The 269,458-nt window shown below is 42.9% G+C and overlaps 4 protein-coding genes across 16 annotated transcripts; 2 read left to right on the top strand and 2 right to left on the bottom strand.

The window, feature by feature from the left end:
- The first annotated feature begins 28,309 nt into the window (after positions 1-28,309).
- Positions 28,310-58,455, top strand: TSEN2 (tRNA splicing endonuclease subunit 2). Of its 5 annotated transcripts, none has more exons than XM_054036204.1 (12): positions 28,310-28,329; positions 44,538-44,761; positions 45,827-45,908; positions 46,048-46,084; positions 52,039-52,594; positions 52,850-52,927; positions 53,503-53,553; positions 54,327-54,465; positions 55,811-55,847; positions 56,846-56,957; positions 57,678-57,767; positions 58,138-58,455. In XM_054036204.1, exons 2-12 carry the CDS (start codon positions 44,573-44,575, stop codon positions 58,195-58,197), a joined length of 1,431 nt encoding a protein of 476 aa, XP_053892179.1. In that variant the 5' UTR covers positions 28,310-28,329; positions 44,538-44,572; the 3' UTR covers positions 58,198-58,455. The 5 variants fall into 5 exon arrangements, with proteins under 5 accessions (XP_053892179.1, XP_053892182.1, XP_053892178.1 ...); XM_054036207.1 differs by lacking the exon at positions 28,310-28,329 and adding an exon at positions 41,698-41,717; XM_054036203.1 differs by lacking the exon at positions 28,310-28,329 and adding an exon at positions 43,073-43,094.
- Positions 58,456-62,237: 3,782 nt separating this feature from the next.
- On the bottom strand, positions 62,238-81,248 carry MKRN2OS (MKRN2 opposite strand). Its single transcript, XM_054033425.1, has 4 exons — positions 80,221-81,248; positions 73,697-73,746; positions 70,065-70,227; positions 62,238-63,370 (listed from the first exon to the last, which is right to left on the bottom strand). The coding sequence occupies exons 1-4, from the start codon at positions 80,436-80,438 to the stop codon at positions 63,127-63,129; spliced, it is 675 nt and encodes a 224-aa protein (XP_053889400.1). The 5' UTR covers positions 80,439-81,248; the 3' UTR covers positions 62,238-63,126.
- Positions 81,249-82,624: 1,376 nt separating this feature from the next.
- Positions 82,625-111,563, top strand: MKRN2 (makorin ring finger protein 2). The gene is made up of 8 exons (XM_054035745.1): positions 82,625-82,750; positions 84,109-84,237; positions 90,281-90,459; positions 92,595-92,902; positions 95,745-95,959; positions 99,115-99,225; positions 106,103-106,247; positions 107,194-111,563. Exons 1-8 carry the CDS (start codon positions 82,725-82,727, stop codon positions 107,335-107,337), a joined length of 1,257 nt encoding a protein of 418 aa, XP_053891720.1. The 5' UTR covers positions 82,625-82,724; the 3' UTR covers positions 107,338-111,563.
- A 1,367-nt stretch (positions 111,564-112,930) lies between these two features.
- On the bottom strand, positions 112,931-210,050 carry RAF1 (Raf-1 proto-oncogene, serine/threonine kinase). 9 transcript variants are annotated; one of them, XM_054035738.1, is made up of 22 exons: positions 208,937-209,053; positions 192,461-192,528; positions 178,852-178,913; positions 172,417-172,469; positions 170,623-170,855; positions 166,767-166,879; positions 164,723-164,825; positions 162,537-162,694; positions 161,079-161,177; positions 159,543-159,696; positions 157,659-157,718; positions 155,424-155,451; positions 155,199-155,326; positions 151,312-151,429; positions 147,950-148,034; positions 146,651-146,827; positions 144,406-144,452; positions 135,386-135,504; positions 120,861-120,992; positions 120,554-120,682; positions 118,432-118,566; positions 112,931-114,076 (listed from the first exon to the last, which is right to left on the bottom strand). In XM_054035738.1, exons 5-22 carry the CDS (start codon positions 170,827-170,829, stop codon positions 113,936-113,938), a joined length of 2,133 nt encoding a protein of 710 aa, XP_053891713.1. In that variant the 5' UTR covers positions 170,830-170,855; positions 172,417-172,469; positions 178,852-178,913; positions 192,461-192,528; positions 208,937-209,053; the 3' UTR covers positions 112,931-113,935. The 9 variants fall into 9 exon arrangements, with proteins under 9 accessions (XP_053891713.1, XP_053891712.1, XP_053891715.1 ...); XM_054035737.1 differs by lacking the exon at positions 178,852-178,913; XM_054035740.1 differs by lacking the exons at positions 178,852-178,913; positions 192,461-192,528; positions 208,937-209,053 and adding an exon at positions 210,028-210,050.
- Positions 210,051-269,458: the final 59,408 nt, after the last annotated feature.

The following is a 269,458-nucleotide window of genomic DNA, read 5'->3' as shown; positions in this document are numbered from 1 at the left end:
TCTGAAAAAAAAACAGTGGAAGAGATGCATTGAAAACAAAATTAAGGTTATGGCTTTGTTACAGGAAAAACACTTGTGTAACCAAAAGCACATTAACTCACATAGCTTCATTTTACTTTATTGTAAATTGGAACGTTTAAGGAAAGTAGTAGTTTACCAGTGGCACTGTTTGAGTAGTTCAGTGTAATATGGATATACAGTACATACATTTTATAGTTGTCCAAAAAGTTTTTTTCAAGCAGTGGGACATATTAATGTTTATGTTAATTATTAGCCATGAAAATGTTCTGATTCTAAACAGTTACATCGTGATTAGGAAACTTTGCCTAAAATACTTTTCTACAGGGATAGGTCTTATGGGAAAAGTGTTCATTTAATGGACAACTGCTATGTACTAATTTAGAATAAATTACTGTAGTGAGGATATGAAAATGTTTTCTCAAAAAATAATGTTTTCTCTTGTGAATTATACTTATAATTTTGGTCTAATTTTAAATATTTTCTGTTTCTGTGGGGTTTTATACATTAAAGATAAGAAACTTACTAACAGCAGTTTGTAAGTAGGTTGTGATAGATTCAGAATTTCCAAAGCTTTGGTGAGTGAGAATCTCCCAAACCATAAATTAACAGTTTGCTTTTTGATCTTGGAGCTATGAAAAACATTTGCAACTCACAATTAGAAATAATCAGCTGACATATATTTTGCTTCTTAAGGAACTTTACCATGTTTTTGAATTTTTATCTCCTCCTTAATGATCTGTCCAACATATCGTGGCATCTTCAGATTTGATGTGGGAGGATGAGTTTCCATTACTTTCCCATGGATTCTAAAACTATTGAACTGATATTTTGTCTCCTACGTTACCCTCACCTACTTTTTCAGAGAAGAAAATATAGGATCTGATCATGCTGTGGGAAGGCAATGGGACTATTCACATAAATAAGGCTACTTGTGTGAATAAGGCTTGCAGGAACTGGTTCTGAATTTATGCACATTCAGTAACTATCTGTCTAATGTGTTCCTCACCTTTATATCAAGCAAAAATATCAATTTTTTAAAAACTTTAAAGATCCATATATTCTGGGAAAATAAACTCTGCAGGTAATGTTCATCACCAGCGATTTCTCTAGTAACCACTGCTGAAAATTACCTAAATTGATGATGTAGATGGGACAAAAATACTTTCATCATCATTACAGAAAGTGTGACTGAGATTGTGCTAATCATGATTTCTATAAAAGTGCTTATTTCACCTGTATGAGCAGCTAAATAGGTTTCAGCACCATGTGTGAGGCTTGTTACTTGACAATAGTTATTAATGGATCTTTTTCCTAGTATAGACAGCTCTTTGATAGTCTTCAATATTTGAAGTGTAGCAAAAGGACTTTCTGATAACTTACCTGCAGAAATAATTGTTGCTTATATATCACAGGCACAATCCTGCACGTCCCACTTGGGCAAAGCTGCCATTGACTTCTGTAAACCATTGGTATAGGCAAACACTAAACAATCAGGATTCAGTGTTTGGTTTGCAAAGCTAAACATTGCAATAACAATACGGAAATTTTATTAGGATTCTCTCTTTAAAATAAAAAAAACAAGGTGATGTCTACTCTATAAGTATTAAGGGTACAAAAATGCTGCAAGAGATCACAACGTCCTTAAGGAAGAAAACAAAACCAATCCCTCTGGCTCAAGTGCTCAATCATGTGCCTTTCAAGTGGTTGGGATTTACTCTCAAGCAGAGGAAAAATTCTGTGCATAGTAATAAACCCTATTCCTACTTTACAGCCCACAGTGGATAAAAACCTAGGTGCCTATCTGCATCTCTAGCTGTATATGGATTGGGAGAGGTAGGAGGGTAAGTGCACTCCTCTACCATATGCTACGTTCTGCACCACTAGATCTGGTGCTGGTGGTAAGGGGCTGGCTCATGAATGGTTAGGTGTGTCAATTTTTTTATTTTGTTGGCTTGGATGGTTTACAAAATGTGAAGGGGGAAGGGACAATAGCATGTGGTAAAGACTGATTACTAGATGCTAGAAGACAACTAGTGTGCAACATCTAAAACCAAAAATTAGCACATCAAAATCAGGGCCAGCTGGGATAGGCTGTCAAAGCTTCAGCTGTAATGTAATACATATACAAAAAATCAAGTGCATATATAATATATTTACAGTACATTCCCTCAGTAGGAGCCGTTGCTAGTAGTCTATGGGTGGAATAACTCCAGAGATAACAAATGGTCGCTATATAACTGTTTGGCATAAACAGCATGAGAAGTTGCTATAAAACCTGTCACACGCCTTCTCCACTACAAAGAGGCTGAGCTGGGGGAAAAGCATGAACAAATCCATCTGAATCCAATACAGCATGTGAAGAAGGTATTGTTCTACTCATTAGCCTGCTTGTTCACCAGAAATGGTAAGCAAGGAGCCTGCATCAAGGACTCTGCATAGCACTCGCTTATCTTACAGTAGGATCTGGCCCGTAAAGTGCTGCAGAACTGTGGAGCATTCACAAAGGTAGATGCCCTGACCAACATACACAGTACACAGCTTAGACACTTTGGATATGTCTACACAGCAATGTAAGCCCAGGGCTAGTACAACCTGAATTAGCAGACCCTGGGTTTGTAAATTTACACTCATTTGTAATCCCAGATTAGGAATTGTTGAAACCTGGGTCCCAGCCTGGGGCCCCAGTGTCTACATTATATTATGCAGGCCCAAGTCCAACCACCCATATCCCAGACTTCCTAGTGACCTCCCAAAGTGTGGCCGCTTTAGCCCTTTGTTTTTGGTGCAATGTGGAAAAACGTGACTGCCCACCAAACTTAGCTGTCCAGAGGACAAAGAAAATGTCTTCCTGTGGGATTGTTGGATACTTTTGGCGGACTCCAAGTGCTCAAGTCTGGTTGGGCTGCATCTACACTGAAATGCAATAGGGCTTGAACCCTGATTCCTGGCTTGACTAAGGCTTGGACCCTCCACCCCCGTGGGGATCCTGTGACTTTGGGTCCAAGCCCTGGGTTAGCATGATTTGTGTGTAGGTGGAAGGGAGGTTAGGCTTGAGCCTAAATTTGAATTCTGGGCTCACACTGCAGTGTAAATATACCCTTAGAAACAAACTTTAGAACATACATAGTTATTTGTATCACAAAGAACCTAGAGGCTCCAACCAAGATTGGGGCCCCATTGTATTAGGCACTGTGCTGATACATAGCAAAAGATGATCCCTGCCTTGAAGAATTTACAATGTAAGACAAGGTAGACAAAGGGTGGGAAGGGAAAACAGAATTGGCTAATGTCACACAGCAGGTCTGTGGTACAACCAGAAACTGAACAAAGGTCCCAGATCAGTGCACTAGCCACTTGACCATGCTGCTCCTTACGGACTTGTAGTTTAATATTTTATAGTAGCTGTCTTTCAGTACATGAATTTAATCACATTTGATTACACAAAAGCTTTCTGAAAGCATAAATCCTGACTCTAGCCAGAAAACAGAGCATTTGAATTGATCTGTTCCCAAAATATAAACAGTGCCTTCAGTTCACAACCTCCTTCCATGACACAATCTTTATATTGTGCCCTGTACAAAATCATTCACTAGAAATAAATTAGTGTATGAATTTAACCATTGCACTGAGGTTTTGTAGAAGAACTCTGTGGATCCTGTCCTTCAGCCTATACTCAATGTAATAGCGTATGTGCCTTCAGGAGCAGGTCCTTTGAGACATTTATTAATTAATTTGCTTTATTAGACTCAGAAACAACTAACATTAGTTCTTAATTCTGAATCAGGGCAAGTTTCTAAGTGTGATTTTGCTAGCTGAGCATAACGGTCAACTGTGCTTTTAATGAAGAGAGCAAGTGGTAGGACAGAAAGAGAGGCTGCCCCAGCTACGAATGAGAATAGCCATTTTATAGAGGCACGCACACAATATAACAACTTTCTTTTTAATTATTTAAGATCCCTTACTGTGCTGGAAATGGGCAGCATTTTCCCAGCAGTGTCTCTTGGCCAAGAGGAGTATTATTAAATTAAATCATTAATACATTGAATGCAGTTCGCCAACAAGGCTCTCAGCTCTGTGGAAACAAGAGAAAACTGTACTCTCCAGAGGCAGGGGAGGGAAGGAGAACTAAGCAGCATCATTGGTTCTCACACTGGGAAGAGCTGGCAGGGCAGTAGAAGATCTTGTCCCGCTTGCTGCAATGATGATTAAAGCATTCTGTTGTGTCAGCATATCTTTCGTTTGTTAGTGCTAAATCTCAACTGGCTATATCCTGCCAGATTTGCAAGTGAAGCCTGCCAAGCCATCTCAACAAAAATGCAGTTTTAAATATTATAAATGATGCTGCATTTTGCTGTGGAAATATTTCCTGAAAAGGCTGTTCCAAAACATCCTCTACTGGGAGGAGAAAAGGGAAGCCTGGGAGAGGGGGGAAGGGATGAAAGGTGGTGACTTTTCCCTAACTTTTTTTTTTTTTTGTAGAGAGATTCATTTAATGTTAGTTTATTAGACCGGGTCGAGGTGGAGAGAATTATTCTACTGTTGTTGTTGTTGGGTGTTTTTTTTCCAATGACTGTAAAACACTGCAGTGGTGATTTTATACAAAAGATTTGGCAATTGTAGTTTTTTGGGGGCTCTGCATTTATTTAATAAAAGATTGCTGTCAGGGACTTTGCAATTCATCACAGAGCAAAAACTCTCCCATACATGTCTGATAGCTGGCAGAGAGGCTCTCTGCTCAGTCTATTGTTATATAAAATGAGAAATCACAGTTGAGCCCAGGAGGTGGTGTTCAGAGCCATTATTCAGATTAGGATTAGGCTAACATTTGGGTTCAAGGCCAAAACAAGGAGAGGATTTGGATCCGTAGTTGATAGCACCAAAATGTTATATGTTGTTCATCCAAGACTTCAGTCAAATCTCTCAAGATCAACTATTCTTCTGAAATTTCTCTTGCTGGAGCTCTTGCCTTTTATGGGTCTGAACCAGATCCAAAACCATAGAGGTTAATTTGGATATAGGATTCCAAATATGCACGCACATGCGTATACACACACACACACACAAAAATGTTCACATTAGATGTTCCAATTCTGGCCCCATCTCTATGAGAAAGTCTTCTCTGTACGAACAGTCTCAATGTCTCACAAAATTCCTCACAGTTCATTCTTTAAAAAACAAAATTAATAAAATATAATCAGAAACTGATCCAAAGTTGGGCCCAATCCTGCAGTTCTCACTGGGGCAGAATTCACATTGAAGTCATTTGGAGTTGCATGGAAGGCAGGTGCAGTACCTCTGGACTGGCAAACCGGAGTGGTGGTCCCGATCTTTAAGAAAGGAGACCAGAGGGTGTGTTCCAACTATAGGGGGATCACACTCCTCAGTCTCCCCGGCAAAGCCTGTGCCAGGGTGCTGGAGAGGAGGTTACGCCCGTTAGTAGAACCTCAGATTCAGGAGGAACAATGTGGATTCCGTCCCGGCCGTGGAACAACGGACCAGCTCTTGGCTCTCTCGCAGATATTCGAGGGGCCGTGGAAGTTTGCTAATCCGATTTACCTTTGTTTTGTAGACCTGGAGAAAGCATATGACTGCGTTCCACAAGATGTCTTGTGGGAAGTGCTGTGGGAGTATGAGGTGCTGGTGCCACTTTTGTGTGCTATCTGGTCCTTTTATTCCTGGAGTAAGAGTTGCGTTCATATTCTTGGCATTAAATTGAGTTTGTGCAAGTTGGGCTTTGGATTCCATCAGGAATGTGTCTTGTCCCCACTGCTGTTCGTGATTTTCATGGATAGGATATCAAGGTGCAGCCAAGCTGTGGAGTGCATCCGGTAGAGGGACTCAGAGGTGGCATCTCTGCTGTTTGCAGCTGAAGTTGTCCTTGCTTCTTCAGACTGTGATCTCCGACACTCACTTGAATGTTTCACTACTGAATGTGAAGCATTTGGGATGAGAATCAGCATCTCCAAATCAGAGGTCATGGTCCTCTTCCGGAAGAAAGTGAACGGTTCTCTCCAGGTGAGGGGGGAGCAGCTGCCATTAGTGGAAGAGCTCAAGTATCTAGGCATCTTGTTCATGAGTGATGGTAAGAGGGAGAAGGAGATCGACTGGCAGACTGGTGCTGTGGCAGCAACAATGCGGGCACTGTACCAATCGGTGGTGGTGAAGCGGGAGCTGAGTTCTCGAACAAAGCTCTCAGTTTACAGGTCGAGCTATATCCCCATCCTCGCCTATGGTCATGAACTTTGGGTAATGACCGAAAGGATGAGATCGCAGGTACAAGCAGTAGAAATGAGGTTTCTGCACAGGGTGGCTGGTCTTACTCTCAGAGACAGGGGTGAAGGGCTCAGCTATTCGGGAAAGCCTCAGAATAGAGCCACTACTCCTCCAGATCAAGAGGAGCCAGCTGAGGTGGTTCGGGCCCCTGATAAGTAGGACCCTATCAAATTCACAGCCATGAAAAACACATCATGGACTGTAACATCTAGTCAGATTTCACAGGGGAGACCATCGTTTCTCAAATTGGGAGTCCTGACCCAAAAGGGAGTTGCAGGGGAGTCACGAGGTTATTTTAGAGGGGGTCGCGGTATTGCCACCCTTACTTCTGCACTGCCTTCAGAGCTGGGTGGCTGGAGAGTAGAGGCTGTTGGCCGGGTGCCCAGCTCTGAAGGTGGAGCCCCGCCAGCAGTAGCGCAAAAGTAAGGGCAGCAATACCATACCATGGCACCCTTACATCTGTGCTGCTGCCTTCAGAGCTGGGCGTCCGAAGAGTGGCGACTGAGGGCCCAGCTCTGCAGTCAGCAGTGCAGAAGTAAGGGTGGCAATACTGTACCATGCCATCCTTACTTCACGCTGCTGCTGGCAGTGGCTCTGCCTTCAGAGCTGGGCTCTCGGACAGCAACCGCTGCTCTCCAGCTGCCCAGCTCTGAGGGCACAGCCACTGCCAGCAGCAGCACAGAAGTAAGGGTTGCAGTACCGTAAACCCACCCTCCCCCCACATAACCTTGCCACCTCCCCACAATTCCTTTTTGGGTCAGAACCCCTACAATTAAATTTCAGATTTAAATAGCTGGAATCATGAAATTTACAATTTTTAAAATCCTATGACTGTGAAATTGACCAAAATGGATCGTGAATTTGGTAGGATTCTACTGATAAGCATGCCCCCTGGGAGGCTTCCTTTGGAACTCTATCGGGCAGGTCCCACTGCGAGGAGACCCCAAAGGCAACCCAGGACATGCTGGAAGGATTATACCCGGCTGGCCTGGCAACACTGGGGAATCCCCCAGGAGGAGCTGGAACCTGTTGTGGAGGAAAGGGAGGTCTCTCCACGCTGCTGCCACAATTCTCATCAGGAAAAGCGGCATAAAGGAAAACAAAGAAGAAGTCAACTGGAGTTTTGCTTGAGTTTAGATTTCCATTGGATAGAAGCAAAGCCCAATTCTAATCAAAAGAAGTTCAGGGCATTATTTAATTAGACACTGTTTCATAATCTAAATGTTACATGAATTGTAGTTTTTCCTCTTTCTCTAGATCTCTCATTTTCTGATTTACAACAGCAATTTTCTGCTAGTTTAGGTTGACAGCTGGGCAATCAAACAATAACTAAATGTATTCTTATAGGCAAGCTATTATCTTGTGGGCTTCTTTGCACCATATGTATAATTTAAAGTTTTTGATTCAGCCTGTTTGCATACACAGTTTTGACTAAAAGTATGAGGTATTTGTAGTCTCTGCATTTTAACTATAGAATGTAAACATGGCTAATAAAATTTGCTCTACAGAAAACCTTGGACTTTCAGTGCACTTTTCCTTTTTAAGATCATCTTAAAGAGTACAACTTTGTCACACAGAATCATAGAACTATTGGGTTAGAAGGGACCGCAAAGGTCATCTAGTCTAACCCCCTGCCAAGATGCAGATTTGTTGTATCTAAACCGTCCAAGACAGATGGCTATCCAGCCTCCTTTTGAAAACTTCCAGTGAAGGAGCTTCCACAACCTCCCTAGGCAGTCTGTTCTATTTTCCTACTGTTCTTACAGTTAGGAAGTTTTTTCCTGAGATTTAATCTAAATTTGCTATGCTGTAGTTTGAACCCACTGCCTCTTGTCCTGACCTCTGTGGCAAGAGAACAACTTTTCTCCATCTTTTTGTGACAATTTCAAGTATTTGAAGATTACCAAAGATGATCAGAGAGATGAAATGCAAGCCATATGAGCAAAAACTGAAGGAACCAGGTATGTTTAATTTGGACAAGAGGAGAGTAAGGGGGGACATGATAGCAATAACCTCTGTATCCTTTCCAGTTTCTCTAAATCCTTTCTATACATTGGTGACCAAAATTGGACACAGTACTCCAGCTGAGGCCTAACCAGCACTGAGTAGAGTGGTACTATCACTTCCCATGACTTGCATGTTATGCCTCTGTTAATGCAACCTAAAATTGCATTTGTGATTTTTGTGATTTTTTTTTTTTTTTTGGCAACAGCATAGCATTGCATTGCTGGCACATGCTGAGGTTGTGATCCACCACAACTTCCAGATCCTTCTCAGCAGTGTTGCTGCCAAGCCAGTTATCCCCCATTCTGTATTTGTGCATTTGGTTTTTCTTAAGTATAGCACCTTACATTTGTCTTTGTTGAATTTCATTTTGTTGTATGTAACCAAGTTCTCCAATTCATCAAGATCCCTCTAATGGTAGCTCTATCCTCTGTGGTGTTGCCAACACCCCCTAGCTTTGTGTCATCTGCAAATTTTATCAGTATGTTCTCTGTACCTATATCCAGCTCATTAATAAAGATGTTAAACAACACTGGACCCAGAACAGATCCCTGTGGAACCCCACTTGAAACCTCCCTCCAATCTGACATCATTCCATTAATAGTTACTCCCTGTTTGCAGTTGTTTAATCAGTTATGTATCCCTTAATGGTAGTTCCGCCAAGGCCGCATTTCTCCAGCTTACTTATCAGAATGTCATGTGGGACTGTGTCAAAAACCTTTTGTGACATCTTTTTAGAGACTATTTTTATAGTCTTATGTAGAAAGGATACTGTAAACTTCATATGATCAAAAATAATCTTTGGACAGAAATTGAGAATGAAACAAATAAAATGTTAAATGCACCTCTTTTATGATTTTTCACGTTTGATGAAGAAAGTACAGTTAGAAGATTGTGAGGGTTCAGTCAATGAAAGTTTTCTCTCATTTTCAAATGAACTCCATCAGAAGTAGCTCAAAAAAATGAAATTTGTGCATCCTCAGACCTATCTGGAAGAATAAAGGCTTGTGTAATCTCACTCTGGAAAAGTTATTCATCGCAAGGTTGTCTGGTCACTTTATAATCCTTCATAAGGTTCCTCCTGGGCCCCCAGAATTAGAAATATATTGCAATTACCACCTTCAAGGCAGAAGTCTGGTGTCTGCTATCACTTATCCCAAAGTAAGTCTGGAGTAACTCCACTTAGGGCAATTGTCTTACACTAATGTAAAACCAGTGTGGGTGAGACCAGAACAGACACAGAAAATCTAAACAAGATGGAAGGCCCTATGAGGGTGTCACAAGGTGGCTGGCCTTTTAAAAGCACACAACCAACTCTCTTCCCCCAGTGTGGAAAATGAAGGAGATCATGTGACTGGTTGGTCCTGTGACACAGTCAGGCCTCCTGGCTAGATAAGGATGAGGCCTGGGGACAGACTTCAGGCAGGGAGGCCTGGGAGTAGGAATGAGAGAGGCAGAGGCGGTCACTAACGGAGAAAAGACTCCAGCTAGGTTTGGGCTGGGAGTGGCCTGCCATTTCAGGAAGGACTCCAAACAGGAAGGCTGGACAGTGGCTTGACAATGAGTGTGGAAGGATGAATATAAAAACCTTAATATATGAATTTTTTATTTGGATTTTGAGGACTCTATTTTGGAACTGTGTATGATGATAAACCAGCCCAATAAGAGTGTTATTGGCTATGAGAAAGCCTTGGTAAAATTATTGAGAAGCCCTGTGAAAAGGGAAACTTAGGCAGGGATGTTGCAGGGCCATTCCACAAGGAGGTGCTGTGGAGGTGCCCACCCAGTTAAAGAGGCAACATCAGCATAGCTGGCACAGAAACACTTAGGAAGAGAGTATTGCTGGTGCCCAGTAGTAAGAACTTTTTATTCAGAATAAATAGTGCCCCGTTCTTCCCCGGCACAGGATGCTCTCTGCAGGAGTTGTGGAGCCAGCTCTATAAACATCATTCTGTATGTAGGAAGCCCCAGCATAGATGCATTCTGCAGCAGGCAGGGAACACATCAGGGTGAATGTTGGAGTGACCCAACCAATCCTGTGCCCCAACAATTCTGCACTGTTACAGTGACCTATTGGCTATTGTCAGTGGCGGATTAATGATTTTGCCACCCTTAGGCCCTGAAATAATTGCCGCCCCGGCCGCTCCGGGGCCCGCCCCAACTCCACCCTTTTCCCACCCCCATTCCAACTCCTTCCCCAAAGTCCCACCCCAACTCCACCCCCTCCCTGCCCCTATTGGATCCCTTCCCCAAATCCCGGCCCTGGCCCTGCCTCTTCCCCCAGTGCACCGCGTTCCCCCTCCTCCCCCCTCCCTCCCTGCCCACAAAACAGCTGTTTCACGGCGCAAGCGCTTAGAGGGAGGGGAGAGAAACAGGACGCAGCGGTGCGCTCACGGAGGAGGCAAGCTGGAGCAAGGGAGCTTCTCCTTGGGTGCTCAAATTTGCCGCCCCTGCAAATTTGCCGCCCTAGGCCTAGGCCCTGTCGGCCTACACGACTGGCTATTGTAAGAGTAATGAGTTAGGATAGGCTGTGCCGCAACTAATTTAGAAGCCAGCAGTTTCTGCCTATGGAAGTGCAGGCTCCTCCCCTTTGTCCCTGTGCTAGTGCAAGGATGACTTTGGCCCAGTATGAACGAATGGTTCACCTTCATATGAAGGTCTCTGCTTTAGATGGGATACCAGACTTGATAGACAACATGGTTCCAAATCAAGCCTGCAACTCTAGCTATCCCTGTGCACTGGATTTGGAGCCAAACTTCATGATCGATTCCCTGTTGCCATAATGGATTGAACCAAAACCTGGTAACATGACTTAAAAAGACACATATCCAGGGTAGCATGATTTAAAGAGACATACATCTAGCTTATATATTAAGCTATTACAAAACCTTTGAGCAGCTGTCACATACTGGAGCAGGTCTGCTTAGAAAAAGTAAAAACCCCTCTGAAAGAGATTCAGAAAAAGTTACAGAAGGTCCTGTGGCACCTTTAAGACTAACAGAAGTATTGGGAGCATAAGCTTTCGTGGGTAAGAACCTCACTTCTTCAGATGCAAGTTCTACAGACAAAGTTAGATTTGCTGTTCATTTTTCCTTGCACAGGAAATTGGAAAACATTCTCCCCCCTGCAGCCCATATACTTTCAGAGACACAGAAAAAAGAGCTTGAGAATAGATCAAATGCAGGAAGGCAGGAATTAACAGGACTTCAGAAGGGATAGGAAAGAAGAACAGTGTCCCGGAATCAGCGCTTGAGTCACCCTACCCAAAAGCAGCTCCCCTGGTTCAGAGGATGGGGAAGAGCTTTTAAATCTTTCCTTAAAAGTAAACAAAACACATAGATAAAGAGGTGAAGAACCTTTAAATAAGATTTCCAGGGCACCCACCTTCCACACATTTATTGCTGTTCTGAGCGGAAACAGCTGAATAATGGTAACAGCTCATGCCTAATTGTCTAAAGAGAGGAAAGGTTATCCAGTGGCTAGGGCATGGGTGGGGCATAGCATAGGCTGCGGAAGGCTATGCCTCCCCAAACAGCCCCACGTGGCTCTGCCCATGTTCCACCCCAAGACCCCATCCTGCTTGCCGCTAGTCACCCCAGCCTAGACAGGCTGCCTCCTCTTCTGGGAAACCTGCTGGGTGGGGCTGGGGCTAGGGCGGCCGGCCTGTGGCTGGGACTTGACGTGGCTTGCGCTGCTGCTGTGGGGCCCCTGATGCTGGGGCCATGCCGCCCAGTGCTCCGGGATTGGGGGCCACACAGGAGGCCTGGGGCAAGAGGGGGCTGGCAGTCACGGGGAGGTATGTGCTCTGGGCTTTGGCGGGGGAGGAGGAGGGAAAGGGGCTCAGGTGGAAGGGCCAGGCCAGGGACAAGCCTCCCCACGCCACTGGTTCACTCACCATCCATGGGCTAGGGGGTCAGGAGACCTGAGTTTAAGTCCCTGCTCTGCCACAGACTTCCTCTGTGACTTTGGGCAAGTCACTTTGTCTCTCTGCGGCTCAGTTCCCATCTGCTAAATGGGTATAAATGAACACCAAATTTTGTAAAACATTTACCTTGCATGAAAGGTGCTATATAAATGCAAAGCATTGCTATTTTATGCTACCTTAACAAACCTTCATCATTGACTAGTACTTATGACTTATCTCACAGGAAGTTTGTGTGGATAAATCCATTAAAGAAACTGAGTCACTCAGTTACAATGATAATGGGGCAATATAAGTACCTTAAATAGGCAGGTTTACCTGAATAAAAGATTTATACACTCTTCACACACACACACTCATTGTATACACAGATAGGTTGAATATTTCAGCATCAGTACTAAGAGTGAAGTTTAGTTACCTTAGTCATATAGGGCCTGATCCAAAAACTCCTGAAGTCCAGGGGAAAAATTCAACACTTTGGATCAAACCTGCAGTTTTAAGGTTGACATTTTTGTGTGTTGTATGTGAAATGAGTTAAGAGTTCCCCAGTTTTGGATCTAGCTTTGAAGTCCTTATTTAGAGAAAAAAGTCCCTGAAGTGGCATTAAATAAAAAATCAGAACTGGACCCTCAATCTTCTGTAGATGTTTCCTCATTGCAAAACCCACTATGCAGTTTAATACACGTTAACACTTCTGGCTGTCAGGAAAAGTCCAGTAATTGAACAGTAGGGTAGTGCAGGTCAGTGTTACTCGGAAGAGCTGTGTGTGTGAAAGCTTTCCCAGCACTACTCACTCTGTGCTCAGTTCTGCTGCCCCATGTTGAGAGAAGTGCTTTTCTCCATGAGTAAGCCCACTGAAATCAATGAGGACTCCATGTGGAATAAGGCACTGCTCAGAATGTGGGTGACTGAATCAGGAGTACTATGACCAATGGAGTGAGTCTCATTTTCTTGACCAATACCACTCACCCCTAAGTATTTTTCTTAAAGAAACAGTTCCCAGGTTAGTCTTCTTGTGCATAAGGTGGAATAAGTTTGAAGTGAAAATCTAGACTCCTGTTTTAGCAGAAGCATTATTTGATTTTCATGTTTGAGTCTCTTGCATTCATGTGTAACAATGCCAAAACTACGCTAGTGGCCAAAATCCTACTCCTTTTACTCATGTAAAAGGCCTCACAGCAGGCAGTGGGACTACTCGCAGACAGCCACATTCTGCCATCCTAAGTCACAGTGAGTAGTACCCAAAAGGAGCAGGATTTAGCCTTAAGAGTAAGTTATTTTGTGCAACTGGCTCCAAATAGCCCAGACCCTTTGCAATAATAATTATCATCACAACAAGTATGTGGCAATTTTCTTTATAAATCAGAAGATATTTTTTAAAACTAATATTTTATATTTGTGCAAAATTCAAACACAGCGCTATCAGAGCCACTGCAAAGTAGTCAGCCCCAACACACGAGTTCCATAATTAGACCAACGTGAAAACTCTTCCACCACTGGGTTGGGCTGAAACCTGCCCAGGTTTCACTGACTGACAGACTTCTTACCCCCTCAGGGAGCAGCCACTCAACCTCCACATACAGGAAGCTGAAGCTGTGTTACAGGGTATAGCTCAAAGTAAAGGAGATGAGAGGCAGCTCCCCTAGAGCAGTGGCTAGATTGTTTTTGTTGTAAGGGATGTGTTTGTCTGTCTGGTGTCCCCATATCAACTGTAATTATCTGCTGCCAGAAAGGAGTACCTAAATAAGGTGCCAGGTCCTGGTGCAAACTGGAGGACAGCTGGTTCCTGCTACTGCATCCCAGTTTCTTTTTCATTGTCCCCCAGTTCCTGCATCCTGCCTGCACCCTGGCTGGGTGTTTCTGTCTTGCTCATAGTAATGGTAATTTGGTGGGCAGCCAAAAAGCTGAGGATACAAGTTATAATAGCATTTCCTTCCCCCAGAAGCCTTTGTGGCAGGGGAAGGGAGCAGAGCAGACCTAGATGTTCCCGCCCTCTGGTGCTATCCTGAGGTCAGTGGGGATCACAGGACATTTGTGGGATAAGGGACAAAAGGCCATGCAAATTCTATGAGGGGGCAAACCTTCCCCCAAAAGCTCTGATTTGGAAGAAACTAAATGGGAACTTCATGGGACTTCCTAGCCCCTATAAAAGTTTCTCTCACAAGAGTGTGAGCAGATGGCCAAGCTTTTCAAAGGCGGGTAACTACATTTAGGCTCATAAGTCCATATTTAGAAAACTAAACGGGAGGGCTGATTTTCAGAAGGTCTGAGCATCCAGCAGCTCCCACTGACTTGATGTAGATAGGCTCCTAAATCTATATTTAGGTGCCTATCTTTAGTTTTTGAAAATCTTGTGCAATCCGTGTCTGAGATAGCATTGTGACAACAGTGTGTCTAGGAGACACTTTGAACAAATATTCTCCTCTATGTTCTAAACAAGCCTTAAATAAATAAGTAGAGAACAGAGTTATTACCCAATCTGTACAAAAAAGAAATTCCTAAGTACCCTACAGATTTTTGGAAAAGAATCTTGCACACACTTTTTTTTTTTTTTTTTTCAGAAAAATTACAACAACAACAAAATGAATAAGTCCCAAGTTACAGATCAGACAGAGTTTCTTAAGAGGGTTTTAGTGTTTGTTATTACACAAATGCAATTCCCACTGCCAAGAGTAATCTAATGTATTCTTGGCATGCTCGGTAATTCTTAAATCATGCTACGCTGGGTACATTCTGCTTGAAGTACAGAAGAAGCAAATTTCACTTTAAGATCTGAATTGTAAAGGTTTTCTTACACACCGTGAGTCTAATGCCAGTCATTTTATAAAGAAGGCCTCCCTTGAGCTGAACAGGAACTGCAAGATTGACCACAGTGTCTGTTGTATAATTGGTATCTTCTGATTTTCTTAGAAACTGCCCACCTGCATTTTGGTACCGCTGCTGTAATTTTACATGACTAATTGCCCAACAGATTAAGACTCCAACATGTTTTATGAGATATATTAATATCTCTTTCAAATGTGGTTTCAATGATAAAATCTCAAAATCTTTTAATTGCCCTTTTATAAAAGGAAACAGGCACTGGCCTCTCTCCAGTCTCTCCCTTCTCGGAACCATGGCTTTATAAATACATTGATGATCCAGTCAATAATGAAGGTTTGTTTTATGAGGTAGCAATGCTCTGCATGTATATAGCACCTTTCATGCAAGGACCTCAACACACTTTCAACAGTCGGTATCATTCATAACCATTTTACAGATAGGGAAACTGAGCCCGAGAGAGATTAAGAAACCTGCATAAAATCACGCAGTCAGTGGCATAGTAAAAATCCAGTTCTTCTGTCTTCCAGTCCCCTGTTCTAACCCTAAGACCATGCCACAGCATTAGCACCCTGCGAATCATTTATTTTGGCCATCAGATCAATGGAACTTCAATACAGCCTGTTATTTTAAAAAATAAAATTCTACTATATGGCAAAAATCTGTGGTTAACAACAACAACAAAAATCTACAGATGTGTCCTCTGACCACTTCAGTGCTGCCTAATGTACTAAGTACAGGGGGCAAAACACACCTTCGGTACTGTCTTATATAGCAGCTACTTTTCTACTGAATACTAGCACTTTGCTTTGCTGCAACAGTGCAGTCTAATGAAGTAAAGTGACTAAAGCAGAATGCAGCAATTAAATGGGTAATGTCTTTCAATAATCATATTTTTATAGTAGTGCTTACAGGGCATTGTACTGGTTACGTCCCACCTAAGCCCTATTTTGAGGGTTAATGGCAGGGCTTAAACTCTCATAGAGTATTTCCCAGCGGCCCTCGACACTCTTCCCCAACATGCTATGAAAACTCCAGGGAGGGGGGCTCCACTCTGGATAGCTCCGGCTGAATTTAAGCCCTGCTTGTCGGGGTGCATAGCCCTTGCACTGAACCTGCGCACCAAGGTGACTTTCACTGTTTTTGACTAAAAAAGCTGAACAAAGCTTTACAGTGGAATCTTGAGCAGTTATGTCAGAGTACGGCACACATTCAAAGGAGGCATTCTCCAAAAATTCAGGTGTATCTTTTCCTCCTTGACAGCCATTAATGGAAGTTGCTTATGTGTGCTGAGGAGAGATTATGGCCCTTACTGAATGGGTTTATACCTTTAGCGCAGCATACAGGTTACATGTATGCATATGATCCATATATACCTCTACCCCGCTATAACATGACCCGATATAACACGGGGTCTCATATAGCACGGCAGCAGCAGGGCTCCGGCGGTGCTTTAAAGGGCCTGGGGCCCGGCTGCTGTGGGGAGCCCCGGACCCTTTAAATCACCGCTGGAGCCCTGCCGCCGCTACCCTGGGACTGCAGCAGCGGGGCTCAGCTGGCAATTTAAAGATCCCAGGCTCCCCGCAGCGGCAGGAGCCCGGAGCTGTTTATATCACCGCCGGAACCCTGCCGCCACTAATCCGGGGCTGCAGCAGCGGGGCTCGGGCAGCGCTTTAAAGGTCTAGGGCTCCGGCTGCTGCGGGAAGCCCCAGGCCCTTTAAATCACCGCTGGAGCCCTGCCGCCGCTACCCTGGGGCTGCAGCAGCGGGGCTCGACCAGCATTTAAAGGGCCCCGGGCTCCCCGCAGCGGCTGGAGCCCAGAGCTCTTTCAGTCACCGCCGGAGCCCTGCCGCTGCTACCCCGAGGCTGCGGCAGCAGGACTCACCAGTGATTTAAAGAGCCTGGGGCTCCCTGCGGTCGGAGCCCCGGGCTCTTTAAATTACCGCTGGAGCCCTGCTGCCCCTACCCCGATATAACAGCATTTCATCTATAACGCGGTAGGGATTTTTGGCTCCCCACAACCGCGTTATATCGGGGTAGAGGTGTATATATATCAATGGAGTTTGCAGATATGTCTCCAGGATGTGTGTTTGAACTTGCTTCCCCAATTGTGTCTGCAAGGTGACTGAGTTTCCCTGATCAGAAAGTAGCAAAGTATGTTTTTTATTGGGTTAGTGATCCAACTGTTTCCCTAAAAGTCTTTCTTCAATAAAGATCAGAGAACCCCTCTGAGGGGTATTACCTGATCTTGGGCCAAATCCTGATCCTAGCAGCACCAACAGCACTGAGCTCTCAGTAACTATGTGGCCATGGATACAACTGTGGACTTTGAGAGAGACCCCTGAGGTGGCCGTAGGGCATCTGTGCAGCTGCCATATTTGTGATCCTGCCCCATATGACCATCACACATGGCGATCATACTCTTTGGGATGATGTCACTAATCTCTGAGATCTCAGTAAATTGAGGGTAGGGGGAAAGGGTTGCTTTATTCAGCTCCAGGATTCCTGTCTTCAGGAAAACCCTCTTTCCCCACCATTTGCATACCAGGCCGACAGTAAAGCAGGGCTAGGATCTGGACCCTTGTACTAATACTGTTGTACTCCTCTGCTGGTGACATCTCAGGCAAGCCTATTTCAACACTGGCTGGCAATGCATATTCCAAATCCAGGGAATACGTCAGAGGCTGCAGTGCTCCTTTGAAAGACATTTTGAAACCAGACAATTGTATAAGTCTGTCTCTCCCACTCCAATAGGCTCTGACACTAACCAGTCTCTAGTGCATACACAGTCTGCTGTTCCCAAGAATTACTGGGGAGTGAGGACGCAATGTTCTCCAGTTTCTGAAAAAGCTGGAGGAAATTATAAAAAGTCCTCAAAAGCCACAGATTGTTTTTATAACATTGTTTGCCTCCTACAAAAGTAATAGATATTAGAGAGAATGTTGTGTTTTAGATTTCAGGAATTAAGGGTTAAAATGAATACTGAACGTTTAACAATTGCAGAAAGAATAGCACTGAATGATTGTAAAGTAAAAAGACAGCTTGCTTATCCATGAATATTTAAGAGATCTTAGTACAGGTCTGTCTCATCTTATGCTGGGGTTACGTTCCGCGGTCAGCGCGTAAAGCGAAAACTGCGTATAGTCAAAATTACATTGAGTGTAATGACAGGCGGAATCGCCCACACTACAGGAACAGTATTTAAATTGTTATTTTTCTCTTTTGTTTTTTTGTTTTTGCCGACCGCGTAAAGCTGAATTTGCGCATGTTAAATGCACGTAAGATGCGACAGACCTGTAAGTCATGGCATTATTAGATAGTCTCCCTTGACTTGTGATGGACTGTTAGATTGGCCGCTTTGCCCTGTTCACACTAGGCCCTACCAGTTTTTTTTTTTAAATGGATTGAGTTGGCAAGAATATGCATGTACGTAACCTAAGCTAACATATTGTTGCTATTTGTCCACCACTATTGATTAGACCCCATATAGAGGCAGGCAGGGGTTACATGTACCTATGTTTCCCCAATAATGTATCTAAATCTAAGCAAGGGTGCCACTATAGGTAGAAAATAATATTAAATAGATACAAAAGCCCTGGCATATCTGGTGCCATTTCTTTCCCCTCCTCTCTACTTCTCCTAGCTTCTTCTGTTTTCCTTTTCACCTGTTGCATGTACAAGGTTTCTTAAAAAAACAAAAAACAGGCCCTAAGTGTTTTATGTTCTGCAGTGAAAAAACGAGGCACCCCAAACTAGATGCCTCTTTCGAAAACTGAAAATCTGGCCTTAAAAAAATCTGTCTCAAGTTTCCCAGAGATATTGCAGGATATTGCAGTAATGGTTGGGTATCCTCTGTATCCTACCCCTCACTGGCTTGGGAAACTTCCCCAACCTCAAGGCCCAGCCCAAAATCTGTGATAATTTCACAGGACTCAAAACATACGTCATTGACTGTTTCATAGTGACATTGACACAAAGTGTTTCTGAAAGATTTGGAGGTTTGTCTTAATGGGCAATAGGAATGTATGCTCAGTTCTGCAAAACACCTCCTGGCAAGTGTCAAGTGCCATCAAGTTGCATTGAAGTCACTTGGTGTTAGAAAGCATACAGCATGTTTCAGAAAATACTCGATCATAGGATCAGGCTCTGAGAGACAATCTTAGGTTGATAGTCCATAGGAGTCTATGGAAATCATCCGAGAAAAATTCAACTCATGTTTTTAATGCACATATGAGCTGATGAGATTTTTATGTTGTATTTGGATCATGAGTCAAGTGCTGCATTCAAAGTCTGGATGCCTATTGGAAGTGTATCTGAAATTCTTTGGTCTGGGACTCTGACAAGATCATGTTTTCTTCTGAGATTTCCAGTACTTCCTGGCTCCAGCAAAGTTAGAAATACATAAGAACAGGCTTTCCAATAGTATCTTGATACTACCGCAAAGGCAAGCAAAGAAAAGGAAAAAAGACAAATTATAATAAGCAAAACTCTTCTTAAGATTAAATTCAGATTTGAAAGTAGGTTCAGCATTTGCCATTCCAGAACACAGATCTGTGGTCCATCTAGTCTGGGAACCTGTCTCTCAAAGTACCAGATGCTTTATTGCCATTGTTCCCAAACTGGGAGCCACCAAGAGCTGGCTGGTCACATGGTGCTGGCTCTCCTCGTTTCCAGCTGATAGCTATATTTTAAAATTAAATATAACACTTCGTTAAATACTTTCCTAATATTTCTTTTCCATATAAGCAACTGTTGTGGTTGTCCTAGGGATAATATGCAATCAGGGCTGGAACGAGAAGAGGTGATTGCAAATCATGAGTCGGTAAGGAGGTGATTGGTGTGATTGAGAATGATAGGGTGTGTGTCCACAAAGCAAAATCTCTGTTAAGGTGTGGACCACATTATTAAAAAGTTTGGGAAATCCTGCTTTAGCAGAAGGCACAAAACACTCTCAGTACACTCACCCAATTGTGCAATCAATATGTATCTCAAAAAGCCTGACCCCATCATGTAATCAGCTGCAACCCTGAAGCATGACGACTGGTAGTCTTTGTAATTTTATCCTAGTTAAAAGTAACTAAAAGTGCTATTCTTATTCTTATAATTTAATTAGTTAATTACTGTAAAGTACCTTGGAAAGGCAAAGTGATATTTTATACATGGTAGGTGTTATTATCAAAAGACTTTTAAAAAAAACATACTAAGCGGTTTTCCTCACCAATGTACTGCAATAATGAGAGCCACAAGTGACTTATGTTTCATTAAAGTGTTTCCTTTTATCTAGTTTAAATGTGTTGGCGTTTTCCCCAATTAACTAGCGATAACATTTTCAGACCTGTGACTGCACCTGAAGCCTGCAAAACTCAACTTTTGAGCCAACACACTAACTGTATGTTTAACTGCCCATTTGGATGTGAAAGTCACTGATTTTCTCATAAAAATGAGAGGCTTTGCAGGTGCAAGGGTGCACCCACATTTTTGCAGCAGAATCTGTTGGCCTCAGGTTTGAACGTTTAGCCCCAAATATCCCCTTGTTCTTGTATTATGGGACAGGGGAAATAGAACCATCGAAATGCTCTCTTCTACAGGATTCATTGTTTTATGTACTACTTTCCATCTTTCTCCTTATTTCCCCTTCACTCTTTTATTTCCAAATTGAAAGAGTTAACATCCTTTTTATCTCTCGTTATATGGAAGCCTCTGACCGCTATACCTCTAATCACTTCCAGTGCCTTCTCTCAACCTTTTCTATTCCTACTCTGTCTTTCTATATTTTTAGAAGTTGAACTCAAGTATTAATTTTGGACATCAGATTATATACATCCGCACCTTGAATCCTGTCTTTTACCAGGTTTTCTGCCTCTCTTTCATATCTGTTACAGTTACAGAGTATGTGACTAAAACATAAAATGGATTCATTTAGCAGAGGCTGAAGACTTGAACCTGCTGCTCAACTATAGGTTTTCTTTGATTGCTAGACAAAGGGCCAGATGAAATTCAACCCTTCATAAGAAAAGAGAAAAAACAGTAGTAAAATAAAAAAAATCAGTGTTCTGAATATGTGCAATTTGAAATCTCATCATGAAGCAAATCAAGGATGTGTGTTTGTCTGTTTTTCAGTTGAGTCAAATTATTTCCCCACACACTATGCTAGTACAAACATATATGAATAGCCTATGGCTGATGTTAGACACCTATCTAATAGTCAGTCCCATGCGACCACTCTCAGAAAATAGTGATGTTTCATTAATGGTCCCACATTGCCCCAGGGTCCGTCATGGAATTTACTAAGACTACACACTATTCGCCAAACAGTAATAGAAAAAAGCAGAAAAAAATAAAATATGATGTTAATTTCCTGCCATAGACTAACCTTTTAATATACCCAAAGCAAAGAAGGCTTATAAACAACATTTTATTCTGTTCTGTCACTTGATTGATGAACTGTTTAAATAATTTTCACTAAATGTATTTAAAACATATTTTTCTCTGCTGCAATGTGTTCTTGAATGTCTTCTCTGGGATCTTATGTTCAAAGAGCTTTGCAAAGCATGAGTGCTGTAGCTGAGTTAGCAAAATTCCTTGGCTTGCTTGTGCAGGATTGGGCATATAGACAAAATACTGGAGTGACAAACAGTAAGCACAATAGCTCTGTTTGAGTTCCTGCCAAATTGATACCCGTATTTTGCCGCAAGATGATAATGAAATTATGAACTTATCAGCAAGAGAACTTTGCACCTCACATGCTGTACTAGTGCCTGATTATTACTCCAGCTGCTGCCGAGGAGTATAGAATTGGGTAAATGTGTAACTCTGGCTGCATCAAACCAGGCAATTTGGCACTACATTGAAGAAGCTGGACATAAGGATTCAGAAACTGATTAACTGAGTGAATGCAGCATTGAAATAAATAGTAAGGAATTAGCAGAATGGCCTCTTCTGTGCTTCTGACTGCATGACACGGGTATATATTTAACTAAGGTCAGCAATGGTCCAGTGTCTAGCCTAGGGTAGGCCATATAGCAGTGTGAGGAGTAGGCTTTACACAGCAATAATATACAAAAGGGATGGCAGTTTCCAAATGGTGGAATATAAACTCCCAGCCATTATGCGCAAGATTATGCCACCTGCACTCATGTTGCGTGGTATCTTGCTCCACAAATAGTTCTATTGAAAGCAATGAGACTACTTGCAGAGTAAGGTACTGCTCAGAAGTTATGTTTACATGTGGGTATTTTCCCACCAGTGAATTAACATGAGGTAGTTATTCCCTCTATAAAGGCTAGTCTGGACACACCCCAAGTATTTGTTCCAGACTACACATATTTGTAGTTTCTTCCCACTGTCTTGAAATCAGATTATCATCCACAGTATGTCTAATGCATTGAACCTCCACCCTTAACTTTTTAGCTTCATGCAGCAATTCCAAGTCTTACATGTGGCTCTTGCAGGCACCCTATTTGATCTGTCTGGTCTGAGACATGGCAACAGGGGTGCTGGAACTAGGGATGCTGGGAGTACTCCCTGGCTTGAAGTGGTTTCCATCATGTACAGGGTTTACAGTTTTGTTCAGTGGCCTCTAGCACCCCATCTATAAATGCCACTGCATAGCAAAGACAGAACTATTCACAGACCTGCTCCCCAGTCTGCCTGATACTAGAGCTAAGCAAAAGTCATAGTGGACATTTTTTTCATCAAAATGTGGCTGTTTTTAGAACCAGGAAAATGGAGGTGAAACAATTTTACTAAAATGCAATGTTACCTTTTTATTTGCCATTGGAACTTTTTTACTCTTAGCAGGATGGAACATCTTGTGACAAATTTTCACATTCCTCTCTTGAATTTTGAGCCAAGTTCTCTAGTTGTGATTGGTCACAAGTCACATAGTATTTGTTCTTTGTCTCATGGGGTATGTCTACATTGCAATTAAACACTCACGGCTGGCCTGTGTCAGCTGACTCAGGCTCACAGGGCTTGGGCTGTGGGGCTATAAAACTGCAGTGTAAATGTCCTGGATTGGGGTGGAGCCCGACCTCTGGGATCTTCCCCCCAGCAGTGTTTTTAGAGGGAGTGGCTGCATTGTGTGTTCTGTCTCTAAACCAGTCATGGGGGGGAAAGCAGTCAGAGGCAGTAGTAGGGAGTGGTTTTGTGCTGTTCCCTGCTGCAGTGGGTGCGGGGAATGGGTGGGTGGGAATATTTTTCACATCACCTTTCCCCACACATCGATCATCCAGGATGCTAGTGGGGGCAGTGGTCCTGCTTGTCTTCAGATAGCAACCAGTTGTATTGACACCAGAGGAGGGGATAACATGCTACTAGTGTGAACAGTGGAGGGTCAATGTGCCAGCTGCCAGTGAAGGTTAAGAGGAGCTGCACAGTTAGTCTAGGAGAGCCAGATCTATGAAAAGACAGGGTTGCAGTTGCCATCCTTTCATTTCTGAGCTCTTTATATGGTGGATTAAAAAAATATAGTATGAGTGGAGAGATGGGCACAAAATGTTGCTGAGTGAGTGCTCATTGGGTTGATCCAGCACTCTATATCACAGTGTTTTGTGGCTGCATCAGATCATGAAATGCCTTTCCAGCTATCAAAGGCTGAGTACCATTGGTCAAAGGCTCTTACCACCTGTCACAGGATATGCAGATCCCATGCTGTCCCATCTGCTAATGGGTTAACAGGGAGATGAGCGATCTCATTATCTGGGGCTGATTGGTGGCCCTGCAACAGCTGGGGAGATAAAATAAAAAGGGAGCGATGGCTTCCGGAGAGTCTGAGGAACCAATGTGGACAGGAACCTTCAGCAATGGACTGGTGGAAAGCTGCCCAGGTTCTGCCCTACCTCCAGAATAAGAGGGATGGGACCCTTTGGGATGGGACCTCCCTCCTCCCCCCCCCCCCCCCCCAGTTACAACACTATGAAATTTCAGATTTAAATATCTGAAACTGTGACATTTAAGATTTTTCAAATCCTCTGATCATGAAATTTACCAAAATTAACCATGAATTTGGTAGGGCCCGATCTATAGGATGTATGCAGCTTGGGCAGCAAGACTGCAAGTTTCCATCCAGAAAGTCACCAATGTCCCCTAATCCTAAAGTGGGGAGCCCACCTCTAGGGGTGTGCAATAATTTAGTGCCTGTATCTACTCAGGCCTTGGTCACTCTACTGGGCTCATAAATATGGGTGCTACTAATTCCACTTGGATCAGGAATCTTTCCATTGGGTGCAGGACTGAGACCAACTCATTCCACATAGGCCACTGAACAGTGTGAGAAACCTCCTGCCGCACTTCAGTGCCTTTGTGCTACTTTATAACCTTTGTCAATATATATTGAAGTTTACTGCAAAGTGGAATGCAAAATATTTTTCAGGGCCACGTAACAGTCATATACTATAAAAGTAGGAATAATGCCTGATTCATGATGCAGTGTTCCATAGTGTTAATGCTAGAGTGTTTTCCATTGTTAAGATTAAAATTATTCTTGGATTATTGTAATTTAATACTATCTTATTTATTGGGTCAAATTCAGCCTTGGTATAAATGGACATGACTCCAGTTGACTTCAGTAGGCCCATTCGACTTTGATGGGAATTGTACCCCTTTATACTAGGGCTGAACTGGGTCCCTTGTCATTATGTATACTAGAAGTTATGGGTGGAGGTAGTGATTAGCACATGAGCTGGAGCTAACTAAATGCTAATTTTATATTATGCAGATAATTTTTCTGGAAAATTTTAAACTTTCACAAGAGGAGAAATGGAATAATTTACTTGTTTGCACAATCAGCTGTTTGTACTCAATTGTCTATGCTGCCAAATAAAGTAACTTGAACCCAACCCAAGATATGTGGCAATGTGTGCAGATGGCAGAATATGAATTTCATTCAAAATAAGTGAGAGAACAAAATGGCATCTCTCTCTCCTTTACATTTCGCTGAGAGGTTAAAATCGATCACACTTTCATAGGGAGGCTGTAACTTCCACATTGATACACATACACAGGAGTCACTGACCCCAACCCCAGACAGGGCTATATCCTGTTGTAATATGACCCATGTCATGTAGATGGGACCCAGAAATAAAGCCAGTCTTTTACCAGTGTTCCTGTATGACAAGCCTATATTATATTGTTAACATTGTGATGACTCTTGGCGCCATTTGGTGTTGCAGTGTGACATCGTCTTGCGGAATCACTATGCAGTAAGAGAAAGAGGAAGAGGCCAAAAGAAGAGACGTACCCAAGAGAAGTTTGTCTCCATGCAACCCCATTACCAGACAAACAAAAGTTTGTGTGTGCGTGTGTCTTGTAGGGGAACATTCCTTGTGTTCCCCTCTCTCATTTCTGTCAGTGCCATCATTTAGTCTTAACTAAGATGGAGAATCTGTACTGATGCAAAAGCAAATAAAAATGGGAGGTACAGGGGTGAGGGGCACGTCCCTGGAAAACTCTGAAATAGCCAATGCCATTTTAGAAGACTAAGATGTTTCAAAAACAGATTTTGCATTAAAATATGCATTGTCCATTTATAGCTCTCTACAAAGAGAGGGAGAAGAAAATGGAGTGGGTGGGTCTCTTTTTTCCTATCTCCTTGGGAGGAGAGGGGAAGCTGTATTGAGGGACAGATCCATATGTAGAGAAAGGGAGGTGGACTTGCTACTCCTGGTTGGAATGCTTCTCCCATCAGCTTGTACAGCTCTGTCTACGGGCAGGATGGCTGGAAGCCCCAGATTTGCCTGAGAATCTCCACAACCGGGCTCAAGAAGCTTCATCTTCAGAGTCCTCTTCCATGTGACTCTTACCTAGGAGGGGATACTCTGGGGATGCAATGCTCCCCCAGGCCAAGTAGAAGGTTTGTGCCAGTGCTATTGCTTTACTTTAACCCTTGATTTCCAAGATATGTAGGTTGTTAATGACAGGAAAAGAAGCCCCCAAATACTTTAACATCTTTATATTACAGTTACATTATTCCCACAATAATTAGGCTGCCATTTAACTTACACACACACTCACTCAGATCATGTAGGATTAATTTAGCTGCAAAAATATGAAGCCTGTCCACATTCCCACCCACCCTCAGCCCACAAACCCCAGTGGCAATTAAAATATGCAGATTTTACAGATTATTTCCCTGAGGTCAGGGGAAAGCTGGAGACAGATGTTTCAGACCATCTTGCTGCTAAGAATGCTGCTGCCCTCTTAGACTCTGACAAAATAAAATATCATCCAAGGGCCAAGTCGGTTTTGCTATGTTTTGAAACTCAATGTTGAGGCAACATGACCCTGCAGTACTGCAATAGGGCTGAATTTGAAAATGTCAACAGAAGTTTATCCTCACCTCAGGGCCAGACAAACCAGACTATGCTCAGTGGTTAGCAGATGAGTGAGGGTAACTCCAAACATGGGGATACCTGTTTGGGATACATTTGCCCTGTGTGTTCCACTTATTGCATTCCAGATTATGGGGAGTGAAATATGATTATCAGATGGATCAGACAAAGATGTCACTTCCTGATGACTCAGCTGAATGAACCACACCATTTATAGGATGGCGATGTTACGTTTTGGAGATATAACTTGGAATAATGCATTCAAATTAAGAAAAGGAAAGTGTGGGTTAAATATTAAGGAAAACTAAGTGACCAAGGACCATGACTAAGAAACAGTATCCGAGGGGAAATTCCATTTCTTGGGACTTTTAAAGTGAGATGAAACAAAACACTAGAAAATTTATTGTAGGGAACAATCCTGCATAGACCAGATGCTCTAACAGGTCTTTTCCACGTCCCTCTTCTATGAGTAATGAATCAGTGTTAGGGGGAACTGTGCTGCTAACCCTGGCCACTGTTGTTCACTGGAAGAAGTCCTGGCATTTTGCATAAGAATAGGGGTATTAACCTAGTGCCTTGGCCAATTTCAACGTGTGTAATTATATTCTGCTTACTTCAGTGTTCTTTCCAATTAGTGAAGCTATGCTTCCTTCCCCTGGAAAACTTGTTATGTACTGTTGGCAGTATGGATTGACTACTGCAAAAAGTCGCCAATGCCCTGAGCTGATTGCAGTTAAATAATGGGTTACTGATCCCACTGACTTGCATGGGTGTAACCAGGAGCAGAATATGGACTGATTGTTGCATCACCAAAATACTGTATATCACAGTAAGGCATAAATGACATTGTATCCTTTTGTTCAATGGCATTAGGCAGATAGCAGTAATGTAGCTTTAAAGACAGCTAGCTAGTACTTAGTCACCTCCTTTTTGTTTTGGCTATAGAGTGATAAGATACAGAAGTCTGTTGTTTTACTTATGAAATATGTCTACATCTGTTACCTCCTCTCTTTCATGAGACAGCCAATGCTGAAAATGCTAAGCCTTGTACAAATGAAAGATAAATTATACCCGTCAAAAACTTCCTGCAAATCACATTCAGCATCTTTAGGTGTCCTGTTGTTCAAGTAGCTAGTTATTTTATATCTTAGCTGGCAGGGTATGTACATTTAAATTATTTAACATTATTGCAAGGTGACAAAGACTAAACAGTTGAGCTTTCCTTGAATTGCTGATATGCAGAATAAACACGGGGGAGATTATTTACATGGATATTTTGGCAGGAGTCTAAATTACAATGATTAACTCTGGATTCCTCCTGAACCTGAAATTAATCTTAAAAAACATGACATGCGTGTATGTAACAGTAATAATGTTGCACCTGGTTTGTGAGTGTCAGTCTAAGTCTGTTTTATACTTTATAGTAGCTTCCATTACATATGCTTAAGGGGTTATTCTGTCTATCAGTTTAAAGCCTGCATTCATTTAAGGGTGGGGTAGCAGAGGAGCAGGGCTGGGGTTGCTGGATCTGTGACTGCAATCCAATGGCTAGCCCACTTTGCATGCAGTAATGCAATAGTGGCTAAAGATCATGTCAACAGCCTGGGGGTGAAGGTTTCCTTCCCATGGACCTAGTATATATCTCAAACACACAGCCTGGCAGTGGCTACTCGAGCTGGTGCTAGAATAAGAATTAGCTCCTTAAGAGTGAGTTCAAACTCACTAAAATCCTGGTCCCACCTCAGCATACATAATATTTGATCATTTCAGTGCCTGTGTGTGTTGGGAGGGAAGAATAATGGGCTTTGTAATAACATAGTGTAATTCTTACACCTTCCTCTGAAGCATCTGGCACTGACCACTGTTGAAGACAGGATACTGGACTAGCTGGACCCCAGATCCAATCCACTTTGGCAATTCCTATGTTCCTTTTGCATATTAGTGGATATTTATACTTAAGTAAGTCATATATTAACTATAATTTACTAATTTTATGTGTGAAGATTTTGATTAACAGAAGATATACTTCTTTCATATTTTCGCTTGGTCTCATCTGGCTCAATATCAGTTCAGCTTTTAAGATCATAAATGCTGGCAAAGGCTCCTGTCTTAGCATCTGTCACAGAGTGAGCAATCTGTAAGGCCCATGTACTGGACATCAGTTACTAATGCTGTACTGGATTTGTGGAGGTGAGTGAACAGTTAAAGTCTGTTCTTACAAACAGTTCTCCCTAATTCAACATTTTCTGGCTCTTTTCAGTTTATTGTAACCTGAATATTGAAAAGTCTGGGGTTGGGGATTGTTTTATTTCCTTGCGACTATGTGTTAGGAAACAAAAGAAAAATAATCTTTCATGCACATTTCTAAAAGGCAGATCATTTACCAAAATGACCACACCAGTTCTTTCTCAAGTGAACACATAATTTGGAAATATTTTCAAAAGCCTGTTGTTTACCTGAGAGATCAGAATATCCCATATGAAGTAAAATAAGGCTTATGAATCTATTAAAATGTGCATACTATATATTTAATGGGCTGGAAAAGTAAATTTGCATTTCAACAGATGCTGTTCTTCTTATGAATCCATATTTTTCTTATTATTCCACAATTGTTCTCAAAACTCATATTAGGAAATAATGATCCTTCAGTAACAGTGCTTTTCCTCTATAGCTTCCAAAGCACGTTACAAAGGTGGAGAAATAACATTTTCCACATCTGTAAAATGGGGATACTGAGGCACAAAGTTGCAGTTATTTAGCCAAGGTCATACACTGAGAGAGTGGGAGAGCACAAACAGAATTCATGTGTTTTTATTCCTAGTCCAGCACCCTGTCTGTTAGATTATGGTGCCTATAAATAATAAACTGGAAAGGTGTCAAGCATGTGGCATCCTTGAGAAAGTCCATGGGGGAAAGCGTGTTGACCTTGCATAACAGCCAGTTGCTGTTTTACTTATTCCAAGCATCCAAATCCAACCACAAATCATTTTTTTAAAATATACAACTTTGGCTCAAGAGCATCATGCACCCACTGCAAGAATTGATGCAATCTGTCTGAAATCTTGCAAAGGGTTGTGTTAATAGTTTGTAATCCTAGGACTTCCCATTAATACACATGACTGACATCGGTTATCATGTGATAACCATGCCATTACTATGTGTTGTAACAGCTCATTTCTCAAACTCTAAGGTCTGCCAATCGGTACCAGGTTATTTAAGGTCATGCTACCAACCCATACATTAACACACAGAAATGCTCCCTTCTTTTGGACAATATTTTCTTTTAGTCCCACCTGATTTATATCTGACCATTTCAAATGAGCTGCTGATTGCTAAATAGCTGAATCATAGTTCTATGAATTCATTTTAATACTTCAGTCACAGAACAATACTACAGCTTTCAGAGTGCACTTTTATTAGCTGATCATACATAGAGGGCATAACCCTGTTTCTAGCAGCTCCTGAAAGCTGTTTCCCTTATTAAACCTTCCTTGGGTGTCACATACAGTCAGCAACACTAAACTTTATGTTCTTTAAGAGTCCATGCTTAACATGTGCACATTCAATGGATAAAGCAACATCAGTTAGAAATTTAGTGAAGAAATAGTCTGAAACTCCTAACAGACTGAATGATATATTGAACAGCAACGTTTCCAACTATTTGGAACGGCTCATTAGGTGATCTTTCTATGCTCTCATCTTTGTAAGAGGCAGCCACATTCCAGCTCTTCCTAAATAATAATTATAGCATTCATTGAAAAGCAAGAACTTGCTCTTGTCTTGATAATAGCATTTAATCAATTTTAATAGCATCTGAATGCCACTGTGCATTCTACTTCTATTATTCATCTTTTTAACTTTAAGCAAAAACCTGGGCAGTGCATGTTGTATAATTTCCTGTATTCAGCAGACATCCCAATTTCTGAAGGGCATGATTTAATACTGCATGGACATCTCTTCCTTTTGCCTGCATGGGACTTTATAGGAAATAAAGAATTAATTTATTTAACTGTCTGCATATTTTTTAATGTTTGTAATTACAATAGGTGCCTATTGTTTAAATATATTGAGCTAACTCTTCCTCTCAGTTACCTCAGTGCAACACCATTATACTCAGTGGGGCTGTATTATTATCAGAGGATTGAATTTGATCTAATGGTCACAGAGACTTGGCCAGACTCTCAGCTGATGTATATCAGCCATCACTAGAGCTATGGCAAAATATAGTAGCTGAGGATCTGGCCTTTTGAATTTAAATGGAATTTTTCTAAGAGTATTTATATTATCTAAACCAAGGTTCTTCAGCTCTTCCTGTACTTGTGTGCTCTAGTCTAAACCCAAGAACAAATTACTACTTAAAAATGCATTTCAGTAAGCTTTACAGTTTACCATCATGAAAATAGTGAGCATGTGGTATGAGGTTGTTCTTGGCAGCACAGACAGCATTTTAATGGACATTAACCATGTTGAGAGCCAGAGTGTAATAGTTTACTATTTAATAATAAAGGAACATACAGAAGGAATACTGTACTGAAACTCTTTGATGCAAGAATATTGATGTGCATAAGTTCAAGTGTATCTTAACATTTTTATTCTCGTTACATCAGGTTGTATGAGATACATTTGCACCAAACCTTTGTGCCTCACGGTTTGTTTTGTAGCCATCAAACTATTTTCACTTAAAAGCCTGCAGGAAGGATGCAAACAACGATCCTCCAAAATGTGCACAGATTTTTAATATACTTTCAATCAACTCTGAAAAGTGACAATGCAAAAAAAGAAAAAAAAACATTCTGAGGCTCCATGTTTATTGTCTCTGAGTGATTTTCATAATAAGGGCCCAACTCTGCAAACATTTATGCAGATGCATAACTTTAGTCACATATTTAGTAACAATGAGTTGGGTGGGACTTCTTGTAAGAAGTGTATTAGTATTTGCAGGATCAGTGCTTAAAAATGCTCCATTTACAATAATAATAATTAAAAAATTTCTAATTGGCATCCCAGCAGATTCAACCTGTGTTCTGAATACCAAGGTAGGATCTTTCCATCTTATACATTATCACAAGTACTAAAGATTCTGGAGGCCAAATTAATTCCTTAAGTACACCCACACAACACCATTATCTTTAGGATATGCCTTCAATGACCTCCGTGCAAACCTGTTGCTTTCAGTGGGTTTGTGCAGATGTAGCTGATTGGAACTTAGTAAACAACTCTGTTTGTTGCCCAGGATTGAATGGAATCTGTACGTGTGTTGGCTCTACAGGGAGAGCAGGAGTGAAAGGTAATAAACATTCTGACTACCATCAGTAGATATGACTCTGAATATACACAAGGGATCTGTTGCGTAAGAAGGTGCCACTTTTGCACACCATTTTCCAGAGTACAGCTGTGGCTTAAGATCCATAGATCTGGACTAAAAATAATACATCATGGGATCAGCCAGGGATCTCCAGGTACTTCTTAAAAAGTAATTTAGCCTCCCAATATTCCTGCGAGATGGCCACTGTGATAGACGCGTAGCTGCTCTGTAGTAATTTATGAATAGTGTGTGTTGTCCTGGTTATTGGGGAATGTTCACTGCATGTATATGTGGGTTTAGTACGAGAGGGTTTGTCAGGAAAAACGAGCAAGAAGGAAAATAATGACAAAATATGCCACCCCTCAGCAAAAACTATGGGGGTGATACAAGTCAGTGCTAGACAAGAAAAGACATGGAAATCCAAGAAGATCAAAAGGACTATTGCAGTTTACAAAATGACTCTCGAGAGAGAGCAGGAGATAATTGTTAAACATGTTCAGAGAAAACCTGACTGACACAGACCCCCACTGGGATGTCTAAAGAAGATAATCCTGCCTAGGATATTATCAGGGAAAGGTAGGCCTTAGGTAAGAGAGACATGCCCGTAGGTTATTTGTTGTTTTAAAAACCTTTTCCTCTTATGCTTTGCTCCTACTGTGAGAATAAACAATACTTTGATTTTAAGAAAGGTGTCTGCGCTCTATATACACCACTGATCACAGACTCCCACCGACACAGAACCGCAGGTGCCAAACCCAATTGTTCCTGCTGGATAAACACAGTTGACACAAGGGTCTAAGGGTGGGAGAGGGTCTAAGGGTGGGAGAGCTGCAGAATTCCATTCTGGGAGAGGTAAAGGCACAAAGCCTGTCAGCTGAGGGGGGTCCATTCAAGAGACCAGAAAGGCGAGAGAAGTGCAGCTAGGCCTGTGACTGCGACAGACAGTTATTATTAGACTAATTTACAAATGCGTAAACTAAAGCATAAAGAAATTAATCGATTTCTCCCCTCCGCCCTCTTCCAAAAGGTTCTGAGCAAGTAAGTGGCAGTCAGGATTAACATGCAGAAGTCCTGTCTTTCAGTCCCCTGTTCTAACCAATATTATTCCTTCAGTAACTGCAACTCAACCTCTAACCATTATAATTAAAATCATATGCTTACATTTGGGCTTTGAGTTACAAAATAAAATTTTTAGTTCTATTTGAAGCGCCTAATCAGTAAACAAGAGCTCCCTTAAATCCTCAATGTATTTAGCCCTCCCTCCTTCTATGGAGCCGCCTTTTCCTTTAAGCCTCAGTAAATTGTTTCCCAGCATATAAAACAGAAAGAGTTTTACAATACCATATACTAATGTTTACTGTTGCGTATCATGCATATAAAAATGGTTTTAATGTGTAACCATTTAATTCCTTTTGGCAAGATAAATTTGTGGTGATAGAGATATTTTGTAAATAATATACTTATTCAGCACTTGATTCAGAATAGATTATAAAAGAAAATGGCATGTGAAGTAAACTTGTTTGTGCTGTACGGTAAGGTGTGCTGAGTGTAATAGATTTTTTTAATTTTGAATTTAAAGGTGAATTCAAAGACTTTTTACTTGAGTTCAGTGTTCTGTGTTTCTTGCACAGTAGCAAATGACAACTGCATGTCCTGCATGTCATTAGGTGTTTGTGAGGTCTTTAGGTGTTACATGGGGGAAGTGATTTCAACTTTTTTTTTTTATTATTTTATAAATTGCATGGATTTGTCATATAAATTGCATGGATTTGTCATATAAATCTACAATTATATTCTGTTAGTTTGGGATCTCCTACAGTTTCTACAATATACCTTTACCTTTAAATAAATTGATTACTATCATGTTATTATGTATTTGCAGTACTTAATGCCCAAAGACTCAAGGAGGATTGAGGCTCCATTACACATTTGAAAACATGGTCCCTTCCCTGACAAGCATATAATCTAAACTAAAGCCATGTCTATGCTAGGCATGTTTTACATATATACTATTACTGGCAGAGCACTCCTAGTGTGGATGTAGTTACACTGACAAAGCTGTGCTTTGTAGCAAGATAGCAAAATGACTCCACCATGACTGAAACTAGCTATTCTGTTAAAAGCACAATTTTACTGATATAACTGTATCAGGGTTTCTCTCAGCTTGGTTATGTCAGTCAGGGATCGTCCCACAAAGCTATGCCAACAGGAGTCTGTAGTGTAAACTAGCCTGATGCAACAAACAGGTGGTACCCTCATTCACCCCCTCCAATTGTTTTGTAACAGTGGGAGGAATGCATATTAGCTATATAACAATTAGCATATTTCAAGTCAGAAGAAGTTTTTAAAAAATAAACCAGAAATTAGTTATATCAGTAATCCTTGCTGGTCATCGACCCAGCCATTCTCAATTGTCAATTTATCATAAGAATCCTGCTAGAAGTGAGTTTTGGGGAGGGATTTGAAGAAACACAGGGTAGTAGCCCTATTGATTCATTTGGGGAAGGTGTTCCATGCATAAAGGGTGGCATGGAAAAGAGAACAAAGATGCTTGTGGGAGACATGGGCAAGCGGATGACGGAGGCCAGCACTGCTGGTGGAATAGAAGGCAATGCAATAGGATCCAGATTTTTGGTAAATAGAGGGTGGGCTAAATTGTGAGGGCCTTAATTGTAAGGACAAGAAATTTGTATCTGATCAGTGGAGAAGGAGAAGCAGGATGATATGGTCATTACAATGGGTCAGGAACGCAATCTTACCGGCTGTGTTTTGATTGGACCTGAGGATGGCAAGATGGGTGTCAGGAAGGCCACAGGAGGACTTGTAGTGGTGAAGACTGGTGATGATAAAGGTGGATTGTGATCCACTAACTGTAATGGAAACCCTCATATATAAGAGTAGAGTTTCGTTCTAGGGTCCTGAAACCCACATGCACAAACAACTGAAAGTGGAATAAATGCGCCGTGGAGACTTTTGTCCTACCAGGATATTATCATCCCCCGCACAGTTAATCAGGGGGATGATAATATCCTGATTAACTGTGAGAGACAGACATTAGATTTCATGTAAATTTGTCCATGCTATCCAAAATAGGAAGTTTTATCCCACTGTTCCAGTTATTCTAATATACTTGTCTGAAACAAGTATATCTGGAGGAAATTTAGCAAGTGTAAGTGTTCCAGAATTTTCCGCTCTAAACAACATATACATGAGCCTCCTCAGAGGCATATTTATCAGAAAGCTACGTAATTCCATGTGATTTTTTACAAACCTTTCAGCTAAGCTCCAGATGCATAAACCAGCACCTCGAAACATTTTACAGATTTGGGAGCAGATTTGTGGGACTTGGTGGGTGTGAACCAATGAATGGAGTACATTGATTCACAGATGTAGTTTTTCCATCTGTGACATGGTGATCTTCATCTAATAAGGGTCCTGACAGATGTAAGTCTGAAGAAGTGAGGTTCTTACCCACGAAAGCTTATGCTCCCAATACTTCTGTTAGACTTAAAGGTGCCACAGGACCCTCTGTCGCTATTTAATGACCGTAGACACTGAGATCCAAAAAATTAAAACTTTATAACTTAAAACACAAATTGTCAACATCACTGTCAAAATATACAAAGTAAATATCCCTAAATCAAATTATAATAAGTTCTTAAGTAGCATTTTTCTTACTTTGCCTATCTGTAAATTTTGACTATTATTGTCAGTTTGTGTGTATATGGTGAAATTGACATTTACCAATAGAAATCTAGTTCTTCCAAGCCTATGTATAATCTTGCAGGGACATGCTAAATCTTGTAGGGACATTCTGTTTATATTCACTTTGTACATTTGTATTTACTCTAATACAGATCTGAAAGACAGTACAAATAGCCAGCAGTCACGTGGCTGTTAATCAGATTCTTCCTTTGTGACATGACATCTAATCAGATCATTAATCAGCACAGTAGATTTCATAACACAGTGTATTGCAGTGACTGGACTGTCAGCATCCAGATACAGCCACACACACTGTTTGACTGAATGCCTCTGTTTTAAATTTATGCAGGAAGGGTCTGAGCAAGAGAACTGTAGCTTGGTGTAATTTTATCCTGTGTGAGAATAAGCTTGCAAAAACACAATCTCAGAATAACACAGCCTTCAGGAATGCAGCAGCATTTATCAGTCAGGTGCACTGCAGTATGCCAGTCTTGGAAAGGGTTAACAGTTTGGAAAGCTATCATTTTCAAATTGAAATACATCTTCTGAGATCTGGAGCACCTCTGAATGAGCATGCTGCTTAAAAAAGGCCCTGGACTATAGAGTTACAAATTCCCCCCAAGTCCTATCTCTACTACTTTCTTTGGATTCCAGTGCAAGGGTCTCTTCCATGGCTTCAGAAAGGAGATGGGGCAGGATTTGCCCCATAGTTCAGATATAAACCTACTTTTATGAGTTTTTTTTTTTTTTTAAACAAAGAGCACAAAATCTAACCATTCTAAAGTCTCGTCGTTACAACTATGTTAGGAAACCCAGTTACCACCTGTTTGTGTCCTAATCATGTTAAAACAAGATCAAAGCATGTTATAACCATATTAAGAGAACCAGGCTACTTATCATGACTTGGTCTGGCCTTCAGTGGCAAAACCATCCCATTTTTTAAACATGGTTAGGACAAAACCATGCTGTAACTTGATCCTCTAACATGGCTGTCATTGTACGGCGACAAGGCCTAAATGGATATAAGTACTACTAAGACAAGATGGGTGAGGTCATATCATTTATTGAACCAACTTCTGGTGGTAAGAGAGACATGCTTTCAAGCTTACACAGAGCTCTTCTTCAGACCTGAAGTTGGTCCAATAAAAGATATTACCTCACCCACCCTGCCTTGCTAATATCCTGGGACCAAGATGGCTACCACAACACTGTATATAACAATGTAATGGATTGCTGTAAGAAGTGTAAAGCTCTTTGAAAGCCACTTGCCTTCCCTCCCTGCTCCCTAGAGGACTCTAGTACAGCTGGCCACAACAGCTAGAGGAAGCCCATGTGTACAGAGACATAGAATCAGAAAGCAGCCCACCAGCCCCAAGATTCACTTCTCTGCTTTTGGGACATTCAGCTCAGTTGTAAAAACACACCAAGCCTGTCCTGTGGATCCACCAATAGGCACTCCCCAGGCACGAGCAACATCTAACTCTCTGCTGAGTAGAGCTAAGCCACCAGGGGAGGGAGATGCCCAGCAGGTAAGGGAGGGGACAAAAAAGGATTTAAAAATGAAAAATCTTAGTTTAAAAAAAGACCAGAGAGGTAATGAAATCATGGGAGAGAAAGTAGTAATGATGAAGAAGCAGGAGTGGGTAGGAGGCCCGGCCACCAATCCATTATAAGGGTACTTCCACTGGTTTATGAGAGGAAGTTGTTTGCCTTTGTCTGCTCATAAATTTATTTAAAATAAAGAATATATCCTAGTATAGGCCATGGTGTATGGGTTTTTTTCTAATAAAATTAAATTTTGAAAAAAACAAAAGGAATCTTAAGCTGCTGACATGTAAAACTCAACAAAGGAGCTGCAAACCTTTTCCTGTTATTAAATAAACGGAAAGTAAATATTACAAATTGGACATATTTCATAAGAGGATGTTTTTTTAAGGCAATATACTTTTGGCAGCAAATTAATTTCTTTGCTTTATTTCAGTTTTAAAAATGTGATGATTTAGGGATTTATCCTGATCTGGTTATTATTCTGTCCTTTAGAAAGTTAAGACGCATGATCCCAGAGCAATATTTAGGATAAATCTTAAATCCACACATATTTCAGAATATATGGACCCTGATTCAGGAGTCCCATTGAAGTCACCAGAATTATTCATGTGCTTAAAGTTTAAGTGCCTTGATGAATCAAGCCATGATGAGATTATGTGGGGTAACATCCACTTGTCATCTTGTATGGTGAAAACACACAGACAAGCTTTATAATTAAAAAAAAAAGTCCTTATTCTGACCCTCTATAATAAACCAGGCAAAAGGCAAGGGGGCAAATTCAGCCCTGGAGTAAGTGAGTACAACTTCAGTGGGAGTTATGGCCACTATGCCAGGGCTGAATTTGGTCCCAGCAGCTCAGTCTTACAATGCTCAGGTGCATATCATCCTCTGATGTCTATTTTACCTTTACAGTTAAGAAAACGGCAAATGCCAAGCAAACCAGCTGGGGAACAGTAATTGAAAATGAAGTTTTCAGTTCTAGGTCAAGCTATGACTGCAGCCCAGGATGGACTGTAATCTGAAATCATTACTACACTTCAAATCTTTGGAATTGGCCAGTATCTGAAGTAAGTTGGTGGCCTCAGTCCAGTTCTGAAATGTCCCTATGATGGGGTATACCAGCCCCGCATTGGTGAGGCAAGGGTTAAAGAGCTGCTGTGGGCCCAAGAGGCCATACCCTCTCACCTCTGCTAGGCATGCTCACAGTGAAGGGAGCATTTAAAAGGGAAGGACTCCACTCAGTCTGGACTGACTGAGGAGAACAGTCATATGCAGCTGCCGCCTGCTGGGAAGTCGCCAAGACCGAGGCTCATACCCAAGCCGCCTCATTTTCAAGCCTCAGTAATTTTCAATTACTGCTGGAAGCCTGTCGAGCGGGAGCTAAGGGTGACAACTCACTGTGACCAGCAGAAGAAACTCTGGAGATGGATCAGAGGGGAACATGGGAGGGACCCCAAGTCTAACCAAGGATGACATTGGAGGGACTGGAACAAGGATAGGAAGTAACCCAGGGAGTGCGCTTGGGGGTATCGGGCCCTGAGACCTGTGCAAGGGTTACTGTTTCGAAGAGCCCTGGGTCAAAACCCAGTGGAGTAGGGTGCACCCAGGTTCCCTTATCCCCCCTTCACCAGTAAGCGACACTACCCCCAAACTATAGCCACTAGGCCAAATGTCCTTTAGACTCTTGAAGTGGGCAGCATTATCCAGAATCATAGCCGCTGAGCAAGGCATCCTCTGGACTCTCACAGGGGGGCCACACTACCCTGAACTGTAAATGCCAGGTAAATTGACCCTTGGACTCTTGCCATTAGGCGGTACTGCCTGCCTGGAGCACACAGCCAACCCCCAACAGGCCCAATCACAAAAACATCACCACAGAGGACATTAATTGTTACCCAGGTTACCAGTATCACCAGATAGGCCTAGGATTTAATGGGAGTATTACTAACTTGTCAAATCCTGATCTATGATGAGGCAAATCAGCAGTTTTGGAGAAACTTTGCTGCCAGAGAGGTCAGATTAGACTATCACAATGATCCCTTCTTGCCTTGGAATCTATTAATCTGTGCCTGTTCTGCAGATAAATAGAAGATCTGTCACCTTTCATGAGTTCTAAATACGTTATTTTGGCAGGAGACAGGAACATGCTTTAAAAGGGAGTGTAAATGTTGTAATTTTCACTCCCCTTAGGGCCCCCTTGCACTGCTAGAACAATGAAAAGGGGCCTCCGTGGAAATGAGAATCAGACCCAGAAACTTGTGCATGAAGGCCCAATTTTAGAATTGTGAGTGCAAAAGCATGTGTGCTCAATTACCATGATTGCTAGTATAATTGTTCTTCCCATTACCAATCAAACAGTCAAATGACCAGCCAAATGTTACACACCAATATTAGAAGCTAGCTGCGATGACTGAAGTATGTGCTTAACCATTGTGCATGAGAGTTCTAAAAATGTGTGCCAGAGTTGTGGAAATGTGCTCATTGAAATGAATGCAAACAGAACTATATTTGGAAAAATTAGAGGCCAAACTGAAGCCATTTTGTAAATTTAGCACCAAAACTATAATTTCCAATTTCCCACTATTTTTTTCTTGCTCTTTAATACTGTACGTGTGTCACCTGATGGAGAACCATAAGAAGTGTGTATATAATCAGTGAGTTAGTATTAGGCAGTGGCTCTCAACCTTTCCAGACTACTGTATCCCTTTCAGGAGTTTGATTTGTCTTGCGTACCCCTAAGTTTCATCTCACTTAAAGTACTTGCTTACAAAATCAAACATAAAAATACAGAAGTGTCACAGCACACACTTACTGAAAAATTGCTTACTTTCTTATTTTTACCATATAATTATAAAATAAATCCATTGGAATATAAATATTGCACTTACATTTCAGTGTATAATATATAGAGCAGTATAAACAAGTCATTGTCTATATGAAATTTTAGTTTGTATTGACTTTGCTAGTGCTTTTTATGTAGTCTGTTGTAAAACTAGGCAAATATCTAGATGAGTTGATGTACCCCCTTAAAGACCTCTGCGTACCTCCCAGGGGTATGCGTACCCCTGGTTGAGAACCACTGATATTAAGTACTTGAAGAGTCTGTCAGTCAAAAAGTTTCCTTTTATGATGCCAAATTTACAAATATAATAAAAATGGAGTTATTTTTTGGCTGTGTCGAATCATGTACAATTTTACACCAAAAGCCTGACCATCCCATTCGTGAAAAAGCAACCCAGTAAGCTGAAAAATTGTGTTTACTTTTTTCAATAGACTATTGTTCTACATGCTCTGCAGGAGACTGCTGTGTTCTTTTAAGGTGTTACAGCTGAAATTTGCTGAAATGTGGACATCTAGTGGATGCAACTAATTATCACAATCTCCCTTGTTGTAGGATAAAAAAATTACATGGAAATGTATGGGTTGCCCTGCTGGTGACCTGGGTTTGATTGTTAGTCCTGGTCTCCTACTCACTGGACCAGCAGCAAATTGGATGATTGAAGGCAACACAGGGGGACTAATGAAGGAGAAACACTAAATGATCTACAAAGGGATGAGTTTACTCCTCTGTCAAAAAGAGAGTGGTTCTGACACTGGGCCTCTAATGCAGGCAATCCTCTGCGGTGCCAAGTGCCCTCAACTCCTTTTGATGTAAAAGGACTTGAAGTCATTTAGAAACTTGTGGGATTGGGCCTTAAGTGTGTTTGAATGAAGAGAAGGGGAATAGGAACTCAGTGCTCTAACCGGGATACTGGAATGCATGAAAATTAAATCTTACACATTTGTATAATGTATAAGGCTATGTAATGTAGATGGATGGCTAGTGTATAGGGTGAAAACATAATTGTGTATGCATCATAGTGGTTATGTTAATATGGGATGCCAATGAGAGTTCTGCATGTAGATGATCCTTAAGAGTTCCTCACCTATGTGCTTGCAATATCTGGGAACACAAGGCTATTGCCAAGTCTGAAATAAATTCTGTAATTACACCTTCATTTTTGATACACCCTATTCTAATACTATTCACCTCACGTTCCTTCATTTTTGAGGACTCCAGGATTTCTCATATTGTGGGATTTCTCACAAGGTTGACACTTGGCCGATATATGACTGGCTTCTCTCCTTGTTGTTTTTTTTCTCTTGTGAAAACCAGTTGAAACTAAGCAGCAGCCAACTTTGATTTATGTCTTTAATAAACTAAATTCAGATACCACATATTAATAAAAGTTAAAAGTATTCCCTAGATGTTTTTTAAAAGTTTCCAAAAACAGTCCCATATCTCAGTCAAAGTTAATGTAACCAGAATTTCCATGGGAATTTCTGTCAGTTCAGGGTAGTTGGAACTGGCTAATGTAAATAACCACAACCCCGCCTCCACCCACTGACTATTATTGCCTGATAACAGAGGGCTGAGTTTTTATTTTGAAAAGGTGTGTTAAAGAAATATGACATTTTGGTGTGGACTAGAGCTAGTATTTGATAAGAGAACTTTGTGAGATGAGTTTGTGGAAGCTAGAGACGAAACTAACCTTCAATTTGTTATTAAACTAAATGTTGTGGAATCTTAGAAGTTTTTCTTTTGTATGCAATCCAAAATGAACTAAAAGCTCTACTGGAATACATTGTTAGCGTATAATGTTATGACTCACATCCTTGAGAAAAAGGAAATGCTACATGTGCAAATAGTTTTACAGAAGTTTATACCAGGCTGAGTTTCTATTCCTTCTAATAAGTCCTAAGAATGTGAAACAGATACCAAAGGGTATATGATTCTCCTGGCTTAAAGGTAACTTGTAGCAGAGTTGCAAGTGGGAATTCTGAAGCCAATGGATATCTTTGATATATGCTTATTTTTATATTACTACAGATATGCAAAACCCACAAAAAACAAAACAAAAATGCAGAAATTGGGCTTGCTTTTGGCTTAATTGGCTTGAGTTGCTTGTTGGCTAGTTTTGGGCTTGTAGCTTGTTGGGCTTGTAACTTGTTGCTTCTTTTTTTTTTTTTTCATTGGCTCCTAGCAAGGGAGGGCATGCGGTGCGGTTTGTGGGGGGGGGGGGGGGGGGAGAGTCAGGGATGCACAGTGGGCCCACCACAGTCCCAGGCTGCACACCAGGATGATCTAGTCACAGAGTGTTGGGGTTCTTAGGGATTGGCTTGTTTTGAAATGGGATTAGCTTGATTTTTGGCTTATTGCGAAAGTCTGGGTGATTATTTACCGTGTGAAAGTTGGCAACTGTATATGGCTACCCAGAATGCTTGTAGTTCACAGATGAGGCTGATGGTTGAGATTGGAGAATGAACTAAAAGGTTTGATATGTTTCTGGGAACAATTGCTTTCTGTGAACTGTGGAAGAAATGAACAAAGTATTTTTTGGTTTTAGCCTATCTGATAAGTGAATCAATGGTCATAGTAGCTTACCTGAACTCTGTGCAGAAGGATATGTAAAGTGGCTCTCCACAGAAAGCAGCAGTTGTATAGCAAATGTAACTGGAGGAGATTTTTGTTTGGTTTTATCCACAAGTTATTTCTCTGAAAAAGGCAACTGGTCAATAAATACTGTTCCAGCTCTTTAGACACAGGCCGGCTTGTGCCAGCCCTTTCGGTGTTATTGCAACAGTGCTGATCATCAGCCACGTCACATATGGGCATGAGGCTAGGAGCGGCATTACCCCACAATGCCACCTCGTCTTCCCTACGCGAGCGCGGGTCTGGCGGCCTCGGGCGGGGTTTCAGGCACAGACCCGCACGCGGTGGTGACCGCCAGGGGGCACCCCCCGCTCACAGCCAGGCTCTGTGGGAGCGGGGCAGAAGGGGGGCGAGGGATGTGGGGTCCCACCATAGCCCGCCCCGCCGTGAGATGGGGAGATAAGGGCCCTGCCCCTAAACTATGGGGCGGACCGACGAAGACCCCCCCTCACTTGGCAGCGCCCGGCCCGCTCGGCGCGGCCCTTTTGTAATTTGGGGGCGATCTATCGGCCTGCCCTTCATCTTCCTCCAGTCCCAAAGCCAGCCAAGTGCGCATGCGCGGAAGCTAAGTCTAACTACTTCTAGGCTCGGCTCCCCGCTCCCCAACGCATATGCGCGCGAGAAGAAGCCGGCGCCCGAGAGAGGCTGGTCTTAAGTCTAAGAGGTCGCGTGGCTCCCTCGCGCCGCTAGCCGGTTTGTTTTGCGACGCCGTCGCTGTTTTACGGCCCCGTGGTTGATATGGTAACGGAAGGGCGCCTAGTCTGGAAGAACCGGCTATTGTGGCGTCTGGGGCCCTCACTGGGCAGCCCGTGACACAGCTCAGCCTCAGGCACCGGCATAGGGGCGCCGGCGAGAGTCGCCCCGCGCCTCAGAGTAGGTGCGTGGCCTATACACGTGGCGTACACCGGGCTAGAACATCACGCCTCGGGCCTCCCTTGGTCGCGCCCCGCTCGGGGGGGAAGCCCCCGCCCCTCCGCTGTGCCCCGCTCCGTGGAGAGGAGACCCCTGCCAGGGCCTGCTGATGATGCCTGCATGCGCAGCATGGTGATGCTGCCGATGTCCCAGTGAAATCGTGACTGGACCTTGCACTGACATGGCCTGTCCCCTCTGCCTTCGTTATTTGCGTGCTGCCGTAAACAGACCCTGTGATAAGTGGGGGAAGGCAATGCCTGATTCCCACAGCCCGGCACAGGGTGTTGCTGCTTACAGCTGTGCAAGCAAAGATGTTAAAAGTCTGGTGGGAGTGGAGAAGTCTGACCTGGTTGTGATTTTACATCCACTTTGCACAGGCCTAAGTTATACAGGGTGCCCAACAGTAGGGAATAAGTCAGCGTGTGTTACAAATGTTAGCTAGCTGGTTATTTGGTGTACTGGTCTCCCACAGGAAGAATACAGCACTTTAAAAAATGTTTGGCTATGCCTTCCCATCTTTTCGTTCATGTGTGCTATATTGTTGATGGGTTTGTGGCAGTAGGCATATCTTTAATAATAGTCAACATAGAAATGCCCTCCCTATTACCTTGTCTACACTATTGAGATATAGACAACAGCCTCTGATTTGCCACCAATGACACTGTTGATTGCCCATTTGTCAAATTTTTGAAGAGTACTATACTGCAGTTTCCTACACCACTACTTATGCATGGAAGGAGCTTCCAGTAAAAAAAAAAAATCTGCAAAGCACCACATTGTTCTTTTTTAAAGCTCTTTAAAATCTTTCCATCCCATCATGATTCCTACAAAACACTTAACAATAGTTAGGCAGTATACTGGGACTGGTGCTCATTGTAACTGTCTTACTGTTACCTTGTGCTACCCTGTCTGTCATATCCATCTGTTGTTTCTCCTCTTAAACTTAGATTGTAAACTCTTTTAGACAGGGACTGTTTCTTTGCTATATGTTTGTACAATGGCTAACACAATGGGACCCTAGCCTTTAGGTCCAACTGCAATACGAAATATGAGAATAACTTGTTAAAGAAATATTTCTTGGTGTATAGTCTACTGATTAGAGAATGGGAGTTGGGAGACCTTGGTTTTATTGGTGATTTGCAATGCAGGGAATGATGTCCAGGTATGTAAAATAAACTAGCTTCTAAAATATTAAAAATGTCTTTTTCTGCTCTTTGTCTTTAGCTTATCATTGTTTAGGGAAAGGTTACTATTGGAAAATGGCAGAAGCAGTTTTCCATGCCCCAAGAAGGAAAAGACGAGTGTTTGAGTCATATGATTCTCCATTCCCTATTCCTGCCTCCCAGGAAGACATCTGTGGAAAGGATTTCAAGTTATACCAGGCTGAAATTATTAACAACAATGTAATTGTGAGGAACCCCAAAGATATAGAACAGCTGTATAGCAAGGTAACATTCCATGTTTGAATTCTCGATGTTCAATGCATGCTATTTGTGGTATCGCTAATGTTCTCCATAACCAACATTCTCTAGCATAATTTGATCTGTGTTACATATGAAATTTATAAGCATTTTAGTCCTAACACGAAAAAATATATTTTAGAGTAAAATGGTAATACAGCATCAGAAGTCATAAAACTAGCAATAAAGATAATTCTTTATTCCTAATGCCCAATGATAAGGTCAATAATAAGGTAATAGAATAATAAGGTCAATAGTAATTAGTACTGTATTTGACTGAATATCATGCAAGGACTTCCTGTTCTTGGAACCTCACTTAATCATCAGTATAAAAATAATATGTTCTAAAAATTATTAATAGTGCCTTGATTAAAAAAACTATTGAAGTTTATGCTTATGCAATTGTGTAGGATTAATAAAGAAAACATTTTTAAATCTCTAAACTGTACATGCCTAATGTTGGATTAATTGTTAGATGTTAAGTAACCTTAGATCAGTCAGGAAACTTAAGCTGGGGCAGAATGCAGTGGCCTGGCTATTAAGTGGCCGCACATGTCACTCCGTGATATGCTGTGAATACCTTTTGGTTTCTGAATTGAATTTAAGGTGCTGGGTTTGATTCATAAAGCCACAAATCATTTGGTACCTCACTACTTGAAAGATCGCCTCTATACTTGTGTCATACTGCCACAGATGAAATTGGCAGTGGCACTTAAGCTGACTACCTCTCAATTTAAAAGAGAGGGGGCTATTGGTAGTGCATTCTCTATGAAGGGACCCTAAGCTTTGCAACATACTTTCACTCCTGTTCTGAAATAGCCCATATCTATTGACCTTTGCAGCATTCTGCAAGAGATTTATTTACATGGGCTGCTGCAGAGGTGGTCCTTTGAGAAAATTCACATGTTTTGGGTGGGTGAGTTTGGTGTTCGGTGGTTGATCTAATTGTGTTTTTGTAATTTATGATAGGGGCATCTAGATCTTTGGATAGGTATTCTTTTTTATTTTTTGTATCAATAATTCTGATCAACTTTTTTCCCCCTGTACCTGCAGGGCTATTTTGGAAAAGGTATTCTTTCGAGAAGCAGACCAGAATACAATATTTCAGACCCTTTATTGGTTGCTAAGTGGCAAGGTAAATCATACTACTTTCCACTCTCTTGACAATTTAGTAATATCCACTTGGTTTGTCCTAATTATTAATTGCCGATACATGCATGTAGATCGTTGCATTGCCAAAACACTTGTAAATAACATTTTCTCTTTTAATGCAGATGCCAAGATAAACATGCCCATACTCTCCTCAAAAAAGTAAGTGCAACTTTCTTACTGTATCCTAAGTTTGTACAGGCGAGTCTCATCTTACAGTGCAGTTACGTTCCGCTGTCAGAGCGTAAAGCGAAAATCGCGTATAGTCAAAATTACATTGAGTGTAATGGCGGGCGGAATCGCCCGCAGTACAGGTACAGTATTTAAATTGTTATTTTTTTTTCTCTTTGCCGACCGCGCAAAGCTGAATTCGCGCATGTTAAATGCGTGTAAGATGAGACTCGCCTGTACAGTAACAGTTCATTTGGCTTCATGTTTTAGCCCAGTGGTTCCCAAACTGGCTTGTAAAAAGGCTGATTCACATAGTTTTGTTTCTCTTCCTTGTTTCCAGTTCCTAAATCCTAAAGACAGATAAAATATTAGATAACATTCCTAGCATTGTTTTTTCCATGTAAGCTATTGGGAGTTTTGCTTGAGTAAGCAGTGCAAATTAGAGCCAAGAGTGTATTCACTATAATATGAGCAACTGATTCATGATTATATGAACATAGAAGGAAACCTTTATACTTCTGCAACAAAAAAGGGGGGTTATTCTGGGGCAGGCTATTTTTAATAGTTTTTCTATTTGCTTACTAGGTTCATTCAGAATGGGCAGAAACCGTCTTTAACACTTAAATACAATTTTAATGTATTACATAAAATTTTAATCTGACATAGTGTGATCTTTTTCCTGAGTTTGCCTGCATGATGACTTCAGATTTAGCACTTTTGTTTATTATGCAGGAAATAAGTTAGGGAATTGGTGGGGGGTTTTGTTTTAAATTCAACCAACTAGTTTAAGAAACAACCAGTGAGGGGCGTAAATTAGTTGCTGTATTGTTTTTCATACCCATAGGATTACAAAATGTAGTCTTTTATAATAACCATTTCAACTTAAAGTAAACACATGCCAAATGGTTCTTTCACCCCCCTCCCAATAATCAGATGTATGGTACTGCAGAAATACATAATATTACCAATATTAATTTATTTTGTGGTAGTGCAATTAACCACTTCAGATCTCAGTAGGCATCGTGACAGCCCCATTATTGCAGGATATACAGCATGCTTCATAGCATTTTATTCAGATGAATAAAGTGCTATTGTATGGTAATCAAGTACAGTACAATAAAAGTTTTTCTATTTTATTTGGTGATGAAAGATATGGAACCAGAGCCATCTCTTGGGTAGAGCGAATTGGCGCGACTGCTCCGGGCCCCGCGTTTGGGCGGTGCAATTAGCTGGCGTGGTCGGTCCCAGAAGAGATGAATTTGTCACCTCCACCTGAGCCCCACACCCCTCTAGGGACAGCCCTGTATGGAACCACCTTATATAATATGACAGTAACATGATATATACTGATCAACATTTTTAACAGTTTAAAACCAGTCTGTAGTAAATAGCACTGGATGATTCAGGGCTTTCCTTCTGAAGAGATTTTGAAGGGAGGGATTTGAATTTCATGTTCATCTGCATCACTTGTTTTGGTTTTAACTGTTCTTACCGTGCTTTTTTTTTTCCTAGTTAATTGCCATCTCTAAATTTCAGTTGGGGAAGTAAAGTATTTTACTCCTCATCCTCCTCGCACTGTTAGTTTTAAAACTATGTAGCTGACTATAATTGTCTTTTAATTATAACAGTAGTTTGGGACTTTTGTCTTAAATTAGATATCAAAATAATCTCCTATCGAAATATTTGTCAATTTAAAAATTCCACTTCTCTCTGAAAATTCTATGCCTACTGTTACAAGAAAGAACTAAAATTATGATAATTGAAAAAGATTAGAATTGATTTTTAACAACACTTTATACTTATTTCCCCTATATAGTCAGTCAGTTTCTTCCTGCTTGAAAACATAATCCCAGCTATACATATAAAATGATGGGGTCTAAATTAGCTGTTACCACTCAAGAAAGAGCTCTTGGAGTCATTGTGGCTAGTTCTCTGTGTGCAGCAGCAATAAAAAAGCGAACAGAATGTTGGGAATCATTAAGAAAGGGATAGATAATAAGACAGAAAATATCATATTGCCTCTATATAAATCCATGGTACGCCCACATCTTGAATACTGCATGCAGATGTGGTCGCCCCATCTCAAAAAAGATATATTGGAAAAGGTTCAGAAAGGGCAACAAAAATGATTATTGGTATGGAATGGCTTCCGTATGAGGAGAGAATAATAAGATTGGGACTTTTCAGCTTGGAAAAGAAACAACGAAGGAGGGGCGAATATGATAGAGGTCTATAAAATCATGACTGGTGTGAAGAAAGTAAATAAGGAAGTGTTATTTACTCCTTCACATTACATAAGAACTAGGGGTCACCAAATGAAATCAAGAGGTAGCAGGTTTAATACAAACAAAAGGAAGTATTTCTTCACACAACGCACAGTCCATCTGTGGCTATAATGCGGTAAAGCAGCGCTCAGGGGGGTGGGGCTGCGCACTCCGGTGGATCAAAGCAAGTTCGATATAATGTGGTTTCACCTATAACCTGGCTCCCGAGGACAGCGTTATATCGGGGTAGAGGTGTACATCATAAAGGAGCAAAGAGAACATGTCCAGTTTTTTTGCCATTTGCACTTTAAGGCTTGCTATTTAGTAGACCTTCTTAAAGTACCTTAGAATTACCAAATACCTATAATTTTACAGTTTGAAATCTGAAGTATGTCACAGTCTTAGGAGATGTAAATGTATAGCATTAAAACATTTCCTAAATGAGTTAAATATCTTGCTGATCTTCCTTATGTTCCCATCTCCTGTTTTAGAACTGCAGAAAGAAGTAAAACAAACAGATGTATGTTTGTTTTTTAATTTGGAAAGACCATTTCAGATCTTTATCATATTACTGTTGATGGCCTGTTCAAATCACATTTACAAGACCGCTCTTCTTCAACCATAAACTATTTACAATAGTATCACTTAGTTTACTTTAGGATGACCTTTCCAAGGGCATTTCTGAATAAGTTGGGCCTAAACATATCCAAGGCACAGCATCCTGAGATACTGATGTATTGATTTGAAACTGAAATTCTGCAAGGTCTGTTTGTAGCTGAGAACCAGTTCGGGGCATATTTTGGCATTGGTCTTCAGTGTTCTATTGCGCGCTGTTTAAATCAGCATCCTTAAATTCTACTTTTAGCTACTAGTATAACATATGAAGAATGTAAACGCTGTTTATATAAAGTCTTCATTGCAGTAGTTGGTAATCATATAGGGCCTGATCCTGAAGTCCTTTCACAGGCAATACTTCCTTTAAGATTTGGTTAAGTGAGTACTGCAGAATTGGGCCTTTAAGCGTTATAGTTTGCTTAGCTTTCATATAGCAGCTATTAGGAAGTGTCTTCTCTTCAGACTTCATTTGTTCCAGATCCTCTGTTGATGTAAATCAGCTTGGCTCCATTAAAGTAAGTGGACCTCCACTGCTTTACATCAGCTGAGGATTTGTCCCTAAATCTCGTGCCAAAGTCAGCCTGTTTCATTAGCCTCCAGTGGATTTAAACCCACTTATACTTGGACTGAAACACTGTTTAGTCTTTTCCTTTAAATACATTCAGAATTTAACTAAGATTTAAAAGATTAATTAGTCCAGTCTAACTTTTTTTTTGTAGGCTTCATGTTTAGATAAGTTTGTGTTATTCAGCTGCTTGTTAAGAAGTGCCATCTGTTACTCCAGGGATAGGCAACCTATGGCGAGCTGATTTTCACTGGCACTCTCACTGCCTGGGTCCTGGCCACCGGTCCGGGGTGCTGTGCATTTTAATTTAATTTTAAATGAAGCTTCTTAAACGTTTTAAAAACCTTATTTACTTTACATACAACAATAGATTAGTTATATATTATAGACTTATAGAAAGAGACCTTCTAAAAACATTAAAATATATTACTGGCACACGAAACCTTAAATTAGGGTGAATAAATGAAGACTCGGCACACCACTTCTGAAAGGTTGCCGACCCCTGTGTTACTCACTCAATCCTCACTATAACATTCTCTTTGGGATCTCAGCATGTAGCTACAAGTAAATACGTAATTCTTTTTAAAATATATAGAAAGCTTAATGTTATGGTGATCTTGAGTTGTGTTTATTTTCTACATTATCACAGCATTATAGCATACCAAAGAATCTTATAAATTGGTTATTCTCCATTTTAACTAATGTGTTGGATCAGTTTAAAAAAACATACCTCAGTTGATATATAAAACATATTTTAAATTAAAAATGAATTATGGAAGCATTAACATTCATTTCTATATTGTATTGTTGATTTTAATTAGAGTTGTCGATTAATCGCAGTTAACTCATGCTATTAAAAAAAATCACCATTAATCGCACTGTTAAACAATAGAATACCAATTGAAATTTATTAAATATTTTGGATGTTTTTCTACATTTTCAAATATATTGATTTATGTTACAACACAGAATATCAAGTGTATAGTGCTCACTTTATATTATTTTTATTACAAGTATTTGCACTGTAAAATGATAAACAAAAGAGTATTTTTCAGTTCACCTTATACAAATACTGAAGTGCGATCTCTTTATCGTGAAAGTGTAACTTACAAATGTAGATTTTTTTTTTGTTTTGTTTTTTATTACATAACTGCACTCAAAAACAAAACAATGTAAAACTATAGAGCCTATAAGTCCACTCGGTCCTACTTCTTGTTCAGGTTTGTTTACGTATACGGGCCATACTGTTGCCTCCTTATTATTTACAGTGTCACCTGAAAGTGAGAACAGGCATTCGCATGGCACTTTTGTTGCCGGCGTTGCAAGGTATTTTCGTGCCAGATATGCTAAACATTCACATGTCCCTTCATGCTTCAACCACCATTCCAGAGGACATGCATCCATGCTGATGATGGGTTCTGTTCAATAATGATCCAAAGCAGAATGGACCGACACATGTTCATTTTCGTCATCTGAGTCAGATGCCACCAGCAGAAGGTTGATCTTCTTTTTTGGTGATTCGGGTTCTGTAGTTTGGAATGTTGCTCTTTTAAGACTTCTGAAAGGATGCTCCACACCTCGTCCCTCTCAGATTTTGGACAGCACTTCAGATTCTTAAACCTTGGGTCGAGTGCTGTAGCTATTTTTAGAAATCTCACATTGGTACCTTCTTCGCATTTTGTCAAATCTGCTGTGAAAGTGTTCTTAAAACAAACATGCTGGGTCATCATCCAAAACTGCTAGAACATGAAATATATGGCAGAATGCGGGTAAAACAGAACAGGAGACATACAATTCTCCCCCTAGGAGTTCAGTCACAAATTTAATTAACACATTATCTTTTTAATGAGCATCATCGGCATGGAAACGTGTCCTCTGGAATGGTGGCTGACGCATGAAGGGGCATACGAATGTTTAGCATATCTGGCACGAAAATACCTTGCAACACTGTCTACAGAAGTGCCACGCGAACGCCTGTACTCACTTTCAGGTGACATAAATAATAAAGAGGCAGCATTATCCTGCAAATTGTAACCAAACTTATTTGTCTGAGCGATTGACTGAACAAGAAGTAGGACTGAGGGGACTTGTAGGCTCTAAAGTTTTACATTGTTTTATTTTTGAATGTAGTTATTTTTTTACGTAATTCTACATTTGTAAGTTCAACTTTCATGATAAAGAGATTGCATTACAGTACTTGTATGAGGTGAATTGAAAAATACTATATTTTTTTTACAGTGCATATATTTATTTTATTAAGTGAGCATAGTACACTTGGTATTCTGTGTTGTAATTGAAATCAATATATTTGAAAATGTAGAAAACATCCACAAATATTAAATTGTATTCTATTATTGTTTAACAGCATGTGTGATTAATTTTTTAATCATGCGCTTAATTGTGATTAATTGTTTTAATCGCTTGACAGCCCTAGTTTTAACATATTAGTTGAACAATACTCTGCCCTAGAATCTTCCACTTCTTGTTTTTCCATTATCCAGGTACCAGCGTCATCTAGAATGGGCTAAAAGCCTTATGCAAGAACAAGGACTTGATGACTGCTCTGTTAACAAAATTCTTGAAAATTATACTAAGCCATTTGATCTGCCTTTTATGAAAGGGGAAGGAGAAGTTGCACAAAATGATGACTCTTACTGCAGAATGGCTGCAGAAATGGAAAACGTAGAAGATGGAATGAAACTTTCAAGAGATTCTGCCATAAATAATGGAGATTCAGCAGCACCAAATGTTAAATGTCATAACATGAGTGTAGACTGCAAGAAAGCTTGTTTGGAAGGTGATTCAGCTTACAATGATCCACTAGCCAACTATGGCTCTGAGGAACTGTATCCATTGGACACTAAAGCTATAGTTAAAGTACATTGCCAAAAACATGATGATTTTATTGTGCACTGTGGCTGCAAGGCCGAAGATTATACCAACCAAGTATTTCATAACTTGGCCAAAGGGAAAGAATATGTTTATGAGTATGTATTGGTGCAGGAAGAAGAAAGCAAATTGTGTCATGAAGATGAAGCAGCAAATGATAAATCAAATGTAAGCCAAGCGAGTTGTCTTTTTCATGGGTAACTTATTTTATTTTACTAAATATAGTCAGCGTGTTCTTTTCACAATTCAGTATTGTTGTCGATTTAAATGTTCATCTATATAGTAAATAAATCACTAATGTTTAATGAAAAGTTAAGGTGGAATCTAAGATGTTTGAAAAATGTCATTTTGAATGCAACACACCTATTTCCTTTTTCTTTGGTTGCTTCTTTATAATTTTATTTTTATACTTTTTTCTTTTAGTTAATCAAAAGGGAAAAATTAGTATGCAGAAGAAATCCATTTAGGATTTTTGAATATTTGCAACTCAGTCTGGAGGAGGTATGTTAAATATTGTGAAACTTCTTTTTCTTCTAACATCAGAACAAAGCACTAATCTATGCAATAAATACCTCTTTCTTAAAGAATGATCTGTTTTTTTAAAATCCAAAATGTTTGCACTGTTTTTGGTAAATTTAGTAATAATTTTAATGATCTGTAGATTACATGGACATAGTGAAAGACATTCAAGGGACCAGTCCTGCAGATTTTATGCATATGAATAATTTCATTTATCTCAGAGTGGCTCATTACATGAGTAAGCGCTACAGGAACAGACCTATAATTTTCACGTACAACCATGTACTTTCTTCCAAAAATATCTATACACATTGCTTTAATTAGAATACAGTGTCTGCATATGCTGCTCTCCTGTGAGTAAAATTCCGATAACGGTTTATCTTTAAAGTCACAATGACGTACTTCAAAGGTGATTCTCTGGGAATGCGTCTCTTTCGGTGGCTTTCAAACTTCTCTTATGCGATAATTCCAGAGTGTTGTAACATGTAAATCTTATAACTACAGGTCTCCATGTGATACAGACAGAATATTTTAACTTACTCTTTTTACGTTTTTAGGCATTTTTCTTGGTCTATGCTCTAGGATGTTTGAGTATTTATTATAACGAGGTAAGATGTTACATTTAATTATCTGCAACTTTTGCTCTGAAAGATGCAAAATACTATTGACTTGGATATAGATCACTGTCTCAAACTTCCAACTACTATGACAGAATCACATGCTGCTAATCTCAAAGGCAGCAACTACCAACTAGAGGGATTTGGAAATTTTCTCTTTAGTTTTGTGTTTCTATTATTTGTGTAGATATAAGAATATTGTCCATAAACTTTGTGCAATGCTTTTTATTTAGCAACAAAATACAGATAAACAGGTACCTTCTGTGGAAGAAAGTTCGTGTGTGGAGTTGGTGGGAGAAATACAAGAGAAAAGAGGTGTGTGGGAAGAAGTATGTATAGGAATGTCCCTCCCTTTTGTGAAAAAGTTTGCAGTTTGAATTGTAACCACCGTCTTTCACAACAAACAATAGCTTTTATTTTTCTTTACATATATCATCGGTGTAAGGTTCTTGCTCTTGAGTCCTGAGCTACCAACATGCGACCAAGCAGAATTCTGCTAGCTCAAAGGTTGTGTGTTGTGGGTGTTTTTTGGTATTGATTGGTAAACCCCTATTGAAGCAGACTTCTGTTGCAGACAATGGACTCCCATAGTGCTAATGTCTCAAGTGTAGTCTTTTTGCAATGGGAATATAATGTTTAATACTTGAATAAAATATTCTACTAAAGACGCTGTTTTATGTGTAACGTTTCCTGGGTATTTCCCTGTAAGTAAGAGCAGCAGGTTAGTGTAATAATACTAATGTCTTTTTGTTTATGATTTTTAGGAACCTTTAACTATTTTGAAGCTATGGGAAGTTTTTAGTGAAGTGCAACCTAATTTTAGAACTACATACATGGCGTATCACTTCTTCCGAAGTAAGGGATGGGTCCCCAAAGTAGGACTGAAGTATGGAACCGATCTCTGTGAGTAGTTTCCTTTCAAAAATGGAATAGCTTGCAACTAACTCTTTAATAGCCAATGCACCACTTAAACTTGACATTGAGGCTGTACAAGCAGAGCAGATCTCCCTAGCTCCTGTGTAGAAGATGACTCTGCACGCTGGTTAGGCTATAGGCTAGCAGATAAGGTATTAATGCAGGCAGAGGCTATGGTCTGCCGCTGTGCAGATTCATTGGTACCAAAACAGGCTGTAAGTGACTTGGAGGACCTGTAGCTTTGGCCTATAGGCTAGATATTAGCTGTGGAACTGCACTGGAATTCACCTCATGAGCCAATCCACCCACTCTGCCGAGAAGCCCAAGTGGAATTAATGAGTGTTTGGAGTAGTGAGCTTTCTCTGTTCTCACAGCCTGATCCAATTCCTGTTGAATTCTGTGGAAATCTTTCCACCAACAGTGGGAGTTGGATTGGAGCATATACTGAAGTTGTAATTCAAATCACTTATTTTTGTTTTGTTATGCTTTCTTCCCAAATGGACATATTCAGTAGTGTCTATACTTCTATAGTAAATAGCTTAAGAATTGTTAAGTAATAATGTCTTGATTACAGTTTTGTAGTTTGAAATGAGTGATAGTGTAATTTATCTTCTAATAGAAAATTGTTAAATGATGGCAAACCATGAAGAAAAGCATGTCTGTATAAAATATCAGAATGCTGCTTTTCATTCAGATGAAACTACACCTCTACCCCAATATAATGCTGTCCTTGGGAGCCAAAAAATCTTACCACGTTATAGGTGAAACTGCGGAATATCGAACTTGCTTTGATCCGCTGGAGCGCGCAGCCCCGCCCCCCCGGAGCACTGCTTTACCACGTTCTATCCAAATTCGTGTTATATCGGGTCACGTAATATCGGGGTAGAGGTGTACTATAAGACTCTTAAGGAATGTTTTCATGTGCGCACTGGGAGTTAACACACAATCCTTATGATATAGAAGTTGTACCTAAATGCAATTTCTTCACCGTCCACTAAAATAACCATTATAATAGGTGAAATGTTGGTATTGGTTGCCTGACATCTACATGAGTTTATTTGAGCTTGTTCTTCAGCAGTTTACTTTCTGGTCTGAATTTTGTTTCCTATCCACTTTATACAGCACTGGCTTTTGACATGTGCCATGCAATTAAATAGGATCAGCTGGAGCTGGTTGAAAGGGTTCAGCCTCTCTCCTCTGATTCTGCAATAGCTTGTTTATGTAATGGGTATGATTGTTAGTTATTTAAAAGGGTTCTGATCTCTGATACTGAGATCCAAAATTGGGAATTCATGATTCTCTGACTTAATACAGTATTTCTTTTTTGTTGCAGTGCTATATCGAAAAGGTCCCCCCTTTTACCATGCAAGGTTTGGCGTTCACTTTATATTCTGAATATAAAACACTTACTCTGCATTTGACTACTGTGATTTAACTTCTATTTTTGTTTCAAATGAATGAATACAATTTTCTCTCTTCCCCCACCCCCTTTTTTACTGGGATATAGTTCTCCTAATTAAAAGTATGATTTTCCTGCTTTGTGCTTTCTACACCCAAAACAAATTTTTCTAACCAGGAAGGTTAACCATGCATGATAAGCAAATATTTTGAATCAACATGTCATTTTACTAGAAGCACAAAACAAGAAGTTTGAGAGTGAGTCATATACAAATATTTAAGAATATAATTGAAGACTACAGAATGCCTCCCTGGGCATCTCTAGCTGTTGTATGTGCTGATTGGAATCAGAAAAATGATCTGATTTTTGTAATAGTGTATCTTTTTTATTATGAATGATTTAGGTAATTTTGGGGGTAACCTAGGGAAAAAAGCCCATAACTTATTATAAGTGATCTCCATTCCTCTACCAATCAATTTGCATGCCTAATTAGTTATGGGGTGTGAATGAAAGATGGACACTCTCAAGAGAACACTGTTGAAAGAAGAGAAGCAGGATGGTGGGGTGAGGAACCATCATTCACCATTTACCTCCTCCAGCCAGTGCTTAATTTGTAATGAAAGAAGTAACAGGACTCAAGCAATTAGGTGCCGAGGCTCAAGCAATTTTTTTACTTTCATAACTGATGTGGCAAGCCCAGAGGTGCCAGTGCTGTGAACTGCCAGGCCTAGAGGTACCAGGCTCAGCCCTGGCAAGGCCTGGCACAAATTAAGCATTGCATCCACCACTTCCTCTTTGTCTAGTAAAAACAGATGCAGGTCTTATGGCTTGTCTTCAGCCTACAGGTTTGTTGTTTGGCTATGACAGTCACAATAGCCAAATATTCTCAGGCAGAAGTTTTTAAATTACAGGATTTTTAAGTGACCATAATTTTCTCTTTGTAATCTATTCTTTGGGTTTATTTTCCAGTTACTCAGTCATTGCTGAACTGGTTAATGACAACTTTGTAGGGTCACTGTGCAGACCGCTCAACTGGATGTCTTTGTCTGGCTTGAACAGAACAACAGTGAATGTTTCTAAGGTAACATAAGATACTGATTCTGCATCTAGAAATACATTTACCAGTTAAAACTAATAGTTTAGCTTGGAGATTTTTTGTGGAAAAGCAACACTGGACTTGGATCAGAATTTGGGTTCTGAGCATGATTGCTTCATATTTAGGCTGGGGGGCAGCGCACGCTAGTGGTGTTTGAATACATCCTTTCCTGGCCAGTATTTGTAGCAATGTTGATAGGTTCCAGGTCTCCTTGGTTGGAGCGGAAGGGTCACATCTGTGCAGGCTCTTTGAAAGTTATTGGGAGAAATAAAGGTGTGCAGAATGGGGAAGTCCTGGAGTGACATTCCTTTCCAACTCAGCACTCCAAACTTCCTTCCACCTCCACTCACCTGCCCAAATAGGAAAGTATTTTGGATGTGCAAACTTCTAAAAGGTTACCAGTTCTGTATGACCTGTCTATATAGATAATTCTACTATGCCAGTTACCAGGGTATCCAGGTGTCACATGAGTAGTAATGTCTGCCTCAAAGCAGATACACAAATGGGTGTGTTCTCTCCTCAGTATGTCTATCTAGTTCCCATTAACAAGCATTATACAAGAGTATATACCTCTTAATTTTTCTCAGAGATGAGATCTGTTGTTCAAACTAAACACCTGGATTCTAATTTAAAACCTGTTTCAAAAAATCAATTGAAGCTTGTGCATTTGTCTCACATAAGGAATATTTGTGTATTTGTCAACAGGAACTTATGTTATGCTATTTGATTAGACCGTGTGATATGACTGAGAAAGAAATGTCATCACCAGACTGTCTAAAAAGAATTAAAGTTCAAGTAAGTTGTGGTCCGAATTATTTCTTCATCTTTGCTAGCTGAGCAATCCTTTGAGGCAGTTGAAGACTCTAGCTCCCTAGCATAGCAGCAGACTTTAATTTTTGCTTTCTCTCTCGTATGTTTCAAATTCTGGAAAGCACAAGACTGTGATGTTGAGCATCCTAGATTCTGTTGCACCACAGAGTTGGTAGAAATTAATTGGAGGGCAGGCCTGGCACAGAGGTAGCTGGTCCCAAAGTTAATCTTTAAATGTAGGTTGGGGGCATCAAGAATTGCTGCTACCAAGTTATGACTGGCATGACAGGAGGGAGGGGGGAAGCTTTTTATTTTTTATTTTTTGCTTTTGTAATAGTCCCTGTTTCTATTTCAGGAACTGATTGTAAATCGTTGGGTCTCTTCCCGAGAGCGCAGTGAACAAGATGAACTATAATAAGATGGACCAAGAAATCCAGTGTTAAAGAAGCAAATATTATCAACAAATTAGGTTGAGAAAAGACTAATCTTTACAAGGCAGAGCTGTGACATATTCCTGTTTACAATATTCTGAATGCATGTCTCAAGGCTGTTTAAAATTGTACAGAACATGGAGTATGCTGTGTACTATCAGAGAAGGTTGTACTGAAAAAACATAATGGATAACTGTATTTGTCCATGTGAAAAAAATTAAAGTAATCTCTTCCCAATCCAACATACACTGGTATTCCTAGAACTTCTAAACATGTTGCTATCAAAGCTAACTGCACTGCATTGACTGCTAACAGTATAATATGTAACAAATCCACACACACCTAGGACTTCACACTGGTCACTAGACTGCATGCTATGGCCATTTGGTGCCTCACAGCCACTACATAAACTCTTATCTCCCTGCTCCGAAAGCACAAGCCTTTGCTGATTAAACTAAATCTCTGTTAGCAGTGTTTCCAGGGAGAGGAAGGATTGCCCACTAGTAAGGGTACTAGTTTAGGATTTGGGAGACGAGGATTAAGATCCCAGACTTCCTGTGTGATCTTAGGCATGTCATGTAGTCTCACTGTGCCCAGGGCTGACTCCAGCTTTTTTGCCGCCCCAAGTGGCGGGGAAAAAAAAAAGAGAAAAAAGAAAAACCCGATTGAGCTGCCGCCGAAGAGGAAGAGAGGGAGTGAAGGACCCGCCGCTGAATTGCCGCCGAAGACTGAAGCGAAGTGATTGAGTTGCCGCCGAAGTGCTGCCGAAGACGAAGAGAGGGACTGAAGGACTCGCCGCCGAATTGCCACCGCAGACCTGGACATGCCGCCCCAATAACGGATGGAGTGCCACCCCTTTCTATTGGCTGCCCAGGCACCTGCTTCCTTTGCTGGTGCCTGGAGCCAGCCCTGACTGTGCCTCAGTAAAATGGGGATAATAACACTTCCCTACTCCAAAGGGGTGTTGTGGGGATAACTACAGTGAAGTCTGAGATACTCAGATACTATAGTAATAGGGCAGCCAAGTAAGTACCTTACATAAACAGCATAGGGCCTATATGACACAAAGCAAGCAGTTCTGATTACGTCCAATAGAGGGAAGGGGAGAGATACTATACCCAAGTTCATTGGTATGGTTGGTAATCTAAAAATATAGTTTAACCTTGACTTAGCTTGAAATTTCTCAAAGCACAGCTAAAATTCAAATTATTGCTATATTTAGCATAGCTAAAACTGAGTGCTGGGCAGCTTGCTACTTGTATGCTTGTCACTGTGATTTGGCATTAAAAATATTCCATAACATAAAATGTTATCAAGGTAAATTATCACAAGTGTCCCCCTTGGTAGCACTGCAGGTGTCATTAGTCATAGAAGATAACCTGCTTGGCCAATTAAACTGGTTTTAGTGGATATTGCTTTATACACTGGGACCTCTTGGAAGGAGGGATAGCTCAGTGGTTTGAGCATTGGCCTGCTAAACCCAGGGTTGTGAGTTCAATCCTTAAAGGGGCCACTTAGGGATCTGGGACAAAAATCTGTCTGTGGATTGGTCCTGCTTTGAGCAGGGGGTTGGACTAGATGACCTCCTGAGGTCCCTTCCAACCTTGATACTCTATGATTCTATTCTTTTCTACACTGTTTCCACTCAGCACACCAGAGGGGCTCCCTGATTTTTTTGGCCAGTTCTACCCTGACCTCAGCAGAAGCAAGAGTTGCTCTAAACTCTGCCAGCTGGTAATGGTCCTCCAGGAATCATCTGCCAGCAGGGGATAGTCAACACAGTACAATCTAGCCGTATCCTGTTTCAGCAATGCAGCAATATATAGCACTATTTCATTGTAGATTACACTATGTATAAAATTGAAAAAAGGGGAAAATATTCTAATGTTTGTGTTTTCCCTCGGTAGCATCTGTACTCTAATTGGAAATGTTGTGTCTGGATAATGGCCTCTCTCTTCAAGCTAACAGAGGGTCCTGTGGCACCTTTAAGACTAACAGAATTATTGGGAGCATAAGCTTTCGTGGGTAAGAACCTCAGTCTGAATCTTGCATCTGAAGAATAACACGGCTACCCCTCTGATACTTACCTCTTCAAGCTGAATTTCAAGGTATTTATAGAAAGTAGATTTCATGGTATTTATTTTCAAAGAGCAGATCATATTTAATATTTTCAATGCTATTGCACCAAATTATTTACTTTAGAAGTGCATAACCAGAGAGACTGAAACTTGCCATATATTTATTTTCATTCACAAAGTGTATTCCGACTGGTAAAAGCACAGAAGGTCCTGGTTCTGAGCCAATCAGAAATTCACCCTTGAGCAGAAACACCTCTCAAGGCCCCTGCACTATTTAAGTTCCATTTGAACTCTCATAATAGGGATTAAGTAGTACAGTGGGTTTGTGCTTACCAGGGCCAGCTTTAGGCAGATTCAGGCGATTCCCCTGAATCGGGCCTCGCACCTAAGAAAGCCCTGCGCCCTTGCCGCCGCCGGTACGCCGTACCGGGGCGGCCTGCTTCCCCAGGGGGGCAATTTAAAGAGCCTGGGGTTCCCAGCAGGGGCTGGAGCCCCAGGCCCTTTAAATTGCCACCAGAGCCCCACTTCTGGAGCCCTGGGGTAGGGCTGCGGGGCTCTGGGGGCTATTTAAAAAGTCCGGGGCTCCCCTTGCTTCTACTGCCCCGGCCCTTTAAATAGCCACTGGAGCCCTGCTGCTTCCCCAGGGCTCTGGCAGCTATTTAAAGGGCTGGGGTGGTAGAAGCAGGGGAGCCCCTGCCCTGCCCACAGCCAGCCCCTGCTGCATCCCCTGCCTGCACCAGCCCTGCACCCCCTGCCCTGCCTGCAGCCAGCTCCTGCATCATCCCCTGCCCGCACCAGTCCCGCACCCCCTGCCCTGCCCGCAGCCCCCCACCCCCAGCCAGCCCCTGCTGCACCCCCTGCCCTGACTGCAGCCAGCCCCTGCCCGGAGCGAGCCCCGTGCCCTGCCCGGAGCGAGCCCCACACCCCCTGCCCTGTCTCTAGCCAGACCCTACCTCCAGTCAGCCCCTGCCCTGCCCCTGCCCTGCCTCCAGCCAGCAATGTAGGTAATATATAATTTTGTTACTATTCATATAGTTATGGAAAGTAAATAATACATAGAAGAAATGAAAGGGTTTTTTTTGTTTTGTGGTTTTTTCTTTTAGTCATCCTTGCCGGGGCCCTGCCGAAAATGTTCGAATTGGGCCCCGCACTTCCTAAAGCCGGCCCTGGTGCTTACCCTCTGAACGGGGGTGAATTTCACCCTAATGAGAACTTCTCTTGCACTGTTATGATTTTTTTATTTTTGGAGTGCTTGATGTTGAATACAATTTTAAAATATAGTAAACAATGGCAGAAGGTGTTTATGGCATTAAGAAATAAATGGAAATGTGTGGTGTAAGAGGTTAAAGAATGCTGTTGGTTTTTATACTCACTATAACATTTATGCAAAGGTATAAATTAGAGGTGGGGCAAAATTAAGACCCATTTATTAGAACTCTGGAGAAAATAGAATTTGGATTCATACTAACTCTGGCTGAGCTTTTGCAAAAACTACTAGGAGAAATAGGGCCGCACTCTGCTCTGTTACATTGATGTCTATCGGGATTAACTCCAGTGAAGTTATTCAGGGTTTAGAACAGTGAAAACTAGCAGAAGTTGGCCCATAACAGGTCTGTTTCTGCAATCATGTCCTATCTGTAAAACTGCTGTTCAGTCTTTTCAGATCCTTTAATTTCTTGTTGGGGACATTTTGACGAGTCCACTGCTAGTTATGGACACACAACCTTGCAAAATCTGTTGGCTAGTATAAAATGTTTCCGGTAGAGTACTGAATACTTCCAGATACTTTACTGGAAAATAGCCCTTTTAGAGAGAGAGAGAGAGAGAGAGCGAGAGAGAGAGAGGAGTATAGTTTTACTCCAGCTATTTATTTTTGCAATAGTAGTAAAAATATGGAGGTACAATGTAGCATTTATTATGATAGTACTGTAGTTTTACAAGGAACTGAAGGAACACTGCCACTTACTGGTAAAGTTAAAACTTACTCAAATGCCTGAAGTAACGTACTTCAAAGGTCTGGTCTATACTACCCGCCTGAATCGGCGGGTAGAAATCGACCTCTCGGGGATCGATTTATCGCGTCCCGTTGGGACGCGACAATCGATCCCCGAATCGGCGCTCTAACTCCACCAGCAGAGGTGGTAGTAAGCGCCGCCGACAAAAAGCGGCAGAAGTCGATTTTGCCGCCGTCCTCACAACGGGGTAAGTCGGCTGCAATATGTCGAATTCAGCTACGCTATTCACGTAGCTGAATTTGCGTATCTTAAATCGACTCCCCGCTGTAGTGTAGATGTACCCAAAGTGAATATTGCAAATGAAAAAGATAGTGTATGTGACCAGTAATTGCAGTGCTTTCTTAATTCAAGCAGTGTTTTAGTGGAGAATAGTGAATAAGTGTCACCGTTGTTTTTTTGTCACAAACTTTGTTTTTCTGACCCTGGTCAAAAGGTAATCTACACTTGTTATTTTAATTTACAACACTTATATTGTCTACTACAAAACGTGACTGCAGTCATACAACTTTTAGTATGATATAGCAAACAGGAACGCATATAATTTCCCATGTGATAGTGCTCAAGAAAGTTAGCTAGTTGCAGAGTGCAAAATTTTAAAACTCCCAGAAAACTCTCATACAAGTCTTTTCCTTCTTGTGACATGTTAATGTCTCGTAAGAGATATATGAAAGGGATGATCCTTTTCTCAGACACATCAGAGTTCTACTGTTAGTTTTCAAATATTGCAGGAAGGCATGTCCGGTATATAGAGGGAGAACTGAAGCTTGGACCCAAAGATTTTCTATTTATGGATTTGTTTTCACTGCATTGCATGCTTGTTTTAATGTAACAGTTTGTCCTCTTCAGAATTGTTCTGTTCTTGATCAGGGCTGTCACCAATGTAGAAGTAATTTTCGGCTACCTCCCGGTAGACAGTGATATACTTGGAAGCTTTCCTTGTCTGTGGTATCACAAATCTTTCTGTGAATTCACTTTTACTCATTGGCTGCTTACCTTGTGCAGCCAAAACACAGTTAATAAATGCCAGTGCATAGGTATAACAATTGTGGTAGTGTTCATCATACCTGTGAAACAGATAACCAGGTTAATGAGACAAACTAGTTCTTTAAATCGTATGTGTAAATTGGAGATAATATTTTATTGGCTGAGATAAAGAACCATACACCTTCCAAAAATGCTAAAATTCTCTTAATGCTAGAACTTAAATGCACCTGTAATAATGACTATCCCTCTGATGCTCTCAGATGCTGGAAAATTGTGGGCATAAAAAAAAGTACAGATTCTAAGCTCTAGCACAGTGTTTCTCAGATGTGGCCACCAGGGGATTTTTGTGCAGCCAAATCCTCCTCGGTTTGGACTGCCAGTAGGGGTTAGGCCCTGTCCCGCTCTGGAGCCACAAACACTGGAGGATCAGGCAGGCAGTGGGGCTCAGGCTTCAGACTTGGGGTGGTGGGTGGCAGGCTCCAGATGTGTGGCGGCGGGCTCCATCCCCTGGCCCCGGGCTTTGAGCCCTGGCCCCAAGCTCACCCCCACTCCCCCCTCAGCCTGCTGCCTCCTCTGGCCCTGGGCTCCGGCCGTGCAGCAGTGGGCTTTGACCCCCAACCACAGGGTTTTGGACTCCACCCGTGGGGCCACGCGATCCAGCCGTGCAGCAATGACTGCTGGCCCCAAGCTCACCCCCCACCCCCCAACACACACACCTTGTCCCTGGCCCCTACTTTGTTCTTTGGTCCCAGTGCACGGCTGCTGGGCTCCAGTCCCCAGACTCATCCCCCCGCCCCAGTCACCCCTGACCCTGAGCTGCCTCCCTACTCACCTCTCCATCCAGGGCTTTGTCCCCCAGCTTGCCAGGGCTGAGTAAGTCTGTTGTGAAAAGTGATATTTGTATGTTTGTTACTATCACTTTTCACTTCCTCCCTGCTAGCTAGCAAGTCTGCTGCTGTGAAAAGTGATAAACAAAATACAAATAGCACTTTTCACAGAAACAGACTTACTAGCTAGCAAGTCTTAAAAAAACAAGTAACCAAAAAAGCAAAAGAAACAACAACAAAAAGGGACAAGAACGCTCAAAGCACATTATTTGTTTCTATTCTATTTAGGTCTAGTAAAGAACAAAAAAAACTGTACATTTTTATTGAGTCTGCAAAAAAACCCTACATAAATAAATTACAATGATTTTGGACATGTATATGTGCATATATTTGTTTTTCCTAAAGTTAATTAAGTATTTTTGGAAAAATTATCAGAGCTGCCACCAGCAATAGTTGGTGGCCGCACTCAGAGGCCATCAAAAATTTTCTTGTGAGAACCCCTGCTCTAGCGTATGCAATAACAAATTCCAATGTTTAAAATAAAAAGATGGATAGCTTTTACCAAGTTAGCTGTCCCCTTGTTAATTGCTGTACTATTATCCTGTTCAGAAAGCTGTCACCTGCAGCAGTGATGTGAATTATGCCACGACACACATCTTTCACTGTGGTATTTCTTTGGAAGCATAGTTTAAACCAATTAAATGCTATTATTACTATGTTGATCTAGGGCATATACTCTGCCTGGCAAACTCCTGTTGGCAATAATAAATTGCGCATGTATCTCAAGGGCAGAAATGCCTTTAAGTAACTAATTGAAATGGCGTTAAGAACATTTTAAAGACAGATTAACATTTTTTATATGTTGTTTTCCCCATTTTTAACCAGAATATTGTTCTTCAAGTTGGACTGTCCTATGGAACCACCTAAGCCAAAAGTAGGCTGCAATTATCTCTGTCTTTTCATCTTGGTAATGTTTCTCAACCTCTCCTATAAGTTAATAGTATGTATCCTAAGAATTTTTACAGCAATACTAGTCAACTTGAATATATCTTCTCTCTTCCTCCTCCTCCTCCTGCACAGCCCTAGTCTTCTTACTGCCCCTTCCTCCCTCTCTCCCACGCTTACTACTGCACTGCCCTTCTGTAAACCCCTGCACAGACCTACTGCTCTGTCCCCTACCTGATTCTATGCCCTTTCCATAACCACCTCCCATTCCTACAGAAATCTTGCTTCTCCTAGTCCTTTGACCCTCCCGCTCTTGCCTCCTGTATAGCTGTCACTTCTGTTCCATATATTATATACTGTGTATCTCCTGGCAAGGGGACCTATGAACGCACAAGACTTGCTTGTTACCCCTGGGCATTTACAAGATTCTTTTGCAACATCCAGTCTTCTGCAGATTTGTAGCATGGAGGACTGAGTCTAGTTCAAAGTATCCTCCTATTTCTCTTCAAAGCTCTTTTGCTTTGGTGCATGATGTATTTATAGTGACCTCTGACCTCTGGTTTGCTAAGCATGTTATTGCCTGAATATACTTGCTTCACCATAGCTTACTGTTTTAGTTAAGTAATTATAAGCAAATATGCTGCACTGCACAACAGCTGGGAAATCCCAGTGCAATTTTCTCACTAGTCCTAGTCCAAATCTAAAATGTTTGGATGCCTAAAGTTAGTCTGCTTGTGCCCAACCCAGCAAAGCACATGCTTAAGTGTTTTTGCTGAAACAAGGTCATAATGGGGCATAGCATTGTAACAAAAAATAGGTTTCCTTGCTGTTTATTGAAGACAACTTGGGGGATTTTAGTTTGCCATTGTATTTATAACAAATGACCCTTTATCACATTCATCACTATCAAACGTGTTCAGGGCCATCCTTAAGATTTATGGGGCCCTATGCAGTATTATTAAACTGGTGCCCCTATGCCCGACAGCAGCCCAGCTCGCATGTGTATTTTAGATAAGGGTGGTCTTTCGAAGGATTTATTTAAAACTATATGTCTGAAGAGCCAAGCATTTAAGGCTAAAGATGAATACTCAGATTGTGCATCTAAAAATCTATGCAAGGATTTTTTAGAGATGTGATTTTATAATCTTCAGCAACACACTAATGAAATATTTTTAAAGCAAATTTTAAACTAAGGTCCTGTAGACTAACATGTTCTGAGTAAATATTACAGTAATGCACAACTGTTTTTGTCAGTAAATTTAGAAACTGACAGTATATACCTGGAGGTTGGCAAATACCTGTTAAAGGGCTTCATTACCACTTGAAGAAGAACAGGAGTACTTGTGGCACCTTAGAGACTAACAAATTTATTAGAGCATAAGCTTTCGTGGACTACAGCCCACTTCTTCGGATGCATAGTGGGCTGTAGTCCACGAAAGCTTATGCTCTAATAAATTTGTTAGTCTCTAAGGTGCCACAAGTACTCCTGTTCTTCTTTTTGCGGATACAGACTAACACGGCTGTTACTCTGAAACTTGTCATTACCACTTGAATGGCTCTTTAATAGTTTCAATGTTGTATTAATAGGTCTGGAAGGCTTTTTCACTTTTAAGTACTAGATCCCCTCTGGAGGAAGACTCACAAGGCTGCAGCAGGAAGCCTGCAGGAAGGGTCAGAACATAGATAGGAAGAGGCGGAAGGGTGGACTCTTTCAATAAAAATCAAGGTATAGTTTAGGAGTACTTGTGGCACCTTAGAGACTAACAAATTTATTAGAGCATAAGCTTTCGTGGACTATAGCCCGCTTCTTCGGATGCATCCGAAGAAGTGGGCTGTAGTCCACGAAAGCTTATGCTCTAATAAATTTGTTAGTTTCTAAGGTGCCACAAGTACTCCTGTTCTTCTTTTTGCGGATACAGACTAACACGGCTGCTACTCAGAAAGGTATAGTTTAGTGTCCCCACTCAGATAACTGAATTTAAATTAAAAGAGAGAATTAGGTATTTTATAGCCTCTGCTACATTCCTAGGCAATAAACAAAGTGTGTGGGCTCTCTTAAAACACAACACGTGAGTCTTTTCCCCCAAATGTTTTATAACCTTTAATTTAGAAGCAAAGCTGAGACAACATGGCTTACTTTAAAAACTGAGTTCAGACAGTGATTTATTCTTTTCCTAAGGAGCTGCTCCCAGTGAAATCACAAATATTCCTTGGAATACATTTTTACTCTTCATTTGCTGCCTCTACTTACTTTCTAGAGATCAAGTAATGATCCCAGTAGAGACCACTCCTGGGATCTCTGTATCTGATTTGTAATTTGGAAGCATGACTGATTTCCTTTCAGGTCTTGGGAAAGGACATATTTTTTTTCATGCTGAAGCCCAAGATCATTCACATAGTTTGTGTCTTAACACGTTATAGTCATCTAAGCTTTACTGTTTGAGAGTGAACTAAATTCTCAGGATATAAAATTATAATGGCTAAAAATCACACACTGTCTTTAGAATCATGCAGAAAGTAACGAGAGAGAAACCAAAACTGTAAATGTATATTATCTGTCTCAGACAAAACCAGTGGCTTACAGTTACTGCAGTAGGGGGAGCACAAAATCTGGATCAGCAGAAAATACACTTAGTCATCACAGGACTGGTCTGTATAACAAAAAGGTAGAATGTAACTTCTATAGCAGGGGTAGGCAACCTATGGCACGCATGCCGAAGGCAGCATGCGAGCTGATTTTTCAGTGGCACTCACACTGCCTGAGTCCTGACCACCGGTCCGGGGGGGGGGGCTCTGCTTTTTAATTTAATTTTAAATGAAGCTTCTTAAACATTTTAAAACCCTTTTTACTTTACATACAACAATAGTTTAGTTATATATTATAGACTTATAGAAAGAGACCTTCTAAAAACATTAAAATGTATTATTGGCACGTGAAACCTTAAATTAGAGTGAATAAGTGAAGACTCGGCACACCACTTCTCAAAGGTTGCCGACCCCTGTTCTATAGCTACTTTCAAAGGTTATGCAGATTTTAGAATGATTTAAAATGAAGGTCTTTACTTTAAGTTATAGTTAGTTCAAGAAAAACAACATTTTTGTCAGCAAGTGAATTAATTTGCTTAAGCAAAGTCTTGAAATGGAGCTGATGTGCCTGTCAGTCATTTGGAAGCAAATTAAAGAACTGGAATTAGAACTAGTTGGCCCAATGCTTGCTGAAGTTCAAAATGCAGTCATAAAACAAATTCACTACAAAACTTAACTTCATGACCAATTTTTAAAAAATTTGAATCTGCATAGTTTTGCTTAGTGATCTGAAAAATCTGTATAAAATTTCTATTCTTTTAGAATATCTAGAAAGCTCAATATGCCACTGTTTAGATTGGGTGTACATGGACAGTGTGTGACTGCAGGCATACTTAAGAGTAGTAGGTCACTTACTTTTGTGAGTAAGCTGTCTGAATTAAATATTCTTGCTATCAAAAAGGCTTGTAGAAAAAAGTGTAAATACCTAACCCTCTCTCCACCATCATTTTGTTTGACATCAAATTACTTTTAAGAAGAAACACTTATGGGTGGGAATTTAAAAAGTGTCAGAGTAATTGGAAGTCAATGGGACTCATTTTTTGAAGTCACTTAGGGTATGTCTTCACTACTGCCCGGATCGGCGGGCAGCGATCGATCCAGCGGGGATCGATTTATCGCGTCTAGTCTAGATGTGATAAATTAATCCCCGAGCGCTCTCCCATCAACACCTGTACCCCAGCTCGGCGAGAGGCGCAGGCAGAGTCGACGGGGGAGTGGCAGCAGTCGACTCACCATAGTGAAGACACCATGGTAAGTAGATCTAAGTACGTAGACTTCAGTACGTTATTCACTAACTTACGTACTTAGATCGAATTTCTCCCCCTCCTTCCCCCCCATCCCCCCCAGTGTAGACCAGGCCTTAGTTGCTTTTGAAAATTTAACTTGAAATCGAATCCTTTTGATTTCAGCCAAAAAGACAAGGAAGACTCAAAAACAAATGTTGAAATACACCACTACATCAGCCAAACATACAGTGGTTAAAATTGGGCTTGGTCGACAAAGTACCAAGTGCCCTCCCATTGACTTCAGCATTTCACACGATTGGGCCCAAATAGGATATTTAGTAAATTCACTTTTTAAAATGAACATTTAGAGTTTTAGCCTTCTCCTTTGAAGCAGTAAGTTTGCCCATATGCCTGGTGAGGTGACATGCATGTTCCAGCCTGACCACATCACTGATAATGCTGTTGTCAGCCATCAGCCTCAATGGAAGTTAAAAAGAGATTGAAGCATTCTATGCTGAACATGATGGTTTTGTTCAAAGTCTGCTGACATCTTTCGCTAGTTAATTAGCAAAAGAACAACACTGCAAACTAGCTGGAACTGCTGGAGATAAGCCTGATAGTATATTTTTTCCATTTCTGACTATTGACATGAAGTACATCATCTGGAAGTACACTGTGGATGAAAGCCTGACCCCACTGAAGTCAATAGCAATACTCCCATAGACTTCAGTAAGGTCAGGATTTCATTCTGTAGATCAAAAGGTAGGTAGAGGGTTGAATCCCATAACCAGTGATTCTTTGACTACAGAACTGGGAAAAGTCGGTGATTCTTTTTCCACAACCAGCCATACATTCTTCAGGAGCCATGACTTGGTGATGAGAATGTTATCAGTAGTGCACAAACTCACATTGCTAAAGAATTGACCTTAAAATGCTCTAGAGGTTCTGCATTCCATCAGGGTTGTCTGTTACTTCAATAATTACCTCAAAATATCCTTTTCTGTTAACAAAGGTGTCAATTTTCAAGTGGTGGTTTTGTAGGAAGGGGTTATTCAGACTGGCTCCTGTATGACTGGGTAAATCAATCTCAGCTGTGAACCACAAGTTTAGCAGAATCCAAAGCTAAATATCCCAGTTCATCATCCTTTAATAATTACTATTCTAGTACATCTATCTGCTGAACTACATACCTGTGAAAAAACCAGGCCTCTCCAGTAGAGAATTCTTCTAGGTATTTATCCCATTGTTTAAGCAGTCCGTACATGTCTGGCTGCACTAGTGGGATACTAATGCATTGCTCCCACCCAAGTTCAACTCTATGAATGCCTGTTTCATTGTAATTATACACCAACCCTGAAAACATAAGCAGCAGATTGTCAGCAAGGGAGGAGAATCAGAAATAAAAGTCCACTGTTATAAGATGAAACAGCTAGTTACAACAATATTGCTTTCCCCTAATGGCATTATTCATGACCATACAGAAATTACTACAGCCTGCAGATCACTGTTTTCCCCTTAAAACATCACATTCTTCTTCGAGTGATTGTTCATGTCCATTCCAAGCAGGTGTGTGTGTGCCGCGTGCACGCCAGCCGGAAGATTTTCCCCTAGCAGTGTCCTTAGGGTCAGCCTTGGCAACCCCTGGAGTGGTGCCTCCACGGCACCCTATATAGAGGCCCGCCGACCCTCCACCCCCTCAGTTCCTTCTTACCGCTGGTGACAGCTAGCTGGAACTTTGCTCACTCTTGCAGCAAGCATAGCAGTGTCCTGTTTAAGTGTATATAGTTTAGTTTAGAGTTAGTGTTAGTTCCAGATAGTTAATAGTTGTTGGGGGGCTTCCCCCAACGTACTCGTCGCCCCGCTGGGGCATGCCCAGGTCCCCAGGATTTAAACTCTGCAAGGACTGCGAGAAGTTTATGCCGAAGAGTGACCCGCACTCTTCCTGCTTAAGGTGCCTCGGGGAGAGCCACCAAAGAGACCAGTGCAGTATCTGCAGGGGATTCCGTCCCAGGACTCTTAAGGTCAGAGAGCAGAGACTCAAAGTGCTCCTGATGGAGGCAGCCTTACGGCCACACTCTGACCCTGAGCCTGCCGATCCGGTGCCCAGTGCCTCATCCTTGGTGCGCAGTGCCCCGGCACTGCTAACAAGACAGGAGGCCCAGTCTAAGACCTCTAAGTCCCAGCACCGGAGAGAATCGGGACATAGAAAGTCGGCCTCCGTAAGGCACCGATCACCATATCCAGTGCCCGCGAAGAAAAGGAGGCCGGTGAGGGGCCGATCACCCCACCAGGACCTTAAAAGGCCAGCAGTGTCCACGAGTGCGGTGGGACAAGCCGTGCCACAACTGCATTCTCCCACGGTTCCGTCAAATCCGGCCCGGTGGGGGTGCGGTCGAGTCCGGACCGGTCGAGATCTCCGGACCTCAGCGAGGATGTGTCTTCCATCGACGTTGGAGGCGGCCTCTTACTTATTAAGCCTCCCGGTGCCGGCCTCCCTGCACCGGTGGAAAGAGCCGCTGAACACTGCCCGACCCCCGATCCAATCAAGGGGCAAGCCGGCTATGATGTTGCCCCAGTCCCCGCCCCGTGCCACTCCAGTGGCACCGGCGCAGAGAGAGCATTCCCCAGCCTCACGGCAAGGGCCCGCATACTCGACAACCAGCCCCGGCTTGGGACCTCAATTTGGTCCTCTCCGCTCTCACAGAGCCCCCCTTCGAGCCCCTGGCTACGTGCTCTCTCTCTCATATAAGGTCGCATTCCTAGTGGCTATCACCTCGGCCAGGAGGGTGTCGGAACTCAGAGCACTGATGTCCGAGCCTCCATACACCATTTTCCACAAAGACAAAGTCCAACTCAGGCCGCACCTGGCATTCCTTCCTAAGGTGGTCTCCCAATTCCACATGGGTCAGGACATTTTTCTCCCCATGTTCTATCCTAAGCCACACTCATCCAATGCGGAGCGTAGGCTTCATTCCCTGGACGTTCGCAGGGCACTGGCATTTTATATTGAACAAACCAAGTCGTTCAGGAAGTCAACCCAACTCTTTGTAGCTGTGGCAGACAGGATGAAGGGGCTCCCTGTCTCTTCACAGCGTATCTCCGCATGGATCACAGCTTGCATCCGCGAATGCTACAATCAGGCAACGGTGCCTGCCCCACCAATTACGGCCTACTCCACAAGGGCACAGCCTCTTCCACGGCGTTCCTGGCTCAGGACCCAACACAGGAAATATGCAGAGCTGCCACATGGTCCTCAATCCACACATTCACACTGCACTATGCCATCACGGACCAGGCCAGAGACTATGTAGCCTTCGGCCGTGCAGTGCTCCAATCCGCAGTAAACTCCGATCCCACCGGCTAAACTCAGGCTTGTGAGTCACCTGCTTGGAATGGACATGAACAATCACTCGAAGAAGAAAAAACGGTTACTCACCTTTTTGTAACTGTTGTTCTTCGAGATGTGTTGTTCATGTCCATTCCAATACCCACCCTCCTGCCCCTCTGTCGGAGTGCCAGCAAGAAGGAACTGAGGGAGTGGAGGGTCAGCGGGCACCCTATATAGGGCGCCGTGGAGGCGCCACTCCAGGGGTTGCCAAGGCCGACCCTACGGACGCTGCTAGGGGAAAATCTTCCGGCTGGCATGCACGCGGCGCGCACACACCTGCTTGGAATGGACATGAACAACACATCTCGAAGAACAACAGTTACAAAAAGGTGAGTAACCGTTTTTATGACATGTCTAATCTTGATCATGAGATAGTTCATATTTGTACTGTAATTTCACTTTGCATTGGTTAAAAAGTCAGTGGAAAAATAAATTTGATCCAAAACTTAAATTTTGAAAAATAACCTTTTGCAAAACCTAAAGGACAAAGTTTTTTTTTTTTAAACTCCAGATGAAACAGATTTTCTTATAAAATAAATAATTGTTCCTCTGCCATGTTTGCAACCCTAATATGGCAGCATGGTGCTAGTACATTAGAACCTGAAAACGAAATAATCCAGAAAGAGACTATAAATTAAAATAAAACTGACATCTATTTTCATTGTCCAAGATGAGAAAAAATGCAAAAAGTAAACAGCACTGACACTGATAAATTAGATTTTTAAAATTCTATAATTTTAATAATCAGAGGGATTATTATAGCATGTAGGCAAGGACTTCTTTTAAAAATATTTTTAATCTGACAGTTGTCCCCTTAAAATTAGTATGTGCTTAAAAATCAGCAAAAACAGTTCAGCATACTTAATCTCATTAAAAGGCCATAGTACAGTGGGCTGCCTAGTTGTTAGTTCTTTGTGCTAGAGATGGACAAACTGGGGCTGTGCTTGGTTTTGAATGTGGGTTCCATTTTTGTCCATACTTCCAAAATGTGTGGGGTCTGGGGAGGATAATGATAAATGGTTCTGGTTTGGGGTAGTCTCTGCTCTGCACTGCAATGTCAAGACAGAATCCTGGATTCAAATTCTCAGTCTTGGTGAAATCCTAACGCCATTAAAGTCAATGGTAAAACTTCCATTAACTTCAGTAGGGCCAGGATTTCATTGCAGGTCCCTTGTAGTAAAGGGGATGATGATTTTTAACAGCAAGCCTCATATGTCACTACAGCAATTCAGAATTTACTGGCTCGGAAATGAGTGCCATTCAGCCCTCAGCCAGTAAGACTACTTTAGCCCCAAATGTTGGGTCCGGGCGGATAGAGAGGAGTAAAGCCAAATATTAAATATACAGTGCAAATCCTAGTAAGGTACTGGAGATACATTAGAGATACACAACATTTTTTAAAAGAAAATAAATTAATTGCAACGCCCGTATTACCATTAGTATTGGATATTCCAACATGGAGATCAGAGCTTCCATCATACTCTCTGAAAGAAAAATGGGAATGGTTTCATGACTGAAAATATGTTATTTCTTGTAGGTATCGCTTGGCTTTAGATCTGGTACGCAAACATTTCTACCACTTTCCCCTTCTGGCCTATTAAAAATAACCTGAAAAGGTTCTTTTCTCTTTTGGTATTTTGGATTCCCAACTAAAACCAGGATGTGGACAAACATATGGAAATGAACAAACACCACCATGAAAAACTTAGACAAATGTTTTCATTCCCAGAAAAGGTTCAGGTTTTGTACAAAGGGTTTATTTTATCCAAACAAATTCACTCATCTCTGATTGGGACAAAACAAGATGGACTGATTTAAATAATAGTCATTTAAATCGCCAATTTTAATCATGATTTAAATCAACAAGCAGGAAGCTTTTATGTAATCAATTTTAATCTTGATTTGCATCTGTATTCTTTTTAGCTATTTTCCTAACGAAAGGTTGATTCTCGTTGGTTGGTGTAATTCAGTAGAGCAGAACCTCAGAGTTACAAAATGACTGGTCAACCACACACCTGGAAGTATGCAATCAGGCAACAAAGACCAAACAAAAAAGCAAGTATTGTGTTAAACTACTTTTTAAAAAGGGGAAAGTTTAAAAAAGATTTGACAAAGGTAAGGAAACTGATTCTGTGCTTGTTTCATTTAAATTAAGATGGTTAAAACAGCATTTTTCTTTTGAATAGTAAAGTTTCAAAGCTGTATTAAGTCAATGTTCAGTTCTAAACTTTTGAAAGAACAACCATAATATTTTGTTCAGTTACAAACATTTCGGTTATGAACAACCTCCATTCCCGAGGTGTTCGTAACTGAGGTTCTACTGTACTACTTTTTGCTAACCAGAAAGTACATTGTATCTATATACATCTATTTAAGCAATTATATAGCTTGCCATACATTTATTCAGCTTCTTAATTTTTACATGTTTATTATGTTATAAAATTGTGAATAATGCATTTCTTATTTACTAGATAATATTTTACTTGTGATTTGTGTCAGGCTGCATTTGGATAGAAATTCAAATTAAAAATGAACAAAAACAGCATTTTACATTTGTTTTTAATAGTTGTTTAAATAGTTAAGTATCTAGCATATTTAAGGTAGTTTTATTTAAGAAATAAAGTGATTTATTAAACAAAAGAAATATATTTGTAGTTAGTGAACTGAACTGATAGCTTCTGGCCACCATGTCTTTTAAGATTTTAGAACTAGTAGGTGAGTGGCAGATACTACCAATTTGGTTGACTTAATGTACCCTCCCTACACACATGCACGCCATTTGAAAGCTTAATATGTCTACTTTAAGATGAGGTATGTTGTGGAGTGGTCAAGTGATGCTATTATCATAGATTTGGGATAAACAGTGGCATCAACATATTTAAATGACATTCATTTGTGTTAGTTTCATAACTCTCTGTGTTATTTCAAGTCATAAAATTGGAATTTTTTTTTGTGACCTCAAAGCATCACAATTTAAAGGGTAAAACAAAATATAATAATACATTTGCACAGGTATCATTGAAATGTAATAGTGCTGGTGACATTTCTAATCAACATCATTATCATCATCTTGTTCATCATTATGATCTCTGTTAAGTGCGCATGGGTTACCACAGACTATTGCCTGGGCATGTACAAAGTTCTGTGCAGGGAAGATTGTTCTGACTACAGACAGCTGATTTTTCTCAAATATTTTTTCATGGCTCGTTGGTTCGGAGTGTGTTCTAGGTTTTTCTAATACTGCACACTGCATAAGAGACTCTGATTGATTGTCCATGGAGAGTAAGTGACTTTTTTTTTTCCCCATGCTTCAGTGATATTTTTTGTGATGCTTCACTATCTGCAGACTGTTGAAATACCACTCTAGCCATTGAATGGAAGGTATTCTTCCCATCAGTTATCTCTATGTTGATGTCTATATTATCATCTCCTTCACGAATGAGATTTCCACCAGCATGAAGTGATATAATTCAATTTAGAATGAACACACCTGCCTGTAGTCTGTTTTTGCAGAAATAGTAATTGATGCAGAATCCATTAAGGTGTAGTATGCGAATTAAATTGTGAGACTTGAGTAAGGCTGCGGTTTAGTCACAGGTATTTTTAGTAAAAGTCATGGACAGGTCAGAGCAGTAAACAAAAATTCACGGCCCGTGACCTGTCCATGACTTGTACTATATGCCCCTGACTAAATCTTGGGTGCTGTGGGGCAGAGGGTGGCCCAGGGGTGTCGCAGGTGCTCTGGGGGGGAGGGCGGGCAGCGGCGCATAGCCAAGGACCCCCTCAGTTGCTAGGAGGTGAGGGGTTGGCAGGATTGGCAGGTTCCCTACCTGGCTCTGCGCGGCTCCCCAGAAGCAGCAACATGTCCCTCAGCTCCTATGCAGAGGCAGGGCCAGGGGAGCTCTGCGCACTGCCCCCACCCTGAGTGCTGGCTCTGTAGTTCTCATTGGCTGGGAACCATGGCCAATAGGAGCTGTAGGGGCGGCGCTTGCGGGCGGAGGCAGTGCACAGAGCTGGCTGGCCACACCTCAGCCTAGAACGGAGCCAAGGGACATGTTGCCGCTTCCTGGGAACCCCCAAAGGTAAGTGCCACCCAGAGCCCTCACCTGTGCCCCAAGCCCTTGCCCCAGCACTGGTGGCCTGAGACTGCCCCAGCAGTGGCCGATGCGGCTGGTCCATGGGCTGCCCAAGCTGCTCAGGTGGCCCCCGGCCAACCACATAGGCTGCTGCAGAAGTCACAGAGATCCCGGAAAAATCAGAGAATCCAAGACTTCCGTGACAGACTCGCAGTCTTACTTATGAGCAGTGGTGTGAGAATTTTGGAACTGTGAAATACCATGCACTCTGCAATTGAGAGGCACCTTCTTTGAATGTCTTCTGAAGGAAGATAGAATGAGTATCAACCAAAGGACAAACTCCTGCACCAATGGGCACAAAAGCTGTAAACTACAATTACCTGTAGTAACAATTACCTGTAAACTACAATTACCTGATCACTGTAAACTATAATTACCTGGCTTTAAGTAATATTCTGAGGTTTTCGTTTTGGCTATTTCAGCCCAAAGGATTGAAGTGGCATTATTCAAAACCACTTGTTAATTTGAAAGCTGTTCATCAAGCCCACTCGGAAGAACAAGAACCATAAAACAGTTGGATGATTTAAGTTCCTGCTTCAGATTACTAGCAACTTGAATAGTGTCAGCTAATATTATTGCATTGTCTAGAACAATGGTTGATTTGCTTTGTCCGTGCTTTGCATGGAATGAAATTGCAGAACCAGAGTGTTTTTTCTAATCTGTCATGTAATTTGCTACTGGAATAGCTTGCAGTTTCTACATCTGAGGGAAGTAGAGCTTGATAGCTAGGACAGGAGAAGAGCCTTCTTGTTGTACACAGACAATGATCTTCTCTCTTCAATCAGCTGATAAAATGAAAAATCATAAGGGGACTGTATTGTTGCAGAGAAACTAGATGGTTTTGCTTTAAGATTCATTTTACTCACATAGGAAGAAAGGCAGGTAGTGATAAACCGCATCTTAGAAATAGTCTTCCACAGATAATCTGTGCAAACATGTCATCAATTACTCTTTGAAGTGCTGAATTCCTTAGAGTGGTTGCTTCCTCAAATATTTCTATTTTATGAAGTTGCTTGTCTTTTCTGTGTGTTTTTCTCAAGTGAACAATACAACAGGACTAATCACTGGAGGATGTGTTTTCTCTGGTGGCTATAGAAGCAGGCTGAACATGATGTTCTCTGATCAGATTCAGAGTTTTCTTTTCTAGATTCAATACAACTCTGACATGTGCCAAATTCCACTTGCTTATGTATTTCTGAAAGCAAGCCCTGTGATAGAGTATGGGTGGCCTATCATCTAAACTAGAAGACTTATCCAGTAGTTTCCAGTACAGTTCATCTCTCTTGGCTTCTGCTGCCAGCATCACAGAATACTGTCCAACAGTGGTGGCTTTTGACAGTTTTGCATTCTTTTGATTTTTCTTAACAAATTACAAAGTTTGTGAAGAGTCTTTTTCTCTTTGATGGATGTTTTAAGGGGTTTGTATTCTTTGTGTTTTCATGTATTATAACTTCCTAGTAGAGGTAAAATTCCCAAAGTATATTGCCAGCATTACCACCACCACCATTTTTAATTTTGTACAAGTATACAAACTTATGTTAAAGTAGATCTATATGTTAGTATCAAAATTGCCATTTTTGTTTACTGAACATTTTGATTGAATCTCAGTAGGAAGCTGCATATTGTCATCTAATACTTTAAATGTCACTGAATTAAAAAGCTAGTTTCTAGAATATTTCAAAGGTTAGTACTGCATGCATAGGCAGTTACATATTAAAACAGTCTATCAGGCAGACTAGCAGCTACATTGTAAGTACAAAAGCTAACAAATGAAGAAGCATTATAGTAGGAACTCATATATATTTATATCTACCCACTATGCAGTATAAACTATGGGCATACAATCTACTCCAACTGTGCACAACCTTCATTGTGAGACTAATCTGGTCAGAAAATTTCAACTGAAAATATAGAAAACTATTGTAATAATTTGTAAGCTACTTTGACAAGAATATGCAATATGAAAACATTTCATATTAGTATACTGAAAATGTTGATATTCACCATTTTTGCCACATGCTAAACAGCTTCATCATTTCTAAAAAAAAAACCTTGCCCATGCAAAACCAATAAAAATCTTGTAATCCATTTTTGTTTGGTAGCTTTGACCAATAACATTAAGGTGTTGAAATTAACTTAAACAGTAAAAACTACAGTCAGTCATATTGCAGTGTTCCTGGAACAGTACAAAAATTATGCTATCATTTTTTATACTATTGTTTCATCTCGCCTACGGATGTATGGCACCCCTTGACAGCTCCAAATCATACCTCATCTAAACAAACATAAGCTTTCAAATTATATATGATGTGGGTGTGTGTAGGGTAGATATACTAAACTCCCGAGATATGGCTCTTTTTGGAGAATTGCTGGATACCCACGAAAGCTTATGCCCAAATCAATTTGTTAGTCTTTAAGGTGCCACCAGACTCCTTGTTGTTTTTGCATGCCTATAGTAGATCTCATCCTCTCTGACCTTGTTTTTATTCATAGAGTGGAGAGGAAAACAAACTTTCTTATTTTTTCAACTCCCTGTTGGTTTTTCAACTTTGAATGATCTAGTCCAGTAGTGGAAACCTGCGGCCCACATGCAGCCCATCAGGGTAATCTGATTGCGGTTTGCGAGACGTTTTGCTGACATTGACCATCCACAGGCATGACCCCCCCGCAGCTGCCATTGGCCGGGGCCATGCCTGCAGATGGTCAACATAAAGCATCTCGTGGCCCACAATCAGATTACCCTGATGGGCCGCAAGTGGCCTGCGGGTTGCCCACCAGAGCTCTAGCCAGTGCAAGGAACTAGTTGAATAAACTAGAATGAAGAAAACATTTTATCTGCAGAAGAGGCAACCGCTGTCAAAAAGCTGGTATTGCACTTCAGCAAACTGTTCCCAGGTACTTAACCAGTGACTTCCACCAGTTCTGTGCTTTGGCTTTCTTTAAAGCTTTGGCAGAAAACATGTAATGCCTGGTGTGTTGTTTTTAATTTAATTTGAATTATTTTAATAGATTGTAGCATGTTTAGGCCTTAAAAAAGGTTGTCATAATTTCAAGGAAGTTTATCTTTAAAAGAAAAATGTATTTAAATGAAAAATCCAGCAACAAGGGAGGGATGAGCAGAACAGTAACTCCAGAATTGTAGTGTACATCACACTGCAGAGCCTTGGCGCACTCATAGATGAAAAATCAAGGCCCAGATTGCCTCTTTCTGACACTAAAACTGACGGAAGGAGGTTCTGGGAGAGGAACTTCATTCAATTTGACTTAATTGAAAACTCATTCTTTAAAAGTAGTAAACACTGGCATCTTTCCTCTAAGGGAAAAAACTGGTATATATGTATAACTCATTGTTTTACATATATAGAATCTTTCAACATCATCTTTAATTCTAGTGTCTGAACAAAATGTCATGTAATTTGCATAAGATTTTAAATCAGAACTCCCCTATGTAATCAATAATACAATATGGTCCAAGCAATCTTAAAAAAATAGAACAGCCATGTTCCTGTGTATATACATACACAGTGTGTTCAGTGTGATACATATTAGAAAAATTACCATGAAAGAGACAAATCCTGAGGATTTTACTCAGTTTCTACTCAGGCAAAACTCTCATTGAATTAACTGGGAGTTTCCCTGATCCTGCAAGGCCTTAATCAGGTAGGTTTTGCACACCTGAGTAGTTCCAGTGGCTTTGGTGGAACTCTTTACTTGTAGGATCAGGTCACTGGAAGCAGTAAATACATTAATGTAAGCAAATGCTATAAGCAAACATTTGGAAACACTTCATTTAGCAATGGTAACAAAACAAAATATCCATACCTAAGAAATGTTCCTGTAGTAGGTTTAAGTAAAAATGAACATTTCTGCCTATGCCCGTTGACAAATGGGCTAGGAATGCTGACAGGTGCATCTTCCAGTCTCCTGTAGTTTAGACTCTGCCCACAAACAGGGCACAGCTTGGGCACGTAGGAACAAAATATGTCCTTCTTACAATGGCTGAATTTGATTAAGCCTTTCTCTGAGTCCAAGGACTGCATTGTTTCAGCCAACTACTTGTGCAAATAGAGGGAAGCTTTCTGAAACTACCTTATTTTGCTGCCTACCACCGTCTCACCCAGAGCCCAGGCGGATCACTGGATTAGGAATGGATGTTATTCAGTGATGTCATTCAGAATGACAGCCCACTTAACCACTCAGTATTAAGATAACTAGTAACTGGAGACATGTTTGGACAACCTCTTAAAGAGCTAGTGTTCATTTTAATATTATACTACATTAAGAATTGGGTTGAGAGGTTTTTCAGTGAGATGATATACACAGTTTTGCTTTGGTTCAGTTCTTGATCGTCCCCTCTAGGGCTGTGTATCTGTAGGTTTTACAATTAGCAGTTTAGAATACAAAGTACATATACAACACAATGTTCTTCAACAGCGAAGAAAATGCAGGCTAAACAAGCTCATGTGTTGCTTACAGGTATTAAAGCTGAATTGTGTTTGCATCATTTCCTCGGTGTAGCTTCTAAAAAAATGTTTTTTCTTTTTCTTTCTAATACCATTCTTAGCTCTATCTGTGCTGCTTTTCTAGTAATAAGCCAAACCTGTTATCTCTATTTTAGCTCTGAATTCTGTGTATGTATATGCAGTAATCTTCACTATCATATGGTTCATAAATTACAGGGTCAAACTTAACTGGTGTGACTCTACTCTCTCTAGTAGTTAACCCTTGCTCTGGGTTTCTCAATGCAGTCATTATCTTATTCCTTTTGACTTCCAGGTTGTGAGCTCTTCTAGGCAGGTACTGTATTCATTCTATGCCTTGTGTACAGCTAATTTCTATGTTGTTGCTTTATGAATAAATACCAGTAATAGCTGTTTCCTCACAATATGTAACAGAACTAATTCCAGTGACTGCTTTGTTTTCTACATAAGAACTTAATAAACAAGCTCTTTGATCACTTTGTTGCTCCTACATGAGCTTGCTGTAACACCTTTTACCAATATCCAAAGCCTGACACTGAGCTAAGCCACCTCTAGACAGAATTCTTTACTTCTAAATTCCAGACTATTCACAACTGCTTTAGGGTATTTTTTATTATTATTCCTTGAACTGAATATTTCTTCACTACTGTAAAAATTGCAGGATATGAAGCCTGGCCTGAATTCTGTCCTGAGTGACACCCATACACCTCCTTTAAATTACAGTCACTAAACAAAATAGGCAGAATTAAATCTGGGGCATAGGTAGTGAGGACAGAACTTACACAGTTGTGTCCCTGAGGATAACCTGCAAAAGAAAAGGATACTGAGTTTGACTTTTTTACTTTTTCCATAATGGAGTAAAAAGAGCCTGAAATGCGAGGGTTTTGTTATGGTTTTTCTTTTTTTTTAACCCTACGTGCTTTTTATATTAATCAGGTCCTGTTTAGCCTGAAAATCTCCAGCATGATAGAGAACTGGTGAAATGGCAACATCACAACGTTTTGATAAACTAAAGTTGAGCTACTTGGAAAGGATAGGATTTTTTGTCAGTAAGTTTTAAACTCCTGGTTTGTGCTATTTCCCCATTAACTCCAATGACTAGTGAATGGTTTGGATAAAGAAAGCCTTTGTTAAAGACCTCCCTACCTCACCTAGGGTTGCCAAATTTTCAGGATTGTCCAGGAATCTTCCAGAATTAGATTAATATTTAATTAAAGATTGACCTGATGAAACTTTCAGGAATACATCCAACCAAAACTGGCAACCCCAAGGTGTGTGGTGCTCACAGAACATCACTGAGGTGTCCAGGAATTAATCCCCTAACAACCTGGGGGGCGGGCCTCGGGCTAGACATTGCTGATACCTCGAACAGGAAACCTTCCCCCTGGCCTCACTGTGCCTGCCACGGAGACCCGAGGGCACCACCTGAACCAGGTACTTTTGACTCTACTAATCCTGCCTAGGCACTGAACCGTGCCCCCTTGTCTGCATCCATCCATGTCAGGGGGAGGGGAGCGCTCTGCTCTCCTCTCCGTCTGCCTGTCTCGGGTACTCTGGATTCAAGGGCTTGTGGGCGGTTTCCTCATCCTGACGGCTATGGTCTGAGCAGAGGGCGCCCCACACCGTGTCTATAGCTGAGGAGGGAAACGCTCTGACTCCCTGCATCTCTATAGCTCACGGAAGCGACGCTCTGGCCCCTCCCTCTGTCTCTATGGCTCCGTGCGCTGTGAAGAGTTTCCCGGGGGGTGTTAGTTCCCTCAGAAGGAGTCCGGGGCTCAGCGGAACCAACCAAGAGCGAGCGGCGCGGGGGGAGCGCGTCGGTTGCCGGCGGGGGCGGCCGGAGACATGAGCACTAAGGAGGTGACCTGCAGGTGAGAGTGGGGGCGACGCAGCTGCTGGCGGCGGGTCCTGGCAGTGCCCTCGACCCCCGCCCCGCTGTCGCACCAGGCCGCCGGGATTCGCGCTCTGCCCCGCGGCTCTGGGCGCGGCGCCCACTGGGCCTTTGTGCCAGGAGTCCGGCGGGACGGCAACTGGAGCCGGCTCCGGGGCGGCCGGTCTGGTGCCGCAGCGTCTGGAAATGGCGCCTCCCAGCCCAAGGGTTGCCGTTGGTCTGACCGGCCGTGCGGCGCGGCGCCAGGCCAGTCCCTGGCGAGTCGCGCTGCCCGGCGCGCGGGGCCGTACGGGGCTGCCTGGAAACGGCCGGCGAACGCGGCTCTGTACAGGGCGTTTGTCGGCCCGGGCCCCTCAGCCTTAGCCGAGCTGGCCGGACAAACGAGCGCGTTGCCAAGCGGGCCTGGGGCTCGGAGCGAGCTGGCCGGGCTGCCGCTGGCGGATTGGAGCGGGGCTCACTTCAGCGCCCCGGTCCAGAGCGGCCGAAGGAGGGGACTGGAGCCCAGGGGTCGCGTTGTTTGCAGTCCCGACCCGACGCTTATAGTCGGGTCCTGTCAGGTTGCCGGGCTCTCGAAACGCAGCTACGTGGTACAAGCTGCAGATTACGAGTTATTTTGTATGGGGGTCATGCTTACGGGGTCGGGGTTTGTTTCTCCCTAATGTCAACGATCTGTCTCTTCCTCTGGAATTACAGAGCGGTGCTTTTTTGTTGTTTGGGTTTCAGTTCCCAGCGTATTGTGCCTTTTGCATCTGGCCATCTCCTGAGCAACTGGCAGAAGAACTGAGTTAATTAAAACAAATTGTTAGAGGGACCAGTGTTTGCCTTGTGTCGTTATTGTCAATTTACTATAATACTGCTCCCTGGTTTAAAAAATTTACATAGGGATGGAGAGTTGAAAGTAACACTATGCAATAGTTTATCTTGTATTTCTGCTCTGTTTAATTATGAGTTATTTAGTGCTCATTACTGCTACCTTTTTTAAATAAAGAATGCAAAAAGGAAATATTTGTTTTCAGTGATCAAGAATCTGTGTATTTCAGCTGCACCTATTTAAAAGTATTTAGTGATTTACCAACAGGACCTTTTAGGAAGGTGTTAACCAGAAGTGTTGCATAATGTGATTAAAGTGGCTAATTTAAGTTTCCAGCTGGAGTTAGGAGTATAGAGAACTGCGTTTCCCCATGTGTAATCCTTTATCTGGGATTTTTCTTGCAATGGAGAACAAAGGGCAGGATTGAGAGAGAAAGGCTCTTCAAAACCTTTCTCTAGAAAATAAGTGTTTGTCCTAGTTTACCGTATGTAACTGATCTCTGTGGCTGTAACCATTTATCCCTTCAGGTATTATATGCAAGGGGTGTGTCGAGAAGGAAGCAGGTGTTTGTTTTCACATGACTTAACTACAAGCAAACCCTCTACTGTCTGCAGATACTACCAGAAAGGACAATGTGCCTATGGAGCTCGCTGCAGGTAAAAATTGCCACTCTTCTAGTATAGTGTGTGTTCCCCACAACTAGAAAAGATGCAGATAATAGGTTTGTGCATTCTAGGAAATAAAGGAACAACAGCAACAAAGATACATTGGATGCGTTTATAAAAAGAGAGTAAGATAATGAAAGGCTTATAAAACCAACATGAAAGGCAAACATTGCGCTCCTGATGGATAAATTGGGTACTCAGCAGTTTCCTGGTTTTGTATGTTTGTGCTCTGCATTAATCTTAATGATCCTATGGCTTTTTGTTCTTGAGTTTTGTGGTGGGTTTTTTTTAAAGACAGCAAGTTGCTTTTAGTTAGGAAACCATGTCATCTCATGTTTGTAGTGTTGAATACTATGGTGGCTTGGTCTTAACTGGGGTCTCTGACTGCTACTGTAATACAAAAAATAATAAATTGTAGAGTTATGCCTGTTCGGCTGCTGTGGGGAAAAAGGGGACCGAGTTAAGGTTGCTGTGGAACTTTTATGCTGAATTTCTTGATTTGTGTGATAGAAATTTTAATGTTAATACAAAGTTTAGTCCTTAACCTCTTGTGAAATAGGGATAATCTGATCTCACCAGGCTGATTGCTTTGAGTTCCTTAAATAAGTGGTGCTATAGAAATTAAAATATTGTCTTGTCAGATATCAGTACAGTTCATGCACCATTAATCAGTAGGACCCTTTCCAAGTTGCTCCATCCTGCATCTGACCACTTTGAAGTTAGCTTAGATTTCTCAGCTAGTATTAATGTTAGACGTTTTAGTGTGTGTTCTTTATAAAGTATTTTTATTAGTTTTTGTTCACTCACGTTGGTGTGGGTGTGCAGATACTATGGTGGATCCAAAGGGGAAGTGGGTAGGATTTAAGAGGTGTGCATCTTGTCCTGCTGTATTCCTCACTTTGGATGCCTATATGTGATTGTGGGGAGAGGTCGACAACCTTCACAGTTCTCATTCTGCAGTACCTTCACCCCAATAGCTTGTGAAGAGCATCAGCTCCAAGCCTTACTGCTTCAGGATGCACTAGCAGATAAACCATCCAGTTCCATAGCCACTGGTTCTGTGAGTACTGAGAAGCCTGTGTCAACTCTCAACTCTCAGGGAATAAAAAGTGTATCCTGCTGAAAGTACTGTCCTTTGCTCCTGAAGTAAAGGCAAAAACTTTGATACTGAAGGATCCTAAGCCATCAAATCCTAGTTCTAGACACAATGAAACCCTATGGGTGTTGTCCTTTGTTACCAGAGTCAGTCCTGGTGGGAGCACACTTTTGCATCCGCAAAAGAGTATGGTGCTAAATATGGCTCCTGTTAGCAAGGAACAAACGGATACAAAGTCCCCAGGGTATTCACAAAGTGTATGTCGGTGGTGGCGGCCTACCTCAGGCGCCGGGGGGTCCAGATCTTCCCCTATCTGGATGACTGGTTGGTCAAGCTCGCGATCGTAGGTGTGGGATCACATGGCACTCCTTCTGTCCACATGCACCACTTTGGGCCTGTTGGTAAACAAGTTAGTCCCGGTACAACGCATAGAGTTTATCGGGGCAGTTCTGGACACTTCGTCGGCCAAAGCCTCTCTCCCACCAGATAAGTTCGAGACCCTGTAGGGGCTCATAGACACGGTCACAAGGTTTCCGGTGACAACAGCCAGAGTGTGTGTCCAGCTCTTGGGTCACATGTTGGCGTGCACATATGTGGTCCATCATGTCAGACTCAGGTTGAGGCCCCTCCAGCTCTGGTTGGCCTCGGAGTTCTCCCAGGCCAGAGACTGGATGGACAAAGTCCTCTTGGTTCCCAAGCCAGTAATCACCTCCCTATGGTGGTGGTCCTCCCCGAGAAACATGCTCCAAGGGGTCCCGTTCAGGGGCAGGGCCCCGTTGCTGGAACTGGTGTCTGACGCGTCGGACCTGGGATGGGGGGCTCATGTGGGGGAAACGTTCAGACCCAAGGTCTGTGGTCAGCTCGGGATCTGACCCTCCACATAAACGTCAAGGAACTCAGGGCGGTACAGCCGGTGTGTATGGCCTTCCGCTCACACCTGGAGTGCCGGATTGTCGGGGTCCTCACAGACAACAGGGCTTCGATGTTCTACATCAGTAGGCAAAGCGAGGCCCGATCCTCTGCTGCGAAGCTCTTAGGCTGTGGGACTTTTGTATAGCCTATGACATCTGCCTACAGGCCTTCCATCTGCCGGGCGCCCGGAATGAGAAGGCAGATTGTTTGAGCAGGGACTTCTCCTCTCAACACGAGTGGTCTCTCCACCCAGAGGTGATGCACAGACTTTTCCAAGTGTTGGGAACTCCCCAGGTGGATCTGTTTGCAACTCGTCAGAACCGTTGCTGTCCCCGGTTCTGCTCGGGGGTGAGGAGGCACCATCTCTGATGCCTTCCTCCTGTCCTGGTCAAGCAAGTTTCTCTATGCGTTTCCCCCTTTCCCGCTGAACTGCAAGGTCCTGGAAAAGATAAAGATGAACAAGACCCGGGTCCTTCTGATTGCCCAGGCAGCATTGGTATGGGACCCTCACAGGCCTGGCGGTCGCCCCGCCATGGCCGTTGCTGTCCCGCCATGGCCGTTGCTGTCCCAGGACAAGGACCGCCTCCTCCACCCCAACCCAGTGGCACTCCATCTCACGGAGTGGCTGTGAATGGTTAGGTAGGGAGGAAAGGACATGCTCTGAAGGGGTTCAGCACATCCTCCTAGAAAGCAGGTGGCCCTCCATGTGCCGAGCCTACTTGGCAAAGTAGTCTCGGTTTTCCAGATGGGCGGACAAGCAGGGCGTTTCCCTGGTGACTGCCCCGATTAAGCTTATTCTGGACTACCTCCACCACCTTAGAGCCCAGGGCCTGGCGCCTTTGTCAGTCAAGGTGCACCTGGCAGCCATATCGGCCTTCCATCTGCCGGTGCAGGGCCCCAGGGTATTCTCCCATGCTATGACTGGCCAATTCCTTAAGGGGTTGGATTGTCTCTTCCTGTATGGGCCCCAGTCCTGCAGTGGGACCTAAACCTGGGTGTTGGCCCGTCTCATGGGGCCCTCGTTCAAACTGCTAGCCACATGCTCCTAGTCACCCCCCTCGTGGAAGGTGGCCTTTCTGGTTGCGATCACGTCGGCTAGGCGGGTCTTGGAACTCAGGGCCTGACCTCTGAGCCCCCGTACACAGTGTTTCATAAAGATATGGTCTAGCTCTGATTACACCCTTCGTTCCTCCCGAAGGTGGTCTCCGCCTATCACATGGGTCAGGACATTTTTCTGCCAGTCCTCTGCCCCTAGCCACATGCATCCAGTGAGGAGCGCCACCTTCACATGCTGGATATGAGACTGGCTCTGGCTTTTTACCTGGAGCGGACTAAGCCGTTCAGAAAGTCCTCGCAACTGTTGATCGCCTTGGTTGAGCCCATGGAAGGTCGGTCGATCTCCACTCAGCAACTCTCCAACTGGCTCACCTCGTGCATCCATACCTGTTATGACCTGGCGGGAATCCCTCCGCCACCAATTGTGAAGGTGCACTCGACTAGGGTGCAGGCCTTGTCGGCTGCCTTTTTGGCCCATGTCCCCATTCAGGACATTTGTAGGGCTGCCACGTGTTCTTCAGTTCACACGTTCACCTCGCATTATGCAATTTCATCTCAGACCAGGGAGAATACAGGGTTCGGCAGGGCCATTCTCCGTCCCGAGAGTTTGTATCTGTTGGAGGTGGGAAGGAGTTCACAGTTTGGAATCCCCTATTGTGGAACACACATGAGCAATCACTCGAAGAAGAAAAGACCGTTATCTTTTCCGTAACTGGTGTTCTTCGAGATGTTGCTCATGTCTATTCCACATCCTGCCCTCCTTCCCCTCTGTCGGAGTTGTCTGGCAAGAAGGTACGGAGGGTGGGCGGAGCACGCAGCATCCCTTATATCGCACCATGGAGGTGCCACTCCAGGGGTTGCTAGAGTGCTCCCCTACGGGTACTGCTAGAGGAAAAACTTCCGGCACCAGTGCACTTGGCGAGCACGCACATCTGTTGTGGAATAGACATGAGCAACACGTCTCAAAGAACACCAGTTACGGAAAAGGTAACTGTCTTCTCTCATACGGAGCTCTACGTCTCCGTTCTGCAAGTTCCCTCACAATTGGAGCTATCTTACAGGACCTAGGTTCCCCAGGGCTGTGTTCTTCTAGTGCCAGAATCAGATGAACACACACAGGTTAACAGAGTGCATCTGAGAGGACCGGATTAATCAGCACTCTCAAGCTGACCCTTATATGCCCTTAAACTCATCAAGCTGGCAGCACTTATAAGCCTCAGGTTCAGCACATCCCTATCCACACTTTTACGTTACAATTGTTCTGGTAGTAACCCACTTGATGAGCAAACTCCACAGGATTTTTGGGCGCTGCAGGGATCTTAAATTTGATTACAAAAGTTAGGTTTAGAAAACTATAACTAATCACACAAGTCAGGGTCAGAAAGCGAAAGAGAGATGACTTCTCACTAGTCCGTGAAGCTTGAATCTATCAGGGTTCCCAGGTGGTGGTGGTGGTGGTAGCTGAGGGTCCGGAGTGCTGGAGACTGGCAGAGCTCCAGCACGATCAGTCAGGAGAAGATGAAGTCCCAATGGAACTGATGCAGATTTTGGATCCAGGCATCAGAGCACTTACTTGAGCATGGGTAGGTGTTTTTGTAGGGAAAGAACAGTGGTTCAAGGGAGAACACTAGATTTGTTTGTGGGTAAACTGATGGCTCAAGGGAGTATACCAAAGTTGTTTTGTTCAGGCTAGACAATAGGAACAGATTATTCCTAGCTATGAGTGGTGTTACTTCCAGGGAGCTCACAATACAATCAGGCAGCTTCAGTATTTTGCATACCAATAAAGGATTCATTACTAGAATTGGTCTGATAACTACTGAGCTGGGTATGTGCAGGCGTGGGTTCATTAACAGCTGGAGCAGAGATTCCCCATCATGCAGTGCTTTCCTGCATTTCTGGTCTCTCAGTTCAGTGCAGTTCTTGCCTTGGAATCTCTGTTCTCCATTCTGTATGCTAATGGAGATGCCTCCCTGACCCATCTTTGATGCAGATGAGGCTAGGGGAGTTGCCTTAATCCTGTCACCCTTGTCCAGAGGGGTTTAGGTGCGTCTCCCACTGCCTTTTCATTGCTTTTTGTAAGTCTTCTGATCGGCTTTGGTTCAAGAAGAGGCTGGCGTGGGGGTGTCTTTTGTGAGTCAGACAGGGTACTGTGCCCTAGTTCCCCAAGAACACAGAGCTGATATAAACATGCTGTTACCTAAAGATTAAAATTCCCATTGATTTCAGTGGGAGCAGAATTCGGCCAATGTTGAGTGCTTTTGAAAAATCCATCTATATCTGTGTGTGTGTGTGCATTTTTCTATGTATACACACGCATACACCATATCTGTATGTGTGAATAAGAGCACAGAGTGTTGCTGCTGCTGTCAGCAAAGCAGGAGAGATCACAAACGGGCAGTGCACACAATATTTTGATGTTACCACATCTGAATAAATGTCAGCAAACATTTTTTTGTAATAGACTAGTAGTATTAAATTGAACACACGCGCTTTAAGAATATTGTCCTTTCAGCATTGTCTTGCAACTTTGGAGAAATCATTTAAATCTACATTTTCAAAAGTGTCTGACATGGGGTTCCTCAGTTTTTCCGTGCCCAATATGAAAGATGTATGACTTGATTTTCAAAGCTGCTGAGTAGCTAAAATCCAGCAGGTTGTCCAAAATGTAGGCCTTAATCTCTGTGTAAAATGGAGATCCCATCTCACAAGGCTGTTGTACGGCTTAATGTTTGTAAAGTGCTTTGAGATCCTTAAAATGTTCTGTAGAAATCCTAAGTAGTAGTATCATCATCCATGTTGTATCTGAACAGATCATGATCCATAAGCTAATATATTGAATAAACAGGCTCATTAGTGGAAATCAAGAGTTTGCCACATTATCTGTTAGCTTCCTGGAATAACAGTGATTGTGCTTTGAATGAGATCTTAGTTTTTGTGGCACTTTATTACATTGTTTTCTCTTTTTAGATATGATCACACCAGACCATCTGGGTCTGGTGGTGCAGTGGGTACTGTGCCACCCAGCCTTTCTGCACCATCGTTCAACAGCCCTAATCCTCTGCCAGAGCATAACATGCCTGTAATCAAGAGCAAAACACATGAGCCTGGAAAACGCAAAAAGAGAACATTAGTGCTTAGGGACAGAGGTGAGTACGAACAGTTAATGTCAGTCTCTTCACTGTTCCTGGCGTGATGATTTTTAGCAGTAGTTCTGTTGCTTTCCATTCTTTGCTTTTCATCACTTTCATTTCAGTGATGGCTATAAAGGGTGTGTTTGCATTTGTAACATGCATAGGGCATAATCCCACAAACATTTCATAGAATATCAGGGTTGGAAGGGACCTCAGGAGGTCATCTAGTCCAACCCCATGCTCAAAGCAGGACCAATTCCGAACTAAATTATCCCAGCCAGGGCTTTGTCAAGCCTGACCTTAAAAACCTCAAAGGAAGGAGATTCCACCATCTCCCTAGGTAACCCTTTCCAGTGCCTCACTACCCCCCTAGTGAAAAAGTTTTTCCTAATATCCAACCTAAACCTCCCCCACTGCAATTTGAGACCATTACTCCTTGTTCTGTCATCTGCTACCACTGAGAACAGTCTAAATCCATCCTCTTTGGAACCCCCTTTCATGTAGTTGAAAGCAGCTATCAAATCCCCCCTCATTCTTCTCTTCTGCAGACTAATCAATCCCACTTCCCTCAGCCACTCCTCGTAAGTCATGTGCTCCAGACCCCTAATCATTTTTAAAACAACAAAGAGTCTGGTGGCACCTTAAAGACTAACAGATTTTTGTTGCCCTCCACTGGATTCTTTCCAATTTTTCCACATCCTACTTGTAGTCTGGGGCCCAAAACTGGACACAGTACTCCAGATGAGGCCTCACCAATGTTGAATAGAGGGGAATTATCACGTCCCTCGATCTGCTGGCAGTGTCCCTACTTCTACTGCTCAAAATGCTGTTTGCCGTCTTGGCAACAAGGACACACTGTCGACTCATATCCAGCTTCTCATCCACTGTAACCCCTAGGTCCTTTTCTGCAGAACTGCTGCCTAGCCATTAGGTCCCTAGTTTGTAGCAGTGCATGGGATTCTTCTGTCCTAAGTGCAGGACTCTGCACTTGTCCTTGTTGAACCTCATCAGGTTTCTTTTGACCCAGTCCTCTGATTTGTCTAGGTTCCTCTGTATCCTCTCCCTACCCTCCAGTGTATTTACCACTCCTCCCAGTTTAGTGTCATCTGCAAACTTGCTAAGGGTGCAATCCACGCCATCCTCCAGATCATTAATGCACGTTGGTAACTTTACTCATGTGAATAGTCAACTTTTGCCTCTCACATCCCCCTGATGACCTTCCTATGCCCCTCAGGCACCAGCATTAAGGGAGCCCTTCCATTGCTGATGCCCTAGCACAGAGGGACTGAGCTCCCACTTGCCCCAGACCTCCTTTACTACACACATACTCAGCCTAGTCTCACCAACTCCCCCGCCCCACTGACCTCTCCCTCTGCGCATCCCCATTCACAATCTTCTGAGATTGCAATGCTGAATCCTCCTCGTCACAGCCCTGCAGAACCCCAGATCTCCTCTGCTGCCCAGTCTTCCTACCCAGGGTCTCTGTGCTAAGGCCCCCTGGATGCTCAGGAAAGCTGGATAGTAATGTCAGAGAACAGAAATAATAAATAGACCATAATCTCTGCTTTTCTTTTCACCGTAAGCTGTTTTATTTCTGTATGAGGGGTATAGCTTTGTGTTTAAATTGAAGACTTGGACGGTGTCGGAGATGTATGTGGGAAGTTTGGGGTTTCTGATTGCTGATCTCATATCTAGGGGAACCTGAAATTTCCCAAAAGGCTGGGAAACAGGTGACAGTATCAGAGTTAAAACCCCTGATATCGCCCCGCCAAACTCCCCCTCCCAAAAAATAGAATATGCAGTTGGCCAGTGAAGGGACCATGTGTTAATTGTGGTGAGTGAATTCAATCACTTAGAACATGTTTAAAGTCCTATTTCACATTTTAAGTGCAAATCTGTGCAGTTTTAGCTTGGCTTCTATAATACTTAAAATGAAAATGCATGATATGCTGTACCTGGTATCTTCAAGCTTTACGGTGGGTAGTTTAAGGCTGTAAAGCTGGATAATTTTGGAGATGGAAGCTGCTAAATGCATGAGATCAGCAGGTGAAAGGGTTTAACTATTAACAAGGAAACTATAATTCAACAGGTAGCAGCTGTTTTTATGCTCCTGTGGTCTTTCATGCTACATACTATGCTTTTTCTTTAAGATTTATGTGGTTTGAGTGAAGAACAGGTGAGACACAGTGCCATGAGTGACTCAGTATGTTGCAGTGACAAAAATGATAATCTGGAAGTGAAGCCCCATTCATATTTAGAAGCTATTCGCAGTGGGCTCGAAGAAGATTCAGTGGCTGGAAGTTCCTATGCTGATGGACAGCAGCTATGTCCCTATGCAGCAGCTGGGGAATGCCAGTTTGGTGACCGGTGTCTTTACCTCCATGGAGATGTGTGTGAAATCTGTGAATTGCAAGTACTTCATCCCTTTGACCCAGAGCAGAGGAAGGCTCATGAGAAGGTAAAGATTAACATAAATTGAACTTGGGTCTAAAACATGATATAAATATGCTTGTTCTAAAGCCCAGACACTTGTATGTTACTGGCTAACTTTAGTGCTTTATAGAGCATTTGTGTATATACTTAATTATTTTAAATCTAAATTAAATAAGAGACCTATTGAAGGCTCTAGGCACCTGAACATGTTGTTGATACAAAATACCAGCTGCATTAAAATAATCATCCAACAGGAATTCAGCCAGCCATCTATAGAAACTCCTTTTCACCTTTTTCATCATTCTGGGAAGAATCCTCTTGGCTCTCTCCAAAAACCCTCTCAAACAGATGGCTTTTACAGCATGCCTAAAAGGTCACCAGGTTCTCTAAACTCTACTTGTACTCCTTCTTCCAGACCACACTGACCTGAGACAACCAACTCATTTCACATAGTCCACCGTGGTGCAATCCAATGGTAACTTCCAGTTACTGCTGATATTCGCTGCAATTTGAGGTCAGGAAAGTTGCTGCATCCCACTGCTGCTCTCCTGAGCCATCCAGTCCCAATTTGGATAGGAATTTTAGGCTCAGTTCACTTCAATTACATTGAGCTCTGTGTAACCCTTGTCCAAATCTATTAATTAGAGGCAAGTCAGCTGCTCATAGTACAGTTGGTTCTCTTGCATATACAGTAGCTTTGTTAGTAAAAGCTGTTTTTTTTTAAGATCTATCACTGCCACTGTGCTAGATGGCCTTTTGGTTTTATAATTGTGTTCTCCAACTAGCAGCGGGAATTTTTGCTGTGCCAAGTTTAATACAGTTGTATTATAGGTAGAGTTGGTAGCACTGCATATAGCTAAGAATGCCTAACACTTTTCATTATAAGCCCGTTTTCAGCAGATTATAACTTTGCCAAACTGTAACTGTTTGGCTGAAATTTTCCATATTGGGTATCTCCCTCAAGCTTAGTTTTTTTAGGAAAACTTCAGCCAAAATGATTCAGCTGTTTCAGAGAATGTAAGAATTTTTAATATATTTTCCCCTGATTTCAACTGTTTTTTGCTGAGACTCTCTAGGGCCTCTGTGCTTTGAGCAAGGGCTTGGAATTTGGCAGGGAGATTGCCTTTCTTAAGGATGTGGTTTTGTTGCCCCGGGGGGGGGGGCGTGTAAATTTGTTCAAGTTATAAGCCTTTGGGGGGGGGGGGGGGAAATCTCATGTTGCACACGCTCAGTAAGGAATTGTTAGTTAGGCAGCTGAACTCTTCAAAGATTCCTTCTGTATTGAGTATGCTCCAGTCTGGCGGGGGCGGAGGGGAAGGGAAGGGCGAGGAGAGCAATTCTTTTGACCAGCAATTACTGTGTGCTTCTGTGGCATGGGGCACTGGAAATGAGAGCCAAAGACAAACACTTATCTCCTCAGTGTTCCCGCTACTGGCATTGAGGCAGCATAGTGCGGGAACAGCGTGATTAGAATGCAGAGTTGACAAGAGCTGTATCTGGGCCAGGCAGATGGAGGGAGTAGATTAGTACTGGCAGCTGGTGGGAGACCAGAATTGGCTGGGTAAGGGGACGGGGAATGGAATGAGGAGCCAGAGTGGGGAGCCTGAAAAAAGAAGCCCGTGGGTGGACAGGAGAGTTCAGGTTTCAGGGGGGATGGAGGGGCAGAAGGGTTTGTAACCACCAGAATACAGTTCCCTTCAGAATCTGGAATGGAACCTGAGATTCCTGAGTCTCAATATTCCTCTGTTGTCAACAAATACCTGTGAAACCCACTGGCAAAGCATCCCTCATGTCCCTTTAGTGCTGGCTCACGTAAAGGATGACAGCCCTACTGCTATTATCATTCATTCTCAGAGGGGTAGCCGTGTTAGTCTGGATCTGTAAAAAGCAACAGAGAGTCCTGTGGCACCTTTAAGACTAACAGATGTATTGGAGCATAAGCTTTCGTGGGTGAATACCCACTTGGTCAGATGCTTGCGTATTCACCCACGAAAGCTTATGCTCCAATACATCTGTTAGTCTTAAAGGTGCCACAGGACTCTGTTTTTATCATTTATTCTGTTACTCAAGTGGCTGAGGTCTGTACAATGGTTTCAGCCTGGCTGATGATCTATTGGAGGGGTGGGGGTGTCAATATGATGCCATATGTTGGAATTTCTAAACTTTTTGGATGCAATTTCCTTGGTGACTTTTTTTTTTTTTAATCAAAATAAACAGAATGTTACGGTTGTAAAGACAAGCACTCAAAAGTTACAAAATGCCTGGGAAAAGTAATAGCACCTTGCTTCACAGGAATATTGTGAGACTAAATCAATGTTCGTGAAGCACTCAGATATCCTAGTGATGGACACTATAGAAAACCCCGTGAAGAAATTTAATAATTCTGTATTCAGAACAGGGTTTAAATAGTGTACAGTAAATAAGGCCTGGGGCCACACAGTAAACAAGCATAAAATAATATTGAAAGCTGCTCATTTAGTAAGCACCATAATTCTGTGCACTGAGTAAGGCCTGTGTCCTGTGGAAAAAAAACAGCTTGTGATCATGTAATTAAAGGCTGTCTCCTAATGCATACTCAAGGGGTATGTATTAAGGTTGCACAGCAATCTAAATTCTGGCGTTTTCTAACTTTTTTGGGCTGGAATTTGCAACCTTAGTGCTCTTTTAACATCTTTTTGGGGATGTTTTATAAAACAAAAGGCATGAACTACATTCTTAACAGAGTTAGATGTACTAGTACTATGTTTTTTTTCTTTATACATGCCTTTCATAGATTTGTTTGTGTTTTACAAGATAGAAGCATTGTGCAAATATAGCAGAGACTCAAAGTAACTCCTTGCTTCTGTCCTTTCTGTTTTATGACCTAGATGTGCATGGCAGCATTTGAACATGAGATGGAGAAGGCCTTTGCCTTTCAGGCAAGTCAGGACAAAGTATGCAGTATCTGCATGGAAGTGGTGTATGAGAAACCATCGGCCTCGGAGAGAAGGTTCGGAATCCTTTCCAATTGCAATCACATCTACTGTTTGTCCTGCATCCGGCAGTGGAGGTGTGCCAAACAGTTCGAGAATCTAATCATAAAGTAAGTGTATGTTAACTTTGTGCCAGACTTGTATCCATCCAGGGACTTGTATCCACCCAGATCACAGTGTCTATTATAGCTTGTCATTCAGGTGTTCTCTTCTATAGCACTGTCTAGTCAAAAAGTATCTCTTTCATATCAAACTAAGAATGTTCACAAAGAGAAATTCTATGGGCCTAAAATGTTAGTGTCCCCAATACTGAGATTGTTGTCATGAAAATCCTGACTCCATGTGCTAAGGAGGTACAGTATCTTAGGCCTTGGATACACAACCGTAGTAAGTGGACCTAAATTACGCTACTCCAGCTTCGTGAATAACATAACTGGAGTGGATGTAGCTTAGGTCGACTTACTGTGGTGTTTACACCTTGCTGCGTCGACGGGAGATGATCTCCCATCGACTTCTCATACTGGTGGAATACTGGAGTCAACTGGACAGCGCTCTGCTGTCCATTTAGCAGGTCTTCACCAGAACCGCTACATCAACCCCCGCAGCATCAATCACAGCAGCCTTGATCTCCACTAAAAGTAGATATGACCTTAGTTAGGAACTGAAAACTGCTGTCGCCTTGTTTGTACACATTCAATTACTGGATTGCACATACATTCTAGCTATTGTCACACTCACTCTGAATGCTCATTTAGATACTCCATTGATCATGCATTTATTTTTTATCTGGCCAATGCCTTTGTTGTATCTGCTGTTTTAGCTCCTATATAAATGCATTTAAAGCTTGATTCTCTTTAGAACAGAAATACAGGAAATGTTAAGAATCCAACTGATATCAGAAAAGAGGAAATTTGCCTTTTCCTCCAGAACTCCTTAAAAAGCTACAGATGTTTCAGGGAAAACTTTTTGAAAAATATTTTCCATTCTTATAGTGTATTCCCCATATCCTTCACAATGAGTTTGCTACAGTGAAATATAGCATATTGGAAGCTGCTTGTAGTATTGCTCCCAATGGGCATTCACTGTGAGAAGCTTGGTCTGTGACAAGAAATGAGGCTGTTGCTGCCAAATGGTTTTCGCAGTAGTCCCCCTGAACCAACATTGACAAATGTTTCAACATTTTCAGAAAGTACCATATATACTCAATCATAAGCCGGTTCATTTATAAGCCAACCTCCTCCCCCCCTCCACGCCCCCAAAAGATGGATAAGTAAAAATGGAAAATTTTTATAACCCGTTCATAAGCCAACCCCATAATTCAGGGGACAGCAAACTTTGGCTCCCGGGTCATCAGGATAAGCCGCTGGTGGGCAGAGATGGTTTGTTTACCTCAAGCATCCGCAGGCAAGGAGGTAAACCTAAGTAAACCAAGTGTCTCGGCGAGCCAGCTGCTTACCCTGACAGGCCGGGACAGCAACTAGTGGGGAAATTTTTTGAGGGGGAGAAGCTGGGAGTCAGGGGAGTAACCCCTGTGACCTACCCCGGGACTCCCACACTCTCCCCATCCCATCCCTTTCCACCTTATCTGGGGAGGGCCAGGGGAGGATGTCTTTGACCTGGCCGGAGCTGCTCCGGGTGGCACGGCCGCAGCCTGGCAGCCCCAGAGCTGCAGCTGCTTTGGAGGCTGGGGGGAGACCAGCGTGGCTAGAAGCGCAGAGACTGGGCCCTGCCTCTTCCCTCCTGCATCTGCTGGCTGTGCTGCCTCTCCTTGCTCCCTCTGTTAGGGGGAAGGGCTGTGTCCCCCCTCTCCCTCTCTATACCCATTCATAAGCTGACACCCTTCTCTGGTGCTTCCTTTTTTTACTAAAAAAATTTGGCGTATGAATGAGTATACACAGTAGATCTGAAACTCTTAAACCACTTGTGACCTCATCAACCTTCTGAAAAGATATTAGGAAAAGGGAATGGAATCTTAAAAGAAGTTCTGGTTGAAAGACTGGATGGTTCATTGGGCTGGTAATGGGACATAAAAGCCTTTTGCCAGCTTGTTGATAGACACTAGAAATTATCTGATGGCTGTTAGGTGTTCCCTGTGAAATGACTTGGGTTCTTGATCTGGTTCTAATGAAAGTGTCCATCTCACAAGACCACTAGTTAAACTGACCTGCTTATTGCAATCTTAGTAGACAGGTCAAGTATCAATCTTCTCTTTTGCCCTATTTGGCTGCTGTAGTTCTTCTACAGAGCAAGGATTGAGGTACCTGAATAGTGTCTAAGGTGAGCTTAAGTCTCAAGGAAAAAAATCATTGTCTACACTGATCAGGAAAAGCATGCTAACTATTCAAACATTGATTTAACTGTAGTTTGGACCAAACCTGATTGAGTTGAATTGGTTTACTTCAGTTGAAACTTTAATTATAAAACTTGTAAGTACAGTATACACCAGGGGTGGGCAAACTACAGCCCATCAGACCTTTTAATCCTGCTGCACGCATGCCATGGCTCTGCGCAGCTCCTGGAAGCAGCAACATGTTCCCCCTCCAGCTCCTACACGTAGGGGCAGCCAGGGAGCTCCACATACTGCCCCTGCCCCAAGCACCAGCTCTGCAGCTCCCATTGGCTGGGAACTGGGGTCAATGGGAGCTGCAGAGCGGGTGCCTGCAGATGGGGCAGCATGCAGAACTGCCTGGCTGCTTGAGGTAAACGCCGCCCAGATCCTGCACCTCTGACCCACCCACCCGCCACCCCCGTGCCCTAACCCACAGAGTCACTCTAATCCCCCTCCTGCCCTCTGAACCACTAGGTCCCAGCCTGGAGCACACTCCTGCATCCCAAACCCCTCATCCTCATCCCCAACGCATGCAAAACCCCTCATTTCTGGACCCACCCTGGAACCTGCACCGCCAGCCCAGAGCCCATACCCCCTCCCATACTCCAAAACCTTCTGCACCTCCAACACCTCATCTCTGGCCCCACCCCAGAGCCTGCACCTCCATTTGGAGTCCTCACCCCCCTCCTGCACCCCAACCCCCAATTTTGTGAGCATTCATGGCCCGCCATACAATTTCCATACCCAGATGTGGCCCTCAGGCAAAAAAGTTTGCCAACCCCTAGTATACACTGTAATCAGCTATGATACACTTTGATGCTTCAATATGAAACATCCAATTCCCCTTTCTCCACTTGCTGTTTATGGCTAGTTGTTGAGAAATATCTTCTCAACAAGGTGTATATACATTTATTTTCTTTTCATTACCTATTTAAGATCCTGCCCGCAGTGCCGAGTGACATCAGAGTTTGTAATTCCTAGTGTATACTGGGTAGAAGACCAGAACAAGAAAAATAAGCTGATTGAGGCATTTAAGCAGGGAATGGGGTAAGTTCACTAGCCATAATTATTTTTTGTTTTTCTTAAATAAACTGAAAAGGTTGTAGATCAAGGTATTCAGTAGCCTCTTTTTAAAACATACCTGGTGGAATGTAAATGTGTACATGTGCGCCTGCACACACACCACATTCATTCTCTCTCTCTCACTTCATATCCACTGACTTCAGTGGTGGTTAGGGTGACCAGACAGCAAGTGTGAAAAATCAGGACAGGGGGTGAGGGGTAATAGGAGCCTATATAAGAAAAAGACACAAAAATCGGGACTGTCCCTATAAAATCGGGCCATCTGGTCACCCTAGTGGTGGTTGAAGGAACTTGTATCTAACTCTGGTCTTCCCCTGAATAACATGAATTTAATTTTCATTTCAGCTAGGCTAATGGTCTCTGAAAATATCCCTCATGATTACATTAGAAATTCCCCAAGCTCCAGGCGGAATGTTAGTAATTCTACTTTCCAAAATTGGCTGAGGATATTTTGGTTCACTTCCCAAAACTACAGTTAGATAAAAGTCAGCAGACATTATTACTCAGCTATAACTACCTGGATTATCATACTCTTGTATCGGTGAGGGGAAAAAAACAAAGTTGTCACTGAACTGACTTTTATGATCCTTGTTTCTTTTTCTCCATTTTCCTATCAGTAAAACGTCACAGGCTAGTTGAGGGATTTGTTGTTGTAATGCCATCTGCAAATGTAAAAATAATGACATGCATGGTGAGTTTTATTGAACAATTAGACTTGACTGGTGGTCAGAACATTGGAGATATGCAGTAAAGGATGGTGCTATATCAACCTAGCAAAACTCTGCTTGCTCACTTGCCTGGGATAAATGAGTTTCTCTTTTTGATGGGAGGGTAAAGTATCATTACTACTATCATTATCATTGATCGCCATTCTATAAAGGGTGGGTAAATGCATCTTTGCATTGGGCTAGTAAATTTTCGACCCATTTGGAATGCTAAAACCTGAGTGATGATCCACTACCTGAAGTGCATTCATCTCCCGGAGACACTATTTGCGGTGCTTGTTCTGGAATGGTTCCATAAAAAACCTGGGTGTTTACTTGGCACTTTCAACAAGTGTGTGACATACATTTCCAAAGCACCCATCATTTAGTACCTGGATGCTCCTTGTTCAATTTGCCTAGCATGGGGGAGCATCACCTTTCACAAGAAAAGGAGCTTAGAGAAGGAGTAGTGATGGCACTTGTTTAAGGGTTGTTTGCATTCTTTCAGGAAAATATTAACTATCTCTGTTAGTAGTAGCCCAGGAGATCCCTTCTTCTAGCTTTGCTATAACAAAAGGGTAGATGTCCAGGTTAGAAGTGGTAGTGTTGGGTTGATCTCGTGAGTCTTGTTTTTATAGCAGAAGATGTCTTCGCTCATAGGGTGGTCTCCTGATTTTTTGATGGTGTTTCACTGTAGATGTAGGCAGAGTTAAGCTATTAGGGTGACACTAACAGTGTCTTTTTATTCATTTAATTTAAACACTTCTTAAAGCGTAACTTAAATTTAGAATTTCCTGCCTTCTCAATTTGTTTAAAATATGCTATTTATTTATTTTTCCCTGCAGTTCTGGAGGCTTAACTTTAAGATCAACCCTAACTTAATTTTGTCTGGGAATTTCAGTAGGTTTTGCCAGATTCCTGTGATACCCTATCTACTCTGCATTTGGTAAATGCATGGGTTTTCATCAGGACATCTATAATGCCATAAATCTGGATCATAATAGGACCAACTTTCTAAGATATGCCTGATGCAGCAGTTGTGATACCAACCTGGGAATGCCATGGTCACTGGTCCATAATTATTCAAGATCAGAAGTTCTGCCTGAATCCATGAGGTTCTTGTGCCAGTAAAGAGACCACAAGAATGTCTTGAAATTCATCTAATTCAAAAAATCCAGCTGTCATGGAGCCTGAAAGAATCAAAGGCTAACTAGTGCTTGCCATAGCCAAGTGGTGAAAACAAATTTAGTTTCTGATTTGATTTTTAGATACCATGAGCTTTTTTTAAAAGGGAAACTTCAAGAAGTACCAACACCTCATTTAAAAAAACTACACAGCTCCAAAACACATTTTTGATTTGTCTTCATAAAATTCTATCATGATATAAAATAACATGTGCAATTTAATGACAGTAGCTTCAATATTAAGCATGGAATGAGAAAAGTGTCTCTCCATAAACAAATACTGGACTATTACTTCTTTGAAATGCTTTAATATTTTTTTTTTCCTATTTTAGCTCTTTTGTCATTCATTTGCCATTTGTCTTTTATTGAGCCTGGACAAACATGAAACTATGGGATATCATTTCCTCACTTTCACTAGTATAATCTGTAATATTTGGGTTGCAAGTGTTAAACAGATCTGACTTTTGGTTTTGCAGAATCTAAATTTTGGACTTAGTTGTGTAAGTGTAAACTTTTAAAAGCTATTTCATTTTAAAGGTACAAATATTGAGTGACAGGCAAGACAGTGACATGGCATGTATGTATTACTTAAGTAAATCTTCATAACTGTTTCTATTCATTACTTCCAGCAGGGGTCTCTGTAGAAAGTTGAGCATACAATTTAATGATGATGCAATACAAGTGTAAATGGAAGATTGGTAGATTATATTTGATTTAGATGTTAGTCTGTCATGGTCTTTTGCAGAGCTCACCATGTAAAAAGTAGCCTATTTTTAATTTTTTTCTCCATCTTCTTCTTAAGAACACAGTACATTGCCCATATGACAGAGATGAGTTTTTCATTTCAACATTAATAACTGCATAAATATTAGTGGCATTTCCACACTTGATCATAATCCAAAGTATGGCATGGTGATTTAAGTGCTATAATAGTTTTTAACCACACTTTCTGTACAAAAAATCACCTTTAGGCTAAGACTAGTGGGGAAATTTCAGCTTAAACAATGAATTTTTCAGTTAGTAAGCACTATGCCTTGTAAGTGTTTGCAGAATTGGGCCTTAAGGTTTTAACTAACTAGCTTTCTATTAGAAGACCCATTGTAAAATTTTCAAAAGCAGCGTAGGAGTTTGTCTCATTAAAAGTAAATAGGACTTAAGCAACTTTGCAAATTTTATCCCAATTCTAGGTAATTCTTAGAATTTCCGGGCTTTCAATTGGTGGATACTACAGTGTTTGGTAGAAATTGCATCAAGACAGTACCCCAAAAAAGAAAATAAGGACAGATATTGGAAGACTTAATCCAAGGTTGATGAAGTGTAGTGCCTGGTAAAATAAATATATATAATGAGATTAAGGCATTTTAACACACTGTTAGATGGGTACTTCTTAGACAATTGGAAGTTCACGCTGTAAATCACTTGAATATCATTTTTCTCTAGATTAGCAATGAGGTTTGGAATTTGACCATGTCCTCTTTTTCAAAGAATTAACTCTTACAGATAGAGATAATCAAACATAACGTTTAAGCAAAAAAAAAAAAAAAAGTTAAAGATATCAGTTTACACAGATAAACTTTACTGATACATTTTAGTAATGTAAAATGTTATTTATACTGAATATATCCATTTCTTAGCCAAGAAACTCAGCTGGCAATAGATAATCTCCAAAAGATTCATTCTTCATTAAAACTTGTCTAGTTTAAAAAAAACAAAAACAAAAAACCAAACAGATGTAGAACAAAAGAAAGCAGCAAGTCCTGGAAAATGAAAAGCAGGAAGTAAAGGCCAGTTGTATTTGGCTTCACAGTAGAAAACACTAGGTATGTTTGTTTACCTCGGCTTGTTTTTGATTTGTAATCTTGACAACCGCTTGTTTAAATATAGTATCATTGAGCTTGCTTGTTCAGCTGGTCCTCATCCATTATATTACAGTTAGGTCATAAAGAATTGAGTTACACCATAACTGAATATTTGTTTTGTAAAACTGCTAAATTATTTTCTCTTACGGTTTTCCTTTTCTGATTTCCTCCAACAGAATGCTTGTTTGTGAAGAGCAGGATCTTCACCAAAGTACTCAATTGTCACCAATTTAAAACCATTGCAGATTATATGTCAAAAGAGCCTGCTCATTAAATTGTTCAGCTGGCTCCATCTGAATCAGTTGAGCAATAGAGCTGATGGAAATTTTTCTACTGACAAGTTTTATTTATTTTTGATATTTCTTAATTTAAGCTATTGTTTGCTTTAAAAAATGTGCGGTAGAGGGAGGACACTTAATGATCGTGGCTTTTCAACCAGTTCAACTGATTCAGGTGTAGAGCTCCTCAGTGTGCTGAACTCTTTAATACAATCCCTGCTCTTTAAACAAAGCACAAACTCCTTTTATGAAGATCCATCTTTGAAAAACACACACAAGTGTGGAAATTAGTACATGAATAGTGCACTGTATGTTACATGTATAAAGTAACCTTAACAAAACCTAAAAGGCAGAGAAATGAATAGTTAAGGCTAACAATATGTGCTCGTTATACCACCCCCAACCTTTTAGGCAGTTTCACAGAACTGTCCAGAAGGGACAATAAGAAGGATGGGTCTATTTGTGGTAGTGAGTGGGTTGAAAGTGGTAACGGGGATGCTGGAAGATTGACATCAGTGGTGGGGCAGAATTAATGTTGTGGTTTTGCTAGTGGTGAAGTTTCTGTCTCTGGGTGGTGGATAGAGGGCATGTATTGTTGGTTATCATAACTTTTGTCTCCTTGGGTTTTAGATTTATTATACAGTAGATAGAGTAATCTTAATTGATACATTAATATGTTAAGTTTGTGTAGTAGGCAGGTGATGTATTTTCTTTGCTCATCATCATTATAGAAAAGCAAGCCCTGAAGCATGGTATTGAAAACGGTAGTTAGATGTCTGTTCAGTAACTTGCATTGTCTGTCATTTCCACTGATGTTTATAGTCAGAGACCAAAACTAAATTAAGAAAAGAACTGTGCAGTGAGATGTTTCTAAATTTGCATTCCTACTAATTTAGAATATTTTTTCCATCTGTGCCCTGAAGGTTTGAGGGAATGTTCCCTTAACTGCAGGTTAAGTACTTTCACACTCTGAAGAACACAGCCTGCAATGCTTGTGGTGTTGGTATCAAAAAATGTGGAATGGTGATCTTCATTCAAATCTGAGAGGAAGCAGCAAATTAAGATTGGGGAGAGCTATTCCCTTGGCTTTTCTCTTCTTTTTTTTTTTTTTTTTTTTTCTTCAATATTTTAATATGTTTAACTGGAAATCTGAAATAGTCTTTGTGGAGAAAAGCCCCTCTCCTTTATAAGGCCACCTACATGTGTGAATGCAAGTAAAGGTGAGACAAATACAGTCACACTCTAATACTAGCTCATGAAGTCTATGAACTAACAGTGAATCGATGGTTTGTCAAAAATCATTATCTAACAAAGTATCAGTTGTAAGGTTCTGTGACCTTCACTGTAGAACTTTGTTTGCTCCAGAGAATGCCAAGTTTGTTGTTTACATTGTGTGTATTTTCTCTCTAGGTATGTAACCCACACCCTGCCTGGATGTGGTGTTCTGTCCCATCTAGTGGCACCAAGACCTCTTAAAGAGAGAGAAAAAATGAGTCTGCTCCACAGCCTTAACTAAGAGCCAGTTGGCTTTTGGCTCATGCACTAAGCTCCAGAGGTCCCTGGTTCAATCCTGCTGCTGACAACCAGGGCCTGCCGGTGTTACATGTACACTCCATCAGGGTCTGGGCTATTAATAGTACAGGAGCTGGAACGTGCAGCTGCTGACTAGTAACAACCAGCTCAGTACTTTTGGGCTTGCTCTGGGTAGTTTTACTGTAGGGTGTATTATTGCTCATTTGTGTGGAAAAGTGAAGGGTGACATTTCCCCAAACCATTCTTGGGTTGTACAAGTACAAGGGGGAAAGACAATTTGGCACTAATCTATCTGACCTCTGATTGTATATAGCCATTGGTGTTTGAAAAAACACAAATGGTCAAACATGTATTTCTCCTCTATGCAGCAATTAAAGTAAACTTCGCACTTGCTTTCATACATTTTTACTTAATGTAGGTCTGTAAGGAAATATGTTTGTTACTGATTTATAGATGACATAACTTCAGTTAAAATCATTAGACTGGAAGTACATAAAAGGACAGGATGTTCTTCGGATGTAGTTTAGCCAAATTATAAAGGATATTATTAGATTTAAGATGATGAGAGCCACTTTGTCTTCATCTGTTACTGGGAAACGTAATCTTTTATACAGCAAAGCGACAAACACAGATGAAGGATTATTCTGGCTGCAGTGTTAAAGTGCATGTTTTATCTGTTTGATTCAGTTCATAAACTATCTCACCAACTCAACCTCTTCTCCCCCCCCCCATATGTATAAATTAGAACACTTAACTATTGTTTTCAGCAAGCAAATCATTTTAATACTGAAGGTTAAATAGTGCTTTGGATTCCTTTCTCCCTCAAAGATACTCACTGAATGTGAGAACTACTAAGGTTTCTATCATTGTAGTTTTGAAGGAGTAAACTTGACTTCCCCAGTTGCTGTGATCATTGCAGTGTCATGACTTGGCTTCACCTTCTAGAACAAGAGTTTTTTGTTGCTTTATGATAAAGATTAGAGTGTTTAAATGTAGGTCAGCAGGGACTGATATCAGTACAGAGTATCTTTTAAAAAATCCTTTCAGACAGTGCATTAACTGTATTGTCTGGTTCTGGAACTATTGAGCTGATCCCGCTTGACTGGGAGAAGAGTCAGCTGATACAGGGCCTTTCTGAGGTGATAATTTAAAAAAAAAAAAAAAGAAAAAAAAGGGGGGGGGGGGCAGATAACCCTGGAAAAGCTGCTCAGTTCATTCTCCTGTCCCCAAGAAACAGCTTTCATTTTTACCATCATCTAAAGGAACTAGTTACTCTCTTTCAGGAAAAAGGCCTGCAAATACTTTGAACAAGGAAAGGGAACCTGCCCATTTGGAGGAAAATGCCTTTACCTTCATGCTTACCCTGATGGGACACGAGCTGAACCTGAGAAACCACGAAAACAGCTCAGCTCAGAGGGGACTGTGCGGGTAAGCAGACATTTAGCCATTCATTTACTTGAATATAAGCTGCCCTTTCATAGAAGGGCATAATTTCTCTCTAGGCTAAAAACACCTTTTAGGCCAAGATTTTCAAAATTAGCTGACTTGAATTTTGGGTGCTCAACTTGACACTGATCGTGAATTTGCTTGAAAACCAGAATCAGTTTTTTACATTTAACATTTTTTCAAGAGCTCTGTGAGGGAACACTCTCTCTCCCATAGTACTCAAAACTTCATCTTTTAGCAAATTCCTGATTGCGTAGCTATTGCCCACACATCCCATTGTCTTTGATGGGAGTTACACATGGGGAAGTATTGTAGGATCAGCTCCCTCATTTATGCTGCAAAAATATTCTTAAATTCATCTGTTTTAACTCATCCAGCAATGGACCATGACTCAGCGCTATTATCGTTGCATGGCTGTATCTCCCAAGAATTGTAGAAAATGTTCTGAGGGGACAGTCTAGGCTTACTTCCTAAGCTTGTGCTTTATGGTTGTTAGACAGGCCCACTAACTTCAGCTGTGCCTGCATCTAGCCCTTCTAGATGATCTCTAAAATTTCAGCTAATAACTTGACAGTGGTAGAAATTGTGTGGGGGAAAATATTGCTGGTGTTACACCTCCCCTTCCCAAGCTGTTGGTGACGCCTGCGCTGTATGTGAGCAAAAACACCATAGTAAAACAATTCCCCACCCCTTTTTTAAAATTTAGGCAGAGCTTGAGCATATCTTCCCCTGTCAAGTTTTGATTATCAACTTCAGAAAAAAAGGGGAAGTAAAACAAGAATATAGGTGAGATGAAAAGCATTTTTTAAAAGTAGATATTTTTAGCCTGAATGCTTTGGGAAAGGCTGTACACTGGTATAAGTGCAGACAAACTGACATTTCTTATTTCAGAGAATGCATTAAAGGCAATTATTATTCTGTTTCACAGTTCTTCAATTCTGTTCGGCTCTGGGATTTTATTGAAGACAGAGAAAGTAGGACTATACCCAATGCTGAAGATGAAGTGACTGAGCTTGGAGAGCTTTTCATGCACCTCTCAGGGGCAGATCAAGAGTCTGCCACTCCTCAATAAAGGGAACTAAGGAACAAAAGTTCTGTTTTCACTGCTTACTTAAAGGTGGTTTTGGTTTTTACAGGAAAAATATAGCTTACTGGGGAGGTTCTTGTAGAACTTTTGTATAATCTGTATACAAACAATAGTACAGAAGGCTATTAAATAAAAAACTAACACGTGTATAGGGAAAGGGAGGTTTGGGGGTGATTTTGTGCATAAACAGCAAGGGTAAGTTGCCAAACCTTTTTCAACACCTAGTTCTTTAATATCCTAGGCCTAACACTGCAAACAGTTACCTCTCTCCCCCTCAACAGAAGTGGGTTCAGTAAACTCTACTCTCACCACCTTGTCTCTCTGAAAGTAAAAGGCTGCATGGTGAAATGCACTAGTATAGCTAGAACAGATAAAACCTAGTTACAAGTGAATGTATAATCCCCTCCTAAAGTGCATCACAGTAGGAAGACAGACTTGTACCTTGCTGAATTTTCCAGACTAATTTTCCCAAGACATTGGTGCAAACACCTTACTTTTTTAGAAAGAACTCAAGGTGCTTGGTTTGACAGCTCATCCAAGGGACAGCACTTCAACCAGCTGTGTTCCTTTCTTGGGCATTATTTCTATACACACACCTTATGGAATGCCCTCTAAACAGCATTTACTGGAGCAAGTACATCCATGGACTGATCCACACAAACAAGTTGAGCTGACAGAATTGCAGTACAGGGTTGCAGGTGTGGCTAGACCTGCTTCGTAGTAGAAATCCTGCATCTGATGTCCAAATTGGATATTGTGCAAAGAGAAACTGGGGTAATCTTTGTCTGGACATTGATTCGCTACAAGTAGTATAGTGGAGAGAGTGTTTGAAAACTGCAATACTGCTACATATATTCAAACTGAAGATATATGCAAGAATGATCAACAGTCTGATTAATTCATTCTAGAGTCAGTAAAATGTGACTAGACTGCTCTATAATCCACTAGAACATGTTGCCTAAGCCCCTAGAATTGCCATGATCAGTGGCAATTTAACTGTACGTAGTGGATTTCAATTACAGAAGCAAACTAAATTTCTCTTAAAATTAAATGCAGCAATTTACATGCATCCCCGAGATGAAAGTTACACATCTTACAATGTCTCCAAGAAACTAGAAGCTAAAGAGGTCAGTCACTATAATGGTCCAAATAACCTCTGCATGGTTGCCGTGGAACCCTTTGCCCTCCCCAGGGTTCTCAGATCATGGTCTTGCTCAGACTTACGAACCGAAGTCAACAACACACCTCATTTGGATCTGTTAGTACACAATCAGGCAGCAGCACCAGCGACCCAAAAAAAAAAAGGCCACTACAGTACAGTATTGTGTTACATGTAAACTACTACCAAAGTTTAAACAAAAGATTTGACATGGTAAGGAAACTTTCTGTGCTTGTTTCATTTAAATTAAGATGGTTAAGAGCAGCATTTTTCTTCTGCATAGTAAAATTTCAAAGTTGTCAATGTTTGCTGGTAAACTTTTGAAAGAACCACTATAATGGCTTTTTTTAGCATTAGGAACAACCTCCACTCCCAAGGTGTTCGTAATTCCAAGGTTCTCCTCTCATTCTAAGGTTGGCAGCTGGCTACTTTCATATGTAGCTTTCACTTTTAAGTTATACATGTTCTATCCAGAAGGCACTTGCATGCTTCTTCCTTTCTGGCCTCTGCTCCAAGTGAAAAGGGAGAAGCCATTTGGAGAATCTGTCAGTGCTTCTGGGCATGTGTACACATATGCACCTATTGCTGATTGATGGAGAAAGGTAATTATTTTCCAGTAGTGTGTGGTAGAAATTTAGCTGACTTTGTGCAGGTTGTGCTAGGTTATTCCTGCAGATAATTTAAGTGTACTAACTTACAAAATTGATTAGGTGAACTTCACAAAAGTGAACATGTCTGGCTGAAAGTTTAGATTAATGGACAGAGTAAACAATGAAATGCCAGCACCACAGCCCAGAGGCTCTCAACCTTTCCAGACTATTTTACCCCTTCAAGAAGTCTGTCTTACATACCCCACGTATCCCCTCAAACTATTTGCTTACAAAATCAGACATAAAATACAAAAGTGTCACAACACACTATTACTGAACAATTGCTTTCTCATTTTTACTATATAATTATAAAATAAATCAATGGGAATAAAAATATTGTACTTACATTTCAGTGTATAGTATATAGAGCAGTATACATAAGTCATATGAAATTTCAGTTAGCTGTGCTGACGTCACTAGTGCATTTTATGTAGCCTGCTGTAACACTTGGCCAATATCTAGATAAGTTGATGTACTCCTTGAAAGACCTGTGTAGGGTGACCATTTTTCTTAAAGTAAAAGGGGACAGGCTGGGACTGATCCACAGAGCTCGGGGGGGGACCTGCAGCGAGGCTGGGGATGACCTCCTGAGCCCCGCTGAGGGGGTCAGCTCTGAAGGCAGTGCTACCCACCAGCATCAAATTTCTCTGGGACAAATGCCCGGTTTTGGTGAAAAAGTAAGGATGGCCAGGACAGCTGAAAAAGGGGACTATCCAGACCAAAACAGGATATGTGGTCACCCTACCTCTGCATACCCTCAGGGGTACGCATACTCCTCGTTGAGAACCACTGCTTTAGCCAACATCTTCAGTATAAGTAGTTTTTCAAACAGAACTTTGTGTACAAAGAAGGAGCAAGTAAAGGGGCACAAGGAACAGGTGGAGACATAGTTAAATGATTTGAAGAGAGCTCACACTTACTCCCCTCAGAGGCAGCACCCCACATCCAATTTAGGATATTGGGATTGCATACTTAGAACAAGCCTGAAGATTTACATGGCCTTCATTAGGCATCATTTTTATATAAAAGAATATGGAAGTTTCAACTATCTGTTCCACAACTAGAAAATGTGCAGTGCTGTCCCTTATTTGTAGCTCAGGATACTAAACTTAATCTCACTGGAGAAGGTTGTAATTTAACTATGTCTGGATAGTAAGATCACGATTACTATGAAACTTTTCCTGTGCCCGGCTCCTCCAAGTATTTTTGACACACGTTTCTACTTATTTTAATGCCTAGAGGCCTCCATTAGGATCAGATCTATACAACTAGAGAGTAAAATGGCAGTCCGTCCCTCCAGAAATTACAATCTAAACTGAGAAAAATAGCAGGAGTAACAAACAATGGGAGAGAGAATGAAGGAAACAGCAACAAGAATGTATGGCAGCATAGACAAGCTACATTCAGCAAGATGGTCAGGCTTGTACTGTAAGATTAACACTGTAACCAAGAGTCCCATGCCAATCATCTATAGACCTTCGACCATTCACTTTTTCTATACGAACAACTGTGCCACTACCTTTCTGTGACTTATCTTCAGCATTCTGCTGCATGTCGTTAGTTTTGGAAAGGATATCTGCATTATTTCCAGTACTGAAGAGTAGCTCCTCCCATAAAAAACATATCATAGGTAACCAAACTGCAGCACTGTCCTGCTTTTGTTTGCTTTAATTTTGAAATCCTTTAAGCAAGACAATTCCTTATTTATCTTTGTCAGCAAGGCAGCAGGAGATGCCATATGCTGTAGTATTTATTAAACAAGACAACTATGGCTAAATTTTCAGTGTCATCTAGGGAATTTTGATGCCCAATTTCCATTAAAATTAGCACCCAAATTCCCTTTAGAACATATATATTTTGTAGGGGCTAGCTGGAACCATGGCTTGGTGTACTAGCCTTTCACTCCTGGAGTAAAATGTTTATTACAATCAAAGTTACACACCCCTTAATCTTAGGGTAAAGATTTAAAATTGTATTAAGTTACGAGTGAATCTGTTCAGTGGCTTAGAACTTAAATTATTCCTTTTTGAAACCCAGAACATGTTGTATTTTTCCAATCCTCTTAGAATTTTTTTCTTGTAAAACATATTTAAGGACTGGTAGCTGTAGAACAGAACAAAATAGTTCATACTTTGTTACCAACAACGTGTTGTGGATTAGGGTGATTCTTCGATGACATCAGAATGATCGAGCTGAATTTAACCAAATATTTGAACATTAAGGGTAATTTCACTTCACTGCTCGTTTAGTCTTTGTAATGCTGAAATTTTGTAATGGTTATACAAAACTACTTCAACCTTAATGTTAAGCTAAGGTTTTTTTGTGTGGGAACATTTATTCTGGTAACAAGAACCTTGCTGATCTGCAGGGAGTAAAAATTAAAAGGTACCTCAGAATTTTGACAGCTCCTTTGCTTTGTGTTTCAGTAATTCTTCTCTCCCCTTTCATGAAGGCTTTGGAGTAAATCAGCTGATGGAATAAGAAGGTGAGGGCAGTAGTCTGGTGCTGGCAAACAATTTGAAAAACTGAGTAGAGAGGTTTGCATAATTCACAGCAGAATAATTACCATTTAGCAAATTATTCCCACTTCAGCTAACAAAGTGTCAGGCTAGGGAATTCTAGATGGTACAGTAGAACCTCAGAGTTACGAACTGACCAGTCAACCACACACCTAGTTTGGAACCGGGAAGTACACAATCAGGCAGAAGCAGAGAGACACAAAAACAAATACAGCACCGTGTTAAACGGAAACTACTTTAAAAAAAAAAAAAAAAAGGAAAGGAAAGCAGCATTCTGTATTAAGTTAATGTTCAGTTGTAAACTTTTGAAAGAACCACCATAATGCTTCGTTCAGAGTTAAGAACAATCTCCATTCCCAAGCTGTTCATAACTCTGAGGTTCTGCTTATGCCAAAGATAAAGTAGTTGTTGGTTTCAGATTTATGCAATCATTAGCATACAGGGAATTGCATAACTGCCTATCCCTCTTAACTGGAAGAGACAGTACATTTCAGGGTAACTGAAATGTAAGTTAGGGAAAAAACAGAAGCATAATGTATTACTATAGCAGCCAAGGCCTAAATAGTACACATGGTCCCTACAACTAGTGTTCATTCTTCCCTAATCAAAACACTTAACAGAATATTAAAAATATTAAGTGTTACTATTCAACAGGAAAGAGATTTAGAGACTGTCCCACAGTCTGAAATTAAGCTACCTTACTGTTCCTAAATTGTAGTGTGTAGTAAGATGGCTGGTCACATGATGCACCAGTGGTGATAGCTGAGAAAGACAGACTGATGGAAGCCAAACGATGAGCAGAAATAGCATAATTCACATTTCTTGAAAGATGGCAATAAATACAGCCAAAAATACATTATATCCATTCCTAATATGTGCATGTGTAAGCACTGCTATAGTTGCCTAGGGATATTATGCATATAGGAGAAATGGTCAACATATTAAATGTTTGGGAACCTCTGGATTACCACACTGTTCTGTAAAGTGACGCTGGACAACAAGCTCAGAATTGCTAACTTCTAATTATAAATCATTCATATACATATTAAAGTACATGCAAAGTGTTTGAAAACTTGTGCGTGCCACCTATTGTGGTCAATATAGCGAAGAGTATTTGTGATAATTTAGAATTTCTAGAGATAATTTAAGACACCGATGTCTAAATGGGCACACGATCGCAGAACTATATGCATCTAGACATCTTAGAATTGTAAGATATTGCACTGAAGAATGACACTGAAGATTAAACCTAAATTTAATTTATTTTATTAAAATAAGATAATCAGAGGAACCTTGGTTTACAATAAAGGCATTTTCTTGGGAGCAATAAAAACAAAATTAAAACCCAAATCAGAAAGAAAAACTGTATACACTCAGTTTCCTCTTTTATAGTGCATCTCTCGGAAGACAGCTTCAAATGGGTTGAAGTTGCTGCGTGTTTTGCAGAAATATACTGATAATGTTACTTAGCCTTTCCTCATCCAAAAAAAGCCTGTCATTCCGCACTTGATACCTCATTGGGCTGTAAGAAACAAGTCAATAGTACCAAAAAAGCTTCTTAAGTTACTGGAGAGGACCATAGCAAGATTGTGCTAGCTTCCTTCTCTGAGCAGTACTATTCAGAATATATTCCACTCCTCTGCAGAAGTTTTTCTTCTATGTGCAAAACTATTTTTGTGTTGACTTAGCAATTCGTTATAACAGATTTCATCTGCTTCATGAGTACTCTTTGCAGAAGCTGATCGCCAGAATTCGTTTCTTCCTTTCATCAGTCCTGTTTGTAAATGACCATTTTAGTCAAAATCCCCCAACTTTACAGTGGCACATGGCATGGGACATCCAAAGAACAGTACCAATCTGCAATATTTCTTTCCTCAAATGCTGAGCCATCCTTGCTATAAAAATACCAATTTATTAAACAGAATCAAAAAAAAAAACTGCCAAAGAAATGTCCATCTTTTCTGCTTATGGGAAAATAAGGCTCAAGTGCATCTATTAAAAAAATAGTAATAGATTTTCTTGATTACAGTCTCAGTTAACTCTATCCCAATAAAAGAAATGGTAGAAAAAGGCAACGTGGAGAAATGTCCCTGTAGGATTAAAACTGTAGAAATCCTTAGCAGCTTGTTCTTAAAACTGGGAGACAGATAGATAATCCTGCTGGCATTGCAATCCTGTAGATTGAGGCATTAAAAGCACAACTGTTACGACTGTTTTCTTTCTCATTATTGGTTAGAGCAAGAGAGCGTGCAATCCTAAAAAACAGGTAGTCTTGTGGATGTTAATGTGCATGAATTTATGTCCTCAGTGTGGGCTGCACGATGCAGAGAAGGTTCAGAAGCGCTACGGTTGATTTTGGGTAAAGAATGCTGCAGCAATTCAATGGAAGACAGTATCTGAAAAAAAAAAAATGAACACCAAAAGGAAACTTATTTCAAGAAGGTTTGTTAGAAACAACCTGCCTGAAAATCTATTTTTAATCCCAAACCTCAGTTTATTATGGGATGAGAGTGTCTTTCAAGATCAGTAATTTGCTTTCATTGGAACACTAGTCAGAATTGTCTAGTTATAGTAACCTGCCATTTAAGTAGTCAAAGCATAGCATATCAGGCTGAAAGGACTATGCTACATAAAGGTTTATAATAGCAATGAAAACCTAAGTGAATAACTACAGAGTGGTGGGATTCCTTCCTTTAGTTTTTCCATGCGATGATCTGCAAGTTTCCTATATGAGAGATTAAGAATATAAAACCTGCCACATTGGGTCAGACCTTGGTCCATCTTGCCCAATATCCTGTCTCCGACTGGCACATACCAGAGCTTCAGGGGGCATGTACAGAACAGTGCAATTATGGAGTCATTCATCTGTCTTCCACTCCAGGCTTCTGGCAGTCAGAGGTTTAGGGTCACCATGAGCATGGTGTTGCAGCATCCAACAATTTTGGCTAATAGCTATTGATGGACCTATCATCCATGAATGTATCTAGATCTTTTTTGAAACCAATTATACTTTTGGCTATTACAACATCCCATTGCAAGCAGCTCTACAGGTTAGTTGTGTGAAAAGAGTACTTCCTCTTGTTTGTATTAAACCTGCTGCCTATTAATTTCATCCGGTGACCCCTGGTTTTTTTTATTGTGTGAAAGGATTAATAACACTTCTCCCACACCTTTCGTGATTTTACTAGACCTCTATCATATCCCCCTTAGAGGTCTCTTTTCTAAGATGAAGAGCCCTAATTTTTTTTTTTTCCATCTCTCATATGGAAGCCGTTCCATACCCCTGATCATCTTTGTTCCCCTTCTCTGAACCTTTTCCAATTCCACTATATCCTTTTTGAAATGCAGCAATCAGAATTGGACATAGTATTCAAGGTTTGGGTGCACCATGGATTTATATAATGGCATATTTTCTGTCTTGTTTTCTATCCTTTTACTAGCATACTGTTAGCCATTTTGACAACTGCTACACATGAAGCAGAAGTTTTCAGAGAACAATCCACAGTAACTCCAAGATCTCTTTCCTGAGTTGTAACAGCTAATTTAGAACCCATCATTGCATTTGTATAGTTTGGTTTATTTTTTCCAATGTGCATTATTTCCACTTATCTACATTGAATTTCATTTGCTATTTTGTTGCAATTTTGTGAGATCCCTTTGTAACTCTTCGCAGTCAGCTTTGGACTTAAATATCTCAAATAATTTTATATCATCTGCAAACTTTGCCACTTCTCAGATCATTAATGAATATGCTGGATAGCACAGGTCCCAATACAGATTCTTGGGGGACCCTGCAGTTCACCTCTTTCCACTGTGAAAACTGACCATTTATTCCTACCCTTTGTTTCCTATTTTTCAAACAGTTACTGATCCATGAGAGGACCTTCCCTCTTATCCCCTGGCTATTAGCTTCCTTAAGAGCTGTTGGTGAGGGACCTTGTCAATGAATTTCAGAAAGTTTAAAGTACACTGTATCAACTGGGTCACCCTTTCCACATGCTTGTTGACTCCCTTGAATTCTAGTAGATTGGTGAGGCATGACTTCTCTTTACAAAAGCTGTGCTGACTCTTCCCCAACAAACCATGTTTATCTATGTGTCTGATAATTCTGTTTTTTATTCATTTCTTCTAATTTTCCAGGTAAAGTTAGGCTCACCAGCCTGTAAATGCCAGAATCTCTTCTAAGCCCTTTTTAAAAATAAGCACTACACCAGCTTACCTTCCAGCTAATGTCCCCCTCCCCCCTGCACCCCATTTACTCCTTCTCCATATAGAGCAGGGAAGGGACGGACAAAGGGACACAGAGTGCTTGGGACAGCTGCTGTCTCAACTTCCTGATCCACTTAAAAAGACAATGCACTTAAGAATGGGTCAGTTTACTTAAAGGGGTAGTGTGCATCTCTCTCTCTCTCTCCCACACACAAGGTGTGTGTCTGTCTCTGTCTGCTATGCTGTCTCCCCCTCCCTCCTGTTCGTGCTCCCTTGTGTGAGAGGCTACATTAACAACAATGTGTTAACCCTTGAGGGCTCAGCTGAGTGCTAGTTCATTATTTAGCAGCAAGGCATTTCCTGGGAAATATCCCTCCCTCTTCCACCCTCTCACTTCACCACCTCAACCAAGCTTCACAATCATCATAGCTGTGAACAGTATTCAATTTTTTGTTTAAAACATATACTGTGTGTATATCTATATAATATATAGTTTTTTGTTTGGTGAAAAAAATTTCCCTGGAACCTAACCTCCCCATTTACATTAATTCTTATGGGGAAATTGGATTTGCTTAACATGGTTTCGCTTAAAGTTGCATTTTTCAGGAATATAACTACAACATTAAGCGAGGAGTTACTGTACTTGTACATTTTACTTGCTAGAGTGTGTGGTCCTTTCTATTTTCTTTATTACCTTTTGACTTCCAAATTTTAAAGGATTTCTTTTTGCCTTTAACAGCCTCCATTACTCTGTTCTTTGGTGGTCCTATTTTTTTTTTTTTTAAACTAGGGGTATAGATTTAGTCCAAGCATCTATTATGTTGTTTTTAAGTAGTCTCTATGCTACTTGCAAGCATTTTACCTTTGTGACTGCTCTTTTTAATTTCCATCTAACTAGTTTTTAAAAGTTAAATGTTACTGTGGTGGTGTTCCCTTTTTTTGGGGGGGTGGGGTGGGGGGTGGGAGTAATTTCCCACCTACAAGGATGCTAAATTTAATTACATTATAGTCACTATTACCAAGCAGTTCACCCATAGTCACCTCTTGGACCAGATTCTGTGTTCCAAGAATATCAAGAATTGCCTCTCCCCTTGTGGGTTCCAAGACTAGCTACTCAATCAGCAGCCATTTATAGTGTCTCTAAATTTTGTCTCTGAAAAAGGAGATGGTGGGGAGAATTGTATGCTCTGCCCATAGTCTTAGAATTTAAGAATCAGAATTAAAATAAAACTTTTTTTTGTTGAGGATATTTAATCAGAATCATGGATATTTTTATAAAATCCCACCCAGGCCAAAACAAAAAATCCAATGGCTAAGGGAAAGCATGTAACTTATGAACCCTTCTGTTGGGAAGCTGAGGGAAGACATCTTTGTCAAAATACTCAAAAATGGCCTCATGAAACTACCCAAAGCAGGTTTATTTTGGAGTGATACTGAAGAAAAAAACATGTAGATTTAAATACGGATAAGGCAAACTGGCAAAGTTAATGCAAACAAATAAATTCAAATGTGAATAAGCCAGTCACCTGGAAGTAAACAGTTTTAATGCTGCCCAACTAACAGTATCTATATCAGTATATGTAAAGTGAGGTTTTTAATGACATTTGCAAAATTTAAGTGCAGTTTAGGTTATTAATTGTCAAGTGCATAGGGAAGCAGGCTCGTGCAGGGCATGGGTCTCAAAAATATATACCAAGAATAGGATACAAGTAGCACTTCTGTGCTATTCCTCAGTTTTCAGTGGATTTGTCTTCCATTTTCACTATTGAATTTCATATTCTTAATAAAAGAAGAACAGGAGTACTTGTGGCACCTTAGAGACTAACAAATTTATTAGAGCATAAGCTTTCGTGGACTACAGCCCACTTCTTCGGATGCATATAGAATGGAACATATAATGAGGAGATATATATACACACATACAGAGAGCATAAACAGGTGGGAGTTGTCTTACCAACTCTGAGAGGCCAATTAATTAAGAGAAAAAAAACTTTTGAAGTGATAATCAAGCTAGCTGAGTACAGACAGTGTGATAAGAAGTGTGAGAGTACTTACAAGGGGAGATAGAGTCAACGTTTGTAATGGCTCAGCCATTCCCAGTCCTTATTCAAACCGGAGTTGATTGTGTCTAGTTTGCATATCAATTCTAGCTCTGCAGTCTCTCTTTGGAGTCTGTTTTTGAAGTTTTTCTGTTGTAATATAGCCACCCGCAGGTCTGTCACTGAATGACCAGACAGGTTAAAGTGTTCTCCCACTGGTTTTTGAGTATTTTGATTCCTGATGTCAGATTTGTGTCCATTAATTCTTTTGCGTAGAGACTGTCCGGTTTGTCCACGAAAGCTTATGCTCTAATAAATTTGTTAGTCTCTAAGGTGCCACAAGTACTCCTGTTCTTCTTTTTGCGGATACAGACTAACACGGCTGTTACTCTGAAAAATATTCTTAATATTATTTCTACAGTGTCTTTTTGTGAAACAGAATATGCAAGGGTTATTTCTAGGACTTGTTTAAAAATCAAACTGAATAAAAAATAGACTCCTACCTGTGGAAATAGAGGTCTTTCCTCCTTAACTTTCTTCACACAATCTGCTACAAGCCTCTTCATAGCTTTGGGACAGTTCTTGTACAGTTTACTGAGGTCTGGAGATGCATAACCTCGACCAACCATAAAAATGATCTAAACAAGGAGGCACAAACGCAGGTAATCTGAACACCATTAGTGTGAATTATTTCACTGCCCTTTAATACAGTTTTTAATGTGGAAGTACTGAAGGCAGGCAGGAGGTCCTACTGTAGTCAAATGTTTGTCAAAATTAATAAACTGGAATTGTGGTCCTGCTTTTCCAAGGGATGACATTGCCAGTCTAACATCTAAGTGACACTGCATAGTTAGTTCATAATTTCTTCATGTATTAATTTTCATATAATAATAGCAACAAGACCAGAGTCTAGAGCGTTTCCTTACGTAACTTGCTGGAGTTGAAGACTTCAAGTGACAAAGAACCCTAAATCCAGCCAGAAAGTGTCCAATTTATGTGATTACTCATTAATCTACCAATACATTTTGATTGATCAACACAAAACAGTATTTTTAAGTTTAACTAAAAACTCCTTGTCAGATCACATATCCATTTAGAGGGCGCTATAAAGCGGAAGAAGGCCTCTTCAAATATTTAACTGTGAAGGAAATTTTTTTTTCTGAAGATAAGCTTCAGTTTTCTTAGACTGTGAGCTAAGATGCAAAACAGTGTCTGCAGGTTTTGTTTCTTCCTGATTAGCAGAATATCAACTCAGATTTAGCAATACTGTTACTCAGGCTTTAATGAATCTTACTAATGTGATCAAGGTGGCTAACAGACATCTAGTGATATCTTGGCCCAGATTAAGCTAATATTATAACTCAGGATTCGGTCTGTACATATAGCTGAATAAAAATATTGCAACAACTGTATCACACTTAAATATAATTCAAAACTGCTAAAGTTCCCAAAGAGGAAACTAACTGTCTAACATTAAATAAAGTTGCTGAAATAAGAGTCCTCCTACAGTACATGGGGAAACATTCCATCTATTTCAGAAATAAATATTGTATTTATTTGAATGGTAACAAGACAACCATGTTACTACTACTGATAGGCCAATGTTTTACAACAGGGATGGATGTTCAAAGCTTCCACATAATTCAAGTATAATGGCATACTAAGAATTTAATGGGATTGTTTCAAAAAAATCCAAGTTTGTTTTCTAATTTGATGTTAAAAGTAGTTACAGTTTAAGGATAACAAATGTGGCCTTCCTGTGGTTTGGAGTATGGACTGTAAGATATTCTAGATCTTTTTAGTCAACAGTTTAACTACACCGCTACCTTGATATAACGCCACGCGATATAACACGAATTCAGATATAATGCGGTAAAGTAGTGCGCCGGGGGGGTGGGGCTGCACACTCTGGGGGATCAAAGCAAGTTCAATATGACACGGTTTCACCTATAATGCAGTAAGATTTTTTGCCTCCCGAGGACAGCGTTATATCGAGGTAGAGGTGTAGTTTTCTTCCATTACTCATTACTAAAACTTCAAAAAGACAACTCAGGATCAAAAGACACTAGACATAAAGTCGGCCTATGAGTTCAAGTCCAGTCCATGCCAGTGCAGATTATGGGGGAAACATTCATTAATAAATTAATACGATACTTGAAATTGGCAAAACATTCAGGAAGAGAGAATATTTGTTTTGTTTTGTTTACCCCTTTGTTTTCAATTCAGTAAATTTCAGGATAATTCCAAAGTGTCAAGATTTCTAGATATTAATGTGCTACCTTCCTGGTAGAAAATCTAGACAACTGCAATTAATAAAATTATTTTCTTTATGAATAGGCTCAAACTTGAACTTCATTAGGCCAAAAGGCCCATAATTGAAATTAGAGGAGTTCTCTCTTCTCTGCAAAGATTCAACAGCAGTATGATAATTCACTACAGCGCTCTGCTGCAACTTTACTACTCTAATAAAATATAATACTGATCACTCAAATAAATCCACGGAGCACTTTATAAAGTTCTAGTATGCCAGGAAGTACACTGTCCAGGGTATAGATCAGGGATCGGCAACCTTTCACACGCAGCCCATCAGGGAAATCCGCTGGTGGGCCGGGACGGTTTGTTTACCTGCAGCATCTGCAGGTTCGGCCGATCGCAGCTCCCACTGGCCGCAGTTCGCCGTTCCAGGCCAATGGGGGCTGCGGGAAGCGGCGGCCAGCACGACTCTCGGATGTGGCTAGCTGTGCATTGACACTGCTGGTATTAATTTAAGATGATTTACCACATTATTATAGTCTACATAAACTATATCCCAGGGAAAACCCTAATACAAGTTATAAACATAAAATGTAAACACTTGTTGCACACATTCAATAAACAGATTGCATATTCCCCAGAAATACAATGCATTATACCAGAGTTGAATGTTTCTCACCTGATCTCTGTTGTTAATATGGGAGTATGGCAGTTCTCCTGTCATCAGTTCATATAATACTATTCCATAGGAGTAGACATCTGATTGAAAACTAAAGGGGTTATTATCCTGCATCCGGATCACCTCTGGTGCCTTTAAAAAAAACCAAATTAACAGCTACATTAACTGGAAAAAAACAACATTAGCATAAGACACAGGATAAGTTGTTAACTTTCTACTCTAGTAAAGTAATTTTAAAAATAGCTATGGCTATGACAGATTTTGGTAACTACGTCATTTACTCCACAGTGGATCAAACCCACTACACTGGACGATAACTAATAGAGAAGCCACATTCACATTTATCAATTTATCATTAGGTAAAATACTTACTATTCTTACTCTAGTATTGTGTTGTATGTGGAAAGTGGCAAAAACTACTGGCTCGGTTCCATCACTGTCAATTTATAAACTAAAATAACCAATAAGACAGAAGGAGCAATCTGCTCTGCTGAAAACAGCAGCAGCCTGTACATGGTTTCAGTAAATCCACTCAGGTCCTGATGTCCAGACAGGCAAACCAAAACCAAAAAAAAAAAAAAAATTCTGCAGAATTTCTCACTTTGCCACAAACATATGTATTTTCACAGATCATTGACATATATTAATCAGATTTGGGATCAGAGAAGAACAATGCAGATGTGAGCACATTTTACTAACCCTTTAAAGCTACTGAGAAAGCGGAGTGAAAAATGGGAGTTTTTCCTCAACAGTGGACATGAACTAAAGTAATACACCCACATTCCCTGTGGAAGCCAAACACATCTTTGTACTTTACCTATTTCCTTGCTTTTCTTTTAGTTTTTTTCATATGAACACCAAATGTTATATTTTAAGGAAGTTTTTTGTGTCTTAATCACTCATTTAAAAACTAACAGAATTAGAGCTTGTGCTGTGATTCATAGGTACCATTCTTTGGCCTTTGTACTTGTTCTTAAAAGGGGTTGGAGGAAAGAAGAATCATGTACCAACCTCCAAGACTTGGGGAAAAAAGGCAGAAAATCCAATAGTTCCAAGCCTGATGGAGGAGTGGTATTCCCATGATAGAAACTGTCTTTTTGTTTTAACACCCTGATGCCAGAGATCACAGGACACTGTATTTAAAAGGAACATTATCATTTGAATTTTTTAAAATTGACTCATTTTAAGTTTGACAGCACCTACCCCCTAAATAAGATATACAGAAGAGTGTGTAGGGGAAGTTTTTAAATTCTGTTTCAAAAGACTTCCAAGGTTTTCTGCTTTCCTAACACACAAAAATGTGCCAAGTTAACAAACTAAAGAACTCTTCCTCTCCCAGCACCACCAATCTCTTTCAGGTATAATTATTTAATGTGTTATTTGTAATAAATGTAGGCATACAAGTTTCAGAAATGTGATTTTCAAGTTGACTGACTAATGAAAGCTCCAATTCTTTTTTCATGATTGCAAATACCATCAATATGTGGCTTCTCCATGACCACATGCATTCCTAGTCACAAATTAGCAGTTGATATCATCAGCAGACTTTTATTCCCTAATAGAATTTATACTGCAAATATTTAACAATGCAGAAATGTATGTAAACAAATGTAAAGTTAGGGTTGAAGAAAAAAAAAAAACAGATGGTATGCTAGAGCCACTGCAAAACACAGAAATAAAAAACTTGTGCTCTGACCAATGCAGCCAGAAACTAATGAAAAGAAACATGGTTGAATGATTCTGCTCTCATAAACCCAGACATAAGCTACTAAAAAGCTTTCCTTGATCAATTTCCTCAGAAACCTTCTACCAAACAACTTTTCTTTCTTTTTGGTCCGGGGGAGGGGTGGGCGGAGTGAGAAGCCAAAAAGGGTATATCTAAGGTTGCAGCTGGGATTGAGCCTGCCAGCCAAAGTAGACAAGCATGCTAAAAATACCAATGTGGATATTGCAGAGACTGAGGCTAGCCACCCAAACTCAGAGCCACGGGGTCATGTGGGCTTGAGAGAACCCAAGCAGTCACCCGATCCACAATACCCACACAGCTATTTTTTGCATTAAATGCATTACAGAATTCATCAGCAGAATTAAGAAAGTTGGAGCTTTTCACACTTGAAGAGGAGGGGGAAGCTATTTGGAATTGAAGTATTGACACAATGATATGTTTTCACCTCACTGTCATTTTTGTACATTTCCAAGTTACCTGTTGAAATGAATGGGACACTTGAAAATTCTCAGTGCTATTGTTTCAGGTGGGCTGAAGATTTGAATACAACAGCATTGGTTTATACTCCATTCAAGTTTTCCTGATTTTCTTCACAATCATGAGGACTAGAAACGTGGATGTTTTTGTTTTAAAAATAATAAAAAAAAAATCTTTGATTCTGTGGCAGAATTTTTTAGCAAATGTGAATTCTGCAGTTGCAGAATAAGCAGACCCCTAATGATAACATTAGACACACGCAGTGGTTCTCAAACTTTGGTACTGATGACTCCTTTCACACAGCAAGCCTCTGAGTGCAACCCCTCCTTATAAATTAAAAACACTTTTTATATATTTAACATCATTATAAAGGCAAAGCAGGGTTTGGGGTGGAGGCTGACAGCTTGTGACCCCCTGAGGGGTCCTGACCCCCAGTTTGAGAACCGCTGCACAACAGGGACCGATTCCAAAGTTCCACAGCGGTGTATAAAAGTAGCAAAATAGGTATTACTGTTCAGAAAAAATTGTCACGTCACTGACATGCATGAGGATATCAGCTACTACAAAGGGCCAATACTGTAGGAACAAATATAAACAACGATATTCCTCAAAGTAAGGGCAGGTCTCACCTAATCTACACCAAAGATGAATTTGGCCCCCTAAAAATGTTAACAAAAAAAAACCACACAGGAATACTGATATTTCATGAGTCTTGACAACAAAGACAGTCAAAGTGCAAGCCATAACTGCCCTCAAGCTTTATTTTAAGGTGTGACTAGTGGAGGCTACCAAACCCAGAATACAATGCTCCATCTTGATGAAAGCAGCCCTCTACTCTGTGGAAAACATTCCATCATCGGGTTTACTAACAATACTATGAAGTTATTCATTAGTATTTATTCATTAATAAATCCAGAAAGTCATACAAATCTACATATACCTATGTTTAATTCTAAAAGTTCTTAAAAAGAGTATTTAAAGGCTAATATACTTTAGTATTAAAAGCTGTATGCTCTAAAAGTAGCACTATCTTTATCTCTATAACTTGCTTTCTCAACAGAGCCTGACAAATCCACTTGCCAACAGTTAGTTCAGGGATTGGCAAACTACAGCCCATGGTCCAGATCCAGCCCGCCAGCCATTTTAATCCACCCTCGAGTGCCCACTGGGGAGCGGGATCTCAGGTTTGCCCTACGCCGGTGCTCCAGCTAGGGAGCAGGGTCAGGGACCGTGCCAAACGGCTCCCAGAAGCAGCTGCATGGCCCCTCCCTCTGGCTCATATGCATAGGGGCAGCCAGGGGCCACCGCTCTGCACACTGCCCCACCCCAAGCACCGCCCCTGGAGTTCCCATTGAAACCACAGCCAATGGGAGCTGCAGCAGCGGTGCTTGCAGACAGGGCAGCATGTAGAACTGCCAGAACGCACCTCGCATTGGAGCCGGAGAAGGGACATGCCACTGCTTCCAGGAGCCACTTGAGGTAAGTGCTGCCCAGAGCCTGCAGCCCTGAGCCTCTCGCTGCACCCCAACCCCCGATCCCCCTCCTGCCCTCTGAACCCCTTGATCCCAGCTCAGAGCACCCTCCTGCACCCCAAACCCCTCATACCCAGCCCCACCCCAGAGCCCGCACCTCCGGACCGAGCCCTCACGCCCCCCACCCCGGCACCCCTTCCCCCAACCCCAGCCCGGAGCCCCCTCCTGCATCCCGAACTCATTTCTGGCCCCACCCCAGAGCCCGCACCCTCAACCAGAGCCCTCATCCCCTTACACACCCCAACCCCAATTTTGTGAGCATTCATAGCCCGCCATACAATTTCTATTCCCAGATGTGGCCCTCGAGCCAGAAAGTCTGCCCACCCCTGAGCTACTTGCTAATAAGGGCTTACCAGAAGTTACTGAATAAAGTAAGCTTTCATGTTTCTACCCCTTACGGTTACAAAGATAATGTTCCAAGTGTGAACCAAATCCATCAATATAGTGCTGTCTTCCTGAATCTGTAGACAGTCTAAAATAAGAACTAGGAACTGCCCATATCTTGTCCCCAGTTCACAAAGTCTGAGAAACCAGACTCATCCTTGTGAATTCCTCTACAGTGGCAGAGAATTTTTTTTCCCCAATCAAGTGTTCCTTCTATATTATTTCAGTTTCTAAGCATGGGTTATTTGGAATATATAGGCAGAAACCAAAGCATTTAGTCTTTTGCCACTCAAATCAAAGTCAAGTATTTTCTTTCCTTTCAGAGTAAATGAACAAAGTGTGCTAATTAAACAGAAAATTGTAGTTATGACAGCAACAATAAAATCTCAGTAAAGACCTTGTTCCCACTTGCATTGCTATCAACAGGAGCAGGATCGAACCCTAAATCGGGCCCTTTATGCATAACAGAAACCTTTTCGGCTCCTGCAAGAGAGTTGCAAGTAATGATTCCTGGCTGAGAATTTGCTAGACTGTAACTTACCGATTCGGACATAAAATCATCAGAATAGATATTTGAATTTAATCACTCTAAGCCAAATCGAAAGGAAATTTTCAGACAACAGCCTTAAAGTTTCACTTTTGCCAGTGTTAGAAATTCAGTCTTGCGTCTTTCCTTCATAAAATGAAATCTAGCACAATAAATCGCATTGGAACAACATGTCAAATATGTCAAATCAAACAGAGTTCCTAAGAGCACTAAATATAAAAATTGTAGTGGTTCTTTAATAATAAATGTCCATTATCAGGTAAAAAGGAATTTGAAAAATACACAAAAAAGTTTCTTACCTAACACCTTAGAGTATTAATTTGAAACATTTAAAAAGAGTATTTCATTTTCATCTTTTTTTTTTTTTAAACCTTCACTCAGTTTTCACAATGAAAAAAGATTGGTCAATATTTTCCAGATTATGTTCTAAAACAATGCTGCAAGATTCACACTGCATGGGAATAATTTAACTCAATCAAAGATTATGTATTGAATTTTAAATATTTTAATTAACACATTTTAACAGTCCTGAATTTTAGTATTAGACTACCTGCAAGTGTTACTTTAAATGTAAGCTCTTGGTGTTAATAGGGGCTGGCAGTCTTCATTGTTACTCTATATTTGTGTTCTGAGAAAAACCAGGAAATGTTTGTTAAGAATACAAGGCTGCTTAGCTAAGATTTGTTTATGGAAGATAAGTATAAAAATAACCTAAAACATAACAGCAAACAGGAAATTGTACCAAAAATTCAATGCTTCATAAAAGCTTTACTCCCCCTTTCTTTTGTGTAATATTTTTATTTCCTAAAACTAATTTAAACCTATCGATTCAAAAAAATGAAATGTTTCTGAGAATACAGATATCAGCTGAACGCCAGATGCTAAAGAAAAGAGGAGGTTACTCACCCTGTGCAGTAACTGACGTTCTTCGAGATGAGTGTCCCTGTGGGTGCTCCACTCCAGGTGTTGGTGCGTCCCTGCGCCTTTGCTCGGAGATTTTTGCAGCAGTACTCATAGCGGCCACGCATGCTCAGAGGCTGCCCCCCGCTGTGAGTCTAGGTTGATAGTACGCATGCGTGGCCGGTCTCCTCAGTTCCTTCTCTACAACGGAGGCCCCCCAACTCCGAAGTAGAGGGGAGGATGGTGAGTAGTGGAGCACCCACAGGGACACTCATCTCGAAGAACGTCAGTTACTGCACAGGGTGAGTAACCTCCTCTTCTTCTTCGAGAGATGTCCCTGTGGGTGCTCCACTCCAGGTGATTTAAAAGCCGTGTATCTTAAGGAGGTAGGGACTTCGGATCTGATAGGAACGCCATGGATAGTACAGTCAGATAGAGGGCCTTGAGTAAGGGCATAGTGTTTAACAAATGTGTGCTCAGAGGACCAGGTGGCTGCTTTACAAATATCAGCCAGGGGAACTTTGCATAAGAATGCTACAGAGGCAGCCAGAGATCTAGTGGAGTGTGTTCTGATGCCATCTGGAGGTGTAACCTTCTTCATCTGATAGCACAACCGGATGCACTGGGAAATCCAGTTCGAAAGTCTCTGGGTAGAAATAGGCGTACCTTTGGAGCGCTCCGCAATGGAGACAAAAAGTCTGGAAGAAGTTCTAAAAGGTTTGGTTCTATCCAAATAGAATGACAAGGCTCTGCGTACATCTAGTGTATGCACTGAGGCTTCGAACGAGTTCGCGTGTGGTTTCGGAAAAAAAGTCGGTAGGTGTATTGGCTCATTAATGTGGAATGACGAGTGCACCTTTGGAAGAAATTTGGGGTGTAATCTGAGGGTAACCTTGTCTTTAAAAATAGCGTATATGGTGGGTCTGCCATAAGAGCTGCTATTTCTCCTGCCCGTCTGGCAGAGGTAATTGCCACTAGAAATGCTGTTTTCATCGAGAGGTGTAAAAGGGAGCACGTGGCTAGGGGTTCAAATGGTTGTTGAGTTAGGCAAGACAGTACTAGATGAAGGTCCCAAGGGGTGGTAGGTGGTTTAATGTCTGGGTATAAGGTTTGTAGTCCCTTGAGGAAACGCTTAGTGATAGAATGAGCAAAGACAGACGTGTCATCAATTCTGTCGTGAAAAGTTGTAATAGCAGGTAAATGGACCCTGATGGAGCTGAAAGAAAGGCCGGATTGCTTAAGGCCCAATAGATAGTCAAGTATGAGCGAAAGAGGTACCGACGTGGGACAAAGGTGTTTAGCGGAACACCAATGTGTGAATCGTTTCCACTTTTGAAGATAGGTCGTGCAAGTAGATTGTGTTCTGCTATGTAGGAGGCACCTTCTGAACTTGTTCAGAGCAATCTAGTTCGCTTTGGGAAAACCATGTAGGAACCAGGCTTTGAGGTGAAGCATGGACAGGTTGGGGTGGAGAAAGCGGCCGTGTTGTTGAGATAGGAGGTTCGGAATGAGAGGCAAGGAGATTGGTGGTTGAATCGACATTCTGGTGAGGAACGGAAACCACGGTTGTCTGGGCCACGACAGGGCAATGAGGATCACCTTGGCTCGGTCTGTTCGTATTTTTATCAGGACCCTGTTGAGAACTGGTATCGGGGGAAATGCATAGAGTAGGTTTCGGTGCCATGAGATCATGAATGCGTCCCCCAGGGAATGTTTGCCCAGTCCTGCTCTGGAGCAGAAATTGGGACATTTCTTGTTTTTTGTAGTTGCAAAAAGATCTATTGTTGGGTAACCCCAAGTGCTGAATACGTTGTGAATGGTTTTCTCGTCTATCTCCCACTCGTGGTCCCATGGGAAGCGTCTGCTTAGTTCGTCCGCTGTGGTGTTCATTACCCCGGGAAGATAGGCAGCTGATACCCGGATGTTGTTCGCAATGCACCAATTCCAGAGCTTCATAACCTCTGTGCACAGCGAATGGGATCGAGCGCCTCCCTGCCTGTTTACATAAAACACGCGTGCAATGTTGTCTGTCATTATGCGTACGTGATGATGCTTGATTAGTGGCAGGAAGTGACGGCACGCATTGCGAATAGCTCGAAGTTCTAGGACATTTATGTGCAGGGAGGTCTCGGTTGACGACCATAGCCCCTGTACTGTGTGGTGAGACATGTGTGCACCCCAGCCTGTCAGAGATGCATCGGTGGTCAGGATGAGTGATGGAGCCTGCTGAAGAAACGGGACTCCAGAGCAGAGGTTGGAGTGAACGGTCCACCAGTGTAGAGAATCTTTGACTCGGACAGGTAGGGAGAGAGTCTTGTTTAGAGAGTGCATATTCGGTCTGTAAACCGTGGCCAACCACGCTTGGAAGCACCTCATGTAGAGGCGTGCATTCTGGATGACAAAAGTGCACGAGGCCATGTGACCTAGTAGTTGTAGGCAGTCTCGGGCAGTCACCTGGGGACTGTTGTGAATGATTGTGGCCAGTTGGCTTATGGAGTTGAAGCGATCGGGTGGGAGAGATGCCAACCCCGTCCGGGAGTCGAGGTCTGCTCCTATGAACTGCAGGTGCTGGGTGGGGCGTAACGTGGATTTGTTTTTGTTTATTTGTAGGCCGAGAGATAGGAAACAATCCACGGTGAGCCGCGTGAACCGGAGAGCCTCGTCGAATGTTGAGGCTTTGAGGAGGCAATCGTCGAGGTAAGGGAATACTATGACCCCTTGTTTCCTGAGGTAGGCAGTGACTACAGCTAGGAGCTTGGAAAAGACACGGGGGGCTGTGGACAGTCCGAAGGGGAGTACCCTGTATTGAAAATGTGTCGAGCCGAGGGTAAATCGAAGGAAGCGTCTGTGGGCCGGATGTATAGTGACATGGAAATAGGCATCTTGTAGGTCGAGGGCAGAAAACCAATCGCCCTGCTCCAGCGCTGGGATTATGGTGGTGAGGGTAACCATCTTGAACTTTTGCTTTTTGACAAATTTGTTGAGCCGCCTGAGGTCGAGGATTGGTCGCCATCCCCCATTTTTCTTTTCTGTTAAGAAATAATGGGAGTAAAAACCCTTCCCTTTGTGTCGTTCTGGCACGATTTCTACTGCTCCCAGATGAAGGAGATGTTGCACTTCTTGGAGGAGTAGCTGCTCGTGAGAAGGGTCCCTGAAGAGGGACGGGGAGGGTGGGTGGGTGGGAGGCAAGGAGAGGAAGGGGATGGCGTATCCAATTGTAACTACCTCTATGACCCACTTGTCGGAGGTAAATGTTCTTCCATTGATGGGAGAATGGTCGTAGGCGGTGTCCAAAGATAGGTGTGTCGGCTGAAGTGGGAGCGCTGTTTTCTAAACCCTCGACCAAGGCTTCAAATCTGCCTATTAGTTGGCGGGGGTTGAGGTGCCCCTGCAGAATTTGGACGATAGCGCTGGAATCTTGGTCTTTGACATTGTTGTTGTTCCTCCTGCGGTCTATGGGAATGTTGTGTAAATGCGGGATAGCGTGGCCGGTGGTACGGTTGGTATCTATATTGCCGTCTTCTGGTCATAGGTGTCTGGAGACCTAGAGACCGGAGGGTTGCCCTTGAGTCCTTCATTGAATGAAGCACGTCGTTCGTGGTAGAAGCAAAAAGTTTGTCACCGTCGAAGGGAAGATCTTCAATGGTGCTCTGAACTTCTCTAGGAAAAAAAGAGGAGGAGAGCCATGAACCCCGTCGCATGACTACTGCTGTAGCGGTCGATCTTGCTGCAGTGTTGGCTACATCGAGAGCCGCTTGGAGAGCGGTGCGTGATATGCTTTGTCCCTCGGAAACCATAGCTCTGAACTGTTGTTTTTTCTGTTCTGGAATGTCATCAATAAAATCCATGAATTTATTATAGTTTTTGTGGTCGTATTTTGCAAGGACTGCACTATAATTAGCTATACGAAATTGTAGGGTCGAGGATGCGTATACTTTATGACCAAAGAGGTCCAAGCGTTTACTGTCCTTGTTGGCTGGGGCGGAACGAGAATACTGTTGTTTAGCCCTCTGGTTCGCGGCGTCTACTACCAATGAGTTTGGTGCCGGGTGGGTAAAAAGGAATTCAGAGCCCTTTGGAGAAATAAAGTACTTCCTGTCCGCTTGTTTACAGGTAGGTAGGCTTGTAGCTGGAGTCTGCCAGATGGACTTAGCGGGTTCTAAAAGGGCTGCGTTAATTGGTAATGCCACCCTGGAGGAAGAAGGGGGCTGTAGGATGTCCGTTAGTTCATGTTGTTGTTCAGTGACTACCTCCAAGTTAATTCTCAAGTCACTGGCAACTCTTTTAAAGAGGTCCTGGAATTTTGCATAGTCATCCGACGGTGTCGGAGGAAGGGGAAGTAATGCTTCTTCAGGTGTTAGCTCCGGCTCTGCTGGAATAGGAGCAGGGCTAGGTTTATCCTGGAAGTGTGACTGTGCTGCCAGGTGTCTCGTGTCACTGGCATATTCGTCAGGTGGCGGCGCTGGATCGGTGTTGCGCCTGGTCGAATTGCCATAGCGCACGTATTCCCGAGGGTACGATGCCCATGGTGTCCAATATTGCCATGGTGGTGGGTAGGGCATAGGTGGTGCCATCCAGGGGCTCACCCCCCAGGAGGCAGGATCCTGAGAGTAGGATGAGGTAGTTTTCTTATAACCTCTATTGCCTGGGGTCTGGGAGTGGGAGTCTTGATATGGAGAAAAAACTCCCTGTGGATCAGTTTCCTCCTCACTGGAGGAAGGCTGCTCAGATCCTGACTCAGGCATTGGAGAAGAACATGCATTCATCAGGGGAGACTGCAGGATAGGTGATATCAGGAGATCTGCTGTCCGAGTAAATTGAAATAATGAGGCTCCTGCGTGAGGTGAAAGCTGAGCAGGGGGAGGCTGCCATGCGGGAGCATTCCTCTGAACAGGGGTTTTGCCTGTGACCTCCCTGTCAGACTGCATCACGGGGGTCGGTGCCGCGCGGGCAACATCAGCCTGCAGGGGATCAGGCATGTTGTAAAATGTCGGCACCGCGTCCGTCGCGGTGCCGAACGGTGCCATAATAGAGGCAGGCAACTGGAAGCCTGATGCCTCAGCACCGGAGCCTCGCGCCGCCGCCGCAGCCTCAGGCGGCTTTTGCAGGTTCCTGAAGAGCCCGGCTCATCAAAGTTGCTGAGGCGAGGAAACACAGGCAGGGAGACCGTTGATCTGCCTGGAGAAACCTTGTGCCTCATAACCTTCTTTGGTGAAGAAGGCTGCCCCTTCTTTGTAGATTTTTTCAGTTTTTTTGAGGCGGGGGGGCTGTGGCGGGTAGCGGAGCCGGATTCAGCGCCTGGGTCTGAAACTGACCCGATAGACTTTTGCAGGAGGAGCAGTTTAAGTCTAAGCTCCCTGTCCTTCCGTGCCCTGGAACTGAGTTTACAGCAATGGGCACATTTTTGGGGAATGTGGGCTTCCCCCAAACATTTTATACACTTTGAGTGGCCATCTGATAGTGGGATAGCTTCTTTGCATGTAGCACAGCGCTTGAAGCCTGTGGAGCCCTGCATGGCCAAAGCGGCCGCGGCTGACAGAATTTTTTTTTTTTTTGTAACAGATAAACGAGGTAATTAACTACACTAACAAAGAACTGACAACAAACTAGTTACTAAAAAGGGTAATTGTAGCAAGAGTGAGGGATTTCCTAACGAGTCTGCTGAGCTCCGTCTCAGGCCAGGGACAGTAGAGAAGGAACTGAGGAGACCGGCCACGCATGCGTACTATCAACCTAGACTCACAGCGGGGGGCAGCCTCTGAGCATGCGTGGCCGCTATGAGTACTGCTGCAAAAATCTCCGAGCAAAGGCGCAGGGACGCACCAACACCTGGAGTGGAGCACCCACAGGGACATCTCTCGAAGAAGAACTTCATAATCCTTGCTCTTTAATCATTAAAGTTAAAACTCTAAGTGCCAAAAATTGTCAATCCTTAGTGTTCAGCCATATTCTATTGGTTTTCTATAGTGCCCATCATTGTAGTAGTGTACCCAATTCTTTAGGGCTCTTTAGTCAAGTTCTTGATGCTACTAACATATGTATTTGGCATTAAAATTAATATAGGGCATGATAATCCTGGACATGAATAAAAAAAAAACAGAAAAGGAGTTAATTAACTGTCAAAACAGTATAGCCTAGTAAGAGTTCAGCTTTGCAAGGAACGTTGAAATACAGCAACCCATAAAGTATTGGACTATAATCTCAGAGAAGGCAAAACAGTGCAATCTTGAAGTCGTGATCTAGCTGAAAATCCTCATTCAAAATGATCAATCATAGTACATGCGCTTTCCAATGTCAGAGCAATAACTGTCTAGTACAAATTATTTATATTTTATTTGTAAATTTGATACCAATACAGCACTCCACATATTAATAACTACTTAAAGGAGGGAAGAACTCTCTATCTTCACAATCTTACAGTTCTGGTTGACTGAAATACACAAGATATACCAAGAACATACAAAAACCTAAACTGTACGGTTGAATAGAAAATCCAGAGCACGTTTTCTAACTTTAAGGAAGTGTGCAACTATGCAATCATTAGACTGTAAAGGGCCCAACTCTGCAAAGCGTTACTCAGATGATCAGTCTTTAAACAAGTACCGCCACTGAATTAATGTAGAGAGTATTTTTTCATGAGTAAGGACTGCTTGAGTGAGATGAGGGATTGCAAGATCAGGGCCAAAAGGCAGTTGACGCTTTTCATGGCTAAACTGCAGTTATTTGAATTCACATCCATTTTGTTTGTTACATATGGATTACATGATTATATAGTACGCAGTTTTAAAGTAGTCTATGTCCAGCTGTCCTGATATTGCATGTTCTGCCATTAGCCAAGATCAAAGTTTTGTAACACTTAAGTAAACTTACATCCATCTTCAATAGGAGTCCAATTTTTCCAGTCCATTGCAAGCAGTGAACATACTGCAAGCATTAGGCTAAAGTGGTAACAAAATCCTATGCTCAAGTAACGTTTAGCAGCTGATGCAAGCCACAAAAGCAAGAGTGGGAATATAATGACTTGTTGCATTATGCCTAGGTAAAGAAGGGGACCTTCAGTGTGCGTGGTGAAATTTCTAAGAACAACAGGGTGTGAAAAGGATAGAGAGGAAGCCTTAATTTCTGTTCCTTACTTGAAAGTTTCAAACTTAATACTTCTTTGTCTATATTTCCTTAGAACTGGCATTTAATGGTAGAGAAACACTTTATAAGTTACTCTTGCTTGTATAAAAGAAAAAAAGACAACACTTACTATTCTATATCCTAGTTTTACAGACAGGAAACTTAATAGAAGCATGAGATTCCTAAATAGTGTTAATTATACCCTCTTCTGTCAATATATGCTACAAGAGTCCTCATATATATCAGCTATTGACACCAGGGTAGTTTTGGTCCATAGTGCTAATAGGAATTGCAATTCCTTTAAAAAAAAAATCATTTCTTGGTTTCAGTTTGTTAGAAAGCAGTATATACAAGTAGCAAACATTGGAAAAGGTAAGAAAATGGCTAGAGCCATGAATCAGAATTAAGTGAACTGATCAATACAACCGAACATAGGAACTGTGTAAATAGGTAATTTCATATTTGAGACCGAATATTTAGATAAAAAGCAATTCACTTTACTATTATTTCTATTTCTCTCTTGCTATTATTCAAGATGTGTACATTAATAAGCACGCGTCCTCTCTCACTTCACTCTGTTTGATCCAGTAATGAAATCACCACCACGTGATGGTGGCAATATCATATCCTTCACACAGCGCCTTACAACTTCTTTGCAAAATCAAATGGGGGAAACTAAACAGATGTATTAGCAAAATGCATTTAAGTAGTAAATAGAGCATCAAAGGAGGACATGTGAAAATTTCCCCCACGGCGTGACCCTCTTTCAAAGGTACAGTAAGTTATACATGTGTTACTCCCTCCAAGTGGTTCAGGAAAAAATATTTCCAATTTAATAAAAAGTAAAAACAAATATACTCCACAGATGCTGAGTTGGGAAACAAAAAATTCTCATGCCTTGCCAAGTCTACTATACTGAAAGTATGCAGCAAGGATATACATTACAAGAATATGCAAGTATGCATATTAGCAACAGGGATTGCCCATGAGTAGCTTTATTAAAAAAAAAAAAGTTATCTATATAGTAGCACAGGATATTCCTTATGAGTTGACTGAAAAGTAAAGACACGCATTTGCTCAAAGTCACCTAGAATGATATTTTTAAAATAGTGCCAACAAAATCACTATAGGGGCTTTACAGAAACACAATAAAATACTAATCCAGCAACACTTGACATTTTTAAAAATTCCATCACACCAGGGAACAAAAATTAATAATTTTAATAATCAGCATATTTTCTAAAAATTAGAATAATTAACTTTTGTGTTATATGGCAATGGCTGAAGCTTACTGGAGCCTGATGTGCCAGGATGGATGATTTAAAAATATATATATATTTATTTTGAAGCACAATACAAGCAAAATGCCATACAGGTTCTAAAGAATTCTGACACTTTCAAACCTTTAGGTAAAGAAAATATTTTGCTGTCCTATCAAAACCATCTTTAAAAAAATGACACTTGCAGGACTGACAGCAGCATTGCTCTATGCTGGTAAACCACTCTCACAAGTGAGCACCAAAAACAAGGAAACATGTGGCACCCACATCTCCATGGATAAGGAGATCAAGTACCCAAAGAAACTTACATGCTTTGGAACAACCAAGTACCTTTAACTAGGCAATTAACTAATTAACCAAAGCAATATTATATATATTTTTTTTTGCAATTTCCCTTTGTTTTATTTAAGGTATAATTTTGCATATTATTGTCAAAAGAACTTTAATATTACTTTGTCAAAACAGTTTGAATCACATTATTCTCCCATTGACAAAACAATTTGAATTTGCACACAAACGAGGCAGAATTTAAAAAAATCATCAAGTATTTTTCTTACCATCCAGAGGATTGAACCAGAAGGCTGCTCCACCTGCTGAGATCCACTCCATCTGGATTTTACTGTTGCCAGACCAAAATCTCCTATTTTCACTGTGAGGCCTTCATGAAGAAATATATCTAAAAGGTTGTTTAGGAACTTCTGAAGAAAATTTGTGTAAATCAGACTGGATTTTCTATCACCTTTACAAAATGGTTTAGTGTTTCTCATATACCAGTCAGTGTGCAAACCGTTTTGCCCAGTTTCTGTATTTGATCTGATTCACTTCATGCATGACCTCAATAGGTGGTAGTTAAAAACCATTTTCCTAGTTTTGAGATAAATATAATCCCAAATCATTCCCCTTTCATTTTGTTCATATTTATTATGCCTACACTACCATAGCTAACACTCAGGGAAAATGCAAATATTTTAGCAGAGGGGCTGGAATAACTATGAGACAGCTCAGTATTATTGTTTAGTGTACTAGCTACTCCTGGGGGAATTCTGCGCCAAAAAATTAAGAATTCTGAAACAAAAAATTAAAGTTTCTGCGGACAATATTTTCAAATTCTGAAAAATTCTGCATATTTTATTTGTCAAAATAACACTACATAATCACACCAGTTTCAATTATTTTTGGTCATTTATTTCAAAATATCTGTCAGCAAGTATGTCTGTAACAATACAGACAACAAAAAAGATTCAGGAAATGTTTTTTGAAAAATAGATTCCTTACTACTCATATTAATACAGAACTCTGAGTAATAATTCATTTAAACTACAGTACAGAATCATATTTCCCATACCGCTCAGAAGCAGTGCAAAGGATTGGGGGAGTCAGGGGTAACAAAGGAACTATGGGAGAGGGAAGTAATTGTTGGGAAGGAGCCTGAGTGTGAACTTGGAGGGTTGTTGGGTTTGGGTGGGAAAAGTATGGAACAAGTTTATTTTGGGAGGCAGGGAGGGATTGTTAGGGAGCTTCCCCCATGCAGACCGTGACTGACCCCTAGTCTCTCCCGTTCAGTCAGACATCTGTCCCGTCCACATGTGTTCCTCCACCCCCACTCAGACACTCCCTCCCCCATCCCCATGTGTCTCTGTGCTCCCACTCAGCCACCGTCGTCCCTATGCCCTGTACCCCCTACCCCATCACCATGTGACCCTGCACCTCCCTCCCCTCATGGCCCTGCACCTCCACTCCCATTCAGCCCCTGCCTCAGTCTGTCCTCCCCCAGTAGTCCTTCTGAGCTCGTCTGACCCCCCAGCAGCCCCATGCGGACTGTCTCCCCATAGCCCATCTCCTGAACTAGCCCAATAGGCACTGTGAAGAAGGCAGGCTCTCTCTCTTCCCAGCTGGCCAGGAGCGGCTGCTCTGTTCTAGTGCCACAGTACCCTCTGGTGTGCAAAAGGTGGAATTGCAGCAACTTTCCAGTGGAAGCTTTTTTCTGTGCAAAAAAATTAAAAATATGCGTGGCTCATTAATTATGCACGTGCAGTGGTGCAGAATTCCCCCTGGAGTAATTAGCCTTTCACCTCTACCATAGCTAAGTTTAGATCATAACTCTCATAATAGTTTGTCTGTATCTGCGTATATACCTAAGTAGATGAATAAAGCACACAGTTTATCACAGAATTCAAAATAAGTGGAAGCATTTATCACTGGAAACAGAAACCAAATTAAACTTATCTATCTGGTGCTCATTGTTGGGGGGGTGTACCAAGAGGCTTAATTTAGGAATTTCACTCATTTGGGAGCTCTACAGTTTGTAGCATGGGATATAAGCCTTATACAGTATACCCATCATTAACAACTCCAACATGTCCTTTAGTAGTGGTTTTGTTCCAAAAGGAAAAAAAAAAAGACGGTTACTCACCGTTGTAACTGTTGTTCTTCGAGATGTGTTGCTCATATCCATTCCATTAGGTGTGTGCGCGCCGCGTGCACGATCGTCGGAAGATTTTCTACCCTAGCAACACCGGCGGGTCGGCTGTGGAGCCCCCTAGAGTGGCGCCTTCATGGCGCTGAATATATACCCCAGCCGACCCGGCGCCCCCTCAGTTCCTTCTTGCCGGCTACTCCGACAGTGGGGACGGGGGGCGGGTTTGGAATGGATATGAGCAACACATCTCGAAGAACAACAGTTACAACGGTGAGTAACCGTCTTTTCTTCTTCGAGTGCTTGCTCATATCCATTCCATTAGGTGACTCCCAAGCCCAACTTAGGTGGTGGGGTCGGAGTGAGACATTGCCGTGTGCAAAACCGCTGATCCGAAGGCAGCATCGTCCCTGGACTGCTGCACTAGTGCATAGTGAGCTGTAAATGTGTGGACTGATGACCAAACCGCCGCTCTACAAATGTCCTGTATCGGAACATGTGCCAGGAAAGCAGTCGAGGAGGCTTGGGCCCTCGTGGAGTGAGCGGTGAGGTGCGGTGCTGAGACACCTGCCAGGTCATAGCAAGTCCGGATGCAAGACGTAATCCAGGAGGATAGGCGCTGTGAGGAGACCGGTGAGCCTTTCATTCGGTCGGCCACTGCAACGAAGAGCTGCGTCGTCTTTCTAAAGTGCTTTGTGCGGTCAATATAGAAGGCCAGGGCCCTTCGTACGTCCAGGGAATGCAAGCGTTGATCCTGGCGAGTGGCATGTGGTTTGGGATGAAAGACCGGGAGAAAGATGTCCTGGTTGATGTGAAAAGGAGAAACCACCTTAGGGAGAAAGGCAGGATGTGGACGAAGCTGCACTTTATCCTTATGGAAAACTGTATAAGGGGGCTCGGATGTCAGCGCCCTGAGTTCAGAAACGCGCCTTGCTGAGGTGATGGCTACGAGGAAGGCTGTCTTCCAGGATAGGTACAGAAGTGAACAGGTGGCCAGTGGCTCAAATGGAGGACCTGTGAGCTTGGAGAGAACCAGGTTGAGGTCCCACGTCGGGACGGGCTGACGTTGTTGTGGGTACATCCGGTCTAAGCCCTTGAGGAATCTAACGACCATCGGGTTAGAGAATACCGAGGACGCGAGTCCCCCTGGGTGAAAGGCCGATATAGCGGCCAGGTGAACCCTAATTGAAGATATCGCCAACCCCTGATGTTTTAGGGAGAGGAGATACTCCAAAATGAGAGGAATGGGTGCCTGCAACGGGGACGTGGCTCGTTGTTCGCACCAACAGGAGAACCGCTTCCACTTGGCCAGGTACGTGGTGCGTGTTGAGGGCTTCCTACTGCTCAGCAGAATCTGTTGGACAGAGTGCGAGCATTGCTGCTCTGCCTGGGTGAACCATGGAGCAGCCACGCTGTGAGGTGGAGTGATTGCAGGTCGGGGTGACGCAGCCGGCCGTGGTCCTGCGTGATGAGATCCGGATACAACGGAAGCGGGATCGGTGTCTGAACCGAGAGTTCCAACAGTGTGGTGTACCAATGTTGTCTCGGCCACGCTGGAGCGACCAGAATTACCTGTGCCTGGTCTCTGCGCAATTTGAGCAGTACCTTGTGGACCAGAGGAAACGGAGGGAAGGCGTAAAACAGGTGGTCTTTCCAGGGAAGGAGAAACGCATCCGAGAGGGAGCCCGGAGCTCGACCTTGTAGGGAGCAGAACACGTGGCACTTCCTGTTGTCTCGGGATGCAAACAGGTCTACCTGGGGAAACCCCCACCTCTGGAAGATGGAATGTATGATGTCCGGACGGATAGACCACTCGTGCGTCTGGAAGGACCTGCTGAGTCGGTCCGCTAGAGTGTTCTGGACTCCAGGGAGGAACGATGCCGTGAGGTGGATTGAGTGGGCGATGCAGAAGTCCCACAGGCGAATGGCCTCTTGGCATAGGATTGACGAACGTGCTCCTCCTTGCTTGTTGATGTAAAACATGGCCGTGGTGTTGTCGATGAGAACTAACACACATCGGCCACGTAGGAGGTTGAGAAATGCCTGGCACGCCAGGCGCACCGCCATCAGTTCCCGAACATTGATGTGCAGGGCTAGCTGGGATGCAGTCCACAGGCCCTGGGTATGGTGTTCGTTGAGATGGGCGCCCCAACCCAGAGATGAAGCGTCTGTGACCAGGTGCAGAGAGGGTTGTGGGGCGTGAAATGGCATCCCCTCGCAGACCACATTGTGATCTAGCCACCAGGTGAGGGAGGTCAGGACCGAGATCGGGACCGTGACCACCATGTTCAGGCTGTCCCGATGTGGACGGTATATTGAAGACACCCAGGTTTGAAGTGGGCGAAGCCGAAGTCTGGCATACCTGGTTACGTACGTGCAGGAAGCCATGTGGCCCAGCAGGGTAAGGCACGACCTCACCGTGGTAGTTGGGAACGCCTGGAGCCCTTGAATGAGGCTCATGATGGTGCCAAATCGGTTGTCTGGCAGGATGGCTTGTGCACGTCTGGAGTCTAGAACTGCGCCTATGAATTCTATTCTCTGGGTAGGTTCTAGAGTGGATTTGTCCTTGTTGAGTAGGATGCCCAACTCGTTGAATGTGTGCACTATTATGTGGACGTGAGCTTGAACTTGCTCCTTGGTGCGACCGCGTACCAGCCAGTCGTCTAGGTACGGGAACACCTGTATCCCTTGCCGACGAAGGTACGCTGCCACGACAGCCATACATTTCGTGAACACTCTTGGGGCCGAGGATAGGCCGAAGGGAAGGACTGCAAATTGGTAGTGCACCATGTTTACCACGAATCGCAGGAAGCGTCTGTGAGGTGGGTAAATTGAGATGTGAAAGTATGCGTCTTTCATGTCGAGGGCGGCGAACCAGTCTCCAGGATCGAGGGAAGGGATAATGGCCCCCAAAGAGACCATGCGGAACTTCAACTTTACTACGAATTTGTTGAGTCCGCGCAAGTCCAAGATGGGCCGCAGACCTCCTTTGGACTTGGGGATCAGGAAGTAACGGGAATAAAATCCCCTGCCCCTTAACTCTACTGGAACCTCCTCTATGGCCCCCATGGCCAGGAGCGTAGAAACCTCCTGAATAAGAAGTTGCTCGTGAGAAGGGTCCCTGAAGAGGGACGGGGAAGGGGGGTGGGAGGGGGGGGGATAGAAGAAAATTGGATAGCGTATCCCCTCTCCACCGTGCGGAGGACCCAACGGTCCGAAGTTATAAGGGACCAAGCACGGTGGAAGTGGGAGAGGCGATCCCGAAAGGAGGGGGTTGGATCCTGGGGGATGACTGGGGCGCCGTCCTCGACCGCACCTTCAAAAGTTCTGCCTGGGGCCTGAAGGTGGTCTAGGTGGCCCCTGGTTTTGGCCGGGTTGAGGGCCGGTCCACCTTCTTCTACCACCTCGCCCTCGCCTCCTGGCCGAGTCCTGTCTCTGACGAGGTGGGGGGGGGTAGAAGCGCTGAGGCTGCGGCCTAAATGGCCTGCGCTGAGGGCCCACAACATGCATCCCCAGGGAGCGCATGATTGTTCTCGAGTCCTTTAGGCTCTGCAGGCGAGAGTCCGTTTTGTCTGAGAACAATCCGTGTCCCTCAAAGGGGAGATCCTGTAGGGTTTGCTGCAGCTCCGGAGGCAAACCCGAGACCTGAAGCCAGGAGATCCTACGCATAGCGATACCCGAAGCCAGGGTCCTCGCAGCTGAGTCTGCTATGTCCAAGGAGGCCTGCAAGGAGGTCCGAGCCACCTTCTTGCCCTCCTCTACCATGGCTCCAAACTCTTCCCTGGACTCTTGGGGAATCAGCTCCTTAAACTTACCCATAGAGTTCCAGGAGTTGAAACTGTAGCGGCTCAGCAGCGCCTGCTGGTTCGCTGCTCTAAGTTGTAGCCCTCCGGCTGAGTAAACCTTACGGCCAAACAAATCGAGCCGCTTAGCCTCTTTTGATTTAGGCGCTGCAGCCTGCTGGCCGTGGCGCTCTCGTGCGTTCACTGATTCCACCACCAGTGAACACGGTTGGGGGTGGGTATACAAGTACCCATAGTCCTTAGACGGGACAAAGTATTTCCTTTCCACCCCTCTCGCTGTGGGTGGGATAGAGGCAGGAGTCTGCCATATCGTATCCGCATTCATTTGAATCGTGCGGATCAGGGGTAACGCTACCCTCGATGGGGCATCCGCTCCAAGGATATTCACGATCGGGTCGTGAACCTCCACTATCTCCTCCGCCTGCAGGTCCATATTACGGGCCATCCTGCGCAGAAGATCCTGGTGAGCCCGAAGATCTATTGGAGGCGGGCCTGTGCACGATGTGCCCGCCACTGCCTCATCGGGAGAAGAAGAGGAAGATGCCTGCGGTGGAACAGGATCCAAGGGCTGGTCCTGGTCTCCCTGTTCCTGGGCTGGAGCATCACCTGTGCCTGGGTCCAGGGTGTCAGGTGGTGCGGACCCAGAGGCCTCCATGCCCCCTGGCGGAGGCCGAGAGATGGTGGACTCCGGGGCCCCTCTGACGGAGTGACCGGAGCGAGAGGTCGACGCAATTGGAGCCCCTTGCGCCTGATGGTACGCCCACGGGGTCCAGAACGACCAGTGAGATGGGCCATGAGCAGGGTCCTCTGCTACCTCCTGCCAATGGCCTATGTCCTGCTCCTCGGCTTGACCCTGAGGGGGGGTATGCCGATCTCGATACTTCCTCAGAGGAGCGGGACACCGATCTCGATGGCCATGGCGGTGCCGAGTGCGTCGAGACGAATCCCGTGGGATGCGGTGCCGCACGGTGCCGGTCCGGGGATGTTCTATCTCCACGCGGTGCCGGCGATCGGTGCCGGGACCGCGACCGGTGCCGATGACCTCGTCGGTGCCGGGAGTCGGATCTGGACCTCGACGAGGACCTGGAGTATGCCCGGTGCCGGGAGCGGCCTCTCGACGTCGAGCGTCGACCGTAGCGGTGCCGAGAGCTACGTCTCGACGTTGATCGGTGCCGACGATCATATCGGTGCCGAGACGTAGAGCGGTGCCGCGAAGAAGATCTTGGCCGCGAGTACGACCGGTGCCGAGATGATATTCGGTGCCGGGACTGCGAGCGGCGTGGGGACCTGCTTCGGGACCTGGAGCGGTGCCGAGGTTCCAGTCCTTGTGGAGGGCGCATCAAGGCCGGTTTCCCCCTCGACTGGACCGGGCGAGTCAGCGGTGCAGTCGGTGCCGGTGGTTGAGGCGGTGCCGGCTCCGTGAGAGCTATTAAGTCTCTCGCCGCCGCGAAGGTCTCTGGAGTCGACGGTAGGCACTGTATCGGTGCCGGAGTCGACGGTGCTGGAGGCACCTGTTTCCTTTGCTCCACCGGCGGACGCGGCTCTACCCCCGGCACTGGGGGAGCTGGCGTCTTCGGCACGGACGTCCCCGTTTTATGGGCTTTTTTATGCCCCGGGGATAATGATCGGCGCCGAGGCACTGCTTGCGGTGCCGACGAGGTCCGGTGCCGGGGAGGCTTGTCTGACGCCACTCGCGTGGTCGTCAAAGCCGGTGCTGCCGGTGCACTGCGCACCGAGGTGCTAGGCGCCGGGGTCTGGCCCGTAGAGGGAGTGTCCGGGCTAAGTGCCGCCTCCATCAGGAGTTGCCTGAGCCGAAAGTCCCGCTCCTTCTTGGTCCTTGGTCTGAAGGCCTTACAGATCTTGCACTTATCTGTTTGGTGGGACTCTCCCAGGCACTTCAGACAGGAGTCGTGCGGGTCGCTCGTGGGCATAGGCTTCGCGCAGGAGGCGCACTGCTTGAAGCCGGGAGCGTTGGGCATGAGCCCGGCCCCGCGGCCGGGGAAGAAAGGGGGAGACGACCCCCTTAATCCCCTGAGCTACTTAGAACAACTATAACAACTTTTTTAAAAACTATTTAACTATTTAACTATAAACACTATAACTATAACTGCTAATAACCAACAAAGCTAGGGAGAGTGGAGAACAGCTAAGCAGCGCTCCACAGTTCCAACGACCGTCAGGGGCGGTAAGAAGGAACTGAGGGGGCGCCGGGTCGGCTGGGGTATATATTCAGCGCCATGAAGGCGCCACTCTAGGGGGCTCCACAGCCGACCCGCTGGTGTTGCTAGGGTAGAAAATCTTCCGACGATCGTGCACGCGGCGCGCACACACCTAATGGAATGGATATGAGCAAGCACTCGAAGAAGAACTTCAAAATCTAATTCAAGTATTGACTAAAAAAAGTAATATTCTGAAAGATTCTATAGATGTGTCAGAAAGAGATATCCCTTATTCTTCTTATGATATCTAGTGAACTTGAGGGGAAAAGCAGACTGAAATAAGTTAATGAAATAAAAGATAGTTGTGATTATAAATGTATCAACAGCAATTTTACACTTAAAATGATTAGTCTTTCATCCTCATTGAAAACATGAACACTCATTTGTTTACTGAACAAGTGAAGTTAGTTTTGTAGAAATTCTGCCCTTTAAGAAAAGGGTTTCTCCCCTCCCCCACATTCTTCTGAGGCAAGTTTTAGTTTGTTATTTTGCCAATTTCAGTCAGCATTTTGCTTGGTAGTTTCAAAGCCAGAGACTTGCCATATATTCAGTTCATAAACTGAGCTCCTAGAATAGACATTTTTTTAAAATTACATACACATAAGCCTCACATATCAAGAAAATAAAAGTGACATGCAAAAGGAAACTGTAGAATCTTTATTCAGTATGAATTATTCAATAGGTATGCTGCTAGGAACATATTAGTCGAGTTCATTATACATTTTCCTTTCCCAATTTTAGAATCAAGAAAATTTTTGGCTCAGTTTCCAAAAGTTTCCATCTTTTTTTGTGGTTTTGGTCATCTAATCCCATATGAAAGTAATCAAAAGAAGAGCCTAACTTCTGTCCTAAATAATCTTTTGATGCTGGACATATATTGGAAGTCAGTCAATTAGATTAAAATAGATAAGGTTTGCATCCCAAGATTGCATATGAACACAGGTACGAAAGAGTAAGTGTATAAATATATATTCCATACATCTTTACCTGGTTTTAGTTTGGTTTGCTTTTAAATTGTTGTAATTTTAACTAGGATGTTTCAATTTCACAGAAAGACCTTCACAGTATTTATATTCAGTCATCAGTCTGATACCAATTTAAACAGTTAAAGAAAATTTGACTAATTAGAGAAAGGATACTATTTGATTTCATGTCTCTGTGGATGATATTCTTTGCATGTAAATAGCTGTGAAAAGAAAAAAAAGTTTTAAAAATATATCCATTGTTATGTATTTATACATACTAATTTGGCAAACCAAAATTAGTCTAAATACATTTTTTTACAAAAGCTACCTGAATAAATTATAAAATTTTACCACTAAGTGTTTTAGGGACATAGTTCAACTTGTTCTAAACTTAAAACTTGGTGCTAAATGCCCTTTGGCTTGATAGCGTGTATTTAATTTTACCAGTCCACAAGACTAAAAAGAGAAAATAACCATTTCTGTAGGTTCTTCATAAAGCTATTTTTATGCTTATGCTCCATTTGCTGTTTATGTATCAACATTTGCCTTCAATTATGAGAAAATACTAAAGAACTGTATCATTCCTTTCCACATGAATTGGTCAGTATCTTTTCTTTTAGAACCGCCATAGAAAGGGATGCAACTCACCACTAATGTAAAATTATCTTTACTAATATTGCATTCCATTAACCTACATCAACCCAAAATTACACTAGTGAGGTTGAAATCAGCTTAAAATTGTCTGCCGATAAACTAAAGGTTAAACTATATCTTCCAGCTTCTTCTCTGCAAAGCAAAACAAACATTTTCAATAAGTTTGTAATTAGCGATGTGTGTAATATTTGAACTGCTCCCATCTCTGAAAAGCTGTATGACATTGTTATCTGGTGTCTCAGATTTAAGAGCAAGAAAGAAAAGATTATCTAAAACTCACACAGCATTGTCAAGAATTTTTAGACTTACTGTAATCTTCCTGCAATCCATGCTGACAGATAATTATAAAGGCATACTGGCACCACTGTAAATATATAAGAAACTGCAGGGGTTTTCGATATTAATTATTTTAGTTGCTTACAATTTAGTTTTAAAATTTATTCTGAGCCAAAATTTACAACTATATGCCTAGCAAAAACTGTAAATATATTTCACTTTGTTTTTAAAATCAATTTAACTTGTTAATTTTTATTACATAAAGGGTTACTAGTTTAAGATCCATTTTTATATATAGAAAAGTATTTGATTTTCAATAGAACCCACACAGGGAGACTAGGACTGGCTGGGTAACCATACTGGGACGAGAAGCATGAGAAGTGTGGACTGGTTAGGCAAACAGAATGGACTGAGGTGGGACAGAGACAGGACAGGCACAGGCTGGAGGGGATGGGGTAGAAGAGTCTCTGACTACTAGAAACAATTTCCTTTGGTGTCAGCAAATATCTGTGAAACCTCATGGCAAAGCCTGTGCTCCACCTCCTCCAGTGCTAGTGTACATAGAGGAGAACCTATTACTGCTACTAGTTACTCCATTAGCTCAAGTGGCAGAGATCTGAGTGGTAGATCTAAAAGTTCCACCGCTGCTGAGAACACACACATGTATCAATATAATGCCACATGGTGGACTTTGTTTTTTCAGTTCGCTTTTTTAAAAGCCTTGGATATTACAAAAAAAAAAAAAAAAAAAAAAGAACCTACATTAGAAAAATATTAAATTTGCAGAATCGGGCACTCAAACATTAGGAAATGCCAGAATTAAGATTTCCAATGCAACCTTAATTCAATCCTCTTGTGCATATACATTAAGATACTGTCTTTGATTACATACTATTTTTCTCTAATTTTTTGTGTATAATACAAATTTACATTTTAAAATTATATGACCAGAAGGATTTTTAATTGTATTTTTAAGAAGCTCTTAAACATTACAATTTCAGAAATGTTATTCAGTCTTTCAGTCCCCAGTCAACATTATCTTCCCTAATAATTTGTATACCGTAGAGCCTCAGAGTTACGAACTGAGCAGTCAACCACACACCCCTCATTTGGAGCCGGAAGTACACAATCAAGCAGCAGTGACCCAAAAAAAGAGCAACTACAGTACAGTATTGTGTTAAACGTAAATTACTAAAAAAAATAAAATAAAGGGAAAGCAGCATTTTTCTTCTACATAGTAAAGTTTCAAATTTGTATTAAGTCAATGTTCAGTTGAAAACTTTTGAAAGAACCACCATAATGTTTTGTTCAGAGTTACGAACAACCTCCATTCCTGAACTGTTCGAAACTCTGAGGTTCTACTGTAACTCTTTGAGGGTTTGGTATCATGTTAATATATATTATACATTAAGACAATGTTTCTTGTATGTATTAGTTGCTCCTGAAGAAGATCGGCAGATCAGAATAGACAATTTCTAATCCTACTCACTCCATTCCTTGTGCTGTCTGTCGGGCAATATCAATGAGCTGGAACATTTGGAACTTGGTCTCTTGTACATGCAGGTGCTTATACAGACTGCTCCCTTCACACCACTGCGTAACAATAGCCAGATTGTCTTTAGTCATGTAGCCCATGAACAGCAAAATATTAACATGCCGGGTCTTCCTAATGGAAGAAGTGGAAAGGAAAAAAACAAACATCTTCTTTTAGACATTTGTAAAGTTCCCTGAAATGTACTCTTGGCTAGGGAGACATCAAAGTATTTAGATCTAGAGTTTAACAAAATTATTTGAGGAGCATGTGGATGCATGTGTGCAAGATGTTATTTTTAGAAAACAACATATCACAATTACCTCTTAAAAACAGGAAAGTTAGCAGGCATGTTTTTATAAAAAAAAACAAAAAAACAATTATTAACTTTAAAATGTTTCTTCTTAGTTTCAAGAAAGTTATTTCAGAGTTCAAGTAAAGACAGATTAATACAATACTTAAGTATAACATGACAGAATCAAACTACAATAGCTTCCGTAAAGGTAAATTATCCCTCTCTTCTATGTTAAAGTACTTTGGAAAGGTTAATTGAAATGGTATCAAAAGGTCAAGCTGCAGTTTGCAGATGACATTAAATTGTTCTGGTTCACAGAAAAGACTATGGAGACATGAAAAAATGACAGATTTAAATACAGTGGAGCATTATGCAGCATGATGGCAGACAAATTTAACTTGTGTAGTGTAAAATAATTAAATGGAGACAAAAAAAGCTATTCCCATATACATAAAATGGCTCTTAATTATTATACACTGCAGAGACAGTAATTAAAGCAAAGAGGTTTCCTGAGTTGACTAGGGAATGGATTTTAAAAGTACAAAAAAATATTATGACGTTATAATAAAAAGGCACACCTTAATCTCAAATATTCTGTCCAGTATCCATCACCTTACCTAAAAGGTGATGAGATTCAAGAGTTCCAGAGAATGGCAACAAAATTATGGCAAGGTTCATATATGACAAGGGATTACAAATGTTAATACTATTTAGCTTAGAAAGAAGAGTTCAACAGATAATGAATGAGGTATTAAAAATTATAAAGGTCTCAAAACTGATCAGTACCTCTATTATCCTGCACCATGTGATAAGGTGGCACTCAAAAGACAGTAAATTTACAGTTCATACAGGAAACACTATACAGAAAATTAATTCAACCTGTGACATTCACTTTTGGAAGAGTCAAAAATGCGTTAAAATTAGTAAATGTAAAATTATGCAAATCCATGTTATCAGCTCACCTTAATACAGCCACTTCATTTCTGAAGGCCTGAAACTGTTCTGGGGTTGGATTTACAACCTTTAATATCTTTACTGCTACATCTCCTGCAAATACATTTAACATAAAAGGTTACCAACAACACTGTAACAGTCTTTTAGAGGAGCATTATCTCTACACTTAAAAATTCTGAAATTTCTGCACAATACATCTTTGGTAATTTGTACACCAGGAGGTCCACAGACAAAACAGACTTTTGTATTTTCATACAATTAATTTGGTGGAGATGGTATCATGTAACCCCAAATAAAAGATCAATCATTTTTCTAACTACCTGAAAAGGTTTTTTCATTATTAAATGGCTAGTAACTGGCTGATGGGATCACATGTGTGATATTAAACAAAGGCCACTGTACAACATACTGAAATCTGAAGGTATAAACAGTTTAGTTATTAATCTAGGGGGAACCAATTAAGCTGTTTTTCCTAAATAAGAGCTATTTGGGGAGAAATGCATCCTCAGCACTTTGTTTCAAGCACTGTATCCACTGTATTCAACAGATTTCCATCAGGAACCCAAATTCTCATTTCTCTTCCTTCTTCCCAGTTTTAGAACAGAAAAATATCTCCTCTTTTAAACTAATAGCATTAGACTTTCATCCCCTCAAAATTAATGTCTAGAGAACAGCAGAATAAACCATGATTTTAATGTTTGAATTACAGTTAGTGGCAAATGAAGCATAATAGTGCATCAGTTTTTTAACCGTTTGATACAGCATATTGCAAAATATTACTTGAAAAGTGAATTCAAATTAACTTGAATGTGAGCACCTGCTTTGGATTGCGGGCCCTGGGTGCTTTAAGCCTCCAGAATCTCAACACAGTCCAGCCACCATCCTGGCTTGGAGTCTCTACGAACATTCTCAAGATGCAGATCCTCTATTATAGCACCATCTTCCAAGAGTCTGTACTGTAGCTTAAACACATGCTCTGCCAGAACCTGAGCTGTGTGAGCACTCAGGATTTACAGTTTACCTCTTTAGGCCCATGCAAAGTTAAAGCCAGCAGACACACAGAATCTTGTGCCAAATCTATCTAACACACCATTGTTCTTTCCTTAACAACATAAGTTAACACAAATCTAGATGGAATACACATTTCTCCTGCCTCAGTTTCCTCACCACTCTTGAGAGTTTTTTAGGCTTGGGCAGTCGTTTGGGGTCCCCAGGATACTTCCCCAGCAGCTCTCAACTTTTCTTCTGAAGCATGGGAGTCTTTCAGCTCAGCTAGTTTTCTCTGAGCATGGCAGCTCCATAACTAAACAGGGCAACCCTGCTATGAAAGTATGCCTCTCTTTTCTCCTCGCCTGTCCAAAGCAGTGAGGCTCTCAAATGTAGATGTCCTCCTACCCTTCCCCACCAGTTGCTTTGTTCTGTTGCTAATTTTTCTTCCTCACTCTCCACTTCAGCAGATGCTAAAGACAAGTTGGAGTATCTTCTCCCAGCTCCAGCTAATCTCCATAGTATGCCAACGGTTCAATCAGAGTACAGATATTTAAGTTTATTGACTCTCCATAGTCCTTTGTCTGGTACGTGGATGCTTCAGCCCATGTCAGCAAGTGGTAGATGCCACAGCCAAATAGAGGCACTCCCTGATGCAGCAATTTTATAAACAACTTCGTTAATATCAACCAGAATTCATAAATTGTACAGATTCCCCAAATCATCATACCCCTATTCTTGAACAAATCAGCAACGCTTATGGTGCCTCTAGCTTGTTCTGGAAACATGATTTAGGTTACAGCAATCTCCCCATTTTGTCTCCTTTTATTTAGCTCCCGCTTGGAAGCTTTTAGTACAATGATTATACTATCAAAACAGTTTGACAGAGAGGCCCGTGTTACTGTTTCCTCAAACCTACACAGAAAAAAGATTCAAAGGAAAATAACCCATCTTAATGATTTAAGATCACAATATTTAACTGCATTAAAAAGGATGTGTGCCAAAATATGCTCTCCCAGAAAGCTGTTGTTTAACAAAGTCAGTGACACACCGCAAATCAGACCTAAGTCAAGTACACAAGGCTGATTTTGATTTCACTGACAAACATAAGTTAGAACCAAACTGGATCCTACATAGTGACTTCTGTTGTATTTCACTAGATTTAACTTTTACTTATATATAACTGAAGAGAAAAGTCATTTTGTTACTATTTAGTATAGTTGAAAAGATCTATTAAAAATAGGGCAAATTTTCTCATGCAGCTAGCACAAGTGAGACCCCATTAGTTGATGAGCATACACACAACCATTTATTGTTATATAATGGACTTCATGTACAACTTTACCTGTATTGTGCACACGTAACATATATATTTAAGGTTTATAATCACAAAACCAAACTTCCTGAAAATCTGGTGAATGAAGTAACTCAGTAAAGGGCATATGTCAGGTAAAAAACAAAAACAAAAAAGATTCTTCATAAAATTTTACATTGAAGGACATTTTAAAAATTGACTTTCTCCAGTTATAATGGTTTGTTTCTATATTTCACTTGAATTGGACAATGAAAATTAATCAGTTTAATTATTTATAACCAACTGCTATACAGTTTAACTGTCCAGTCCTTATTTATGATGATGCAACATTTGAGCTGTAAAATATACAGAGAATATTTTTCCTTTAAAAATATTTTCAATCTAATTTTTCTTTTAACTATGGAAAAATTGCTCTTGATCTTAGGCTTTTTTTTCCATTATTATTATTATTATTATTATTGTTTAAACACAAACCCTACATTTGAGATCTAAATTGACTTGGCAATTACAAGTACTGTAGCTATTTTTATGCACCATATAGTAAAACTCATGTAAACAGATATTTTCCCATCCATATCCAAATTCCATTCCATACATGCTTGTTTCCTTTCTCTGAGATCACCAAGATGACTAAGCTAATTAAAATTCAGTAGGTGAAAATTCATTTAGATTAGTGTCTTTAGCATCAGGATATGTAATTTCTTAATACAAACTCCATTGCTAACAACTAAATATTCTTTTCAGGAAAAAAGTTATTGTATCGCATATTAGATTGAAGAAAATAAGGCAAGTCTGTTCTAGCATATTGAACACACGATGGAGTTGTGAGATTTGGATTCTACTCTCAGTTCTGCCATGGACTTGCTACATGACCATGGAAAAGTCATGACTTTACTGTGCCTCAGTATCACCAGTTACTAAACAAGAAAATTTATGTTTTGTGCACATCAACAGACCAAAAGTACTAAAAGTGCAGAGTGTTATTACAGAGTTTCTCTTTGTCTGGATAGCTGCTATTTTACAGTATCAACATTTAAAAAAATACAAAACTAAGTGTTTAGTACTTACCATGCCATTTGCCTTTGTAAACCGTTCCAAAAGAACCTGACCCTATTCTGGTCGAGAGCATAACTTCACTTGCTTCTATTTCCCAATAATAACTTGAATCTCTCTGTCCACGAGGCCTCTGGAACACAAATACATATTTAAGGCACAAGCATGTCAACCATTTGGACAGCTCTCCTAAGTGTTAACATGGCTAGCTGCCTGGACAATATGTTTCAAGGATTACACCTAAAAATATACTCAACTTGATTCATATTGTCTTAAAAAGATGAACTGTAGAACTGCAACAGTGTGTGTGACCTTTGACTAAATGCAAAGATAATTGCCAATATGTTATCTTGTATTCTAACACATACCAGTTTGTTCCTCCATTTTCTTTGCAGGACCCATTTCAGGATTCAATGTTCCTCTTACAGCAGTTGATAACCTCAAAACCAAAAACAGGTAGACAACATTTACCTGGATGATTTTGGCTGCTTATGTTATCAACTGTTGCAAGGGGAAAGCAGAATTGTGATATTAGATCTTCAAAGACAATTGAGTAAAGAATTTTTTTTAAATTAATGAAATGTAATGTAATGTTTACAGACCCTATCAACTTCTTAAAAATTATAAGAGCAGCTACTGATTAAAAGTACTCCTGAATAAAAGGTAAATATTTATTAAATGCATTTCTAAAGGCACCCATTGCTAGGGCCCTACCAAATTCGTGGTCCATTTTGGTCAATTTCACGGTCATAGGATTTTAAAAATCATAAATTTCATGATTTCAGATATTTAAATCTGAATTTTCACAGTGTTGTAATTGATGGGGTCCTGACCCAACTCTGAAGGCAGCAGCATAGCAGAAAGGGTGGCATGGTATGGTATTGGCATGGTATTGTATTGTATTGCCTTCAAATCTGGGCACCTGGCCAGCAGCTGCCGTTCTCCGGCCACCCAACTCTGAAGGCAGCGCAGAAGTAAGAGTAGCAATACCACAACCCCCCTACAATAACCTTGCGACCCCCTCCCCCCACACACACACACACAAAACCCTTTTTTGAGTAGGAAGCCCCATTTTGAGAAACGCTGGTCTCCCCATGCAATCTGTATAATATTGGGTAAAAGTACACAAAAGACTAGATTTCATGGGGGAGACCAGATTTCACGGTCCATGACGCATTTTTCATGGACGTGAATTTGGTACAGCCCTGCCCATTGCCCACGGTAAATGACAGAATACTAGAGTGGCATTTTTAGAAGCCCCTAAGTGACTTAGAAGCACAAGTTCCATTTCAATAGGACTTATTTTCCAAAGCATGTAAGTCATTTAGGTGCATATCATCCACTGGTCAATATTTTGCTGAAGCTATTGACAAAAATACATATCTAGTTATCTTCTTTATTGCAATCTGTTCCTGGACAATTTGAAATTGGACCACCATTTTTTTTTTTTTTTTTTTTTTTTAAAGATACTTAAGGTACTGACAGTGTCTCCAGCAACTGTTAAGGAAAAGTACCCAAAGACCACAACCAGCACAAGTAGAAAAGCATTGATTAGGAAGTGTACAAAATACATACATCTAGATAAGACCTTCACTGCCATATCTGAGTACCTCACAAGCGTCAATGAATCCTCAGCAACACTGAGATATGAAAAAGGAGGACCAAGGGACTTGTCCATGGTTACAAAGGAAATCTGTGGCAAAGCCAGGAACTGAACCCATATCTCCCAAGTCCCAGATCAGGACCTAAAACTACAAGATCACTACCTCCTAATTCAAAATAATTCAAATTGCCCTTTCATGTTAAAATAACAGCTCTATGGTGAATCACCTTTTACACCAGACTGACATCCCTTACATTTAAAAGGATGCTACAAAGTGATTTAATCCTCTTATTTCACGCATCTTAAAGTGTATAGCAGAATGAAAAATGCATTCCTGATTCCAAATCTTTTTTCCCCCTAAAACTGAACACAGCAGCTCTGAATTGTTAACAACACATGAACACTACACTTGGTGCATAATTTAAAGTAATACGTTTGCACCATGACCAAACGGGAGGTCCTGCAGGGAGGTCTGCGCCTCGCTGTACAGCCCAGAGAGCAGGAGCCACGAAGCCCTTCTCATGGACACCGCAGAGGCCATGGACCGCGCGGCCGTGTCTGCTACATCCAAAGCTCCCTGCAGGGTTGCCCTGGCAGCTGCTGTGCCCTCCTCCACCAGCGCTTTGGACTCCTTCTGGAGGGAGTCCTCGAACTTGGGCAGGGAGTCCCACAGACTGAACTCATACCGGCCCAGGAGAGCCTGGGCATTTGCCACCTGTAACTGGAAGCTCGAGGACAAATACATTTTTCTTCCAAATGAGTCCAGCCTACTTGAATCTTTATTTTTTGGGGTAGGAGTTGGTTGGCCCTGCCGTTCCCTGTGGTTGACCAACTCTACCACCAGGGAGTTAGGAGCAGTGTGGGTGTATACGTATTCATGCCCCTTGGTGGGTACAAAGTACTTGTGTTCCACTTTCTTAGAGATGGGGGCCAATGAGGCTAGGGTTTCCCACAGGGCATCTGAAATTTTTGCCACCATTCGTGGAGAGGTAAGGCCACCCTGCCCAGTGCCGAGGAACACAATACATTAAACAGGGAGTCCGAGGGCTCCTCCATCTCCCCTGCTTGGAGGTGGAGGCTTGATGCCACCCTTTTTAAGAGTTCTTGGTGGGCCCTAAAGTCTTCCTGCGGGATGGAGGAAGGAGGAGCCATAATCGCCTCATCCGGGGAGGGTGAGGAGGCCAGCACGGGACTTTGTGTGTCCACTGGCATCGGAGGGTCCACCACCTGGTCGGTCTCCGGGCATGGTGCCGAGGATGTACGTCCCACCAACTCCTTCCTCAGAGGTCTGGAGAGGGAACTCAACCAGACAGCTTGGTGGGTGTCGAGGGCGATCCACGTGGACTTTGCCCTGAACGGTCGCTGGGCAGCGAACGGCGTTGGGAACATTCCCTTGACCAAGAGCGGTACTAAGCCAGGGGTGACTGCGGAGATCCAAGAGGCAGCTTGCCTCTGGAGCATGGGGCCAACATGGACGTTGCTCCTGGTACTGGCATGGACATAACATCACGGGCCGCCTGCAGGGCCTCCGGACATCTGGGGAGGCCTGCTCTGAATAGGCCGGGCTACTCCGCTTGACTTGAGTTGGAGGCCTATGGGGATCAAGGACTGCCCAACATGGGTCTAGCCTCTGTTCTGGGTTTACTCCGGTGCCGCGGTGAAGGAGGCCTCTTTCTAGCCTTCTTGGCATGCCCCGTGGACAAGGAGAGGTACCAACTAGTCCATGGTGCAGAAGGGTCGCCGCACACTGACACTGCGGTGCCCAGTGCCGACTTGGAGTGGTGCACCGGAGCCGGGGTCAGCACCGACTCCATCAGAATAGCCCGTAGCCTAATGTCCCTTTCTCTCTTGGTCTGAAGCTTAAATGACTTGCAAACCTTGCAGCGATCACGGAGATGGGTTTCCCCCAAACAGCATAGACAGTCCGCGTGTGGATCACTCAGTGGCATAGATTGCCTACAAGTGTCACAAGACTTAAAACCTGGGGCACGAGGCCTCTTACTAAACTAAACAACTAACTAGCTACAAGTATCAGAGGGGTAGCCGTGTTAGTCTGAATCTGTAAAAAGCAACAGAGGGTCCTGTGGCACCTTTAAGATTAACAGAAGTATTGGAGCATAAGCTTTCGTGGGTGAATGCCCACTTCATCAGCCCCCACTCCAAGGGTTGCTAGGGTGCTCCCTTACAGGTACTACTAGGGGAAAAACTTCTGGAACCAGTGCACGTGGCGAGCACACACACCTACTGTGGCATACGCACGAGCAATCACTCAAAGAAGAACAAATACTACAGTGCTTACAATTTTGTTTTTTTCTTGTGTGTTGGATCCAGGAGCCCTCTCTCTTTGGGCTGGCACTGGGGTTTTGGATTGAGACCAGCCAGTTGGGCTTATATTGTTGGGACTTCCAGACAGAGCTGACGGTGAAGCTTAATACACAAAAACAAAACAGGAAATTATGAACAAGAGAAAATAAATGTAGAGTAAAAGAAAGAATTCTAACTATTTTATGTACGGAAACCTTACCTGACTCACTGTGGCTTCGAATTGCATCCTAAAACGGGAGAGAAAATTAAAAAAAAAAAAAAAAATTATATATATCAACATTTCATAAGATGTCAGACAAAGTGTGGGGGGAGGAAAGGGGTCTGGAAATCAGATATCAGAAAATGTAGATCACCCATGAAATGGTGCTAAAGAGCTTTGATTCAGAGCATCAGATTACTGACCAGTATCTTCCAAAAGAGAATGGTTTAGATATTTTAGAAGTCACAAGAATCCAACTGTTACTTGCTGAAAACATCTAGTTTGTCCCCTTTTCAACCTGGCTCTAATCACGAGCTTGCACAATTAATTTACATAATTTTCAGGGGGAAGTTAAACTATATTGCTATACAATCGCTCCTGCTGAATAAGAACCTCCTTGTCAAAGAAAATACTAAACATGTTTTTGATATTCCCAGCCATTGCACTGTCTTGTGAAACCGTTATGCACCCCTGAATTTCAAATAGGTACATAATTCCTACCGTGGTCTACTACCTATAGTGAGTGCATTTAGAAAATCATTATTATTTTGGTACTGCATTGAGAGAGATTCCTTCTACATATAATGAGGAATATTGTTAGAATGTGAACAAATTTTAAAACCAGTAAACACTTTGGAAGTACATACACCCACTGTACCATGTGAGACTGCAAAAGATTGAGATTTGCACTCTAATACCAAAGTAAATAAATTCTCACAAGATTTACATCGTTGACCAAAATACAACTCTAAGTTGGCTAAGTACTATACAAAGCAAGAACATGCACTACAGAAATGTCAAATATTGAAAAAGAGTTAATAGAAGTCAATTCAAATCTTCCAACCAACTATCCACAGATGACATTTAGATTTCATGGCAGAGCAGAACAACCTACAAGTACCCTACATGAAGGCTTATGGATGATGCATACTAATTCTATTAAGGTAAGCAACACATTTTTAAAGAGTTGTCCTAATTATAATTCCTAAAGATTCATTCAGAAAGAGATGCTGTCATGGCTAGTAACAAACTTTGACTTATGACCTGTGTTTTGAATCAAAACATTCACACATTCCTGCTGTGCTTCTCTGCTCTAATCTTCAACAGATTATAATATGCACAAATCTAACTCTTTGAAGCATTCTTGCATTATACTACCTGTTCAAGAACAGACACAACCAGGCAGAAAGCAGAAAACTTTATAAGAACCTGCAATCGGTACCAGTGATGGATTTTGTACAGCTGCCCAGGAGTGTAATTTCAGTCAAATGAGTTGAAAAACTCAGCTACTTTAAAGAAAGCCATTTTAAAAGAAGTTATATTTTTAGATTTACGTATACATATACCTGATTTCTAAGAAAAACAGCACTTCAATAATTTTATTTTATCTCAGTTTGGGCTAAAAGGTAAAATAACCTCTGCTGAATCTTTTTAGTCACGGAAATAATATAGATGCTCTTTTGAGTAATCACATATACATATATTATACACCAGTACCATAATTTGTCATTTACACCTAATCTTTATGCGAAGTACGAGTAGCGCAAGGTGGCTCACTTGCCAGGATTATCTGGGTACACCTGACAATTTCTCTGCCACTGCAGGGGCTTTGGGTACAGGTGCACCTCAGACTTCCTATTCTCTGGCTGTGGCACCTAATAGTCTAGTCTCCTGTGGGCTGCAATACTTTGGTCTAATTATGGTTGTTGGACTTTGTATGTGGGTGCTGGCCTGTGATATACAGGAGGTCAGACTAGATGATCTGGCGGTACCTTTTGGCCTCAAGCAATGTGACTCCATGAGCACACTATTTATTTAATCTTGGTTTCTACTTGGCTATATCATCTTGGTGTGGCCATGCTATAATTCACCAAAACAATTCCCAGAGAAAAGGCCAGTACATTAAAGGACGTTTTTGAGACAAGATTTTATTTTAAACATAGTGGGACCAATGCTTCGTTAGTGTAAACCTACTAAAGTGAATGGACTAACACAAAGATGAATTTCACTGTCTGTAGAATTATCAACTTAACCCATGACTGAAACTATTCTGCCCAGGTATCACCTCCAACTACCGTACTCACATATTAGAACTGAACCAAAACAAACATGCCATACCAACATCTTTAATAAACTAATTTTAGATTAATAATTTCACTGAGCCATTACTGTGGTTTACAGTCTTACAAATGCTGTTAATTGCAAGAAAGCAAAGGCATGAAGAAAAATACCTACTCTTCCCCTCAAACAAAATCGTCTGCACCAGGAACTGGGAGAAGCATTCAAGCTGTTGTTCTAATACAAAGCAATGAGAAATAAAGAAAAGAACAGAGGAAGTAGTAAAAAATAATAGTTTTCAGTTGCTAAGATGAATGAATAAAAACAAACGATCCGGAACTCGAGGAAAGAAAAAGCAGCTTTATTCATTAGCTCTGTGCTGGTTATATTTTCCTCTCTAGTAAGTATAGTTTTAAACTACAGTGAGAATATTAATGCCCACATTTTTTAAAACTACTTTATTAAAAGCCAGTCTTTTCCATTCAACACTGTGTGAAACACCTTCCAAGATTATGTAAAAAGCTATTTGTTTCTGGAAGACTGCACATTTACATTACTTCATTCACAATCCTTTAAGATATTAAAAAGGTGGGAAGGGATAAAGAGTGGCATCTCATCATTACATTATATGAAACACAAAGATGACAATGTATTCATCAAAGTCCTGTGTACTACACAATTATTAGGGAATGTAGATGGTTGTATAATTCATTTGCCTATTTGTAAAACTACTCTGAGTAATTTTTGTGACATAAATATGGTCAGCAATGGAGCTTGGTGAAGAGGGAATGAGACAGTGGCCAAGGAAAACAAACAAAAAAAAGGAAAGGTACTTCCCCTATAAAGCCCACCTTGAACATAGCTTCTGCTCCAAAAAGAGCTTAGACACTCTGACATACAGGCATCTTTCCCCAGCTATAGAGTCCAAAGGTGCTCAGAAGAGAAGCTCCCTCATGAGCCCTTTTGGAGGTGTGCCAGAGGAACCAAAGGCAGTAAACCTTTCTGTGTATCTTACAACTCTGCAGCTAGGGATGTGTCCTGAGAAGTTCCAAAATCTATTAGAATAAAGGCTCTGGTTGGTAGGAGCTGTGCAGGTCATGCTCCTCTTCCTGCAAGTCTCCCCCCGCCCCTAGTGAGTTTTAACCTTAACACCACCTAATAGCAACTAGAGCTCCTGTTTCAGGCTTGACTACACTGCCAATCTACAAAAAGAATAGAAGTTTGAAAGCAAGTAGAAGGAGGGAGAATCTCAGCTGAGCTGAACCTTACCACGTAATTCTAGGGTCCTTAATACTAAGGCCTGGTCTACACTGGGGGGCGAGGGGGTGTGAAATCAATCTAAGTTACGCAACTTCAGCTACGTGAATAATGTAGATCAATTTACCATGATGTCTTCACTACGGTGAGTCAACTGCTGCTGCTCCCGTCAACTCTGCCTGCGCCTCTTGCTGAACTGGAGTACAGGAGTCGAGGGGAGAGCGCACGGGGATCAATTTATCGCGTCTAGACTAGACACAATAAATCGATCCCCGCTGGATCGATCACTGCCCGCTGATCCAGCTGGTAGTGAAGACATACTCTTAAGTATAGGTCTAATGGGCTGCATAGCACAAGAGGCATTGCCTTTAATATTCATTCTTTGCAACTGGCATGCAGATATGCACCACCATCTGACTGATTTATCAATTTGCATGTGAGTTTATGTTTTTTAAATGGCAAAGAACACATTCCAAAGGACCAACAGTAAGCAGCTGTGCAGCAAATCTGGTCATGCTCTTGCGCAGTAAGAGTGATCTGTTAAACTTCTTAACATTAGGCTCCACCAATTCTTTGTAAAGCAGCACAAAATCTGTTAAAAACTTTAGCAAAGGTGAGACGCTGCAAGCATGAAAGATAAGATACTTAAATCTCTAGGCAGACATTGGTCACCCTGGGCTTTCATCACTTACCAAACTAAGGGAAGATGTTAAGCAGAAAATAGCAACAACAATTAAAATACTGGTTAAATAACCAGTAGTAATTTTAGATGAGCTCTATACAATTTCTTATTCAGCATATTACCTCAATTATCCTGTTGTCTACAGGCATGGTAGTGCTGACCATATGGACATTTGGGGTGGATGTAGATCTCTGTCTTTGGGAAAGGGAGCCCTCAGAGGAAGGATTTGATGTGTTGAATGTGAAGGCATGAGGCGTAGAATATCTGTGCTGGGAACTAACATGAGGAGAGGGAGAAAATAAGTCACAGTTCATTTTTCTTTCTATACTAGTTGTAAATTACCGTATAGTACATCTTGCCTAAAAACAAAAACACACAGAATCCAGGAAGGATTAGTCTATTTGCTGACTAAGCTATTTAGCCAGTTGGATTTTGCCCAGTTTAATTTAGGAACAAAATCAAAGGGTTTTAAGCAAGGTTTTAACAGTTGGCAATACCTGCCTGGCACATTCAGCAGCAGTCTGTGGTATTTTTGCCATTATTTAATTTGTTACTCCTCATCTCAACTCCTGGCAACTCATATTTAATCAGTTGTTAAAATACTAGCTCAGTTAGAATTAATACAGATCTGTGAAATTTAAGCAAGACCCTTCTTTCAAGCCTAGTCAATTTTTAGGAGTTTAAAAAAATAGTTTTAAGTTGCTGTGAGAATTATAGTTTGGGAAGGGGAAATAGATTGCTGGGACTGTTCAACTGTTCACACACAACAGTTTACAAGGAAGTCATGGATCCTAATACCAGCTAAAAGGAGCCCAATACAGTTCTACAGAAATCAAACAACAGTGGTTAAATAAAGAATGTAATTTCTCTAACATATGGCCAATACTGGATTACAGCTGAAGCAAAGAATTACCAATCGGGGCATACACTTCTGGCCTGGCCTAACCTCATCAGTCTCTAATACTGCAGGGAAAGGGACCCAAGTGTGAAGTAAGGGTCAGAGGATATGTTGCATAGAAGGAGAATATGCATTTAGCATCTAAATCGACACACATTTTCTTTAATTTTCAGAATTTCAAGGGTGGTATATTTTCTTTAACCTATTATATACTGTTTCCTTTTAAAACCCCTCTACTTAGGTTAAACAGTAAGAACACGTAGTATCAAAACGGATGGTGTTTCAAAAGCTTCTATATATGACTCATGCAAAACAAATGAATCATCCATTTTCACACATGTACTACATGACTGGTTGTGCTCTAATGGGGCTATTGGCACAATACTCTCTGAAGGAACCTATATTCTACAGCATATTACTTTTTGATACTGATATTTTTAAAGACACAACAGTATCAAAAATATTTAAAAAACAAAAACAAAAACCCCCACACCTTTAATGATCTGATTTAAAACCTCAAGACTAAAAATTCAAAGCCGGCAATCCCAGGTGCAAGTGTTTCTTAATTCTAGGAACTGTAGAAAAGGGGGATATTACATATCTTATTTACAATTTTTAAATGCAAACAAATATTAGCATTTCAACCTTAAAACTAAAGTGATGTTGTTTTAGCATATTCTGTCCATCACCAGTATTACATGATCATTCCATTTTATTGAAACTATACTTCCCAAAACAAAAAGTAGTGGAAATAGCTTACCTAACAGGCATCCGGGAGACAGACTCACGCATCCGTCGTATTGTCAAGGGAGGTAGTGCAGGGACACCACTGTCACTGATATTTGAATTAGGGAACAATCTGAAATATCAACAAAAAGAATTACAATTAAGTAAGTAAGTACTACATTACATCCTAATCAATGCTACAGAAAAAGGTATGATTTTAGGTTTCTGTTTTTGCATTATGGTTGATTGCTATCATGCAAAATATTATATTTATCCATATTTATACAAAGTTGTTTTCCTGCTCGGTCTTTAAGCTTATGGTGTGCTCCATGACAAATAAACCCCTATAGTCCTTACAGACCTAATGATTTTTTTCTAAGTGTTACTTCTAAATTAAACTTTAGGTATTAGCCTTTCCTGGCATGACATTCAACACCAAACTGCTAGTGCAAAGGAGCTAAGGGAGGTTTAGAAGTTAGCACGGAATCCTACAATTTATCCTACACTCTTTGGGCTGATCTACATTAGAAAGTGTGTACCTACGCAACTAAATTTAGTTAAACTCATATAAACTACTAATGTAGATATACTTGAACCATTTTATTAATTTAAATAGGTTTAATTCCATCTGCACTAGGATTCAGTAGCAGTAGAATTAAATTTATTTTAAGTTGATTTAGTTACACTGGTGCAGATTCCTAATATGAACCAAGGATAAAATTTTCAGAAACCTTTTAATGACTTAGGCCATATCTACACTTACAAGTTTACAGCAGCACAGCTGTACCAATACAGCTGTGCCGCTGTAAGAGTGCTCAAGTAACTGCATTATGACAACGGGCGAGAGCTCTCCCGTCGACATAATAAAAGCAGCTCAATGAGCGGTGGTAACTATGCTGGCGGGAGAGCGTCTCCCATCGACATAGCATAGTGCACATGAGTGCTTATGCTGGCAAAACTTATGTCGCTCACGGGGGGGGGGGGAGGATTGTCACACCCCTGGGCGAGAAAAGTTTTGCTGACATAAGGACTACAGTAGACATAGCCTTCGAAGCCTAAATTTCATTGAGTTTCAAAAATACTATGGGATCTCTGGGCTCAAATTTTCAAAAGCCCCATAGTACCAATAGTACTCTATGTCAAAAGGGTTAATTTTTTCCTTAGACAAAAATGAGTTGTACAAGGAACTCTTGCATACTTCCATGTTGAATGAACTTTGAGGTGACACTAAAGAAATTAGCTGACATCTGCCATGTCTTTGTCTGCTTGTCCCAGAATATTATTTTATAAAAAGAGCCTAATATACTTCATGGCAATAGTCTTACTGTATAAATTGGCTGGGAGCAGATACTGATGGTTATTTCATCACATCAATACACATCTTTTTACATACTACATTGCTCAACAAACCATAACACTCACTGATATTGAGACTGAGTCTGAGATTCTTCAGTCACAGAGACTGTTAGTATTAGTAATTAAAAGTTCTTACAAGAGTTGCCTGATATTGCTCCAGTCCACACACATGGTTGGGACTTTAGTGCTGCAGTGTTCATGGAATTTGTAGCCACACGTCTGACACCGAAACCCATTTAGCAGGAACTTCTGGCATATGTCACAGAAGGCAAGCTTTAGAAATGTCTTCCGAGCCTAGAACACAAGTTAAATGGTTAAAATGTGTGTACACACACACACACACACACCCCATTATGGTAACAGCTCTGTCAAGTGGCTCAGATGAATACCTAAGGATCTGGCAAAAATTAACTGTCAAATCATGAATGAAAACTTACTATAAAACTGCTCCAAACCAAATATTGAACTTAACACTACACTTGAGAAAGTTTGTGGATTTGTGCTGTTACAATTATGGATATTTTGTAGACATTTGGTGAGCTCTTTACTTAGCTATTTAATACTGAAATCTAAGTGTATCCTTGCAAGATTCAGAGCACCATCTTGTTGCCAATAAAGTGCTTGGGAGTTTTGATTTTGACTTCAATTAAGAGTCTAAAACTTCCTTCATGTAAAGCACCAATCACATCACCTTGGACTTCTTTATTTTTTAATAGTTATAGAATTGTGTGTATAAAAGTATATAAGCTATGCACAAAAGAATGCTATTTAGTAGTGATATTCCTTATGGCAAATTTCTTTTTAGGTGAACGTTGGTGTTTTTAAGCATCTTGACATCTCTTTACCAAGACTTTTGGGAAGCAAGGCATACAACAATGTACAATAAAGGCAGGATCCAAATCTGGGTCCCTGCCCACTGTGGAGTAAAAGATTTTGCACTTTCTGTTCTGTCTGGTCACAAACAAGTCCACTTGTGACCTACCCTAAACAGAACAATGGATCAAATAAATGGGGCATCGTTGTGTCAATCATAACCTTTCTAACTGACATAATCTGCTAAAAAAACTGGTTAGTCCTGCCTGATGTATCAGAAGGGTTTCAGTCTTTATCCAATATCCCTATGGAAAAATCAAATCTTGACAGAGAAGATTGGAATGAAGTTGCCCATCAGTTTAGATATTGCATGGTCACATTGTGAAAAAGTCTGGCCATATTCCATCTTGATAGAAGGAAGAAAGGCCTTGAGAGCTAACCTTATTGTTCTCCCTTCCCACACAATTAAACGTAGCCTGGCTTTCTTTTGCTTCTAAGTACCACAGACTTAGAGTTGACATAGATCAGAACTCCAACCCTGCTTGGATATATCTGTTGCCCTATCTCTACTGAGTAGGGTATTGACTGGATCCCAAGCAAAGGAATCCCATAGCATGCTGTTGGGAAGAAACTATAATCAAAGAGTCTCTCACCTCCAGAGAGAACAAAATTCTGTCAAATTGTGAACATAACCTCATATAGAGCCTGGCAAAGAGATGTCATGAATTTGCAGGACATCAACATGCTTAACACCCTGAAAAAAACAACAAGCCTCTATAACAGACTCTATAAGTGGGTTTCATCGTTGATTTTTTTGACCGAAGAACCCACAGGCTCCAAATGCAAGTCATTTTCAGAACCTGAACCGCCCCGGAGAAGGCCATATCCTTAGAAGCCAATCATGCACATATAGATACACAGGATAAACCCAGGTGATGAAGACGGTCAGTCACCAAATACAGGCATTTAATGAATTTGTTTAGGACTATTGCTAGCCCAAAAAGCAACACCTCATTCTAGTAACAATCATTGTCCAGCTGATACCATCAAAGCAAGTGAACATGCATGCCAAAGACACCATGAATACTTTCTCTTTGCATAAATGGTGCGCATTTTACTGAACATGTAAGAGAAATTATTCAATTTTCTGAAATAAAGACTAAGGTGAAGACATCCACTCTGTTTTGGGATTAGAAAATACTGTCAACTGGAATGTAAAGAAAATTGCTTAAAAACCTGATAGAGGATCAGAATTTTATTTCATTACTACTATTGTAAATGAAAGAGGGCGTTGCCACATGTTCCAGGCCAGATCTGAAAAATCACTGAGATTAGGGAACTAACACCTGTAAATAATCTGGGGTTGTTGTTGTCATTCTGGTTTTATTAATTAACATTTTATTGGGAGAGATGATACTGTAGCATCAAGATCTAAAGTTGCTTCCCATGTTCAGAAAGTCAGCTGAACCAGCATCCTGCATTCAAAATACAGAAGAAAACTAAACTTACAAAGTTGTGTGTTGTAAGTGGAACATGATCAAGGAAATCTACTTGCAGTTCCTCTCCAATCAAGGAAGCAGCATCTGTATTCCAATCCAAGCGCGCTTTTTTGCTAAAAAGGAAAAAAAATTGAGAAGTGAGAATAAACAGGTCTATTCAATAATATAAACTGTAATACATGCTCCTGTAACATGAAAACAAATACAACCAACCTCTTAGAATGAATGGTATTTCAGTAGGTTTTTCTTTTTTTTTAAACAAAGAATTGTAAGTGATTTCCAATTTTTCAGCAATAGCAGTTTAAATACCCTACGTGGGTTGTCATATATTTTGATTGTTTTTATAAGATATAAGGCATCCAGATGCTATGGTGATAGGCACCGTAGAAATATCTTTATAAACAAATGTACCAAATTATGAATGGCAAATTTAAAGTGATATAGAAACCATATTATGTGCTTTAGCTCCAAAGTTACTTGAGACCTCAATGCAGACTCAGTTATACAGAGATGAATACCCACAAATGACTGTCTCATGATTGTGGCTTCAAAAAGCACTGAGCCCAAGTCTTCCGAAGTGTGAAGTTAATACATTAACTCAATGAGATACCTTCACTCTCTCAGCTTGTAAAATAATCATTTGGTATTTAATAGCAGCACACCCCCCCCGGCCCTACAAAACGCAAAGGAATACCTGAGATGAGACTTAAATCCATAACATTTTAAAATTTCCAGAGGAATTTATAACATTAAAATTGAATACAAGGATCCTTATTTGGAGGAGTCAAGCACATATAATGCTGAAGTGAGCTATCTTCAAAGGCAGGAAGAAAATATTGTATGTTCAAATTTGAACACAATCTAGCTAGATTAGAGTGATACAAAAAAAAGTCTGTAAAAAGCAGCTAACTCAGGTTTTTCCTTCTTCAGTTTTGAGACAGAAGTGTACGCATTTTCCATGGTGTATATAAAATCCTTTGCATTATTCCTGAGGGAATCTTGCACCAAAAAATTAAAAATTCTGTGCCAAAAAATAAAAATTCTGCACACATTTTAAAATTCTGCAAAGTTTTGCAAATTTTATTTGATAATAAATAAATGTGGAGGCTCCAGCACGGCAGTGGGGAGCACAGGCCACTGGCTGCATGGAGATGGGAGATCACCCTGAACCCCACCCCCCAGACATGGACTTGGTGGTGAGGCTGCACCCATCTCTGACACTGTACAAAGGCTGGCCCTGCCCCAGAAACACCACAGGGCCTTGCTCCTCTGCGCCAGGCACACCAGGTGTGGGTAGACAGGCTGAGCCTGACAGGATCCAAATGTGGAGGGGCTTAGTGGGGGGGGGATCCAGGTGTGGGGTGAGAGGGTTCTGTGTCGGGCAATCTGGGTGTGGGTGGTTCGGGTGGGGGGGGGGGGGGTCTGAATGCACAGGAGCTCGTTGGGGGTTCCTACAGTGAGGGGAGGTTTCTGGGGGTGGGTCTGACCCAGCCCTGGCTGCTCCTTGCAGGGAAGAGGAAGTCTCATCCTCCCCTGCCCCCAGCCCAGCTGGGACTAGCAGCTGAGCCTGGCGCAGGGTAGGAGCCATCGGTCGGGGTCTCCCCAGGGCCTCACCCCATCCCCACGGTGATTTACCTCTCCACCGGCTGCTCCAGGCACCCGAAACAACGTGCCCACACTGCTGGGGAGGGGCACATAACTGCTCTTGAGGCTTCCCTTTGCTTCCCCATCAGAAAGTCATTTTTCTGCAGGGAAGCAAAGAAATCTGCGCATACACAGTTGCATAGAAATCTTCCAGAAGTATGAGCATTTAAATAAAACTAACATTTAATTTCTTACATCATTCAGCATGCTTAAGGACTGGCTTTTTGAATAAGAAATTTGAGAAGAGCAAAGAAAGCATGAAGAGAGTCTTCACAGCCAAGTTAGACTTCTAAAGAAATTAGCAAAAATGGGGGAAGAAACCACAGTTTCTGCTAGTTTAAAACCAGGATTTGAAAAAAATCCAACAGGATGTTAAAATTGTATCTCTGATTTACTACACAGCTTCTTACCCTTTTTGTTCATTAAAAAGTCGAAAAACTGCACAGCATTCTGGCTGCAGACCTCTGACTTTGAGCGCCTTCATAAGACAATCATGTAGGGTCATCCCATTCCGCACATTTACCTGTGGACAAGAGCCAATTTTAATTTAAAACTCTAAGGAGGACATAAAAAGGTTTAAAATATCATTTTTCTGATCTTCATATTCTACACATCACTACAGTAAAACTAGACTTAGTAGCACTTTATTAATAGAGTTTGAAATTTTAAAAAAAGTGTGCCTAACATGCCACACTGATGACATGATTAAGCATTTCTAGGAGTAATGCTAAAACAGGTTAATAGAAGATACTATTTCCTTCAGAATTTAACTGAACAAGTCCATCCAAAAAATCCATCGAATATAGCTTTCCCTAGAAAACAAATGAGCCTTACATCATGCCTTTAATGTAAACTTATCTGGAGCTCTCAATTCAATGTGTGAAGGAGTAGTGAACTCAATCATCCTGCTACCAGAACAATTCCCAAACTTTCAAATCCAGAAACTGAGAGTACCTCAGCTGATTTGAGGTGGTGCGACAATGGAGAGACAAAGGCAGTCTCTTAAGTAGCCAGATCCCAAACCATACATACAGGGCTATATAAGATCAAACACCACACAGAATGGCACCCAAAAGGAAATCAGCAGCCAATGCCGATAGCTGATATTGCTGCTTTCTCATTGGCTGCAACTTCAGAATGTTCTTCTAATGCAGCTCCCATAGAATGCATTGTCAAATCTTGATATGATAAAGGCATGGGTAACTGTGGCTAGGTCTCCCTTCAAGATGAAAAGCTGTAAGTCTGATCAGATGTACATAGCAGTGCTTTTTAGCCATCAATGCTACCTTATGATCCAGAAGCATCTCCAGTTGTGAACCTCCTTAACAAATGGTATATTCACCCCCATTTAAAAGGGGGCAGACCTGCCTTTGCTACCCTCCCTAAATGTTTAAGAACAAACTACTATGCTTAGTAGAAATTATGGTTGCAGCATGTGGTGACTATTCAACTTCTGGGCTTCTGTGAGGATTTAAAACTTCAAGATAAAGAAAAGTTATCCTTCCATACAAAAGTTTCATTTTAATAGTTATTTTGATTTCTATGAAAGTCAGCAGAAAGCAAGAGGAAGTTAAGCCACTGTTTGCTTCATTTGTTTGCCTTGACATTAAAGGAAGTGAAATGTAAGGTTGGATGTTTGAATCTACATGTCCATGAGCACACTGGACAAGTTTGTGATGTCTTATGCTCAACTGGATGGCATTTCTCTGTTTGGATGTAACTTTTTAATGCTGCATCCCTACCATTTGATCTACAATAGGCTCAAGAATTATGCCTGTATGACCCTTTGGCTCAACATGCCACTTGATCTTGACCAAAAGAGAAGCCAAAATGAAGGCAGATGATACCGGTTTTATGTATGGCATTCTGAGTTTGTCAGTATCTTCTAATAAGTTTTGGAAGGAGGAAATTTGGTGATTGCCACAATCACTTTATTGTAACAGTTTGCTATATTTACTGTGGCTAGTTTGTTTTTCATACCACCAAAAATTGTTCTGGATATTCCTTTATTATGAGAAAAGACCGCCTTAGATTTAAGAAAAAAATTCTGCTTGCTTAACATAAGAAATATCAGATATATTTCTTTTTCCCTAGGAAACACTGGCAGTAGTTGGGGCTTGGAATGTGATGTTTTAACCGGAGGTTGAAATTTGAGCTACAGCTCTCCCAGCCTAAGTCTCAACCTTTCCTCCTGTTCAAGTTTCTGCCTCCAGCTATGATGTCACATTCCAGGTCCTCCAAAGGAAAAGCATTAAGTCAGGACCAGATATTCCTAATGTAGAAGCAGAAAAAAGGTTTTCAGAAAGTGTTTGAGGCAGTTATATAGACCAAAGGATCCATTCCACTCAAAAAAACAAAAACAAAAACCTTGCATTACAGTTCACTTTTGAAGGTTTGTCTACAAAAGTTAACTTGTGGTATGCAACAATGGACTTGCTGGACCTTAATGTTTTGGCTCATGGCATACTGTGCTAACAGGCCAGACAAGCATATTTTCTGTCACACTCACAGTAATATATAAACTTGAGTAAGAAAATTTTGTTGCAGTTTACTGTTTTTATGCTGGACAGAATGTTTTATACTTGACACATATGCAGACAAATGATAGCATTGTGAGTGGGTGGGTGGGTGGCATTATGTTGAGGGAAGGGACAAAACATGAATTAGGATTTCAACCAACATTATTGAGTTTTAGCATATTATTGGAATGCTCAGCTTGGAACAAAGACCAAGAGATGTTTAAGTTCAATCTATCTTCAATATATTTCATTGTGGGGATCCATGCTGAAGCAACCTGTGACAAAAATCATCATATATTTGAGTTTATATAGGCTAGGATAGTTCTGCAGCAATACTGTAAATTACGTTAGCCCACTACTGAAATATCTTGCTCTTAAATATTTGAATGTAATCAACACCTGTATATTGTAGAACATTGCACCAGAATATAATGATACTATTTTTAAAATATAGCCTTTAGGATTAAGGGACTAATAATGACTTTCCTAAACATGGACCAACCTTCCAGGTTTTTTTAACATTTCTGTTGCCACATATACGTTAACAATAGTAAAAGTCTATAACATCTCATAGGATGCTTCAGCTCTGCACCCTTCTTTTGGTGGCGTGTAGTGTACTTACAAGCAGTCCCCCACCGCAGGTAAAAATAGCAGTATAGACTGTGACACATTGCTTATGTGAGTAAACTACAGATACACCTGAAGTAGACTCAAGCACACACCCTACATCAGAGGTGGACAAACTACAGCCCGCGGGCCACATCCGTCCTGCAGGACCGTCCTGCCCATCCGGAGAGGCTAGCCCCCGGCCCCTCCCCCGCTGCTATGCCACCACGCAGGCAGCGCTCTGGGCGGCAGGGCTGCGTGCTCCTGCAGGGCAGCGCAGCAGACTCCGGCCGAGTGGCGGGGCTGCCAGACATGCTGCTCTGAGCTGCATGGTAAGGGGGCCGGGGCCAGGGAATGGGGGGGTTGAATAGGCGCGGGAGTCCCAAGGGGCCTATCGGGGGGCAGGGATGTGGATAGGGGTTGGGGCAGTCAGGGAACAGGAAGCAGGGGGGTTGTATAGGGGGTGGGGACCCAGGGGAGCAGTTAGGGTTGGGGGGGTCTTGGGAGGGAATGGTCAGGGAACAAGGAGTGGGGGGGGGGGGGTTGGATGGGTTGGGGGGTTCTGAGGGGGCAGTCAGAGAGCAGGAAGTGGGAGGAGTCGGATAGGGGGCAGGGTGTTTGGGGAAGCACAGCCTTCCCTACCCGGCCCTCCATACTGTTTTGCAACCCTGATGTGGCCCTCAGGCCAAAAAGTTTGCCCACCCCTGCCCTACATGGATCTCTAGTCGCCCAAGCCATCCCTCCCAGTCTACGTTGCTATTTTTAGCCATGTAGCATCCCATGGCCTCCCTGCTTCTGAAGCTTTTCCCCACTGCAGGAAAAAACTCTGGCAGCAGGGAAAGGCTCCAGCAGCTCCCTGCTTCTAGAGCCCTTCCCTGCCACAGAGCAAGGCTCTGGCAGAGGTGAAGCCTTTCCCTGCTGCCTCCCCTCCAGCCAGAGCTTTTCCTCACCAGAGTGAAAGGCAGCTGCTGAAGCTTTCCCTGCTGCCTCCACTCTGCCAGAGCCTTTCACTGACACGTGTAGCTACATACTGCAGTGTGGATGTGGTATGCTTTTGACTGCAGCATGTAGCTACACTTACACTACACAGCATTGCCAGTAGAGTGTAATGTAGACGTACATGAGGCTTGGGTAGACTTACCACTGTGCGTTGCTTATTAGGCAAGAAAACCCGAATGGTATTACTAGTCTTAGACATATCTGAGAGCTTGCCATCATCAGAAGCTCGGCGTTGAGAGCCAAACGGCTGAACAATAGTAGGTGAAATACAGTTTGATCCATCAAAGACAGAATCCTTGAATCCAAAACCGTTACTGATGGTCTTCCAAGCTCCCTGAATGTGCTCCATTGATATAGCCTAAGGAACAGTAAAATCTGAAATGAAGTACAGACAAAAGAAATTACAACCTTCTCAGAGTCAAATCTGTAAGCAAATACAGTAAAAGACCAAACAATATAATAAATAATAAAACCACCTTATGCTTTTATATAGTATTTTTCATCGGTAGATCTCAAGTGCTTTACAACCATGGTATCATGCCCTAGTCATATTGTAAAATTATACACACAACATTTAAGCAGAATGCCATTGTCCGTGTTTTATTACAACAGACAAATTCATACACATGTATTTACAGCAAGCTCAGCTAAGTTTAGATGTGCACATACATTTTTGTGAATCTTGAAAGTAGCACATTCAGTGCATACTTACATTTCTGATGGAATTTTTCCCTCCCAAATTGAAGTATACTTTCCTCACTCATGGCTAAGTACATGCTAAGTTTGAAACTAAAAGGTCTGAGTTAAAGTATAAATATATTTAAAGTGTGAAGTCTTTTTTCTGTTCAGTTTTTTTTTTTAAGTCATTAACAAGCTTTCCAAAAACTGAGAAGAAACAAAATTAAGCATGTATTCTCCCCCACCAAGAAGCTGAGCACAGGGCTTTACAATTAAATAATAAAAGCTTTAAGTATATTTACCTAACCAAGTTACAGCAAGAGAGATTATTGCCAAATAAAACTGTGACAATCTATTATCCATATTCCTGATCATCTTAATATTCTTTATACACACAAAACTATGTTAAAACATTAAGATTGAAAAGTCAAGCACCCAAAAGCTAGGAAATACTAGAATTAAGGCTGTCTGTGCAACCTTAATTGAGCCCTCTTGTACATATGCATTATGACAGTCTTCAATTATATGGTCACATTTTTTCCCCCCAAAGGATCCCAGTCTCATTCAGTACATAAAATGGACAAAGCAACAGCATGCGTCTGACTAAGTGGACATTCACCCACGAAAGCTTATGCTCCAATACATCTGTTAGTCTTAAAGGTGCCACAGGACCCTCTGTTGCTTTTTACAGATCCAGACTAACACGGCTACCCCCTCTGATACATAAAACGGACAGTTTTCACTTCATGAGCAGCTATTCAATCATTTGTTTTATCTTCACAGTTCAATGTGTGGCCCTAAAACTTATTTACTGCACATTATTTAAACCCTGTTTTGAAGGCAGAATTATTTAATTTTCTCATGGGTTTTACAATAGTACTCATCACTATTAATGAGTACTCAGCATTATTTAAGTTCAAAGCACACCTCCCTCCATTGACATCAGTTGCAGCTGTGAGTGCTCAGCCCTTCTACAAATCAGACCCCAGGATCTCAAGTAAGATATCCAGAAATTGAAGAATGCATAATTACAGACCATGTGTGAAAAATCTGGTTTAAGTGACTTGCCTAGCATCACATCGGAACTCTGTGGCAGAGGATAGAATAGAATCTAGTTCTTCATGGCAGAATTTAACTGCCTGCATGAGACCATCCTCTCACTTTAAGCAATTTCACGCTCATTCACTACCACATCTTCCAACTTCCGTAACTAATGAAGCAGGAGGCCTACAGACAACAGCCTCCATCAGTATACTACCTTGATTCATCCCCAGAGCAGGTCCATCCTGTGCAGTGACTTAGGCCAGGGTCCTGTGGAAAAAACAGTATGTGATCATGTAAAGACCATATCATAATACATATACAGAAGGGGGATGAATTAAAGTTACATAGGCAACCATAATTCTGGCATTTCCTAACTTCTGTATGCTCAACTTTGCAACCTTAATAATGTTCTGTTAATGGGGGAGGGGGGGGGGGGGGTAGAGTGTGTAATTTCCCAGACTTTTCAAGAGAAAACTGGGGGGGAAATTCAATCACATGGCATCATACTGACACTTATATGGGTTATTAACAGGGCTGGAAACTTTAGATGCACTGGACAGACCTTTGCCACTTGAATTAATAGAATAAGTGATAGCTGTAATAGGTTTTCATCCTCTATGTGGACCAGCACTAGAGGGGGATAAGACACTTTGCTAGTGGGTTTCACAGGTATTTACTGACAGCAGAGGAATGATGAAACTCAGAAATCTGGGATTCCATTTCAGGCTCTGGAGGAGAGGTTCTCTATAGGTCAAATACTCTTCTGCCTGTTGACACTATGCCCTGTCACTTCCAATCTGTCCCAGTCACATTCCTATCTCTTCACCACCCCTGCCTCCTAGTCCCAGTCTCCACTTCTCAGGCTTCTCATCCCAATCCCAAACTCCTTGTCCAGCCAGTCTCATTTCCCCCACCCCAGATCCTCATTCATTCTCTCACTCCCCTCTTGGGTTCCAGCTACCCCCAGATCTGTTCCCCACCCACCCACCTCCTTGTCTCAGGGCTTGTCTACACTTACCAGGGGATCTACGAGCAACGATCAATGCATCGTCAGTCAATTTAGCGGGTCTAGAGAAGACTCGCTAAATCAGGGGGAGGCAACCTTTCAGAAGTGGTGTGCTGAGTCTTCATTTATTCACTCTAATTTAAGGTTTTGTGTGTCAGTAATACATTTTAACGTTTTTAGGTCTCTTTCTATAAGTCTATAATATATAACTAAACTATTGTTGCATGTAAAGTAAATAAGGTTTTTAAAATGTTTAAGAAGCTTCATTTACAATTAAATTAAAATGCAGAGTCCCCTGGACCGGTGGCCAGGACCTGGGCAGTGTGAGTGCCAGTGAAAATCAGCTCGCGTGCCACCTTCGGCACGTGTGCCATAGGTTGCCTACCCCTGCACTAAATCGACCTCAGATCGCTCTCCCGTTGACTCCTGTACTCCACCGGATCGAGAAGAGTAGGGGGAGTCAACGGAAGAGCATCTCCCATCGACATTGCGTAGTGTGAACCCCGCAGTAAGTAGGTCTAAGCTACGTTGGTTTGAGTTACGCTATTCATGTAACTCAAATTGCATAGCTTAGATTGAATTTCCCCCTGTAGTGTAGACAAGGCCTCAGTATCCCCCCTCCCTGGCTGCTTGACCCAGTCTCATTGCCAAGTTTTTCCCTGGCTCCATGTCTTTTATCACCTCCCAGCCCCATTCCCCAACACACTGGTTTTCAATCCCAGTCTCCTTGTCCAGCCAGTCCCAGACTTTCTCCTCCCACCAAGCTCTTTGTCTGATCTGTAAAAACAACAAGGAGTCTGGTGGCACCTTAAAGACTAACAGATTTATTTGGGCATAAGCTTTCGTGAGTAAAAACCTCGCTTCTTCGGATGCATAGAGTGAGAGTCCTGATACCCCCTGATACTTGTCTGATCTGTGTTTCCCTCTCCCACACCAGCTCCCAGAACCAATTTTCTTGCCCAACCAGCCCACCCCCTTCTGGCTCTCAAACCCAGTCTCCTTATCCAACCAGCAGTTCCGCCCCCCTACTCTAGCTCGCACTTACAGTTTTGCTCTAGTCCCAGTCTCACCAGGATCCTTGTCCCAATCTACTCCCCTTCTTCCCCTGGTCTCCTTTTATCCCCTCAGGTCTCAAGTCAGACAACTTCCTCCTCTGTGCTCCTAGGTGCCAGCAGAGCGGTAATCAGAGTAGAGGAAAGACAGGTTCTCTGGTCTCAGTTCCAGTACCCAGCTCTAGCCCAGGTCACAGCTACTGGAAGCTGTAACTACGGGAAAAGTTCAGCTTTTTCCCCTTAGCCCTAGGAATAGAGCATGCTCAGTCACTTTGTTAGGACAGCACATGTAGAGTTTGGTCAGCACTAAGAGCTAATGAAGCATGCCCCAGGAAGATAGAATCTTCACAGATTTTAGCCACTAAATTTTAAGTATTTACTGAGCATGTGCAAACTACAATTTTTCAAAGTCATATAATTTAGCCAAATTTGGGTGGATTTGCACAGTAATTACAAGAGACATATCCCTGACTCAAAGGCCACTTGCTGCCAACTTTTAAATCCGTACTTTATGTGGGTGCTAGAACTTCTCAAAGAAAAGGTCACCAGAATTACTTTTTTAAAAAAGCCCTGAAACATATTTTTCTCTAGCCCTGTTTTTGGAAACTGAACTATTTTGGTTGACACTTTCCAAAATAATTCAGCCTGAGACAACCTGCATAGAAAATTTCAGCCCAAATGGCTGAAGTTCAGCAACATTTTAGCAACTGAAAAGGGGTCCTACAATAGGAAGAGTCCGGTAACCTTAATAACAGGCAGTGTTATCAGCCCTGCCTGTAATCAATGACAGGAGCAAAAGTAACTTTTGAAAAAAATCAAGGAATCATTTGTACCTAGCACACATCTTAATAACTGCAATAAAATCAGATTCAAATCATGATTAAATACACAAGCAGCTTGAGAAATTCTAGTTTAAGTTTACCCGCAGGATATTTGCCCATGATCAAACTTTTTAGCTGTGGTATCTATAGCAGCGAGCACACTCCAATACATAAATGCTGAAGTTGCAGCCTTTTTACATCCTCTCACTTTGGATTGAGTAATCTCTTGCCAGGCCTCAGCAACCAACTCAAAAATTAATACTGCTCAAAAAAAATCAAGAGGGAGGGAGTTACGTCAGGTTACCATTTTACATTTTCAAGGGGAGTACAGCAACAAAAGAGATGTGTCAGTGACTCGATTCTATAGAAAACCAATATGCAATAGGTCAATTTGGACAGTTTACTGCATTATAATTATTTTTTTCTTGGCCTACTCTCTACATTGTCTTTATTAAAAAGAGATATAAAATCATTTTTCTCCAGTTTAAATTTATGCCTCAGACTCTCTGAAGCCTCTTTCCTAATATTATTGGAAATCTCTGTTATGGGCTTCAGCCATACAACACTAGTCTACAAGATGGTCAGATTTCATAAACTAAGCAGATTCAGTACTTGGACAGAAAAGCAAAGGAAATCCAGGAACTACCAGTGGTGCTGGCGATTCCATACTGCAGATAGCAGTCTTTCTTCTGAGTCACTACTGAATCACTCCAGTAGGCATGGCGCTGAGGTACCATGCTGTGAGACATGCCATTCTTCAGATTACAATCGTCAATAAAGGCAAATTTATTTTCAGCTATAGTTTTTTATTTTATGTTTTCTGTTTATAAGAAAAGGGATGTCAGCCCTTACATCCTAGCCAAATTCCAACTTGGGTACCTAGAGGGTCGCACACTTTGTTGCTTCTGTAGCCTGAACTCACTGCCTGTACTAGGGGCTCCTTTATTTCGCCCCATCTCCACAAGGTGTGTGTGCTAGCCACCCCTCCCATCTCCTCCTATTTCAGGTACTCCCTGCAACCCCTCCTCCCTCATGGCACTGGCTGTACCTGCCCCATTCCTGCCTTCCACCTCATGCCAGTGGCTTGTGTGTACCCTATTTCATCCTTTCCCCGCCATGCCAGAGTCCCCCATTCTCCCCACCCATAACAGAGGTGGTGTGCACTCCCATTCGCACATACCCCCCTTTCACCTCATGCCAGCAGTCCATTAATTTTTACTGATGTTCCACAGAAAGTTACGGCTAGAATGTGCGTGCACTCATGTACGAGATCAAAAGGGAATGGAATGGGACACCAACATTTATCGCCCTCTTTTGCAAGACTACAGCTCTAGTGTGATGCATAAGAGCAGCACTTGGTAATCTAAAGAATAAAAAAATAAAGAGACCATTTTACATAACTATAGCTTGGCTACTAGCAGTTTGTTTAGATTTAAACACATTACAAATGTTTTCACCATTCACACTTTCCTGTTTTAATTATGATTTGAAGAGTACAAAATGAGAATGTGTGCTGATTGAATTCTCTATCAAATATCAGCACTAAACTGGTTCTATTGTAACATTAAGCAATCCTCTCCTTCAAACTAAGGCAAAAGCAATAGGGTATCCCAGATGTTGTAGTATCAAAGGGTTGAAAAATTTTCAAAAGTACCTAAGAAAGGAGCTCAAATCCCATTGAAAGTTAACGGGACTAAGGCACTTATGAAAATTTACCTAGCATGAATAAATGAGACTGATCTTGTATTTGGATCCAACTTAAGGGAATCAAACAGGAAAGGAGACTAATGGCAGCAAATAAATTACAACAGCTTTTATAGTTAGAGTGGCTGTCTAACTTAAACTGATAAGCTGCTTAGCCAATCTGGATCACGATTAATAACTTACTAGCTTCCACCACCCCACCACCCCCCAAGGAGAGGACAAATGTCAGGGAGCATACATCCTCTACACTTATTTCCCATAAAATCTCAACTTGATGTTGTACTTGTTTCCCTTAGCACTGAAATACCAACTGATAGTTTTCCCCAGCCTTGCCAAACTTCAGGACAACAAATTTGTTAAGATCAGGTAGACTCTACATTAACCTATCACAGTGAAAAATGCAACTGATACATAAGAGTCCCACCAAGTTACACACAAAAATGTAGAATGAAGATAATAGATGGGTGCTATAATTTCCTGTTATTTCTAATCAATTTAAGAAGCATTCATAAAAGCCTTTGATTCTGATATGCAAAATATACACGCTACTGAACATGAATATTAAAAGCCTTGGTATTACTATGCTGGTTTTACAATGCCTTCCAGCTATGTATTGCCTTTAAAGAGAAATGCTGCAAACATTATTTTGACTTTCTAGAATTAGATCACTGGGCACATGATGTCACATCCTTAGGTTGTACATAGAGCTTTAACAATTTATCAGGCATCAATAATAGGAGGCCTGTAAGAAAGATTTTTGAGGGGGGAGCTTCTACCATTAGTGAGATCCAGGAGCGCAGAAAGCTAGACACTCACCAACTTCCAGCTGCTGGAAAGAAGAGGGTGCTCTCCATGCTCTTCGTAGTACCACAGATGTGATTAAATCCCAGCCATTTCCAACTCCCACCTGTACAGAAAGAGTGCTCTCCCCACCTCATCACAAAAGCCTCCTTCAGCTGAAAGAAGTAGTATCTGCTACTCACTTTCCCCTGTTCCCTTATATGCTGCTAGGGTGGTGGAGATTCTTAACTAGTCTACCCTCTCTCTCCCGCACTTCTACTTTTCAATCCTCTTCCAGACTTCCCTGGGAGGCAGCAAAGTGACAATGACATGATTCTGGTCAATTTCACTGATGCCCCAAAAATTCTGAGGGAGCAACGCAACTGCCCAGAATCATGTGAGCTTCGCACTGCTGACTTTGACTTTTACTGAAATAGTTAAGTTGTTTTTTAGCACAACTATTAAAAAAAAAAAATCAGTTTTTCTAAAAGAAAAAAAAAAAATCTTGTAACCGCTTTTTGAGATGGAAGTTGATGCAAACACACAATGATAATGAGGAGTCCTTAGTTCATAGGTGTTCCTTTCACAAGTCTGGTGAAAACTTGATTTGTTATGGCTGAATTATAAAAAGGTTTTTAAATGTATTTAGTGTCTGAATACAAGATTAAACAATTAAAACTAATAAGCTCCCAAAGTTCCTTCATCTGACACTGCATGTATTTGTAAACAGGCACGGTGGAATCTCAATCAAAAAGAGGTAATCTCAGGATTCTACAGGATATACACAAGTATAATCAAAGTGGAGCAATATTTCAGTTATCCTCGGTTGGGCACTGAATTGCGATCTATGGAGGTGCATAAAAAAGTGATACAGGAATGCCAAAGGAGGCCTTTCTTCCACATGATAAAGAAAGGTGGAAATCTAATCTGACAAGGGCTCCTGCCTCATTTACTGCATATGTGCAATCCACAGCACTGTACTCATGTCTAGTGAATAGCAGCATACAGTAAAATGTGTTTTTTTTTTCATTTTTCTTTTTTAAAAAGTAGGAAAATCTATACAAAAGAACTGCATTAAAAACATTCAAATTGGAAAATTGACCCAATCAACAGTCAGGAAGTGACAAAAATTAAAGTTGCCTGTACAATCTTAACCCTGCTGCCTTATATACATACACATTCGCCTTATATATTATATGCATGAAATACAATAAGCTATATTAAAAGAATATTTATGTTGCAAAATCAGGCACAGATAAGTCAGGAAATACCACATTCACGGTTACCTTTGCCAAGTTATATCTGGCCCCACTGCATGTCTATCCTGTGCACTGAATGAGGCAAGAGCCTGTGGAAAAAATAGAATGTGAGCATGCAACTAAAAACTATCATATAATCCATATGCACAAGGAGAAAGAATTAAGTTTCCACTGACCAAAGTTGGGAAATGCCAGATTTATGTTTAAGTGCTTTGATTTTGCAATCTAAATACCATTCTTTTAATATATCGACTGAATTTGCAAGGCCTAACACTCAACTGAACGGCATTTCTCTGGTTGGATGTAACATGATAACTTCTGAATGCCACATCTATTCAATTCCAAGAGTTCAGGGACTGTTCTTGGTATCAATGGGCAGAACAGACTGATTTTGGTGGAAATGGGAAAAACCAAAAAGGGAAAATGGAGGACACATGGAATTCCCTGGCAATACACCTGATCTTAGTTCTGCCAATTCTCACAATACCGTTTTAAAATTTTGACACCGTGAAATAGAAAGAAAATAAAGAATGGTGATTTTGGAGGGAGATGGTGATGCACACAGAACCACTGACATAGGAAGTAGAATGAAGGAGGCACACAGAACCCATGGCATACAGAGGGAATGGGGGAACCTGGCATGGAGTAGAAAGGAGAAATTGGGGGCATGAGGAATTGTCTGGTGAGGGCAATACGCTCAGCCTAGAGAAGCAATGAAGCATGTGACCCTATATTTTATTTGGATGTAGATTGGTTGGGGAGCGGGGGTGGGGGTTAAGAAAAAAGGTACAAACAAATACTATTATGTGCAACTAGAAAAAAGCTCTAACTAAAGATAGCCACCACATGAGCTAAAGGATTAATTATATTAGATGGCACAAGCAGAAGGCTATCTCATAGTGAAGATAGCGGGGGGATGGGGGAAGGAAGGGGGTAGCCAAGCTCTGTCCACTTCTTTTCCCCTTCACCACCAGGAGGTGGGTTTTTGGGTTCGGGAGGCAAAAATGAGGAGAAATGGGCTATGTGCTGTGATTGGGGGATGTGACAAGCTTACTTTCTTCTCTCCCCACACCTCCTGAAATCTCTTTTCAGCTGCTCCAGCAGCTTACAGGTATTCCTTTGTGCAGAGTGTGTGGCAGTGGTGATGGTACCAATCTAGGAATTAAAATGTTCCTTTTTTTAATTATTATTTTTAGGCATGCTACCAACATTTTTGAGGAATATAAAAGAGACAGGAAAAGGCAATTTTTTAAACTTGTATCTTGCCTAAAGCTGAACAAAATTTAATGGGACAAAGAAAAAGCACTTCCCCAGCCCAAGGGCATTCCTCCTGCCAAATATGAAAAGCCTACTGCGTACCAAGGAATAGTAAGAGGCTGTCAAGTAAAGATCATGAGAATCCATAAAGATCACAAGAACCTTGTAATAGAAAGTGTTAGGAAGTGTAAATATAGGAATTGCAACCAGCTTCCCCTATAATACGAGTCTTCAATTACATGTTCACATGTTCCTCAGAACCCTTGCCTTTGGACCCTTAGAACATTGGACAATAAAGCAAGGTTATGGAGTGCATTTGTTTAGGGGTCCAAAGCACCTTCTTATGCACTGAACTAATTGGCTAGTATGTCATGCATAAGCCTGGGATCCACTGTAAAAGTTTTAAGACATGTAGCAAATGAAGCAGGATTCTGCTGGAAAAGAATAAATAGCTTTGTGACTAAGGCACTGGACTAGAAACCTAGCAATATGGGTTCTATTCCTGCCTCCGCTGCAGACTTCTCGTGTGACCTTGGGCAACACATTTAGACCCCGATTCAGCAAAGCACTTAGAACATACTTAACTTTAAGCACGGGTATATTTCCACTGAATTTGAGGAGATTACTCATATGCTTGAAGTTAAGCACATTCTTAATAGATTTACTGAATTCTGGAATCTTAACCTGTGCCTCAGTGCCACAATGGTAGTAATATGGTCCTTCCTGGAACTATGGGGATGTTCTGGGAATAAGTTAATCAAGATATCATACTACAATTATGACAGCCATAGAAAAATCTATGACAGAATCGGAGCTACTGTGTAGTCATTTAAGATATTGTATGTTGATCTGGGTATTGGAATGTTTACAGTATGAATACATTCGTTTAATCCAATCAGAGGCTGTAAGGAAAAACAAGCAGGAAGGAAAAACAAAGTCTTAAGATATTCCACTTCTCCACAAACACTTGAGAGTTAAGAGAGAGAATGCCAGGACAGAAAAAGGCCCCCATATACTGAAGATCAAAAGTTGTGGCAGGTTAAAAAAGGAACACTTTCTCAAGAGAGGGGAAGTTGTTTGGGGGAACCAGAGGAAGACCGCTGGGGATGTCTGAAGAAGTTAAGACTGTCTAGGTTACTATCAGGTGATGATAAGCCTTTAGGTAAGACACATATTCATGTACTTCAATGGTTTTCAACCTTTTTTCATTTCTGGACCCCTAAAAATGTTCAAATGGAGGTACAGACCTCTTTAGAAATTCAATCTGTAGTCTACATCCCATACCATACAAGTCTTGGGCTACGTCTACACTAGCACTTTTGTCGGCAAAACTTTTCTCAGTCAGGGATGTGAAAAAATCCACACCCTTGACTGACAAAAGAGCCGGTGTAGACAGTGCTATGTCAGTTGGAGACATGCTCCCACCGACACAGCTATCACTGCTCTTTGTGGGTAGTTTAATTATGCCGGTGGGAAAGCTCTATCCCATCACAATAGAGCGGCTACACAGGAGACCTTACAGAGGCGCAGTTGCAGTAGTACAGCTCTACTGTAAAATCTGTAGTGTAGACGTAGTCTTAGACCAAGGGTGGGCAAACTACGGCCCGTGGGACCATCCTGCCTGGTCCCTGAGCTCCTGGCCGGGAGGCTGGCCCCCGGCCCCGCCCCCTCTATTCCCCCTCCCCCGCAGCCTCAGCTCGCTCGCTCCGCTGCCGGCGCAATGCTCTGGGCGGTGGGGCTGTGAGCTCTTGGGGCAGCACAGCTGCAGAGCCCAGCCTGACCCGGTCTCTGTGCTGCATGGTGGTGGTGGTGGCAGCATGGCCCAGCTCCAGCCGGGCAGCACAGCTGTAGCGCCGCCAGTGCTCCAGGCAGCGCGGTAAGGAGGCAGGGAGCAGGGGGGGTTGGATAGAGGGCAGGAGAGTTCAGGGTGGTGGGTCAGGGGGCGGGGATGTGGATGGTGGTCAGGGTGGAAACAGGCGGTTGAATGGGGGCAGGGTCCCAGGGGGCAGTTAGGAAGGAGGGAGGGTTGGATGGGGCGGCAGGGGGCAGTCAGGGAACAGGGAGATGGGATGGTTGGATGGGGCAGGGGTCCTGGGGGGGCCATCAGGGAATGGGGGGGGGTTGGATGGGGCAGGAGTCCGGGGGGGGGGGCAGATAAGGGGTGGGGGCCGGGCCACGACCCCCTCCCCTAACCAGCCCTCCATACAATTTACGAAACCCCATGTGGCCCTCAGGCCAAAAAGTTTGCCCGCCCCTACCTTAGACTGAAAACTAATGGAACAGAATTCAACTATAAATGTTGCACATGCCTGGCACAGCATTTGATGCAGCGTGAGAAAGGGCATTGAACTGTGAGCTTTTATGGTAACGACAAGACTTCCAGGTTTTGACCAGTAGGTGGGGGTATTCACATATTTTTGATTGATCAGAAAAATTGAATGCCTTTTGGGGATCTGACACTTGATTTTCATAGTCACCCTTTGCTGACCCATTAGACATAGTATGCGGACCTCCAGGGGTCCATGGACCACAGAATGAAAACCACTGGTGTAGACTGTTTTAAAATCCTTTTTTCCCCTCTTATGCTCTGTACCTACTAAAATAAAAAATACTTTGGTTTTAAGAAGGCTGTTTTATCACTGTGTCCAAACACAGTTGGATTGGCTGGGTAAGCACAGTTAATACACAGAGTACTGTAGCTCAGGGCCCGGACAGAGTGGGAGAACTGCAGAATTCCATCCTGTGATAGGAAAGGCAAGAGGCTTTAGACCTCAAAGACCAGAAAGGGGACAGAGGTACTGCTAGCCCGGTAACCATCTGAAAAGCATTTTCCTTATTTAGCGAAGGAGCTGGATGGTGTGCAATAAATGAAATATGGGGCCAAATTATTAGAATAGGCAGTTGTCACTCCTCAAGCACTTTTCAAACTGCACATTGAATAAGGCCAGGGTTCTGATGAAAAATAAAAGGTGACAATTATACCTGCACAGGCAGCTTTAGTTTTATTATTTCATGACTTGAGTGTTTTTGTTTGCAACCTTAATGTTCTTTTGTAGTTTCATATGGATATTATGTTGTGTTCTAACTTGAAAAACAAAGAATGCTTTTAATTAGCTTAAACAGCCTAAGGAGCCTACTGTCCCCTTCGGGTACACACATACCTGACTTCCATCATCACTAATAGGAATTACAGAAGCATCAAAAGAACTGTCTGTGACTATATATTTTTTATTTCTCAACCATAATAATATTTATTGTTCTTGCTCTGGGAATTGTCATTGTGAACAGAGACTACCATGGTCTCAGGTATTGATAAAGGTGACCTACAAAAAAACGTATGCCCACTTTTTTTTTCCTGGCACTTGCCTGGTTTTTCTAAGGTAACAACAAGAAAAGTAAAAAGTCTTCTCTTTCTATGGTTGTATTTGTAATATTAAAAAAAGCACAAAAACCTGACCAAACCTTTATACACAGCAAATGCTGGAGTACAAAACCCTCTCCTTCATTATTCTTTGCAAGTTGCCTTTAAATTAACATTAACCCCTGAAGCAGTTCTCCTATAGCTTTGAAAGAAGAGAGTTTCAGTGGCAGATTGAAACGAGTAATCTGAAAACTACTTTGATTCCAAAAGGCTTCAAACTGCACACAGACAGAAGAAATCCGTCACAAGTCAGACAAGAGGAGCTTTCTAATTATTGGACGGCTGAAAAATATACCACATGACGCTGTCATATGCAACAGGTATAATAGGTCACTTTGAATATAGTAATGCTGAAAGTACCGTATATACTCAATCATAAGCCGGTTTGTTTATAAGACGACCCCCCCCCCCCTCCCAAGATCGATAAGTAAAAATGGAAAAATTTTTATGACCTGTTCATAAGCTGACCCTATAATTCAGGGGTCAGCAAACTTTGGCTCCCGGGCCATCAGGATAAGCCGTTGGCGGGCCGAGATGGTTTATTTACCTCAAGCGTCCGCAGGCACAGAGGTAAACCTAAGTAAACAAAGTGTCCCAGCAGGCCAGCTGCTTACCCTGACGGGACAGCAACTCGTGGGGAAATTTTTTTGGGGGGGAGAAGCTGGGGGTCAGGGGAGTAATGCCTGTGACCACCCCCCACATGACCCCACTCCTAGCCCGGGACCCCCACACTCTCCCCATCCCATCCTTTCCACCTTATCTGGGGAGGGTCAGGGGAGGATGTCTCTGGTCTGGCTGGAGCTACTCCGGCAAGCTGGGCAGTGCGGCCGCAGCATGTTCCAGCGGGCTGGGCCGGGCGGCACGGCCGCAGCGTGCTCCAGCGGGCCAGGCGACGCGGCCACAGCCTGCTCTGAAGGCCGGGCCGAGCAGCATGGCTGTAGCCTGCCAGCCCTGGAGCTGCAGCTGCTTTGGAGGCTGGGGGGGGGGGGGGGGGGAAGAGCAGCATGGCCAGAAGCGGAGAGACTCTGGCCCCACCTCTTCCCTTCTGGCTCTGCTGGCTGTGGTGCCTCTCCTTGCTCCCTCTGTTGGGGGGAGGGGTTGTGTCCCACCTCTCCCTCTCTATACCTGTTCATAAGCCGATCCCCTTCTCTGGTGCTTCCCTTTTTTACTAAAAAAAATTGGGCTTATGAACGAGTATATACAGTAATAAATGTTTAACTATTTCACAGTATCTGGAATACAGTTATTTCTCTTACCATACCAAAACAAAAAAAATCTGCACTATATCATTTGCATTCCAGGGTGCCTTAATGTGCACCTATGTCCTGTTTTGTTAGTATAATCATTCTGTTTTAGTCACAATTTCTAGGCTTAGAGCAGTGTGTACATACTGATATCTGAAGCCTTTGTTGGAAAATCTCTATGCCAGTTCCAATTATACAGCATCATTAAACATTAACTTGATAGTCTTATATTGTGAATGTACCGAAGAATTTCAGAGGGTAAAAATTATATATTTTTTAAAACATGGTTTAGAACAGGGGTTCTCAACCTTTTTCTTTCTGAGGCCCTCACCAACATGCTATAAAAACTCCACAGCCCACCTGTGGCACAACAACTGATTTTCTGCATATAAAAGTCAAGGCTGGCATTAGCAAGTAGCAAGCAGGGCAACTGCCTGGGAACCCACGCCACAGGTGCCCCGGCGAAGCTACATTGCTCAGACTTCGGGCCCCAGGCTTCAGTCCCATGTAATGGGGCTTCGTCTTTCTGCCCCGGGCCCCAGCAAGTTTAACGCTGGCCCTGCTTGGTGTCCCCCCTGAAACCTGCTCGTGGCCCCCCGGTTGAGAACCACTGCTTTAGAATAAACTCCTACCATCTTGAAAATGAAATTAGGTAACTTAGTAAATGGTTTATTCGGTCACATATTCATTTTGTTATTTTAACGTTGCTGTTAGGCTATAACTACACCGCACTTTTGTCGGGCAGGGGTGTGTGTGTCTGGAGGAAAAACGACCGACAAAAGTTTTACTGACGAAAAGCACCAGTATGGACAGCATTTTGTCGGCGGGAGATACTCTACACGGTAGACCTTACAGCTGTGCCGGCTCAGTTGTGCTGCTGTAAAGTACGCAGGTAGACAGACTCAGTATCAATTCTGATCCAACCTCTACCAAAAAAAAAAAAAAAAAAAGACACATTCACATTGAAAACAGAGCAGTTTAAATTTTGGCCCAAATAACCTATCCTTCTGTTTCAGGGGAGACAAATCTTAAAATCACATAAGGCAAGCAATTATTTACAGTAGACTCTCAGAGTTACGAACAACAGAGTTATGAACTGACCGGACAACCACACACCTCACTTGGAACCGAAAGTACACAATCAGACATTAATGGAGACACAAAAAAAGAAAATACAATACAGTACTATGTTAAATGTAAATTACTAAAAAAAATAAAGAGAAAGGGTTTTTTAAAAAGATTTGACAAGATAAGGAAACTGTTTCTATGCTTGTTTCATTTAAATTAAGATGGTTAAAAGCAGCATTTTTCTTCTGCATAGTAAAATTTCAAAACTGAATTAAATTAATGTTCAGTTGTAAACTTTCGAAAGAACAATCATCATGTTTTTTTTTCCACAGTTACAAACACTTCAGAGTTAGGAACAACCTCCATTCCTGAGGTGTTCGTAACTCTGAGGTTCTACTGTAGAATACTTTTTTGCCCCAGCTAGTATCTGTAAGTGTTGAAACTAAATCGATCTTTTCCCCAAGGTCCACACAAATTCATTCCAGCAAAAAGATCTTTGATAGGTTTCAGTCAGAAGCACTTTTATTTTACAGCAATTATTTTGGGAGAGGGAGGTTTATACCTATGCCATCACAAATAGTTGTCCCTCAGTTTACACTCATTCCTGCATCAGTAGATTTCCTTTTTTCCTCCAAATGGCAGTTGATTTTATATTTCACAAATATTTCAGCATTATCCTGAATTAAATATCATATAAGTATAGAATGTATTGCCAGTTTATGTTTTCATATATATTGCTGTACTCTCTACTTATTAATTGCTACCCTAATTGTTTGTTTATATTTAATTATTTTTAATATTTTAAAAAAAATAAGCTCTTCATGTACAAATAGAAATTACTGTTGACTGTGTGCATATTACTGGAAGTGAATAATAACAGTATCAGAACTGTTATCTTTGGGTTCTCAAAAACCATGATTCTAAGCTAAGTTTGGTATCGTCTGCAGGCAATTATAGAAAATTTTCCTAACATGGCAAACAAACCTCAATCAAGGGAGAACTGTATCTCATATTTTATTACTTTGTTTATACCATTCTTTCTTCCCTCCCATCCACAGCCTACCCCAGAATTATACCTTTCAAGCAGAGTTGATATTGGGACTCATGTTTAAAAAAAATTAGGTGCATAAATACACTCTTGATTTTTGCTTATGCAGTAGTTATCAGGATTGCACAGTCAACTCTAATCGTGCAAAAATCATCATATTAGCTATCTGCACACTGACACTGAAAGCACAAAAGAGGCATGTATTTTGCATGTCTAATTTATTAGTTTCTAGATCGTGGAGAATATTATTTATTGAGCAGCCCTGAGACTCCCACTCCAAAGCCAGATATGGAGAGTGTCGAATCCGACCACATGCAGACTCTAATCATGTTTATTACAGCAGGACAAACTAGGAATGGGGCTGGGCCCACTGTGCTAGCCACTGCACAGAGCAGCACACGGTCCCTGCCTTTAAGAGTTTACAATCAAAATTGACAAGACAGGCTGGGGGGGAAAGGACTATAAGTGGAGCTGGTAGCAACGACTATTATTAAGGTTGCCCAACACTTCCCATTATAAGACCTTGATTTCAGTTCCTTATAACTTTGACAAACATTAACCAATTTGAGATACCTAGGACCTGATTTTTCAAAGTACTCAGCATTTATGTAGTACTTCATATGTTCAAAGCACAATTTCCACTGACTTCAGTTGCTGCTGGAGTGATCAACATTTCTGCAGGTCTGACCACAGAGTCTCAAGATGGGAACCCAGAAAGTGAGGAACACACAATTGTGAGAAGTCTGGTTTAAGTAGGGTTACCATTCGTCCGGATTTACCCGGACATGTCCTCCTTTTTGTGCTAAAAATAGCGTCCGGGGGGAATTTGTAAAGCACTCACAATGTCCGGGATTTCCCCCTCCCCCGGCACAGCAGAGCGAGCGGCTGGGAGGGCTGCAGGGAAGTCCCGGGCTGGACTCCGGAGCAGCTGGAGAGGAGCTCCGCCCTGCATTCTGAGCAAGTGTCTCAGCACAAAGTGCAGCCCTCCCCTTTTGCAACTGGGAGCGGTTTCTGCCATGCAGGGTAGCAAAACGGGAGCGAGAGCACTTTGTGCTGATACAAGGGCAGCTCTCCCCTGCAACCCGGTCCGGACCAGGGACCGGGTTTTGTTGTGCAGGGCCAGGAACCGGGTTTTGTTGTGCTGGGGAGCTCAGCCACTTGTCCGGCTCGCACAGAGCCCAACACCCTGTTCTGAGCAGCAGGGTAAGGGGGGGCAGGAGAAGGGGCAGGGAGGTTCTGGAGGGGGCAGTCAAGAAACGGGGGGGGGGCTTTTTGGGGGGAGTGGAGAAAGTTTTGGGCAGTCAGGGTACAGGTAGGGGGTAGGGTCCTGGTGGGCAGTTGGGGGGGGGGGTCTTAGGAGGGGGCAGTTAGGGGACAAGGAACAGGGAGTCTTAGGTAGGGGGTGGGGTTCTGGAGGGCAGTTAGGAGCAGGGGTCCCAGGAGGGGGCAGTCAGGGGACAAGGAGCGGGGGGGGTAGGGGGCTGGGAGTTCTGGGGGGGAGCTGTCAGGGGGCAGGGGTGGGGAGAGGGATCGGAGCAGTCAGGGGACAGGGAGCAGAGGGGTTTAGATGGGTTAGGAGTTCTGGGGGGGGCTGTCAGGGGGCAGGAGTGCGGAGAGGGATCGGAGCAGTCAGGGGACAGGGAGCAGAGGGGTTTAGATGGGTTGGGAGTTCTGGGGGGGGCTGTCAGGGGGTGGGGAGTGGTTGGATGGGGCGTGGGAGTCCCAGGGGTCTGTCTGGGGGTGGGGGTGTGGATAAAGGTTGGGGCAGTCAGGGGACAAGAGGCAGGGAGGCTTAGATAGTCCTGGGGGGCAGTTAGGGGCAGGGGTCCCAGGAGGGGGTAGTCAGGGGACAAGGAACGGGGGGAGGGTTGGGAGGTCAGGGGGGGCGGGAAGTGGGAGGGGCAGGGGCGGGGATAGGGCGGGGCTCCTCCCGTCCTCTTTTTTGCTCGCTGAAATATGGTAACCCTAGTTTAAGTAACTTGCCAAGCATCACACAGGAATTCTGTGGCAGAAGCAGGGAACAAATCCAGTTCTCCAGGACAGCATTTATCGGCCTTAATTATGAGACAGTCCTCCTCCAATTCCCACTTCAGTCTTACACACTTTCCAACTTTTCTAATAAAAGAGGCAAGGACCCTACAAACAACAAGCTTCTTCAGTACGCAACCCTGATTTCCCCAGAGCATAGTGGAAAAAATATAGTTTCGTGTAATTAAAGGCTGTATCATAATGCACAAACACAGGGGGGCTGAATTAAGGCAACCGTAATACTGGCATTTCCTAACTTTTGAGTGCTTTACTTTGCAAACTTAATATTTTAATGTAACGTGTGTGTGTGTGTGTGTGTGTGTGTAATATAATACACAACCAAAGTAAAGCATGTGATGGCAACAAATGTTATATCAGTTCCAAGATTTTTTTTCAGGGGGGGTGTGGGGGACAGAAAGGGAACGGTAGATTTAGTTAGGAGGGGATAAAGTGGCAAGAAATGTGAAGGTAGGAAAGGGGAGCAAGATGAGGGTAAGGACAGATATGGAGTAAAGCTGAGTTGAAGAGACTGTGAGGGAGAGCTGGACAAATAGCTGAACAGCACAAGGCACAAAGTCCAGTCAAAATTGTTGAAAGTTCTCTGAATGTCTGATGGTCTTTCCTTTAGCTGCTTCTGCAGCTGCTCCCCTGTACAGTTCTGGGTCTGAGCGTATGCTGGCATTGGTGTGGCCACCATTTTATTCCATTCCCTCCCCCCCCCCCCCCCCCCGCCCCGAATCACTGCTTTGGCTGTTTCTGCAGCTGCACCTTCTGGCTGGAATCTCTAGCTGATTCCTCTCTGCAGCCTCTGCATGTTGATAGAAATTCTGTCTTTTGGCCTCACCTCTACAGCACACTCCCCTGCTTTACACACTTTTTTCTTCTTGGAACAGGGTGCAATTGTGAGGATGTTACCATATTATTGTTAAGAAACAACAAATATGATCAAATATGAAAACATTATGTGGTGTGGTATGCTCAGTTCAGATAAGAAATAATTTACAATACAGCGGGGCGAGGTTGTTTTTATTTTTTGTATTTTTAACCAATAAGCCAGAATTAACCACATAATGTTTAAAATTGAAGACTTAAACATAGCATGAGCCCCAATATTTCTGAATCCCTGAGAAAAACAGTACCAAGTTTAAGATTACAGTTATAACAAAATGAACATAAATCTAGCATTCAGCATGTTTTATGCAACTTTCAAGAACTGAGTTAGTAAGCTATTAAATACTAAAGAGAAAAGCTTTGAAACAAGACTCAGGGGAAAGTTTTACACTCCATGCCCTACTGTACCCATGTCAACTAGTCTGCAAAGTTCACACAGTTGTAAAATCAACTGCTGTCAAAGTCCAAGATGCAATACCAAAATTCAGGTGTCCTTAAGGCTCTCCCAACCACCTCTTGCCATACACTATTTTAAACCGCAATTTTGTAAGCATTTAGCAGGAAAGCAAGTGCAGTCAGCTGTAGTACTTCACCCACATTAAGAAAAAATGTTCAGTCAGCAAACACTGAATTCTTATGATTTAGGACTTTTTGCTTTGGGGAGGGATGGCTTTGAAACCCCGCCCCCATCACGATGCAATAAGAAATGAAGTGGTTGAGACTTGCGTTCCCTCCAAAGCTTAGTGCTAACTCCAGCATTAGGAAAAATTAATGTAGAGAAGAAAAAACGAAACCCCCCTCTAAATATTATGAGAAAGCCATCCACTTCTGCAGAATTAAAACTTTAATTTAAACAATATTAATAAACTACCTTCATAGATGTATTGATAAACTTCCAAAAAGTAACCCACACAGAAAACTGCACTACACTGGGTTATGAGTCTGCAGACAAACAGACTAAGTGCCTCTGTTAATGCTCACTGCTTTGCCAAGCAGCAGCAGAATGAAAGTCAGTGAAGAGTTTAGTGGGTTTCACTGCTGCTTTTCAGAACCCAGGGGGACAATGGTGAAACTCTCATGGAAAGAATCAGGTTAATTTTGCTTTGCTGCTGCTTGAGAAACCTCAAAGCAGCAGTAAAGTCTGGCAGTGGAGTTACTCATGGGAAAGGAGAAACCAAACAAACTAAGTGAGCAATACATTCATTAGAACAGGGGTTCTCAAACTGGGGGTCAGGACCCCTCAGGGGATCGTGAGGTTATTACATGGGGGGTCCCAAGCTGTCAACCTCCACCCCAAACCCTGCTTTGCCTCCAGCATTTATAATGGTGTTAAATATATAAAAAAGTGTTCTTAATTTATAAGGGGGGCGGGTCACACTCAGACTTGCTATGTGAAAGGGGTCACCAGTAAAAAGGTTTGAGAGCCACTGCATTAGAACAAGTAACCATGACTCTTATAGCAGCTAGGACTCTGGAAGAAGAGTAGCATAACACAGACGTAACCCTTCCACACAGACCCTAGCTGAACAGCCAGGAGACTCTGAAGTTACAGGAAGGAAGATAAGGAAACCCTTCCAGCAGCCAAGGCTGGGGAAAGCATGAAAATTACAGACACCTGCTAGCCAGAAGACAGAACCATAAGCAGGGCCTAGACCAGGGATGGGCAAACTACGGCTCGGGGGCCGCATCTGGCCCTTGAGATGTTTTAATCCAGCCCTTGAGCTCCTGCTGGGGAGCGGGGTCCAGGGCTTGCCTGGCTCTGGCACTCCAGCTGGGGAGCAGCGTCCAGGGCTTGCTTTGCTCTGCGTGGCTCCCGCAAGCGACAGCATGTCCCCCCTCCAGCTCCTACATGTAGGGGCAGCCAGGGGGCTCCGCATGCTGCCCCTGCCCCAAGTGCCACCCTGCAGCTCCCATTGGACAGGAACCACGGTGCCTGAGGATGGGGCAGCGCGCAAAGCCACCTGGCCGCGCCTCCGTGAAGGAGGCGGAGGGGGGACATGCCGCTGCTTCTGGGAGCTGCTTGAAGTAAGCCTGCACCCCTGGATCCCGCTATGCCCCAACCCCCTGCCCCAGCCCTGATCCCCTCCTGCCCTCCGAACCTCTCAGTCCCAGCCCGGAGCACCCTCCTGCATCCCCAACTCCTCATGCCCAGCCCCATCCCATAGCCCACACTCCCAGTTGGAGCCCTCACCTCCTCCCGTACCTCAACCCCCAATTTCTTGAGCATTCATGGCCCGCCATACAATTTCCATACCCAGATTGACCCTTGGGCCAAAACAGTTTGCCCACCCCGGCCTAAACAGAACTCTTATAAGAATCCCAGAACCAGCACTCTTCCCTTCCCAGCAACTGAAGTTGAGGTGAAAGACTATTTCTCATCAAAAGCTTGGTGGAACCACAGGACCTTGCTGGTGCACCAAAATACATCTCCTCCCGTTCTATACCTACCTCTGGCTAGGATATTCACTCCTATATTTAACAGGTGTCCAATAATTTTTTCTAGCCCCTCCCAAAAGATGTATAAAAGCAGACATTAAAAATCTGTAAAAGTGCAACCTCTCTCAGTACTGCTTCCATATTTTCCAGAACATACAGTCCTAAAATTGTAAATGTAAGTGTAAAACTGTTGTGGTCTTTTTTGATCTTCACTCAACACAATTATTTTAAGGTCCATCATACCTGAATTGTGCCACACCCAAGGCTGAACACCTGCCTCCTCAATTGCGCTGCTGGTAGAAGACGAGCAGCTGGTGGAAAAAACAATAAAACCTGAATGAAGTGGCAAACTTTAAAAAGAAAGATTCCTTGAAGCCATAGTAGCAGCATAATGGGCTGACGAAGTGATTAAGGCAGGGGTGGGCAAACTATGGCCTGCAGGCCGAATCTGGCCCGACAGTTGTTTTAATCCCGGAGCCTGCCCCTGAGCCTCTCCCTGTGCCCCAACCCCCTGATCCTCCTCCTGCCGTCTGAACCCCACAATCCCAGCCCAGAGCACCTTCCTGCACCCCAAACCCTTCATCCCCAGAGCCCGCACCTCCAGCCAGGGCCCTCACTCCCCTCCCCCCCACCAGCACCCCTTTCCCCCACCCCAGCCCGGAGCCCCCTCCTGCACCCTGAACTCATTTCTGGCCCCACCCCAGAGCCCACACCCCCAACCAGAGCCCTCACCTCCTCCCGCACCCAACCCCAATTTTGTGAGCATTCATGGCCCGCCATATAATTTCTATTCCCAGATGTGGCCCTCGGGCCAGTACATTTGCCCACCCCTGGATTAAGGGCTGGTCTACACTAGAGAGCTAGGTCAACCTAGCTATATTGCTTGAGAGATGTAGCTACAGCATAGACAGTACTGGGTCGAAGGACGAATTCTTCTGTCAAACTAGCTACCACCTCTTGGAGAGGTGGATTTACTATAGTGATTGAAGAACTCCTTCCATCGCTGTAGTATCCATGCTATAGCATTGCAGCTTCAGTGCTGCAGCTGTGCTACTGTAGCATTTCTAGTGTAGACATCCCTTAAGATACTGATTCAGAGTAAATACATTTAAAAAACTCAAAGGGACTGAGCTATAATCCAGTCCTGCATTTCTATGATTTGTTCATATTTCTGAACCAGAATACATTAACAATTATCAATTGAACTACAATATTATAAGCAAAAAGAAAGCCGCCTGCTGGATAAAGGTCAAAATTAACACTTACACACCTAAAGTTAAGTGTGCAGTCTTCAGTAACTATTATCACTGGCTAATGAAAACAAATGCCTTACTGAAGATGGATATTGTTTGTGTATTTACACCAGTTCTAATTGTTTTGCACAAATAGAGAACATCCCAAGATTTTTAAAAAGTGTGTGATGTGTGACTATCAGTTGGCTAACCAGGTGGAAGGGACTAGTTGTGGGAAAAGGTTATATTTAAATCTTTGTACAACAGTAAAAAGAAAGAAGGGAAAAGGCATTTTACAAATCTCAAACTTCATATTAACTATACATAATGAGAGCTTCCAGACCACCAGACTAAACATTCCTTGGCGAGGGAGTGTGAAATTGTTAGCTGTTCAGACTAAACATTTACCTTTTACAAGCCAGAAAAAAAAATAGACAGGATATTATAGATGCAAAGTAATTTCAAGGTAACAAAAATAATTTCCCTAGAATTATCCAGTTTAAAGCTCTGACATTGTACATTATGGCCACTCAAATCAGGTGTACCAGGCTCAGGACATGGGAGATTAACTCATTGTGGGAGTCTATACAGATGGTAAGAGGTTTTGTCAGTCCTTTGTCACAAACAAAATCAGCACTGAGAGGATGGTGAGCCTGGCACACAGCAAATTCCCAATTACAGCTCCTCTAGCAGCAATAGAGCCAGCAAAAGAGAAGGTGTCTCTGGCCAGCGCGGGGAGTGGAATTACTCTCTTCCTACCCTTTGCATACAGGTAGATAAAGTATGTATGTAAGACGTGGGAGATAATTTTCCTGCTCTGCTCACAGTGATGAGGCCTCAGCTGTAGTACAGTGTCCAATTCTGTATGCCACACTTTATGAAATGTGTGGACAAATTGGATACCATCCAGAAGAGAGAGAAAAAATGATAAAAACACATGGCCAATGAAAAAAGGTTAAAAAAAATGGACATGGTTAGTATTGAAAAAAAAGACTAAAGGCAATGGGATAACAGTCTTCAAGTTCGTTAAGGGTTGTTATAAAGAGTACGGTAATCAATTGTCCTCCATTTCCACTGAAGGTAAGATAAGAAATAATGGGCTTAATCTGCAGCAAGGGAGATTTAGATTGGATATTAGGAAACAATTTCTAACTGAAAAGGATAGTTAAACTCTGGAATAGGCTTCAAGGGAGGTTTTGGAATCCTCATCATTGGAGGTTTTTAAGAAGAGGTTGGACAAATATCTATCAGGTATGGTCTAGGTTTACACAGTCCTGCCACAATGCAGGAGGTTACACTTGATAAATAACAAATAAGTTAATGGAGATATCCTATCTCCTAGAACTGGAAGGGTCATCAAGTCCAGCCCCCTGCCTTCACTAGCAGAACCAAGTTCTAATTTTGCCCCAGATCCTTAAGTGGCCCCCTCAAGGACTGAACTCACAACCCTGGGTTCAGCAGGCCAATGCTCAAACCACTGAGCTATCCCTCCCTCCCTAATGATGATCTCTCAAGCTCTGATCCAGCCCTATGATCTCATAGAGAAGAGCAGCAGGCAGGATTTTTCCATTTTTATACTTTTACTGATAGGAAGAGATTTAATTTTTGATGTTCATTACTTTAACTTTTTTATTTCCAGGGTGGTTGGTGGTTTTCCTCTTTCCTTCTGTGTTCTTCGTTCTCTTTTAACATGTTTACATTATGCATAAAAAGGTTAAATTCCATTACATTTCTAAGAGCTGTTTGGGAAAGGATTTTTATTTACCAAAAATAGAAACAATTTTCAGACTTTTCAATGGAGAAGAATTTAGACACAATATACACAAATTCCATTTAACAAAGAGCGAGAAGGAGCATAAGATGGCACTGACACACTAAGTGAATTGCAAAGGAAAAATTTGACTTATTACTCTCTTGCTTCTTTATGATGTATAAAGATGGTGAGAGGGGTTCCCTCCATATTCTTCCAAACCATCCACAAGGGCAAAACCCAGGGATTGCCAGAATTTATTTCCTCATATTTGTAAGAGTTTGTCTACGCTTAAAAGTTTTGCTGCCTTAACTATGCGGGCATTATTAAAGTGGCAAAAACACCACTATTCTGGATGTGCTTACATCAGTATAAAAGTGCTTCTACGAATAGAACTTAAATCAGATTTGGGAACCAAAAGAAGCTATATCAATATAAAGCATTTTATATGAGTATAACTATACTAGGGCTTGTCGCTGAATAACTTTGTCAGGGGGAAAAAAAAGAACAGCCCTTACCAACATATAGCTGTGCTGGTAAAAACTAAGTGTAGGCAAGACCTAAGGTAAAAGCAAATAACTTTCTTTATAAAGGGATCTTTCAGGCCATCTTAATTTAAAAAAAAAAAAAAGGGGGGGGGGGGAGAGAGAGACAGAAGATGGTGCAAATCCACTCTTTAATAATTCCTCCACAGGTCTCCTTTACCACCACCCAAGATGGTTGATTTTTGGTTTTCTTTTTTTAAAAACTAAGTTCGATGAGCTTCAGGAAGCAATGCAAGACTTCCATTTATCCAGGCCTTAATTAGCTGAGAAGAGCCCACTGCAGTATAATATATTGCTTTAACTTCATAAGAACAAAAATGTTATCACTTTTAAAGCAACTAGGTGTTAAGAGATAGAGATGTTTCTAAAATGTAAAATAAAGCTCATGTGAGTAAATATTTCATAGAAGATTAGTCAATTTTTATAACCCTTTCACACTAAAAAAAAAGCCAGAAATCTATTTGTTCAAAGTTGATGTTTGTGTTCTTGAAACTACAACTCAGTCAAATGGGACTGTTGGTTTACAGAGCAAGCTAGCAATACAAAGATACAATATAGCATCACATCTTTTATTATCTTACAAAAAATAGGGAGCAAATAAAAAATAGGATACAATACAGCCTAAGAAAAGCCTTACTACTATCAGACTTACAAATCAGTAAACACTATATTATATTTTTGTGTCTACATATCAACACAAAATAGGATGCAATGAACCAACTAACTCACAATTAACTATTTTCCTAAACCAACAAAGTAGAAAGAACAAGAGAGTTTTCACATTCTTCTACATTAATTGCTTTTAAAATATATCTGGGCATGGGTCAAGATATGTTTCTAAAACCTGAGCCAAACCTAATACATGATAATACTCTAGAGTTTTATTAGCTCCAAACTGTTTGGACAGCTCTATAACTACTTTTATTATTCTTATTTTACAGTTTACCATACCAGACAGGTGAACAAAGCAGCCTACATAAAATGGTAAACAAGTTCCAGATCCTATATGTGAAAAAGTTGTTTGCTATTCTGTCAATCATTTGTTAATATACCCTCACAAGTGTCCAGAAAGTATGTTCTAGAGGGTGTTGCCAAAGAATTCCACCTCTATTTGGTATGGTAAGCCAGATGCCCCACACGATCTTATGCACACATTTCCCTGAACTACACCTCTACCTCGATATAAGGCGACCCGATATAACACGAATTCGGATATAACACAGTAAAGCAGTGCTCGCAGGGGGGGTGGGGGGCTGCGCACTCCAGTGGATCAAAGAGTTCGATATAATGCGGTTTCACCTATAACGTGGTAAGGACAGCATTATATCAAGGTAGAGGTGTATAAAGATTTCTTTTATAGGGATGCTTATACAATGGCTCCAAATTCCATGAACCTAACCCATTATGAGGAAGACCAAAAGAGGTCTTCCTCATAATAGACTTCTTGGTTCACAGGAAGAGCAATGTCCACTTACAAAATGCTGCTGCAACTAGGATTTATGGCAAGTCTGGAAAACCAAATTATGAGTTAATGAGGCTTACCATTATTTGTGACAGACCTATACTTGTGCAGAAAGATAGATGCTATCAGGAGAAAGAGAACATGTAAATAAAAGAGACAAAACTTACCTTCTGCACTATCGTGCACAAAGCAAAATATTGTACAAGATTGATTAAAAACTATGGTTACATTGCACTTCACCCAAACTGTATTTCTTACAAAGCACAAATCTGCACAACTATATCTATCATATCAGATGTCAGGTACTTCTGAAAAGCCACGAGCCACATTTTATTCAGTAGCCAAAGAGTGCATGCATAGCAAATGACACTGAAGAGATGCCCTTCCTACAGGAAAGTGACCCAGGACTCATACAGAATGGAAAAAGAATCTATACTTTTAATCTTTGGTAAAGTGACTGGAGTCCTATGGAATGAAACCCTGAGGTACAACACCTGGTGAATATAAACAAAAATCAGAGCTATTCAAAAACAAAACTGACAGCTGTATAATACACCACACTGAAACCATTACTTGGATATTACAAGTATTACCTAAATATAGGAGTTAATTTTATTTCCTCCTACACTATCACGGCAAGTTTTCAGGACTTTCTAAGCCTTGGGGAAGGAGTTGTCAGTCGTTTTAGGCAACATTTCAGTGAAAAGACAGTGAATTTATAAGGCTAGATTGTGTGATATATGGAGACCAATGAATTGTAATACTGTCCCCAATTCAGCATGATGCTTAAGCCCTTAATTAATCTCATTTTACTCAAAGTATCATGATTAAATCTCACTGAAGTCAAGTCAAGCACTTGCTAAATGCTTTGCTGATCAGCAATAGGATTACTCCTTTTTAAAGTTCCTACAATTAAGCACCTTGCTGAACTGGGGCTGTTGTTGCCAAGCACTGGTTCAAGAAAATGCAGTACCAAATTAGAACTTTGAGGGGCATAAAAGTAGTTATAATACTTAAACCTGCACTTGAGGAGAAAAAATTTCTAGGAAACCTAGACAGGTCTTAATAATTAAGACTTGAGGCTCAGATTGGGCAAAGGAAGAACTGTAAACCAAGGGTACGTGTATAGAGATGTCTTATCTAGTCTAGACGCAATAAATCGATCCCGGAAGTGCTCGCCGTCAACACCAGTACTCCTGCTCCGCGAGAGGAGTACGTGGAGTCAACGGGGGAGCCTGCCTGCCGCGTGTGGACCCGCGGTAAGTTCGAACTAAGATAGTTCGACTTCAGCTACATGAATAACATAGCTGAAGTTGTGTATCTTAGTTCGAAGTGGGGGGTTAGTGTGGACCAGCGGCAAGCATCAATCAGAAAAGCTGTAAGTTCTCATTACTGCTGCTGGAAAACTAAAAGGAGTGAAAATAACTTTTGGCCCCAGAATCCCCATCCTAGACTAGCATACACTTCCTAAAATAATCCAACGCTGACTGAGGGCTAGTCTACAGTGGCAGCGCTTTAACGTGGTTCGTGTGGGTGCGGCAGAGCGCTGGGAAAGATCTCCCAGCGCTCTAAAAAAAAAAAAAAAGCCACCTCCACGAGATGCGTGGCTCCCAGTGCTGGGAGCACAGCTTGCAGCATTGGGGCACTGTCTATACTGGCACTTTACAGCACTGAAACTTGCTGCACTCAGGAGGGTGTTTTTTCACACCCCTGAGAGAGAGAAAGTTGCAGCCCTGTAAATTGCCAGGGTAGACAAGCCCTGAGTTAGAGGGTAAAATCCCATGGAAGACCAGGAAATAGAAGAGAAACAAAATGCCAAAGATAGGACTTTGTAATCTCACGATGTTTCTAGCCAGAGATGAGCTCTCATCTATCACCTGAACAGCTGAAAGCTGCACGAGACTAGTCTGAAGCAAACTCCAGACGACACACAGAATTAGAAGAATTATTTATTGTTTTCCAAGTCAGAGAGTCTGCTTATTTTGAAAGCAGGTTAAAACTGAACTGACCTATCTACCTGCCAGTTTTGACATGTACATTTTTCCAATTTCATATCGCACACACTTTGCTACAAAGACAAGCATTTCAGGAGGCTGGCTGTATGCATGTTTTACAATGAAAACATAAATGGAGACCAAAAAAGCCAGCCTGTTCTTGGTTTGCAATGGGAACCAACAGATGCATACAGACACAAGCCATTTGTTTAATCACATCAACAACTTTGTAAATTATAGCAACACTGCACATTAATCTGAGAAAAATTAACGTTTTGTTCTTAACAATTTTGTCTGTACCAACTAAAGAGAAATAAAGACCATTTTAATAAAAACCTCTTGTAATGTTCTTGTTTAAAAATCAACTCAGTACGTTCATTATAAAAGCAAAATCGAGTACTGGTTTCCTTCTATAAGTTCATCACTTTGCATTTTAAAAAATTTATTTAAACTTATTTTTTACCTGATATTGTAACTTTTAAAATTCTACTTACCATAAATATACATTTCTAAAGTCTAATAGCATGCCCAACAGTTTGCAATCAGCAAAGTTTTAAATCACAATACCCACCAACACTATTAGAAAGAAGCACTTCTATTCAAAATAAAGGCATATTATATTTAATAAATTCAAAAACCACAGCAGTGCAGTGTTGTAGTTAAGATTACATAATCATGAAAGTTAGAAAAATCAAAGTTATGGTTACATGGCAATAACTTGTATACATGTGGTATTTTCTATTAGCCTACTACTTTTGCAACACTACAATCATAACAGAAGTAGCATTTTCATTATATGCTCCAGTTTTCACTATTATCAGTCTTCTAGTTGAAGTGTTTCATCTCTGGCAGGACTTGAAAAATCTACTCACAGTGTGGAACGTTTACCCTAGAGAATGAAGAATCTTAGGCTACAGATTTTGCAGAATATAAACATTTTTTTAAACTGATTTAAATTTCAGGTTAACAGTTTCAGACACTATGCCCATTCCTGTGTCACGAGGCCAATTGTTGTTGTTTTACAATCATATTGCCTCCTTTTAAAAATGTTTCTCCCTAGATGCTCTGGGAAAAAACTAAAACACAGGAAATACTCAACATACAAGGGAATCTCTAAAACTGACTATTGACCAGCTTCTGTCAAATGCAAAGTACACAAACAAAAGAAATGGAGAAAAGTATTTCTTTCAGCTGTAGTGGTCATTTTATTTGTGACAATACAAACTATGTTCTGACATATGTGATTTTAGGTTGGCAGCATCTGGTTAATCTCTCAAAGTTTCTTCAGCATATACTATAAATTGGCAAAACAAAGTAATTCCAGTTACTGTCCTGTAATTTAAAATCATAAGGGCAGATCTTACTGGAATAGGTAAAAATAGCACTAGTGAACATGCCAAAGGGGAATCTTTCCACTATATGGCCACTGCTTAGATTGCAACATAAGCTGGCTCTCTCTTCATAACTTAACTGCCTATGCATGTGCTACACACTAAACACAGTAAACTTAAAGCTTGAGACTAGAAAAGTAAGACAGGAAAGTAACTCGCCTTCAGTTAAATTTAAATCTACTACATTACTGTGCCCTGTATACTTTTTTCCAGCAAACCATTATTGGTTATCTGCGAGTTCTACACTGACATCCCTATTGTTTCATAAAATTATATGAGTCTAGAACCTTATATTTTGTCATTTGAGATTAACAAACCATAAAACAAGAGGATCAAAATGCTCTGCTTCTGTAGGACAAGCTCATTCTACACACACAGGAGTCCCTTGTATTCCTCCATTCCCTTCTTTTCTATTTCAGGGACACCCTGCAATCCCCACCACTGCTTTACATCAAGGGCTCTGTGCTCACCCCCATTCTCTATTCTCTCTCCCACCATTATTTCTTTTCTTTCTGCCTGGGAAGTAAGTCATTCAGGGTGTTAACATTTTAAACCCTGTTGGGACCATGGGCAGGACTGAGAAATGATGGGGTGAGGTATTGTTATGGTGGAAAGCGTTAATAGTTGATCTATAGACAAGAGTGGTTGAAGCTGCTAGGTCTCCCATTTCCTCCTTCTGGTTTTCCGATTTTCATCAGTAAGGTTCTGCCCCAATATGTAAACCGTTCTCTGAAATTCTGGAATTCACGGGATGTAGCAATGTTCCAAATATATCACATGACAAACAAATGCCATCAAGTTGAGTGTAGTGCCTCAGCCACTATTAAAGCTTCTTTTCATCTTTCTTGGATAAACAAACAATGCAAAAACATTTAACTCTTATTAAGACTGATGACTAACACTGTTCTTTTTTTAATATTTATTATTTGTATTCCAATAGCATGCACAATGAACCAAGCCTGTCCAATCATACAGAAAGATTCTCTGCTCTAAAGAGGTTACACTTTAAGCTTTTCTGAGGGAAGGGAGGGACGAGGGGGGAGAAGAGGTTTTGGCACATTTGTCATCCTCTGTCTAACTTTACAGACTTGGTTTAAAAGAACATTGCAATGTACCAAAAGATATTCTAACCACTAAAATCACAATTAAGAGCTAGTAATTTAACTATATAAAATAGGATGATGAACTTAAAAAGAAAACTGCTATCTTCATAAGGTTAAAAGTAGATTAGAACTGAGAAAACTCAGCTTCCATCAGAATCCATTGAAAGGTCAATTTCAAAGTTGTCTTATAGTAAATATTTTATAACTTTGAAGTTAATTTTATGGTTTTAGAATTGTGGCTAGAAACTGGTTTTCAACCTAACATCAGGCCCACATCCTCTGTTACAAATGAGGTCAATTTTTCAGTAAAAGAGTGACCAACAGATTTTTTTAAAAAAATCAAATTCTTATCATTAATACATCAAAAACATTTTTCAATTGGTGGCCAGTTTAAATGCAACATAGTGAATATACAGTCTCCTTCCACTCCACACCAATCTTCCCTGCATTTGTTACATTACCCTGTGAAACTAGACCACCTGTGCTCCTGAACATAACATTTATTCAGCTATGGTGAGCTGAAGAGGACTACTCATTCCTCATCCGTTTTCTCTGTACTTCAGCCACAAAGGAAGTGGCGCACACAAATAGCACAGGCAAGTTTCTCCTTATGCTGCCATAGTGCTCTACAAACTAGGCAGCGGGGAAAAGGAGAAGAATTTTACAAGAGAACAAAGATTGTGGTACCTCACTCCAATGGGCAGTAAGTGGCTGCATTATGAAGAAACTCAACCCAGGAGAAGAACAGAACAGAGAATGGAAGGAGGTAAGAAATGAAGTGTATCTTATGTTTTTCTCTAGCAATCCCCTCAAGCAGACTGAAAGGACCATTCTAAACACTGCAGAGAGAACCACGTCCAGTTCTTCAGCAAATGAAATATCCATAATCCAAGATCTTTGAGGTAAGAAGACTAAAATAAGAAAGTGGTGCATTACAGAAATGCCCTAAATTAAAAAAAGAGAGATTCAAAAAGGGGCAGGAAAAGATTAGCAGAATAAAGGACATAAGAATTTAGAAAAATAGGCAGATTAATAATTGGATATGGAACTTTAAATTTACAAATACCTAGTTTGGCCATGGAGATTGAACTATGTTCTCAACCCTAGAGATAATCCAGATTGGGGCAAGGCATTTGAGTTAATAAAGCTTCTGTACATGATACTATTTTCTACATAAATCAAGGACTTTTCCAGACTTCTACTGATTTCAAACAGACCAGCAACTTTCACAAACAATTAGTGAGTTGATGGGGAAGATTACAACTAAAAAACAACCAGGGGAGGACAGAGAGAAACCCAGAGAGAGAGAGAGAGAGAGAGAGAGACAGACAGACACCTATCTCAGAACTGGAAGGGACCCTGAAAGGTCATTGAGTCCAGCACCCTACCTTCACTAGCAGGACCAAGTACTGATTTTGCCCCACATTCTTAAGTGGCTCCACTCAAGGATTGAACTCACAACCCTGGGTTTCAGGATTAGCAGGCTAATGCTCAAACCACTGAGCTATCATCCTCCCATTTAAATAATACAAAAAATATTTGAGGAGACTAGAAAGACTCAAAACTTTAAAACAGCTATTTTATTAAATAAAATTGCAAATGCCAAACCTCTAATATGCCAATTGATATTAAAATTTATTTTCAAGTACATATAATTTCTTCGTGTAAGAAAGATCTGATTTTGCTAGGCTAAACAAAATCTGTACAGTTTTTTTTTTTTTTTTTTTAACTCCTCAGATCTTTAATTCTCTATTTCATGACACACACTTGCACTGGCAGGCCAGACTGGTAAACAAATGTACACAGCCAACTAAAAAAATCCAGATGTCCACAGTGAGTGGGAAGTTTGTTCTGACGAGCAGGAGGCCCTATATCAATTTCTGCACAATCTAAGCTTTCATTTTTACAAAGTTTCTAAAACCTTCAGTTGCAAAGATAACCTTTCAAACACAAACTGAATCAGAACCAGGCAGTTTTGCCTTCTTAAGCCTACAGGCAACAAGTGTGCCTCGACTGTTGCTCACCAATTTGTCAAGTAAGACCACAATGAAGTTAAGACTTGTGTCACTGTTGCTATTCAGAATCCTATGGGCACCAATGAAACTTAAGAATCATGTCATCTGAGCTACTACTGTTGCTTGGGAAACTCTGGACAGCAGTAGCAGCAGACACAAGAGGTATTCACAGGAGACATGGACCAAAACATTACTAATTAAAACCTCTTCTTGCTTCCCTTGCAGGAGTGAGGAGCCTGGGCTGATGGAACAGTACAGCAGCACTGGATATCTACTTCCCTTGTAGCAGCCAAGAGGCCATGGGGGGGGGAGGGGGAGTAAGCGCCATCTCCCTTCCAGAAACTACAGGGAGGAAGGCAAAAGGTCCTTAAGGTATGTACTACCAAATGTTGATATGAAGGAGACCCCAATACCAGAGCCTAGAGACAGCAGCTTAGTAGAAATCTTAGTATCCTCTCATTCCCATGTAGCTGGCCTCTCAGAGCATTGCCTTCCTCCTGGACTCTGTTGGTTTCCTCCTTTCATACCTACCACAAGTTAGTAATTATCTGGCATGCTTTACAAGCAATTAATACAAACAGTCCTTCCACCACCTCAGCAAGCCACTGTCTGGTTTACCAATAAGATTTAGACAGAGCAAGGACCAGTGATCAGAAAATAAAAGCCACAATACCCTTCCTCTCTGAGGAGAGAGAAAAGGTTTGGACAGTAGGAGTGCAACACAGAATGAAGTTCCCATTCTCCCCAAGTCATCCAGGAGGTAGGACGAGAGAAGAGGGGACCTCCTCACTCCTTGAAGCAGGGCAATGCCTGTGTCTCTCTTTCTTGCTAAGTCTCCAGCTTTGCATCTCCATTGGGCAATTTCCTCAACATTCCCTAAACAATGATTTTCAAAATTCTAGCTTGCTCTCCAGTAAAGAGCATTAAGAAAAGCAATTCTGAGCCCCCATTATATTAAAAGTCTAAAATTCTGAGCCAGCTTTAATTAATAAGGTTAACCCTTCACCACACCCATCTACAAGTCAGTGAAGCAACCTCCTTCAATTTGTGATCTAAAAATATAGGTATAAGATGTCCCAACTGTTCTTAAGTGATACTATGTATATCAACTGGAATGCAAAACAAATCCACCCCCTTTTGTGAGTAATTTACAAAAGAACAGAAACATTTTGGGTCAAACCAATAACAAAGATGCAATGCAACACCCGATTTGGAATCTGAATTGGAACAATCTAATACAACAATAAAAAGAGGAGAAGCTTGGTAGCACTGAAGTACATAACTGAAATATGCAGATAGCAGGCCTCACGTAGGATAGCCAGTAAAATGATTCAACAGAAGTGTAAAATGGAATAAAATTGCAGAACAGAAAGATCAGGCTAAATATAGACTGGTCTCCAGATACAAACCTAAATCTTATTTCCCCGAGAGTGGAAAGGAAACAAATCAGTATTGCCATATATATTAGTACATTACATGAAAGGCCCATTGCCTAAGCTGTTTTGTCTAAAGTTAAAACAAATCAGCTTTGACTAGCTTGAATATATGCTCTGCTCCATTTATTTCAGTAGGCAGGATATCTGTTTTTGGAGCAGGCACTAGAGAAGAATGGCAAAACTTAGACACACCTGCAACTGCAAACAAAGTGAGCTGGATATGTTTTTGTATTGCTCATGAGAGAGAGTCTAGACAATTTTTGTATTGCAATCCTAGTTTTGAAACGCTACCACAAATAAGGCAAAAACTCCAGAAAACACTTGGAGTCCAACAACATTGACTATATCCCATGAAATCAAATGTCCACCGATTAAAATCCACGTACCCATGGTTGTTACATTTCTTAGCTTTGAACTCTACTGAGAAATCATGGCTATATCCAATCAAAAATTCTCAGAGGGCAGGTGTACACTTAAAAAGCAACAGCAACTTTAATGAAGACACTACTAAGCCGATGGGAGAGCTTCTCCAGGAGGCATAATTAATCCACCTTTGTGAGAGGCAGTAGCTATGTCGAAGCGTCTCTGTGGATATAGTGCTGTCTACACTGGGGGGAGGGGTGTCAATATAATCTCGTCACTCAGGGGTGTGGATTTTTCATACCCAGGTGACGTAGTTATATCGATGCAAGTTTGTAGCATAGACCTGGTCTCACAGTATTTCATTTATTGGACTCTAATGTAACCACAGTGGGGTTTTAATACACAAAACAAGGCATGTTCCATTTAACTATAAAATGTTAGGATCCAGAATTCCAACAAAATCACCTTTGCATGAAACAGATTACATTTATAGTATAAACACAATATTCAAGTGACTAAATAAGTAAACACGCAACCGATGCTTTACAAAGTAAAATAGTTATTTACAAAAAAATACTGTGCAAGTAACAAGGGCCAGTAATCCACTGAGAATTAACTGTTCACAAAATTTTGTCTGTCTAAATTCCGCCTTTTCTTTTAGCAGTATTAGAGCAAATATATAACTGAATGCATACCGAGATTATTCACATATTCAACTATGCAAGACATACCATACCAACTGCAAGTTATCTCAAACCTGCAAAAGCAGCTAATTCATACCCATTCCTAAAAAGTCTAGTTAATTTTATAAAGACCGAAAAGGTAGCATTTTTGCCTCACAGAACTGTGTTGTTATATTTGATCAGTGACGTGAATGATCAGCTCAGGATTCTAGCCAGTCTTCTGAGAGAACCTGTCCTATATATGTATTCAACACATCTCATATTTCTGCTTTAGAAGAGTTTTCTTACAACAAACACATGCCACAAAATATAAGAGAATTTTTTTATCCCATGTCCATAAGTACCTCACCTTGATCCTGTCATTACAAACAGTATGTATCAAGCTGATATGACTGGACCAGAAACAGTAGCACATTTCTCCCTGATACTGAAGTAGGGCAAACATGAAAGTAAGGTAATTCACTGCTGTTGTAAAATCAAATATCTAGTCTTGGAGATATTAAGTATGTACATAAACTGCATGATGAGTGTGCTTCAAATTTAATAATCCATTACAGGCAATCTTTGTAGATCTATGTTACCACCACAATTTTGCCAGGTTTGTACTATTAAAGAAATTACACTCATGAAACAGGTTAAAGATCTTATGTATGTCAACACAATTTAGTGACCAAGAGTCATCTAAGAGTTTGTCTACAGAGAGACATTAACTACTAAAACTAAATCAAATTAAGACCACATTAATTCTGAATGAGAGCATCCACACAGGGTTTTAACTAATCTGCTTTAAATTCACAATTTTAGCTAATTTGGATTAATTTTCCTGAATGTCCCTATGTAAACTCGCCACAAGTATACTTCATCTTTACACAACAAACAGACCCATTCATTAGTCAATGTTTGCAGGCCACTATCTATATATTAACTATTTACAAGCTTTTCAAGACAGATGATCATTTTTAATCCTCTTTTCAAGTATTTTCCATCCACCACAGCTGGCCTCATTTCTGTAGAGTCCCAGGCAAGTAAAATGTGCAAGGGCCCACTCAGTTTCCTTCTCTTCTTTACATGCATAAGAATCTCCAACTGCCTCTTACAAGCCTGGAACACATCCCCAGCTTGACAATCCCACTTCAATTGGTTCTGAGGCCCCAGAGCCTCTTACAAACTCCTTTCATTTACGGATGCCATTCCAAGGCTATTAGGGTAGAAGGCAACATCAGACACGTAAATTTCAGAATCTGTGCCAAATAGGGTGACCAGATGTCCCAATTTTATAGGAACAGTCCCGATATTTGAGGCTTTTTCTTATATAGAAGCCCATTACCCCCCACCCCCTGTCCCAATTTTTCACACTTGCTGTCTGGTCACCCTAGTGCCAAAAGACATGACAACTATACAAGAGGATGCTATTTAGAGGAAGATCATTTGTATACCTACCAGAACCTTAGTTAAATGGGCTCTACGTAACAGCATAATCATAAGGTACCGCTCCAGAGAAAGGCCTTGTCTACATGACAAAGTTGCCCCAGTTTAACAAAGGTCATAATTTTAAAACACATTTGGTTAAATCACTAAAAAAAAAAAATCCCTGCAAAGACACACTTGTTGCAGTTTATAAAAGGTGTATTTAATTTGAGCTTAAGTCAACTGAGAACTGGTTTAAGCTAAACCAAAGTATGTAGCATCAAAACTGAAATACCAATGTCCAAACAATGGTTTGCACTGTGTTTAAAAAATGGATTCATTTAACCATATAAGAGATCCATACACTTTCTATTCTCAATGCAGCAGATCAAGGTGACTGTAAGATTTAGTGGGCTACTGATGTACATCACTAGATACTTGACACAATAGTCCCCAGTTCTATGCAGTACTAGTATAGCTCCAAGTAGATCGTTTTAGTACAGATAAATACAGAACAGCATACCATACTTTATCAAGGCAGCATTTCAGGTGCCCATTGTTCACCTGTCCTGCCAGACCTAGTAAACAGTGCAGGAGAAATTTAAAGAAAAAAAAAAAAACACACATCATGGAGGAGGAGGAACAAACTAAAATAGGAAGGGCTGTACAAACTCCTCAGCTACATGGCACGCCCCACACTACTCAGCCACTTGGCTAATGTCACCCCCGACAAGCCCCTTGCTACAGCCCCGCTCTCCAGCGTCTCTCCCTGCAGGAGGAAATACTCTCTCTATTCCCAGTCACCGCTGGGGGGCTCCCATTGACACCGCCAGACGAAAGAGGCCAGCCGAGACTGGCCACCCCCTCCCCGACCCGCAGCGCCTACGGACGGAGGAGCCCCCTCCCCCCTCCCTGGCACCTTCTGCGGTGCTGGGTCCAGGCCGCTGCACAGCCTGCTCTGCGCCTGCAGCGCCCTGCTCGGGGCTCAAGCCGGGCAGGGACCCAGCTACCAACGGCTCCAGCGGGGTCCCCTCCCCCTGAAGGGACACCAGGCTGCCCCCGTCCGGTCCCGTCTCTTCACCACTCCTGGCGCAGGGGCAGCCCAGGGCCCTCCGCCTATGTCGGGGGAAGAGAGGGTCACCTCGCTGGCACCCGCTCTCCAGCGGGGCGGCGACGTCTCCTCCCCGGGCGGGTCAGCGTCCCCGGGGTTCAGCGACGGGGCAGGGAACCGCTGAGTCCGCTCCAGGGAAGGGAGCGGGGAAGGGGACCGCGGCCGAGGGAGGGGGACCCCCGTTACTCTGCCCCCCTCAGGGACCTTGGCCGCCGCACTGCCCGTACCTCCTCCACGCAAGCTCCGCGGCCCCCCCGGACTCGCTCCTCACTAGGCGCCGTTCGTTCCGTTCCCCATCTAAAATGGCGGCCTCACCCTCCGCGAGACATTTCTCGCGAGCCCATCGATCGGGCCGGCGCTCGGCTCCTCCTCCCCCCGCCGCCAGCCCAGACCGCCGAGCCGCCGATGAGACCCACCTTCTGCCCCGCCCCCCGTGCGACCCAAGCCGCCATTTGAGAGCCGGGGAGGGTGGAAGACCCCGGCTCTACGTGGATAGTGCGGGGGGGGGGGAGGCTGGTCTGACAACAGCCCCTACCCGCCCCTCTTCTGTGAGGATCAGCGCGACTATGCGCCTTGCCCCACCACCACTGCGCCTCCTGGGGGCTGGGGCTCGCCCTTCTCCGGGACAGCTGCAGCAGGGTCCGGATCGCTTTACTCACAGCAGGCTGCTCTGACTCGCTTCTTTCTGCTCCCTCCGCCTTAGCCTCCTCCGGGGAGCAGGGGCCCCCGCTACTTGCAGGGAGGAGAGGCGAGCTCGGCTTGCCTGCCGGAGCTCTGCTGAGCTCGCTGCTCTTCCCCCGGGGCAGGGCCGTGGGGGAAGTAGCCTGGCAGTGGGGTGTCACCCCCACACCCGGCCCAGCAGTTGCAGTTTTGGATGTAGCTGGTGCTGCTTCTGTCAGCGTGAGAGACCAGGTTCTCCTAGCGAGTTTGGGCGCTGCACGTTCCCTTGCGGTGACCTATTTGTGGATGTGTCTGCTCAAATTTATCTCCAGCCCGTGTAGCAACAACATGCAGGAAAACCACCTTCTCAACATTGTAGAGGCATCATCGACCTACTGAGGAGGACACAGGGCATGTGTAGCCACTGCAGGACCTGTGTTGACCCTCCCAGTCTTCCAGCAGCTCTCCCCCACTGCCCCATTCCCTGTTACACTGACTGTGCTAGTCACGATTTTAAACTCCACAGGTCAAGGCTCACCAACCAGAAACCACCCTTCTGCCTTTACAACCTCCCCTGTGTTTTTGAAATACCATTTCCTGATTGCCCACCTTGGCAAGCATACCTAGCAGCCAGGGGTGAAAGTAACAAAACTCTTACCCAGACAGGGGCGGAACTGGGGGTCAGCCTCCCCCAGCTAACCCTACCGCGCTGCCTGTGGCTCCAGCTACTGCCACGGGAGCCCTGGGCCCTTTTAAATCACCAGGCCCCAGAGTAGCTGCCCCTTTTGTCCCCTCCTCTCAGCAGCCCTCCCAGGAGTGTCCTTAAAACACTGCCCCAGCAGCGCTTTAACATTGGCTGTGTACAGGCCTGTACCGGCAGCAGGGCCGGTGCAACCACTAGACAAACTAGGCAGTGGCCTAGGGCGGCAAGTGATTGGGGGCACCCAGGGCTGTCCTTAGGCATAGGCAGCTGGGTAGGGCACCTGAAAATTTGGGGCACCACTGGGTCTTAGTGTCCACCCTACTGGTTTTCCTATCCCTGTTCTGACCCTTCCTGCAGGCTCTGAGTCTTCCTGGGAAGGGGATCTAGTAGTTAAAAGAGAAAAGGTCTCCAGCCTGCCAGACCTATTAGCAAAACACTGAAGCTGTTAAAGAGCCATTCAAGGGGTAACGAAGACATTTAACAGACATTTGCCAACCCCCAGGTATCTACTGTCAGTTTCTGAATGTACTGACAAAAACAGTTGTGCATGACTGTAAATATTTACTCAGAACATGTCAGTCTACAGGACCTTAGTTTAAAATTTGCTTTAAAAATATTTCATTGGTGAAGATTATAAAATCACATCTCTAAAAAATCCTTGCATAGATTTTTAGATGCACAATCATCTTTAGCCTTAAATGCTTGGATCTTCAGACATATGTTTTTTAAAATAGATTCTTCAAAAGACCACCGTTATCTAAAATACCAATTTTAGTTACTATAGTAAAAAAACGTACTTCCAAAGTCTTCCTGTCCTTTCTGTCCATCCATTTCTCCCTTCACCCCACCCCCCCCAAGGAAGCAACAGCCCTTTGCTTCCAGATAGCTGGACAAAGAGTTGCCCTTTCTTTACTTCTGACTATCTGATGAACTAGTTTTAAGCAAAATCAGTACCTTAGTAAGATATAAAATCCTTTGCTATGCCTAAAATCTTTGGAAACATATATTTTAAAGTTGGTGAAATTTCATAAACATGTGTATTGTTATGGAGATCACACACAGTAAATTAGTGTTCCCTTTTTCTAAAAGCAATGAACATTGTTATGAACACACTAAACCTCTGTGACTGATTAATTTAAAATAATGTCTGTTTCAGTGAGTTAAATATGTAGTAATCTGGAATGAGTACATTTAAGAGTACATTTAAAATATAAAATCAGATTAGAAATGCTGATTAAGAAAATGTAAAACAGAGAAGAGCTGCATCATGTATTCCATAATATTTAATGTTGTATTCAGCAAGACAGCTGACTCGCCCTTACTACAAAGTTTTTGCAAATAAATGTCTGACAAACTTCAGGGCACATCAAAAAACCTGTGACTGACATTTTTTATTCCCAAGTTTAGTGCTTTTAATTAGGTACCTTCTGCATGTCCATTCTGCGTGAGGGAGAGGGTACAGAGGTCTCTGTGGGGAACTGTGACTCTCCGCCACCGAGAGGCGGGCCGGGCGTCTTGTTATTCTTTCTGCCTTGTCCTTCCGCCCCCCGCCGGGCTGCAAGCTCAAGCTGCCATCGGGCATAGGGGCACCAGTTTAATAATACTGCATAGAGCCCCATAAATCCAAAGGACGACCCTGGGGGCGCCAAAAAGCGGTGCCTTGGCTCGGCAGGGAGGATCCGCCTTCCGGAGGCACCGGTGAACCAGAGTGTCCTGCTTGTGGTGGCGGCAAGCCCCAGCCATGGAGGAGTCGGCGCGGTACAGTGGGGCAGGAGCCCTGCAAAGGCAGCGGCGCCGCTAGCGGGGAGCAGCCACACACCCCGCCCCTCCTGCCCAGGCTGCGGCCTGGCGCCTTCCCGGGGGGCTCCTGCAGGCTGCAGTAGATGCATCGGGCAGAGGCCCCCGTGTGCCCTCTAGCTCCTCCCTCGCCACGCTCGGGCTCTGCGGCTCCTGGGCATGTGAGCAACTGCCGGGGCACGGGGCCCTGAGCCTGCTCCGGGAGGGGCAGCGGTGACTCACACTCCCGGGAGTTGCAGAGCCCGAGCATGGCTGGGGGGGCGCACGGGGGCCTCTGCCCGCATGCATCTGCTGCAGGAGCCCCCAGAAGGCAGCTCCTCCCTGCTGAGCTGCTGCAGTGGCCCAAGCCCAGCAAAGCCTGTGAGTGGACTCGGGGCAGGGGCCACTGGGGTGGGGTGGGGAGGGCTCACGGGGGGGCTATGCACCCTCCAGGGAAGTTCAGGGGGCGGGGAGGGGGGAACCTGGTCTGGGGAGCAGCCCCTGGGCACGGCTGGCTCCTGGGGTCTATAAAGGCTCATAGGGATTTGCCCCTCAATGAACCGATGCTAGAGGTGTGGGGGCAGGGCCGGCTCCAGGGTTTTTGCTGCCCCATGCAGCCAAAAAAAAAAAAAAAAGCCGCGATCATGATCTGCAGCAGCAATTCGGCGGGAGGTCCGAGTGGGAGTGAGGGACCGGCCACCAAATTGCCGCAGAATAGCTGGACGTGCCACCCCTCTCCGCAGTGGCCACCCCAAGCACCTGCTTCCCAAGCTGGTGTCTGGAGCCGGCTCTCTGGGGGGGGGGGGGGGGGGGCGCAAGGTGGAAGTTTCGCCTAGGGCGCAAAATATCCTTGCACCGGCCCTGACCAGCGGCCATTTCTTACTGGTACGTCGTACTGGCCCACTTTCACCTCTGCTAGCAGCTCACCTTTGTTGTGTGCAACCACGCAGCTGACCATGGCAGCGCCGTGCACTAGTTGTGCTCCTGACTGGATCAGACAGGAACTAGTGGTTCTGTGCATTCACAACTACAGGCCACCTGTAGAAACGTGAACATTTTACATGTGAGCAGATTACACAGGCAAAGGGGTATGACAGGAATCAGGAGCAGTGCAGTGTGAAAGCAAAGGCAGTACATCAGGGAAACCACAAGGTGAAGGAGCACAACAGTAGATCTGGGTGCTTCACCACAAACTTTCCGTTTCTGCAAGGAACTACATGCCATGCTTTGCAGAGACCCCACCAGCATGCTCCAGACCACTGTGGATACCTGAAGGACCCTGAGACAGAGACCTCTGCCTTGAACAGCAGGAAGGAGGAAGAGGGAGATGTGGTGGAGGATTCCAGTCATGGAAGCCAGGAGCTATTTGAGACTGCCACAGTCTAGCCAGTGTCACCAGTCAAATGTGGATGAGCCTGATGAAGGGGAAGGGAACTCGGGTAAATATGTATATTCATTTTTCATTACAATGTTTAAATTTAAAGATGGCACCCATCCCATCCCCAAGTTAACAAGACAAAAGATATTGACTTTTCATTTTTACTCTTATGAGAAGAAGTAGAGACAACAAACAGAGGTAAAGTTGGCAACTGTTTTTCTTTCCCCTATTGGGGTAGGCTGGAGAGGGGCCATGCAAGCACTGTACATTGGGATATCTGTTTTATCCTCCTAGAGATTTCAGTTCAATTTTCATGGAGATCCTCTGCAATCCTCTCCCAATGTTTTCTAAGGATAGCTGCCTTATTTCGTCCTCCATGGTAGGATACTTTTCCATGCCACTCTGTGATGAGTTTGGCTGGCACTACTAGTAAACAGGCTCATGGTATATGGGCCCCAGTGGTGTCAGGAAACCAGTAGCAGCTGTGTTCTCTGTGCTTTTGGCACACTCAGGAGTGAGATCAGCTAAAATCATCACCGCCTGTGGAAATAGTGCCAGCATTCACTGCCATCGCCCTATACCCATAGGGACCAAAGTTTTATAGCCTCATGTAACAGAAAATCCCTCCTCCCCACCCCAATCCATGGTAGGCTGTACACACCATGGTTGGGGCTGGAAAGGAGTGCTGTGCCCAAGGCACTCTGAAGCTAAAGTGTCAATCAGCATTTCTTATTCAAAGTGTTTACGGGAATAAGGGAAGGGAGTTTTGAAACATTTTCCCTTTCCATTGTGACTGTAAATCCAATGGCACATCTGACGTGGCAGCCTTGAAGGGTGCCCCTCCATGCCTGTAGAATACTTGACCCTGAGGAGGAGAAGAAAGAAGAGGATGAGGGAAGCAGGATCTTGCAGAACATGTCAAGCCAGTGCTGCATTGGACTGTGAACAAACGGCTTAGAGGGCCAATATAACCAAGAGCATAGAAAGAGAGGAGAAGAAACAGGGCCCAGGAGTCCCAACAGGATAAGGAGAGGAAAATGCCACCAAGACATAAAGAGTCTTCTCGGGCAGCAATCTTAAATGCTACAGACCTTTGTTGACCTCTGTAGGTCCAAAAATCCCAGACTCTCCACTCTCTGTAGTCCTTGGAGGACTCCATGTTTGCCATTCACTATATCCCCCAACATATCACATGTCACATTACTACCCCTACCACTGCATGCCAGGAAACAGCAAGGAAAACCACTGCTTCACATACGACAACTGTGGTTCACACAGGTAAGTTTATGTGTAGCAATAATGGGCTACATTTGTGCATGCAAATGGACATAAGTATTTATTTCCTTTCTAATTTTAAATTTTCGTCCCATTACATTGAAAATTTTGTATATGTTGCCTTTAGATTTTTTTTTTTGCACATTGTATTTCTGCACTCCTCTCCCTCCCCCCCCCCAGCCCCCACTCACTAAAATTCTAGTTTTTGGAGAATCAAATTATCTTTATTAGTTCACAACAAATTTTGCAGAATGCATAGTGGTTGTCAGAACAAACAATACTTGTAAATGCACAATAAAAAACACATAATTCAGAGGTTTAGGAAGACACACAGTCATATTTATAAATGTATAGCAAGCACTACACAGTTCTTAGCAGCACTCAAAGCTGCAGGTCCAGACAATACTACCACAGAACAATTCTGTAGGGTTACCATATTTCAGCAAGCAAAAAAGAGGACAGACGAAGCCCCGCCCCTGTCCTGCCCTGGCCCCGCCCCTGCCCCACCCACTTCCCGCCCCCCTCAGAACTCCCAACCCTCCCCCCCGCTCCTTGTCCCCTGACTGCCCCCTCCTGGGATCCCTGCCCCTAACTGCCGCCCCCAAGACTTCACCCCCTACCTAAGCCTCCCTGCCTCTTGTCCCCTGACTGCCCGCTCCTGAGACCCTCCCCCCATCCTAACTGGCCACCTAGGACCCTACCCCCTACCTGTGCCCTGACTGCTCCAACCCTTATCCACACCCCCACCCCCAGACAGACCCCTGGGTCTCCCACGCCCCATCCAACCACTCCCCACCCCCTGACAGCCCCCCCCCAGAACTCCCGACCCATCTAAACCCCTCTGCTCCCTGTCCCATTGACTGCTCCGATCCCTCTCCCCACTCCTGCCCCCTGACAGCCCCCCCCCCAGAACTCCCAACCCCCCCCCCGCTCCTTGTCCCCTGACTGCCCCCTCCTGGGACCCCTGCTCCTAACTGCCCTCCAGAAACCCACCCCCTACCTAAGCCTCCCTGCCTCTTGTCCCCTAACTGCCCCCTCCTAAGATCCCCCCAAACTGCCCCCCAGGACCCTACCCCCTACCTGTACCCTGACTGCCCAAAACCTTATCCACACACCTCCCAGAAAGCCCCTCCCCGAACTCCCGACTCCCCCCCGCCCCGTCTCTTGACTGCCCCCTCCAGAACCTCCCTGCCCCTTCTCCGACCCCCTGGCTCCCTTGTCCTTGGCCTTCGGTTCGCCTAAGGGCTCTCTGGGAGCTTGCTCAGGAACTGTCTGAGCCGTTCTCCGTTATGCTGGGCAGCAGCGGGGGAGGAGATGCAGACTGCCGGAGGCGAATGCAGGGAGGGAGGGAGGGAGCTATGCTGCAGAGGGAGGAGGGACTCTCTCTCGCTGTCGGAGCCACATGTAAGTGGCACCATCCGGCTGCCCTGTTAGCCGCGCGCCCTCTGCATGGGGCGGGGGGGGGGGGGGAGAGTCCGGACATTAACAAATTCCCCCCGGACGCTATTTTTAGTTCAAAAATCCGGACATGTCCAGGGGAATCCGGACGAATGGTAACCCTACAATACTGTCTCTGACTATTAAATTGCTCTTTCAAAGCCTCCGTCAATTACATAGCTCTATGTTGGACTCTTGTAATAGCCCTTGTGTCTGGCTATTCAAACTCAGCAGACCTCAGCACCACGTCTTCCCTCCACCCTGGCAGTAGCTTTTCCCCCTGTCCCTCAGAGACATTATTAAGGATACAATTTGGTCACAGAGGTCACAAATTCCATGACTAACAGATCTCCATGTCTTCTTCAGCTTCAGCCCCAGGCACCAGAGCTCAGGATTCGGCTGCAGCTCTACCATACCCATACCCTGATTTTTACATTTTTCCCCATGATTGTTCTGTGAAGTTTGCTTAATTTTACTGTAACAAAATCATATTCATCAACATTATGCAGGACAACAGGCAGCTATAACCATTGGGCTATTTTTCTTACTGAGATCCATTCTAGTGAGTAAACACTGCCAGTGTCCCTTTAATCCACCAAAAACACATTGTCATTCTGCACCTTCTGAGCCAGCAGTTGAATCTTTCCTTGGTGCTGTTAAGGCGGCCAGTGTACAGCTTCATGAGCCAGGAGAACAAAGGGGGGCTGGGTCACGCAGAATCACTATTGGCATTTCGATATTGCCAATGGTAATCCACAAGTCAGGAAAAAACATCTCTGCTTGCAACTTTCTGGACATTCCCGAGTTCTTAAAAATGCAAACGTCATTCACCTTCCTTGACCAGCCCCCATTGATATTGATGACACATCCCCCCGTGATCCACCAATGCTTGCATAACCATAGAAAAGTAGCCCTTTCTGTTGGTTTACTCTGTAGAAAAGTGGGCTGCTGCCAAAAATAAGGATATGCATGCTATCCAGTCTGTTGCCCCACTGCAATTCAGGAACCCCGTTTTTGAAAATTCATCCATTATTCTCTGCATGTTGCTGAGAGTCACAGGCCTGCATTAGCAGGAGATGGTTAATGGCCCTACATGCTTGTATGGCGATGGCTGCCACCATAATTGAGGATTTTCCAACTCCAAAATGATTTCCCACTGACTGGAAGCTTTCAGTACAGGATTGCTACCAGAGTGCGATCACTTCTTGCTACTCCATTGTTAATGGAGCTCTCATTCTGGTGTCCATAAGCTGGCAGATTGGGACATGCTTGGCACAAAGATCTAAAAATGTGGCCTTTTGCATTCAAAAGTCCTGCAACCACTGCTCATCATCCCAAACCTTCATTACGATGTGATCCCACCAGTCAGTGCTCATTTCTCGGCCCTAGAAGCAGCACTCCCGTGTCTGCAGCCGCTCTGTGAATGCCACCAACAACCTTGAATTGTTTTTCTCTGTTCCTCAGCAAACTGTCTGCGAAGAAATCTACATGTTCCCCATTGTTGCAGTACTTCCTGTGGGTCTGTAAATACAGGAGAATCATGCATCCTGTATTTGCAATATTCATGAGACTAGCGCAGAACTCTGCAGGCTCCATGCTTCTGTCAGAGATGGGAGACAATGAAAAGTGCTATGGAGGTTTGTGGGATTTTTTTAAAGGCATGAAAATAATGGGATTTGGATGGCATTATGGGATGGATAAATTTGCATGCTAGGAACTTTACCTGAAGCTCCAGACATCCCTGGGCAAATCCTTTCTATCCCACAACACCTTGTGAAAAAATTCACAAAAAAGACATTGCAGTAGACGGCAGCATGTGGCACACTGGACCAGGATACTTATCTGTGGAGCACTGCACTTTACATGGACACAAGCATGCCAGGTGAATACATACTGTAGCAAAGCAAGCCGCCAAGTATGCATGCACTTGAGTGATATACAAACTTCGGCAGCTGTATGCCTACGTAACTTGTGTCAACCACAGTTTGTAGTGTAGACATGGCCTCACTCCAGCCCTGGCCAAACTCATGATTAATGAAAAAATTGTGAGAGGTAGCAACACTGCATTACCCTCCCTCCAGCCATTCGTATGTACACATTAACCTGTGTTAATACCATTTTTCTGTCTGTACACTAGACTTTTAAGAGGAAGAAGGATTGTCCAGTGGTTAGGGCACTAGCTTAAGCCATGGGAAGCCTGCATTCAATTCCCTGATCACCACAGATTTCCTGTGTGATGTTAGGTAAGGCCTTCCTGCACAGGGGTGTTGCAAGCATAGATACATTACAATTGACAAATGCTTTGAGATCTACTGATGAAAAGCATAATATAAGAGCTATGTATTACTAACAGGTATTACTTCTCACATGTTTGTTCTGGGCTACAAATGTTTGTTCTTTACCAGTTTACAGATCTGTAATATCAATATATTTCTTGCATCTAGTAGACTGGGATTGTGAGGCTTAAAGTTTGTAAACTTTACTAGCTAAGCAATAGTTGTAGCCTAGAACAAATGTATGGAGAGTGTGTAAAACTAGCCTTTGCAAATGTGTTAAGTACCTCAAGTTAATTAGCAGTCAATTAACTTATGGTATAAAAGTTTAATGGAAACAAGCCCAAAGGCTCAGAGCTTGTCTACACTTACAACGCTACAGTGGCCCCCTGTAGTGCTTCAGTGTAGACACTATGTATGGCAACAGGAGGGATTCTCCCTTTAGCTAGGTAATCCACCTCCCCAAGAGGCAATAGCTAGGTCGGCAGAAGAATTCTTCTGTCGACCTAGCGCTGTCTACACAGGGACTTAGGTCAGCTTAACTTTGCCACTCAGAGTTTCAACCCCCTGACCAACATAGTTAAACCAACCTAATTTTCTAATGTAAACCAAGTCTCAGCCACTTTTGTGTCCTGGAACAATGCTTTGTAGAGCATATATGTTTGCATTTACAATCACGTTAACTGCAGATAAGGTAACTCAACACCAATAACTCTTGTCTAAATAGGCCTGTGGTGGCATGGAGATTTTTTCCAATCAGTCATATTTAGGGCTTGTCTACACAGGAAAATACCAGTATAAACAACTAAGGTGTGAATTTAAACCAGTATAGCAGTATACCTCTATGTGTGGAAACTTATGCCAGCCTAAGGCCTAACTTACACTAGAAAAGCTTTACTGGTATAGCTATGCCAGCAAACTCTCCCAGTGTTGATGCAGTTTCTACTAGCAAAACCGTGTTTTTGACAACATACCAATTGTCGGAACAAAATAAGCTATACTGGTAAATATACTTTTTGAGAATAAATACATTAAAAGATTGTGAAGCACTCTGAGATCTACTGTTGTAAAGCACTATATAAGAGCTAGATATAATTATTAGCCAGTATAACTGCATCTACATTAGTTTTTTTCTGGTATAAAAATGTAATAAATAATCACCCTCCTTACCAACATTGTGAGAACAGCAAAATTTTCTAGTGTAGTCATGGACTAAGTGTCTTATTTTAGTTTAATTTATGTCACTTTGGTGAGGGTTTAAGATCAATAAAAAAAGAAGGCACTCATACCAGAAAATGCGTCCACGTGGGGCATTATAACAATTTAACTATAGTAGTATAACTGGTAAAATTTTCCCATGTAGACATGCCTTTATTCTCCCCTCTTTCCCACTGCCAAAGGCTTGTCCTGAAAAAAGAAAAAAGACCAACAAATAAAACCGATATGATATCTCCAAAAGGCAAGACCCTGACACAGACCAAAAGCCATCTTTTATAAACATAAACTGTACTTTTCCTGTAGAGTAGTTTTTGTTAAATTGTTATATTAAACCTTGTGTCCAGTTCTGCCCTCAGATGCATGTATACAACTCTCAAGGCCTTAATAGGAGTTGTATGCACATCTGACTGCAAAATCTGGCCCAGAAAAACAAGCAATTTTAAGCCATTTAAGCATTAGTTATACAGACATACTTAATTTGTATAATATTGTGTCAAGGAGACAGGTTTTGGCAGAGCCTACGCTGTGCACTTTATATAAAGAGTTGTAAAATATTAGATAAATAAGACAATATGAGACAAAAGAAATAAAAAAAGAAAAGTGAGGAAAGGGGAAAATCATCCCACAATAAGTGATATTGATAAGAGACTGCTGATTATTTTTTAAACTTGTAATAGAGAGAAGAAGCCACACAAAGTCTACTGTTATAGGAGAGAGAAGACAACACACAGTCATAGAACAAGTAAACATATGTAGGGAAGAAACTAAGCCAAATTCCAAATAGCTAAACAGTGAAGCATTGTAAAGAAATATTGCCACTGCACAGAAAAAGAAACACAGAACAAGGAAATTGAGCAACAAAACAAAATTATCACAACACAAAAATAGAAGTGAAAATAAAAAAAAAAAAAAGAACAAACCAGTCAAAATAAAATAGAAGTTATTAGTGTCATTCTGGGTTGATTTGTTTCACGTTCATGTTTGCTTAGGTTGACAATACAATACAGAGTCTCTCAGCTGATGTGTGTCATGCTCTTATGTGTCCAGACACATAGTGAGATCTTCTGTGATGTTCTGTCTGAAGCTATGTACAAATGTGAGAAGTAGTGTGGCCAGTGATTAGAATGAGGGAATGGAAGTCAGCACTCCTGAGTTCCATTCCCAGGAATACCACTAATCATTGTGTGATCTTGAGAATTATCTTCTGTGCCTCAGTTTACTATGTGCAGTATCAGTACATATATTTTTCATCTACTTGACTGGGATTATAAGATTTAGTTTCTAAACTGCTTTAACATCCTCAAATGAGGACTGTAAAACATTGTTCTTAAACTTTCCACACCATTTAATTGCAATTTCACTGCATTTAAATTAATAAATAGATAAAAACAAATATGGATAAACTAGAAGGAACAGCAAAGACAAGACTACTGTTAGAGCATATCTACGCTACAGTGGCACAGCTGCAGCTATGTTGCTGTATCATCCTAATGTAGATTGCCTACATCAGTGGAAGGGGTTTTTCCATTGATGTAGGTAAGCCACCTCCCTGAGTGGCAGTAGCTAGGCTGACAAAAGAATTCTTCCATCAATCTAGTGGCATCTACCACAGGTGTTAGGTTGGCTTAACTGCGGGGGGTTGGAATTTTTCATGCCCTTGAGAACACAGCTAGGTTAATCTATATTTTAAATATCTACCAGGGCTAAGTGAAAAAAATAACAAAGCAAAGACAAATAAATGACCACACAAAGTTCTCAGGGAGGAATGGCTATAACAGCCCTTCACCTTTACCTTCAGCCTACAGTATTTATATCACTGGGTACAAAAGAAGACCAAGGTAAATAGGTTGTAAAGAAAGCATCTTGAACAAATCAAGGCATTAAACCAAGCAATAAAAATCTAAAAGGTAAGCTATAAAAAAAAAAAAAAAAGCTATGACAGACTAAGAAGGAGCTGCTTATTGCAGGTGTTTGTAGCCTTGTTATATTTTACAGCTAGGCCTTAAAAGGGTTTGTGGCCCTTATGCATTTGGTATGGTAAAAGATAGTGGAAGAGTAATTATTCCCCCCCCCCCATTTTAAATTTAGATTGCGTGCATGTTTAATGCACAGCAATGGGACATCCTAAATATGAAGCTACTATCAAGGCAGCAAGCTTGATTTTTCTGGAATGGAAAAAAATGGAATAAGCTGTTCACATTGGTTCATCCCAAAATGCCCTGGAGGTAATAGCAAGAATATTGCAACACTAAACTTTTAAAGTAATTGATAGTCACATGAATAATTGCTGTTTGGGTTATGTACAGTATATACTTTTTCTCCCATGTTGAGTCACAACAGCTAGATCTTAAAGAGGACTGTTATTTTATTAAAATGGCACCTAGCACATTTTAGGCACCAGACACATTCCTCTCTCTCCCCAAAAGAGTTTACAATCTAAAATGTATCATCAGTGGTGGGTTAAATCAATCCTCCTTCACCCAGAACTCCCATTACCTTCAAGATAAGACTAGAACCTGCAAATGGATCCCCGTGGGCAGACTCCTGCAGTCATCCAGAGCCCATTTAAGACAAACTCCACACAGGTGTACCTGGGCAGATCCATTTGCAGGATCTAACCCCAAAAGATTGTTTCTTTTTTAGTAAGGACTCATTTAACTCACAATCTATGTTGCTATAGTTATACATTCATAGATTCTAGGACTGGAAGGGACCTCTCTGAGTACGGTTATCCAGCCAGTTATGCACCCATGTGCTATAAGAATAGAGAAATCTCATGCTTTAGGTCCTCTAAGTAAAATATGCCCTTCTTCTACCCAGTTTAGCTTTGCCACATGGCCCTTATGAGAAAAGCTTAGGTATAACAGTCGGTCAATTGTATATGGTTGCTATAGTTATATTGCACTCCACTCCAGTGTATATTTTGTCAATTAATCGCAGTTAATGCCTAATTGCATATCTGTGGGTGGGGAGGTGGCAGAGATGCTGAAGCCCCAGCCCAGAGCTCTGCAGGCAGGGCGGGGTGGGCTGTAGAGGGGCTGAAGCCCCAGTCTGTAGCTTTGTGGGCAGTGGGGGGACAGAAGCCTGGAGCCCTGAGGGGGGATGATGCCCCAAGCAAGGCTGAAGCCCAGAGCCCCCAGCCTATATTTGAAAATATAGAACCCCCCCAAAAAAAATTTAAATAAATGGTATTCTAATATTAACAGTGTGATTAAAAGTATGATTAATCACGATTAATTTTTTAAATCACTTAACAGCCCTATTTTTAACATGTATTTCCAGTGTCAAACCAATTTGTTTTAGTACCTTGTTTATCTCTTGAGACTTAACAAAGAACACTTTCTGCACCAGATCTCTGGATGTATTTTCATGACCTTTATATTTCTCTAACTTGTGTAGAGGACAATGCTCTTGCCAAAGGGTTGCTTTTACTACATACATGATGCCACAACCTCTTGTGCTAGCCACCTTTGAGTTGCATTGCAATTACCTCCACATTTATAGCAAGAAAAACTTGTCTTCATTTACTGACCATTGTATTTTTGGTCTTTATGCCCATTTTAGTTAGATGTACTTCAGTTCTTTCACTGTGTGTTAATTCTTTCACTTGGAAAATACATTTTTCACTATCCCTGCAGCTGTACACAATGTTCTTTAAAAATAAATGGACTTGATATTGCAGTCTGACTTGAACTTGGTTATTAGTTTTACCAAAGCTATTCCAGCTCTGATTTTATAATCCATGTGTTAAGTGTTCATATTCACATGATTCAGAGATGGTCTACACACAAACATGCACCAAAATCTCTTTTAAAAGTGTTAATTAGAACAGATTTATTTCAGTGTAAGTCTGTGTGGACACTTATTTCAGACTAAAAGTGTTCTGATTTAAATTTAAATTTTGCTAACGTCAATTGAAATTTGATTGAACACTGCTAAATTCGACCTAAACTCGTAGTGTAGACCAGGCCTAAAATAATGTCTATACACAGATTTTTACAGAAGTAACAGAAGGTATGAATTAACACTGATTTAGATAGTTTGGTGAAAGTTTGTGTAGATCCCCTGAGTCATGTGAATATGATGGATTATAAAATCTACCAACCCAGGGAGAAGATAGCTGTCTTCCTTCTTGAGGTTGGATGCTAGCTAAATTGAGGAGGTAAATGCACCACTGACAGCATAGCTAGCAGGTGGATGAAGAAATGGCTAAAACAACATGAATAAATGGGCCCAACTCCTTGTGCTCTCCTTGATCTGTTCTATGACAGTGGTGGGGAGTTCAGTCGATGAGAGGCTGTTAAGAATCTCTAGGGCCAGGAAAAGGACTGCCCTCAGGGTGCACTTATAACTGAAAGACACTGAGAGACGATTCGATCAACCATCTAATAGAGGAGAAGGCAAGGACAGCCTGTGACATCCTTAGTCTCTGCGAAACACAATGAAGAAAGGAGATGGAAGTGAAGTGGAGAGATGAAAGTACCAACATGTTGGGAAAAGGAGAAGGCGCAAGAACCGTTGGAGGAATCAGCTTCATCATCAATAACAAATGGTCCTGAAAAGTCATCTCCTGCAAGTTCAAGTCATCGCGCATCGGAGTGCTACACCTCCAACTGAACAAGAACAGCACTCTCAAGATTATTCAGATATATGCTCCCACAAGCAGAAGTGAAGATGACAAAGTGGAAGAATTCTATCAGGAGCTCGAGGAAACCCACGCTCAAAAATCCACATATATGATCACGATGGGAGATTTCAGTGCCAAAGTTGGAAGAGAGAAAGAAGGTAAAAAGTTCATTAGAAGTTATGGTATCAGCAAACAGAATCCACGAGTAGAGCAACTGGCAACTCTGGTGGAGATGAAAGAAATGTTAATTGTTAACACCTGGTTTAAGAAGAAGGCCAAGAGGAGGTGGACATTCATTGTGCCCAATGTGAAGAACAAGAACGAGATTGACTATATTCTGATCGATAACTGGTACATTGTACAAGATATCTCAGTAGTACCATCATTTAACATTGATAGTGACCATTGCTTGCTGAGAGCACGGCTCAACTTCAACAAAAAAGTGGAGAAGAAAGCGCTACAGATGGCAAATCAGAGACAGTGGCCAAAAATATTCAATGAGGCAATCTTGAAAGTGAACATTTACAAGGAAGACTGGAGTCTTACAGATAACTGCGATGAGGATTATATAAACTTCACTGATAAATTGAGGCAATGCGTGAAATTATCCAAGAAAGAAAGACTGAAAAGAGCGAAGGGAAGAATCTTGGAGGAAACGCGGAACTTGCTAAAGAAGCGGAGGAATAGGAAGTGAAATGATGGTGACAAACTTGAGTACTCCCTCCTCTGCAAGTTGATAAGAAGAAGACTAAAGGAGTCTTTGAGAAGTACCAAAATGAAAGGCTCTTAAAGACAGCTGAAGATCACAGAAGCCTCAAAAAATGCAAAAGGGAATTGACACTGTACAGTTCAACAATAGTGGCATTGAAGAACAAGGATGGAAAACCAGTAATTGAAAGAACAGGGATGGAAGCGGTCTGCAAAGATTTCTACACTGACTTGTTCGTATCTCAAATAAATGTCCAAGTACCAACACTTCAGCAGACCAACGAGCATGTACTCCCAGTTTTTGTCAGCGAAGTTCGACATGCAGTTCACCAAATAAAGGAAGAAAAAGTCCCAGGTAAAGATGGACTGACAAGCCAAATGAAAAAAGCTCGAGGCCAAGACCTCTGGGAAACCCTTACTCAGAGGTTTAGCCATTACTTGGAATACCAGCAGATACCATCTAGTGGAAGGAGTCCAACACCATTCTGCTGTCGAAGAAGGACGATCATGAAGATCTAAAGAACTATCATTCAGTATGCCTGCCTTCACATGTCTACAAGCTGTTCACCAAAATAATAACAAACTGACTCTCACAGAATCTAGATGAGCAGTAGCCGAGAGAGCAGGCAGGCCTTCAAAGGAATTTAAGCACAATGGACCATATTTTCACTATAAACTAGCTATTGGAACACTCAAGGGAATACAAATTGCCTTCGCCGACTATGAAAAAGCATTTGACAGCGTAGAGATCAATGCAGTGTTGAAAACTCTTGCAGAGCAGGGCATTGGCACAAACTATATCAAACTATTAAAGGAAGCAAATTCTGACTGCACTACAGATAACTTTATTTGATACTCCCCTTCACATCCCAGTTAAGAAAGGTGTGAAACAAGAAGACACGGTTTCACCGAAACTCTTCACAGCCTGCCTCTAAATGGTAATGTGGCGGATGAATTGGAAGGATGGAATCAACATCAACAGAGAGCAGCTAAACCATCTCAGATTTGCGGACAATATTGTGTTGATCACCAAAAATACTATCAAACTACAGAAAATGCTGCAAGAACTCAACACAAAAAGCAGCCAAGTAGGACTGAAAATTAACCACTCCAAAACTAAATTTATGCGATCTGATACCTTGCCAAAAGCCCAAATAACAATCCAGGAAGAACAAATAAAAGAAATTGAGCAATATGTCTATTTGGGCCAAGAAATTAACATGCGCCACGATCAGGAAGGTGAACTCTTGCGAAGAAAAAAAGCAGGTTGGTGCGTATTCAGTTCTATCAAGCATGTCCTCCAAGGAAAAATCAACAAGGCAATATGCGCCAGTCTCTTCAACTCAACAGTACTGCCAGTAATGTTGTATGGCAGCAAAACATGGGCACTGACGAAGACAGAGGAGCAGCAACTGTCTGTCATGGAGAGGGAGATGAAAAGAAGAATTCTGGTATTTCAATATGCCACCCGTCCCCAGTGAAGTGATCAGACAGTAGAATGGAGTGCAGGATGTCATTGTTGAGAGCATGCATAGTGAAATGCGATGGGCCGGGCATACAGTGAGGCTCACTGACAATTGATGGACTGCAGCTGTCGCTGAGTGGTATCCATGGGAACTGAAATGACCACTCAGCCGACCTCCAAAGAGATGAGAAGATTTTATTGTGAAAAGACATGGCTGCGCATGGAAAAGGAAGGCCAGGATCCAAGAAAATTGGAAGACTTATTGTGATAGGCGAAATCTATATGAGGGCCGAAGGACCGATCGATCAAGGTGAAGGTGATAAAATCAGAGGAATTGTTTGATAAAACTGATAACTAAGTGCCTCTAAGGCTGGAAAGAAATTGATTTGACATTGCAAAGATTTGTGTATAACAGCCTTCAGATTTATTATGTAGGTCTATAACAATGTCCAAAGGCTTCCATTGCAGGTGGTTTCTTGTAAATAAAGTGCATTTTTCCCAAGTGATAGTCTTACATGAATCAGAATATTCTTGAATTTGTTTTAATGACTTTGTCTACCAGTTTGCAGTCCTCTGTGTGCTGCAACTAAAAGGTATGTGCAACTTTCCCCTCTGGTGTTATCTGGACTGGTGATCGGCTAGGTCACTCCAATCCTTGATTCTGAGAGCCAGCCTTACCCTGCTCTGCTGTGAGAACCCCCACTCCTGGGCTGTTCACACACAGCCTCTAGAATGTAAGCTGTGCAACCGAATGACACTAGCCAATATCTCTGGTCCCAGACACAACCCTAGGAACCTCTGTTTTGCAGTGTCCAGTTATGCCCACTGGACACTGCAAGCTTATAGGAGTTCTTCAATTTAATAAAGAAATTGATATGTACCAGGCTTGTTATCCCAAGGGGAGTCTCTCACACGTTTCAAACCAAACGCACTGCTTCAGGTAGAATAAACAAACAGATTTATTAACTACAAAGATAGCATTTAAGTGATTATAAATCTAAGCCTAACAAGTCAGATTTGGTTAAATGAAACAAAAGCAAAACACATTCTAAGCTGATCTTAACACTTCCTGTGCCCTTACAAACTTAGATGCTTCTCATCACAGGCTGGCTGATTGCCCTTCAGCCAGGCTCTCCCCTTTGATCAGAGCTTCAGTCACTTGGTGGTGATGTTTGTAGATGGAGGTGGAAGAACATGGCAAACATCTCTCCCTTTTATCATGTTCTTTCTTCCCTCTTGGCTTTGCCCTCCCCCACCTTTGAAGTCAGGTGAGCATTACCTCATCACAGTCCCAAACTGACCAAAGGAAGGGGGTGGAGTCACTCAAGAGTCCAACAGATCCCTTTGTTCCTGGTGTGAATTGCCCCTCTGCTTCTGGAGAGTTTTTTCCTGGGCTTGCTTTAAGCCATGAGAATACATTTTCAGCCTCATAAATATATACATGAAATTACAACCTCTGACATTATTATAACAACGATTACTATAACATTACCATAACAACAATGCTCAGTACATCATGAGCCTTCCGAAGACACCCGACATGACAAACTTTGCATTAGATACCACACAGTCATATTATAAGGATGAACATGGGGGTGCTGGGTATGTCTCTCTAAATAAGCCCCAAATCATTTAATAAAAAGCTTCCATTGTTTTGTACTACTGTAGGTGGGTGTTTCATCAGTATCTTTATTGGACACAATACAAATTTGTTCTTGATTGCTCTGCCTCTTGTTGTCAGTGTCTCACCCTTACTATGGTGTGAAATTGATGAGCTATGCAGCACTGATAAGCAGAGCCGGCTTTAGGAAGTGCGGGGCCCGATTCGAACAGTTTTGACGGGGCCCCGGCAGGGATGACTGAAAAAACAACCAAAATTACCATAACAACAATGCTCAGTACATCATGAGCCTTCCGAAGACACCCGACATGACAAACTTTGCATTAGATACCACACAGTCATATTATAAGGATGAACATGGGGGTGCTGGGTATGTCTCTCTAAATAAGCCCCAAATCATTTAATAAAAAGCTTCCATTGTTTTGTACTACTGTAGGTGGGTGTTTCATCAGTATCTTTATTGGACACAATACAAATTTGTTCTTGATTGCTCTGCCTCTTGTTGTCAGTGTCTCACCCTTACTATGGTGTGAAATTGATGAGCTATGCAGCACTGATAAGCAGAGCCGGCTTTAGGAAGTGCGGGGCCCGATTCGAACAGTTTTGACGGGGCCCCGGCAGGGATGACTGAAAAAAAAAAAAAAAAAAAAAAACGTAAAAAAACATGTGGGGCTTGTTCTCACCGGGCGGCACTCGTAGTCTTCGGCGGTTTGTCCTTCACTCGCTCCGGGTCTTTGGTGGCACTGAAGGACCTGCTACCGAAGTGCTGCCGAAGACCCAGAGCGAGTGAAGGACCCGCCGCTGAAGTGCCGCCGAAGACCCGGAGCGCTGCCGGGTGAGTAAAAATTAAAAAGGAGCCTCTAGCCAGGGAAGGGATTCTCGGCCACTTGCCCCCACCCCGGCGGCCCTGCCACTGGGCGCGGGGCCCTCTTAGGCGTGGGGCCCGATTCGGGGGAATTGGTGGAATTGGCCTAAAGCCGGCCCTGCTGATAAGAGGTACTAGGACCAGGAGCATCTCAGAGTTAGCACGCACATTTTTCAGAGGACTACCAGTAAAAATGCAGAGTGGTTTTTAAACCAGAAATATGTGGCTTTACACCAAAGTCTTTTCTCCCTAATGCAGCACACACTGGGTGGAGTGCTTTGATAAGGTGTTTTCCCCTAGCTTTGGTGACTAAATCTACAGTTTTTAAGTTTACAAACTAAGAACTTGGTGAAACATTTAATACAAATCAGCAGTATGTTATTTCCCATGTAACACATAGTTTGTGATGCATTATTTTTTCATGTAGGATTATGGTGCTTGTTAGCAACATGGTTTTAACTAACAGATGCAAGGAAAAGTGTCATTTTTCACTATTAGAAAACTTTAACAAGAATTGTGTAACATACACTGGACCACGTTAATTCCTGGACGAACAACTGAAGACCATGGAATATATCATACTTATCTTGCCCAAACTTATATCTATCCTTAACTTTAATTTACTTCCAGATTTTCTGAAAAAGATATGTTGGTATAAATAAACTGAGTTCAAATCTACTTTGTTACACTGGTGGAAAAACAGCATTGCACAGATGCAAGGGAGCCCCAAAATTGAAATAGTAGGGCCAAATAATGCTTGCAGAAGACAAGGGGAGGCATATGCGTGTATCTAGGAACAGAATTTGCCCATAGTATTTTTTTAAAAGGTAGAAAAAGTATAAGAAAAGTTCACCTCCTCCAAGTGTCTGTTCTATTCTGTTTTGCTTTCAGGCTGTTTCAGATATATGCCACTGTACTTTTAGTTGTATGAAAATATAATTGCACTGAGGCTTGGCACATCTCATTGTGTCTTCTCTTACACACAGTATAGATTAAAATGAAGGCACTTAAAAACATAAATAATGCTAAGCACTGACATTCTTGCAGTATACAGAGATTGGTGAGAAATAAACAAAAGTCCTCTGTACCTGAACAATTATACATTTACTAAGATCTGAAAGATTTTTTTCAAGAAAGAGCAATTTGTACTCTGTATAATCAGAAAATCACCAGTGACGATCTATCATAACTCCTTTTGAGCCTTTATCAGTCTGCGTAATATGGAGCTGTAGAAGTGTTAATACCAATAAACTTTTTATAATATAGCTGCCAAGTTATGGGAAAGTTATTATGCAAATGCATTAGCTAATATATATATATTATATATATAATATGTATATCTATACACAGAGAGAGAGAGATTTTAAGGGGTCTCACCTTGCCTGGAAGAGTGGAGAACGGCAGATTAATGGAATACCAACTCTTTTTTGTCCCATGACTGCAGAGGTGTTAATGGGCCACTCAGCCTTGAATGGTCCCTTACAATATGTACTTATGCTAAACAACCTATTCCCTTGCATTTTGCTATGACGCTGGGAGTACCTTTCCTGGAACTGAAGAAGAGCTCTGTCTAGCTTGAAAACTTGTCTCTTAGGGTATGTCTACACTACGGGATTAATCCAAATTTATATAATTCGAATTTTGGAAACAGATTGTATAAAGTCGAATGTATGCGGCCACACTAAGCACATTAATTCGGTGGTGTGCGTCCATGTACCGGGGCTAACGTCGATTTCTGGAGCGTTGCACTGTGGGTAGTTATCCCATAGCTATCCCATAGTTCCCGCAGTCTCCCCCGCCCATTGGAATTCTGGGTTGAGATCCCAGTGCCTGATGGGGCACAAAACATTGTCGCAGGTATTTCTGGGTACAGCCTCACTCCTCCCTCCATGAAAGCAATGGCAGACAACCATTTTGTGCCTTTTTTCCTGGGTGAAAACTGCAGACTCCATACCACGGCAAGCATGGAGCCCGCTCAGCTCAAGACAGCAGTCATGAACATTGTAAACACCTCGCGCGTTCTCGTGCAGTTTATGCTGAGCCAGGACCAGAAAAACGAGGCGAGGAGGAGGTGGTGACGGCAGCGCAGCGACAAGCATGATGAGGACGTGGACATGGACACAGAATTCTCTCAAACCGCAGGCCCCGGTGCTTTGGAGATCATGTTGTTAATGGGTCAGGTTCTATCCATGGAACGCCGATTCTGGGCCCGGGAAACAAGCACAGACTGGTGGGACTGCATAGTGTTGCAGGTGTGGGACGATTCGCAGTGGCTGGGAAACTTTCGCATGCATAAGGGCACTTTCATGGAACTTTGTGACTTGCTGTCCCCTGCCCTGAAGCGCCAGAATACCAAGATGAGAGCAGCCCTTACAGTTGAGAAGCGAGTGGCGATAGCCCTGTGGAAGCTTGCAATGCCAGACAGCTACCGGTCAGTCGGGACTCAATTTGGAGTGGGCAAATCTACTGTGGAGCCTGCTGTGATGCAAGTAGCCAAAGCAATCACTGAGGTGCTGCTACGAAAGGTAGTGACTCTGGGAAATGTGCAGGTCATAGTGGATGGCTTTGCTGCAATGGGATTCCCTAACAGTGGTGGGGCGATAGATGGAACCCACATCCCTATCTTGGCACCGGAGCACCAGGGTACCCAGTACATAAACCGCAAGGGGTACTTTTCAATGGTGCTGCAAGCACTTGTGGATCACAAGGGACGTTTCACCAACATCAACGTGGGCTGGCCGGGAAGGGTTCATGACGCTCGCGTCTTCAGGAACACTAATCTGTTTAAACAGCTGCAGCAAGAGACTTACTTCCCAGACCAGAAAATAACCGTTGGGGATGTTGAAATGCCAATAGTTATTCTTGGGGACCCAGCCTACCCCTTAATGCCATGGCTCATGAAGCCATACACAGGCAGCCTGGACAGGAGTCAGGAGCTGTTCAACTACAGGCTGAGCAAGTGCAGAATGGTGGTAGAATGTGCATTTGGCCGTTTAAAAGGTCACTGGCGATCGTTATTGACTCGCTCAGACCTCAGCCAAACCAATATCCCCATTGTTATTTCTGCTTGCTGTGTGCTCCACAATCTCTGTAAAAGTAAGGGGGAGACCTTTATGGCGGGGTGGGAGGCTCAGGCAAATCGTCTGGCTGCTGATTACGCGCAGCCAGACACCAGGGCGATTAGAAGAGCACACCAGGAAGCGCTGTGCATCAGAGAAGCTTTGAAAACCAGTTTCATGACTGGCCAGGCTACAGTGTGAAATTTCTGTTTGTTTCTCCTTCATGAAAACCCACCCCCTTTATTGACTCATTCTCTGTAAGAAACCCACCCTCCCCCTTCCCCCAGCTTGCTTTCAAAGGAAAGAAAGTCACTATAATTTAAAAATCATTTATTCTTTATTAATTGATTATAAAAAGAGGGAGAGAACCCGGGTGGGATCTGGGAGGAGGATCGGCGGGAAAGAAAAGGCCACTAAAAAAAGGTTAAAAAAATGACAGCCTTTTGCTTGGGCTGTCCACTGGGGTGGAATGGGAGGGTGTACGGAGCCCCCGCCCCCTCCCCACGTTCTTACATGTCTGGGTGAGGAGGCTATGGAACATGGGGAGGGGGGAGGGGGGTTATGCAGGGGCTGTAGCGGCACTCTGTTATCCTGCTGCTGTTCCTGAAGCTCCACCAGATGCCGGAGCATGTCTGTTTGCTCACGCAGCAGCCCCAGCATTGCATCCTGCCTCCTCTGATCTTCCTGCCGCCACCTTTCATCTTGAGCGTCTCTCCTCTCCTCACGTTCACTGGCTTCTTTCCTATACTTTGAAACCGTGTCCTTCCACTCATTCAGATGAGCTCTTTCACTGCGGGTGGATTCCATGATTTCTGCGAACATCTCGTCTCGCGTCTTCTTTTTCTGACACCTTATCTGAGATAGCCTTCGGGACGGAGGAGGGAGGCTTGAAAAATTTGCAGCTGCTGGAGGGAGGGAAAAAAGGAGAGAATTTTTTAAAAAGATACATTTTGCAGAACAATGCTTATACTCTTTCACGGTGACCAACACTATTCACATTACATAGCACATGTGATTTCAGTACAAGGTCGCATTTTGCCTCTTAATATTGAGCGCCTGTGGCTTTGCTGCTAGAGATTCCGGGCAACAGAATTCGTCTTGCATGCGGCCATGATAAGCCATTGTCTTTTGGCTTCTGCGCCCTCCTTTCCCACATACCAAGCAAAGCCCGTTGAGTGCTGCAGTTTTCCTGTTAACCTTCAGCGGCAGAAAAAAAACTAACCCCCCCCCATCCAATTCTCTGGATGATCGCTTTATCCCTCCCCCCACCGCGTGGCTGGTATCAGGGAAGATCCCTGCAGGAATCAAACTAACAGGTGTTAGTGAAGGATCCAGGAATCAGCCATCTAACATTTCTTAAAAGTAGTAAGTATTTAGAGAAGGAATGTATTCGATTATTTTTATTTTCTTTTGTGACTTCTTTTGCATAAGAGGGAGAATCAAATTGGGTTTCTTTTGTGTAACAGAGTATTTCCCTCAGCTTTTGCCTCGAGGGAAATACTCTGTGTTTTGAATCTGTTGTCTGTGAGATTTCCTTGCATGCTAAGAGGTATTCCTTTCACCTTTTTTTTCCTTTAATTAAAAGTCTTCTTTTAAGAACCTGATTAATTTTTCCTTGTTTTAAGATCCAAGGGTTTTTTGGATCTGGGCTCACCAGGAATTGGTGGGAGGTGAATCAGTCCCAATCCTGCCAGGAAAAGGGGGATAAAGACTGGGGAAATATTTGGGGGGAAGAGAGAGTTTCCAAATGACTCTCCCATAAATATTTATTTAAACCATTTGCTGGTGGCAGCTACTAGATCTAAGCTGGAAAATAAGCTTAGGGGTTATCTCATGCAGGTCCCCACATCTGTACCCTAAAGTTCAGAGTGGGGGTGACACCTTGACACGAGCTGATCAGCACAGGTGACCATGCAGTCCCAGAATGGCAAAAGAGCTCCAGCATGGACCGAACGGGAGATACTGGATCTGATCGCTGTTTGGGGAGATGAATCCATGCTATCAGAACTCCGTTCCAAAAGATGAAATGCCAAAATATTTGAAAAAATCTCTAAGGGCATGATGGACAGAGACTACAACAGGGACCCGCAGCAGTGCCACGTGAAAATTAAGGCAATCCTACCAAAAAACCAAAGAGGCAAACGGCCACCTCGGGTCAGAGGCCCAGACATGCCGCTTCTATGATGAGCTGCATGCAATTCTAGGGGAGGCCCCTACCACTACCCCACCCCTGTCCGTGGACACCTGCAAGGGGGGAGTCTCATGCAACAGGGATGAGGATTTGGGGGATAAGGAAGGTGAGGAGGTGGAAGAGGATGAGGATAACGCACAGCACGCAAGCAGAGAAACCATTCTCCTCGATGGCCAGAAACTGTTTATCAGCCTGGAGCCAATACCCACCCAACCCTCCCAAGGCGGGCTCACAGACCATGAAGCCAGAGAAGGCACCTCTGGTGAGTGTATCTTTGTAAATGTAATGCATGATTTAAAAGCAAGCATGTTTAATGATTAATGGCCCTGAAGACTTGGGATGCATTCACGGCCAGTACAGCCCCTCCTTTTAAATGGCCAACCCAATGGGTGCTTGGTGTGGGAATGGAGGGCACTGCTGTTTGAAACCATTCCCACATGTTATGAAGGTTGAAGAAGCTGAAAGACTGTGGCTTACCATGGTTGCCTGCAAGCCGAATTCTGTTGCCCGGCCCTGCGTGTGTGATCTCTCACACCAAACCAGCAGGCCCTCAATATAAGAGGCAAAATGCGACCTTGTACCGAAAGCACATGTGCTATGTAATGTTAACAGCTTGGTTCACTGTGAAAGAGTTTACCCATTGTTCTCTAAAATGTGTATTTTTAAATACTACTCTCCCTTTTTTTCCTCTGGCAGCTGCAAATGTTTCAATGCTCCCCCTATCATCTCCGTCCCAGAGGCTAGCGCAGATAAGAAGGCGAAAAAAACGCACTCACGATGAAATGTTCTCTGAGCTCATGCAGTCCTCCTGCGCTGAAAGACCTCAGCAGAATGCGTGGAGGCAAACCATGTCAGAGTCCAGGAAAGCAGAAAATTAATGTGAGGACAGGAGGGATGAATGAGATGAGAGGTGGCGGGAGCAAGAAGAGAGGTGGTGAGAGCAAGATGAGAGATGGCAGCAGCGCGATGAGCGGAGACTGGATGCAATGCTGAGGCTTTTGGGGGATCAAACTGATATGCTCTGGCATCTGGTGGAGCTGCAGGAAAGGCAGCAGGAGCACAGACCGCCGCTGCTGCCCCTGTGTAACTGCCTGCCCTCCTCCCCAAGTTCCATAGCCTCCTTACCCAGACGCCCAAGAACGTGGGGGGGAGGGGAGGGGCTCTGGGCACCCAACCACTCCACCCAGAGGACTGCCCAAGCAACAGAAGGCTGGCATTCAATAAGTTTTGAAGTGCAGTGTGGCCTTGTCCTTCCCTCCTTCCCTCCTCCACCACCCCGCCCAGTGCTTCCCTCCTCCCCCAACCGTCCTGGGCTACCTTGGCAGTTATCCCCCTATTTGTGTGATGAATTAATAAAGAATGCATGATTTTAAAACAATAATGACTTTATAGCCTCTGAAAGCGGTGATTGAAGGGGGGAGGGCGGTTGGCTTACCAGGAAGTAGAGTGAAACAAGGGGGCGGGTTTTCATCAACAAGAAACAAACAGAACTGTCACACCGTAGCCTGGCCAGTCATGAAACTGGTTTTGAAAGCTTCTCTGATGCACAGCGTGCCCTGCTGTGCTCTTTTAATCGCCCTGGTCTCTGGCTGCGTGTAATCAGCGGCCAGGCGATTTGCTTCAACCTCCCACCCCACCATAAATGTCTCCCCCTTACTTTCACAGATATTGTGGAGCACACAGCAAGCGGCAATAACAATTGGAATATTGGTTTTGCTGAGGTCTAACCGAGTCAGTAAACCGCGCCAGCGAGCTTTTAAACATCCAAATGCACATTCTACTACAATTCTGCACTTGCTCGGCCTATAGTTGAACAGCTCCTTACTACTGTCTAGGGTGCCTGTGTATGGCTTCATGAGCCATGGCATTAAGGGGTAGGCTGGGTCCCCGAGGGGTAGGCTGGGTCCCCAACGATATACATATATGGTAGAATGGGATTGATTTAAAGACTTTTCCTAGCAGTTAGTAAACAGGGATTTTCAATTTCTATATAAACAAAATTTTGTTAGGAAAAATAAGGTTGAAAGTGTGTTTCAGGGCAGTCTAGCTAACACTCAGAATATTACAACCAACTAAAAACACAGAGGTATTTGGTTCAATTTAGGTTATCTAATTCAGTGGTTCTCAACCTTTCCAGACTACTGTACCCCTTTCAGGAGTCTGAAGCCTGAATCCCGCCGCCCAGGGCTGAGGCATGTAACTTAGCTTTGCAGGGCCCTCTGAGGCATGGGCCCCCCCAGCAATTTCCCTGCTTGCCACCCCCTAATGCTGGCCCTACACGTGCAACCCCCATAAACCCATCCCATGACCCCCAAGTTGAGAAATATTGATCTAGATGAGCTGCACGTGCTTGGGGTGGCACATTTTCAGGGGCAGCATTCCGGCCATCTTTTTGTTGTTGTTGTTTTGGGCAGCAAAAGCCTAGAGCCGGCCCTGGCAGCAGCAGCGCGTCGTGCGCAGGGGGTGCCATGGGGTTGCTGCGGTTTGCGCTGCAGAGGAGCAGCGCCCGCACCTTGTGGCTGGGCCAGGCAGGCGCTGAGCGGGGCACACTCGGACTGGGGGCCACCCCGTGGGGCACACGGAGCCGCGGCCACCTCCCAGCGCTGCAGCCGGGGCTGGGCGAAGTGGCCTGAGCCGCCCAGGGACTGCGGCAGGGTGGCCAGAAGCAGCAGCAGCAGCAGCAGGGCAATAGAGGGCGGGGCGCTGCCATGCGGGGCCCACGTCCCGCTCTCCGGGACTCCGCTCCCTCTGGGGCTACCCTGCCCTGGCTCCTCAGCCGTCTGCTGGGTGGGCCCCCAGCTCTGCCCTCCCAGGTCCCGGCCGATCCTGGAGGTGGGAGCCCTGGCTGGAGGGACCCTGGGCTGAGGCGTAGCCCAGGAACCCTGCTGCTTACCCTGACCCTGCCAGCGCCGGACCGGCTGGAGGCGAGGGGGGAGTGGGCAGAGTCAGCACTGGTGAGGGGAAGCCCAGGGCTGGGGCGGCAAAGGGTGCGGGTGGGGTGGGGGGGAGAACCCAGCACTGGGGTGGCAGGGGGTGTGTGTGGGGGAAGAGAGAGCCCAGGGCTGGGGTGGCAGGGGGTGCGGGTGGGGGAGGGCACTGGTGGGCGGGGGGGTGAAAGCCCAGGGCTGGGGTGGTGGGCAGCCAAAAATTTTTTTGCTTCGGGCGGCAAAAAACCTAGAGCCGGCCCTGTACATCAGATAGCAGTTTTTTACAATCCTTACATATAATTAACTGATACAGTAGCAAATTTCTACAGGTAGCAGTTTCTTGCACTATACCGAAGGGCCCCTCCCCCAAGCCAGAGGAGTCCCAGGCCAGCCGAAGCCCCGAGCCCCACCCCCCACCTACCCTGCCTGAAGAAGCCCTGAGCCCCCCGCCCGGAGGAGCCCTGAGTCGGCAGAATTTGCGCCACGCCTCCCCTCCCCAGACCCCAAGCCACCCGGAGAAAAGCATCGTTCCAATTCTTCTCCGGAAGAAGCTTTTGATATGCCCTATCTGATTCTGGGGCAACTGAGGAGGTGGTATTTTCTAATCAACTTCCTGGGTTCATCAGTAATCTCCTTGGAGTCCAGGGAGATTATGATGAACCCAGGAAGCTGAATAGTTCATACCACCTTCTCAGCCGCCCCAGAACCTGCATGTGGCATAATAAATCAAAAACTTCCCCCCAAAACCTCACAACTGGGGGTCTGGTGTCCGCAGCACGCCAAGGGTGGCTGAACCTCCCCTGGCCTATTATACCCTCTGCCCATGTGGGTACCTCCAGATACCCACCAATAACTTAGGCACTGCTCTAAGTTATTCACTCAAAGATAAGGGGCAAATTTTTCCTTTTACTTGAGAGTGGCATACAGACTCAAGTGATTAAAAGCCTCCTGGTTATTTTTCTTAATGGCTTTTTGTTGCTTGTTTTTACAGGAAGTGCAGAATTCTCTGAGGAAAGTGCTAAGATGTTTGTGTTGCTTTGTGAGTAATGGAAAGAATTTCCTTAAAAAATCAAAATATGCTACTGCTGAGTAGTGATATAGAATACTAAATATTAAGGGTCAAAAAACAAATAATAGTGCAGATTCCTGATCTTTAAGTTAGGCCCCTGACAAAAATGCTACTGTAGTAAAGAAACCTAAACAAAATATCAGAGAAACTGTTTGTCAAGGAATGCTTATTGAACAGAATTAGGCAAAGATCTAGTGCATACCCTGTTTCCCCGAAAATAAGACAGTGTCTTATATTAATTTTTGCTCCCAAAGATGCGCTAGGTCTTATTTTCAGGGGATGTCTTATTTTTCAGAAATGAAAAATGCCTTATTATCGGTGGATGCCTTATTATCGGGGAGGTCTTATTATCGGGGGGATGCCTTATATTACAACGAGAGGCAAAACTGTAAGTAGGCCTTATTTTCGGAGGATGTCTTATTTTCGGGGAAACAGGGTACTGCTGACTGTTGCTTTCTAGTTCAAACTCTCAGGTAAGAAAATACTGCTTAGTTGCAGCTAATTCTGTGTAACCTTGATATGCAGAGTAAATTAAACTGTTCTGCATGGCTCCCAGTCTGCGGGCAACTTTTCTGAACCTAGTTTCAAATAGTAAGGCTTCATGGAAGAGACTGGATAAGGACAGAAAAAGTCAAGCCATATTATAAAATATTCCTTTTATGAACCTTTTTATTGTTTACTGATCAAAACCATTGGCAGTTCAGTGGCTTTTACATAGGGCTCTATGCCCCTCTCCTGTGGTAGGGAGGAAAAGGGAGAACAAGGGACTATGGCAGGCTCCTCTTTGGCCTGGTCCCCACTAAGCCCCCACTTCGGACTAAGGTACGCAAATTCAGCTACGTTAATAACGTAGCTGAATTCGAAGTACCTTAGTCCGAACTTACTGTGGTCCAGACGCGGCAGGAAGGCTCCCCTGTCGATTCCGCGTACTCCTCTCGCCGAGCTGGAGTACCGGCGTCGACGGCGAGCACTTCCGGGATCGATCCGGGATCGATTTATCACGTCTTAACCAGACGCGATAAATCGATCCCAGAACATCGATTGCCTGCCGCCGGACCCTCCAGTAAGTGAAGACGTACCCTTTATCCCCAAGTCTGCAAGTTCAGGTTTCCTTGGATGAGGAACAGGTTTTCAAAAGTGAGAAAGGTAGTTTCTCAAGACCCCTGATCCCTCCTGTGGGTGTCTATCACAGGAAGGGGAAATATAATACAGTATTTTGTGGTGTTTTAATACAGTGGGAAATGTATTGAAAAGGTAATACACGTAAATACCATTCTTTTAACTGATTATTTATATAGCGTAAGCATAAATCCCTGGCTTGCACTAGTATCTCAGAATAAACAATGGTATATTATAGTACCCAGGATATCATACTGCAGTGGTTATTGCCTTTGCAACTTCTTCATTTTCAGTTAGTCTGCATTTGCAAACAATTTAAACAGTGTTTTAAATTTAAGACTAGATGTGTCATTTTGATTTTCCATAGATGATAAAAGAGTAAACAAGTAGCAAAAAGGATACTAACACTATAGATCTGTTGTCAGATGTGGTTGATTGCTATCTGCTCTTGTACATTGTTACCAGGAAGACTTCTGTCTCAGGCCTTTGTAATCTATCTTCCTTTCCCACACTGCAGTTGTTCCCTTCCCTCAGCTCCAGATATTCCTTGCATCACCTGCACTGCATTTTATACAAACTAACCTGCATGTTTCCCCCGTTAGAATGCTATATACAGACTGAGCTTGTACTTTTTCTGCTATAAATTAAATGCTGCGGTGGTGTTTTCATTTTATAGAGCCAGGCTGCCGGAGTCACATTAGTTTTGTAACTATTCTCACTGAGGGCTTGTCTACACTTAACATGCTATGGCAGCACAGCTACGCTGCTGTAGTGCTTCAGTGTAGACACTCCCTACGCTGACAGGAAGGATTCTTCCCGAGAGGCGGTAGCTAGGTCAGTGGAGCTGGGTATGGCTCCAATCATCCAGAAACTGGAAATAATTGGGCATCCCCAACATCTTTTCCGAACAGAAAATACAGTTAGTAGAGATGAGATGCTTCCGTAAAATCCTGGACATCTCCTACTTCGACCACGTCACTAATGAAGAGGTCCACAACATCATCACTCAATGCGCTGGGTCATATGAAGACCTGACAACCATGAAAAAGCACAAGCTGAAGTAGTACGACCATGTAACAAGATCATCTGGCCTATCCAGTACAGAGGAAAAGAAGAAGAGGTAGACAGAAGAAGAGATGGATTGACAACATAAAAGAGTGGACAGGAATGGACTTTGCGGAGACTCAAGCACTGACACACAATCGTCAGGGATGGAGACAATTGGTTGATTGCTCATCAGTGATGGTGCCCCAACAACCAATGCGGTTATGGGAGTGATGATGATGAACATCTTTTGGATAAATGTTAAACTGTAAATTTTACGTAAGTATTTATTTGTATTGTTTGTACTGCAATAAGTGCCCAAAGGCCCAGGTAGGATCAGGGCTACACTGTAGTAGGTGCATATCTTGACTTCAGTAAGGCTTTTGATACTGTCTCCCATGACCTTCTCATAACTAGGGAAATACAACCTAGATGGAGCTGCTATAAAGTGGGTATATAACTGGTTGGAAAACTGCTTCTAGGGAGTAGTTATCAGTGGTTCACAGTCAAGCTTGAAGGGCATATCGAGTGGGGTCCCACAGGGATCAGTTCTGGGTCTGGTTCTGTTCAATATCTTCATCTATGATTTAGAAAATGGCATAGAGAGTACACTTATAAAGTTTAGCAATGATACCAAGCTGCTTTGGAGGATAGGATTAAAATTCAAAATGATCTGGACAAACTGGAGAAATGATCTGAAGTAAATAGGATGAAATTCAGTAGGGACAAATGGAAAGTACTCCACTTAGGAAGGAACAATCAATTGCACACATACAAAATGGGAAATGACTGCCAAGGAAGGAGTACTACAGAAAGGGATCTGGGGATCATAGTGGATCACAAGTTACATATGAGTCAACAGTGTAACAATGTTGCAAAAGAAAAAAAAAAGCAAATAACATTCTGGGATGTATCAGCAGGAGTGTTGTAAACAAGATACAAGAGGTAATTATTTCACTCTACTCCATGCTGATAAGGCCTTAACTGAAATATTGTGTCCAGTTCTGGGTTTCACAAAAGATGCAGACAAATTGGAAAAAGTCCAGAGGAGTGATTATAGGTCTAGAAAACATGACCTATCAGGAAAGACTGAAAAAAATGGGTTTGTTTAGTCTGGAGAAGAGAAGACTGAGGGTGCACATAACTGTTTTTGAGTACATAAACATTTGTTACGAGGAGGAAGAAAAACTGTTCTTGTTTATCTCTGAGGATACAACAAGAAGCAGTGAGTTTAAGTTGCAGCAAGGGAGGTTTAGGATGGACATTAGGAAAAACTTCCTAACTGTCAGGGGAGTTAGGCCCTGGAACAAATTACCTAGGAGATTGTGGAATCTCTGTCAGGAGGGTTTAAAGAACAGGTTAGACAAACACCTGTCAGGAATGGTTTAGTTATTACTTAGTCCTGCCTTGAGTGCATGGGACTAGACTAGATAACCTATTGAGGTCCCTTCCAGTCCTACACTGCTATGGTTCTATGCATCAGTGGAAGGAAAAAATTGTTTTGGTAGAATAAATAGCCCTTTGTCAACTAAATCTACTTAATAGTAATGCTATAGTATTGACAAAATTAAAAATGATTTTAGAAAGTAACTTCCTATTAATGAATGATTGATTCTATTAGGTCAGTTACTTATATTTAAATGTAGTCCCTTTTAGTGAAGTGAGAAGCCTTCTATCATATTTCAAGATACTAAATTGTGTTAAGATGCTCTTAAGGTTGCTGACATGCTATAACATAAGTGCTAAGACTACAGGAAATCCTGAGTTAAGATTCTTTCACAAACTTAAGAAATCACTTCCTCTTTCATAAAGAATACGTCTTGAAGAAATAAAAATTAACATAGTAAACTTAATTCTGACTACAATATTCGTTCAACTTTGCAATACATATGGAGTTACTTATGTTTCCATGTCTAAGCTATTTCTGAAGAAGTCTAGATAATGATAGTCTTAGACATTCTTATTTAGCCATATATCAAAGAGGATAGTGATGGAGGATCTGCTGGCAGCTCTCCCAGCCCGGAGGTAGTGGAGGGTAAGTGGAGTGCCCTCTGAGTGCAGTGTTGCCAACTCTTACAAACTGATAATGAGTCTCAGGACTTTGGAGCCTGCAGGAGGAGCTGTCGTGATGAGGGGCTGCCCATAAGTTACATAACATTTTTGGGTGATTTTCAAGACCCATCCACCCATTGTAACACTGAAACAAACATGTTTTGCATGTTTTAACACTGAAACAAAACATGCAAAATTAAGGACTCACCCAATCCCTAAAGCATTATGGATAACCCTGATGCAAGAAGCTCCCTGCTCCTGCGATTTTCAGGGCTGGGCATGCAGGCAGAGCTCTGTGTAGAGCCTTGGGGCTAAGGACACAGACCTGTCCTGACACTGAGCCCTGCCTGCATGTGTGGTCCTAGAGCAGATTGAAGATCCTAGGGCAGCAGAAGGTAGTGGATGAGGGCGTCGGAAAAAAGCTGATACTGGGTCTTCGGCCCCAGACTCAACAGCAGCACTATCCTGCCTCCCGCTGCCTTGGGACTTTCCCCCTACATAGGGAGATGCCCCAGGGGCAGTGAGGCAGGGTGTCAAGACAGCAATAAGAAATGTATGGTAGTGCTCCTATCTTACGGGTGAGAAGGGGGAGGTGGAGACTCCATCTGAGCAGCCTGGAGAAAGCGTGCATATAAGGTTGACTTTTCAATCTGAAATTATCATTCACAAATAGCCAGAAGAGTAGAGGGGAGTTAAAAAGAGGCTTGTCATTGCTGTGTTTCAAAAATGCAGGACAGACCTCAGATGTCCCCAGTCTTTATTAGAGCCTCTGAGGGCAAGTCCCATCTCCTCTCTCATCTTTCCTAGGGGTCCATTCCCTCTCCAGCTCTGGGCACTGTAGAGGACCCAGGACCTCAGGTGCTAGGCTGTGCAGCCACTGCATCTCCTATTCTGGTTCCATGTGGGTGCCAAGCACTGAATCAGAGGCTGCAGTTGTTGGTCTCTGCCTGCTGCAGTGCTGTCCACGGGATCTGAAAGAAAGGGTGTGGACTGGAGAAAGAGCAGCTGGAGGAGGCATTGCTGCAACCAGCAGGAGTTCCATTTGCAAGGGGCAACATTCAGCTGGGTTCCAGGAATGGAGGGGCATCTGGGCACATTTGAATGGCACTGCAACCCCATGCACCAGGTTGCAACACCACTCAAAATTGGCCGATACTCCTCTGTTAATAATGCCACTCAAGTTTGGCTCAGACAGAGGGGCAGCTGGACCAAATTTGTCCCTGTGCAAGGTTAAGTTGTCAACCAGTGGCACTTTCCAAAGCAAAGTGCCTGGTTGAAATATCAGATAACAGGCAGCCTGTATTTTTTCTTATTTATATATGGGACATCTCTTATATTATGGGATTCTTGGCAAAACTAGTTTAAAAAAAAAAAAAAGAGAGAGACTAAAAACATGGTTTGAGAATGTTTTTAAAATTTCATGCTTCATGGGGCCAATCTCATGATTGGGGGATTTAACCCATGATTTTTGATCTCGAGGAACTCCTAATTCTTTATCTCGAGTTTGGCAATACTGTTTACCATAGATCCCATTTTATGTTACTATGGACAGGACTTTTGAAGTATGGCACTCCAGAGGAGATGCAACACTGCATATTCTTGCTAACTTCTATTGAATGAGTGAAATATTGCAAAGATAATTTTTTTCCCACGGATACTGCCCCATGGTTGGCAGGTTGTACTAGTCTCTGCCAGACACAAGTGTTCTGTCTCTTACACTTTAACAATACTGCCATGCCAAAATATTATTGGAGGCTCCCTGGCCCCATACCAGGCCGACTGCCAGGCCTTCTTTTACTTCTGAGGGTCATGGGTAGCCATGGTAATGAACTAATGGTAAATGCTGTAACCTTGTCTGGGAATTATCAAATGCCAGCAGTGTATTGGGGTGAGGGGTGATGGAAACATTGGCCATTGGCCAACAGCAAAAATGTTTATTATATCGTCATTTGTTCAACCTCAAAATGAAAGTCATATTATCTACATGGGTTTGTTCTCAAGTTCTGAGAACTGATACCTTGTCTTATGTAAACCAGGCAAGGCTTGCTATTGCAGCTGTAGCTAAAAAGGACAGCAAAGTTATCAGAATTGGATTTCTAGGTAGTGGCATTGTTGCCATCACAATTAACTTACAGCATTGCACCTCCATGCAGTCTTACAGAAATCCAAGGACAGTTTTTTTGGTATGTTTACCTAAAACTTCTGAAATAGCTTTTATATCCCCCATCGAACAGTTAATCCCCTACGGGATCTTGTCTCATATTTTCCTCTTGATCCAGAGCTACAGACTTCTGAACAGCTGATCTGAAATACTAGAGTCATTCCTGATTTAAATCATATTTTTAGTTGAAGTTAATTTCTTGGTCATTGTCATGACTGGGGCTTGGGCAGTCAAAGCTGTGGCAGTGAGAGGCCAGGAACAATGCTAAAGGTCAGAGCTGGAGTCAGGAACTAAACACTGAAACTAAAGGACAAAGTTGGGGTCAGAGTTCAAGTATTGAAACCAGGTAGCGGGGGTCAGAGTTCAAGGGCAGAACCCCAAGGTCCAAGCTGGGGTCAAGAGTGAGCTGAGAGGCAGGTGTGTGACTACAATTGGTGGGAAAGTCCATGTTGTTGTATGGACATTTCCTGGAACTCCTCCTGGGCTAAAGGGTGCCAGTACCAATCAGGGGCCATGAGGGAAAATACCAGTCTGGCCCTTTGAAGTTGTACTTCCTGCCATATGTTTCTCCACTGGGTCTGTGTGATAATACATATGGCACTATCATAGCTGCCGGGTAGTGAGATGGAGGTGTTGGCCATCCCACACCTTGCAGACCTGGGATTCTAGAACCTCATTGCCCTTTGGGTAAAGCTGAATGGGATAAATACTTACAGGAACATTGATTTGATGTTCTACAGTATATTCAAAGCTTTGCCTATAATCTCTACCCTGTTTTAAGAGTCAGACTAGTTACATAAGAAGGGCCATACTTGGTCAGACCAACAGTCCATCTATCCCAGTATCCTGTCTTCTGACAGTGGCCAATGCCAGGTGGCCAGAGGGAATGAACAGAACAGGTCATCAAATGATCCATCCCATTGCCCATTCCCAGCTTCTGGCAAACAGAGGCTAGGACACCATCCCTGCCCATCCTGGCTAATAGCCATTGATGAACCGAGCCATTGATGAACCGATCCTCCAGGAATGTATCTAGTTCTTTTTTGAACCCTGTTATAGTCTTATGAAACACTACAGGTGTCTGTTTATATCATCTTCCATGCAGCATGAAAATGCAAATTTGCACAAAATGTCACATATTTGAGGAACACAGTAGCACATATTGTTTTGAAAATGTAGCCTTAAGTGGCAACCACATAGGCATAACAAAGCCAAAAGTGAATCACTGAATATAAAAACAGATTGATGCAGGTGTATCAAATGATCTCTTTATGGTGCTGGTAGATCTCTAGATAGGCCTAGTGTAGATAATGAGATAGAACTTCCGGCCTCATCCAGATAATAGACCTCATCTTAAAAACTTAAAGCTCTATCGTATATCATATATATCAATGAAACAAATACAGATACTACTTAATGACAGACTAACTGGCAAAAGGACGTTGTCTGGAATAACCCCATCCCTTCCACTAGGTCTCAAAAACCTGTGTTCCTCTCTAACAAAAATATGTATGAGGCATGATACAGAGGAGACTTCCATAAGAAGCGTATAAACAGCTGTTTTGAAATTCATCCAAACCTTCACAAAATGCAGACATCACCAAGGGTGCCAAATTGGACATCATTTAAATAAACAAATAGGAAGGGGAAAAAATCTACGGAAATGTCTTTGATTACCAGAGGTGGTAGAATGGGAAAATGAGAGAGATTTTTTTGAAACGGGCCTCTGACTTCTAAATAGAAACAGTTTGTCACAGGATTTTCTGGCCTTTTCATGTCTTGATTTTCAGAACTCAGCAGAACTGGTGGCCACACATCTCATAAAAGTCCCTTTTATACTTTGTAATTGTTTTCCTGACAGGAGTTATGCATGCCATGTGTCTGGACTCTCCCTCCCAGTGGGATAAAGGAGTGGATTACTTTACTTTTAAAGGAGGAGCTGGAGGGTCTGTTTTTCTCTTTCCTTCTTTGAACTTGTCTCAAAAGCAGAGTGGTCAATCTGAAGGAAAATTCAGTGGCTCTGAAGGCACAAAACAAAAATAATCCCATAGGCTGCCCAGTGTGACTGACATAAGTAGGTAAAAGGATCCATCCAGTCTAAATTACATTCAGCAGCTAATCTAACAAGGATTTAAAGATACAAGATCCATATCCAGTTCAGTATTTTAACACCCCATAATCTGGGGATGTTTGATCTACGGTTTTGTTTGTCTATTAGCAAAATTATGACCCAGATTCGCCCCACTGCCTGCCCCCAAACACCATCACTAAGTTCTGGAGAGTTTGTGTGCAAGGTTTTGGTTTGGGCCCTCTACAGTTAACATGTGAACCTCAGACCTTAATTGAAAGGCCATTATTCTGCCACTGAGCAGTATGGCATAAGATTGTTAGATGAGTTTTTAATATTGCCACTTCTACCAAAAATAGTTGAGTCTAAAAACCAAAAATGAGTCAAGTACTATGTAAACGAAAACTCTGTGTCCTGAGTACCCTGCGCAGGGTGCATTCCAAAGGGTAGCACTTTTCGGAGCAGCCTGGAGCTGCTTTCTTGATCACTTTTGCAGTGTAGACATGCAGAGAATGAGAGCTGCAAAGCAGTGATTGCACCAGGGCTTTTGTTTGTGTCTAATGTTTTTTGTTTTATTGTGGCAATCACGCCAACTTATGGAAGCAGCGTGAAATACACACTACACCATATGCACTGATGGCATATTTAGAGTAAAAATATAGCACACAGAGCACTGTCATCCCAGCCTGCTTCCTAAAAAGAGATTTTGTATGCCAAGTCTCTAGATAAAATTACGGGAGAGAAAGGGGTGGGAACAACATTTTGTCATCCAGGTATTCTGGGAAGTGTCCCATGCTCCACCCAAGCCTAGTAAATAGACTTTACAGAAATGCAAACCTCAAAAGAGAAGTAAAAAAAGAGGAACTCTGCTGTTAAAATACAGAAGTTTACTACATAATTAAACAAATGTACAACATTAAAATTTATCGTCCTGATTCTAGGAACTCAGTGATGTGACCACATAATACAAAAATAGCTCCAGCAGAAATCACATGTAGTGATGTAATGTAAACAACAAAATAAGTCTTTCAAACAACCTGAACTTTTTACAAGGAGAAACTTTAAGAAAAGACAAGCTAACCTTAGTGCCCTGAAGTGGGCCATTGAAGCAGTCATTTATCTTTATGCATTTCCTGTTTAAATTAATGTCCTGCTGTAGAAGATCTTATGCTGGCCTTGCTGCTGCAAAATATAAGTACAGAATGCTGCACGTATAAGTACAAGATAAAAAATGCTGGTCAGGATAAGGAGCATATGGGAAAATCATCCTGTACTGAGAGCACTGTTATACACCAATTCATTACTCTTACCCAAGAAGAAATGGCATAGTTACGCACTTCATTAACATGAGAAGACTTGTCCCTCATGAGCCAGCCCATGTCTCCTCAAACCTGTGCTTCTCTGCTAGCCCCTTTTCTTTCATGCACCCTTGCAAGTAAGAGAGGGGGTAGGGTATTCAAGAAACCTGAAACAGAGTGGAGGGCTGTGCTGTGCCTCATGCTTAACCTTCTTCTTGCCTCCATTCACACTTGTGCAATGGTGTACTCCTGCATAAGTATTTGCAAAATCTGAAATGTTTTGAAAAAAAAAAGTTAGATATATGATCCTTACACATTGCTAGTTGGGGGAGGTCAGCAGAAGAGGTAAAGCAACCATTTCCACTAGAAGGGACTTTATGGCTACATTCCATATGTCAACATGCTAATACAAGCAGAGCTTCATTTCACATGCTCTGGTGTATGAAATCATTGGCCAAATAACTGGATATTTTAAGCCACATGAGAGAAGTGTTGCTTCTTGCAAGATGGAATGTATCCAGAAAAAAAAAAAAAAGTAATTTTAGAGTCACTGCTTTTAAATAAAAAGGAAAAAAGTTTCTTGCTAAGAATTACACATTTCTTACCAGGTCCATCCTTCAAAACTGTTCTTGATCATTGTCATAACTATAAAGGGAAGGGTAACAGCTCTCCTGTGTACAGTACTATAAAATCCCTCCTGGCCAGAGACTCCAAAATCCTTTTCCCTGTAAGGGTTAAGAAGCTCAGGTAACCTAACTGACACCTGACCCAAAGGACCAATAAGGGGACAAGATACTTTCAAATCTTGGGGGCGGGGGGAGGGCTTTTGTTTGTGCTCTTTGTTTTGGGAGGTTGTTCGCTCTTGGGACTGAGAGGGACCAGACATCAATCCAGGTTCTCCAAATCTTTCTGAACAAGTCTCTCATATTTCAAACTTGTAGTAAACAGCCAGGCAAGGCGTGTTAGTTTATCTTTGTTTTCTCAACTTGTAAATGTACCTTTTGCTAGAGTGTTTATCTCTGTTTGCTGTACTTTGAACCTAAGGCTAGAGGGGGGTCCTCTGAGCTCTTTAAGTTTGATTACCCTGTAAAGTTATTTTTCCATCCTGATTTTACAGAGAGGATTTTTACCTTTTTCTTTAATTAAAAGCCTTCTTTTTAAGAACCTGATTGATTTTTCCTTGTTTTTAGATCCAAGGGGTTTGGATCTTGATCCACCAGGGAATTGGTGGAGAGTCTCTCAAGGCTACCCAGGGAAGGGAATTAGCTTTGGGATGGTGGCAACGGACCAGATCTAAGCTGGTAGTTAAGCTTAGAAGTTTTCATGCAGGCCCCCACATTTGTACCCTAAAGTTCAAAGTGGGGAAGCAGCCTTGACAATCATAAATTAATAAAAAAAACTGGGCTCTGTGTTCTCTCGCCTTACAGCCACAACAGCACCTGTGAGGAAGTCTGTAATATAGAATCCTCTAACTGCAGAACATCTCTTTAACCATCAGTTCTTGAAAGTTCCATTGCCAGTTCTATTCCTTTCATTCCCATGGCACTCTAAGCATCGTAGAATAAAAAATACTCAAACCTGATGCTTTCTAGCATTTTTTGCCTATTCATAAAACTTAGACACTGTTCATCCATCAGTATGGTTGGAAAGTGACAAGGACATATCCACATAGTGACATAGCAAAAGTTTTAGATTATTGTGGGAGGAAAGGTGGACTTGTGGTTAAAGAACTGGGTGGGGACGTTAGACCTCAAGATTCAATTTCTGTTCGAGTCACTGGGGCCCAGATTCAGTAAAGCACATGCTTACATAGAGCAGTTCCATTGATTTCAGTGGGATTAATCACATGTTTCAAATTCAACATGAGATGGGTGCTTCTGAAAAACTTAAGTGACTTGGGCACAAAAGTTCTATCAACATGAGGCAGAGAAGGAGGTCAGTCCAGTGGTTAGATCACTAGTCTGGGACTTAGGAGACCCAGGACCAATCCTTTACTTTGATAGAGCGCTTGTAAGACCTTGAGTAGGTCACTTAGTCTCTTTGTGCCTCAGTTCCCTATCTGTAAAATGGAAACACCTCCACTTCCTTACTTCACAGGACTGGGCCAAAGTAAGGATACATACATTCAGTGTTGCTCAGATATTACAGGAGTGAGAACCATTTAAATACCCAAGATAGATTAACATTCAATGGGACTTGTGCACCTAAATTACTTAAGCACTTTTGAAACTATCACTCCACATGTTTACATGCTTTGCTGAATCAGGGTCCGTAATCCCACAGTGCCTCAGTTCCCCATCCATAACAGAGAAACAATACTACTACCACCCTACCACACAGGTCTGTAAGAGAATACACTTCAAGTATTTGTCAGGCACCCCGATACAATGGTGATGGAGGAGGGGCATACAAGTCATATACAGAAATATCTGAAAGGCTGTAACTTAAACTGAAATAGTGACAGGTTTATTTTGGGGAGGGAATGGGGAAAGGAAGACACTTTTCAAATACATTGAACAGAAGTTTTTGGAGTGTCCAGGTGGAGAGGTATTGCTTAAAAAGATAAAGGAGTATCCTTACTAAATAGGTACCATTTCCACATATCCATCTAGCTACTAATATTACACCATGTGGCTCTCAACAGTTTACAATGGGCTCCCTGGACACATTTGGTTCCTTGACCATAAATTTTATTAGGCCTTTGGCTTCAGCAGGAATGAGCTTCTCATAACACCATAACAACTGACCACTCCTTGCCGGGAGCAGGGCTCTCCTGAGAAGGGGAATCTCCCACCTCCCAGTGTTCTTGGTGGTGGTGTAGTTTACTCATCATAAACCATTAATTTCCTGAAGCCAAACCAAGAGTAAGATTACAGTCCCTGAGCTACTGCTTTGGGTTTAGCCAGGCAGTGGTGCTAATTAAGCTGTTTGACCTTTAGTGGAGTCAGTCTCCTGATGAGGTCAGAAGCTCCAGTCCTTTCACACATTTCAGCTCTACCTGAGGAAAATCCCCTCTAATTAGCTGCCTTCTTCATAGGTAGGGCCCTACCAAATTTATGGTCCATTTTGGTCAATTTCACAGTCATAGGATTTTAAAAATAGTAAATTTCATGATGTCAGCTATTTAAATGTGAAATTTCACAGTATTATAATTGTAGGGGTCTGTGAGGGTTCACCCCTCTCCTTACAGGGCAGCACGGCCTAGTGGCCAGAATCCATACAAGCGCCCCTGGTTGCAGGGTAGCACGGCCCAATGGCCAGAGTCCATACAAGCGCCCCTGGTTGCAGGGTAGCACGGCCCAATGGCCAGAGTCCATACAAGCGCCCCTGGTTGCAGGGCAATGCGGCCTAAGGGCCAAAGTCCATATAAACGCCCCGGGTTGCAGGGCCGTAGGACCTTACTACTGTCTCAGTGAGGGGGTCCTACCGAAACACGCTGAGGTTTACCGGGGTCAAGGTACCAGTCCGTCACCTCCCCTGGGTCGCTCCCTACCGGCTGGGGAGTTGGAGTCTCCCACGGATCCCAGGGTTCTCCATGAGTCTCTGGATCCGTCACCTCCTCTGGTTCCTCTTGCAGTAGGGGTTCGTGCCGGCCTGTAGAAGCCTCTGTTCCTGGCAGCTTCAAGAGCGTCGGCTGGTCCTCTGCAGGAGCTTCCCAGTTAGGTCCTTCCCCTGCGGCCGCCAGCCCTGACTGAGCTGAGTTCCTTCCTTTTATACTCAGTGAGCATCTGGAGCATGCCCAGTACGAACGGGGCGGGACTTCCTCTGTCAGAGCTACTGGTCTGATGTCGCTGGGGCTAGTGCGGGGCGGGGCTGCCCCATTACACACCCTCCCCCTTAAGAGGGACCCCTCTGGTTGGTCCGTCCCCTCCTCCCCCGTCTGGAAAAGAAGTCTGCGTTAGCGTGTGCCTTACCCAGGCGATGAAATACGCGGAAGTCATAGGGTTGTCGCGAGAGGTACCAACGTAGTATCCGGGGGTTCGTGTCCTTCATGCTATTTATCCATCGTAAGGGGGCGTGGTCTGTGATCAGCGTGAAGTTATTCCCCAACAGATAACGTAGGGCGTCGATGGCCCATCTCACTGCCAGGGCCTCTCTCTCTCTACTGTAGAGTACCGTTGTTCCTGAGGGAACAGTTTATGGCTTAAATATAGTATCAGGTGTTCTTCCCTGTCCAACTCCTGGGAGAGTACGTCCCCCAGGCCTACTTCCGAGGCATCTGTCTGAGGTATAAATTCTTTTGAAAAATCTGGGTGTCGCAGGACCGGTTCATGAGTGAGTCGTTCTTTCAGAGCTTCGAAAGCTTTATCACACTCTTCTGACCACTGCACTTGTCGAGGCTCTGAGTTCTTTGTAAGGTCTGACAGGGTGGCGGCTATGGATGCAAAGTCTGGCACGAAGCGACGGTAATATCCAGCTAGGCCCAAAAACTGGTGCACTTGCTTCTTTGTCTTGGGGACGGGTACGTCTCTGAGGGCTTGCACTTTGCTGATTAGAGGTGTCAGTTTCCCACCCCCTACCGTATATCCGAGGTAGGTTACCTCCTCTTTCCCGAGGTGACACTTCGCCGGATTGGCTGTAAGGCCGGCTGATCGAAGTGCCTGCAACACCCCATCTAGATGGCGTAGATGGTCCTCCCAGTTGTCACTATAGACTACGATGTCTATATACGCCACCGCATACTGGTCATGGGGCTGTAAGACCTTGTTCATCAACCGTTGGAACGTAGCTGCGGCTCTGTGTAGCCCGAATGGCATCGTTATAAATTGGAAAAGGTCGAATGGGGTTGGGAAGGCAGTCTTCTCCCGGGAGTTTGGGGTGAGGGGGATCTGCCAGTATCCCTTGGTTAGGTCTAAGGTTGATAAGTACCTCGCTCCCCCGAGCCGCACCAACAAATCATCCACACGCGGCATCGGATACGCTTCGAAGCGGAAGATAGCATTAACTTTTCGGAAGTCAATACAAAAACAGGTAGTCCCGTCAGGCTTTGGGACTAAGATGATGGGGCTGTGCCACTCACTCTTTGATTCCTTCACAACCCCCATCTCCAGCTCCTTTTGGACGGTGTCCCACATCTTCCGGGGTAACGGCTGGTGGTGGTCTCTTATCTTCTGACCTGGAGTGGTTGCTATATGATGGCTCATTAGAGTAGTTCGCCCAGGGTGGGCAGATAAAACGTCGGGGAACTCCCCTGTCAATTTCTGTAGTTGCTCTCTCTGTATAGGGGCAAGGCCCTCCCCTAATGTCACCGGCCTCGGGTACGGGAGGTCCCCTACTAGGGGTCCGAGTTCTGATTCCAGGGTGGACGGGCCAATAAGCAGGGCTTCCCTGGTCTTCCAGGCCTTCAGAAGATTTATGTGGTATATGCACGTCTCCCTTCGTCGCCCCGGTAGCCGGACCTCGTAGTCTACTGGTCCAATCCTCCAGATTACCTCGTAGGATCCCTGCCATTTGGCTAGCAGTTTTGACTCGGCCGATGGTAACAAAAGCAACACACAATCCCTGGGACTGAAACTCCGTCCCCTAGTTCCTCGGTTGTAGAGGCGTTCTTGGTTCGCTTGTGCCTGTATCAGGTTCTCCCGGGCGAACGCCTCTAGCGTTCGTAGCCGTTCTCGGAGTTGCAACACGTATTGGGTGGTCCTGAGGACTCGGGTCTCCTGGGCTTCCCATTTCTCCTTCAGGGGGTCCAGGATCCCCCGGGCTGCCTACCATACAGGAGTTCAAAGGGTGAAAATCCCGTCGATGCCTGAGGTACCTCCCTGATGGCGAACAGCAGGGCTGGCAACAGGGTGTCCCAATGTGTAGGGTCCTCCTCCACGAACTTCCTTAACATGGATTTGAGTGTACCATTGAAACGTTCCACCAGGCCGTCAGTCTGGGGATGATAGACAGACGTCCGGAGGGTTCATATATGGAGGAGGCGGCACAATTCCGCTATCAGTTTAGAGGACACGTTCGTGCCCTGATCCGTCAGGATTTCCGCCGGTATCCCGACCCTAGCAAAAATCTTCACTAGTTCAGTAGCGATCGCTGGTGCTGTGGCTGTCCTCAGGGGTACGGCTTCAGGGTAACGCATTGCGTAATCCACTACCATTAGGATGAAGCAATTTTCTGTCTTACTTCTGTCCAGGGGTCCAACCAGGTCCATCCCAATCCTTTCAAAGGGTATGCCGACGACTGGCATAGGGATCAGGGGTACCCAGGCCACACCTTTTGGTCCCGCCCATTGGCATTCTGGGCAAGACGCGCAGTAGTCTCGCACCTCCCAGTGTATGCCAGGCCAGAAGAACTGATGAGCTATCCTCTGGAGGGTCTTCTCCCGCCCCAGGTGCCCAGCCCAGGGGTTAGCGTGGGCTAGACGGAGGAGGCTTTGTCGCAGCCTCCGAGGGACCAATAGCTGAAGGAATGTCTCCTGGGCCTGCGGTTTCTGTACTACCCGGTACAGGCGATCTTGCCATATCTCAAAGCGTGGACCTGTGGGGGCCCAAGGGTCGAGCCTTCGTCAGGACCGAGGCTGGTGGCCTGTTCCCAGGCCCTACTTAGGGTCGGGTCCTCTCTCTGTTCTTGCACAAAGTCCACGTCCCGTTCCAGTTCCATTTGAGCATCGGGCCCTTACAGGGGGGTTGGTCGCGGGGGGCTCTCCCGGAGCCGATGTCCCTTCTCCGGGGTCATCCCGTGGAGTGTGTCCAAGCAGCCCCACTCGTGGGGGCCTCAACCCGTCAGTTCGTGGGTCGGGCGGTTGATACCTCCGGAGAATCTCCCCAAAGCCCGGCCAGTCTCATCCCAAGACTACTGGGTAGGCCAATCTGGGGGCCACGCCCACGCGAAGGCCCCCCTCCCGGTGGCAGACTTCTATCTTCGCCCAGGCTGAGGGGTAAGGACGGATGTCCCCATGTACACACTGTAGATGTATCTGGGTGTCAGAGTTTGAGGTTAGGGACCAGCCCCTCACGTATGAGGGTCTGGCTGCACCCCGAGTCCACGAGGGCATTGGTGAGGATCCCCTCGACCCGGATAGGGACCACAAGCTTTCCCAGTCCTCTCTTATGGGCCCTTCTTCCGGCGAACCAGGCTTGTCCATAATTACAGTCCATGAACAGGCAATCCCGCCGAAAGTGCACCTCTTGTCCGCACTCTCAGCACCCCTCTCGGACCACGGCGGGTCCCTGGCCTCCACCCGGTGGGCTCCCTCTCTCTCGTGAGAGTGGGTCCCTATGGGTCGTTACCCAGGCTGCCCAGTGTCTGGGCTCGGGACTTGGGAGCTTCAGGGTCACGGAACGGGCGCCGGATGGTGGCTCTTGAGCCCCTGCTCTCTGGGGATTCCCTTTGCCCAGTCTGCCCCGTTGTCCGTAGCTCCCTGCTGTCCGGGGTGTCGCTTCGATCTCCTTAGTGGACAAGTAGTCTTCCATCAAAGTCACTGCCACTGAGAGGGTTGCCGGTCGGTGCCGGCGTACCCAGGCACTTCCTCCCGAGGGCAGGATCTGGGTAAACTGCTCCAGCGCCACCATCTCCGCTACCTGGGGTCCGGTTAAGCCTTCCAGGTTCAGCCATCTCCAACAATGGTCCCGTATCCGTTGGGCCACAGCCCGGGGCCAGGCCCCAGGAGGGTACTGTTTTTTGCAGAGGCGTTGGCGATAGGTCTCCGGACTAATGCCGGTGTGGTCCAATACAGCCGCCTTCACCCGGGTGTATTCTAGGCCCTCCTGGGGGTTGAGGCTATGGTAAGCGGCCTGAGCCTGTCCCATCAAATAGGGAGCTAATAAAGTGGCTCACTGCTCGGGGGGCCACCTGGCGGCGGTCGCCACCCATTCGAAGGTCACCAGGAATGCCTCCGGGTCATCCTCTGGCCCCATCTTAGTGAGACATACCGGCAACTCCCCTACATTCTCCCTGGGTCTGGCCCCGGCAGATACGGGGGCTGTGGCTCCTGCCGGGTGTAGCAATGTGGCCATCTGCTGCACCAGGCGTTCTTGTTGCGCCTGCTGTTGGATCGCCAAGTCCCGGAGGAGCTGCTGCTGATGCTTTTGATGCTGAGATATCAGCAGCTGCTGCTGGCCATCTGCTGCATCAACTGCACCTGTTGCTGCTGCTGTTGGGCTGCCTGCTCTTGCTGCCGGTCCAGCATCCACTTTAGGAGCTTCTCCGTCTCCATCTTGGGGTTTAATGGGGTTCCCACGGTTAAACCCTGTTCTCACGGACCTTTCAGCAGGCCCGGATCGCTGCCCACATTCTCCACCACGGGTGAGGGTTCACGCCCCTCCTTACAGGGCAGCACGGCCTAGTGGCCAGAGTCCATAGAATCAACCCTTGTCACAAAGGGTAGCGTGGCCTAGTGGCCAGAGTCCATATAAGCGCCCCGGGTTGCAGGGCCATAGGACCTTACTACTGTCTCAGTGAGGGGGTCCTACCGAAACACGCTGAGGCTTACCGGGGTCAAGGTACCAGTCCGTCACCTCCCCTGGGTCACTCCCTACCGGCTGGGGAGTTGGGGTCTCCCACGGATCCCAGGATTCTCCATGAGTCTCTGGATCCGTCACCTCCTCTGGTTCCTCCTGCAGTAGGGGTTTGTGCCTGCCTGTAGAAGCCTCTGTTCCTGGCAGCTTTAAGAGCGTCGGCTGGTCCTCTGCAGGAGCTTCCCAGTTAGGTCCTTCCCCTGCAGCCGCCAGCCCTGACTGAGCTGAGTTCCTTCCTTTTATACTCAGTGAGCATCTGGAGCATGCCCAGTACGAACGGGGCGGGACTTCCTCTGTCAGAGCTACTGGTCTGATGTCGCTGGGGCTAGTGCGGGGCGGGGCTGCCCCATCACAGGGTCCTAACCCAAAAAGGAGTTCTGGGAGGTCACAAAGTTATTGGGGTGGGGTGAGGATGGTTGCGGTATTGCTACCCTTACTTCTGCGCTGCTCGTGGCGCCGGTGTTGCTTTCAAAGCTGGGCAGCGCAGAAGTAAGGGTGGCATGGTATGCTATTGCTACCCTTACTTCTGCGCTGCTACGGGCGGGGCACTGCCTTCAGCGCTGGGCACCCGGCCAACAGCCGCCATTCTCCAGCCACCAGCTGCCACTCTCCGGTCACCCAGCTCTAAGGGCAGCACAGAAGTAAGGGTGGCAGTACCATGGCTCCCCTAAAATAACCTTGTGACCCCCCTGCAACTCCCTTTTGGGACAGGACCCCGAATTTAAGAAATGCTGGTTTCCTCCATGAAATCTCAATAGTATAGGGTTAAAGCACACAAAATACCAGATATCACAGTGGGAGACCAGAGTTCACGGTGGGAGACCAGAGTTCATGGTCCATGACATGTTTTTCATGGCCGTGAATTTGGTAGGGATCTACCCATAGAGTTGTAAACTTTCTAAATGCACAAAACCGAATACCCTTGCCCCACTCCTTCCTGCCCCGCCCCTGCCCTGCCCCTTCTCAGAGACCTCGCCCCGCCTCTCACTCCAACGTCCTCCCTCCATCGCTCACTCTCACCCACCCTCACTCACCTTCACAGGGCTGGGGAAGGGGGTTGGGGTACGTGAGGGGGTAAGGGCTCCAGCTGAGGGTGTGGGCCCTGGGGTGGGGCCAGAAATGAGGGGTTCAGGATGTGGGAGGCGGCTCCAGGCTGGGACAGAAGATTGGGGTGTGGAAGTGGGTGAGGGCTCTTGCTGTGTGTGCAGGCTTTGGGGTGGGGCTGAGGATGAGGGATGAGGATGGGGTGCAGGAGGGGCCTCTGGGCTGAGGCCAAGAGGTTTGGAGCATGGGAGCAGGCTCAGGGCTGGGGTAGGAGGGTTGGGTGCTGGTGCAGGAGGGGGTGTGGGTTCCAGCTGGGCAGAGGACGACTCTTGGGTGGGGTCTGGGATAAGAGGTTTGGGGTGCTGGAGGGGGCTCCAGGCTGGGGCCGAGGGGTTTGGAGTGTGGGAGGGGGCTCGGAGTGCAGGATGGGGCTCAGGGCTGGGGCAGGGGGTTGGGGTGTGGGAGGTGGTGTGGGCTCTGGGAGGGAGTTTGGGTGTGGAAGGGGGTTCCAACCTGGGGCAGGGGGTTTGGGGTGTGGGCTCCAACCGGGCGGCACTGAGTTCAGGCGGATCCCGGTCAGCAGCGCAGCAGGGCTAAGGCAGGCTCCCTGCCTGCCCTGGATCCACGCTGCGACTGGAAGTGGCCGGCTTGTCCGGCCCCTAGAGGCCTGCTCCCAGAGGCGTGGCCAGGCAGCTCTGTGTGATGCATGCTGCCTGTGCCTGCAGGCGCCGTGCACACAGCTCCCATTGGCTGGCGCTCAAGGCAGGATGGACGAGGATGTGGAGGGGGAGAGGGAGAGGGAGGGGGAGGGGGACCCAGAGGCAGAGGACGACTTGGAGGTCAGAGATGCATGCAGCCAGGAGCTCCTCTCTACCCCGGAGGAAGCTAGCCAGCCACAGCTGTCGGGGTGTCACAGCTCGGTGAAGTGCAAACAGGAGAGGAGGCCCCTGGTAAGTGGCTTTGATTTTGGGAATCGCTGAAGTGAGTTGTTGGGGGCAGGAGGGTTGCAGAAAGCAAGTTTGTGTCTGTATGATGCGCGTATCACCATATGCCTAGTCTGAGCGGTGGAACAGGCTGTAGATTGACTCCCTCACTTCACGGGAATCTGCCTCAGCGATCTCCAGGAAACTCTCATGGAGATACTGGGCAATCCGCTGCTGCAGGTTTTTTGGCAGAGCTGCTTTGTTTCTTGCCCCATTAAGGGTAACTTTCCTGTGCCACTCTGCCATCATGGGGAGAGGACAGGGGACCACACGACACCACTTCTGTACACAGGTGAGCCGCATAAGGGCCAGGGTGGAAGCCCCAATCTTGGAGAAGACCCTCCCTTGATTCTCTGCTCACCCTCAGCAACGAGATATCTTCCAGAATGAACACAGCCTGTGGAAAATGTGGGGACAGTAATGATTAGAAGGCCCCCCCTACAGTACTGGCTCTCCCCAAGAGCCACATGCCCAGTGTACAATACAGTCCTTGAAAACTGATTGCCCCTGCCCCTGCGGTTACTCACAAATTTGGGGTTCTTGTGGCTCATATGTGCTTGCCTGGGGTCAGTCAGTTAGTGACAGGTATGTGAATAGTGGCTGTGCTTTAAATCACTGAATCAGTGTTCTGTGTGTTGCAAACAATACAGCTTCTGTAAAATGTTGCATTTTGCCTTCACAGATATGACCTTGGGAGCCCAGCCTCCCTCTTTGTTATCGCCAGCTGAATGGCTGCGCCGAATTAGAAAGTGGCCATGAAGAACTAAAGAGGACTTTCTGCGTGATGTCATGATGCACTCCATGGCCGGAAAGCAAGAATTGAAGGAGTGGCGAGACAGCAAGAAGAAGGACCAAAAGGAGAATGTGGCATGCCAGAATGAAGTCACGGAGCGGCTCTTAAACGTTATGGAGCGCCAAGCGGATACGCTCCAGGTGATATTAGCACTGCAAACGGAGCTGCTCCGTGCCTGCCCTCCCCTGCAGCCCAGTATCCACTGCATTCAACACCCATCCCTCTGCAGTTTAGCCCTGCTGAAGTACAGTACCCACTGCACTGTAATCCAAAGGAGAAGGTTGGATATGATCCCTGGACATACACAAATCTTTAACCATCCCAGGACTCCACCTCCCCTGGGACCTTCCCTTCCCCCAACCCCCTCAGTGCTGATGTGTTTTTTTGTTTGCCTCTCTCCTCCGGTTGTTGTTTTTTAATAAAATAATTATTTTGGTTTGAAAGCCATCTTTATTCTATTAATTGAAAGCAAACAGAGCCCTGCAAAGCAACAGGCAGTTTTCTTAAACCTTCATAGTGTATTGTCTGCACCAATCACAATCACTTCCTAGCTTACAAGCACTGCACTCCCAAGCATAACAACAAATATTAGTGGCTTTCAGCTTCAAATTGCTGCCTCAAGGCATCCTTGCTCTTTATGGCCCTGCGCTGAACCCCTCTAATAGCCCTGGTCTCTGGCTGTTCAAATTCAGCCTCCAGACACTGAGTCTCTGCGGCCCAGTCCTGAGTGAAGCTTTCACTCCTCCCTTCACAAATATTATGGAGCACACAGCACACGGCTATAAGCATAGGAATATTGTCATCGGCCAGGTCCAGCCTCCCATATAGGCAGCGCCAGCAGGCCTTTAAATGGCCAAAAGCACACTCAACAGTCATTCTGCACTTGCTCAGCCTGTTGTTGAACCGCTCCTCGCTGCTGTCAGGGTGCCCCGTGTATGGCTTCATAAGCCATGTCATTAAGGGGTAGGCGGGATCTACCAGGATCACAATGGGCATTTCGACTTCCCCTACGGTGATCTTCTGGTCCAGGAAGAAAGTCCCTGCTTGCATCTTCCTGAACAGGCCAGTGTTCCGAAAGATGCGTGCGTCTTGTACCTTTCCGGACCAGCCTGTGTTAATGTCCGTGAAACGCCCAAGGTGATCCACAAGCGCCCGGAGAACCATTTAGACATACCCCTTCTGATTAATGTACTCGGTAGCTAGGTGGTCTGATGCCAGAATTGGAATACGCGTGCCATCTATCGCCCCTCCGCAGTTAGGGAAGCCCATTTGTGCAAAGCCAGCCACAACGTCACATACATTGCCCAGAGTCATGGTCTTTCATAGCAGGATGCGATTAATGGCCCTGTACACTTCTGTCAGCATGATTCCAACGGTCGACTTTCCCACTCCAAACTGGTTAGTGACTGATCGGTAGCAGTCTGGAGTAGCCAGCTTCCACAGTGCAATCGCCACGCGCTTCTCCAAAAACAGGGCAGCTCTCATTCTCGTGTCCTTGCACCACAGGGCTGGGGCGAGCTCATCACACAGTCCCACGAATGTGGCTTTCCTCATCCAAAAGTTCTGCAGCCACTGCTTGTCATCCCAGAGGTGCATGACGATGTGATCCCACCACTCAGAGTTTGTTTCCCGAGCCCAAAAGCGGCCTTCCACTGTGGTAAGCACTTCCGTGAATGCCACGAGCAATCTTGTGTCATAGCTACTACGCATGGTGAGATCAATGTCAAACTCCTCTTGCCTTTGTAGTTTAAGGAATAACTGCACTGCCACTCGTGAAGTGTTAGTGAGAGCGAACAGCATATTGGTCAACAGTGTGGGATCCATTCCTGTAGACCGAAGAGGCAGAACGCACAATACACAAACCGTTGAAAGATGGCGCCAAATGCGGACGGAAGCATAGGGATTGCTGAGATGCAAAGCAATGCATCCCAGGACACTGGGACAGGACCCAGGATACCCAGTGACTCCCTCCACCTTCCCACAACTCTTAGGGGCAGAAGAGGAAGAGGTGCTCTGTGGGATGGCTGCCCAGAGTGCACCACTTTGAATACCACTGCAAGTGCCATAAGTGTGAACACATTATTGCGCAGGCAGCTGACAGTGTGAACACACAACAGAGGTGTCCCTTCAGGGCTTTCTGAGCAGCGCTGTAAGTGCTGGCACTGTAACTCTGCTAGTGTAGACATACCCTTAGGATTTTTGAACTTTTGAGGTTAGTAATACTGCATTTGGTATGTTGGAATAACGCTGAAAAATCTGTAGATAACAATTTAAAAAATGCTAGTTGAAATTTAAACAGTGAACCAAGAAACAGGAGGGAAGTATAGTGGAGGAAGCCGTCACTGTGATATAGGGAAGTACCTTGGGGGGTGGGGAGGGGGAAATCAGCATTTAAAAAAAAAACAGGCTTAAGTTGTTCTCTCCCATGTTGGTCAAGGATCCAAGACTAGAATCGAGAGAGAGAGAGAGAGAGAGAGAAATAAATCAGGGCTCCTCTGCACCACTTTTATTACTAAACTAGAGTGGTCTGGTTTTAGGGAGAGAAAGCGATAGGGGAAAAACAGAACTGGGAAGTTTGTTCTTACATGGGGAATAACCTTAGAATAGTGATGAAGAGCAGGCTTATTCTAGAGAAAGAATGAAGAAATAGGAGCCTTTCTATCAAGCTCCTCTTAAATCATGCTGGGAAGAGTTGGAGTCTGGGGCCCTTTATAAAGCAGGCTCTTCTGTTTCTCCATTAGTGTATGATAAGAGACAACTAGGAGGAGATGCTGTTTGAAGAATCCTGGTGCTGTGAGAACATGTGATGTTGTACAGGTAGGAGTTTTGTCGTGTCCTTCTACTTGAAAGATTAGTTACTGTTTAGCTGACCAGGATCACTAAATGTTTTAGAGATGTGTTATGGTTAAAGTTGGAACTACCTCTTACACTCCTCTGTATGTCCTCCCAGCCGACAGGCTTTTCCTCCTTTACCTCTCTCAACAGTAGAACGCTGCATTTCAACCACTCTTGGACTGGAACTCTGGGTTGCAGTCCCCTATTTCCCAGCTGTATTTGGTTCCTGCAAGAAACTTCTCTCTGGGAGCTTGTGACCAGTAGCTGATTAAAGTGACTCAAATAGTTTCTGCAAAACAAATGTCCTATTTGTGCACCTAAAGGTGCACAGCAATCAGAGAAAGGGGTAAAACAATACAGTCCTACGAGTCTTTTTTGTTACCTAACCCTTAATCTTTCTTTGCACACTTTGGTAAGGCCCCCTGTCAAGCTGTCTAGACTGGCTCATGACTGTGAATGCCAACCTCAGGGCAGACTGCTAGGAAACAGGGTACAAACCCCAAATTGAGTCTAAACTTGGATTTCACCAACCAAGTATCAATTGTACTTCAGATCTCAAACCAATCATATAATACTAATTAAAGATTTATTTTCTAAGAAAAAGAAATGAGTTATCTATAAGATTAAAGCAGGTAAACATACACACACACACACACACACGAGTTACAGTCTTAGGTTCCAAAAGGTAATAGAAAGTGCTGTGACATGCAAGTTTTCTATGTCCTTTAGTGCTAACCCAAACTAAGCAGCTTGGGGATCCCTTGCTTATGCTTAGAAAGATTGTCCTTCAAATTCCTTCTGGATAGGCATTTTTACCGCTCCCTTCCTCCCTGAATTCAAAATGATGGAACAAGTGTCAGCACCTGCCTCATCATCATGGGTGTGTGTTGGGGAGGAGGGGGGCACGGTGCAGCAGCAATCAACAAAGTCTTTTTACTTTGATGTTTCAGAATGGCTCATTTGGTTTCAATGGCTCTTGTGTGCAGGACCAGCATATTACTCTAATTAATGTTTCTTTCCTGTTTGGTGAGTTGCACAATTACACAGGTTTACAATGCAAACACTCAGTATAACTTTATACCAGGGTCTACAGATGTTATAAATGAGATCAATACATCCAGCATCCTACAAGCACTTCATCAAGACTAAACACATTCTTATTAACTTAACATCTATTTTAATAATGCTAACACACAGGTGAGCCAGACTGGTTTCCAGCTATGCATTTGTCAATGATCAGTGAGGCCTGGGGGTCTTGGCATGTGCTGGCGCCTGGTCTGCTGGCATCAGATCCCCTCAGTCCAGTTAGCTTCATATCTGGCTGGGAGTGTCAGACTAATTGCTGTAGTTTTTCCCTCTCTGTGTATCTCTGTTAGCATTTTCCTTTTGGGAAGTTGCTGACAACTCACGCCTCTCTTTTCTCTTAGGGCATGGCTACACCTGCAGATGTAGAGCACTTTGAGTTAAACCAGCCTTCGGAGAGCGCAGTAGGGAAAGCACTGCAGTCTGTCTGCACTGACAGCTTCAAATGCACTGGCATAGCCACATTTGCGGCACTTGCAGCAGCATTGGGAGTGGTGCATTATGGGCAGCTATCCCAGCATACAAGTGACTGCAATGTGCTTTTCAAATGGTGGGGGGGAATGGAGTGGAGTGTGACAGGGAGTGTGTTGTGTGTATGTGGGGGGAGAGAGAGTAGGTTTTTGGGGGGCTGAGAGCATGTCAGCATGCTGTCTTGTAAATTCAGACAGCAGCAGACCGCCCCCCCCCGCCTCTCTCTCTCACTAACAGCATTCCACACTAATTTGTCTCGGGGCAGATAAGCAGCCAGCTGTCAGAAATGGAGCTTTCAAAGGGCATATCCGCATTCCTGCTGCGATTCAAAACAAAGACAAGAGTGGCCACTTGATTTAAGGGAATTATGGGACGTTTCCGGAGGCCGATCACAGCGTAGTAATGCAACACCTCATTTACACTGGCGTCGCAGTGATCCACTGGGGGCGCAGCAAACATTATTCCACCCGCTGAGGTGGAGTACCAGCAGCGCTGTAGCTGCGGAGTCAGAGCCCTCTACGTGCCTTGCCAGTGTGGACAGGGAGTGAGCTAGTGCACCCTGGGCTCCTTTATTGTGCTGTAACTTGCAAGTGTAGCCAAGCCCTTAGATAGATATTTGTATTGTGAATTCTTCTGGTGGTAACTTCAGAGTTAGGGTTGCATTCTAAAATGGAGCATGAACTTCTGTTCTTTTCTAAAAGTATATTACTATTGGTGAGAAATTTCACACTGGCTTAATGTCTGTGCGCTTTGGCTTTTCTATGTAGTTTTGATTTGGTTTCACTTCACACACACTTAAGAGGAAGTCTCTAAACTTTGGTTCTTGTTGAAATATCTCCTTGGTATTACTTTTATCATTGACTAATACCTTTTTAACTGTGTCTCTACTCAAAATTTGGTAGAGAGGATGACCCAGAGGTGAGCCAGTGCCATAGAGTCTTGCAAAATGTTGTCAGTCAGAGATCCATTGTGCCCTTTAAAAGTGAAAGTTTATGCACCTACTGGGCCATATATAAAAGGTCATAGAGCATTAGTGTCTACACAGTGTATTGCTATACTTGGTAAATTAAAAAAACCTTAACTTTAAAACAACCCATGTTGGATAATTTACGATAAGAATAAACTTGATTCTGTGACTAAACTGAATAGCTATAGCTCATCTGATATTTAGTACATATTATGCATGCATCTTATTTAGATTCACTTTGAGACCTATTAGATACTATAAAGAACAATCTTTTTATGTGGGCTTGATCCTGCGTAGTGTAGGTGCAAGGTAAAGTGATTAGCAGGACAGAGAGTTCAGGGGCACTCAGTTCTGCACCAATTAGAGCACTGCTGCACAACCACCAAGTTACTCTAACAGGACTGTCCCCCTAAGAAGAGGCTCTCTAGCCTAAGTCCATGTCTTGATTTGCTAATCACCCTTTTTTTTACCCTGTGCACTTTGAACATGTGAGGCTTGAGACTTACTACAGTTCACTGTTAACAATTCCTAGCTCATTAACTTGACTTCACCAGGCATTCACACTTGTGAATGAAGCACAGCAATCTTGCATGTGCTCCTGTGCGCTGCAGGATCTTGCAACATGTAGTTCTTGTGGCAGTATATGATGTACTGACCGCCAGCACTCCAGACTTCAAATATGAAACACCTTTAATTTGAGTAATTGCCATATTTCATCTGAATACTATAGCAATTCATGGGAAATCTCAGTCCCATCTAATGAATGCAATTAACATAGGTAATACTTACTCAGTAAGAAACATATATAAGCCTTCTCTAGCTTGTCTGAAAATAACGGCACCCTATACAGTGTATGAGTAATCTCAACACTGCATCTCAAAACAAGTGCAATTTATAGATGAGTAACCTCCACGTCTCTTTTGATTTTAATCTCTATATGACTAATTTCTACTTCTTCTGAAGTGGATTAAATATCTTCTCTACTTCCTGTCTGAAAACAATCTCTATTTTTTGCCTAAAAGTAATGATAGCATTTATCAGCAGTGAACACTATGAGTCTGAAATATGGCTTCCATTCTAACTCCCCTCTTTCAGTTCATAGATTCTAGGACTGGAAGGGACCTCGAGAGGTCATCAAATCTAGTCCTCTGCCCTCATGGCAGAACCAAATACTGTATAGACCATCCCTGATAGACATTTATCTAACCTACTCTTAAATATCTCCAGAGATGGAGATTCCACAACCTCTCTAGGCAGTTTATTCCAGTGTTTAACCACCCTGACAGTTAGGAACTTTTTCCTCATGTCCAACCTAAACCTCCCTTGCTGCAGTTTAAGCCCATTGCTTCTTGTTCTATCCTTAGAGGCTAAGGTGAACAAGTTTTCTCCCTCCTCCTTATGACATCCTTTTAGATAACTGAAAACTGCTATCATGTCCCCTCTCAGTCGTCTCTTTTCCAAACTAAACAAACCCAATTCTTTCAGTCTTCCTTCATAGGTCATGTTCTCAAGACCTTTAATCATTCTTGTTGCTCTTCTCTGGACCCTCTCCAATTTCTCCACGTCTTTCTTGAAATGCGGTGTCCAGAACTGGACACAATACTCCAGTTGAGGCCTAACCAGAGCAGAGTAGAGCGGAAGAATGACTTCTCGTGTCTTGCTCACAACACACCTGTTAATGCATCCCAGAATCACGTTTGCTTTTTTTGCAACAGCATCACACTATTGACGCATATTTAGCTTGTGGTCCACTATAACCCCTAGATCCCTTTCTGTCGTACTCCTTCCTAGACAGTCTCTTCCCATTCTGTATGTGTGAAACTGATTGTTCCTTCCTAAGTGGAGCACTTTGCATTTGTCTTTGTTAAACTTCATCCTGTTTACCTCAGACTATTTCTCCAATTTGTCCAGATCATTTTGAATTATGACCCTGTCCTCCAAAGCAGTTGCAATCCCTCCCAGTTTGGTATCATCTGCAAATTTAATAAGCGTACTTTCTATGCCAATATCTAAGTTGTTAATGAAGATATTGAACAGAGCCGGTCCCAAAACAGACCCCTGCGGAACCCCACTTGTTATGCCTTTCCAGCTGGATTGGGAACCATTAATAACAACTCTGAGTACGGTTATCCAGCCAGTTATGCACCCACCTTATAGTAGCCCCATCTAAATTGTATTTGCCTAGTTTATCGATAAGAATATCATGCGAGACCCCGTATCAAATGCCTTACTAAAGTCTAGATATACCACATCCACAGCTTCTCCCTTATCCACAAGACTTGTTATCCTATCAAAGAAAGTTATCAGATTGGTTTGACACGATTTGTTCTTTACAAATCCATGCTGGCTATTCCCTATCACCTTACCACCTTCCAAGTGTTTGCAGATGATTTCCTTAATGACTTGCTCCATTATCTTCCCTGGCACAGAAGTTAAACTAACTGGTCTGTAGTTTCCTGGGTTGTTTTTATTTCCCTTTTTATAGATGGGCACTATATTTGCCCTTTTCCAGTCTTCTGGAATTTCTCCCGTCTCCCATGATTTTCCAGATAATAGCTAGAGGCTCAGATACCTCCTCTATTAGCTCCTTGAGTATTCTAGGATGCATTTCATCAGGCCCTGGTGACTTGCAGGCATCTAACTGTGCACTGTCTATAAAAAGCACCACGCTTTTTTTGGATGGAGTTTCTTTTGGAGAAGCTGTTGCAAACAGCAAGAGTTTGCTCTCTGCCTTAATCTGTGTCTAGTCAATTGTTGGAACAAAGTTGCATGGCCTCCCTCATGCACGTGTCATGGTACTGAAGGGTCAGGGCAAGCTGATCACAAGCCTCCAGGAACATCTGCTTCTTCATGCAAAAGTTCTGGAGCTACTGCTGGTCATCCCAGGTCTGCATGATGATGTGATCCCACCAGTGTTATCTTATTTAAGGTTTGGGCTAAGCAATAGAAATAAAGAAAACATGGTTAATAGGGCACCAGGTGCTGTAAATAATTGGTTAGAAATGCTTACTCTAGTAGTGTGTGCGTGTGGTGGGGAAATATGGCAAAAAGAGATAAGGGGACAAAACCTTGAAGAGAGTAGAGTAGAGCCCTAAACTGCTTCCGCTGATTTTAGCTCAGGTCCAATGACCAGAAATGACATCACTTGCTTGTTTTAATTATAAAAAGCAAGTTTTTCTAGGGGTTTTGTCAAAGCTTTTCCTTACCTCCTGGAGTCATGCCATGATGGGAAGATGTCTCCTGGGCCTGATTTGGTTGTGAATATTCAGCTAATACTTATAACTGTATTATTGCAAAGGCATGGAGTACAGGCATGTATATGCTTATATTTGTATCTTGGATGTAACCAACACCAAGTGGCTTTGGAATAATAAAAGAATGCGTGTGTGGAAACAGAGTCATGGTAAACCTTAAACTTACTAGGAAATTTTTTTCCAACAGGCTTCATCAAGGAGATGGTGGAAAGAAGGGTGGCCAGCAAAGCAGTGCTGAATAAGTGACCTATATCTTTCTCTGGACCTGGGGATCCTGGGATCTGTATGGGTGAGAGGCCATATTCTCTAAATTTGTACCCTCGGGTGGGTGGAAAGTTACATGAAAACTGAGAAGATGCTCACAGTTGAGTTACCTCTGCCCACTTCCTTGGGTTTTCTCTGCAGGAAGAATAACCTAGCCCTTCATATTCAGATAAATGCACATCTATTTGAGTGAAGTTGCTTTGTTAATTCTAACATTACAGCTCTCATTTTTGATGTAAAAGTTCTAGTTAATAAAATAACATTCACAATTTAAAATATGAATAAATATCATTTAAAAGTCAAGCAGTCTGAATGCTTGAACAAGGCTACTTTGGGGGATCATTCCAACCTATGTGAGTTAACTCTAGAAAACTCATTTAAAGTGAAACTCTGATTAAAATCAGTGAGTTTTTTACTGGTGATTCTTAAAATCACTGTTACTTAATCAGTCCATGCTGTCTCAACCCACTGTTTGGCTAGATATCAGGGAACATGCTTTCATGCATCAATTAGTTCTGTTCTTTTTGGGAGCTCATTTGTCATGTCTGTGCTACATCTCATCTTTGCTCCTTTAGTCAAAGAAGGCTCTAGTCTTTTACTAAGCCAAGACCTAAATTTTCTGGTATTGACTTACTATAAGAGACCATTTCTTTTTCCTCTAGCTGTTTAAAATCTCAGTGGATATGATAGTTGAATGTCAGTTGTACATGTGCAGAACTTACTTTTTTGCATGTGTAAAGCCTTACTTTTCATTATCCTCTCTTGGGAATTTGAGTCACTTCTTTTAAGAAGCAGCCAGCCAGTTATATCTTGGAGGAAATTGGTGTTGAAATTGGAAGCCAGTGAACTGCTAGGAGTAGTACAACAGTCCCAAATGTGTTGTGTGAATTTCAAACAATTGTGATGGTCACGTTAACACCACCCTATACCCCAAACCCACCAACCGCTATGCCTACCTTCATGCCTCCAGCTTCCACCCCGACACACCACACAATCCATTGTCTACAGCCAAGCGCTGAGGTACAACCATATCTGCTCCAACCCCTCAGACAGAGACCAACACCTACAAGATCTTCACCAAGCATTCTCAAAACTACAATATCCGCACAAGGAAATAAGGAAACAAATCAACAGAGCCAGACGTGTACCCAGAAGCCTCCTGCTACAAGACAAACCCAAGAAGGAAACCAACAGAACTCCACTGGCCATCACCTACAGTCCTCAGCTTAAATCTCTCCAACGCATCATCAGTGATCTACAACTCATCCTGGACAATGATCCCTCGCTTTCACAGACCTTGGGAGGCAGGCCAGTCCTTGCCCACAGACAACCCGCCAACCTTAAGCATATTCTCACCAACAACCACACACCGCACCATAACAACTCTAACTCAGGAACCAATCCATGCAACAAACCTCGATGCCAACTCTGCCCACATATCTACACCAGCAACACCATCACAGGACCTAATCAGATCAGCTACAACATCACCGGTTCATTCACCTGCACGTCCACCAAAGTTATATATGACATCATGTGCCAGCAATGCCCCTCTGCTATGTACATTGGCCAAACTGGACAGTCACTATGTAATCGGATAAATGGACA

Source organism: Malaclemys terrapin, chromosome 7 (genome assembly GCF_027887155.1).
Source record: "Malaclemys terrapin pileata isolate rMalTer1 chromosome 7, rMalTer1.hap1, whole genome shotgun sequence".
Classification (NCBI taxonomy): domain Eukaryota; kingdom Metazoa; phylum Chordata; order Testudines; family Emydidae; genus Malaclemys; species Malaclemys terrapin.
This window is presented reverse-complemented; position numbering and strand designations above follow the sequence as displayed.

Excerpts from the sequence above, each read along its gene's own strand:
- TSEN2 (XM_054036204.1), top strand. The coding sequence starts at position 44,573 with ATGGCAGAAGCAGTTTTCCATGCCCCAAGAAGGAAAAGACGAGTGTTT. Across the intron at positions 56,958-57,677 it reads CAACAGTGAATGTTTCTAAG|GAACTTATGTTATGCTATTT; the intron begins GTAACATAAGAT and ends ATTTGTCAACAG. Across the intron at positions 57,768-58,137 it reads TAAAAAGAATTAAAGTTCAA|GAACTGATTGTAAATCGTTG; the intron begins GTAAGTTGTGGT and ends TTTCTATTTCAG.
- MKRN2OS (XM_054033425.1), bottom strand. The coding sequence starts at position 80,438 with ATGCAGTCCTTGGACTCAGAGAAAGGCTTAATCAAATTCAGCCATTGT. Across the intron at positions 70,228-73,696 it reads TGGAATATCCAATACTAATG|GGTTGGTGTATAATTACAAT; the intron begins GTAATACGGGCG and ends TTATGTTTTCAG. Across the intron at positions 63,371-70,064 it reads GAGGCCTGGTTTTTTCACAG|GTATGATGAACACTACCACA; the intron begins GTATGTAGTTCA and ends TCTGTTTCACAG.
- MKRN2 (XM_054035745.1), top strand. The coding sequence starts at position 82,725 with ATGAGCACTAAGGAGGTGACCTGCAG. Across the intron at positions 82,751-84,108 it reads ACTAAGGAGGTGACCTGCAG|GTATTATATGCAAGGGGTGT; the intron begins GTGAGAGTGGGG and ends TTATCCCTTCAG. Across the intron at positions 90,460-92,594 it reads ATTAGTGCTTAGGGACAGAG|ATTTATGTGGTTTGAGTGAA; the intron begins GTGAGTACGAAC and ends TTTTTCTTTAAG.
- RAF1 (XM_054035740.1), bottom strand. The coding sequence starts at position 170,829 with ATGGAGCACATTCAGGGAGCTTGGAAGACCATCAGTAACGGTTTTGGA. Across the intron at positions 155,327-155,423 it reads TCGAAGCCACAGTGAGTCAG|CTTCACCGTCAGCTCTGTCT; the intron begins GTAAGGTTTCCG and ends TTGTGTATTAAG. Across the intron at positions 146,828-147,949 it reads AATGAAGTGGCTGTATTAAG|GAAGACCCGGCATGTTAATA; the intron begins GTGAGCTGATAA and ends TTCTTCCATTAG.